At 42.7% G+C, this 247,239-nt stretch overlaps 4 protein-coding genes across 15 annotated transcripts; 2 read left to right on the forward strand and 2 right to left on the reverse strand.

Moving 5' to 3' along the window:
- The first annotated feature begins 18,912 nt into the window (after positions 1–18,912).
- On the forward strand, positions 18,913–40,143 carry TRA2A (transformer 2 alpha homolog). 11 transcript variants are annotated; one of them, XM_045827506.1, is made up of 10 exons: positions 18,914–19,145; positions 19,400–19,514; positions 28,404–28,715; positions 28,997–29,130; positions 31,938–32,037; positions 34,100–34,288; positions 36,542–36,657; positions 38,238–38,363; positions 39,035–39,102; positions 39,257–40,143. In XM_045827506.1, the coding sequence occupies exons 5-10, from the start codon at positions 32,005–32,007 to the stop codon at positions 39,265–39,267; spliced, it is 543 nt and encodes a 180-aa protein (XP_045683462.1). In that variant the 5' UTR covers positions 18,914–19,145; positions 19,400–19,514; positions 28,404–28,715; positions 28,997–29,130; positions 31,938–32,004; the 3' UTR covers positions 39,268–40,143. The 11 variants fall into 11 exon arrangements, with proteins under 11 accessions (XP_045683458.1, XP_045683462.1, XP_045683467.1 ...); XM_045827511.1 differs by having other exon boundaries at positions 28,404–28,482; XM_045827505.1 differs by lacking the exon at positions 19,400–19,514 and adding an exon at positions 19,661–19,750.
- Positions 40,144–73,312: 33,169 nt separating this feature from the next.
- IGF2BP3 (insulin like growth factor 2 mRNA binding protein 3) lies at positions 73,313–178,509 on the forward strand. 2 transcript variants are annotated; one of them, XM_045828454.1, is made up of 15 exons: positions 73,313–73,819; positions 75,191–75,251; positions 114,892–114,940; positions 144,619–144,670; positions 144,766–144,829; positions 153,347–153,628; positions 157,247–157,381; positions 158,786–158,908; positions 161,084–161,219; positions 162,688–162,813; positions 170,531–170,647; positions 171,305–171,379; positions 173,897–174,028; positions 175,259–175,372; positions 176,254–178,509. In XM_045828454.1, exons 1-15 carry the CDS (start codon positions 73,645–73,647, stop codon positions 176,350–176,352), a joined length of 1,740 nt encoding a protein of 579 aa, XP_045684410.1. In that variant the 5' UTR covers positions 73,313–73,644; the 3' UTR covers positions 176,353–178,509. The 2 variants fall into 2 exon arrangements, with proteins under 2 accessions (XP_045684410.1, XP_045684411.1); XM_045828455.1 differs by lacking the exons at positions 73,313–73,819; positions 75,191–75,251; positions 114,892–114,940 and adding an exon at positions 144,275–144,383.
- A 539-nt stretch (positions 178,510–179,048) lies between these two features.
- On the reverse strand, positions 179,049–193,493 carry MALSU1 (mitochondrial assembly of ribosomal large subunit 1). Its single transcript, XM_045828457.1, has 4 exons — positions 193,234–193,493; positions 191,803–191,981; positions 180,855–180,936; positions 179,049–179,257 (listed from the first exon to the last, which is right to left on the reverse strand). Exons 1-4 carry the CDS (start codon positions 193,472–193,474, stop codon positions 179,070–179,072), a joined length of 690 nt encoding a protein of 229 aa, XP_045684413.1. The 5' UTR covers positions 193,475–193,493; the 3' UTR covers positions 179,049–179,069.
- Positions 193,494–206,813: 13,320 nt separating this feature from the next.
- GPNMB (glycoprotein nmb) lies at positions 206,814–228,228 on the reverse strand. The gene is made up of 11 exons (XM_045828081.1): positions 227,979–228,228; positions 222,184–222,336; positions 221,316–221,459; positions 219,081–219,251; positions 216,718–216,876; positions 216,076–216,387; positions 214,138–214,236; positions 213,173–213,272; positions 211,418–211,623; positions 208,369–208,462; positions 206,814–207,909 (listed from the first exon to the last, which is right to left on the reverse strand). The coding sequence occupies exons 1-11, from the start codon at positions 228,046–228,048 to the stop codon at positions 207,762–207,764; spliced, it is 1,656 nt and encodes a 551-aa protein (XP_045684037.1). The 5' UTR covers positions 228,049–228,228; the 3' UTR covers positions 206,814–207,761.
- Between the last annotated feature and the right edge of the window lie 19,011 nt (positions 228,229–247,239).

Here is a 247,239-nt window from a genome sequence, read left to right on the forward strand (position 1 = left end):
TGTAAACACTTCACTATCCACGGTTTCCAGAGACTGGGAGAAGGTATTCAGTAACATTCCTACTGATGTCATACACAAATCTCCAGACACCATGTATATGCAATAAATGCTGCTTGACCCTGATAGAGTTCAGCACTATATTCCACTGCACTTTACAACTTAGAAATCATTTTCTTCGATGTAGTGGGATGTATTGCCATACTCCTCCCACACATCTGTCAAAGAAACACTGAGAATCAAAAGAATGTAATCAGCTGCTCAAATAAATTTAATCAGAGTTGAAGGCATTCCTTCCTGGAACCAAAGACAAAAACCACAGCCGACTAGTACCAGGCCCCAGATAGGAAAATGCCTTGTCAGCAACGTAATAGGGGAGAAGGTAGTCACTAAAAGACAAGGCCAGTGATATCATGCTAATAAGAAAAAGGCTGTTCTGGAGGTTAATCATGTTTGTCTCTGAGGAAAAATGTTAAAAAACTGAACAGGAGAAGGAATTGGAATGAGTAGCTACTTCTGTTCTTATTTATGGGACAGAACATGACACTGCTCAGGCCTGGCGTATTGCTCAGATTTGCTGAGACCATGAGAAGAACTCTGGACTAAACTTATGGGGAAATGATGACTCTTTCCCCTGGGGAGAGGTGGCTCTTCCCTGAGGGTGTGAAATGGGAAGAACAGGAAGGGGAAGGGACAGGTCAGAAATGCAGGGAGCCTCCCTGCAGGTCGTAACTGTTGGGAAGGCCCAAAGCTCAAAGTGTCTCCCATTGGGCTTTGAGGAGTACATTCACGTTAACGAAATCTTCGTTCCTCCTGCGTTGTGATGCATTTCTGTGATTTGCCTGACCCTTCACGGACAGTTGTGTCTTTCCACATAGTGGTCCAAAGATTGGGTCTGGGGGAGTCTGACAGGTTAGGGAGGAGGGTCCCTGACCTGCCCCTCTTCTTTGGGGTTTGGGAATGTAAGAGGAGCTTGCTAACCACAGGAAAAGCTCTTAAGCAAAAGTATAATAAAGAATTTGTGCCAAGTGAAGTATTTTAATTCTAGACCTTCCTCATAGAAAGCAGATTTTATTCATTTAAACTCCCAGACATAAATTGCAAAAAGGCAAAGATGAACATTCGAATTATCAAGATCATAATGGCCATTATATTTCCTAGCAGACTTAATTAAGGTCATGCTCATGTGCACTCAGAAACATGGATTTTAACCAAACAGAAGGTGCAAATGTATCTTTTTGGCTAACTTGCCTAACCACAAAAATTACTTACATTTTGTTCATTATTATAAAATTCAGAATAATTACTGCATGTAAACGAAATGAAATGATGAATGCTACTGCATTCAAAACTCATCAATATACATTTTTTCCATGGAAGGAGCTAGATTAAAAAATTAAAACCTCCAAATATTCTAAATTAGATAAAGTAGGTTCAATTTTTAATATCTGTATTTGATAAATCCCAAGGACTCAGCCAGTCTCTTTTGGCTATGTCATATATTACTCATTTGTTAAAAGCTGTATAGGTATCTCTCCATTTATTTTTTCTCAACTAGATTATGAGATCTAGTCAATCAAGGTGTATGACTCTGAGAATTAAGAAAAAACATGTGCCCTGGCTGGCGTAGCTCAGTGGATTGAGTGAGGGCTGTGAACCAAAGTGTCGCAGGTTCAATTACCAGTCAGGGCACACGCTTGGGTTGCAGGTCACAGCCCCTAGCAACAGCACATTGATGTTTCTCTCTCTCTCTCTTTCTCCCTCCATTCCCTCTCTAAGAATAAATAAGTAAAATCTTTAAAAAAAAGAAAAAGAAAAAACATGTCATATAGTATAGAGTTGCATTAATATTTTGGTCTAAGCATTACCCAACTTTATTGTATTTAATTCTTACAATCCCAAGAGCTTTGTCTTGGATCCACTAACATGTCCTATAAAATTCACACATTCCGATACACTTCCCATTGTACACTATTCAGATCAATTCTTTAGCAGAACAGATAGATGCAGCCTTGAAACTCTAGTCCCTGTCGGATCCATCTACTCCCACCCACAGCCTGTCAGCCGTCTCTCTTGGAATCCACAGAAGCGAGAAGGAGGGAACAAAGAGAAAGACTGGCAGGCGTTACCTACATGCTCTCATTTCCTGCCTCCCTGCTCCCGTGGCTGACGATCGCGGAGCACGCGTGCTCGCGGTCATCATACAAATAGATTTATCCATTCGGTCACTTCGTCAACGATTATTTATGGAGCACCAAATGCCTGGCTTTATGCCTAGTGCCTGGCAGAACACCTGGCAAGAATGAAACAGGCCCATGTTTGATGATTTTACAAGGAGGTTGGGAAAACAAGCCCAACAAGGACACTAGTTAAAAGGCAGTATGTGTATTACTAAATATGATACCAGTGGTACATATTACAGAAATTCAAGGTGATATAATGCTTATCATGCACTTAACTCAGACCAGTTGGTAGATAAGTAAAGTTCTATCGTAAAAGGACATGGTTAATTTTGGAATGCCGTTCTTCTGTTATCATGATTGTTGGGAACTCAGAATCAAAATGTCCTATACGATGTATATAAACTACAGGATCTGTGGGGGAAAAAACATAGTGGCTGACATTTGTGCAATTTAGAAAGCATTTTTGCTATGTGGAAAAATCACGTAAGAAAAGTGGATGGCAAGTGGCAAGGGAAATGAGAACTATCTTATACAGGGTAGGGGAAAAAGTAGGTTTACAGTTCTTCCTGTGGAAAATAATGCAGTAATAAATAAATACTTATGCAAGAATAAACTCTGTTTTGCACACTCACAAGTGTGAGCCTGCTTTTGCCCCCCCTCCCCCCCCGTACAGAGTGTTCATGGAAGGTCTATCTGAAACGAGTTTCATGAGACACCTCTATATCCCTACTATAAATCTGCCTTGCCTGAAGTCAACTTCATTGAAAGTATTGGTAGGATTTCTTGATTGCAGGCAACAAAAACTGGCCCACTGTCTTAAGAAGAAAAAATAAGGAACTATGTCAGGGGTTCAATGAATGAATGAGGCTGTAGAACCCATCTGAGAAGATGAACAGGAATTAAGGCATCATTGGAACGCCCAGTGGTCCCAAAACTGTCTTTTAAGAGGACAGTCTGGCCAGAACATCTCCACCGCTACTATGTGACACTGCTAGCCCCTGCACGTACGTTTCATGAATCTTAACAATCTCTTCACCTTTGCATCTTTTGCTCCAGTCTTACAGCCTCAGGTGGGAGAGGCTGAAAGGTCAAGCCTCTGGTCACGGGCCAGTGCTCTAGCTGCAAAGGGTGGTGGAGGAAGGAACTGCGAAGGAAGGGACTCCCTTCTGGGGCAGCCAAGGATGGGAGCACAGCACAGTCTCCCCCAAACCTGCCATTTCACGAGAACTTTCCCAAGTAGAAAGGCCTCAGATACTCAACTACCAAAAAAGGACAAAATTCAACTATAGTTTCTTTTTCTTGCAATTAAATGAGCCCTAACATAGCCCCCAGAGGAAGGCTGTTAACCTCAGGCCAAGTCTGAACACAGAATGCAAAATAATGTCTGTCTTAGGATATTTAATGAGCATGGACTGGGCACAATGCCAGGGTGTTAAAAACCCAAATGTGAGAGGGGAAACAGATTCTTGACTTAATGATCCTTAAGGTCTACATAGGGAGACAAAACCTACAAAAGAGAAATTTCAAACTAAGATATGCGAGGCCCAGCAAAAAGTGTTCCCGCTAATAGGAAACAGTTCAGTGTAGTCCTCTGGAACTGGACTGCCTGCATTTGCATCCTGCCTCCATCCCTCACTGGGGGCAAAAACTCAGGGATGTGAATTTCTCTGCTCTGCAACTGCCTCATTTGTTAAAATGTGGATAATAAAAATTACACACCTTATAGAATTCCAGCGAAGAGCAAACTCAGATCACCCAGGCAAAGCGCTTTATACTATGCCTGGCCAACACATAGTAGTACGCAGCAATCCAAGTTAGCTACATTAATAGCTACTGTATTTCATCAGTATCAGTTGATGCCACCACTTACCAAATACATTATTTTATGAATTGCCATGAAAGGAAATCCCTTCTAATTAAACTCTGATATGCTGCTTTTCTAGAACTTAGAATTTTTCCACATGATCTCATCCTCTATGCCAGCAAGAATGTCAGTGGTGAAGCACTGCTGAAAAGAGGACTCCCAGTCATCTCTGGGATTCCCTGCCAAGCTGCTGACATCCACTCTGTAACTCATTCTGAGCATGCATTACATTCAACACATGTGGTACCCATAATGCATGTAACTCGGTTGAAGTAATGACAGTTTGAACAGCTATGACCATATTTATAAATAACTACATCTACATCGTAACTGCCACCTCGCTGATGGTGACTGGAGACAAATCCTGATTTCAGAGACGTTAACATGTGAGAAAATGTGAGTCTTCCCACTTATAAAATTACTTTAATTTGTAAAAGTCAAAGAGACTCAGAAGACGATGGGAGTTTGTTCAGGAGCTCGTTCTGCAGTTTTATAAACCAAAAGGACAAAAAGCAATGGCTTTGACAGATGTTTGCAATGAATCATCCTTGTTGCTGTAAACTTGTAGAAAACTGTTAAAATTGTTACTATAGTGAATACGAAAAGGAAGGTATTTTCAGAACTGCCAGGCTAAACTAATGTGCAGAGAAGTTTCCTCAGCATCCAATGAACTAGACATGCCACAAGCAGCACCCGAGGAAGGACTCTCTGTCCCTTTCCTCTGTTCCATATTTATCAGCTGAATGAAGGGAGGGTAGGAAAGATCTAGTTTCTTTAAACAAGAATACACCAACAACCTCAGGCCTGGGACCAACACATAGGAATGTGTAAACTGAAGGCAGAGAGGTCTTATACGGAGGGCCTTGGGAACCACCTTGAAGAATCTCTACCTGTCAGGAGCACTGGCATCAGCCAGCAGCCCAGCTGTCCCTGTGCAAACAGGCTCAGCTACCAAATGAGGGGAAAGAGTGTGCCTCCAGAGCCACCAAGATTTGTTTCTCAGCGGACCTGCCTTCGCTAGCCTTCTGAATCAGTGTTTAACACTGAAAAGCATTTTCTCAGTTCTTCACTTAAGCCAGAAGTCTGGACTTTTTTTAATGAAAGTCTATACTTTTTTTATAATAGCAATAAAACATTCCTTAATTTTCCACTTTGCCTTTTTCTGATAGTTCAAATTTGTGCCTGTGTGTTTGTGTATAATTATTCAATGTGACTTTGTATGATCTAGCTGAAGTCGATGCTGTAAATATTTGATTTTATGTGACATTTCTTCTCTAGTTTTAGTAACCATTAAATTAATAATCTCATATTCAATATTCCATCCTAGAGTGATTATTATTTATCTGGCTTAAATGTTTAGCCATTCTAAACATTTAGCTTCAAATTTAAACATCTAGCTTCAACTTTAAAAGTCATTTATTATAAATCTGGAAATATTTAACTGTTTTCTGTAAATGTTGTGCTGTTAAAATAACATTACCTTAGGAGTATTATAATGATGGCCTGCCCTGGCTGGTATAGCTCAGTGGATTGAGCACGGGCTGCGAACCAGGCATCGCAGGTTCGATTCCCAGTCAGGGCACCTGCCTAGGTTGCAGGCCACAGCCCCCAGCAACCGCACATTGATGTTTCTCTCTCTCTTTCTCTCTCCCTTCCCTCTCTAAAAATAAATAGATAAAATCTTAAAAAAAAAAAAGAGTAGTATAATGATGTCCTATATCAGCGTTTACTTGTGTCGGTGAATGCTATCTTTGTTTGCTTTTTGGTCAGCCTTTGTTCTTTCCAGCTCCAGTATTGGCATGTGTGTTTCTGTGTGCGCCAGTGACATTTCTGTTCTTTTAATCAGGAATCTATTTCCAGTCACAAAGACTTCGTTGGCCAAAGGTGACCTTGAAAAATGGTTGTGAGCTATGTCACAGTTTAACAAAAGACATAAACTTTAGGCCCTGGCTGGCATAGCTCAGTGGATTGAGCGCGGGCTGGGAACCAAAGTGTCCCAGGTTCAATTTCCAGCTAGGGTACATTCCTGGGTTGCAGGCCATAACCCCCAGCAACCGCACATTGATGTTTCTCTCTCTCTCTCTCTCTCTCTCTCCCCCTCCCTTCTCTCCCTAAAAATAAATAAAATCTTTAAAAAAAAGACATAAACTTTAAACTTAGAATATGAAATGCAATTTCTATAGTTTTTTAAATTCCATTTGAAAGCATTTTGGTATAAAATGAATTACTAAATTTCCTGGTAAGTGAACATAGGAATGAATGAATATCATTCATTTGAAACAGAAGAATGTGATAGTCACTGATGAGGATCGCTGCTCAGCAAACGCTGAACAGCCTCGGGGTTTCTCCTGCTCATTCAACCTGATTTCCCGTATAATTCTCTATTAATTTTGAACATTGTGGTCAGTTATTAAGTCTTCATTAGTAAAGGTTGTGAAATTGCAGAGACTTCCTTTGACCTGTTCAACCTAGGGATCTGAAGAGAATCATTTTGTTCCTGGTTTCATATCAGTTCGTTATTAAATCTCCATTAAATAAACAATTTGTCATCTCCTATTTAAGAATCTTATGTGGGTCATGCTCAACAAAGGTCTGTTTGCTTCTATTGTTTCCAGTTTTTTAAAATGTAACTAGCCCTGCCTGGCCTGGCCCAGCGGGTTGGTGTCTCCCCTCAGACTGAAAGAAGGTCGCATCCCTGGGATGCCGGCCAGGGCCCCAGTTGGGGGGCCTGTGAGAGGCAACCCACTGATGCTTCCCTCCCTCTAAAACTAAGTAAAGAAAATCTTTTAAAAAATGTAAACAGATTGCCTCTTTTGAAGACTTTATGTTTCTTTCCTTTCAGCCTTTTTTCTTTTTGAGCTCCACTTTTGTATTTCCTATCTCTTTCATGCCCCTGACTTTTATTCATCCTCAGTGATCCAAAATTTTAAAAATTACTGTATTTCTCAGACTATAAGACGCACTCCCCTCAAATCTGGAAGGAAAGGGGGTTCATCTTATAGTCCGAATGTAGCTTACCTGGCTCGCTGTGGTGGGGAGGGCAGTGGCTTATGTTATTTATGTTATTAAATAACATATTTTACCACATTTAACATAAAATAACATATTTTACCACATTTTTTGCTTCAAATTTTTTTCCCTATTTTCCTACTCTAAAACCTAGGTGAGTCTTATGGTCTGGTGCATCTTACAGTCTGAAAAATTTGGTATCTGTAATATATTCAGAGGTTACACAACTCAAATACATTTTTTAAAGATTTTATTTATTTATTTCTAAAGAGAGGGGGAAGGAGGGAGAAAGAGAAGGGGAGAAATATAAATATGTGGTTGCTTCTCATGCAACGCCCACTGGGGATCCAGACTGCAACCCAGGTATGTGCCCTGACTGGGAATCGAACTAGTGACCCTTTGGTTCACAGGCCGGTGCTCAATCCACTGAGCCACACCAGCCAGAGCAAATAGATTTGTATTTTTTTATTTTTTATTTTTTTAAGATTTTATTTATTTATTTTTAGAGAGGGAAGGGAGAGAGAAAGAGAGAGAGAGAGAAACATCAATGTGTGGTTGCTGGGGGCCATGGCCTGTAACCCAGGCATGTACCCTGACTGGGAATTGAACCTGGGACACTTTGGTTTCCAGCCCGCGCTCAATCCACTGAGCTACACCAGCCAGGGCTGAGATTCTTATTTTAAAAGTAAATTAAAATACATAGAAAGTAAAAATTAAAATGTCATATATAATTTTTAAGTCTTTTAAAGTATTTAAGGTTATATTAATATTTATTATATTAAAATGCAACATATAAATTACAATGAATGGATATCATATTGCTCAGTCAAAACTGTTTAAATAAAGCTGAATTTTAAATTTAGTTTTCTGAAAATTTAACTAAATCTTTTAATATATTTTTATTAAAATAAGACTATTCATAATTCTAGTATTCTATGTTTATTTAGTTGCCAATGTAAAGAATCAGTTTTCCATTTTAAGCATGTTATGTCTAAACCACACATACACACATTTAGTAGTAGGAATTGTTCATTATTGCAACTGTCCTCAGCTGCTATATTTATCATCTACTACAAATAGAGTGCTACTGTTAAAGAGTACTGCAGACTGGAATACCAAGAGAAAAGCAAGGAAATGGATACTCAGCACCAGTGCGAAAGGACACTTTATAATGCAAGAATCTGTTGCCTTTGTAGCATCTGAGAGGAAGGATTTGTCAAGTAATTAATTTACTCCCTTACCTGAGCATTTTTGCCACTCAATGCTCCCTGTCCTCCAAAGCTGAGTCCCTCTCCAAGGCTGGCGGCAACACAACTTGCAGACTTTCACAACAGTCTAATTCAGTGCCTCCTTTTTAAGGACAGAGGACAAAATATGCGGATGCATTGCCCTGGAGCCTGAATAGCATTAATCCCAACAGAGGATAAGCAGGGTGACAAGTCAAGCTGCCCCAGCCCTAAGTACCAAGTCAGTGACCAAGGTGTCCATGTGTACTTTAAGAAGTGTCCTTTTTGTGTCTTTGTGATATGTGAAGATTTCTGAAGTGAAGGGTCCTGAGCACAGGCCCCTCTTGCTCAGGTCTAAGGTGCTGCCCCTGTGTTGCATCCTGCTCTTTGCTGCTAACAAAACCAACAATGACAAACAGTCTCATTTCTGTCTCCTTAAGGATCAATGAAGAGTTTCCCTGGGATCCATACTCAGGAGTCAAATTGTTGGGTTATAATGTATAAACCATTCTTAATTTCACTGAATACTGCTCTCTGGAACAGCTGTACTACTAGTTTATATTCCCTCCTATAATATGTAAAGATTTTCTCTATTTTTCCACACAAATATATAATTTTTCAAAATCAATATGCTATCACCCTTTACCTATGGTTTCACAAATTTGAACTTTTCATTTGTCTAGTTTGATATTGATCCATTGGCTGGATTCTTTAGGCAAAACTGCCTAACCAGGAACCACTTGATTGTACCAGCATCTGAGCCATATTTCTGTATCCTTCGTTCAACTAATGTTTGTTTATCCAGATCACAGACCCCAGTAAACTGTTAGAAACTGTTCCAGGCACTGGGGACCCAAAGACATGTGGTGCACTACCCCGTCTGCTCAAGGACATGTGAATCTGGAAGATACGATGAAAAACCAAGGTGAAATTAAGAATGGTTTGTATTTTATAACCTAACAATGTGACTCATGAGTATGTGTCCCAGAGAAACTCTTCACTGATCCTTATAAAGCAACTATGGGACATTTACGCAATGGAATACTACTCAACCACAAAAAATAAAATTTTACCCTTTGCAATAGCTTGGATGGACCTGGAGAACATTATGCTAAGTGAAATAAGCCAGTCAGAGAAAGACAAACACCATACGATTTCACTCATATGTAGGATTTAATGAACAAACTGAACTAACAAGCGAAAACAGAGACAGACTCATAGATAAAGAGCAAGCTGACAGCTCTTGGGGGTGGGCAGGTTAGGAGGTAGAGGGATTGAGCAGAAAGGAGAAAGGACTCATGGACATGGACAACAGAGTGGTGATTGTGAGGATGGGGAGGGGGAGTATAAGGTGTAAATGGTAATGGAAAAATATAATAAAAAATAATACTGGGGCCCTGGCTGGTGTAGCTCAGTAGATTGAGTGCAGGTTGCGAACCAGGCATCGCAGGTTTGATTCCCAGTCAGGGCACATGCCTAGGTTGCAGGCCATGGCCCCCAGCAACCGCACATTGATGTCTCACTCTCTCTCTCACTCTCTCTCTCTCTCTCTCTCTCTCTCTCTGTTTCTCTATCCCTTCCCTCTCTAAAAATAAATAAATAAAAATCTTTAAAAAAATAATAATAATACTGGGAAAAATAAGAATGAGGATGACAAAAATAAAGTTGAAATCAAAAATAAAAAAAATACCTATGTCAAATTCAAAGCCTGGTAGAGGTCAAGATTTACTGTCCTTTTCTTTTCTTTCCTTTCTTTTTTTTTTGTTTTTGTTTTTTACAATTTCTTTATCCTGTCAAAAGAAAGAAATTTAAGTTGACCTGAAAATACACGTCCCCAGAAAACTCTCACTTCTAACTATGAGTTTACTATGTAAGAGCACATAAATGATACTTTGAATAACCCTTTCTTGAATCCTGCCCAAGATCAAGATCAGGTCTGGGTATTCCACCATCTCCTTTCAGAAAATTGCTACTGAATTTGCCAATATCTGATCTTGATTTCATGTCCTTGATTTTCAAAATAACATCTGTTCAACTACTCATTCTGGGCTGCCTGAGTATGTAGTCTAGCTGACCAGAAGTTATCTAGATCTCTGCACAATTGAGATACTTAACATTTTCCACCCATCGTGGGCTCTAGTTTCTTCTAACCCACGTTTGTTTTACCTTTTTCAGGGTGGAGACCATCCTCCATGACACAGAAGACAGACTCCGAGGGTTCTGCTTATTCTATCACTTGTTCACATTACACAGTCAGCCCCGAGAATCAGACCTAATGCTTCATCTTTCTGCTCTAAATATGCTTTATAAAGTTCTTATATTTGTCCTTAGCAGATTGGCAATTCTCACCTCCTTCGGGGCTTCGGGGTTCTCAACGTCATTTTTTATAGATTGATGACACACGATCCATCCTTAGTCATATTTCCTTATTTCTGTCATTGGTACATATTCTATTAAAATCTGAATGCATCAGAAAACACTTCATACTATTACACTGGCTTCTTCAAACACCTCTCTCTTTCCTTCTTCACTAAAGTCATATAAAATTATGTAATCAGAATTTAATAATTGAGGGCAACCCAAACCTCTTGATCACAGTACCTCTAGCACAGTACAGGGAAAATAAACATTTAATGAATGAAACCTCATTCCATTATTTATACTTGTCTTTTCGTTGAACTTTTTATAATATGATTTTTTGCAATTTTAAGATATAGTTGGATTTCTTTTTTATTAAAAATGTATGACTTAGGTAGAGTCGCTTTCTCCCTGCATTACTATCTCTTTTATTTCAGTTAATTACAATTTTTAAAACACACGCATCTTTCTATGTTTGTAATTACTGAAGATATTAACTCAGTGCTATGGAAGCTGCTCAGAAAAACTCTCTCAGCCCTGACAGCCCTCACACCTACATGTAGTAATTTTCTTCTTCATGGTGAGCAAAACTAACAGCCAGTGACAACTTCTTTGAGGGAAGACCTGTGCCCCTTTCAAACTGTGAAGGTGCTATTCCTTACTGGGAGATCATTTGAAACATCTTTAAATCTCCTGCTTACATGCCCTTGAGTTAGAAATCCTATTTGCTTTTGTTCTTGATATAGTTGCCTGTAAAAATACATTGAGAGAATCCATTTTCTGTGTATCCCAAATGAGATGAAGAAAGTGGTTGTGATTAGATGTTGACATAAACTCATAATTTCTATCTTTGAAAAGGTTATAAAAGGAGGACAAATCTTTCTCCCTGCTTCCCTCAATGTTTGCTGATGGGAGCTCGGCTGTCCCCATAGCTGCCCACGCTGTACCCTATGGGCAAAACCCATCAGGAGCCACTTGCAGCCAGGTCTGAGCCTAGAACCATGAAGACAATGAAAGAATCCTGCCATAGCATGGGCCAGATACTTGGTGGTAATGTCTGCATATTGCTATGTCGTTCCTTTGCTAAGGAGTTAAAGGGACAGGAGCCCTGTTCATCAGTCTTCGTTGCGTCCACCCTTTAGTCTCTATCCCACTGCAACCAAAAGATGGTGTGTTCCTGCCCAAGGAGGTAGTCCTTGAAACTCTGTTATGAAATACTGAGGCAAGTTAGAGTTACTATTGTTCCAAAACTATATTTTTTCCCATTTGTATATAACTTTGATATTTTAGATGGGACGTAGCCTTATTTTGACACCGCAGATAAATCTTGCCATTAAAAATCTGGGCTGTGGTATTGCACGATTCCACTTTCTATGAAATGCCCGGCATAGGCAACTGCCTGTAGGAAAACAATGTAGATTAACAGTTGTCAGAGGACATAGGGAAGGGAGAATGGGGAGCAATTACTTAATGGGTATGGGGTATCTATTAGGGGTGATACAAATTATCCTGGAATAATGGCTGCACAAAATTTTAAATATAATGAAATTCACTGACTTGTACACCTTAAAGTAGTTTAAATGGTGATTTTTATGTTATGTGAATTTTATCTCAAAAAAATTCTATTCCGTTTTGTTCTGCCCCAATATTTGAAATTTAGTATTGTCAAATCTAAGGGAAAATATAAAGCAACAACTTATAGAAAGCTGCAGAAGACTAATGTTAATAAAGCATGAGTTGACCAAAAGAGAGGGGGCGGAAAAAGAGGGAATGTGTTCTGTATGGGGCACCTATTTGCATTTAGAGCAGACTGCTGCAGGGAAATCCCGGACCGTGTTTCTAGCATGATTGTACTGCCACCTGGTGGCTTTCAATTACCAAACCAGGCAGCGACTCACTTTGATGACTGTCATTTCTTACCTATTCTTCCCTCCAAGCTTGCCCTCTTCTGGTCGCAAAGGACACCCAAAAGGAATTGATAGGATTTGAAAACCCAAGAGAGTCAGCGTATTAAGATCTACTAAGCCCCCAAATAACTGAGCAGCATGTTAACTCAGAGAAGTGGCAGAGGCAGAATTTCAGGCACACCCCATTCATTCCAACAGATAAATATGTAATACTAGGCAGTGTTAGACTTTCGGTATATTTCCCAAGTCTAAGCATACACCCAAGAGTTAGAATTGGCTACGATTTTCACAGGTTTCCATTGTATTAATGGCAGCTCCTGCCTAAGTGTTGGGCTCCCATGGTGCCAGGCAGTGCCTTTAGAAGAAGGAGTTTCCCCTTCCTTGACCCTGTGTTTGTGGGTGGCACCGTGGCAATGAGCTCTAACCAGTACAACACTGGCACGCTCACTCAGAAAGCCATGGCTCCTTATAAAGTGCAGCTGGGGCTGTGGTCCCTGTGTCACTGCACACTTGGCTTCTGTCACTCCTCATCCCCTGGCCCTGTGGGATATTGTGGGTCTCGCCTCTCTATGGCAGCACAAGATCTACTGGCCTGATATAAATGGTCCGACCACCCAAGTGCCAGCAGCACCTGAAACACCCGAGGCAGTGAGCAGGCTCCTCATTAGGTGTAAAGCGCCCATAGCAGCAGCCCGCCCACTGCCCAGCCAGGCACACCAACATGCCAAAGCACGGCTTCTACACTCTCAGGGCGCTAGTGGGGCTGCCCCAGTGATCCTGCCACACTGTGCTAGTGAGTGGAAGCTGACTCTAAGCCTAGGGAGTTCTACAGGACACCTTGGAAAAAGAAACAGCCCCATATGGGTCTGGCTGCCTGGGACATCTTGCTAGTAACAACTCATAAGGTCAAATTGGGGGCGGGATATATAACACAGATTTAGAAACTGAAAAGTGAAAATTGATGTGTCTGGAAATTAAAAATATTTTAAAAGACCTTATACAGCAGGAGAGAGAAAAAGGGGCTGAGGGACTGTCAAAAGTGTTTAATATTGGCTCTGACCTACTATTCACCACTACAGAAATGGCATAAACAGGTGGTATTTCCAAAGACCCCCAAATGCATCACCTTTTAAAAGACACTCCCCCCGCCCCCACCCCCAGAGCCTGAAGGCAAAATTCTTGACAGACTTGGGTGACTCTGACCTCCCCCCCTTTCTGTTCAGGAGGCTCTGGAGGGAATAAACATGGTGGCTGGCCAAGGAAGAAACGCTCACGCAGACTCCCAGATTTTACAATCCCAAGGCCAGCCCTGGGTGCCAGGCCCTGCACCCTTTCCACCTCCTGGTCCTCGATCCCCATGGCAATTCCATCAAGGACCCACCAGTGGAACTGTGTGGATCCCAGAGAGAGGAGAAAGGGCCCTCCACCTGGTGGGTGCCAGTCACATTAGGAATGAAATCCAAACAGAAAACCCAGGATCTAGACAGCTATTAGTAGACAAAGGCCAGATCCCTTTCTCGCCTTAGAGGAAGAAGTTAATGAACTCTCATTCCAAAGCAAGTACACTCAGCTACTAAGGCCTGCACGAGCTGGTCGAAAGCAAATGAGCTCTTTTGTTGTGGTTAGTGTTCCTCATTGTGCACAGCCTGGTTAGTAGGGGTGCTAGCAGATCCCTCAGACCTAACCCTGACTCAGGAGGTGTGCTGGAGCAAAATCACCCAGGCACACATCTGCACGACAGAATGGCTGAGTGCCAGGTACTGGCAGGCCCTGTTGGAAGGGCTACAGCCAGCTGGCCACCAGGAGTAGTATTCTGACCCAACACTCACTTCCTCTGCAATAAATGGTACCAATGGTAGTGATGCTTAAACGAGTCACTCCTTTCTTATCCCGTGTCTCAAATTACATACCAGTCAGAATGGCCCTCCCAATATAGCCAACTCACATTCATCTAACTCCCAGGTTTGTGCCCTAATGAATTCACTATAGCTTTAATGGGGTGATCTCTGGATCCTAAAGCTGCTATCCACAAAATGTCCCTACAAGTAGCCTATCGGTGTGCCCAGAGTCTATGTTGTTGACGGAGTCTCCACAAAGCTCACTGATGGATATCACACGCTCTTTTGCAAGGTGCTCCCCTGAGGATGCAATGGAGCTTAGATCTGCTCAGCCAGTTGTAGAGCCCATCCTTGTAGGTCCATCTCGAGCCAGCCTCTAGCATCTACATTCAGAACTTAACACCAGCCAGCCACCTCTGACCTTCATGGATCTCCTCCTGGAAAAACCACCCTTCCCCGGCTGGCCATCACCCCCAAGCACACCAGTACCTCAGATGACATGGCCCCAACCCACGAGCTCACCATTGGAGATGACTGTACGTCAGATGGTGACACCACACCCATGGGAAAGGCGAAGAAGGCAATGTGCCCCCGACCTCGCTGGACATGGAAGCTGGACATTGGGACTCCCTATCCCAGATGACCTCCACACCAGGAGGGAAATGAATGTGGCGATTGTTAACCTCGGGACTGAGTTGCAAAAATGCCTCCAGATAATTGACCCTGAAAATCCCATAGCATATTGTTTTTCTGAAATAGCTAACTGGTTTCTACCAAAACTAAACTGTGACTAAGTCTCCTTGCCAGCATTAAGCATCATTTCACCTTTATGGCAAGCCAAACACTGTATTCTAACCTCACCAGCCACAATAAAGCATTTCTTTGCAACACCCCTAGCTTGACCTGCTTAGCTCCATGGTTTGGGGCGTCTTGCTGCTGTGTTCACTGCTCACTGTATGAGGTTACAGGTTTTGTTTTCCACCCAAAGCACCTGTGACAGACCCTGCTCTTCCAGTTATTTCCACGACAGCTACAGCACCTGCTGCTCCACACCAGAAATTGCCACATCTACTCCTCTCCACACCTCCTCCATTAGCTCCTCCCCCTCATATGCCACGACCCTGCCCCACAGCACAACTCTGGGGGCCAGATCTGACATGACATACAAACCTCCAAGACAGGATCTGTTACCACCCAGGTCAGACCTAAAGCCCCTGTCACTACCTACCCCACAGTTCTTCCTGGGGTTCAGCTCCCTGTGCTAATTTCCTCCAAAACACCACAAACCTTACTTGGGCTAAACCAAATGGCTAATCTAGACCCCCAAACAGGGTGCCCTGTGAGTAAGCATCAAAAAAATTAACTCCCACAGTGGTATTTTCTGAAGGTCACCAACTACACTGGAACATGAAAGGCTGGACCTCACCACGTGCACATACTTCCTGCCCCATAATGATACACCACGTCTCATTCAAGCTTTGTTGTGGCTCTGACTCAAGGAGCCAGAAGTCCACATGGTGCTGCCCAGTCTGCAAGCTATCCAGGGAGGTGACCCCCCTTACTGCCATGGTCACCTTCAATATTCCAGCTACCTTTATCCTCCCTCCCGGCACCTGTCCACTAGAAATGCCCTGCCCTTACACCAAAAGAGCCACTCTTATCTCTGTCCTGTGGGGACTGGCTCTGACCACTGACACAGCAGTCTAGGAACAGGGGTTTCTGCCCTAGGCCAACAAGACCAGATGTTAAAAACTACACAGCGATTATCAGCCACCCTAATCAAACCCATGTAAACACTACAGCATGCTTCATGTCTGATGTAGCAATAGTGTATGACTCAGTAACACAAACGAAGGTGGATAATGGACTGACATGAGACTTCCTACTGGCTGAACAGGGTGGAATCTGTTCTTTACAGAGCACTTCCTGCTGCCTGTACATTATTAACACTCAAGACAGGCACAGGCCGACCTCCTTGACACAAGATGGGTCCAGTTTACAGGTCATGCATCACAGAGCTGAAATATTTCAACAAATTCCCACACTCCTCGAGGTCCCTGATTTGTTCCATGGCTCTCATCACCCACCTACAAATAATGGCCAAGAAATGGATCTCAAACAGTAGTGTTTGTCATAGGCTTCATTATTATTGCCTTGGTTAAATGTGTTTTTGGTTTATAGTAGCTTCAGAAAACAACACCTACGCCCTTTAAGATATCTGCTACACAAGTGGCTGCTATTCCTGACCTTGATGTACCACAGGATGGATTGCTGAGAGCTTAGCTAAGCTACTCCTTGGTATTGCTCCTTGGCATTCATCTTGTTTGGCCAAGTGACCTGCTTTAAACTGACACTAGCTCCTCATGCAGGTGCATGTCCTATATAACAGCCCAGAGTCAAATGCAAACGCAAGTTCCTGATATGACTCCTCCAACAGCCTTTGTGATAAGCAGTTTCCCTTGACTCCCAGGGTCTTATCCCACTTCACATAAAAGACCCATTCCCCACCCCACCAGCTTACCAGAACCCTGCTCTTAACAAGCTATCCCCCTTGACTCTCTGGAGCACGCTGGCGCCTTTCCCTGTCCCCTCTTCTTCCCACCCGGTGCATTACCTTTGCCATTCTCTCTCCTCAGCTCCAAGGGCCCTTCTTCTGCTTCTGTAACTTGTTTCCTGAGCCAATGCAGCTTAGCTGGCTCACTTCTACTACTGCTGTAACTTTCTAAATAAAGTTTCTCTTATAATTTGAAAAAAAAAAAAGCCTGCTCTTTTGTTTGAATTGACCCATCCAGCCTCAGGTTGGGAACCCCAAAGCACTCTACCCTTGAACCCTAATAAAGGCATGTGCCCAAGGTCTTGTCACTCTGTCTGCCTGTACCCTTCCTTGACCTCTTTCCATGGCCCTTGAGGAGTCGCACTATGGATTTCTCCGGGTCCTGCAAGTGTTAAACTTCTCTATCTCAATTTCTCTTGTGGTCTTTTACATAACTGCAAGGCACCCCAGGGCTCTATTGAACAAATGTTAATTTAACAAAACCATAACAAAATTTGTGCACAGCAAAGGAAACCAACAAAAATAAATGGTACTCTATAGAATAGGAGGAAACATTTGCAGACCATGTTATCTGATAAAAGGTTAATATCCAGAATATACAGTAGTCCCCCCTTATCTACGATTTTGTTTTCTGAAGTTTGTTACCTGTGGTCAACCATGGCTCAAAAACATTAAGTGGAAAACTCCAGAAATAAAACAGTTCCTAAGTTCTAAATTGCTTTTCAATATGAGTAGCGCGATGAAATCTGGTGCTGTCCTGCTCCATCCCTCGTGGGACCTGAATCATCCCTCTGTCCAGGGGATCCACACTGTACCTGCCCATTAGTCACTTGGTAGCTGCTTCAGTTACCAGATCCACTCTGGTGGTATCCCAGTGCTTGTGTTCAAGTAACCTTTATGTTACTCAATGATGCTACACCTACACATAACTTTTATGACAGTACAGTTTATGACAGTTATAATTGTTCCATTTCATTATTAGCTATTGTTCTTAGTCTTTTGCTGTGCCTAATTTATAAAACAAATTTTATCAGAGGTTATGTATAGAAGAAATAGTATATAAAGGGTTTGGTACTCTCTATGGTTTCAGGCATCCACTGGAGATCTTAGAATATATCCAATGAAGAGAAAGGAGGACTACTTTACAAGAAACTCAAGCAAGGCTCTGGCTCCACAGCTCAGTTGGTTAAATCATTTTCTGGATGTGCTAGGGTTGCGGGTTCCACCCTGGGTCAAGGCACACACAGGAATCGACCAATGAATGCACAAATAAGTGGAACAACAAATTCATGTTTCTCTCTCTCTAAATTAATAACTTTTAAAGAAACTATTGTGAGAAAAATACTTTATGAGGAAATTAATCTCAAAAATTGCAAAATACAAATAAAGCTCAGTCACCTAAGAAATTATTACCACAATTGGGAACCAAGTAGATACCTTTGGAAGGTCTTGGCCACGAAGCTATAAGGAAATATCTAAATCAAAAAAGAGCAGTAGGGAACTACTAAGCATTACTAAAAAATAAAATTGATACAGTCGTCTTTGGGAGGAGGGACTGGAGGCAGAGAGGAGTAAGGCAATAATGAACTGAGACTTTTCATCATAACCCCATCCGTTCAGGCCTTACTTTGATCGCACTCAAAGCACAAAATTTGAAGAAAATAGTGGTGAATCCATCCCAAAGTAAAAGCCTATTAACTATGTGTATATGTTCTCAGTTTTTCCTGTTATCAGAATCCACTTGGAAAATGTATAAAGGAACTAAGATCAACATAAGCTCATCCCGTGACTGAAGATCTCCAAAATGACTGACTCATTAAATAAGATAAAGTTGGGAGGTCAACGCTGGGAATTAGGTTCCGACGCGCGGAGATTCGGAATACAAGCCAACCAGCACGCGAGCCTGAAACTGCAACAAAGCCTCGAGGGAGGCGGGGATAGTGGCGTCACTGAGAAGCCCCGCCCCCTTACGCTGCGCACTCGGGGGTCCAGAAGGTTTCAGGCGGCGCCGGCGCCATCTTGCAGGAGCCTGCGACCGAGTGGGAGTCGAGTGGAGCGGCCATAGTTGCCGACTCTTTTCTTCTCCCCACGGTCCGGTCTGCGGGTTGGTTAGGTCATCGGCCCTCAAGGCGAGACTTGTCTCTTATTTAGTTCTGGGGAGCGCCTGGCCGACATGAGTGATGTAGAGGAGAACAACTTCGAGGGCAGAGTGAGTACAAAGCCGCGGGAGCCGTCTTCGGCGGCGGCCCGATGCTCGGGGTTTCACCGGGGAGAGCGCGGTGGGGCAGGGTTGCGGGAGTCGTGCGGGGGTCCGCGGGGAGCAGCCTCTGGAGCCATCGCCGTTGTTCCCTCATCCCAAGATGGCTTCTGGGTTCCACTCCTGCCCCAAACACCACGGGTAACCCCTCTCCCCCTTTTTTGGAGACTGATACCTGGACTCCTGGGTCCGATTTCCCCCTGCAGTGCGCCCTCCCTTCTCGCCACCCCTGAGGCTTCCTTATCTCTGTTGCGAGGTGTGGGTCCCCGTCGCGGTGAGGCGGGAGGAGGCGGCAGGGAATTCCCCTCCGGCCGGATAGTGGTAGGTGCTTCCTGCGGTGGCCTTTCTAGCGACCTCGAGCATCGTGGAGGGTCTCGGGGTCGAAAGTGCGCGGGGCTGACGTCCGGGCGGGGAGAAGCTGGCGTGGGACTAGCTGCGGCCTGTGTCTCCTTGGCTCTTTATTGCAGTGAGCGGCCGCGTCTCTGTTGGAACCGGCGGCGTTGCGTCTATAAAGGCGAAAGCCTTGAGGTTGAAGGTGGGACGAGCCCAATGAAGTGGTTAGTCAACGACCGCAGCGACCCTTAAGCGTTCTTAAGACGAGAGCTGTGAGGGGAAAACTACGCAAGGAGCCCTTTCCCCCTTAATGTCCCTTCTTCTTTCATTTCAAAAACTGTGGGAATGCTATAACGCCTTATTTTTCTGATTCCTTGATGTTGGGGTGTTTTTTTTTTCCCCCTCTTCGTTGTATCTTAACTTCTAATACTTTTCTTCCTGTGGCCTTTCATCTAAAACCTGACTCCTCCTTTACAGGTTTCTACGGTAAAAACAAAAAAAAAAAAAAAAAGGAAAGGGGTGGGGGAATCTTCTGGCTTAGTCTTATATAACTGAACATATTTCATGGCTCAGTATTTTAAAAATAGCTAGTCGGTTTATACTTTGCTCTAGCGCAAAACGTTAGCTGAGAATTACAGGCCCTCTCATTTCTCAACCGACAAAGGGCTCAGAGGTTTTCATTATTTGGGATCGATGAATATAAACCCCTGGGATACGCTAGAACAGTTACCAGTGTTGGAGTTACATTTCCGAAGTTACCCTCGTAGTGGAAATTGGTGGGAGTGCGTGAGTGTGAAACCCCGAAAACAATGCCCAGTCAACTTGTTCCGTCTGCTGTGTTGGTATTTTAGTCACTAGGAAACGGGTAAAAAACACTTGAGGTGTGTGCTGGATGGAATGCATGTTGCCTGTTTCAGAAGCTCCATTTAAACACCTGGACCCAGACAGTGAAATCAGGAGGTCGGTTTAGGCTTTTGTTCTTTTTAAGGAAAGAGATTTAAATAGATTCTAAACAAAAAGGCTACTTTTAATGGGTTTTAAAAAATATAATCTGGAGCATAGATATAAATGAGTGGTTGAACTTGCTCATTTTTTTTAGGATAGGGTATTTCTTGTCCATCAAAACTTTTAAAATTATGTAATAATATTTGGTGGTAGTTGTAAAAGCTGTGGTAATTTAAAAAAGCTGCTTTTTGTTTTGAAAATATTAGGTAGTTATGGAAAGAAACTGCTGCCCATTAATCTTTCCTTTGATTAAGTGTAAAACAAAAAATTATTTTTGTTGATGTCTTTTAGTTTGGTTTGTGGGGAAGTGAAGTGGACTTACCGTTTTGGACCTTGTCTCCCTTCTTAAGTTCATATTTTTCAATTAGCCATCTAGTTGAGGAAGGAAGCAAGTTTAAGATGTTATCACTTTACCTAATATGTAATAATATATGTAAGATTTCCACCCAATTGTAAGCTAAAATGTACGTAAGCATTGATTTATTTCAATAGAAAAGGGTTTTTACCTCCCACCCCATTATTGTGTTTATGGTCACAGAAAATACTTTTTCACGCGTGATACCAGAAGTGTATTTTAGCGTGAATAAACTCAGATTGAATGAATACATCCATGCTCACCCACTCATTACTTGTGTGTAGGTTGAAGTAATTGTTTTATATTTAATTGGTTAAAGAATTAGAAGAATGCCAGAAGCTTTTCCGACTGTTTACTTTTTCTTTCTTAAATTTTTTCTTAAAGCAGTTAACTAGTGCTTTTGGTTTTTAAAGTAAAGTGATTTTTTTTTAATCTGCTAACCACAAACCAGAAATTTAAAAAACAATTTATAGAATACAATTGTTGTGTTCTTATCTTTGTATCTAAATTTAGAATGGCTCAAAAATAATTTAAAGGTGTTTAAGTAGTTATACTTCTTTTTAACTAAAATTAGAGAAATCTGACAGGTCAGTATTCAGATTTCATTTGCTTTATCTACAGAATAAACACACATTTAACCCCATCTTACTGAAAAGATTTTTAGAATTAGAGGGCAACTTCTAGAGACTGCAGAACACATTAAAGAAACGGCTAATATTAAGACTTTGTATTTTATAGACTTTTAGAATCTATGCCCTTCTCCCCCAAAACTTGGACATACTTTCTAACTTACTTCTTGCACTAATTTTTCAAGGGCTTATTACCATTTTAGAAATTAAAAACTGTGGCCCAGAAGACCATGTAGCCAGGAATCTGAGATGTACAAGTCCCAGTCATTTGCTCATGGGATGTAACACTGTGTTGTATATATTTTGATTTTTTTTTTTAAGAGTACACTGTACTTCATTGTCTCTGAGTCATTAATGGATTTTACTAAACACAGTTTACAGGAGCTTAATTTTCCATTATAGATTAATGTCTCTTCCATTTTAAAAGGCTGCAGAGTAAAAAAAAAAAAAACTTTAGGAAAGAAAATATAATAGACCCAATTTAGTTATAAGTAACCCTAACTAAGTCTTAACCGGCCAGAATTCACCTGAGGTCAAACTGGTGAGCATCTGCCGCCTTTTTACCAAAAAAGCCAGATGTTCTTCAAGGAAAAAGAACTTAAGATCTTATTTGAGGTGACAGCTCAAATCTGGGTGAAGTTAATATACATATAATCAAGTGCTGTGTGATAGAATAAAGGATTCCAGAAACAGCTGAGGAATTCTGTGCACTACAGGAAGGGGGAAAGCTTTATGTAGTGTGTGAAAGTTACTTTGGATTTTATGATTGGGGAAATGAATGTTGATTGTATGGGTGTGGCAGTGAGTAGGTTGCTAGAATAGTGAGAGGCGATAGATTTGATAATGGAGGGTCTTGTAGATAATTGTAGATTTACAAATTTGCGGTATGGAGCCATCTATGGATTCTTAATTCTAGGAGTGGCATAATGAAAGGGATTTTAGCACAAACAGAGAGACTGGTACAGGAAGAGCAGTGGGGCTGCTCTTAAATATTTGAAATATTTAAGGAAGGAAATTATGAAAAATCTGGTCTGAACAGGACATCAGTGGGATATTAAGAATGAATGAAGCATTTTTATGGGCTCTGGGGGAATAATAGTTCATTAAAATAAATGAGTTCATTAAAGCAATTTGCTTGGGATGTGTATGTCCAGTTTACAGAAATATTTTAAGTGAAAATATCTTTTGGAGCTTGGGGTTAGATTGGCACTTGAACTATGACTACGTTTCATCTTCATAAAGAAAGTGAGTTGTTTGCTTCACACAGCTTCGACTAAAATTAGGGTTTAGGTGTGAAAAAATTGTAGTGTCCTTTAGAGAAGTTAAGGAGGATTGAAATTAAGCTTTTCTTATCATTTCACTTTATTCCCCTCCTCCCTTAGTTATTTTAATGAAACTTAGAAAAATAGAGTCTGATTTTTTTGCTCATGCAGTGGGGCTCAGTGTTTTTAATGGAAGTTATTGATTCTTTATTGTGTAGGGGTCTATTTTATAATTCCATGATTGTCTATGCTTCGAAATACAATTTAAGAGGGAAAATACTACTTATTCTCGCCCCCTTTTTAGAACTTATTTCTACTTTTTTAAGAAACTCAAGCGTTCCCCTTAATATATGCAGTTGTTGACTGGATGATAAAAATGAAGAGCAAAACAAAAATTCACCTGTACCAATTTGGAATTGAAATTTGTATGTAGATATTTTGTCGAACAATAGAAATAGACTTATTGAATTCCTATTTTACAGGTAAAAATGTCAGCACTGTAGCTTTTTAAAAAAACTTAATTCAGCTTCTTCAGCAATTTAATTTCCCTCTCATCATGTCAACCTATTAAAAAGGATAAGGCTTCCTTTCACATAGTAGGAGTTGCACAATATTAAATTTGAGACAGTCCTACTTGTCTTGGGTTTAATTTATCTTCCTAAAGTTAAGTACTGTCATTATCCAGTTTTAATGCTTTTTTTTTTGTTCCCGCTATCATTTAAAGAATTTGTAAAGTTAAGGAAACATTTTAATGCTTAAATTTTTACATTTGAGATTCTTTCACTGAAGGGTACTAATTTGCTCAATACAAGTAGAAAGCAGGATTTTTAAAAGGAGCAATGCAACTAATTGAGCAGTGCATAACTAATTTTACGGATTTGTCATAACTGCTGCTTATGATTTGTATCATTTCTAAAACATAATAAAACTGTCTTGGGATCTGAAAAAAATATCAAGAAATTGAAATATTTAGGATTGAGCTCCATTAAAAAATACAAATAAATTTTATGGGCTTGGTTTTGTAAATGAACATAGGGTATATTTACCCTGTTTATCTAGGGTATAGGAAGTGTGAAATGGGCATGAGTAATCAGCATAATAGTTTACTAGAACTTAACAGACAGTGTGAAAACTCTTGGTAGTATCACTGGGTGCTTTGGCATCAAATAACTAAATCTGGAAGCTTTGTAATTAAAGCTGATACTTGTTCATATGTCCTAATAGATTTAGCAAGACAGAAGTGGAGGTGAGAAAACAATAAAGATCCAATGGGGAAAAGAATCAGTAAAATCTGTAAAAGAAAGTTGAGGGTAATAATGAAAATAAATGTGGTTCCCCTCCTTCCTTTAAGTTAACTGCCATGAATAGTTGTGTATAGGCCTTATTTCATGATTTCACAAAGGTCTGAGTGACTAGGCCTAACCCATCTGAGGTAGAAAAGTTGGGATTTGTCCTTGAAACTAAGGACCTGTAGTCTTTCAAGATTCATAAATATTTCATGATTTTAGAAGATGAGAACATAAGTAGAGAATTCTCAGACAGGTTCTTACATTAGTAGTTTACTTTTAGTTGCTATTTATTGGCTTTTATTAACCCTAAAGCTTATTAGTTCTTACAAATTTGTTTTCTATACTTTTCCTTTGAAATTGTCACTTATACACTAACTTTTTGGATAGAACAATTGATTGTGGCATATAAGCTGGCAGGTTTATGAGCCACATTTAAAATCTGTACAAAAGATTACAAATTTTACAAGTGATTTCACAGTTGTGGCATGAACTTGATTATGTATGTGTAAATGCCAATTTTTGCTAAGCATTCCCAAAATTATTCCAAACTTATAGACACATAATAGTGTTAGCATATCTGTGAGCCTTTGCAGATACAAAGACCGCTTTAACCTCACTCAGATTGCTTCATGCAGGTATGACCTTAAAGAAAGGGAAATCATTTAAAGACGATTGATTATGTGAGCAATTGGTATTTTCTTTTTAAAGAATTGCTCTAGTAGCAGTTAGGGGTTAAGAATTGAGAGTGGGATTATTTCTTTTTATAAGCCTGTGAGTTTGTAAAAGAAGCCCCGTAACACTCTAGAGGAAGGAGGCAGAACTGCTATTTCTGTAGACTGAAATTAAATAATTGAGTGAACACAGGTTTCTCATACATCCTAACGAGTGAAGTTCTTGGTACAATAAATATAAATTACTTGGGTAATCTAAATACCCCCCACCCTAACGTACAATTTACTTAAATGCACTAGTGTATTTCTATGGAAGTAGGTATCTAATATCATAAAGTAGTGGGAAAATGTATTTTGAGGAAGTTTGTTTTAAAAATCTCATGTTCTATTCATATATACTTGAGTTTGTGTAAGCTTGGCACTATTCTTGGCATAGAATTTGCCTTGCTATAATAGTAGGACAGGTTACGGTGTAACATTTACATTGATTTATGTGTTTATTTTAATGGGCTTTTAATTACTAAGCATATATAGTTGGAATTTTTTTCCCACCTATAATACAGTTGCTTTTTTTTTTTTTTTAGTGCAATTGTTGCTTTCTGTAGCAGTTATTGGTGTTCTGCAACAATGGCCATATATCGAATAACCCTTTTTTCTGATTAAAAGCATAGTTTGCTGGGGTTGTTTTCAGTGTGTAAAATACAGCCGCATTTTAATAGAAATCAAAGATCCTTAGACTACTTTATTGAATACCCTTAACTTTCTTAATATTTATGGTTAGCTCCCTCCTTTTATTTTTGGCTGTGTCCTTTAGCTACCACCAGGGGTACCTTGATGGTAAAGAATAATTAGAAGAACAAACATTGTTTAAGCAGGTTGTGCAGTGAGAACTTTGTGCCTGGCTTTTGATTTAGAGTGGTTATGGTAGAATGGAAGCATATTTAAAATTTATTTGTGACATGATGTGGTTACCAGTCAAAGGTAGAAGAGGATACTCTAGCATTTGTCCACAGAGGGGTTATTGTAGCCTGGTTTCTAATGCACAGTACAGTGGAAATGGCATTTATTTGGTACCAGCTTTTGAGAAACAAGTTGCTTAAAAATGGCAAATTTTAATGTGACCATTTTTCTGTGTGTGAAGACTGTTTATTAACTACTAGTTCTTATGACAGGCCTTTTTTGGTATGATAGGAAAAATAATTCTGAAGAATTAAAGGTTTATTTTAGGCTTCATTCTTTTTTATTTTATTTTTTTATTTTATCTTATTTTTATGTAGTTTACTCCTTTTGTTCATTTTTTTCTTTATAGTTTATTCTCTAGGCTAAGTTTACTGATGGTTATTTATTTATCTTTTTAGTCTCAAGTCTCAGTGGTTTTGCGAGATAAAACTGATAATGACAACTTTGAAACTAGGAGTTAAGAGAATTAAGATGACTGTTTCTTAACCTTGAATTACTGTATGAAGAAATTTATGCAGCCCCTGTTGGTGTAGCTCAGTGGATTGAGTGTGGGCCTGTGAACCAAAGGGTTGCCAGTTTAATTCCCAGTCGGAGCACTTGCCTTGGTTGTGGGCTAGGTCCCCAGTAGGGGGCACATGAGAGGCAACCACGTGGGGATGCCTGCCCCTCTCCCTCCCTCCCTCCCTCCCTCCCTCCCTCCCTCCCTCCCTCTCTCTCTCTCTCTCATTCTCCCTCCCTTCCTCTCTCTAAAAATAAGTAAATAAAATATAAAAAAAGAGCGAGAAATTTATGCAGATTTAGGTTCCCTGATTAAAAAATAAATTGAAGTGTAGGCAATAAAGATTAGGTTTTGTAACACCTTGGATAATTATAAAAGCAAGCCTTCTTTTAAAATACGCTGATGTCTTTTGAAAAGATATTGTTATGTCTTAATGCTTTGTTAACAAATAAAGGGAAAATTGCATTTTTCCAATAAGTTGCTATGCCAGAGCTGGGATTTAAAATTTAAGATATTGATTACTTTGTTTGCACATTAGCTTCTAAGAAAAGGCAATGTTCAGTACTACTGAATAATTTTTAACTGTTAGTCACGCTTATAAGGGAAGATTTGAAAATCAAACCTACGCATATATTTGGACCATAAATTTTTAGCCTATAGTAGGAAGTTTCACATAAACGTTTAAGAATAAATTAGGGATTTGGCGGTAAGATTTGATTTCTGTCCTAGTAAATTTAAGGTTTTACAGCGTCACAGAGCACAAAGCCTTCTGATACGTGTGTATAATAAGGGCTGTGGTGATGTTCATAGAGGGTATTCCATCTATTATCAGCATAGTTAGTGAAGCAGCCTATGAGACTGCAGTTACAAGCAAATTAGCTGTACCCTTTGTTAAAGTACTGAATATGCTGCTTTTACGGTTTTTCAGTGAGTCTGAAAGGCCTAAATTGCTGTTTCTGTTCCAAGGATCTGTCCAGAGTGTGTGAGATGTAGTGGAGAACTTACGCAGGTGGCTAAATGGGAAAGATTAATATTGAACAGGAAAGGTATATATTTCAGTTGTGTTTTCATCTGAAAAAATAAATATGCTTAGCGGCATCGGTACAGTTCTTGACATTAAACAAAATGCAAGGGAAAGTTTAAAGGAAGTTATATGGTAGGTAGGTTTATGGTATAAATGAAAATTGGTGTGAAACTGGGATAATATTTACACTGATAAGCAAGGCTTAAATGGACAGAGAAACCAGCTGTCCCACTTTGGTCATAAGTGCCTCATGTATCTGTCACATTAAAAAAACAGGCTTTTAATCAGTTTTAAATTAATGGATTTAGAAAGTTTTTTATATACATATATTCAGCTTTTTCAGGAGCCAGGCAGTTTACTGGTATAGGATATAGTCACTAAAGGGAGTACAAATATGCATAACTGCATAAATCTGCAAAAATGGGACAAAAAGAGGTGGGATCAAAAAGAAAGACCCTGGTATTAATTTTGTGATAACTTCTCATGCATTATGATAATTCATGGATAATACAGAGTTTTAAAATGACACAGTTGCAAAAATACATTATATTAGGAATTGATAAGCTGGGGAGAAATTTTAAGAATTTTATACTTTCCCCTTGCTTTGCTTCAGAACATATCTTCCTGGTTAAGTCAGTAAGTAAAGATAGTGGTCAAACAAAATTGGGAGATGTTATCTCTTTGAGCCTCAGTATGTTAGAGTTTGGATAGGTGTTATACAGATGCTGCAGGCTAGGATGCTTTGCTTTAATTATATTTTGATACCTTAGCATGGCTTAGTGAAAGCTTATTTTAAGATCACTAAGACGTTTTCAGGATATAAATTAGTGAAAATGTAAAACATGGGTGGGAGGTTACAGTTCAAGTTAGATTTATGCTTGAATTAAGTATTTATATTAAAATTGTTCACATTTTAGGAACTAGGGTGAACCATGAAAGGGGAGGAGGGTGAAGAGTATGGTAAAAAAATTTAGAAAAATTAGTGAATTCTCTCTAATTTTTAGAAACTAGACTTTTGAACAATTTTAAAGATTATAAAATTTTTTGTTTGTTTTTTTTTAATAAACTAGTTATTTGCACTTTACCTGCTGGCTTTTCCATTTGGTAGATAACATTCTGAACTCCAGCAGAGTTTTATAATCCCCACGTGCTTAAATATACTAAATGTTCTTTTTCCATTAAGGTTAATGTTCGTGAAGAAATTGAAGAGTTTTTTCCAAGAATGTGGAAGATAAATCAAGATAAAAGAAGGCTAATGAAAAGTATTAAAGATCAGAAAAATAAAATTGAATGGGGGAAAAAATTGAACAGAAGATTGGTCAGATAGAAGCACTTGAATATTTTTTTAAGGCTATTTTGAATTGTTTGAATTGGGGAAGAATACACGAAGTATGAAAAATGAAAAACTCAATGAAGAATGAAGAGAAGTAGAAAGCAAGAGTGAAGTAGAATTAAAAGAATCTGGAAGAATGAATGGGTCCTAGGTTAAGTAAATGTATGGTTTATGTTCCAGTGTCTGTATGATCAAGTTGTAGATGAATTTGCATGATTACTTAGTTAATAGAGAATTGGTGATCTGGTTCAAGTAGGGAATTTTAGAGGACAGTTAGCAGTATTAACAATGGGTTATTAATGAGCTGAAATTTTTTTCTGGAGGGTGTTGCCTAACCATTTGTTTTCCAGGAGCAATCAATATAAATAATTACGGTATTTTAAATGTTAGGTGTTAGGCATCTACATGACCAGTGCCATTTGTAATACTGTCTTCTTTGTTAGGAGTCTCGCTCTCAGTCAAAATCTCCAACGGGAACTCCTGCTCGAGTAAAATCGGAGAGCAGGTCAGGATCTCGTAGTCCATCAAGGGTTTCCAAACATTCTGAATCCCATTCTCGATCAAGATCAAAATCCAGGTATGTGTGTTTAAAGTAATACTTAAAAAAATGCTTTCCTTGGATTTTTCAGAGCAAAGTGGTTTTTTGCCATATCTCAGTTTTGCAGCATTTTGTATAGAAATTTCACAAAAGACTCCAATCACGTAGTTTTCTCAAACTGTTCACATAGAGTTTAGAAATGAGTAGTATATTCGAGATAAACACGTAAATAAGGTAGAATTATCTCTAGCTCAATCTATCACATATTCACTGGCTATTAAAACAAATTAAATGTCAGCTGATTTACATGTCCTTGTTATTTGAGGATTCGTGTTTGATTTTACTTCAATAATATTTGCACAACAAAAAAGGTAATTTTGTCCACTGAAGAGTTGGCATGTAATGTAGTGCAGAGAATTTGATGTATATATGTTCTGTTGGTTATCAAAATTATTTGAGAAGGTTTTTCACAGTTCACATTCCAACTACATTCTTTACCTGAATATTTTGACTTAGGTTCAGGGTGGAACTCTGCTCAGATGTAATTGGGAGAGTGGGCAGAGGATCCCTGGGTGACTGAGAGCCCCTGCCACCACCAGCTCAACATGTTAATACTCCATTGGCAACTTCAGGGTTCACTATATTGGATGTCCCAGGTGGGCTGGTTGGGGGGAACAGCCTATAGTTAGTTTGATAAATCATTGTAATTTCTTGGTTAGAGTCCATTTATATTTTTGAATAGGGTCTACTTGCAGGGAGGCATGAGACAGAATTAGTTAAAAGACTACTTTCATCGAGGTCTACAGCTATGCCTTTATCTCTGTTATATCCAGCCCAGTCCTTGATTTACTAGCCACTCTAAATCTCCATGTGCAGAATAGCACTGAATGGAATTTGGCTGTAGAAACAGAAATGAGCATATTTCCGTTTAAGAACCTTAGCATTTACTGGCTTCAGCCTAGAATCCTTTCCCCTTAGATAATCTCTTATCCCTTGATTCCGTTTTCTGCTCATGTGTTACCTGAAAAATTAAATAGCAGAAACTTTCTATTCCCTTAAATTGAGGCTATAAATTAATGCTAAAGAAAATGTAAAATATCCTCTTTGGCATTCTTGCACAAACACAAGTTTTCTTCATACATACCACATCCCACCCCTCAAATGATTAATTTCTTTTAGATAGTAGGCTGCTCATTTTATTTTCTTCCTATTAAAAAGCCTTTGTTGCCCTGGCTGGTGTGGCTCAGTGGTTTGAGTGCAGCCCTATGAACCAAAAGGTCACCGGTTCAATTCCCGGCCAGGACACATGGCTAGGTTGCAGGCCAGGTACCCATTTGCAGGGGTGGGTGTGTGAGGGGCAACCAATCAATGTTTCTCACATACGGATGTTTCGCTCCCTCACTTAACTTCTTCCCTTCCTCCTTTCTCTAAAAAATAAATAAAATCTTTATTTAAAAAAGAAGCCTTTGTTTGCTGTATCGATAAATCTATGCTCTCAGCTTGATATTCAAGCATTTATATGATGTTGTCTCAATCCTTTCCTAATCTTCACTCTCCTTAATACCTTGCAGATTGTACTGTTCTGCAGTTCTCTGATCATGTGTCCACGTCTTCTTGTCAAGGAACCTTTGCTCTTGATATCCCTAGGACACCTTTCCCCATCTACCTGATAAAGTCTGTTAAGTGCCCTGGCTTTATTGTTAGCCTTCTTGGTTTTGAACAATCTTGCCTCTTTAGTTTTATTCCTATACCCACGTGCCCTCTTTTTAAACTTTCCGGCCCTTGGTATTTATAACATTTATTGAACGCCTTATAGAAGTTATTTTGTGTGACTGTCATCACTACTGGTCTGGGTGTTTAGTAAAGGATGGGTCATGTAAATAGTAGAAATTGCTGCATTGATAGACAAAGGAGGAGGACTGTGAGAGTGACTGGAAATAATCAGACAGGAGATGAACTAGGAGGAATCAGCAATGGAGAGATGGGTGAGATGCTGTAGAAAGCTTGATGAAAAGTATTAGATTAGAAGGGCATTTTAGGTTGATGAACTAATGTAGTAGATGGTGGGTTACAGGAGGCTAAAGAAAGATTGGAAAGGAAATGGTACTTAACAATGAAGGGAATATAGTGTTATATTGAGAAGGTAATAAGTGATTCAATGAAATGATTTTAACGTTTTGTATATTTTTATGGTAAAATGCACGTAAAAACCTTAACCATTTAAAAATATACAACTCAGTGGTATTATATACATTTCACATTGTTGTGCAACCATCACCATTATCCATCCTGATAACTCTTCATCTCTTGTAAAACTGAAACTATACCCATTAGACAACATTTGCCATTCTCCCCTTCACCCATCCCGGGGCAACAGCCATTTTACTTTGTCTTCATGATTTTGACTACTAAATACCTCATGTGAGCGGAATCATACAGCATTTGTTTCTTTGTGACTGACTGACTGCACTTAGCGCAGTGCCCTCAAGTTTCATCTGTTGAATATTGCAGAATTTCCTTCCTAGTGGTAGTTGGGTTTTGTTTTGTTTTGTTTTGTTTTGTTTTGTTTTGTTTTGAAGAAAGTAGGGCCTTAACATGCTTGTAAGGCAAAAAGAGTGGATGTGGAAGGGACAGGCTAAGAACAGGAGAGTGTAGTGATGAAGGGAACAAGAGGAAGACTGCCCCTCTCCAAAAGGGGCTGAGAGTAGGCAGGGGTTATCTGTATAGGTCCCTGGCATTAGCCGTTTGTTTCAGTATCACCTAAACTTTTTCTCTCAAAGGTCGAGGTCAAGGAGGCATTCTCATAGACGTTACACTCGATCCAGATCCCATTCTCACTCTCACAGGAGGCGGTCTCGGAGTAGGTCGTACACACCAGAGTACCGACGTCGAAGGAGCCGAAGTCACTCTCCAATGTCTAACCGGAGAAGACACACAGGCAGCAGGGTATGTGGTTTTTAAAAGTTAATGAAAACTTTTCTTTCATTTGTGTTTTGCCTTACAGCATATCTTGCTTTGTGAGAACAAGACCATTGTTTAAAAAGTGGTACTCAAAAATCATCATTGAGGGTGTGGATGTTATTTGGTATACATTTAAGTGTATTTCCTTTTCTTGACTTTTGAGTAGTTAAAAGACATGAACTTTGGGGAGAAATGTTTTGTTCCAGGGATTAAAATGAAAAGCATAAACTGAGTTAAGAATATTGAGACAAAAGGCTTTGACGGAGTAGACAGCAGGTAAATACTGTAGAAATAGCTCACACTCATAGTATGAGCACTGGGCAAAGTTCTTCAACACAGGTTAGCATATTATGGATAATGAAATGGAGTGTGTGTGTGTGTATGAGAAGATTTTATTTATTTTTAGAGAGGAAGGAAGGGAGGCAGAAAGGGAAATATCAAACTGTGTCCTCTTGCACGCCCCCAACTGGCAACCTAGTCCAAAACCCAGGCGTGTGAACTTCGACCTTTCAGGTTGCAGGATGATATTCAACCCACTGAGCTACACCAGTCAGGGCAAGGAAATTGAGTTTTGACATTGAGGTTTGTTTTTTGGCTAGATGGCAGAGCCCAGGTTTCAGTCAGACCCTTGATTCTAATGTTCCTGTGCTTAATTTAACTATTATGCTGCGCTTCTCCGTGTAGATGCCGCACCTCTGAACTCTGGTGGGATCTGCTTAGGAATGAAAATGGGGGCGGGGGTTCTACTCAGCAGTTGCAGATGAAGTCAGATTAAGTACACATCTATAAAGGATAGAAAACATTTGAATAAACTAGAAATAGGCATTAAACTGAGGGTGTATTCTTAGTATACATTCTGAACATTATTAGAATAGAAAGTAAGGTTGTTCCCTGTCCTGGTCCCCCCAAAAATCCTTCTTTCTTCCTTTCTTTTTTTTAAAGATTTTATTTATTTTTTTCTCAGAGGGGAAGGGAGGGAGAAAAAGAGGGAAAGGACATCAATGTGTGAGAGCTATATCGATGGGTTGCCACTCATATGCCTCCAACTGGGGACCCAGCCTACAATCCAGGCATGTGCCTTGACTGGGAATCAAACTGGCAACCTTCTGGTTCATAGGCCAGCGCTCACTCCACTGAGCCACACTAGCCAAGGCACTTTCTCTTTTTCTTCTTTCATTTTATTTGTTTATTTTTAGAGAAAGGGGAAGGGAGGGAGGGAGGGAGAGCAAGCCTGACCTATATAGCTAGCTCAGTTGGGCGTCATCTTACATAGCAAAGGGTTACCATTTCTTTTCCAGCCAGGGCACAAGCCTGGGTTAGGGGCCAGGTCCCCTGTTGGGGGTATGCGAGAGGCAACCAATGGATGTTTCTCTCTCTCCCTTCCCATCTCTATAAAAATAAATAAATGAAATCTTTTTTTTTTTTTAATCCTTGTTTTTTAAAAAAGAGAGTCCTAACTGGTGTGGCTCGGTGAGTTGGGCATTAACCCGCAAACCAAATGTCTCCAGTATAGTTCCGGTTTGGGGCACATGCCTGGGTTGCAGGCCAGTTCCCCTGTGGGGAGTGTGCCAGAAGCAACCAATCCATGTTTCTCTCCCTCTATTTCTCCCTCCCTTCCCCTCTCTTTAAAAATAAATAAAATCTTTAAAACCAGACTCAGTTTCCTTACCCATAAATAAATACGATTTTGTATATCATTAATAAATGAGAAAGAGAGGTAAGGAGAGAAACATCGCAGTGAGAGAAAAACCATCGATTGGACCTGGAATTGAACTGGTGACCTCTTGCTTTGAGGGATGGCACCCAGCCAACAGAGCCGCACCAGCCAGGACAGTGAGAGTAGAGTTGTTTTTGTACAGGCTACAACCTGAAGTATAGAGACATAACTCATCTGTTTTCTTCCCCTCTCTTAAATTGTTTCCAAGTTACTTGAAACAGTATGGTCTTTGGGTATTGGGTGAGGTGTTTTAGGCAATATATATCTGTGTTTTAATATTTATTTTAATTTGGAGCTTAAAATTAATTGACGTCTTTCTTTATTCAACAGGCAAATCCAGATCCCAACACTTGTCTTGGAGTGTTTGGCCTCAGTTTGTACACAACAGAGAGGGATCTTCGTGAAGTGTTTTCTCGATATGGACCATTGAGTGGTGTCAATGTGGTTTATGATCAGCGAACTGGACGATCACGAGGATTTGCTTTTGTGTATTTTGAGAGAATAGATGACTCAAAAGAGGTAGTTTTGTTTTTACAGTTGTCACTGAACATTTTCTGGTGTGCATGATCATAGTATTGAGTTGCTATTAAAAGTTGATTAATAGACTCCCAGTTCTGTACACATTATGTCCTCTTTCATTCTTGATCTGATTCAAACTCTGTGTCTTAGTGTTAAAATTAGAGTGGCCAGTTTCACGTTCCAGGTAATACTTCTATAGGGGTATCGTTATTGAAATCTGGCCTTGTAAAGTGAGATGTATGTTTGGGTTAATGGAAAAAGTGAAGTGTGTGTTTCTTTTGATTAAGCTTTATTTATACTCCAAGCAGGTGATTCGTTGACTTTTTAGAATTACAGTGTTTTAAGTTGAATCTGTTTAATTTTATGTCTAATTTGCTACCCATGTGCACATACAGAGCTTTGTTTTTCTGTTCTCTTAATATTCATCTATCATTCTGTTCTATAACCACAAAATAATAGATGAGTTGGTACTCTTAAATTTTTGTTTGATGCTATTCTTTTATTGATTGGTTGATTGACTGATTGATTAAATTTACAGAGGGACACAGAGAAACATAAAATTTGTTGTTTCACTTAACTTATTCATTGGTTGATGCTTTTATGTGCCCTGCCTGGGGATCAAACCCAAAACATTGGTGTATCAGGATGATGCTCTAACCAACTGAGCTACCCAGCCAGGGCCTTTTTGGTGCCCTTCTTAATTTGTCAACAGAATGGTTTGAAATAGTGCCAGTGTAATGTAATAGGTATTGGATTGTAAAGGAACCAGTAGACTTGCTTTCTCTTTACTAAAAGTTTAGTGATTGAGTTAGAAAACTCCACTCTAAGGAATTTGAAGCTCATTGTTAAGGTGTTATCAGACCTTAATAAATCACAGATATTAGCATTTTTTTATGCCATTTTACTTGTGACAGTAGCTGGATATATGTTACTGTTGCCCTATGCATCAACAGTGCTTGATTGCAACATAAGCAGTCTTAATAAGTCTTAATAAGCAGTCTTTTAAAAATAATAGAGGCTATTTGCATGTGTGGGTGGACACCAGGGATGACACTAAACATCCTTCAGTACACAGGATAGCCATCCTCAGCATAGAACTAGCAGTCCCGAAGTGTCCTCAATGCTGAGGTTGAGACCTGACGAAGTCTTAACAAAACAATGCTGCAGGTTGTAAGTCCTTTATGCAACAGGCATTCTGATGTTTTGCCAGTATTGATCATGCATTCATTTTTGCTGTTGCATAGTGTGTACCCCCCGTATCTGCAGGGGATACGTTCCAGGACTGCCCACCCCCCACCCCACCCTCCTGGATACCTGAAACTGGATAGAACCAAACTTTTCACTGAAGCACTTTTTACAGCTTTTCTTTGGCATTTCTGAATTGCCAGCATTGCTGTCCTTGTGCTTTGGGGCCACATAGGAATGACTTTAACACAAGCACTGAGATACTGTGACAGTTGAGACAACCAGGACATCTACTAAGTGGCCAGTGGGGGTGGGGAGAAGTAGCTTATACAGTGTGGATATGCTGGACAGGGATGATTTACATCCTGGGAGGGACAGCACACAATTTAATTTAAAACTTGTGAATTATTTATTTCTGGAATTTTCCATTTTGTCTGCTGGTTGACTGGACAACTGAAACTGCAGGGAAGGGGTGCAGGACTACTATATTTGTCTCTTGTTTATTCCTGATCTCAATTAAGGGAGAGAGGTGTAATTTAAAAATACCAAGATACCTGACCTGAAGTTAATGTTGAAACATGTGAACAGTATCACAATTTTTTAAAATATGAAATTTGTTCATCTTGTCTCTTGATTCTTCTTCTCCCAGGTTTGTGTCTGGATAACACAAAATGAAAATAGCCACTTAGTTCCAAAGAACTTCATGCAAATTTGTTAAAGTGGTTGAATTATTGCATTTATTGGTATTAGTCTCAAAAGTCAAAGTGATAGGCACTGTAAATGCAGGTACAAAGACAGGAGTACTTAACTGGCAGGTTTAGAGGTTCCTTTGTATGTGCAGTCCACTGGGTGGCAGTGTGTTCCTAAGGCCTGGCTTGACCAGTTTAGACTCGTCAGTTTCTGCTTTGGGTTGCCCAGACACTGGCATGTGTATAACAAGGAGGGTTAATATGTAAAATCCTGCCTCGTGTTTGAAAGAGAAGTGTTTAGAGAACTTTAATTTATTACAGTTTTGGTAGTGTCTCCTGGGGGAATTATGCGTGATTTTCTGTGCCTCTCTCCTTTAAGGCTATGGAAAGGGCAAATGGAATGGAGCTGGACGGTAGAAGAATTCGTGTGGATTACTCTATCACCAAGAGAGCACACACACCTACACCAGGCATCTACATGGGCAGACCAACTCAGTAAGATTTCAAGTTTCCTAAGCTAAACCGCTATAACCTGAAGTCTACCAGAAATGTCTACAGAATTTTGATTAGTTAAAGGATAAAATTTTTTGTATAATTAAAATGGAAATGTACTTAATTTGTATACAGTCTTTGAATCATTTATTTCTTTATTTTTGAATTTATATACAGTTGACCCTTAAACAGCATGGGGATTAGGGGGACCAACTCCTTTGTAGTCAAAAATCCAATTAAGCTTTTGACCCCCCCCCCAAAACTTAGTATACCACCAGGAAGGGATTGGTTCTAAGACCTCCACAAATACCAGAATTTGTGGATCTCAGTTCCCTGTGTAAAATGGCGTAGGTCGATGCATGCAGTTGACCCTCAGCATATACAGACTCCCGAACATTGAAAACAGTATAGTGTTTATTGTGGGAGTGGGAATCTGCAGATTAATAGAACCCAATACAGCCCTGGCTGGTGTGGCTCAGATGGTTGGAGTGTCTTCTCATAAACCACAAGGTAAGCAGGTTCGATTCCCAGTCAGGACACATACCAAGGTGCAGGTTCTTTCCTGCTGAGTGCACGTGAGAGAGCTAACCAATCTATGTTTCCCCCTCTTCCCCTTCTCTCTGAAATTGGTGAGCATGCCCTCAGGTGAGGATTGAAAAATAATAAATGTATGGTTCAAGGTTCAGCTGCGCGCGTGTGTGTGTGTGTGTGTGAGCATATATGTATGAGGAGGATATATATATATATATATATATATATATATATATATATATATATATATTAAAACTATTGAAGTGCATTTCTGGCCCTTGATACTACAGAAATAGAAAATTACTAGATACTAGAAAAATACATGCTTTTAAGAAAGTATTTCTATTTTTATATGATCTGGGAAGTCTCTGTATATTGGGAAGGGTTTTACTGATATTAGTGTTTATTTAAAAGTGGGGGGGCAACTTTTATATTGTGTATAATACAGATGGGGGCTTTTAAAATTCTTGATGTTTTTTAAATTGCTTTGAATTCGTCTTTTTAAGATTTCATTTATTCATTTTTATTAATTTATTCATTTTAGGGAGGGGGGAAAGGAGAGAGAGACATCAATGTGTGGTTGCCTCTCACCCACCCCTTACTGGGGACCTGCCTGCAGCCCAGGCATGCATGCATCCTGACTGGGAATCAAACCACAGCACTCATTTCACGGAGCCATACCAGCCAGACCTGAATTAGTCTTGATGACACACGTTTTAGCAGTTTGGTGTTTTTTCCCAGCACAGTTCATTTCACCTTGTTGAGAACGTCCTGCTGACTTAGGTAGTGCATTAATAGAACAGCAGTTTATAGTTTGGAGAGTTGTGTGAAATCTTTTTTGGTTGTTTATGTAATGACTAGGAAGCCAAAGCAGAATACCATTGATGGCAGCAAACTTAAGCCATGGAGGTAATTGACGTGTAAGGGTTTATTTTTTTCTCTGTTATCTCACCTCCTTCCTCCATTTTACTTTATTTAAGTACCATTTAGTATTAAATAATACTAGAAAATAATAGTTTACATTGATGTGGAATTTTTTCTTTTTTCTGTAGTAGTGGCGGCGGAGGAGGCGGAGGCGGTGGTGGAGGCGGCGGAGGTGGCAGACGTCGAGATTCTTACTATGATAGAGGATATGAGCGTGGCTATGACAGATATGAAGACTATGATTACCGGTACAGGTAATGTTTTAACTTGTGATTTCTGTTCTAAATTAGATGGTGGTAGTAATACTTGGCACTTTTGATTTATGTTTGATATGTATTAATAAAAATGTTTGAAAGATTATTATATGATGCTTTCTTTAAAAAATAGAAAAAAATGATTTTTCTCAAGACTGAAGACAGAGGTTCATTATCTGTATTTGCCAATATTTCGTTGTGCCACAACGAAATACTGTTTTAGTATCTTTGGCACATAGAGAATGTAATAGTTATCATCTTTAGATACTTACTATTTTAGTATCATTGGCACATAGAGAATGTAATAGTTATCATCTTGGTTTGTTCCCCCCGCCCCCCAACATTATTTATTGGGGAACGGACAGTTGTGTTTTTTTTTTTTATCTATTTATTTTTTAAGATATCATTTATATATCTTTAGAAACAAGAGAAAGGGGGGAGAGAAACATTATTGTGTGAAACATACATCAGTTCATTTCCTCTAACTGGGGATCTGACCTGCAACCTAGACATGTGCCCTGACTGGGATAACCTTTGGGTTCATGTGCACTCAGTCCACTGAGCCACACCAGCCAGGGCAGGTTCATTATTATTTTGAACGATGGGGAATTTTTATTTTCATCTGCCTCTGTGGATTATGAGTGTGCTAAGTAATTGTTTGTTTCCTACAGAAGAAGATCGCCTTCTCCTTACTATAGTCGCTACAGATCACGATCGAGATCTCGTTCCTACAGCCCAAGTATGTATTGTGCTTTTGTAGTGCTAAGAACCTCATTTCTAATTAATGGTTGACTTTAGAATATTAGGATATATGGTGACTGGTAATAGTTGGAAAAATAATAGGCTAGTCAAACTGATCGTCAATTTGATTTTTTTCCCCCCTCTCGTTTCAGGACGCTACTGATACAGAGAATGGTTGCAGTTAAGGATTTCTTTTTCTTTTTCTTTTTTTGTTTAATTCTGGATTTCCCTGCGCTAACCCTTCCTACTTCTTGAAAAGAACCCTTAAAAAATCTTTGGTTTATTTAGCATCTACACTTTGTCAATTGTATTGCTGTTTTCCACCCCTTTTATTATACTCTTAAAGATGTGATTGTTGTCATTTTGAGTAGTTAAACATCTTGAGTAAAAAAGGAACCCCTAGTGTTACGCTTTGTAAATGATTTTTTTTTTAAGGTTGCTTTTTTAGAAAATTAACTCCAAGCTAATCAAAAGAGGAAAGAAATTATCTTTTTAAAGCTTCTTTTGTGTCAGATACTGTATTCGACACTGTATTAGAAATCTGCATTTACAACGAACTCCTTTTTCAACTTCCTTTTGGGGAAGATAGTGAGTAACACAAAAGTAGTGCGGTCCCATCCAGTTTGTCCAGGGGGGCATGGAGCAGTCAGATAGTTGCGTGTAGAAAGTTTGAAGCTGTAAAAGGAAACACTTGGTCATTTCTTTTCAGAAATGGAAAATTTGAAACTTAAAAATACATTGTTTCTTTAGAGATGGAAAACTTGTGTACTTCTTCTATAAAATGTATTTAAAATACATCTGTTAAAAAGTTAACAAAGTGTGATTTTTGTGTTGAATTTATTGAAGTTTAAGTATTCTTTTAATCAGTGAAGGATAGCCCGTATTATTTATTACTTAGAGCAGTTGTACACTTTGCTGTTAGAAATTTTGGTCATTGGAACGTTGGTCCAGCAGGCTCTTCTCGTATAGCATGGAGTCCTTAGGGGATGTGTGTGGGGAAAGTAGTCTCCTTTCAAATAAAAGTTAGTTTCTTTGAAAATGGGACTGTCTCTTTATTGTGTTACAAGGGGGGAAATACAACTGGATTGATTTGGGAACCATTCCTTCCTTTTTCCTAACATTTTTTGCTTATACCTAAATGTAATCCTTGTCTCTTACTCAGTCTTTAAAAATCTTTGTTTTATTCACCTTTTTTGTTAACCAGGTTATAAATATTGAAAGTATTCAGTATCAAGCACCGTGCCGAAGGAAAGACATTATGGTTCATGTCTTCAAAAAGCCCACATTCTAGTCAGACATACACTTAAACGACTGTGCTGTGACATTAAGGGGAGAGTGCTTTAGCCAAGCGGTGGCTGGTGTTTCAGGTGTTTGTGAAAAGGTAAAGGAGCAGGAGCCCCTTTGTTTTCTCCCTCAAAGCAGATGTAAATTAGATTATTATAATCTGTGTAGTAGGGGATCTATGGGATTGAAGTGCCTCAGACATCTGAATTGAAAAGCTGACTTTTTAAAATGTCTTCTAAAAAAGTTAGCCAGTCCTGGCTGGCGTAGTTCAGTGGATTGAGCGTGAGCTGCGAACCAAAGCATCACAGGTTCGATTCCCAGTCAGGGTACATGCCTGGGTTGCAGGCCATGACCCTCAGCGACCCCACATTGATCTTTGTCTTTCTCCCTCCCTTCCCTCTCTAAAAAATAAAATAAAATCTTTTTTAAAAAAAAGTTTGCCAGTAAAGGCTATTCATAGAACAAAGCAGTTTCTTGTTGGTCCCTGGAGGGTTTTTAGTCTTAAGCCCATTGTTAAAACACTAGGATTCATTGCCCTAAAGAGAACATTAATGTGTTGACTATGGGTATACTTTAAAATTTAAGCAGTGTATCAAGAAAAAGAAGTAGCAGCCACAATTTGGAAGTAGCCATATGAAGAGACCATAAACATACAAAGATGTGTTATATACATGCTGATGGAGAAAAAGCAGGCAAGGAGAAATAAGAGGATTCGAGTTTAAATAGGGTAGTCTTTGAAGTCTTCCCTGAGTAGGTGAAATTTGAGTAAAATCTGAAAATTGAAAGGGAGCCTCGTAGATATCTGGAAGAAGAGTATGTTAAGTGTAAGGAACAGCAAATGTAATGGCCTTATAAGACAGAAGGATACCTGGAATGTTGGAGAAGACAATGATAACCTTAAGAGCTGGGCCTTGCTAGGGAGGGGAAGAGGTTGGGAAGTGTGGTTTCATCCGTGGAGGTGAGTTCTTCTATAGAGAGGGGGCTGCTGTCAGAAGTGGGTGGAATGTCACGGATATATGGATGTGTATTAGGCTTAGAAACTACATGTGCCACATTACATGGATGTACAACATAGAAATAAAAATGGGGTACTTCTGGGCCTCTTCTGTTACCGGTATTGTTAAAGTGAAAATGAAATTTTTTCAGCTCATTGAAGAAAAACTTGTTTCTAACTCCTTGCAACAGTGGTTCCTACTTAATGTTTTTTGGATCATGGAGCCCTTAAAAGTCTGGGGCGGAATTCAGTCTGTCTTCCTAGGAAAAGTACACATATAAAACAATGTGTATATATAGGTATTTGGTTTTTTAATTACTTTTTATGTAGAATAAAATCTACAAGAATATGCACCAGGTTTGGTTTTTTTTTTTTTTAAGATTTTATTTACTTATTTTTAGAAAGGGAAGGGAGGGAGAGAGAGAGAGAGAAACATCAATGTGCGGTTGCTGGGGGTTATGGCCTGCAACCCAGGCATGTACCCTGGCTGGGAATCGAACCTGGGACACTTTGGTTCGCAGCCCACGCTCAATCCACTGAGCTATGCCAGCCAGGGTGCACCAGTTTTCTAATAGTGGTTTATTACCCTGTGAAGTAGTAGTCTTGAGAGGGCCTTGGGGAAAAGAGAACAATTTTACATACAAGTTCAAGAACATTATGTACACCTCTGCGGGTAAAAGCTCCTGTTACAGACATTGACCATGGATTTAAGATGTACAGTTTCCCCTGGCTGCCTGGTCTTTAGGGTGTCACTTAGAACGTTTGAATTTCTTAGCTCCTTAATATATATTGCTTCATTATGGGAATTAAGTCTTATTTGTAATGTAAAATAAAGGTTTATTCAAAATATTCCCACCCTGTTGCCAAACTTAATTCTTTAGGTTTATGAGTTTTCTTTTTCCCACCTAATAGATCGTAATTAAGTGGATTGAATGGTCAAAATCAGTGCCTTTTTGTATTATATAAAATATACATGAAAAAGTTCAGAGAAACATCAATGGGGAGTAATGAATATAGAAAACAAGAAAAGCCCAAGTGACTTTCAAGAAAGTCACTAGTAACACAACCCAAATGGCCCTGGCAAGTGTGGCTCAGTGGAGTGCCAACCTGCAAACCAAAGGATGGCCGGTTGGATTCCCAGTTGGGGCACATGCCTGGGTTGCAGGCCAGGTCCTCAGTAGAGAGCGTTTGAGAGGCAGCCACACACTGATGTTTCTCTCCCTCTTTGTCCCACCCTTTATCCAATAATAAATAAAAACATATTTTTAAAACAAGTAACATGCAAGTGGAATACCAGGTTTTGTCCACTTAAGCTCCCACCAACAATTTATGAAAAGGAGGTCTTGAAGAAAAGGGGGTTCAGATTTTACTGAAGGAAAATAAGCTAGGCTCTGTGGTGTTTACACCACAAAAATATTTCAAAATGAAATTGAGGTTAACAGTTCTCAAGACAATATAGCGAGATAAAACCAATGGAACTGAGGGCTGTGGGAGACTACAGGGTAGTACAAAAAGATAACATACATACTTCAGCATTCTGTTTGATTCTGCCCTACACTTAATTTGTGATTGACCCCCAAAAAAGTCTAACCAGTAGGGAAACCCTGTGTGGTGTTCAGAGGTTAAAAAGAAAGCAGTTGCTTAACTCAAACCAGTCATGAGTCTTCACCCTGATACTGTGATGTGTATCTAGTTATGTATCTGATGGTAATATAATCCAGGAGGTTTTCATGGCATAATTTTCAAACTTTTACAAATACTACATTTTCGTATGTGTACATTTGAGAGACTACTTCATGCAAAGAATGTAATACGCTTTAATTATGAGTTGGGGGTAAAATTTTAAAATTGACCAAAAAAAAAAGCTATCAGAGAGGGCCTAAATAGACTCCTCTCCCTTCAGAGATGAGATTAACACATGGGTAATTGAGGCCCCACAGTTTTAGCAAAGTGTGGCTTTCATCACTTCAATTTGGAAAAGTTTAATAAAGTACTGAAAAGGAGAATGGGGAGTTAGTGTGTGATGTGTGCAGTTTCAGCTGGACCATATAAACAAGCTGGGTGGGGGGATGGTTGCACAACAGTGAATGTGCTTAATGTCATAGATCGGTGCACTTAAACATGATAACTTATGTCTAGTTTAGCATGCACACACAAGAACATAAAGCAAAAAAAAAAAAGTTCCCTAAAATGAAGATCCACACATATCTAACTTGGTACTGTTTCTTGCTGTTGTATTCTGCAATTTGAACCTTGCAAAGTGCTAGGTAACTGATGAGTTCATTGCCCACTTTGCAGATGCGTCACCGGTGCCTAGGGCAGATCCTGGTAGGGAGTGAATAAAAACCCATTGAACACTTGCATAAATGAAGAATGAATGAATGAGGACAGTAATGTGGGGAAATGATTGGTAGAGCCCATTAACTTAAACTCCCAATCAGAGAGTTCCATCAAGTTAAAGATCTGAAGTGTAAAAGGAATACAAGTCTAGGCTGAAAATACATTCAATCATGATGCTAATTAAAAGGATTAAGAATCGCTTAAATCTGTTAAGGAAGAGAAATGGCAATTAAACATAATTACAAACGTATTGGTGCCTGAGTCACCTTTTAAATTCATTTGTATGGAACAGATCTTCAATATCAGGTAAGTTGTATTTGATATTCATAAAATCAAGTGTAGAGAAGTCAAATGGGAAATGTTCTTTTTTTTTTAAACAAGGGACATGAATTTTATTTTCAAGTACTGTACATTAAAAATTCTTTTCACTAACCTCTTTGTACAGATATACACATTTATAATTGAACTTTTGATACAATTACAATTTTTATGGTTTGTATGCTCTGCTTTCTCAGGGTTATTTGGGGTTTACACTTCTTGAAATACCATAAATGTAATAAGTGCAAGACTCAAAGAAAACTTAGAAACATTTGTTGTCTGGTATACATGGATTCTGAATCCACTTATGTACAGTGCTGAGTGGGAACGCTGAATACCATAAACACTCCATATCCCCAATTTATATATATATGTGTAATGGAGTTCCAGTTGGAACGCTACTCTACACCCATCAAGGTGTTGTCTTCAATTCCAGTAAACGTTCAGACTTAGAAAATTACATTAGTCCACGTTTGGCATCATACTCACTTAGAAAAAACAGGATGGGAAGCAGCATGCAGTACCAGCTACTCCTCAGGAGTCCTTGGAGCAGTGCACACAGCAGTGCGAAGTAGGTTCAAGGTGATGAAATCCACATTACCCAAGTGCAGGAGCCACCTGGCCTGAAGAAAGTTATGCATCATTACTCAACAGCTCCATAGGCATGGCTTCCAGAGCTCGTGGAAGACAACTAGTTATGACTGCAGTTGGAGCCTTCTAAGTACGGTGTCCCCATCAACTAGTTTCTTCCAGCCCAGAGGCAATTCACCAATCAAATCATTTTTACCATAAGCAAATGTGGCAGTTGACACACTGTCATTATCAGGGTGCCAGGGAAACAAATTTAATGAGGTCAAATTCTCATGCAGAAGGGGGGAAGGTTTTGTTAACCACTTAAAATAACCCCTACAAGATGGTGCTGGAGAATGAATGAGATTGTTCCAAAGAGCACGTGGAACAATGTACATAGGAATGCATAAACAGGAAGAATTCAGAATAGGCCCAAGTACACAAGAACACTTACATGATAAACATGACATTTCATTTTGGTAGGAAAAGGGCAGATCAAAAGATGGTATATTTAACTATTTAAAAGAAAATAAGTTTATCCCTGGCTTGTGTGGCTCAGTGGGTTGAGTGCCCTCCTGCAAATCGAAAACACAGGTTTGATTCCCGGTCAGGACACATTCCTGGGTTATGGTCTGGGTCCCCTGTTGTGGCTGTGCAAGAGGTAGTCAGCTGACAGATGTTTCTCTCCCTTCTCCCACCTTCCCCCTCTCTCTAAAATAAAGATGTTGTTCATTTTATTTTTAGAGAGGGAAGGGAGGGAGGGAGAGAGAGAAACATCAATGTGCGGTTGCTGGGAGTCATGGCCTGCAGCCCAGGGATGTACCCTGACTGGGAATCGAACCTGCGACACTTTGGTTCACAGCCCGCGCTCAATCCACTGAGCTATGCCAGCCAGGGCTTAAAATATTTTTTAAAAAGACTTTAGAAAATACATTTAGAACTTTGCTTTATACTACATTAATATAAATTATGGGCAGATTAAATGTAAAAAATCTAAAAATAAAGCTATAAATTACCATTTGGCAATCATAGTAAAAATATGTAAGACAAGTAAGACTCCTCAATGAGTGCTAAAACTTGTGTATAAAAGTTTGAGAAATAGAGAAACACATGGTCTGAAAATCACTCTATACAAGGTACTTACTAATTACAATGGGGACACGTTTGTAATTTTACACTGGAGACACCTGGCAAACACCGTTTAACCAAGTGACCAAGTAAACATCACTAGTAGTGGGACAAGTGGACATCACGTTCTCATTGACTTGATGCACTAGGGACAGTATCACTTTAGTGGCATTTCCACAAGGAATATATAACTTGATTCTAATGATGGGAAAAAACAACCACCAAATAACAGGCATTCTATAAAGTAATTGATCCATGTGTTTCCAAAATTTCAGTATGATGAAAGACAGAAATATTGCAGATTAAAGGAGACTGAAAAGATATGCAAGCTGCCCTGGCTAGTGTGGCTCAGTGGATTGAGTGCCAGCCTGTGAAACAAAGGGTGTATGTCGGGTTCAAATCCCAAGTCAGGACACATCTGGGTTGTGGGTCAGGTTTCCAGTAGGGGGAATGTGAGAGGCAACCACACATTGATGTTTTTCTTCCTCTCCTTCTCCTTCCCTTCCTCTCCTTCTCCTTCCCTTCCCCTATCTCCAAAAAATAAACAATTTTAAAAAAATGCAAGCCATAATCTGGAATTTTCTTTCTTTTCAAAACAAGACTTATAAATGGTTTCATTGTTTTCAGTCATGGGGATTCAGACCATTTACTAATCAGTCCTCTAGCCCTTTAAAAATCAGCTTTGCCAGCCATTGCTGGTGTGGTTCAGTGGATTGAGCACCAGCCTGCAAAGCAAAGAGTCACTGGTTTAATTCCCAGTCAACACATCCCAGGATTGAGGTTGTGGGCAAGGTCCCCAGTGGGGGAGGTGCACAAGAAGCAACCACACATTGACGTTTCCCTCTTTCTCCCTCTCCCTTCCCCTCTCTAAAAATAAGTAAATAAAATCTTCAAAAAGATAAAATAAAAATCAGCTTTATTGGGATACCGCTTACAGAAAATTAAGTTTACCATTTTTAAAATTTATTAAAGATTTTATTTTTAGAGAGGGAAGGGAGGGAGAAAGAGAGAGAGAGAGAGACATCAATGTGCGGTTGCTGGGGGCCATGGCCTGCAACCCAGGCATGTACCCTGACTGGGAATCGAACCTGCGACATTTTGGTTCGCAGCCCGAGCTCAATCCACTGAGCTATGCCAGCAAATAAATATTTTTTAAAATGGCTAAGGGCTAAGTTTACCATTTTTAAAAATATTATAAATATTTTTAATATAATAAATATTTTAAAAAATATTTTTAAAATATACCATTTAAAAAATATTATAAATATTTTTAATATAATAAATATTTTAAAAATATCTTAAAATATAATAAATATTTTTAAAAATGGCTAAGGGCTAAGTTTACCATTTTAAAAAATATTATAAATATTTTTAATATAATAAATATTTTAAAATATATTTTTAAAATATACCATTTTAAAAAATATAAATATTTTTAATATAATAAATATTTTAAAAATATCTTAAAATATAAATATTTTTAAAAATGGCTAAGGGCTAAGTTTACCATTTTTAAAAATATAAATATTTTTAATATAATAAATATTTTAAAATATATTTTTAAAATATACCATTTTAAAAAATATTATATTTTTAATATAATAAATATTTTAAAAATATTTTTAAAATATAATAAATATTTTTAAAAATGTCGAAGGGCAGCCCTGGCTGGCGTAGCTCAGTGGATTGAGCGCGGGCTGGGAACCAAAGTGTCCCAGGTTCGATTCCCAGCCAGGGTACATGCCTGGGTTGCAGGCCATAACCCCCAGCAACCGCACATTGAAGTTTCTCTGTCTCTCTGTCTCTATCTCCCCCCCCTTCCCTCTCTAAAAAATAAATAAATGAAAATCTTAAAAAAAAATGGCTAAGGGCTAAGTTTACCATTTTTAAAAATATTTATTTGCTGGCATAGCTCAGTGGATTGAGCTCGGGCTGTGAACCAAAATGTCGCAGGTTCGATTCCCAGTCAGGGTACATGCCTGGGTTGCAGGCCATGGCCCCCAGCAACCGCACATTGATGTCTCTCTCTCTCTCTCTTTCTCCCTCCCTTCCCTATCTAAAAATAAATAAATAAAAATCTTAAAAAATATATTTATTTGTTTTTAGAGAAGGGGGAAAGGAGGGAGAAAAAGTGGGAGAGAAACATCAATGTGTGGTTGCCTCTTCTGCACCCCCAACTGGGGACATGACCTACAACCCAAGCATGCGCCTCGACGGGAAATGAAACCGGTAATTAAACTGGCAGCCCCCTTGGTTTGCAGACCAGCATGCAATCCACTGAACCATGCCAGCCAGGGCTAAGTTTACCATTTCTAAATGTACAATACGATTTTTGGTTAAATGTTTACAATCAGGGTTTACACTAATTTTTAATCTACTTCAACAGCGTCAGAGAGCAGAAAACTTTTTGTATCAGTTATTCTTAGGTCTTCTTTAGTACTTAACATATTTGAGAGTTAATTATGTCAATTGTCTTTCCAGACAGACTGAATCGATGTGAGAGAGAATGTTAAATTTGATTTTAACTAAAAGTTAACTAAATTAATTCTTTGATAAACTAAGGGTTACTCTACTTTTAGGTGACAGATATGTATCATGAGAAAAAGTGCTAACCAAAATTGTATTTAGTGAAACACTATCATTCTATGGCCTTTAGTTTGTAGAGATTTTATAAAGGTCCTACAATTTCCATAGTAAACCACAATTAGACTTAATTTTAAGGTGTGTGAAGACTGTTAAATGTTGTTTATTTGATTAAAAGCAGGAAGCTAACACAGTTTAAAACTTTGAGTTGAAATCAAGGGCTTTCTGAGGTCAATTGATGAGAAAATTCAATTGAACAGATCACTCCAACAGATCACCAAAACTTTACTGAATCTTCTTAGAAGTGGACCTAAATTCTTCAATTACATTTTATTGATCACGCTATTACAATTGTCCCAATTTTTCTCCCTTTGCCCCCCTCCACACAGCATCCCTCACTCCCTCAGCCAATCCCAACCCAGTTGTTCTTGTTCATGGGTCACGTGTATAAATTCTTTGGCTACTCCATTACCTATACTGAACCTCACTTCCCCATGGCTATTCTGTAACTACCTATTTGTACTTCTTAACCCGCTCACCTCTTCACCCATTCCCCCACAAGCCCCTCCCATCTGGAAACCATCAAAATACTCTGTGTCCATGATTCTGTTTCGGTTCTTGTTTGCTTAGTTTGTTTTTTAGATTCAATTGTTGAAAATATGTATTTATTGCCATTTTATTATTCATAGTTTTGATTTTCTTTTTCTTAAATAAGTCCCTTCAATATTTCATATAATAATGGTTTGGTGGCCCTGGCTGGTGTGGCTCAGTGGATTGAGTGATGGCCTGTGAACAAAAGGGTCACTGGTTCAATTCCCAGTCAAGGCACATACCTGGGTTACAGACCAAGTCTCAAGTAGGGAGCACACATGAGGCAACCACACATTAATGCTTCTCTTCCACTCCTTTTTTTCTGCTCTCTCTAAAAATAAAAAATCTTTTTAAAAATAATGGTTTGATTGAAGATAAACTCCTTTAGTTTTTTTGTTATCTGGGAAGCTCTTCTTTTTTATTTTATTTGTTCATTTTTAGAGAGAGGGGAAGAGAAGGAGAGAAATTTCAATGTGTGGTTGCCTCTCACACACCCCATACTGGGGACCTGGCCCACAACCCAGGCATGTGACCTGACTGGGAATCGAACTGGCAACCCTTTGGTTCGCAGCTGGCACTCAATCCACTGAGCTACACCAGCCAGGGCTGGTGAATTCTTTATCTGCCCTTCTATTATATCTGGGTAGAGCAATCTTGGCTGTAGATCCCTGCCTTTCATGACTTTGAATATTTCTAGCCAATCCCTTCCAGCCTGCAAAGTTTCTTTTCAGAAATCAGCTGACAGTCTTATGAGAACTCCCCTGTAGGTAACTAACTGCTTTTCCCTTGTTGCTTTTAAAATTCTCTTTTTCTTTAAACTTCAGCATTTTAATTTTGATGTGTCTTGGAGTGGGCCTCTTTGTATCATCTTTTTGAGGACACTCTGTGCTTCACTGGACTTGCATGTCTATTTCCTTCACCAAATTAAGGAAGTTTTCATTCATTATTTTTTCAAACAGATTTCCAGCTTCTTTCTCTTCCTGCTCCTTCTGGCACCCCTGTGATGGGAATGTTGGAATGCTTGAAGTTGTTCCCAAGGCTGCTTACACTGTCCTCATTTTTTGGATTCTTTTTCTTCTTGTTCTGATTGGTTGTTTTTTCTTTCTTATGTTTCAAATCATTGATCTGATTCATGGCTTCATCCATTCTACTGTTGTTTCCCTGTAAATTGTTCTTTATTTCAATTAGTGAATTAATCATTTCTGACTGGATCTTTTTTATGCTACTGAGGTCCTCACTAAGTTCCTTGAGCATCCTTCCAACCAGTGTTTTTTGTATATATATTTTATTGATTATGCTATTACAGTTCTTTAATTCCTCCCTTCACTCCCCTCTACCCTGCATACCCCCTCCCACCCACATTCCCCCACTGTAGTTCATTTCCATGGGTCATACATATAAGTTCTTTGGCTTCTACATTTCCTATACTATTCTTACCATCCCCCTGTCTATTTTCTACCTACCATCTATGCTACTTATTCTCTGTACCTTTTCCCCCTCTTTCCCCCTCCCACTCCCCTGTTGCTAACTCTCCAGGTGATCTCCATTTCTGTGGTTCTGTTCCTGTTCTAGTTGCTTGTTTAGTTTGCTTTTGTTTTTGTTTTAGGTATGGTTGTTAATAATTGTGAGTTTGCTGTTATTTTACTGTTCATATTTTTTATCTTCTTTTTGTTAGATAAATCCCTTTAACATTTCATATAATAAGGGCTTGGTGATGATGAATTCCTTTAACTTGACCTTATCTGAGAAGCACTTTATCTGCTCTTGCATTCTAAATGGAAGTTTTGCTGGATAGAGCAATCTTGGATGTAGGTCCTTGCCTTTCATGACTCAGAATACTTTTTTCCAGACCCTTCTTGCCTGTAAGGTCTCTTTTGAGAAATCAGCTGACAGTCTGATGGGAACTCCTTTGTAGGTAACTGTCTCTTTTTCTCTTCCTGCTTTTAAGATTCTTTTCTTTCATCTTGAGTAATGTAATTATGATGTGCCTTGGTGTGTTCCTCCTTGTGTCTAATTCCTTTAGGACTCTCTGAGCTTCCTAGACTTCCTGGAAGTCTATTTCCTTTGCCAGATTGGGGAAATTTTCCTTTATTATTTGTTCAAATAACTTTTCCACTTGTTGCTCTTCCTCTTCTCCTTCTGGTACCCCTATAATTTGGATGTTGGGACATTTAAAGATGCCCTGGAGGTTCCTAAGCCTCTCCTCATTTTTTTTGAATTCTTGTTTCTTCATTCTTTTCTGATTGGATATTTTTTCTCCTTCTGGTCCACACCATTGATTTGAGTCCCAGTTTCCTTCCCATCACTATTGGTTCCTTGTACATTTTCCTTTATTTCACTTAATGTAGCCTTCAGTTTTTCATCTAATTTGCGACCAAATTCAACCATTTCTGTGAGCATCCTGATAACCAGTGTTTTGAACTGGATAGGCTGGCTGTCTCTTCATCACTTAGTTGTATTTTTTCTGGAGCTTTGATCTGTTCTTTCATTTGGGCCATTTTTTTTGTCTTGATGCACCTGTTACATAGTGAGGGGCAGAGCCTCAGGTGTTCACCTGGGCAGGGCAACCCACATCCCTATGTTGTGACTCTGTATGTGGTGCAGGGGTCTAAGAGGGAACAATGGTGCTTGCTCTGCTCTCTGTCAGGTTTCAGTCACTTCTTCCACTTCACACCAGCAAATTGGGCCCTTCTGGTGCTGATTCCCATGTGGGTGAGTTTGTGTAAGTTCTAGAACCCTTTGGGTCTCTCCAACAAACTCTCCTGTGAGGCTGGGAGTCTCTCCTGGTGCCTCAACCCCCACAGGTGTTTTCAATCAGTGGTTTGTGGTTTTATTTACCCACGCTGGGGCCCTGGGTTGTGCAGTCCGTCCTGCTCCCCAGTCATCTCTCCCAGTTTATCTGCACATGAATGTGGGACCGCTCGGTCCATAATCTGCCACCTCTCGGGGTCTGCCCGTTGCTGGCTTGCCAGCCAGCTGCAGGCTTGCATGCCCCACTCCACAATCTGCCGCCTCACTGGGTCTGCCAGCCACCACCTTGCCGCGAGTCCTCTCTCCCCAGCTGCCCATCTCTGCCCCTCATACCAGTCTGGACAAATGTGTCTTCTTTAACTCCTTATTGTTGGACTTCCATACAGTTCGGTTTTCTATCAGTTCTAGTTGTTTTTTGTTTTGGAATTGTTGTCCTTCTTTTGGTTGTGAGAGGAGGTGCAGTGTGTCTGCCTGCACCTCTCTCTTGGCTGGAAGTCCTCCCAATGAGTGTTTTGAACTCTGCATCCGATAAATCACTTATCTCCCTTTTATTATTTTCTGGAGTTTTGATCTGTTCTTTCATTTGGGCCATGTTTCTTTGTCTCCTTGTTTTGACAGCCTCCTTGTGTTTGTTTCTATGTATTAGGTAGAGATGCTGTGATTCTGTGTCTTGGTAGCGTGGACTAATCTAGTAGGTATTCTATAGTGTCCAGTGGCACAGCCTCTCCTATCACCCAAACTGGGTACTCGAGGCGTTCCCTTTGTGGGGGAGTTCCCTTTGTGAGTACACCCCCTTCTTATAGTTGAAACTTGGTTGCTGTTGGTTGACCAATGGGAGGGATTTACCCAGTCCAGTCAGCTGCAAGTTTTGGCTGTGACCATTGACATCAACCTCTGCCCTCTGTAGAGGATCAGCTATGCAGGGGCAGGGTGGTAGTGCTCTGAGGTGGTCTGTAGTGGTCAGTAGCTGTCCACTGGGTGCACAGACCCTGGGTGCAGGCCAAGGTCAGCCCCTACTTGTGTTTTTCCTGTGTTTTACAACCCTGCCTGAGTTGTAAAGCAATTTGAGATGGCTGCTACTTGTGCTGGGCTTGCAGATTCCCAGGTAAAGCCAAGCTGTGAATCTGGGCTGGCTGCTGCTAGTGCCAGGCCTGAGGTTCACTGAAGCCAGCTGTTCCTTGTTTGAGAGGATTTAGGAAGTTGTGCAGCATGAGCTAAGACCAGCCATTCCTATGGAAACACCATTGTTAACAGCTTTGAGTTGGGTGGGATGGAGCCTCAGAGAATCTTCAGGGCGGGGCAAACAATGTTAGCTAGGTTGATGGAGGCTCAGATAAGGCACCCAACTTCAGGCTCTGTGGGGGAGGGTTTGGAAAAGGGACAATAGCTTCTGCCTGCCTTTCTGTCTGGGAGAAAGCTGTCCCTCAGCTCTTGCCTTGATGCTAGAGACTTCCATTCCTCGCTGTATTCCACTGGTGCCTTTCAAGCTGCTCCGCTGGTGCAGGATCTCAGAGAGAGTGAGTCTGCATAAATCTGTGTGTGGGTTCTTTAAGAGGAGCTGGTTGGGGCTCCAGAAGTTTCTCCCACTGACTCAATTTCTACTGGTTTTTGCAGGCAGAAGTTATGGGGACTTATCTTCCTAGCACTGGAACCCTGGTCTGGGGAGCCTGGTGTGGAGCTGGGACTCCTCACTCCTGAGATATCCCTCCTGAATTTTTATCCACCACACGTGTGTATGGGACCAGTCTGTTCGGTGTCTCTGCTCCTTCTACCAGTCTGGATGGATGTTGTTTCTTTAATTCTGTAGTTGTGAGACTGCCATTACATTCAATTTCTGATAGTTCTGAGAGATCATCGTTCTAACTTCAGTTGTAATTTTGACCGTGGTTGTGTGAGGAGGCCAGCCATGTTTATCTATGTCACCTTTTTGACTAGAAGTCCAAATGGACCTTAGTTTAAGTTAAATTTATGTTGATACCATGTAGTACTTCAAATTGAAATTGGACATTTCGATTTACTATTGTATGTGTGAGAAGAAAGCCAAAGTAAATTCTGTTTGTTTATTTATTTATTTATTTATTTGAGAGAGAAAAACATTGGTTTGTTTATTCCTAAGTAAATTTCTTTATAATCTCAGTGTGACAAAATCCTTTTAAACTCAAAATCCAGTTACTATAAAAGAGATTGACAAGTTCAATAACATAGTAATAAAAATTGTATGGCAAACACCATAAACAAATTTGGAAGAGAAATGATAAACTGCAGAATGTTGTGTAAACATATCACAAAGGGTGATAGAGACAGCAAACCACACAAACTCTTAAAAATTAAGGCGAGACAGAGACAAAGAGAAAGAGAATTTTTTTTTACAGGTGAATGCCAGTTAGTAAATTAGAGAGAGCAAGAATGAAAATGTTTTTTTATAGGTGAATGTCGGTAAATCAGTGCACACATGAGAAGCAATAATCATTCTGCAGTCCTCAATACAATAACAGATTCAGAGAACAATGATCAATGGAGTCTAACACCAGTGGGTGAACAGCTGTTGGAAAAAGGGGTATTTGCTTGGGCTCAAAGTGTCATGCCACAGATTATGTATTAATTACAAAAGAAAGGACTGATCCTTCGCAATGGAGCGACCTGGCAGTCTCACCATGGAATTCAGCATCACCAGCAGTGGAACGACCCAGCGTGCCCCTCCACCACAGACCTGTACGGGTCATGCAGTGTAAGGTGCACAGCTTTGTTCATGAGTATTCTTGCCAGAAGTGTTTACCCTGAATTTAATTTGGAGGAAATAATCTACAAAATTCAGAATGTGAGAAATTTTACAAAGCAGCCAGCCTAAAGGGCTGGGGTCAGGTAGAGGAGTCTCGTTTAAGAGACCCTACAAAGATACGATTTCCATAGGCTGTGCTTAAACCGTGACTGTATCCTGGATCTAACAAAAGAAAGCATCAACCAAAGGTATTTGAGTGTGTGTGTGTGTGTGTGTGTGTGTGTAGATAGATGATAGATAGATAGATAGATATAGATATATAAATATATATAAATTAGATAATATGATTGCATGGATAAGTGTTCATTTTCTTCACTGTACCAGGTGTTCTGATTCTACAGGAGAATCATCCCCAGAAGACGCAGGCTGAAAGGGGCAAACCGTCATGATGAGAGCAGCCTTCTTCACACAGACCAAACAAATATATATATTCACACACACACACACACGTGTAGAGAGAGAAGGCAAAGAAGCATATGGATTCATTGTACTATTCTTTCAGGGGTTTTTGTAAGTATGGATTTATTTAAGTAAAAATTAAATGTTTAAAACCTATAAGTTAAAAAATGAGACCACTGTGGCTAAAAACTGGGGGGCGGAAATCTTACCTTTAAAAGTGAGAATAATCCCAGTTTTCGGCACCAAAAATAATAAAATAATAAAATGAAAAGGAGATGAGTGGCTCAGTTCCTCAAAGAACATTTTTACAGTACATGTGGTATGCATTACTGCTCTGGGCTTGCTAGAAAGTGAAATTTCCCTTAGCTAAGCACAATGCAAGTAGGTTTAGAATGTTTCTCAGCAGATTAATCCTTTAGAAAACAAATTATGGTCTCATATTGAGAGAAAAAATGCTACTGTAGTAGCATAATGTGTACTACATAAATAGAAAAGCTCAAAATTGTTTTTTAAAGATCACACATGAAATGAAACCATATCCTAATAACCATATCCTAATAGAAAGACTACATCGACCTTAGAACTGTATCTCATTAGTTAATACTCTATTCTCAAGGTATGAGTTTAATTTGTTTTGATTTCTTGACTCTTAATGGTTTTAGCCTATATACCTATAAAAGTGAGTACTAAAATTTGACAAGAATTCATGTTTAGCTCTGGCCCAGTGGCTCAGCTGGTTAGAGCATCATCCCAATAAGCCAAGGCTGTGGGTTTGATGTGTGGTCAGGACACACACAAGAACCGACCAGCCCTGATCAGTGTGGCTCAATTGGTTGGAGTGTCCTCCCCTAACTGAAAGGTTGTGGGGTCGCTTCCAGTCAAGGAACGTGCCTGGGTTACAGGTTCCATCCTGGTCCAGGCGCCTATGGTCCTGGATCCTGGGAGCCTATAGGAGGCAACCAATTGATGTTTCTCTTTCATATCATTGTTTCTCTCTCTGTTAAAAAAAAAAAAGGAAAAAAAAAGTCCTCAGGTAAGGATTACAAAAAAGAACTAACCAATGAATGCGCATAAGTGAAACAAACTGATGTTTCTTTCTCTCTATCCCCTTTGCTCACTCTATCTCCCGAATCAATCAATAAAAAATTTTATGTTTAATTTTATAATTAGTAGAATCAGAAGAGTAAATCGAGTCCAAGTGTCCATGAAATATGTTTACTCCCTTCCCCCAAATAATGTTTATTCCTTCTCTGCTTAAAAGTGGTGCTCCATAGGGTTTCCTCGGGGGCTGACCAGGCTGTTTGGGACCCAGATTGTGGTCATGGTCACACAACATGGTGAATGCATTAAATGCCAATGAACTATACATTGTAGTGTGATCAAAATGGTGAATTTAAAAAAATGATGCTAGAACAATCTGACAGTAACCAGAGGGGAGGTGGGAGGGTATAATGGGAGGGAGGGGAAGGGTTTCAGGAACAACTATGAAGGACACGTGGGCAAAACCGGGGGGGTGGGGTGTGGAAGTACGGGAGGGAGGTGGGGATGGCTGTGGTGGGGGGGAGGAGTCGTGGGGGGTAAATGCAGACAACTGTCATTGAACAACAATAAAATAATTTTTAAAATGATGCTAAAATATCAAAAGATCAGTACCTGGGGACAACAGACCACTCACCCCTTCTCTCCCTTTTATTTATAAGGGAGCCATTTAAAAAAATGAATTCTGCTATAATTATAACTCTACAAATGGAGATGTATTATCCTATAGCATATTCTGAATTTCTTCCCAGTAGAATCATCCTAATTATGATATCTATCTCTGTGTTGGCAGTAACATACGTTTCTCCAGACAATATTTAAATACTGAGTGGCAAAATCAAGCTGTAAAGGAAGTCATCCTTAGGTAGCAGTTTCCTGTTTCAGAAGAATCAGTAAAATTTTAGAGCTGAAGAGGGTTTTAAAGATCCTTTAGTCCAGCCCACTCATTTTCAAATTAGGGAATAGCCAGATAAAAAATATATAAGGCTAAACTTATGTGTGACATCATTTGGGTGAACCTGACTTGTTGAATCATTAGGAGGTAAGAGTATCCTATGGGAATATGAGAGTGGGCTGACACAGTAATTTTAAAGTACCACCTGACACACTGGTTAACAATTACCTAATTTCCCCAGTCCACTTACCCAAGAACACAAAGAGTGCAAAACAAGCTTCAGCCTAGATAAGGATGAGGAGGGAAAATGAGGGGCCCTACTCTGAGCCGGGAACTGCTACTCTGGGCAGAAACTGAGAAGTTGTTGTCTGCAGTTGCATTTAAACAACAACAGCCTGATATGTCGCTCCAAAAAGCCTGAAATCTACCCACCCTGGGTGATACTCACAAATTACTGAAACAAGACAGAAAACAGAACTTGCACTTTCACAAAATTATAGTAAATCCATGCCTGGATGTTGAACATTGCTCCAGAAACAATGAAAGGAAGACAGAAGTCTGGGAAAAGGCAACAGATGATCAAAGGCATCCATCAGTGAGTGTCTTAAGAGACTAGCCTGAGAGAATCAGGACACTATTATCTAGAAAGTCAAAATAAGAGGGTATATGATTGAAGTGCAAAAATTGCTGAAAGAAAAGGGTGGGATGAGTGTGAACTTGCTCATCGAATCTGGGTGTTAAGAATTAGAAGGCATGCTTTCAGATCTCGAGAGATGTTGGGGAAAAAAGTTTTTAGAGGATAAGTGATGAGTTTCTTGTGGACCCTTCCTGCCAATCTCTGTTCGGACATGATGAACCCAGAAACCCACGACTGACAAAAAATTCATTAATATTTTGTTTGATGGAATTATTTTTTAAATCCTCATCCAAGGATATGTTTATGAATGAGAGAGGGAGAGAGAAACAGAGAGAGAGGGAGAGGGAGAGAGAGAAAGCAGGGGAGAGAAACAACGATGTGAGGCAGAAGTAGCTCTCAGTTGTCTCCTGTACACGCCCCGACCAGGCACCAAACCCACAGCCTAGGTTTGTGCCCCGACCAGGAATCAAACCCACAGCCTTTTGGTGTATGGGATGACACTCCAACCAACTGAGCTACCTGGCCAGGGCATGGAATTGTTTTTTGAAGGCACTTTGATATTTTCATTGCATTTAGATCTATTCAGGAAAGGTTTGGATAAATTTTAAATGAGCCATTAAAGAAAATTAAGGGCATTTTGGATACATCACTGACAATTTTAAGGATTGCATGAGTGGCATTTATTTACTACTTCTTAAGGGGAAGTGGGCAAGGAACATACCCTATGCATCAATCTTTATCCTCCATGGTACCTATACCTTTAAGGACACAAATATTTGTTGAGTAAATAAGTGAACACTAATTCACCAAGTGTTTTTTGTTGAAACTTATTAGAGAAAGAATTGTAGATTTGAACAAATCCAGTTCAAATTCTAATACATAAGTCTTTATAAAAAAATGTACCTGCTATATAAATAATTTTCAGAATCTAATGCTTATATACACGGTAAATCATTTTTGTTAGCTAACCACACAATGAAATCTTATGACATTATACTACTACATTTTGGATAATACTAACAATTTGATATTACCCATAATGATAGAAGAAATGAAGAAATTAAGGATTCTGTAAAAATCAAAGCATATATTTCACTATCTAAAAATTATAGCTATTTTAAAATGGAATGAGTTTACTGTAACTTTCTAGAATCTTATTTGGTAATTTATACTTTTTAACCAGAGAATTATTGTTTAAATAATTTAGATCACAAACTGGCTCTTTTTCTGGACAATCCTGTAGTTTCTTCTCTTCGAGTAGGACTATATAATAGGACTACATCATTAAGGCTACATTATAAAAACCTAATGTTTACTCAGTATATTTTGACAAATGTGACAAAAACCATCCAGAGTAAACCTCAAAAATGTTTCCTGTGAATTCAATTCTTTGTTATTTTTTGGAAGTTAGTCCATGTATGAAGTGGCTAAAGTTTATGATGTTCTCTATCTGACAGGAGTGTACCAATAACGAATTATGACCAAAGATTTTTCATCACCCTCACAAAATTGAAAATTATAAAAAAAAAGAAAATTTTAGAGTTTTGGTATATTTTGGTTCAGATGAATTAATTTATAATCTCATTCCTAAAGTAGTTAGGTTTTTTTTTAAATTTAAAACAAGGTCACTACATGCTTTTTAGAGGGTGGAGTGGAGCATGTATTTGCACAAAAAAATCAACATTTGTATGTTTAACAACTTTCATGGAGGACTTGTCTCATAGGAGGCTGGATGTTAGAAGGTATCATGCATTCATTCAACAAATATTTATTGAGTAAATATTATGTGCCAGACATAATTTTAGGTATTGGAAAATTAACAGTAAACAACATAGACCAAAAAAAAATAATAAAAAAAAAAATCCTTGCACTCATGGAGTTTACTTACATAAAGATAAATCAGATCTTACTAATCAGTTTACAGTCTAACAGAGAATTTAAGTGTAAAAAAACATAAAATGATAAATGTCTTGCAATATACAAAGTGCTATGTCAAATTCACATTTTTAAAAATCTGGTATCAGAGGAGGGGAGATTATTTCTCTTATTTTTAACTTTTTTATTGTATGTTTTCCATTGCCATTTAACTTCCTTATACTCCCCTCCCCTCTGCAAACACCACACTATCTCCACGTCCAGGAGTCCTGGGGATGTTATTTATAGTTTCAAGGATCAGGGAAGCCTTCCTGGAAAATAACAACTCAGCTGAGACCAGCCTACAAGTGCAGCCTAAACTATGAAGACTGAATTGATATCTAATTATTTTATATTAAATTCATTGTATTACAAAATAAAAATAACACAAAGAAAAATGAGGTAAGTTTAAAATACAAAGTGCACAGTGTCATGCACATGGAAAATTTTCAACATGAAAACAACAACATAATAGCTCAGGAATTAAAAGGAAAAATAAGCCAAAATTTAATTGCCCTCTTCCTCTTTAAATAATTATTAGTTTTGATTTTAGACCACAATGACTTTTCTCATTAAAAAATATTAAATACATTTAAAATTTTGCAGTGGAATAACAATTTTATGAAATAAAATTCTCTTATCCTATATTTGCATTACCAATGATTCCAAAGTCACAGGATTAGATGAAAAGGTTTTTATTTTTATAAGCCTTGGAGCTATAAACTAAATACACCAAATAATCTTTTCTGTTGGGTTACCATTGAGAGTCTTCATTTACCTTTACAATATAAAATTTGTGTTAACGAAATATTCTTACCATTTGCCTAGACTCTGAAAATTTCAGTCTCTGCGAGAATTGGAAATATCAGAGGTGAAAGCCCCGGCCAAATCTCTTTCAATAAATTCCAACGAGCGGTGTTCTTTTGCTTTACAATGTATTGTTTTCAATAAGTGAGAAATAAGAAACGGTGCCCAAACCACTCAGTTGGCTCCATCAAGCTTCCCTCCCCTTCATTCTCTGAGAATAAATCAAACAGATAAAATGTATGGGGATACTCATAATCACAGAGCATTAAAGTCGGAGTCCTATGGCTGTGCTCATTTCAAATATTGAAAATAAATATTCCTCTGCAGGATCTTTTTCTGTTTCTCCTAGAGCTCTGTTATTCCCATTATTTTTGCTGGTTTTTCAAGTGCACCACTGTTAAAGCTATTTTGTAAGAAGAAGCAACTATGCAGAAGTCCTTTAATTCTGTGAAAAATTTCCCCTTAAATGTTGCTCAAATGAATGTGTCATCTCTAGCATGTTGCTCAAATCGATGTGTCAATTCTCGAGGAAAAAAAAAACCAAACAAACAAAGCCAGAGATAGTTACTGTGGTACAACTGAAACTTTTACGTGTCATTCTTCTATCTCTCTTACAGAAGATGTCAAGAAACCCCCAGGAAGAGAAGCAAACACAGACATTTAAACTGAGCACTTTACAGTCTTTAAATCCAATATATGTGGTCTAAAGCCGGTGACATCTTATTTACCTGTAAGTTTGATCTAGAATATCTTCCAATGGGTCTCAAGAGGCTCCAGTTTCTGTTCTAACCATCTATAATTTGTTTCTATAAAATTAAAATACCCAAATTGATCCTTTCTTCAGAAGTCCAAGGGAAGCAGTTAGATAACTAATTTCAGGACAAACATAATTATTAGCAAACGTTCTCACTGGCTGGTCATCTAGTAATTTGATATTTGACTTACCAGTTTTGAAATTTTGACATTTTTGTTTTTCTTTTTAGTTCTTTTACCCTTAAAATGTGTAGTATGGTAATAGTTTCTTATCTAAGTCTGTATGAAAGACAAGGATATGATTTAATAGATTTCCTTCTATTAAATCAGAAAATAAATGTGAAAATAGAGACAAATTTCATGTAACTTTTGGTCAGGATGTTGGCTTGTGTTAGTGGTCGGCATCAGTAAGAGACTCCTTTAGGATAGATTTTCATTTTTATTCTGCTTTCCCCACCAACTGTTGCTTAGCTGTGGAATTTAAATAAACTTTTTTTCCTGTGATACTGGGTATATGTACACAAAATGTCCCTCCCTGCATTATTTCCCAATGTCAAGCAGTGACCCCTTCCCTCCTTGCATTTCACAGAACTTTCTGAAGTGGTACAATCATTTCATTGATATATCCTGTCCTAGTCTTTTTTCTGAAAACTGAATTGCAAAAATATTTGGAGCAAGCCTACTCAGTGTTTTGTTGTTGTCACAAATGTAAAGGGGGTAGAAACAGTTTAACTCGCTTTACAGCTGTGGAAACAAACACCAAGAGGTGGAAAACAAAACAAAACAAAACAAAAGCTGACCCAGGGTCACAGCAGGGTCAGCTACATGCGTGGAAAACAGGAGCCACTGTGGCATCCACCATTCACAAAGATCAACAGATTTACAGGTACATGAGGTGTTTAAGTGCAGCTTTTAATTCAAAGGCACAGCCAAGGACTTTGAGCTCTTACAACAGGATGTGGTTCGTGTATCTTGTTAGGGGTGGGAAGCCGGGAGGATTTATGACCAGTGACCACCACCCCGCACTGGTGAGCAAATAAGAGCTGATGGCAGGGTGAGCTTCTGCCAGTCGTCCTTCCACAGCCCGGAGATGGGGAAGAGGGAGTCTCAGCTGCACCATGGGAAGACATACATGCACGTGTGTATTGATGTGGATGTGTATGTACACACACACTACATGTATATGCAAATAGTAAGTAATGCACAGAACCCCTGCTCCCTCTGAAATTTCATTTAAGCAAAAAGAAAATAGAATTCAAGCCTGCTGAGAAACTCTTGTTAATTTGAAGGAAATCTGGACATACCACTTTTAAAGTTTGACATGAGGAGGAATGTCTTAGCTTACTGCTAAGACTGGGTTGCTCCTGGAGGTTCTGATGTAGCTGGGCCATAAAGCCAGCTTTTGAAAGTCCGCAAGCAAAACCATAGGCTCTTCATCCCTACCAGCCTTTCACATTGAATTGATTCTACCTATTTGGGATACTTGCAAGATCCTGAGTAAAGTTACTGAGACGAACCAGGTAAAAGGTAAAAAAAATTTTTTCAAGGTCTCCTCTATCCTCAAGGCTTTTGCCTTTAGTTTTCAATGACATGCAGAACCTTTGGTCAGGATAAATGTAGGTTTTTTGTTTTTTGTTTTTTGTTTTTAAAGAGTCCTGTTGTATCTGGGCAAACCTTAACTTGGGTGTGTTTTCTGATAACCAAAAGTAGAAAAAAGTATTTATTACTATCTCTCACTCAGGATTGTATGTGGTTTTCTTCAGTGATAAACACATCCCATTGCTGACACTGAACTAGCTGGGTGTCTACCTGCATTGAGTGTCCTGTCCTCAGTTTTCTCGGCTGTGAAATGGGAATCTAGTAGACCCCTCATAATCCTTCCAGCCCTCAAGTGATAGAATCATCTTACTATGAAACAGCTTCAGCAGAAAGTCACATAAAAGAGGACATACCCTGTACAATTCCCTAATTAAACACACAAAAACCCAAACTTCTTCATACACGGTATCCAAACATTTGGAATAGATGTAAAAAGGGATACTTTATCCCTTTGAGTCTTTTGTAGGAGGCTCTGATATACATTGCCTCAATCCCTCTTTCCATTGAATAAAAAGTGCTAACCTTTTACTCCAGAGACAAAATCTTAGCTACCAAAGTTACATTTTAGAAACACTCTAACTTACTATTTACTATAGTAAGTCTAGATATCTTCCGGTTCACCCAGCCTTTTCCTGTTGCAAGTGCTTTAAACACTTCAACTTCCCATTATACTACAGAGTCTGCCTTCTTTGCATCCACTCTAGCCAGGGTTTTTGAAAACAATAATTTATTTGTATATTTATACTAATATAGCCATAACAGAATTCAAAATCCATAATCTATAACTTCATATTACATTGCCTAATCACTTTGATAAGGCTACTGTGGTAATTTGCTTAAATTCTAGTGCTTTCAAAATAAATTTATTTGAATATCCAACCCCTAATTCTCCAATATCTTTAAATTACCTGTATAATTATATTTTTTAAAAATCACCAAACCTGTTTTATGTGCTTTAGATGCCATTAACTGTTGGCTTTTAATAAGTTATATTCTAGGTTTTCATGGAAAATTAGAGGAAAAAGGACATTTTAATCCACAAATAATAAATTTTAACAAAATAACTAATAGTCTTCAGCTTAACTTTCATGTTTCGATTTTACTGCAAGAAAACATGAAAAATCTTTAACAAAGCAAAGTTTTTTTTAATATCACAATGTAAAGTTACATGAAAAGAAACCACAAACTTTCAAATAAATTTTTTTCATGATAATTAGTAATAATTACATACTAACAATACGCTCAAGTTTTAATTGTTGCACACCTTAAACAAGAAAAATTATAACCTTGATCACTGGATTTGGTTGTGGGAAGACACTTTAATTTTTAGCTTAACCAAGACTTCCATAAACATGCTGATTTTTATCTTTTTCTTGCTGCATTTAGCTGTAATATATTTATTTCTATTTTTTCACATTTCAGAGTAATTCAGTTTATTGCTATATTAGCAGACATGCATAAAGAAGGAAAAATGCATCACTTACTGTAACAAAAAATGTTCATTTAAAAAGCAATGTTCATTCTTCATCTACACAAAGTTCAAAGTATTAAACTATTTGGTTATCCTAATGTAACAAGACATTTTGTAATGAAATAATTTAGGGGTATTTAATAACCAAGGAGAGGGAATTTCTTACAAGAATAGTAATAGGAGGGGCTATCATTGATTGCAACAATATTCTTCATTAATAGCCACTAAAACTTTCAATGGTGGTCAGACCTGAAGTCACATTACAGTTTAATCTGTTTCCCTCGACCTCCATAAATAAAGGCAGTAAATAACAGGACCCAGTTTTCACTTAAAACCTGCATCTCTTTACTAGATTTTGATTTCAAATCACGTTGTTGTTTTCACAATAGCAGCAGACTATATCTTTGGCTCTTTTTTAAAAGTAGGAACATTTTTATCAAATAATGCTATTTACTTTGATTAAAATAAAGTATGCACATTTGGATAATGTGCACAAACAGAAGTGGTAGAACAATCCAGCAGAAAGGATGTGATAATGGCTTCATACTTTGTAAATAAATTTAACATTTTCAAAATATGTGATCATACTATTCTATAGATTTTAAAATTGATTAAATGTTTGTTTTGTTATTGATTTTAAATTCTCTAATATGTGTATAATAAAAGTTTTTCAAATTTTTTATTTATTGACTTTAGAGAGAAAGAGGAAGGAGGGGGAGAGAAAGAAAGAGAAGTATCAGTTTGTTGTTCTACTTATTTATGCATTCATAGGTTGCTTATTATTTGTGCCCTCACTGGGTGTCCAGCCACAACTTTGGTGTATGAGGCAATGCTATACCCAACTGAGCTACCTGGGCAGGGTTATAATAAAAGTTTTTAAAAAATAGAAAACAAGGTACAGAAAAAAGTAAAATTAAAAACATATTTTGTATTATTTAAATTATAAGGTCGATGTATCAATAGTATCCTAATTTCAGTTTGGTCTGTATTGTTACTCTTCCCAGCTTTGAACACATCACATGGAAGTGTTCTGATGGTTAAGGAAAAAACTTAATAAAACAGTGTTTACCTTACTTGTCTTAACTTGCAATCTCAGAATTTGAACACAAGTTCTATCTTGCTTTACTCCTTCACAAATCTCCACGGAGGGCTTCTCAGCAGAAATATGTACATATATTCTCATTTGCAGTTGCACACAATGACTGCATTCCACACCAGAAAAAATTGCCCTCGACTGGAAGATTTGCTGTTGTCAAGGGACAAGGGTAATGCTCCCTTTAACCCTACTGCCTAGTTCACTGGGTTAAAACATTTACTCAACATTTTTGGTGTTTATTAACATTTAAAACAAAATTCAATTTAATCTGTTTTTAAAAGTCACAATATTGGCTCTGGATTAAAATAAAATTTGGTTGCCAGAGATAAACTTCTATATATAGTGTACTACACAAACATTTTACATTGTTTTAGTTTATTTTTTATTTGGGTTTTTACAGATACCATTCATTGAAATCAAAGCCAAAAATGTCATTTTAATCTTGGTAGTTAAATATATGGGCAAAGAAATTACCATAAGAGATATGATAATCAAATCAAGGGACAAATTTCTAAGCAATTTTCAACAAACGAAAACAAAACATGGTGACATCATTCTGTATATAATTGTCCCAGAACAAAATGTTAACAATATAATAAAGCTCTGTTTGGATAGCTCAGTTGGTTAGAGCATCATCCCAATATGCCAAGGTTGTGGGTTCAATCCCCAGTCAGGGCACATATAAGAATCAACCAATGAATGCATAAATAAGTGGAATAACAAATAGATGTCTCTCTCTCTTTCTTTCAACTCAATAAACAGAAAAGAAGAAACCTAATAAAACAGAAATCATATCTATTTCTGATATACCAAAATTCATAGTTTCTTGACTTTTGTGTCCTTTGTTAGTATCCTTTTTATAAATTAGATTTTTAATAGCTGTATTTGAATTAGAATGGATTAGAATTAGAATGAAGGACCATTCAGTTATATTAGCTTAATGGAAAATATTCAATATCATGTTTCATACTTGTTTGTATCAAATTATGCACATTTAAAAAAGTCTTTACTAAAATTTTACACAGTAAGATTCAATTACTTTCAAATTATTCTCCAAGTTTTGGAAACTGCTAGGGAAAACATTTTTAGTTAATAACATATCAATAGTTTCCAAAGAAATAACTTAGAAAAAAATACTTCAATGACTGGCACAAGACACCTCTGAAATCTAAAAGATTAAATAAGGGGAATTATGAAACAGGCTCAATTACTGATATTAACTTAAACCTCAGTTCAAACAAAATTTTGCCCTTGAGGAGGCACTAGCATTGCCAATTTAAAAATAATTGATCAATAAAATTAAGTCACTTAAGAAAAGCAACAAAAATATTCCCAGTTTTAGTCTTTTTAAGCTAATCTACAAAAAAGTAAATGTTTCAACATGAAATTTAGGGCAAATTTTTATAGTGTCAATCTTTATCAAGATTTCAGATTAGGTTTTGTTTTTCTCTGCTCTATCTTATGTTCTCAGTTTCTCATGAACTTAGGCTGAGATGTTTTGAAATAATTTTTAAAAATCCACCTCCCCACCCTGCTTTCATCTTTAAAGCTGGGGTTATCATGCTAGGGAAGCTGAGGACCAAAATGTAAACTGAACTCAAGAAGCACTGAATTTTAATGAGTCAAAGTGGAAATGGTAATGATCTACCATTATTCTTTCCAATAAGGAATTTACAAATGTAGTTTGCCTTATTAAATCTAAGAATTAACTCTCCCTTTACAGACAGCATGAGGAACTCATCAGTTTTTCTCTAAAATCACAGAAGGAGTTGCTTTGTGTATGAGTGTTTTTTGAATGGGATCTGGAAAAGTAATGGTCAGGAAAACAAAGCATCCAAGTATGAAAATAGTAACCTAAGATGTGTCTTTTACATGTACACGTTAGAAATGCTGGAAACCAGCTACCACCTCAGCATGTGCTTTGCTTCCGGATTATTTTAGTGAGGAGAGGAGCCTCTTTCCAGTGGGATTTCATGTTTGGATTACTGTCCCATTTCACTCCATTAGTTAACACACTCTTTCTCTCCCACCTGCCCTCCACCATTAGCAAGGAAACCTGCAGGATAAGTGAGCTGCAGCCAAAAAACAAGTTTAAATACCCTATTCTTCTTAGCCTCTCTAGTCCCCTCCCCCACAAGCAAACGCCTGTCTTCTTTGTTTTCTATGGCTGGTCTGCAAATACTTATGTACACACCAATTACCAGAGACTCTTTTCACTAAAGGTCTCATCTCTCCCCCCTCCTAGAAAAACAGTAATATTAAACAAATATTTTAAAGTTTCACCTAAGTGAAATAAAAGATATAATTGCAATAAATTGCTTATACATTTTAGCTAGGTTAAAATTCTCATTCCTCACTTAGTAGTTGAAAATTTAAAAAATCAATTTCTCCTAACAAGAATAAAGTTTTTTTTAAGGGAAAAAAAATCAATTATATAAATCTTTGAATTTGAGAAAATGTTTGAATATATTTCAGGTTTTAGAGTTTTGGCTTGTTTAGATTAACTTTGGAACTTTTACAATTAAAAGTTTCTCTACATAAAAAATTCTTTAATATTTTTTCTAATGTATCATTTTCAAAATATGAAAATTACAGAATATGTAAATCCCAATCTGGATTTTTACAAATAATCCCATCTCATTTTAGATTTCTTAGGTATTTAGGGGTTACCTAAATTATTAACCATAATCTTCAGCATTTCCACTATAAATTTGTCTCTAAGCTTTAGTTTGTTCAACTCAAAATAAACCATTTTTAAATTACCCTATTTCTGAGAAATAATTTTACATAAGAACTTCAAATCTACATATCTATTTACCCCATTAGTGAAATGTGGTTGAATTACATAAAAAGTAAACAAAAAATCTGTATTTGAAAAGTTTTTCTTTACTAATTAAGTCAACTTTTGAATTTTGTTTTAAAAATCTACTAAAATAACTTTGTTTTAGTATTATGGTACCTGGAAGTTTATGTTACTTCAATTAGCTGGTTTTTAGAGACTAAAATGAAAGAATACAGAAACTAAATAAAGCATAGTTTTTCCAAAAGAGCTCGAGAATGATGTAACTTCATAGCTAAGAGTTAACAATATAGGAAAAAAGCTGAACTTGCTGTTTTAAACCAGTTGCCTGCAAGTGTTTAATATTTGCTGAGGAATTACCGTTTAACTTTTTAAAAAGCATATCAAGCATTTTGTCAACTTAAAAATGAACAATTAAATTATCTGTGAACAAATTAAGTTACATTTCCAAGTGGCACATTTCCTTTTCCTTAAATAATGAAAGAATTGGACAGTATGTTATAAAATTAGATATACCAAACAAATTTATACTTCCCTCTTTTCTGTCACGGTCAGAGCTCTGACCTTAACTTATTTTTGAGATCAATAGCAACTTATGTACATAATTACAGACGTAGCACAGACGCCTAGAATACACCATTGTAGCTGTTAGCTTTTTCAGTTACTCATTTTAAATGATTATTCGTTTGTTTTGTGCTTCTCCAAGCCAAACTCATTTATTTTTTTTTTTTCACTATCTCCACCAAACGTAAAATTAGAACGTTTTAGCTACAGAAATCGCTAATCCTTCAAAGTCGGTCTCAGCTTCTTCGGTCTTAGGACAGCTTCAACGAAAACGTTGGTCTCGGCATAGCTGATTTCACCCGGAATTTTTCGTTTGCTTTTTTTTGGAGGGGTTGTTTGGTTTTGCTTAAAACAACCCTGTGGACCACAAAGTTAGAAGGGGAGGGGGCAGAATGAGTCAATTCTCTAGAAGCTCAGGAAAATCCAGGCACCTAGAAATGTGTTTTGTTGTTTCAACTGAATAAAAATACACATGCACTCTAAGATATTGGACAAGATGTGACTCCAGCTGCTGAGCACGGCGCAAACCCACGACCTCCGAGTGCTGGATGTTGGGGGAAGGGAGAGGACTCCGCGGGCACCACGCGGTCAGCCCAAGGGGCGGGCCCCACCGCACACGCAGAACTATTTTCGACTCTTCCTTAGTTACCTCCCCCTTTCCTCCTAGGGGGTTGGCGCTGGGGGCTCACAGTTAAAGGGCTGGAAAAATGAGAACACCAAGAGGAGAAGCCCAACCTCACCAATGAGAGGGAGCAAAGGGTTATTTTCGCGCCACAAAAGATGGAAATCTAGGGGCGGCTCGGGGGCCAATGGATGGAAACCAGCAAACGGCTCTGGTGGAGGCGGCCTGCAGTGATAGGCTCCTTCGGTCCACCAATCGGGTGAGAGGAGCAACCCCCGCCCCCTCCCCAGCTAGGGGCGGTGTCTCTGCACGCGGGTTGCTCAACTTGGTCTGGGCAAGTCGGCCCGGCGCAGCGCGAAACCCCGCCCCGGGGCCGCGTTTGCGCGCCCTGGGCGCCCCTCTCGCCTCGCCGCGCCGCCCCGCCCCGCCCGTGGCAGCGGCGCAGGATTCAGCGAGGGCTCTTAGTGTTCTTTCTCCGTGGGTACCGAGCATCCCGCAGCGCCTGGGAGGCCCTCGCACACTCGGAACAGGCCGGAAGTGCCGGAGGGTCGCCAATCGCACGCTGTCTGGTCTGCCCTGGCAGCCCGCGGGCGGGCGCAGGAGGACTTCAGGTGGGGTCGTGCCGCGCGGGGGGCGACGGAGGCTCCCCAGGCCCTCACGTCTAATCCGTCCACGCTGCTGCACGCGAGGAGACAGGACCCGAGAAGGCAGAAAGCTCTGGTCCCAGTGCAGGGCCAGGGCGGCGCAGTGGTCGAGGGCCTCCGAGGCTAGCCGGCGGCCGACGAAGGATCTTCCACTGTGAGCTGCAAGGATCCCGCCCCTCTTTCTCCGGGAAGGGGAAAAGGAAACAACCCCATCTTCCATCTCCCGGGGCACCATTTTTTTATTTAAACAAAAAATAACTGAAGGCAGATTCCGAAGAGAGGGCAGAGCCAGGTTACTACTTATCACGCATCTGGTTTCAACAGATCCGAGTCCCGGAGCGCTGGTTGAAGGAGCAAGAGTATGTTAAAAAATGCCTCCTAGGAGGCCCAGGCGACGTGGAGCCCACCCTAGTTACGGACTTCGGCCCTCGGCTCGGCCCGGAGGCAGCGGGAGTCCTCTACCTGCTCAGCCTTCGTTCATTACCTGTGGATACAGCCACGGTAATCGACCTTCTAGACATTATTTTTCCGCTTTAATATTACACTGACCAATAAGAAACATTTTTATTGCACTCAGGTCAGCAGATGAGGAGGTGCAGCTGTCCAAAGAGTAAACAGGCTGCAGTTGGAAAGACTCAGCCGATCAGAGCAGATACAATGGATGGGAGTCCTTCCTGGAATTATTAAATAGGACCTACGACTGTCTCAGGAAGAATTTGGAGTAGCCCATATACATGGTTAATTTCTTGTGTGAGACTCATCAAAAGACTGGAGTCAGATTGACTATATTTATTCTTGAAAACCCATCAAAGATATTTTTGCACTTGAAATGCCAATAAAAAACAATTACCCGTGCTCTTTTTACTCGGCCATTAAATATATACTTATCCCTCAGTGCCTGGAAGATTCGAAGTGAAGTGGACTGTATCCACCTCCCTTTTTGATGTCTGAGCTTGTATAACTCATGTATGTTTTTAAGGTCCTAGATGGAGTATCCAGTTTGTTACAATAATACACAGATTAAGTTCACAAGAGGCTCAGGAACATATTTCATCAAAGCAGCACACACTGTTTTAAGTTCCAGCTGTTAGACTTGTTTGATAGTGACAGACAAGTGTGAGCTAATGTTTATGGAAAATAAACAATTTTTCCCATACTTTGGAAGTAGATATTTCCTTAGGTCTGTTTTAATATGAGCAAATACAGCCAGAAATCCAAAAGGCACCATTCAATTGATTTAAAAAACATACCACACAAAATTTATTCTTAATGAGAAATTACTAAAAATCAAATGATCAACAGGCTAGTTTATAATAAAGAGGTCTTTAGAAAAGCAAGCAATACTAAATAAAAAGCACATTTTTTTCAAATAGCTTTTGATCACATGCAACAGGTTCATGAGAAACAATTTTTGATATTTACATTTTGAACACCCCAAGTCATAAAGGAAGAATATCTTTTTTCTTTTTTTGAACCAAGGTTTTCTTATTAAAAACATGAAAAGGAAAAATAAGTAAACTCTTGAAAAGTTAAACCTACTGTTTGGGGGGGAAATGTTAAACCTAGCTATAAACAGAATTTCAACCATCAAAATGGTTTTTTAAGCTACAGCTCCATAACACAGTTCTAAAGTATTATACAAAAACATGTTTGTCTCCTCTATCATAAAGTAAAAACATTTTACTGAGTTAAATGTGAAGGAAAATATCGTTAAAGTGAAGTTTACATTTAAAAAATTTGGATTTCCTTGGCAGGGGAAAGAAAAGAACAGTTGCATTTAAAATGGATGATCTGATACCTTCTGGTTCCTTAACACAAAATTATAAAATAGTTTACATTAAAAGAAAAAAACTAAATACTTTTCATACTATGCAATGATTCCCACATGCTTAAATAATCTGCCATTCATCTTTTAATTGGAATATACACTTTTAAATGCCATATACGGTTTGACAAGGAAAATTGTATCACTTGCCATGATTGCTTAAGATGTTTTAGTGTAAATCACAATATTTTCTCTACTATACAAAACATTTTTCTACTAGTAAGAGTAGCAAGCCATTAATGAGGTTTGTATTTATTTCCACGCTATACAGAATTTCATTCACTTGTTTCAGTATTTTATATCTTTTCCATGGAATACATGTTGAACAGATACCACAAGTATCTGGTGCACACGAAGCCTGTGAATGGAGTACAAATCATTAAACGACAGTCGGAGATTTCCACCAGAACCCCAGCCCTGCGCTCATTTCCGTATTCCTCGTCTCCAGCTCATTTTGTTGGCCCAGGAAAGCTCCACTGGGCCCGGACCCTCCCCCAACACCCACCATTGTACTCGTTACACACAAGGGAAATTAATGGTTCTCATGGCCAAATGCGGGCAGAAAAGAAGCAGAAAGAGACTCGAAGAATTTTCGAGTGCGAATACTACCTAGGGGTAACGCTGAGTGATCTTCCTGTTTTTGAGTCCCAAGTTCAACAAACTAAAATTATTTAAATGAAAGTACCAGCCTTCCCCACTCCTCCTCCTCCTCTGGAAACTACAGGAAGAAATGGTTTCCGTTTAAATACCGACTTTCCCCACTCAGCCTTCTCTTCTCCGGCCTCCGAGGCCCCGGGACGCCCCCATCCCCACCCCACAAACCTCCGCCCCTGGGCTCCCCTCCCCCACCGGTGGCCAAGCCCGCCCCCGGCCTCATTTATCCCAGAGCCTTTTCTGAAGCGCGCAACCAATGGCAAGCGCGAAGCCCAGAGCCACCGCGAGCGCAGGCGGAGGAGGTGTCGCCCAGACACCCGCCCAGGACGCCGCGAGCTCCCATCCCCCACCGCCCAGGCTTGGGGCCGCCCCACTTCCCCGGTGCCCGGCCGGTGAAGGGTGCAGGGGTGGGGCGCGTCTGCTGGCCCCTCCCGCCCCACTCCCTCGCCGCGTTTCCGCCCCTGCTGGAGCTGGAAACGTGCTCGCGCCTCTGCCGAGGTTACACTTCTCGTGTCACCCGAGCCACCAGCCGAGTGGGATAGTGACTCTTCGGTTTTGTTCATTATCTATTGTAAGGAATCGAATATTTAAAACTCCGGCCCTAGGACTGAGGAATTGCCTAGTTAGTAGTAGCCCCATCCCATCTCGAGAAGAAAAAAAAAAAATCAATATTCCTCCCCTCTTCGTCCCCTCCCCCTCCGGATCCGCCCCGACCAGATAACCCTTTCCAAACTCCGCGGTGCTGTGCCCGTGGGCTCCGCAGCCGCGCTCCGCCGGGCGCGGCGGCGGCGGCGGCGGCGGCTCCGGGAGCGCTTCCCCCTCTTCCTTCCCTCTCGGGGTCCCTCGTCCGATCTCCTCGCCCCTCCCCCTCCGCTCGCTCTCCACCCCGCCCCCCAGCCCACTCTAATTGAGGCGCTGGGATTCCTCACGTGAGACGTTGATTTGTAGTTTGAACACGTGGCTCATTCAAAAAGCCGGACACTCGGAGCGGATTTTTTCCGCCTCCTGCGCCTTCCTCCCTCCACCCCATCTCCCCTCCCTCCTGCCAGTCACCCTTGTGGGTTTTTTTTTATGGGGAGGCGGTGCCTGCCCTCACGTAGTGTGATATTTTCACAGTCCGCTGGCCGATGCCAAAGGGGTTGGGGAGGAAGAGACAAAAAGTAGTTTTCCCCCCTCCTCCTCCCCCTCTTCTCCTTTTTCTCGCTAATCCCGCCTCCTTCTCCGAGTTAGGAAGACTCGTTGATGCGTTTGGGTTGTAGGAAGGCTTTTTCTTTTCCCTTTTTTTTTTTTAATAGCCAGAAAGGGAAAAACAACCCTCGGATCTGATTTTTTTTCTCTCCTCGTTCCTGTCCTTGGTTCTTACTGTGTTTGTGTATTTTAACGGCGAGAAGACAAGGGGGACAAAACCGCCGGATCCATCCATCCCTGGGGGTGGTTTTAATTTTTCGTTTTTCTCATAATTTTAAAAACAACCACTCTTCACAATGAACAAACTGTATATCGGAAATCTCAGCGAGAACGTCGTGCCCTCGGACCTGGAAAGTATCTTCAAGGACGCCAAGATCCCCGTGTCTGGACCCTTCCTGGTGAAGACTGGCTACGCGTTCGTGGACTGTCCGGACGAGGGCTGGGCCCTCAAGGCCATCGAGGCGCTTTCAGGTGGGCCCCGGCCTGGCCCCGCCGGGCGCCTGCCCCAGCCCTGCGCCTCCGCCCGCCCGGGCCTGCCGGGGTCGGGGGCCCGGAGCCAGGCCTGCGGCTGCGGCCGCTCGTCCGCACAGGGCCCCAGGCCCGGCCGAGGGCGGGGAGAGGGGCCGAGGCCCGGGCGCCCACACACGCGTGGGGTCCCGGCTGCTTTCTCAGCTTGGACTCCGGCCCGGGACCCCGCCGCTCTCCTCCCCCCGCTGGAGCTTTGCGGGCTCAGGGTGGACGCGCTGTCAAGAATGCCCGGGCAAGGGCTCGGAGGGGCAGCGGGGCCGGGGGAGGGGCGCCTCCGGCGCTGGACCCACGGCGCTCGCCCCGCGCCCCGCCCGGGCCCAGGCGCGTGCCCAGGCTCCCCGCACGCCGGGCCTCGGCGCCGAGCGCGAACGCCTGCTCCTCCCGCCGTCCTTCCTCTGCTCGACTCGTTACTTAACGGTGCTGGACTCGCTGACCACGCTCCCACCCCGGGCCCGGCGGTGGGAGAACGTGCAGAGTGAGGCCGCGGGCTGGTGCCTTGCACCGGCGGCCCCGCGTAGCCTCTCGACCCTGCGGGAAGCGGGCAATCGCGACCCGGGTTCCAAGTTCCACCTCCCCCGCGTCCTCGGAGCCAGAGGGGCAGGTGGGTGGGGACCGTGGGTGGTCGCTAGGGAGGGACCCGCCGCTCTCCGCGCCCGGCCTTGGGCTGCGGCCGCCGGGGATGGCGGGGCGCGCTCGGCGAGGACGGGGAACGCCCCAAGGGAAGGCTGCTCTCCGGTCCCTTCGGGAGCCCGCGCCTGTCGGTGTGGCGGGCGCCGCACCGTCCTTCGCCCGTAGTCCCTTCCGTGCTGAGACGTACCGCCGGCGTTTTCTCTTTCTGCGCCCACCCTGCTGCCCTCGCGCCTTTCCCGCCACTCCCTGTTGCCCACGGGCCTGGGCTTGCACACCGGAGAGGGGCTCGTGCGCCCCCTCCCCCAAGTTGGCCTCTGGAGAGTGTCGGGAGAGGTGCGTGGAGGGGTCTCGTCGCTTCGGCGACGGTCTCGGGGTTAGGTGGCCCCCTGAGGTGGGCGGAAGAGCCCGAGGGTCGGGAGGAAGAATGTGACCGAGGTGGTGGGACAGCCAGTTGGCTGGGTGGTGGGACTGCCCTCCCCACCGGTCTGCAAGTTACACCAACCCCGAGGGGTTGGCTTCCTCCCTCGCGCGCGGCGCCGCGCTTCCCCCTCGGCCTGGAGTCGCCTCCGGGGGCCGTTGTGGCTCTCGGAGAGCCCCTTGTGTCGCCGCTTAGGCCGTGCGGGTCCTTCGGGCCTGGAGAGCCGCTAAACACTGCCAACTGTCTTCCACTCCTTGTGTCCGCAGGTAAAGTAGAACTGCACGGGAAACTCGTAGAAGTTGAGCACTCGGTCCCCAAAAGGCAAAGGTGAGCTTATTTACCGTGTTCTCCTAGATTCCGTGCTTGGCCCGCTGTTGGGAGGAAAGGCTGTCAACACAGCTGAAAACAACTTTTCCTCCTAGTGCTTTTTGGGGCTGCTTGCTGTGTGGCTTGGCCGCGTCTTTTTCTCTCGCGTTTAAGTGCGTGGCAGGTGTGTGTGCGTGGGTAATGCTGAGAAGACCAGAGGGCTTGTTGGTGGGTCCTTGACGCTCAATTAGTGTCATCGGCGTGGAAATCTCTCAGGGGAGCTCTCACAACTCAATATTCTCCGGCAGAGTAGGTCAAGTCGCCACATCAGGAAATCAGTCTCCGAGGGCAGGTTTGGGGAATCTGCAGGACTTAGGAAGCAAAGGGCGACCCCCCCACCCCCCATCCTACTTGTAAGGACAGGATAGGTGAAAGCAGCCGCGGACACGGGCGAGCGTGGCCTGCCTTTCCTTGAGAGGCCTAGGAGCCGCCTGCAAGTCTGAGAGGAGAGAAGTGGCCTTTCCCGTGTTAGCTGGCCAGCCAGGGTCGGAGCACGTGAGTGAAGGCCTGGCCTTTTCCTGTCCAGAATCGCCTTTCCGTCACTCCAGAGGTGCGCAGATTTCTGCAAACCCGCCTTTGTCTCCTGCTTCTTTCCCCCCACCCTTTTAAAACTATTTCTGCTTACAAGTAACCACCAGGAGATGGTGAAGGCTCAAGATCTGGGCCACTGCAGCCAAGGGACTGCCCTTTTTGGAGGCCATGTGTGGTGTGTCACTTTGTAGGACCGTTTGGAGGCTGTACTTCTAACCTATGGAGTGTTCTGGAGAAATGGCTCCTTTCTCCAAATCCGGCCAAGATCCCGGCTCCATACATAACCCTGGCTGGAAAGGTGCTGCTCCTCCCCAGTGGTGCTGGGGCTGGCCTGTTAGGCTTTTCTGGGTTTTGCAAGGTGGTGTTAGGGCTTCTGCCTCTTCCCCCTCCCATCTTCCCACTCCCAGCCTCGGCCAAGTAATAACCTGGAAGTTAACTTAAACTGGGGCTGTTTGCGTCTGGTTAGGCATTGGTGACAGAGTGGGTGCTGGAGGCCAGGAGGGGTTCGCTCTGTCTTTCCGTCACTGTGCAGAGAGAGGGATGGCTACACAAAATGTCCTTGCTTGCCTAGGTCTAGGTTGAGTTCTCATCCAGGTAAAGCATTTTCACAAACTGTGTTTTTGTTAGCAAGTTGGTTTGGATCTTTGTGGCTTTCTCTTGTTTATGTGCTTAATGTTCATTAGGATATTTGGAAAGAGATATTTGTGACCAGATAGATTTAGTTCTAGTTGGGAATTTCTGTAGGTGGTCAAATAATTGTATATAGTAGAATGGAATTTTTAAAAATAAGTTGGCTAATGTAAAAGAATGTACTGAAAAGTATCTAAATTGATCTCAGTTTAATAGGCATTAAAAGATTGAGGATGAAGTTGTATCTCCTTAAAAAGAAGTTTAAAGGCATAGTCTGAATTGTTTCCCCGGGGGAGGGGGTGGGGGGGATGTAAGCACATTCTGCAAATTCTGAATGGTTTCATGTTTAGCCACTGTGTCTCAATTTCCTTCAAATATTGAATTAGAAAATAAGCAACTGATTGTGTTGAAGGACTGGCATTTTAACATTTGAGAGTTTCTAAATTTAAAAATTAAATGTCTTTTGCTTCTCAGATATAACTCATTGACCTGCATGCAAATGCAGATGACTTTCCGGCTTGGTGTTAGTTTCTCCCCATGTGTAGGGAGTTGAATTTAAAGGATCTGGCAAGGACTCCCTGTTTTATTCTTAAAGACTTTTGCTCAACCTAAAAACATAACTCAGTTACTTGTTACTTTGTAATAGCAGGTTCCTCTTTATAGGAAAGCACATAAGGTAAAATGTTACCAGTGGAAGCAAGGATTTATCAATGGAAGCCTCTTCAGTTTATTAACAATGTAGATTAAATTAAAATGCTTAGGACTTTAAATGATACTGTCTTACTAGCAAAATAAATAGGAGTACACTGGAGACAACTTTTTACTGATTTAGAGAATTATCAAGTAACTCCTTTGCTTGTATTAAAGTGGCTAAAAACAAAAGTGGAGCTTTCTTTTCTGGAATTTTCTTAGAGAAATTTTCTGGAAATCCTCATTACAATTTTGTTTGAACTGAACCTTGGAGCTGTGACACAGTTTCCCGTATCTGAATGCGTCCACTGTCTGAATGGGCTTTGGGATCGGACAGAGAAGGGGTCCCGGTGATCCATGCGCCCAGCACCTATATAGGATGGTCAAGGGGTGGAACTGGTGACAGAGAGTTGAACGCCCCAGACCAGTCCTTGCCGAGTGAGCCTGCTGGACTTTGGGGTGGAGTTCTTTGTGCTTAGCAGTCATGGCATACCCATCCCATCATCCTGTAGGCATCTGAGGCAGGCACACCCACACGTGCAGCGATGACCTTTATACCTGCTGTGCAAGGCATGTTGGGAGCCCTGTGCTGAAGAATGCTTATGGCAGCACTCTGAGATGGATGAATGGGCTTGCGGCGACTGAACAGGGGAGCAGGCCTGGGAAGTGATTTGATGCTTGGCAGCCTGGCCCAACTCTGACTAGGGGCAGGGTTGGGCGGGGACCCTTTCAGGAAGGGGTATTGTTGAATTTGGTTCAGACCAAGCTTAGCTCCTGATTACCAAAGTCTCAAGGGAATGTGGAAGGAATGTTGCTTTTCTGCATTCAGATACCCCTCCATTGGGGAAGTTTATAGCAGCACTTCGCAGAGCTGGAGGTCCCCTGCATCCAGAGTAGAGGGAGGATTGCTCTGAATATTGGCGATAGGGTAGCACTCTATTCCAAATGTAAAAGCCACAGCACGAAGATGTGGCTTCACTCTGAGGCATAAGCTTAACCTTCCCTTCCACTTGGGGGTTAAGTTTAAGTTAAGGGCGGGTGCAGAGATTATTGTGACTTTGGAAGACTGTAGCTGAGTCTGGTTGGGAAGAGTCCCTGGTATCTTGGTGGGACCTTGTATGTGCCCCTCCGTGATTATGTAAATACCACTGATATTTTTGTTGTTATGTTGTGGGCTGTTGGGCATGGGAGAGAGACCAGGAAAGTCGCTGACACTGGGGAACTGAGAGGATGGTGGTTTTACTTCACTTTCCATTACTTTTTTAAATTATGAAAATCTTTTATATTTTCAGTTTTTTTTATAGCTTCAACTTCCTCATGGTTTGGCTGTTAGGATAGATTGATTAGGATATGTAGCCAAATATATATTTGATTATAGGAGAAAAATAGGATATTACAGTTAATATTTTTTTCAGGAAGGGTTTATTAAAATAGACTGAGGTGCCTAAGCTCAAATGCCTTTTTTGTTTTGTTTCTTTATTTAAAAATGTTAAATGAACAACTCACTTCCATATTAGAATCTTATGTTTAACATGTAAATTGGACTCAGCATGTATAAAAACTTACCAGGGAGGGCTTTCAGTGTATCTTATTTGAAAAGGCTATTTAAACGCGAGTGCTGCATTTTAATAGCTAAGTATAGAATCGGCAGGTCCCAGGACCAGCTGTGTGCCCATTAGCCAGGGCACAGGACCCTGTTGTCTCAGGGCAACAAAAGCTGTCTTTAATGCTGACCATTTAAACACAGGTATGGATACCTGTGGGGGCGGCTCCTTGCTTATCAGCCTGGTGGTCCAGGTGAACCTTGTGCATTAGGGAGATTTCTCACACACGGGGAGATGTGACATGCTGCATGTTAGGAAGCTTGTGTGGCCAGTAAAGAATCAGAAGCAGGGTCATCTTCGGAGCGATCAGTTTCAGATCAGTAATGTGCCACTGCTTAAGTGATTGTGGCCAGGGAGATTTTTTTTTTTTTTTTTTTGCTTTCATACTGTTTTCTCAATATAGTTTGAAAGAGTTGCAAAGATTTCTTACTTTGCCCATATTAGAATTTAAACAGAATATAAGTGTGAAGTGCTTGTGTGTGGCTGTGCGCAGTAACGAGGAGGATGTGAGGGAAACCTGACATGTGCCTGGAGCCGGTGGGAATCGAGAATCTTGGCTTGTGTTTCTGGCTTTCCCTTTGACTTGTGTGATCTGTTCCTGCCAACTGCCATTATAGTAAACTAACAAGGGGCGTATTTTGTTCTGATTTGCCATTCTGCATGAAATAAATGAGTTACCAGCTAAGGCTTAAAAATATCTATTGGAATTACAGAGATCTGGGCTTTCCCCTCTGTAGTAAGAAACTTGACTTGCATTTCTTTTCTGTAGTTTGGAAGCTCAGTTGCTTTTGCACGTGTACCTCTTTCAGGCAGTCGGCAAGAGGGGGATGATCTTTGCCATACTTTGAAATTTTTTTATGAGCCACGCCACTGCAGTTAATGTGTTCTTACAGGTCTGGGATTTTGTGTGGAAGCAAAGCTGTTGAGCTACCTTGATATGTATTGAAAGCAACTTCATTGTAATTGTCTTTAACAGCATTAAGACAGCAGCTTTTCCAGCAGTAGCATTTTTGAAAGGTACGAATTATCCATTCAGTAACTGTGGTGGTTGATTTGGTCTAGGAGGAAGGAGACAGGCTGTGCTATTCTTAGCTGAGTTTCCTTTATCGACTCTTGCCTTTGATTCAAGAGGCAATAAGACAGGAGGTGGCAGTGTGGTAGCAGTGGCCAAGGGGTAGATTGGCACTTTTAGTGAGAATCTCTGCCCCATAAATCTGATGCTTAAAAGTTGGCTTGGACTGCCAGGGCTTTGCTTGAAAGCTGGTGGCAAACGTAGTTTTCAGTGCTCTATTAAAATGAGGGTGTAATTTCTCATGGTCTTAAATTGCTGTTTGGCAAGTGTTCAGTATTGGTAAATAAACACAGTTATAAATTTTAATATACTATGTGGATTTTGTTGCCCTGAAGGGGAACACGTAGTACATAAATTATATATTTTAGAAAATTATCCTGAGACCATTTAACTTGATTAGGAAACCGTTTGAAATTATGTTACAACTATTCTTGGAGGACTCTAACGGAGCTCTAAGTGGAAAGAGGCCTAAATCCTTAGAATCGCTGGCATTATCATTTAATTGTTTAGGAAGTTGATTCGTAACAAACCACCATGAAACTAGCAGCTCAAAACAAGTTTTTCTCCCCATGACTCTATGGTTCTACTAGGTGGTCGCTTCTGTTCATTTGGTGTCATTTTGGGTCATTTACTAAGCTGGGTGAAAAGGTCCATGAAGCTACCCTCACATGTTTGGCCTCTTGGTGCTTGTCCTCCTGACCTTTCTCCACAAGGTATCTAATCACCTAGTGGTGGTAGCCTGCAGCTGGCTGCCCCGCTTGAAAGCAAACTTTGCTAGGTCTCTAAAAGGGTTAGCCCCCAGTTGGCACAATATTACTTCTGTCCCATTCTGTTGATCAAGGCAAGTCACAAGGCCATCCCAGATGCAAAGGGGATATGGAAATAGACTCTTCCTCTTGATGGGAGAGTGGCCTGCCGGGTGCAGAGAGGGAGAAGTTGATGGGTGGCCATCTTTGTAGGTTATCTTCCATCAAATGGAGGAGGGGAAGACCACTGGCTTGGAACATAACATACCTATGACCTTGGCATATTGGGATGACTTTCTATCCAACTGAGCTCCTTGGCCAGGACTCATTTTCTTATTTTCTAGAAACATCTACGCACACATTCTGTTTAGGTGGAAGAGTCTGAGTTTAGCAGATCCTCTTGTTGAACGGACAAGACTTGCTTGTGACAGTGGCCTTACGCTCTGACATCTGTTGCAACATTTCTGGTGACTGTGAGTCTACTTTCTTATGGACAATCTGTTCTGCTTTTTATTAATGTGCATTTGGAAAATCTTCTGAATCTGTCTTAGGTTCTAAAACAGTGCAGACCAAGTCCAGTGCTTCTATATGGTTGTCTAAATACTTGATGATTTGACGAGCAAAGGCTGAAACTATTGGCCAAAACACCTATGGATATCACAGGCTAGGTTTAACATATTGGTTTGGCCAAAAAGTTCATGTGGGGTTTTTTTCCCCATAAAAGAAAAGGCACATTTTTCATTTTCATCCATAACTTTATTGATTTGGATATTTTGAGTATGTTGGCTATCCTCTCGTGTGGTAGAAAGTTGATTGTTCTCAGTTAACGTCTCGATTTGATCACTGTCAACTTCAGCTGGTCTACATGATTGTGGAGCATGATCCAGTGAGAGATCCGTAGCACAAAACTTTGCAAACCACTTCTGATGTGGTCGATTAGTCACAGCACCTTCTCCACACACTGCACAAATCTTTTTTTTTTTTTTTTTGCATTTCAGTTGTTTTTTTACTTTTCTGGAAATAATGAAGCATAATATGCCAAAAATAATTGCTTATTTTCTTCCATCTTCAATGCTAAAATGGCTACATAAAAATTCGCCAATTTTGATAAGTTTTTTTTAAATGCATGCTGTCACAATACAATCTGACAAAATTGTTTCAAATGACAACTAAGCACCATTTGAGCTATCTGATGGAGGAAAAAAACAAACTTTTTGGCCAACCCAATACTTGAATCGCTTTATTTTAGGATCCTGGAATAAGTAAAGCATTCTTTCCATTTTATTCATAAAACTTAGCTATAAGAAATACAAGAAACCTTTTTTAAAATATTTTTTTATTCTTAAGATTTTATTTAGAGAGAGGGGAAGGGAGGGCGGAAGAGAAGGGGAAACATCGTTGTACGGGAGAAGTATTGATCGGGTGCCTCTTTCATGCCCCCTACTGGGGACCTGACCTGCAACCCAGGCATGTGCCCTGACTGGGAAGAGAACTGGCACCCTTTCGGTTCTCAGGCCCACTCTCAATCCACTGAGCCACACCAACCAGGGTAGATTTTGTCTACTGCTGTGGCTTCTGCAAGAGTCCATTAATATCAAGTCACTGCTCCACCTCTCCACAAGAAACCTTTTGTAAGTACCCTAAATTCTCTCATTTTTGCATGTTTAAAAATCTGATTCTTGATCAAGTGTCTGTCTTCACAAATGACAGATTCTGTCTTTTGCCACAATAGTTACCCAAACTAGGTAATGTGTTAGAACAATCGATTTTGAGACAGAATAAGTCTTTTTAAAGACTTTCTGTGTCTACTCAAGTCCTTTGATCAATAGAGTACTACTTTCAAATTATGTTAAACACCGACTGTTTAAAAAAGGAAAACCAATAAAAATGAGATAGCACAATAGGTTTTTTTTAAGTGACCTTAATTGCTTCACCGGAGGATTCTCCATAAAGCCCGGGGAGGAGAAGCGGCCTGCCCGAGGCGCCGCAGGTGATCTGCGCAGGCCCTTGACTCTGCAGGCCCTTGACTCTGCCGTGCCTTCATTCCTCCCATTTAAGTTGTCAAACCCTCAAAGGAGTTTAGGAGCAGCCCGGTCCTGTTTGCAATGGCAAGTCAGAGCAGAGGTGTCCTGTTGCCTGCTTTCTCAGAAAAAAAAAAAAAATCTTGTTTGGCTTCTTTGAAGGGTTGATTTCATTGTCTTCCTGTAGGAAAAAGACAGGTACTTACTATATAATGAAATATCTGGACACCCTGTCTTAGGACAGAAAATGGGATTATTTTCCCTTTAAGGTAACTTTTAGCAGCTTCACCTTAACAGAAAGGAACTGCAGAGAAGTGGGAGGGGGGCCTAAGGAGCTGTGAGAGTGCAGCAGCGGGCATCGGGGGGCATCGGGAGGCAGGTGGTCGGGACTCGCGAGATGTGCTGGAGATGACAGCAGGTGGCTGTGTCCAGAGTGGAGTCCATGGTGCCTGGTTGGCCCAGCTTGTTAACTAAGATTAGTAGGATCCTGGCTTGCAGGAGAAAGTCACTCTTTCTCTTTTAAAGATTTTATTTATTTGTTTTTAGAGAGATGGGAAGGGAGGGAGAAAGGGAGAGGAACATCGATGTGCAAGAGACACATGAATCAATCAAGAACCTGGACTGCAAGCCAGGCATGTGCCCTGACCAGGAATCAAACTGGCGGCGACCTTTTGGTTCATGGGAACGAAGCATAAACCCCCGAGCCACACCAGCCAGGGCACAGGAGGAAGTATGTTAAATGTGGAACGTTAAGGATTAGAGAGAGCAGGAGGAAATTGTGCAGAAACCTCTTAATTAGGAGTCTTGATGTTTGCCTCATGCTCTTGTTGAACTGAAGGGTACAGCCAGAAGAATGTGGGATATGAGGTCCTAGACCTGGGTTTGAATCCCAATTCCACTTTGTAAATGCACGATCTTGTTTAAGGATGAGGAACTCGAGATTGGGGGTGGGGGGGAGGGTTAGAATGGAAATGATGCCTCATAAGTTCCTGGGGACAATGTGGGTAAATCATCAATACAGTATCACTAGTAGTCACTCCAGTGGCAGCTGTTGCTTTTTCCCCCTCTTGAGATTTAAATGCCAAGGCTGGCAGTAGATCATATTTGGTGATAACAGAAATATGGGAAAATTTTTGTTCTGATTGGGGTGTGGACTGATGTAAGTAGAAATCTGTGGGTGGTGTCTTTCTGTTTTAATTTTCACTGAGCATGTATTACTTTTTTTTTTTAATTAAGGTATAACCTAGATACAATAGCGTGTGTATTAAGTAAACACCTTAATGAATTTTTACATATGTATACATTCAAATGAATTAAAACCACATGCAGTAAAATGTGAACATACTTGTTTTACAATCCTCCCTATCCCCAGCTATTTCCCAGGTCTTATAGCTGGTACCTCCGTGTACTATTTCCCAGAAATTCTTTCTTGCATGTATCCACAAACACCACTTTTTAATTGAATAATGAAATCAATCTGTTTATATAATTTGTGCTCTTACTAAATAAACTATGTATCCTGAAGAATCTTCAGGATCAGTATAAATAGTTCACCCTTTTTTAACAGTTGCATTGCTCAGCACAGGCACGCATAGTGTCATCATTCTTTTCATAGTCATTTCAGCCGAGCACGTTTATTTTATATGTGTATCATGGGAAGACCTGCGCATTTAAATTTGAAGGTGCTCTGCCCCAGACACTTAGTTGACACGTATTGACATGGTTGGTCATAGTTTGACAACCAAGAGAGCTGTTTTCAGCGAAGTGTGCAGTGAGACACTCTGGTTAAAAACCGCCTTTTCAAGCATGGAGGAATCTGTCACTCTAGGAACATCATGCTCTTTCCACCACGGTTTTTGCGTTAACTCTGACAACAGTCCAACCAGGTCCTGATTCCTTTGTGCTTCTTGTATGTGGAAATTAAGTCAGTAGCTACCGAGGTTTAGTTTTGATAACTTACAGCTCAAAGACCTGGGGCTTATGTTCTCCCATACTTAGCACTGTGAATCTGGGATCTTACCTCAGGAGCTAACAATATTTTCTTGTACCGGGAACTTTGCTAAATCATACTTTGAGGTTAAATTTGATTAAAAATTAGTTTCTGAAACAGAGTGCGGCTCAGGTTGCCGCTCTGGCTGGGCAGATGATGACTGGAGACCATAGTGAAGAGAGAGGCTGTGATGTTGTTAAAACGGTTTGAGAAGTGGTTGAGTTCTCCCCAGTGATCCCCACATGTCTCTTTTTTAAAAAGTGAGCTGTTGTTGCAAAAATAAAGCAGCTCTTGCCTTTTCTTTGGAGAAACCAGTGTGGTTGAAAATTATACTTTCCATATTTTGGGGAGTGCTAGTTTACCTTCTTCTGCATTGTTCGAGTTTCAGAAATGAATTTATTCCCTGCGGCTCATATCAGCTTTAGCTTAACAAGCATAGATGGAACATTTGTGCTCGTAGTCCATCTCTGCAGGTAAAGAGAAGCTGTGGATGTGGTGTAGGGTACCTGGAATGCCCCAGAACACAGGAGGGGCATCAGGCTTAGCTGGGTTTGGTCGGCCAGCCAGGGGCAGGTTCAGACAGGGATGTGCAGGCAAACTGGGGCTAACCCTGTACGCTGGGGATGGAAGAGGCAGAAGGGACAGCAGGAGCCAAGGCATGTCAGTGTGAAATATCCTGGTGTGTGCGGGGAAAGCTGCAAGCTTTTTGGGATTAGAGAGGCTCAACTGTGAGAGGATGGTGGTTGAAGCTGAGCCTAGAGGGGTGGTGGCAAGAGCAGCCTTCGTGCTTGAGGAATGACTCTACAGGGTGGGGCAGAAGTAGGTTTACAGCCATGGTTGGTGTGGCTCAGTGGATTGAGCCCCAGCCTGCAAACCAAAAGGTTGCTGGTTCAATTCCCAGTCAGGGCACACGCCTGGGTGGTGGGCAAGGTCTCCATTTGGCGGTGTGCAAGAGGCAACCAATAGATATATCTCTCCCACATTGATGTTTCTCTCCATCTCTTTTTTGCTCCCTTCCCCTCTCTCTAAAAGTAAATTAATAAAATCCTTTTTTAAAAAGTAGGTTTAGCCCTGGCTGGCATAGCTCAGTGGATTGAGCATGGGCTGCGAACCAAAGCATTGCAGGTTCGATTCCCAGTCAGGGCACATGCCTGGGTTGCATGCCACAGCCCCCAGCAACCACACATTGATGTTTCTCTCTCTCTAGCTCTTTCTCCCTCCCTTCCCTCTCTAAAAATGAATAAAATAAAATCTTTAAAAAAATTTTTTTTAAAGTAAGTTTACAGTGGTTCGTATGGAAAATAATACAAGAATAAATTATAATACAAGAATAAACTCGGTTGTGTTTTTCATACTCACAACTGTAAACCTCCTTTTGCCCACACTGTATTATTCTGATTGTTCATGTGTTCAGCCAGTTTAATTTAGCAGGTGGTTATTTGGGATTGTCATGGAAGACTTCATGCCCAGATTAATTTTGGGATCTGCTCACCAGAGATCGTGTTGAACTGCTTTTACCTCTTAAGTTCTTCATAGGAACTGCTGTGCCCAAAAATATTCCAGGGAATTGAGAGCTGCCCTCAGCATACCTTTGACAGAGGAGTTAGGGTAGACGGTGCGAGAACTGAGGAACCCTGCAGTGAGGCTGACTAAGTCTACATGATTTTTTTAAGGTCAGCCATGACAAGACAGTAATCAGTGGTGCTGATTAAAGCACCTGGTATCATTTGATTTTTTTTTTTAAGGCACCTCCAGGGACATAGTGGACCTTTGGAGAAAATGAGGTAGATGTATCTAGTTGCACACACTATTAACAGCAAAATGGGGGGGGGGGAACAGTGGTGCTTGCAGCACATCGATAAGGGGGCCCGGGGCATCTGGCTTGGAGTCATAAAGACCTCAGTTGTTCAGCTCTGTGATCCTGGGAAAACTGGTGAAACTCTCTGAGCCACTCAGTTTATCTGTAAACACGGACCATAAAACCGTTGCACAAGGCTGCTGGGGACTAGATGATAATGTTTGTGAAGGACCTCTGGAAGTATCTGGCGCCTGCGTGGCATCGTCTCGTAGAAATTAGCTTGTGTCTTTGCACGTGACAGTTGGAAATCAGGTGCGGATCTGGTCCTGTGTCGTCCCATGGTTGGTGTCTCATCTGTGTAGCTCCACAGGGATCTTTTACGTTTCCTTGGGGAATATAAGTTATGTGTTGTAGGTAAGTTCAGAATTTGTACTTTATGTTTAGATACGTAGGTCCTAGGATCCTAAAATGAGCCTAGTTTTGAAATTATCTTGAGAGATCATACTGTTAAAAAAAACTGGGAGATAAAGAATTCCTGTTAATTTCAGAGGTAGACAACGTAGTATAAAAATTTACAAAGGATAAGAAGTAGAAGTTCAGAAAAGGATATCTTAAAAGACAGTCTGTGTTGGAAAAGATACCCAGTTTTACCAGGTATAAGAACAGTGTCTTACCAGTTATAAGAAAAACTGGGGAAAACGGACAAAATTGATACTATCTGGTGTTGGCGAGAGTGTGGAGGAGTGGACTCCTGCAGCTGGAGAATAAATTGTCAGAGGTTTCTTGGCATGTCACTGGGCTGCGTCTGTTAGAATTTAAAGTGCGAATACCCTTCAAGTGTCATGGAGAACGGCTCAGTCCTCGTGGTTCTGTGCAGCGTGTAAGCGTAGTTTTAATCGAAAATATGATAAAAGAGCTCGAGGCAGGACCTCGTGAAAAGGTCTCTGGGTAGGAGTCCATAATACATGCAGATAAACTTGTTGGTTTTATTACCTCACTCATTACATTTTAACAGGTATTATGCAGATAATCTGGAACTTTCACCATTGTCTACTTCCCAGGCAAAGGGGATGTCTAGCCCTAATTTCACTGTCTGGGGCGTTTTGCAGTTAACGATTTTTGAGCTTTAGAAGGTAGATTTTTGAAAAAGAGGAAGACACCTAGAACCCTTTCTCATCTTTCTCATTTTTTCCCCCTTAAAAGCACTTTGAAGTAATGTTAAACAACTTCTTTTAGGTATATTTGATGTCTTCTAGTAATTTCTGTTATAAAAACTACTTGGCAAAAGACATTTTGTTTGCAGTATTGTTCGGTAGAAAATTGGAAATAACTTAAATGCCCTTAAATAAGTAAAATGCACCTTATTTTAACAAACTATCCTGTGGTATATTCTGTGGCAGTTATAAAGAATGAGACTGATTTATATGAGCTGACACGGGAGAAGCAAATTGTGGGATAGCTCTTTAAAAAGATGGACATTTGAGGGGGATCCCCTTTTGGATGCACAGGTCTGTTTAAAAACAGACGACGCTCTGGAAGGTCACCCGCGGAAAAGAGTGGCTGTCCCTGTGAAAGGGAACTGACTACGGAAGGAAGAGGCTAAGGGCAGATCTTTGGTTTTATGACCTGTCCTAAGGGTTCCCAAACTTTGGTTTTGACCCTTTGACCCTTAAAAACTGAGGACTCCCAAAGAGCTTTTGCTTGTTTTTATTTATTGATATATACTTCATGAGCAATCAACTAAGTCATGTTTAAAATTATTCTTTTTTTTTAAAAAGATTTTATTTTTTTTTTTTAATTTTTAAAGAGAGAAGGGAGGGAGAAAGAGAGAAACATCAATGTGCGGTTGCTGGGGGTTATGGCCTGCAACCCAGGCATGTACCCTGACTGGGAATCGAACCTGCAACATTTTGGTTCACAGCCCGAGCTCAATCCACTGAGCTACGCCAGCCAGGGACAAAATTATTCTTAAATAACTATAATAAAACCCATCTCATGTTAGCATAAGATTTTTGTTTTTTTAAACAACAAGAACAAAGCCCTGGCCAGTGTGGCTTCGTTGGTTGAGGGATCAGTTCCCGGTCAGGGCATGTAACTGGGTTGTGGGTTCCATCCGTGGTCTGGGTGCATGTGATCTCCCGTCCTGGCACATGTGGAAAGCAATTAAGTTGATGTTTCTCTTTTGCGTGGGTGTTTCTCTCTTTCCCTTCTTCTCTCTCTAAAAGCAAAGAAAAAGTGTCCTTTGGTTGAGGATTAAAAACAACAACAATAACAACAACAACAAAAACCCTCCTAAAACCAAAATAAAAATTAGGAAAGTGGAAATTGTTTTATGTTTTTGCAAATTTATTTGATGTTTGACCTAAAAACCAGCTGAATCCTCATAAGTACTTCTGCATTCAGTCTGTTGTGATTATTGTTTTGGTCCAAGCATGTGAAGAAAACCCAGCCTCTATGCCTGGGTTGTGGGCCAGGTCCCCAGTTGGGGGCACGCGAGAGGCAACAGCCCAGTGTTTCCCTCTCTTTCTCCCTCCCTTCCCCTCTCTTTAAAAGATAAATACAATCTTAAAAAAAGAAAAAGAAAGGGTTATTTTAAAGATTTTATTTGTTTATTTTTAGACAGAGGGGAAGGGAGGGAGGAGAGGGAGAGAAACATCAATGTGTGGTTGCCTCTCACACACCCCCTACTGGGGACCTGACCCGCAACCCAGGCATGTGCCCTGACAGGGAATCGAACTGGTGACCCTTTGGTTCACAGGCTGGCACTCAATCCACTGAGCCACACCAGCCAGGGCAGAAAGGGTTATTTTAATAGTCTTTTTAGATAGTTGTGGATATCCTTCATTCCTACGCCATTGAAATGTGGAACCTGAAATCATATCAGTGAATTTTTCATATTCTGTTACATTAAAACCCATTGGTCTGTCTTGCACTTTGAATGGTTCTTTTATCCTTAAGTATTGGGAAGCTGTCAGAGCTCATGGTGGTAGATACGTTGGCCAAAATTCTAGTTTTTACTTGAAAGCTCAAATGTAGTCATTGGCGACACATACTATTAGGTTTTCTAGAAGAAACTGGCTGACTTTATTCTGTTTTGAGCAAATGTGCACCAGAGACTCAAGGTTGAATCACCATGCTGTGTTGATAGCTCTTTTAAGTAAACGCGGAGCTCCGAGAAAAACGTGGCACGTTCAGTGTGGCGATTCCAGCAGCTGCCTGGCGCGGCCCCCCCAGACAGCCCCGGTAGGCAGCGGAAGTGCTTCCTGCGCGCTGCCCTATGTGCGCTCCACATAGGTGCTGACAAGGTGTGTGCACCCGGGGGTTATTTAAGGGGATTAGTCATTTTTACTGCTTCAGCCAGGACACGTGAAAATGAAACTTGGGTTATATTTTTACTGCAAGTGAAGAATACAGTGATGACTCCTACATCTTAGTGTTACTGCCTTGATTTATTTTGCTCACGTGTCTCAGTTTACCCATCATTGCTTTGATACCATCAGTGCAAATGTCAACACGGTGAAAAAGCAGATAACTCAGTAGTATAGCAATAGTTTTTTATTTCTTGGGCCTCTTGAAAGTGCCCCAGGGACCCCCAGGAGTCCACATACTGAGTCCACATTACACTCATGGGATGTTTGAAATTAGTTGGATTAGGTATTCCTGTGAATACGTATTTACATCATGACACAGCAGATGGCAAGAACAAGTGAGGATTTTATGCAACTTCAGGGCGTGTTAGCTGCATTAGGGAATTTTGCGCAAGTCAGTTTGTGAAAAACAGGTATGAGAAGAGAGAAAAACAAAAGAAAAAAGGCCAGAAACTAAACACAAAGGAAGAATCTAGGTGTATGAAGGATAAAATATTTAAATAGGGAGCACTTCAAACAAATGCACATGGGCAAAACGAAATGAGTTTTATCGTTTGGGCATCCAAGTGAACTGTGTGTGTTGACTACAGGTTTTGCCTAAGGAAATGGACAGCCTTCAGTATCTTCTGTTGTTCTAAAACGTTAAAGAAACCAAAATAGAATTCACTGAAGTTTCTCTTGAGGAACTTTCTTTCTCTCTCCCCTCCCTCCCTCCCTCCCTCCCTCCCTCCCTCCCTCCCTTCCTTCCTTCCTTCCTTCTTTCCTCTTGCAGTGACGCATTGCATTTGTAAGGATGAGCCTGTGGGGAGTCCTACCTCTGATACATCTGAGCTGTCTTTCCTTGCCCTTAGTAACTGTTGGTTCACTGTAGAAAACAACCACTTTTGTTCCTATCACAGGAGAGGTACTTTCCTTGTCTTAGTCAATAATGTTTTTCCTTCAGTAGTTATAAAACAACAATTACCTATCATGGTATTTCACCCAGTCTTTTCTGTATATATCTTTTTCTAGTGTGAGAAAGCTTGGTAGCTAGCTAGTATGTTTTCTCTTTCAAATGGTTCTGTTTTGTAGATCTTGGATCTTAGCAGTTTTTAAATTGAATAAATTGGAGTGCTCACTACACGCCAAGGTGCTGCCTCTGGTTCTTGGGAAGAGAAGAACTTGCTCTCTCATTAAGATTAGGGTCTAGGACTGCGCTGCCCACCAGGGCAGCCACTGGCTCCGTGGCCTGTCCAAATTGAGATGAAATCCATGTACCAAATGCACTGGATTTTGAAGACTTAGTTCAAAAAGAGGATATGAAATATCTCAGTTTATCTTACTTTTACCTATTTCTTTTTACTTGAATTGGCTACTGGGAAATTTAACATCATGTATGTGGCCTGCATTTGCGGCTTTTATAGTTCTGTTGGCCAGCACTGATTTACAGAGGAGAAGTGCGCAATATATATGTAATGTGAGGCGTGTTCAAGGCTGTGGAGGAAAATAAAACAGGATTTGGAGGAATGGGGACAACTGCCAGGGGCTTGGGTTTGGTTACCGAGTATCAGATGACTGCAGGAAAGCCTCACCCGTGAGGTTCGAGGTTCGTTCTCTGCGTGAGCAGAGGCTTGTAGGAGGCGAGGGAGTGAGGTGAGCAGGTAGGTGCTCCGGGAAGAGCGAAGCAAGCAAAGGGGGAGGGCGAGCCCGGGAACACGGGGGTCTGTAAGTCCGAGCGCTCACTGCCTTTCTGGTCAAGGAGGAGGCCACTGCGGCTGGATTAGAGCCACAGCCAGAGGGAGGCCAGTGTGCATGTTAGTGCTCGGAATGGGATGGGAGGAAGCCACAGCTGGGGTTTTAGCACGAACAGTGGTTTTAGCCCTAACAGTTCTGTTGAAGTTTGGGGAAGTCCCTGCTGGGAATAGACCATGGTGGGTGGAGTGGGATCAGGGAGACCAGTCAGAAGAAAATCATGGTTATACAGGTGAGTGACGCCAGTGGCGGGACTAGGGCTGTGGAGGTGGCAGTGGTGGTGAATGGATTCTCCTTTGAAGATGGGACCAACAACAAATGTGGCGGCACGGGGGTAGGCAGTGATGGAGGAGCCAAGGATGCCTTGACAGTTTATGGGAGAAGCCACTGGAAGGATGACGTTGCCACGAATTGTGATGGGCACGATTGTGGGGGCAGCATAATGGGGGCGGGAGGTGATGAGTTCAGTTTGGCTGGGTCAGGTGGAGGTGCCTGTCGGACGTGTGGAGATAGGACAGCGAATACACGGTGAGGGGGGGAGGGGGAAGGGGGAGCCAGGGATGGAGTCCAGGGGACAAGCCCCTGAGGCAGGAGGAGAGTCTCGAAAGAGGCGCCTGGGAGTCCTCGTTAAAGGGTGTAAGCAGGGAGAGGTGTCCGCTGTGACAACGGATGCAGACTAGGGAGAGGACGGGGTTGGCGACATTTACAACCCTGGTGCCGTGACAGGTGCAGTTCTGATGGGGCAGGAGGGCTGAGCAGTGCACAGCGAGGGCTTGTGGAAGAAGGGGTGATGGAGAGGAGGCAGAGCCAGTGGGCAGGGGCCAGCTTTCAGGCAGTTTACTGGGAAGACATCTGAGAAATGGGGCGGTAGGCAGAGGTGTCGTCATGCTTTAAAGCTTTTTATTTCAACTTACAGGAAAGTGTTCAAAGCAGTACTGATTATTCATATATGCTCTACCCATTTCCCCCAAATGTTAATTCTGACTAGTTTTTCTGGAGCATTTGAGAATACATTGCAGAACTGCCATTTACCACTCAAAATTTTAGTGCACGTTTCCTAAAAATAAGGATATTCTGCTACACGAGCACAGTAAAGTTATCAAGATAAAATATTAAAACCCTAGTGTTTGATCTGCAGGTGTTACTCCAATTTTGCCTGTTGTCCTCTGATTTCCTTTTCTCTGATCCTGGATCCAGTCCAACATACACAGTGCATTTAGTAGTGACGTGTCTTTGCTTTCTTTTGGTCTGAGACAGTGCCTCCGTCGTTGGTGCCTCTTTCATGACCTCTGTGATTTTGAGGACGATGAGCTCGTTATTTCGTAGAATGACTCTCGTGTGAGCTGGTCTGCTGTCTCTCTGTGGTTAGGATCAGGGTCTGTGTTTCTGGAGGAATGCCACGGAAGTGGTGCTGTCCTCAGCGCACGGCATCAGGCTTGAGACGTTGGTTTTTTCTGTTCCCGTAGTGAAGAAGTTAACCTTGATCAGCGGGGAAGGTGGTATATCTGCCAGGCTTCTCCGGTGTTAAGTAACTGTTTTCTCCTTCACAATAAGAATCTTGTTAGGGGTAATTGAGAACAAGGTAAAGATTTGGTTGCTCGTCTTACTTTCACTAATCTACGCAAGTGTTCATTGATGATTTTTACCTGAAACCGTTGTGGCTGCCAAATGGTGACTTTCTATTTCAGTCATTGTCCTGCATTGATTAGTTGCAATTTTACTCTAAGGAAGAGCTTTATCTTCTCCACTTAGTTTGTTTATATTAATGTGAACCCATTAATTCTTATTGTACAGATTATAACACCTTACCATTATTTTGTTTTTCTGTCAAGGGCAGGGTTAAGGTAAGAGGCATTCTCCCACGGTGGTGGTTAGCAGAAGGCCCAGATGAGGCAATGATTTCGATACTCTAAAGTCCACAGTACTAGATGAAATCTTTGCAGGCTGATAATATATTGTAAATGAGCAGCTTTCTGCTTAACTTGAACACGGGCTTTCGCTGCCTAACTGCAACAAATCTAATATACTTGACTCTCTCCTGGTGATGTTTTATAACCAGTGAAAATCAGGTCACTCTTTGTGTGCAGGACACATCACATTTAAATTCGGGGCCTGTGCTGTGCCCCTGGAAGTGGGTGATAACTGTTGTCTAGTTTGTGCATCACTTGCAGTTGATAATCATAGGCGGGTTACTGTTTCTGTACTAGTCTCACTGTGTTTTAGCTCGTGACCGGGCGTGTCCCCCTGTCTGTTGCATTTTGATGCACTAACTGCAGTAGGTGTGAAGTTGGAGGTGTGTTGTACATCTCTTCAGTGTTTCTGTCTGATCTTAACCTCTCTCGGCAAGTGGCAACAAATACACACTGACCCAAATCAGATGGAATCTTACACTGTCTTCTTGAGGTGTAAGGTACTGCATACAAACACGCACAGGAATTAAGCAGAACTAGTTTTTTCTATGATTATTAAAAAGATTGGAAGATTAAAAAAATATGTAGCTACATAGCAAAATTTAAACCATAAAAATGACTAAAATGACCTTTTTCTCTGTCCCCAAATATGGTTATTATGTAGTTTCTGTGTTTGGGATGGAGGGTTTGTATATGTGTACAAGAATCAATGAATATATACTTTTTTAGAAAAAACACTACTTATTCAGTTCTGCCCCTTATTGTTTTGAAGTTTTTTTTTTTAAGATTTTATTTATTTTTAGAGAGGGGGAAGGGAAGGAGAAAGAGAGGGAGAGAAACATCAATGTGTGGTTGCCTCTCACTCACCCCCACTGAGGACCCAGCCCGCAACCCAGGCATGCACCCTGACTGGGAATGGAACCTGCGATCCTTTGATTCTCAGACCTGCCATTAATCCACTAAGCCACACCAGCCAAGGCTGTTTTTGAAGTTTTAAAAAGCAGTTTTAAAGTTGCTTTAGAAGCTAGAGGGGAGGAAATTGTGGTAATAGAGTAGTAGTTCATTACTATTAAAATAGGGGAGTGTTGATTTAGGAGTAAAGTGTGTTTACCCATATCTGGGCTGATAATACATTAAAATTTCTTTAAATGTCTTTGTTATTAATAAAATATCAATAATCTGTTAGGTTTCATTATTAATACTTGGTACAGATAATTCTAATTTTCTGAAAACTCCAGCATGTGGTTTACCTCCATTTTCAATGTGGAAAGAAGAAACATGTTTTACAGTGTTTAATCAAAGTGCCCCACCCTCTGAAAGCCTCAGAGCAGCCCTTGGTAGATAACACGCACCTGATGCGTTGTGGTAACTGGACGAGTTCAGTGCTCCAGATTTAATGCTGTTAGCATTCTCCACCCCCTACCATTTTTTTGTGTCCTTAAACTGCCTTTTTGGGGTTCTCAAAATGCTGCTTATTTTTTAAAGTATTTTTTAAATAGTTATTTTCCAGTTCAGTTGACATGACATTATATTCGTTTCAGGTGTACAACATAGTGATTTATATACCTTACAAAGTAAGTCTCATGCCCATCTGACACCACACGTAGTTATTGCCATATTATTACAATATTCCCTATTTTGTACTTTATATTCCCGTGACTATTTTTATAACTAGCAACTTTAAATGCTGTTTATTTTTAAAATTAAAAATTTTACAGAAAAATGTTATTAAAATATTCTGGAAAACACTGAAATTTGATTAGTAAGCATAAAGAAAATAGTTCAAGATTTTAAAGAAGGAAATCAATTTTAGTTTTTACACTGTTGACAATACAAATATTTTAATTTGAAGTATACATTAGTGAAAAGTCTAAAACAGACTTGTTTAAACTAATAGCTCTTAAACTATATAATTAAATGTTAAATATCTCATTAATGGAATTATAGCTAGCAATTCAATACTGCATAATATATCTAAGATTTGTTATATCTTGAACTTTAAACAAGTTTATTAAAAATGTCACTGTTTATACTGTCTAAATGTGTAGTTCTGACAGATTTTAGTTGGTCATGTTAGACAAGTTTTAAATTTTATGATAGTGTAATTAGTTTAAAATGTTAAAATTGCACTAAACTGCTTCCAAATGGCTTGGTCAAACAAAATTCTGGGTAGCTAGTTTTATTATAATTTTTAATTTGGTTTTAATCACTGCCACATACTAAATCTCTAAATTTATCAAAAGACTGGATGAGTATTTTAATAAAATAACAGCACAATCCCTAAAACAAATACGTAAGGTTATTGATTCCATTTGAAACACTGAAACTTTTTAAAATCAGGAGATGGGTCCCAGGAATATCTGAGTATGTATAGTATTATTTATTGTTATTCCAATAATGAATAAAAACCACAAATGCTCAGAATTAAGATTTTTGAAAATACAATTCTATGTTATTAATTGTGAACAAAGCTAAAAAAATCTCCAAGATAACATTAATTCTTAGCCAACTGATAATAAATTTGCTTCAAGGGAATTGTATTTTTAAAATGCAAGAGATTGTGTTTTAAAGCTATTGCTATTTGTAGTTTGGCCTTTGCGGTGTGTGTGCAGTTTTATTTTCTTTTTATTTTCTTTTCTTTCAGTTTTATTTTCTTCCTGTGCAGCCCTGCCAGTGACAACCAGTGTACCCAAGTGTTAGGGAGATAGAGAAGCATTATCTTACAATTTTTAAAAAATTTAATTTAATCATTGTTCAAGTACAGTTTTCTCCCTTATACTCCCAATCCAGCCCCCCCTTATCTTACAATTTTGAAAGAGAAAAAAGAACATTTTATAGTAATTTCATTCAAGTAAGCAGTTTTTTTTTATGAATGATATGTGCATTAACATATTTGTAGCCATTGTCACGATTGGCAGTAATAAAATTAAATGCATAGCTGAACTGAGTCTTTTGGACTGATTAGGTAGTTTGTGGTTTCTGGAAGAGGTGGGAGCTGTTAAGATTCTGAAAGTTTCGTTTTGTAATTTACAGAGTATTAAGATGGGTGTGTTTTTTTTTTTTCTTAGTAAATCAAGTCTGGTTCTGATTGGCTGTCTTGATAGTTTTTGTTTGGTTTCATTACTGTGATGATAATTTACAGGCTCTTGAGAGAATAGACTATTACATGCCCAGCATTTTTTCTGCTTGTATCAGAGCGAAGATAGAATTCTGCAATTAGTTTTTTAGTTAACCACTTTATGTATTTAACGCCTTTTCAAGTCCTAAACATAGGGGTGAATAACTATTTAAATAATGTCTAACAGATAAATCTATTAGGGTATTTAGAATCCCAAATGTTTGTAACTCATACTCCATTCTTAAATTTGAGACTTGTTCTAGTTTTAATCATCAGTAGAATATGCTAAATGCAAGTGCATATGTATGTTGAAGGGCGTCTTAAAAAAAAAGTGAAAGCCTTGACCATTTTTGACGAGAAAAAAAAAGACGAACAGATGGCTGGTGGTTAGGCGTGTATCAGAGTCATGGTGTGCTGCCCCCTGGTGGACGGTCCTTCCTGATTGCTTACGTTTTGCACTTGTTTCTACAAGTCAGTCTTCAGGCAATTAATTAAAGTGCTTGTCCGGCGTTTAACACGTTCTTAAGTGTTTTGAAATGCCTAAGCTTTTATTTCAACATTTTTACAAGGTGTTAAAGTCTAAAGCGCAGCCCACTAAAATTTAATGCCCTGTACAGATTGTTAATGACAGGTTTAGTTTGTGATGGCTTTCCTAAGAGTAAAGCTTTCAAAAGGGTTAGAGCACTGGAAGATGGGGAGGGCGTTTAAAGCCCCAAGTGCCTATGTTAGAGAACGCCTGAGGGCAGGTAGATGTGCTTTGGGTACTGCTTTGAGGATGAACGCTGTGCAAAGGTAACTCTGGTGCTCAGTGCCCTCTCTCCTTTTGGCTTATGTTAAACTTTTTGGACCAAATACATCAATACACAGCAAGACCAAGAGTTTCTTCCTTTGAGAGACTTGCATCCTCTGTGGTCTTGGAGATGTAAGTCATAGGTCATGTGTTTGTGGCATATAATCAGTGATTATATAAGCATGATACTACATTTAGGTTGTCACAATAGGATAGTTTTAACATGTCACTTTTTTGTATTGAACTTGAACCACATGTAACATTTTTTTTTACAATGTAACTGGAAGTGGGAATATAATTTGGAAGTGTAAAATACAGTTACTGAAATTCTAAAGAAAAAACAACACAATTAGGTTATCTTAAAGCTTATTTAACTAAAAGACTAATGTCTAATGAATTTAATTTAGTCTTGTCTAATAACTATGTAAGCATATAGGGCCCTTGAAAGGACTTCCCAGTAGAGGGGAACTTCTTGAAATATCTTTTATTGTCAGTTGGTACAGCTGTTTGTCATCTTATTCAGGTGTCATTCCAGCTGCTGGGTGAGGCTGGAGGTTTTCTTACCTTGAAATTATCACCTGTGTGTTGATGTGATCTTTTTGGGCCTCCTCTGTAACATGTGGATATAAGTTAGGTAACCTCCAGTGTCCCCCCACCCCAGGAGATTGGGATTTATATAGATATGATGATATTAGACTATTTTCTTGAAGAGCTGTGGGTCCCCACACACACACATAGAAACCAAATAGTAGATACCTAAAATTATGGTAGAAACAGCTCGAAAATTGGAGTTAGGAGTTTGAATTTGGTTTTTCATTTACCTACTTTTTTTTTTTTGGTTAAAATAATCTCTTGAGACAGTTTCCTTAGTATGTGAAGGGGGAAGTATTAATGCCTACTTATTTCAGTTGGTATAAGGTACCATGAAAATTTATTTCACATGATTGGCATGGTCTTTCATGCATTAGGAGTCCCTGAATAAATGGATCATTTTATCATTTTCATTCTCAATACAATTATCATTTAGAAATGTGTCATTATGTTGTAGTTGTGGCAGAAATAACCTGGTAATGACTAATCTTTTCCGGGATGTTGCTGCCTTCAGTCTTTCTAGTAAAGGATGCAACTTCTGCAGCCTTTGCTGCATCTGCTATTTGTATCAGAATTGACATACATGCAAATTGCATATAATCGTTCTTTTTAAAATTTTTATTTATTGATTTTGAGAGAGAGACAGACAGACAGACACCAGGGATGGAACCAACAACCTTGGTTAACTGAGCCCACAACCTTGGCGTATTGGGACAACGCTTTAACCAGCTGAGCTACTCAGCCCGGGCTAGGATTGTCGTCGTAATGTGACAAAGGGTTCCTTTTAAATGAACAGCACAGATGATTTCATTAATATGCATAAAGTTTATAAAACAAATTTTTTGTGAATACCCTGTATTTGAAGTTACACTGTAGTTACAGCAGCAGAACGAATCTAAATGTATAGTCATCCCTGAGTATTCTCGGGTAATACTCAGGTATTCTCGGGTAATTCTTGGTTCCAGGACCTCTCCCTGACCCCTGGTACCAAAATCCAAAGATGCTCAAGTCCCTTACATAAAATGGCGTAGTATTTGCATATAACCTACGCACATCCTCCTGTATACTTTAATCTCTAGACTACTTATAATACCCAATACAATATAAATGTTATATAATTAGTCATACTATATCATTTAGGGGATAATGACAAGGAAAAAACATTTGTATGTGTTCAGTACAGATGCAACCATTGGTAAGCTTAACTACATAGTACACATCAGCAGCAACAAAACATTTTTTTTCTTTTTTCCTTTTTAAAGATTTTATTTAAACTTAACTACATAGTACACATCAGCAGCAACAAAACATTTTTTTTTATTTTTTCCTTTTTAAAGATTTTATTTATTTTTTAGAGAGAGGGGAAGGGAAGGAGAAAGAGAGGGGATGAAACATCAATGTGTGGTTGCCTCTCGTACTCCCCTACTGGGGACCTGGCCCGCAACCCAGGCATGTGCCCTGACTGGGAATTGGACCAGTGACACTTTGGTTCGCAGGCCTGCACTTAATCCACTGAGCTGCACCAGCCAGGGCAAAACATTCTTTTTCTGAGTATTTTCTATCTGTGGTTGGTTGAATCCACGATGTGGAACCCTTGGGATACAGAGCAGCAACTGTACTATCCGTCCAGGCAAGAGAAGGAGATTGCTGTCTGATGCCTGAATCTTAGGACCCTTTGCTATTTCTGCAGCACGGAGAGGGCCACAGTGACCGAAGGGTATGTGTGAAAAGTCTGTGACGTTTCTTTACCACCAGACAGTCATGTCAACGTAAATCATCTTTTTCTTCCAAAATTGTCTTTCTGATGGTACAAAGGACTAACAAGCCTAGACTTTGATTTGGATGGAATTTCTCATTCGTGAAGATGGTGACTTCCAGATTTTTGAGAGTAGGAAAAACACTTAGGACATTTCAAAAATATAGCACTGTAGGAGAGAACAGAATAATGAATTCCCCTGTGCCCCTCACCTGGCTTCAAGAATCACACCCGCTGATGACTGGCCTTCTTGGATTCTGCGCCCCAATGCCATATCTCCCCTGATGACTTTTGAAGCAAATTCAAGACAGCAAGCTTATTACCGTCCTAGATTCTTTAGAGTGTGTCTCTAAAAGCTAAGTACTTCAAACATAGACAATACCATTGCTACATGTACAAAACATAGGCACTGATTCACTGATACCAAATACTCCAGTCTTTCCTGGTTATCTAATTACACCCCACCTCTCCCCCCAGTTTATTTGAATAAGGATTTAAATAAGTTCCATACATTGTGATTGGTTTATAGGTCTTAGGCTTTTTGCTTGTTTTCCCCTTCTTAATGTCTAAGTTCTTTATCTTTTGTCTTTGAAATGTATTTGTTAAAAAACTGAGATATTTGTGCTGGAGAGTTTCCTGGGGTCTGCAGTTTGCTGACGTGGTGTCTCTCAGCAGGTATTCTCCCTCTGTCCCCAGAGGATGTGATAGGTCTAGAGGAGTGATTTTCTACTCTTCTTGTGCATGCATAGACTAATTACTAAAATTCTGCAGCACACTAAATATATATATATATTTTTTTTTTGCTGATCTGATCAGAAATATATAGATATTTGAAATCTATTGATATGGACGTCATAGATTATGATTCATTCACACTATATGGCTGTTGTGTTTTTTTGGCTGTTGTCATTGTTTAATTTGACAATCTAAGAGGGAAAAAGAGGTCAGTGTCCCTGACTAAATACCTGACTAAGTCAGGTATTGCATGTTTTAAAAATTCTTGTGGCACACTGGTTGAAAATCTCAGGTCTTAGAGACTTGATCATTTTCAAGTTAATTTTTTTTTAAATTAGCAAACATATAATAGGCAACTCATGACAGAATTTTAATGTCTTGGCCAAGGTTTTATTGGTTTACAGGAATAACAGATTCAAGCAGTTTATCAACGTGAGAGTTCAAGTTGGGGAAAAATTGGTGTAGATGAGGAAGCGAGTTACGGCTAAGTGAAACAGGTACTCACCTATTCTTAAGTAGTGTAAACAGACTTTTCCGTTTTCAGCCTTCCTAGAAGGTAAAGTAGCTTATTAAGCAGGAGGACTTTGCTGCCGTCAGAGACTGCTGTGGTAGCGCTGCATTTCTGCGAAGCGTTCTGCTGGGAGACAGGTTCTCTGTCGAGTCCATTGTGGCAATATCTTGGAAGCAAAGCCAGGGTTGAGTTGCCTGGGACGAGGAATGTCAGACATTTGGGCCCGACTCGTCCACCTCCTTTGCTGCTGCTACTTTTGCTATGTAAGAATTCTTTAATGACATGAAATGGAATTTTCATTTTGATTCTCTTGTGGGCAGGAACAATTGATTATTGTATTTGCTTGATTATACAAAGTGTATTAAAATTGGGGCATATTAAAATTAGAAATATAAACCATGTGAGTTGTATCACTCTACTTCTTGGAAACAAGAAGGATCTAAACTCTCTTCCTTCTTCCTTCTTCAGGCTCATAGGTGGTGGAATTACTGTAGTTTCTAAGGTGAGAAGGTGATATAACTCAGTGACGTGCAGTTTTCCACTTTCAAAACCAGTTCAAGAATCGGCCTTGGGAAAGGACATCTAATTGGCAGTAATGTGAAATAGGAAGTGTTAATGTAGAGATACCCTGTATTCAAAATATAGCACTTTTAAGTTTTGTCATCTTAAAACACCTCTTCGTGCAGGTGCAGTTCACATAGTGATGGTGAGACTTGGTTTCTTAATTATTCTTGACGTTTCCTTGACAAACAAACAAAATTTTATCAATTAGTTTTACCTTTGAGTATCAAGTATACTAGGTTTTAGATTAGCTCTGTTCAATTGAAAAAAATGTGAAATTTTATGTACATGTACAATTTTAACTTTTTTAGCGTCTACAGTAAAGACGTAAAAACTAACAGGTGCGATTAATTTTCATACCTTATACAACCCAATATACCTAAAATTTTAATCTTTTAACATGTGATCAGTATTAAAAACCTGAAATTTTCTTTATTTTGGGCACTAAGCTTTCACAGCCTGTTACATGTCACACTCCTGGAACAATGCCGTGTGGACCGGATTAGCCACACTTCAAGTACTCAGTAGCCTCTTGGGAGTAGTGGCTCGTCCGTTGGACAAAGTAGTTTTAAGATACTTATCTTTAAAAGTCACTTGTTAAAAGCATGATGTCTTGCTGGAAAAAAAATGCAATGAAGTTTACAAAATTAGTTTAACTCTGGAAAAATATGGGAATGATTAATTTTCAGTGTGACTCAAACAAATTCGAGGTTTTGAATCTGAGCACTTCACTCCCTGTGACCACCCTGAGTTTCGGGGAAGAAGCTCTGTGTAATCGGCTATACTGTGTTAATGTCAGACATTTGAAAGACGGACACTTTCAAGTCATACTTTCCCTGATGTTCAGCTTCGGTGTGTTTCTGAGGTTGGTGGAAGTGCTGGGAGTGACTTTTTGGTTAAAGGCACATTTTCAGATTAAATCTCAGGATGAAAACTCCAGAAATCTTTTGATTATTCTGGGATCAAGGGTGAGTATGTGCCCCATTAATTCAACTATTATATTTGGAACAGATTTCTCTCATCTTACCTTGCATACATCCTAAGGAAGTGTAAGAACTCAAACCGTGTTCCTCCTTCGAAGGGGCCTTGAGTCTCCCATGAGAGAGAGATGGCGGCGTGTCCTTGCGAGCGTTGGTAACAGGAGCGGCACTCGGAAGAAGGTGCAGCCATTCTTGGGTTCCACCAGCCCGTCCCTTCAGTCAAGTTTCCATTCGTACACTTGTGGCTGTCAGACTGTTCTAGATGGGTGAGGATGGGAAGATGTGCAGCTTTGAAAGAGAAATGCATCTTTGTTTTCACTGGGGGGACTACATAAAACATGGCTGTTGTTCCCATGGAGATCTGGGAGCTGGGGGATGACAGAAGAATCACCTTAGATGCTCCCTGAGAACGGGAATGTTTAAAGAGACTTTTCCCCCTTTATTCCTGGTTTAAGAAGTGTTGAGTTATTGCCCACTAGGAGCCAGGCTATCTGCTAAGCACTGGAGTATCTGGCGGTGAAGAAGGTAGAAATAATTTAGCCCTCAGGGGGCTTGCCCTGTTACAGAGCTCACTTGGTCACCAAACTTCAGTGTGTGTGAAATCACCTTCCCCCTCCCCGCCCCGAGATTCTGGTTCAGGAAGTCTGCACCGAGCCCTGGAATCTTCCTTCTCAGGAAGCCCTCCTGGTGGTTCTCTGGAGATGGTTCTCAGACCACACTGGGAACTTCACCTCCACCTGTGCGGCGCCTGACGTTGCTTTCCCCCTTCCTCCGTCCAGTAGTCAGTTCACTAGGATCTGACACCCCCTCTAACCGTTGCACTGACATGCTTTTCTTTACAGTACGTGTGATCTCCTGTCAATCCAATAGATGGGGTCCAGTCTTTCACAGGGATTCTTTTAAGCAGCTTTTAAAAAAATGCTCACCCATGGATACATTTTTTAAAAGAATTGATTTTAGAGAAAGAGGAAGGGGGTGCAGAGAGAGAGGGAGCAACAAACATCAACATGAGAGAGAAGCATTGTTCGATTGCCTCTTGTATGTGCCCCAACCTAGGGATTGAACCCACAACCTAGATGTATGTGCCCTGACTGGAGATTGAACCCACAGTCTTTTGGTGTATGGAATGATGCTCCAACCAACTGAGCCACCCAGCCAGGGCTCATAGGGAATTTTAACTTGAGGTCTGCCTGATTTACTCCTAAGTCTCAGTGTTGTGCCCTTCTTCCTACTTTTTGCTGACGCTTCTTTAATATTGTCCTAAAATGTGTTCATTTCTTCCGTTAGACTGTAAAATCTCTGGGGAAGGGAGAGAACAGGTTAGAGTTAGAAATCTCAGAAACCTATTGCTGGTTTCTCTCCCTTCATCGTATGTTATATTACACGTTGGAAATAATATGTAGCTTATTTCTCCCTTAACAATTAGTAAAGTGGATTTTGTAAAACGCAAAAGCAAACCGAAATTGAAAACTGCCTATGATTCTCATCCTAGTCGTTATTTTGGTGCTATATTCCTTCCTCATTTCTATGTGTGTGTGTGTGTGTACATATACACACTTTTCTTCTGCTTGGGGACATTTTATTTATTGTGGTAATACATTTTTAAATGAGGTCGTATTTCATGTTTTTGTAATGTGCTTTTTTTCAATGAAAAATGTCATGAACAAATCTTTTCAATTAAATATTCTCTCACGTCTGTACTGTCGCCATGATATTTTGTTGCATATATTTTAATTTATTTAGCTAATCCCTTTTACCTGGATGTATAGGTTCTTCCTAGTTTTACCTGTTTACAAACTTCAGGCTCAGTCTGCAAGCATGTTGCCGCTTTACCTAAGGAAATGGCACAGGGAAGAATCCTTCGAGTCAGGATCTGTAAGAAAATGCCAAGTCAGTAGCAAGGCAGTCTTATTCCAGTTGCCAGTTTCTACCAGCAATGTGCATTAAACTTTCTACACATCGAGGTTGACCTTTTAAAGAGCTAATGCACTTCTGTTTTGCTGTCAAAATTACTTTATTTTTTTAAAAAGAAAACTTTTCATTTATAGTTGAGATATATTATTTTCAGGTGTACGACATAGTGATTAGACGTTTATATAACTCAAGAAGTGATCACCCTGATAAGTCTAGTGCCCATCTGACATCATACTTAGTTATTACAGTATTATTGATTGTTCCCTATGCTGTACTTTACATCTCTGTGACTATTTTTATAGCCAGCAATTTGTGCTTCTTAATTCTTTCCCCCTTTCACCCAACCCCTAGTCCCCCTCCTGACTGGCAACCATCAAAATGTTCTCTGTATCTATGAGTTTGTTTCTGTTTTGTTTATTTTTTTAGGTTCTACATATAAATGAAATTATATGGTATTTGTTTAAAGAGCTAATTCTTAAATGTATAAAGCAAGAGAGAATAGGTATAATTATATTGATAATGTTGACTATGGTAATTACCAGTAATTCACACTAGTCAACTTGGCCAGGTTGAACACATTCCTCTCTGGGCATGGCCTGAGCTGGCCGGGCACTCTGCAATACCACTCTGCAGCCAGTGCATGGGACACCCCTCCCCCAGGGGCAGGTCCAGGATGCCTTGCAGTGCTGCTCAGAGTCCACAGGCTTGGCTTTCTCTTTCAAAATGACCTTGTGTCCCAGTTCTTTGCATAAGGAAACAAGCAAGAGAGGGACAGGTTACAAGTTAGACTTGGTTTTCTCTTCCTGTCTTCTGCTGGTGTTAGCTTTGGACCATGATACATGATACTCTTTCTTTGTGAAGTGGGGAAGTGGTGAGTCCCGTGATTTGTATGAGTTGGTAGGAAGAAAGGAGCGAGACAGAGTCTTTGGGTAGAAATAAAGAAAACGTACAGGTAGTTTGGGTGGAAGGTTACAAAGTCAAATACACTTCTGTGTGTTGTGTTAAGACTTACCATGCAGTGACTGGCTTCACAAGACCCGGGTGTACACAGTTTTCACGATGTCTTGAGGCAGTTGTGCTAGCTGAGTTTTGAGCACAGTTGCCTTCCTTTATTGGTATTAATAGGTGACCTTGTCCATTTAATGTCAGTATTGAGTCTTGGTATGTAAATTGTGATTGATTTAAGCTGTGGGGTAAAGTGAAAATTTTGCTTTAGGATTGGCATGTCCTTGACCTTTGGGGTTCCACGTGCAACTTGTATTTTTCTGAAGTCATTTGATATGGTTACATTATTGGTTGGATCATAAGTGAAATCAGTAAGACCGACTGCAGTGTCGTCAGAGGACAGACCTGGAGCTGCAATGCCCCGATGCGGATCTGACCCCGCCACACGATAGCGGTGTGCACTGGGACAAGTTGGACGTCTGCTTTGGTTTCCTATTTATAAAACGTCAAGGGTTAAATAAGACAATAGACACTGTCTTAGGCAGTTTGGGCTGCTGTACCCAAATACCAGGGACTGGGTGACTCAAGCAGTAGACATTTATTTCTCACAGCTCTGGAGTCAGAAAGTCCACGATCAAGGTGTAAGCGGATTCATGTGGTGCTTGGTGAGCGCCCTCTTTCTGGCCTGTAGACGGAGGCATGCTTGGCTGTCGGCCCACGTGGCCTTTTTCCTCAGCTGGAGAGAGTGCTGGTTTCTCCTCTTGAAAAGGCAGTAATCCCATTATGGGGCTCTGCTCTCACGAGCTCAGCTGAGCCTAAGTATTTCCCTGAGGCACTGCCTCCTAAGACCATCACATTGGGGGTTAGGGCTGCAACATGGAATTTTTTTGTGGGGGGGGATGCATAAAATATTTATTGTTTATATACTTGTTTATACCATTGTCAAGCTTTACAGTGGAAGAAAAGATGCAAATACCAAAGGCCTTCTGCAAAAACCTAAAAATCTGAAATTTGAGTGGGAAATAATCATTATGAACACGTGGTTTTTTTCTTTTCACACATAATTTCTAGCTCTGCTCTAGGAGCAATGACCAGTGAATGACCCAGGAACAGCGAGCACACTCGTGACCAGATTGTGTCTCTCTGTATTATTTCTGATTAAAAGAGACCAGTGCTCCATGCAGATAAGGCTGATTGCCGGTGGGGGTAGAAAGTGTACAAGTTAAACCTGGATTATCACATCGTACCAGAAAGCAAAAGAGCTCTTCGAGGTTACTGGAGTCTCATCAAAAGATGCAGGAAACAATGCAAAGAGGCTTCTACTGCTGAACCCAAGACAGGGCAATTTGAGCATCCAAAAGAATTAATGCAGTGGATCGATACACACAAAATATCTATGAATGCATGAATTTATAATGATATGATCTCCCCCCCCCCGAAAACATTTGGTCATCTTCACACAATGCCAGGGCACCAATGGAAAATTTTGAAATAATGATGTCTTTGAAGTCCTGAAAGAAGAGACCAGGGTGAGGACTTGCATGAAGGTGATTTATTTTGGAGATGATTTCAAGGACTAAGAATGAGGGAAAGGGGAGAGTGAAGTGGGGGGAGGAAAAGCCAATGAGCGGTGCCTGACGGAGTCTGCCATAAGGAACCGGGGGCCGCAGAGAACTGAACTGCAGAACAGCCGCCGCCCCCCGCGGGGAGCCTGGGCATTTCTCTACTGGCTCCCACATCCGCCCCTATAAATTGCAGGTTATCTTAAGTGCTTCATCTCTCCTCTGCTTCTCGGCTGCTGATGTCCTCTCCTGACACTTTGGAGAAGCCCTGAGGCAAAAGGCAAAGTTGTACGCTTAGGGGTGTGTGCTCCGGGGTGGAGGGGTGGAAGGCTGGAAGGCGGAAGACAGTGCCAGGGTGTGTGGATGAAATCGGAGGTGAGCGAGGGGACGTGTCGAGCGACACAAAACTGCAGCGGGAAGGAAGGAAACAAGTACTTATCCTGCCTGCGCTGTACTCACTGTGCTTCAGAGTATCCAGGACTGGAGAAAGGAAAGTTGTTCTTTATGGAAGAACTCCAGCTTAAAAAAAACACGGAAGGCATGATAGAATGAGAAGGTCAATCCCAGCTTTGAATGAGGCGATATGTTTAGGCAGTGATCAGTGGGGAGCGCAGCGTTTCAGGAAGACAGCCAGAGAGGACTGGTCTCTGCAAGGAGTACGAAACATCCCCTTTGACGAAACACCCCCTTTGACGTATTATCGACTCTCTCAAACAAACAACAACAAAAAACAAATTGAGTCTTCAGATCTAATTACCACTTTGTAGGTGACAGAGGAACATATTAAACACCACCATGGGGGTTTAATTAGCAAAATCCGGGCAGGACAAAGATAAGTTTTTGCACCCTCCCCCCCACCCCAACATAAGAGGCAAGAAATAAAAGGAAACTCGTAGACCGTGAGACTAGAGTCATGTTCAACCAAGTGCAGTCTGTGGACTTGACTTGGACACTGATTGAACAAACAATTATAAAAGTTTATTTTTAGAATCATGGCAGTTTGAACACTAACTAGATTTTTAGCGTGAAGTTTTGTTCATCTTTAAGGACTGATAATAGTATTTCGTCTACTCAGAGTCGTTGTAAGAGGCACTAATACTTACAAAAGGCAAGAGAATGAGGACAGATTGGGGGTGATGGTTGCGTTCTGAGGCAGCAGCAGCATGGATGACGTCAGCTGTCTCATTCTGCTTGGTGAGGTGGGCTCATGGGTGTTTTATGCTTTATAATATAAAAAAATCGCACAAGGTGTATCAAATAAGTTCAACATAGTAAACATTTACTAAAATGACAGAGGGTGCAGTGATTAAAATCCAGAATGAGTGATTGTACAGGATTTGTGACCCAGACCACCAAATAAATGGTACAGAAACAGTCAAGGAAACTCTTGTATAAAATCGACCTAAAGAGACATCAGCTCTACACGTTCGCATCGTGTTGGAATCTTGATGTGAACAAACCAACTGTAAAAGATAGTTATTGGGCAATTGGAAATCAACAGAGTGGGTATCTGATATCAAGGACTTTTTCTACTCACCTTTAGGACCCATAATGGTGTCATAGTCAGGTTTAAAGAAGAAAGGTCCTTATCTTTTATAGCCGTGTACCGTTGGGCTTCAGCAGGACCGTGAGTCTCGTTGGTGTGGTGCGAGTCTAGATAAGGACCCGTGACCATGCTTGATCATCTAAGCTGGTGAGGAGGTTGCCTTTGTTAGTTCATCTAGTGGGGTGTCAGTGCGAAATGTCTCTAACATAAACTTAAGTCAGTTCCATTGATTACTAAAGCTCTTGAAGGTGTTTTAGGAGTGAGTCTATGTGAGCTTCTCTGTTGGCTCCTTATCCCGTGATTTAAGTTGCATTTAAAAAATAACTAGTATTGTTTGGAGGGGGTGGGGAGAAGAAACAGACAACTGTAATTGAACAACAATAAAATAATTTAAATTAAAAAAATAACTAGTATTGAGCCCTGGCTGGCGTAGCTCAGTGGATTGAACGTGGGCTGTGAACCAAAGCATCGCAGGTTCAATTACCTGTCAGGGCACACGCCTGGGTTGCAGGCCACGGCCCCCAGCAACTGCACATTGATGTTTCTCTCTCTCTCTTTCTCCCTCCCTTCCCTCTCTAAAAATAAATAAATAAAATCTTAAAAAGAAAGTAGAGTAAAAACTTAAAAAAAATAACTAGTATTAAATTTTCATGGTAACTCATATTTCAAGCACAGAGAATGTTAAACAAACTTTACCTTATTTTTCTCTCTGGGGGAAACCCTTTGAATTTTATGTGATTAACTTATAGATAGATTGTGTTGGAATTACTTTTTGAAAATAACAGTGATTAAATCAGTATTTATCTGGTTTTTGTTCTCAAACTTAAGTGCGGCAGTTTTCACTCCCCTTATAATTTTTAAGAAAATCATTGGAAATGTTAGTAGTTTCTGGATGGTGGATCTGTGAGTCTTGTTCTTCTTCCCCTTCTATATATCAGAACAGAATTTAAATTAATCATTAATTGGGTGCATCTCAGGGGCCCAGCACTTTCCCAGGCTGTGAACACAGCAGTAGATGAGACAGCCTAGGTCTCGACTTGTGCGGAGCCTGTGTCCTGTTCCTGCTACTCTGTGTGTTAGGAGGAGGTGACGCACCAACTTCCTGATAATTAAATTGAGTTTTAATGATTTGGTAATCATAGAGTAGAAACAAACACCAGTATACATTTTATCAATTTTTTTTTCTTTTTAAATATATTGTATTGATTATGCCGTTACAGTTGTCCCACTTTTTCTCTCTTTGCCCCCCTCTGCCCGGTACCCCCCTCCCCTCTATGTTTACCCCCCTTATTTCATGTCCATGGGTCACACATGTAAGTTCTTTGGCTTCTCCATTTCCTATACTATTCTTTTTTTTAAAGAGTTTATTTATTTATATTTAGAGAGAGAAACATCAATGTGTGGTTGCTGGGGGTCATGGCCTGCAACCCAGGCATGTACCCTGACTGGGAATCGAACCTGCAACACTTTGGTTCGCAGCCTGCACTCAATGCACTGAGCTATGCCAGCCAGGGCTTCATTTCCTATACTATTCTTGACATCACCCTGTCTATTCTGTGCCTGCCAATTATGCTTCTTAATCCCTGCACCTTTTCCCCCATTTTCTCCCTTCCCCCTCCCAGCTGATAACCCCCCACATGATCTCTATACCTATGATTTTGTTCCTGTTCTGGTTGTTCACTTTATTTTTTTAGATTCAGTTATTGATAGTTGTGAACTTGTTGCCCTTTTAATATTCATAGTTTTTATCTTCTTTTTCTTAAATAGTGACTATGAACTCCTTCAGCTTTACCTTGTTTGGGAAGAACTTTATCTGCCCTTCCATTGTAAATGATAGCCTTGCTGGATAGAGTAATCTAGGTTGTAGGTCCTTGCTTTTCATCACTTTGAATACTTCTTGCCAGTCCCTTTTTGCCTGCAAAGTTTCTTTTGAGAAATCAGCTAATAGTCTTATGGGAACTCGTTTGTAGATAACTCTCTGCCTTTCTCTTGCTGCTTTTAACATTCTCTTTATCTTTAACCTTTGGCATTTTAATGATGATGTGTCTTGGTGTGATTCCCTTTGGATCCAACTTGTTTGGGACTCTTTGTGCTTCCTGGGCTTGTATGTCTATTTCTGTCACCAAATTAGGCAAGTTTTCCTTCATTATTTTCGCAAATAAGCTTCCAAATTCTTGCTCTTCCTCTTCTCCTTTTGGCACCCCTGTGATTCAGATGTTGGCACATTTAAAGTTGTCCCAGAGGTTCCTAAACCTATCATCGTTTTGTTTTTTAAATTCTTTTTTCTTCCTGCTCTTCTGATGGAATGCTTTTTCCTTCCTTGTTTTCCAAGTGGTTGGTTTGATTCTCAGCTTCATCCTCTCCACTGTTGGTTCCCTGTAGATTTTTCATTTGACTTAGTGTAACCTTTTTTTTTCTTCCCTTACATTTTTGCTGTACTCAGTGAGTTCTTTGAGCACCCCGATCATCAGTGTTTTGAACTCTGCATCTGACAGGTTATTTATCTCCATTTCATTTAGCTCTTTTTCTCTGGTTTTGTTCTGTTCTTTCATTTGGGCTGTATTTCTTTGTCTCCTCAATTCAGCAGCCTCCCTGTGTTTATTTCTGTGTATTAGGTAGAGCTACTTTGACTCTTGTTTGGATGATGTGGCTTCTTTAAATCCTTGATAGTCAGAATTCCGTACCACTCAATTTTCTGATGGTTCCAGTAGTTACTTGTTTTGAGGAATAGTTGGAATTCTCTCTGTGGTTGCGTGAGGAGGCATACAGTGTCTGTCTGTGCCTCCATTTTGTCTGGGAGTCTGGTTTGTCAGTTCTTAAGTATTTAGCATCAAACCTAGATGTAACTGAATTCTAAAAACTCATACAAGAAAGGGGCACTCGGAGAAGAGGTGATGGTGTTTTAGTTGTTTACAGCTAAATCAGTAAGTACAGCGGAGTCAGGTTGATTTTTCTCTAGTACTTCCCAGGTCGGGAGTTTGTGTTTAGGTATGGGATGGTTAGAATTCATGCCTTTGTTTAGTCCCTTGTAACTCGGAGCATTTAAAAAAAAATTATTTATTCATTTTTAGAGAGAGGGGAAGAGAAGGAGAGAAATAATCAATGTGTGGTTGCCTCTCACATGCCCTGTACTGGGGATCTGGCCCTCAACCCAGGCATGTGCCCTGACTGGCGACCCTTTGGTTTGCAGCCCGCACTCAATCCACTGAGCTACCCCAGCCAGGGCCAACTTAGAGCATTTTGACTCTTGTACTGACTGATAAGAGTGGAGTATGGGGTTAGGAGCCAGAGTTGAAACTGAGAGTTTAGGATGAGTTAATGGACAAGTGGGAAAGAACAATTTTTTAAAGTAATGTTTTTATCATATTTTTTCCATTACCATTTTTCCTTATTATACCCCCACCCCCACAATCTTTTTTATTTCAATATTGTTTTAATTTGCACTGCTTCTGTTTTTAGTGTTATTGAGTGTATTTCTACATGTTTTTAGCATTTTTAAAATTAAACTCATTGGGGTAACATTGATTAATAACATAAATTTCAGGTGTATACATTATAGTACCTCTGTAGAAAGAAAAATTTTTGATGTCCTAACACTAACTGTATGAAAACATTTCTAATGTTTGTCTAAAATGAAACTTGAGAGAATCAGATCATGAAACTGGACAGTCATTTAAGGAAAATAATTATTCTGGAATAAGTTCTAATCAGTAAATGGGCATTGGGTGCACACTTTGCAGAATGCATTGGGAAACATTGTTAATGGATTACTTCTTTTTTTCTTTTTTAAAAATATATTTTATTGATTATGTTATTACAGTTGTCCCATTACCCCTCTTCACTCCCTTCCACCCTGCCCACCCCCTCCCATCCACATTCCCCCCTTTAGTTCATGTCCATGTGTCATACTTATAAGTTCTTTAGCTTCTACATTTCCCATACTATTCTTGCCCTCCCCCTGTCTATTTTCTACCTACCATCTATGCTACTTACTCTCTGTACCTTTCCCCCCATCTCCTCCTCTCACTCCCCTGTTGCTAACCCTCCATGTGATCTCCATTTCTGTGGTTCTGTTCCCTTCTAGTTGTTTGCTTAGTTTGCTTTTGTTTTTGTTTTAGGTGTGGTTGTTAATAACTGTGAGTTAGCTGTCTAATGGAATACTTCTGATGTACGAAAGATGGTATTCCATTTAAAGAATTTATTGGGAGTCCTGTGAGGTGGATTATTTGTTTTTGTAATGTGAATAATTACCTGCTAGTTGACCAGCTCTCTGTATGTACATTTACATTTGTACTTTCAGGGACATTTTTCGGTAATACATAGCCAGAAGAACGAGTCCAGTGGGGATGAATGCTTAGTTTCTTAACACTGTGCTGCTCATTCTTACTGGGTCAGATGTTTGATCAGACAGATTAGTACTTGCATGTGTGTAGTAATTCTGGCTTCCTTGGTTACCCAGGGTAAATATTTACGCAATGTGAGTAGCTTTTCTGCTAGCTAAAGCTATATATATACATGAACATATATGTATATATACACAACAGTTTTGAAATCTCTGTGTTAAAAACCCTTGTGTTAGGGTATATTTTTAAGGCTTTTGTAAAAAATATGAAACCTTATACAAAAGCGGAGCCATCGTGCATGTGCTGTAGCTTTTACAACTGGTAGCACATAAGTTATTTTGAGACAAACCCCACACTAGCATTTCATATGTAAATTCTGAGAATTAGGTGGTGTTTAAAATCTTTTTTTTTCATACATTGACATTCTCTCTGTCTCTTTGGTATATTGCTCCTGATGATTACACTTTGTTTTCTTGTGTCAAAAATAATGTGAGAATGCTTCTTCTTTCTCCATTTTATGATTACAAACAGGATGTGCCTGATTTTGGTTAATCTGCATATTCTTCAGAGTGTCCTAAGGGACAGGTAGTGTCTGTGGTAGTAGTTATTTGTTCCCATGCTTTGGGGGAATAACAGGGACAAACTGACTGGGCTACGAATCTTGTCTGAGGGGGTGTTTTGCTGTGGGACTTTAAAATAAGTGGATTATTTGACCTGGAAAGGAAAACCAACTGTGGCTCTATTCTACAAGTTAAGTAATTTATTTCACTTGAGATGTCAAGCCTAACCACTGGTCTTTTTTTCTTTTCTTTTTTTTAATAGCTAGTTGTCTATAAATTTCTTTGCCTTCTACAGGGTTGATTGGTGTGTGGCATCTTCTATACTATAATCTCATATAATTATTGTTCCTCCCCTCCCCTCCCCTCCCCTCCCTTCCCTTCCTTTCCCCTCCTCTCCTTCCTGTCTCTGACAGTGTTCAAGAAGGGGTATAAAGAGGGTGTGTGTGTGTGTGTGTGTGTGTGTACGCACATGTGCAATAGATATTATTATATACAATAGTGTACTATATAAGCATATTTAGATATGTGGGCATTTGAAATAAGGTGTTTTTTTTAAAAAAAGGTTTCTATACTGAAGACACCTTTGATAGCTTGAAATTTATGGTCATCTCTCAAGATGTTTTTATTTTTTATTTTTATTTTTTAAAATTATTTTTATTTTATTGATTTTAGATAGAAGGAGGTGGGGAGACAGAGGGTGAAACATTGGTTTTTTGTTCCACTTACTGATGCATTCATTGGTTGCTTTTTGAATGTGCCCTGACTGGAGATTGAACCTGCAACCTTGGCCTCTAACCAATCGAGCTACCGGGCCAGGGCCTCTTTGAGGAAGCTTTTAAATGCGTAAAATAAAACCCACAGGATTATGAGGAAATCAATTATTTTGAAATATAGTTAGCAAAATGTTAAAACTCATAGTAACATGTGCTTCTAAACATAATAAATAACAAGTTCTAGCAACACATCTAAATTTCAGAGTAATGAGTGTAGATGATATTTAAAGATCTGCAACAACAGCTTAATATGATATGAAAAGAACCAATTTATGTGGATGTGAAAATTCCAAGTAGTGTAATTCTACTGTGGTTTATGCCAGCATTTATAATTGAAAAAAAAAGGTGCTGCATTTCAGGGGCTAGTGAAAATAAGTGTAGGATTTGCCCCACGCCCAGGTCTCTCATCCACGTTCCTGAATTTTATCCGCGAACCCACTGGGCTGCAATCTTGGAGCAAGAACGTTCTGCACTAAGGCTTTGTGTCCTGCAATGCTTAGCTTGAGGCTAAAGGTTTGAACTTAGGATACAGTCATCAGATGAAATGTGTCGCAAACATCCCACATGCCCATTTTAGTGGCTTTGAAAATAAGCCACAACAACCTGATGGTGCTGGGTCTCCAGATGATCCCATTGTGCGCTCTGCGGCTAAATTTGTCTCTTTTTTGAATTCTTGGGCTGCATTTTTTTTTTACTATATATTGCTTTGTAGGTAGTATAAAATTAATGTTCTAAGGAGTTTCTAAACATCCACGTTGGCTGTTAATGTCTTTTGCTTTTATGTGTTTTTTTTTCCTTTTAAAAAACATTTTAATTCTTCTGCAGGATTCGGAAACTTCAGATACGAAATATCCCGCCTCACTTACAGTGGGAGGTAAGAATTTCTATATTTAAAATTAAGATTTTAGTATTGAAGCCTGTTGTTAGTTCTTCCAAAAGTTTTTCTCCTTCTCCCAGCTCTTAATGCTAGGACACAAGGTTTTTCTCTCTCAAGGTTTGTGTATTGCTGTGGGCTTTTCTTTGTAAGCGTACACTGTATCTTTAAAAAATTGCTCTTTGAAATACTTAAAAAAAATTTGACGAAGCTACTTGGGTAATCTTCCTCATTCCATCGCATCCCAACAGAATCTTTGAGATCTTTCTGATGAGCTTGCCAATTGTATTTAAGGTGTGAAGTTCCCTCCTTGAGAAATTTTTTGAAAGACAAATACCTGCTCCCTATGCTTTGCTTGAAAACGTTACTCCACTTTCTGTTGCTCAGATGGTGGCACTGTGGAGACTGTGGATAGAAACACAAACTAAACATTTAGCATGATTGATTAGCCTGTGTCAGCAATTTTCAAAGCATGATCATGATGTCATGGAAGAAATTTGAGACACCAGTGGTCGAAAAGATAAAGGAACATATTTGTTGACTCTTCCAGATGACGGAACCTGAAAGTACTTAAAACCTACCTTGAGAAGAGGGTGCAGGGAAGACTGCTCAGCTCTTCTGTATTTTTAATACAAAAATCAAGAGTAACTAGCTTGCTGTGATTCACATTCATCTTCTAAAATGACATTTGATGAGTCACTAAACCCGAACATTCATCAAAATGCAGAGTATGGTTAAAAGGTTTCCTTGGTGGTGAGTTGTGGTAAGTTGGTCTGAAGTCTGATTTTCCAAGGGCCCAGTTGGTAACAAACTATTTATGCTCAGAATATTTTACACAGCATTTATATTCAGAACAATATTACTCACTGAGTTTAATTTTTTGTAGGAGGAATTGGGTCTTTGGTATAAGCTTGAATATATTTCAAGCTATGTAATATATCAAAAGTATATTTTTATAGATGGAAACAGTATAAATAAAGTTAAGCTTAATGTATTTTTCTGTTTTAGATTAACATTTGTTTAGGGAATTGTGTACCTTGGAGGATGGGTCCCCAAATCAAGTGTTGTGATTTGATCCCTTTGTTTTAACACGGGCTATGTTAGATAGGATTTTTCTGCTTCTGTATTGTAGCTTTCAATGAAATTGTCAAATGGTAGCAGTCAATTTTAAGTAAGTGAATTACTAGAGTAGCAGTAGTACATCACAGTGATTTTGAACCTCTTTCATCTCATGGCACACAAACTAATTACTAAAATTCTGCAGCACACCCTGGCTGGCGTAGCTCAGTGGATGGAGCGTGGGCTGGGAACCAAAGTGTCCCAGGTTCGATTCCCAGCCAGGGTACATGCCTGGGTTGCAGGCCATAACCCCCAGCAACCGCACATTGATGTTTCTCTCTCTCTCTCTCTCTCTCTCTCCCTCCCTTCCCTCTCTAAAAAAAAATAAATAAATAAAATCTTAAAAAAAAAAAAATTCTGCAGCACATCGAAAATATATTTTTTCCTGATCTCACCAAAAAAAGTATAATTTTGATTTACTCATGCTGGACAGATATAGTTGTATTGGCTGTTGTCATTTTTTAATTTGACAATCTCAGGGGAAAGAGGCCAGTGCCCCTGACTAAACAGTCAGGTGTGGCATGTTTTAGAAATTCTTGTGCACGCCACTTAAACATTGCTAGTGTGTCAGATACAGGCAAGTGGCAATTTCCTTTTAATTCATTCATAGTATCTCTTCAAATTTAGATTGCAGTGGCTTCTCAAGCATTTAGTTTGTTGTATTTTTGGTGGCTTTTCAAGCTTTAAGTTGATTGCATTCTTACTCAGGGTAAAATGTAACCTCACTTATGAGCCTAAATCTTTATTTGCCACATCTCACTTTTATATTTCATTTTATCCTCGCCACGGTCCTTTGAGGTAAGGTGAAGTAGGTGGCATTATCTCCATTTTTTCAGGTGGGCAACCATGGGCACACAGGATTCAAATAATTAAGCAAGAATACACAGAATTCTACAAGTTTGGAACTAGACTTTGAAAGTCTTGACTTTCACCTCTTTAAAATTTTTTAAATGATTGTTTGCGGTGTTGATCAACAAGAAAATTGACCGAGGGCTTGTCCAGGTAGGACAAGCTAGCGTTGATGCTTTCTTGCCTCGAACACTTGAATTTCCTTTTTGAGACAAGTCACTGTGTGTAACTTCTATGTACACGCTGAGTGTGCCGGCTGTTGCGTGCCAAAGCCTTATCTCAGGCAGTGATGACTCTGCACTTACAGGTCTAGACTCCCTTTATGTTGGAGGGATTAGACTTTGAACCCACTGATTAATCTTAGAATCCCTGAACGTGGGGAAATGGGACATTAGGCGCCAACTGATTTGATGCAATAGGAAATACGTGGACATGGGTGAAATATTCTAGTCTAAAATGTAGAGGTTTGAGCCCTGGCCGGTGTGGCTCGGTTGGTTAGAGTGTTGTCCTGTGCACCAAAAGGGTTGGGGGTTCGATTCCTGGTCAGGACACATACCTAGGCAACCGATCGATGTTTCTCTCTCACATTGCTGGTTCTTTTTTTCTCTCGGTCCTTTCCTCTCTCTATAAAATCAATAAACATATTTAAAAATATAGAGATTTGACTGGATTCACTTTCATCCTAACTTTGAATTTACAGTACAAATGGAAGATAGAGGCACAACTTAAATTGTGCCACCGAGAAACACCTGCCAGGTCCAGAGTATGGGACATTCCACAGGACGAACAATACTGTTTTACTAACCAAGTGGTGGCTTGTTAGAAGGGAAGGAGACTGTTATGGACTTAGACTTATTAGGAAAACAAAAAAGCCAGTTACAGTAAGTTATTTGTGAACTGTGTAAACAGCCCTTTGAAGTAGGTGGCCTTGGGGTCAGACTCAAAGTTGTATCCCAGCTGCATGACTTTCTAGTTGTGTGATCTCTGAATGGGTTTTAAAAATTCTCTGAGCTTCATTTTCCTCATCACTAACATGGGGTGATGACAGCAGCCACCTCATTGGGTGTCTGAACATTAATAGGATTATGCATGCAAGCCCTTAAAACAGTGCTTGGTACGTGGAAGTGCACGCTACATTTCAGCTATAACACAAACAGCACGCTTGCCCCCTCTTGACCTTGTTCTTGTCTCAGTCAGATCCAGCCTGGAGCACGGAAAGCACCAGGCGTTTCACCAGGGGGAAGTTAATGTGGAGAATCACTGAGGTGCTGCAGGGAGCAGCCACCACCCCTGAGGACCGAGTCGGTGACCCTCTGAGTGAGGGATGCTCCCTGGCTGTGGCTGGTACCTGGGATGAGGGGCTAAAACTGGCTGGAAGGTGATAAAACTGGCTAGAAAGCCACTGCTGATAGAATGATGCTGGTAGGGATGGCGGGTAGACGGGAAAGAGCGAGTCCCATCTCTTGCACTCCTGCCTTGCAGTTTCCCTCTAGTGCCTTCTATCAGCAGAAGCCAGCAGGGGGCCACTGGCAAAGGAGCCAAGGAGGGCCAGCCCTGTACTGAAAAGTCGGAAGGTGGGTTTGGAACTGAGAGCTTAATGTCCAGCCAGACTTCCAGCCCAGAAATGGAAAGTCCTCCCCTGCCCTGCCACTCCTCCAGTAAGTCATTTTCTGTGACATCACCGGAGGGTGACAGAGTCTGGGACTGTGGCAGGAACACTAATGGAACAGACTGTGGCATTTTATAAGATCTGTGGCTGGATTGTTATCTTTATTTCACTATGCTCTTTTTATATTTGTATTCATTTGTTATTTATAGTCTCTTCATTCCACCATATATTGCCGAATGATATGAGAGGATTCTTTTCTTCTTGAATGCTGCGTATATCTAACAGGGGTTAACTGATTTTTTTTTAAGTTGCACTTTTTTCCCCCTTTATTTTTATTGTTGACACTTGCAGGTGTCCACATTCCCTACCCCCTCCTCTATCCCCCTCCTCCCAGCCCCTGCTTCCCCTGCCCTCTGGCCGTCACCACACTGTCATCTGTGACCATGGGTTAGACATGTATGTTCTTGGCTAGTCCCTTCACCTTCCTCCAGCCCCCACTCCCCTGCACCGACAGCTGTCAGTCTGCTCCGTGTATCCATGCCTCTGTTTCTGCTTTGTTCTAAACATTGCGTTTTAGATGGTGAGAAAGCACCTGTGGGCACTGGGCTGGCTAAACGTTTCACTCAAGTGTTTTGGGCAGATAGGGATATGGGGAGACGAACTTTTGAAGGACCTGCTGTCGGAGAATTAGGCAGTTTGTTTTCCTCCAAATATGTGGGGTGTAGACGGGAGACCGAAGAAGCTCTCTTGTCCAGCTGCCACCCCCTTGCACGAGGTGCTTGAAGAGGAGACGCGACTAGACCTGGAGGGGCTTGCCTGTGAACAGTCCTGATGGCTGGTGCACCTGGGTCCTCGGGTGCCCGAAAGGTGGGCTGCTGGGATGAGGACGGGAGGGGACATCCTCTTGGGCAGACAGACAGCACCGCGGTGAGGCAGTGATGGAGCCTTTGAGAACACTTTTTGGTAAAACCTTCTTCGATGTCTCAGATGGGGCCCCATTTTCTAAATTTAAAGAATATTTTTCTGCATTTAAAAAATAAATTTCCAAGGCCTTAGGGAAGAATTTCTTTAAGAGAGGCTTTTCTACCCTTACTGTCTTACTACTGCTCTCTCATCAAAATAATCAGAATTCCTAAAAAGTACTCACAAAATGTCAGATGGGCTACCCTCTCGGAAAGAAGTGTAAGATCCATAAATAATGCAAATGAAGTGTCATAGAGTTCAGTTCTCATTTTGGGGTCAGGCAGTAAAAGTCGAATGATGTTTCTGGAGAGTTTCCTGCGTGCACAGTCTGAGCTGCAGCACGAGTTAGTCCTCTGCGTCACAAGGTTCTGCGCCTGCCAGGGCCCGACACACCGCGCATGCCTAGAGCCACTGCATTTTCGGGCAAAGATTTGACCATGTGGGCGGACAGATACTTACGGGGAATGCATACTTGAACATCCCAGTCCTGGTGGGAGACTGCGAATGTGTGTTGGCTTTACCTCAAGGACTGGGTATCCAGTTTTTCTTGGACTTTGTTGAGCTGAGCAGCTGAGTGTCTTGGGAAGGAACTCGGAGGAGGTTTGTGCAGCGTCAGACCCGTTTCTGCCACGTGTGTGGTCTGGTGTGACTGACGAAGGGAAGCAGCAGCTGTCTTCCGGGCTGGCCACAGAGGAGAACAAGGGTGGGTGGGGGTCGGCTCCTCGCAACTAGAGCATCCCCAGTTTGCATCTAGCCCTCTGACATCCGTGAGTTGGTCTCTGGTTCTTGACGTAGACCAGCTCATGAACGTAACCAGTATACTAGAGCAAGTCACCAGTATACTAAAAAAAGCATGTAACCAGTATACTAAAAATAAAAACCCAAAGCTACAAGTTGGAAACTGCAGCATAATATATTGTTGGGTTTTTTTTCCCCCTCAGAGCAGAGTTACCCTAAATAATTTCTTTTAAAGGTCTTTTTGGTGCTTCTATATGAGCTTGAAGCAATTTTTGGAAGGAAGTGGATTTTACAGGAAATCTTAAAAGGCACTTCTTTCATAGGGGCAAAGGATCGCCCTAACAGAAACGCTTCAGGGTTTGGCTTGTTAGTTTTGAACCCAGCTCCTGGTAACCGGTTTGGAGAAAGTTGACTTTTAGGGCAAAGGGAATATTAGAAAACCATGATTGAGAGACATTTATTCCTTTGTAGTTTGGTGGTGAGGAGTGTCACGAGGAAATAGCTCAGATTGTGACAGTATTTGGAGATAGGGTCTTTATGGAGATAATCAAGTTAAAGTAAGGTCGTTTGGACGGTCTCTAATCCTATAACTGGTGACCTTATACAAATGGAGCACTGTAGACGTACACCCGCAGAGCACCGCGTGGAGATTGGCATTCCAGTGCCGCCATCTTTGGAAGAAGGGCTAAAGCTTTAGAAAGATGCCCACATTTCAGACCATAATGAAAGTTGCATTCTTAACAAATAAGGTGGAAACCTCCTTAAATGGGCATTTCCTTGTGAGATGAGGCATGTACTTACAATGGAGGAATGATGTGATCCACATTACGCTGAGAAGAATGCTGAAGGAGGGTGAGTTGAAGAGGTCAGAGATTTCTAAGAGGTTAATAACAGCTTCTTAAAACTGGTAACATCTCCGTGAAGTCTGTTATTTTCTTTCCCTATGGACTCTGAATATAGTAAGGTAATTATAGGAGCCCTTCACTGGCTGTACTAGGAAGTAGAAATAGCAGTATCATTAAGGTAGGCTCTGGCAGACGGGAAACCGAAAGAGTTTTTATTTAGAAATAAGGAAGTAAGCAAGAAAGTAGTGATGCCATGAGATCTAGTCTGGGGAGAAGACAAGACAGGAGCATAGTTCATGTAAAATACAGCGCTCACCAGAAGTAAGGCCTGCATTGAGTGTGGTTGGTAGGGTAATATATATGGGTGTAAAAACTTATAGTTTTGCCCTGACTGGCGTAGCTCAGTGGATCAAGTGCTGGCTGCAAACCCAAGTGTCGCAGGTTCGATTCCCAGTCAGGGCACATGACTGGGTTGCAGGCCATGACCCCTAGCAGCCGCACATTGATGTTTCTCTCTCTCTCTCTCCCTCTCCCCCTTCTGTCTCTAAAAATAAATAAATACAATCTTAAAAAAAAACCTTATAGTTTTAATTGGAACATTTCACGTAAAATGTTATATGGTGTACTTGAGTGTGATATTGTTATGTTACAGAATCACATGCTTATGCTTTTGTAATCAAAGACTTGGTAATAAAAAAGGGGGTGTTAATTGTGCAGGACCTTTTAGTTCAGGGAGGGTCCTCGTGGTACCGCTCGGGATGGCTGTGTGCTGAGAGTTAGGAGACCGTTTCGGAGAAGAGGAGGTGGTGGAATGACTTCCAACGGAAGAGGTCCAGGCAAGGGCATGGATCTGTCATGGGATCCCAGGCATGGGATCTGTCAGGTGAAGTCCCTGATGGATGTTGATACATATATTTTAAATTTTACTTATTTATTTATGTGCGGTTGCTGGGGGTCATGGCCTGCAACCCAGGTATGTGCCCTGACTGGGAATCGAGGATGTTGATATTTTTAAGGGAAGGAACTGTCACTCATTTGCATTTTCTACGTGCTAATTCCTGGCGGCACTCTGGTCAGATACTGTTTGGCTCATGATGAATGTGTGAACTACTGTGCAACAGAAGTTGGGTGAAACCAAAGCATTTAAATATTATTGACAATGTAAAGTTAACAATATGCCCTGGCTGGTGTGGCTCAGTGGATTGAGCTCTGGCCTGGGAACCAAAGGGTTGCTGGTTCAATTCCCAGTCAGAGCACATGCCTGGGTTGTGGGCTGGGTCCCTGGTGGTGGTGGGGGCACTCAAGAGGCAAGCACACATTGATGTTTCCCTCCCTTTCTTTCTCTCCCTTCCTCTATCTCTAAAAGAACTAAATAAAATCTTTAAAAAAAATAATGTTAACAATATGAGGTGCTTTAACTCAATCAAACAGAAAAAGGCATCTGTAGGAGCAGTGGGGTTGGCATTAACCTGGGCTTGAACAAGAACTCACCGGAGGCATAGATGTTAATATTAGAAATAACCCATTTATATGTTACCTTCTGCAGTAGGACAGCTTGGAGTTATAAAGAAAGTAGTAACTGATGAAAGTGTTCTGGGTGGGTGCTTTTGAAACTTTTCAAAGATGATGGTATGGCTGAAGCCTGGTGTATGGACACAGATAAAGGCAGAGCTGGTCCGAGGTAGCGTAACCTTGCCTGATGGTTCCCCGGGCATCCTCTGGGGAGGTTCTGTGGGACTCAGAGAATCACTGTGACATCAGTGAATTTGAGTGAATAGTTGTTAGAGGTAGTCGATCTCAACCAAATAATTCAGAGGGGATATAATAGACCGTTTAGGGAGACCATCGATGCCGATAGGTGATCCTTCTTCACCACGCCTCACTCCGAGCCTGGTTTATAAATAGCTGACGTGAGTAAGTGTACCTGTGTGCTGGGTGCTGCATTAACCCTTTTCTCTTCACATCAGCCCCCTGTTCCCTCTATGCAGATGAGGCCACCGAGGTACGCAGAGGTGAAATAACTTGGCCAGGGTCACACAGACGGAAAGTGGTAGCGTTTCTGTTCCTGCTTGTGTTACTCAAACAGAAAACTTTCCCTAAAAGGCAAGTTTCTAGTTCTTGTAATTATCATCATTTATTTGCTTTCGACACCGCCCCCGAGAGTTTGACAGTGAACCCAATAGAAACTGGATCCTTCCCAGGTCTGGAGGAAATAATGTGGTCACGAGTAGTGAATGGACTGGGACAGATTACGTGAGGAAGTTGTTGGTAAACTCTTCCTTTCAGAGAACCGTGGTCAGTAGAGTTCTCTGTGAGTCTTTGCTCTGGGACAGGTCAGCCTTTGCCTCATTAGACAAGATCTGGTGAAAGGCATGTGGGGAATACCAGAGCTTTCCTAGGAGCTGTATGTGAACGTATTTCTGCCCCTGGTGTTTACCGTGCCCTCGCACTGTGAGGCCTGGACATTTGTCCCGTGCTTCCATGTTTTTCCTGAGATGGTCATCTCAAGGTCTCCGTGCCCTTTGTATAACCCTTCTATTATGAAAATATAAAGCATAAACAAAAATAGGCTAAGATGACACTCAGTTTCAGTCATTATGATCAGGGAGTCTTGTTTTGTTTTTCACCCTACCCCTCTTCCCCCTTTTGTGCATTATTTTGAAGCAAATTCCAGACACATTCCTTCATTTAGTAAATACTTCAGTATGTATCTCTAGAAGATGTGTCTGTATTAGTTTGCTAGGGCTGCTGTAACAAGACACCACGAAGAGGGTGGCTTCAACAGCAGGAGTTTTCGTCTGGCAGTTCTGGAGGCTGGGCGTCTGATTACAAGGTGTTGGCACCTGCGGTCCCCACCCCTGCCCCGAGGGCCCTGCCGGAAGGGTCTATTCAAGACCACTCTCTTCTGATGGTTCCTCGCCATACAGCACTGTAATTCCAGTCTTTGGCACTCTGTGTGTGTGCATCTACATTTCTCCTTTTTCTAAGGACGCCAGTTGTATTGGATTTGGGCCCATCTGAATGACCTCATTTTAACTTGATCATCTCCGTAAAGACCCTACCTCCAAATACGGTCAGTCTGAGATGTTTCATCATGACGTTTTTTGTTTTTTTTTAAATGTTATTTTTTTTAGACGGAGGAGAAGGGAGGGAGAAAGAGAAAGAAACATCGCTGTGTGAGAGATAGGTCGACTGGTTACCTCTCTCACGCCCCCAACTGGGGACCTGGCCCACAATCCAGACATGTGCCCTGACCGGGAATCGAACAGGTGACCTTTCGGTTTGCAGATCAGCACTCATTCCACTGAGCCACTCCAACCAGGGCTCATCATGACTTTTTTGGGGGGGCACAATTGAACCCCTAATAGTCTCTTTTAAAAATTCCCATGTTAAATTAATAGTAACTCTCAAATACCAAATCAGATCATTCACATCCTTGATTACATCAATTTAAAAAAATGTTTTTGTTGGAGTCAGGATCTAAACAAGATCTTTTCTACGCTGTTTAATCAATAGGTTCCCCCACCCCACGTTTTTGTGTGTGCAGAGTGTTTGTTGAAGTGTGTTTACATGCTGTGTAGAATGTTCCCCACTCTTAGTTTGCTGAGTTGCATTCACGTGTGATCCTATAGCATGTTCCTCTGACCCTTCTGGGACTAGGGTCAAACTCAAGTTCACTTTGTTTGGACGGGACAAGGTAATAGGTGGTCATGTGTTCCTCCATCAGGAGGTACACAATGTAATATAGTGTTTGTGCTGTGAAATGCCTTTGATCCTTGCTTAGAGCCATTACCGTGTGCTTGTGGGACGGTACTATTCTAATCATGCAAGGTCCACATTTATTAGGTTCAGTGCATTTGTAAAGAGGAACTTGTCCTTGTCGGTGATTTGATCACTAGAGGTAAAGTTTGAGACAGGAAACATGCTTGATTCTTTCCGTTTGTTTTCTGCCTTGTAAGTATGGGTGCCAGTCAGTTTCTGTGTGTGTCATTAGGAGCTCACAAATTTAAACATTTGGGTTTCAGAATTATTGGAATCATTCACACTGATACTTATATTATTCTAACCCATGAGCCCTTGGAACTTCTTCAAAACAGGGCTAATGTCCTGTTGACGTCACCTCAGTGGTTGGTAGCTTCCTTGATTTTGGGTTCAAGAAGTCACGGGTTTATCTTGTGTGTGTTCTGTTCTGGGGGCGGGAGTCAGCCCTTCCTCCAGGGAGCCTGGCTCCTTGGGAAACGGTGTTCAGAGACCACAGTGTGACCAGGCTTCTCTTGCAACCAAATCCATTAGCCTTTGCTTGCTTGTGTGTTTTCTCCGTAACAGGTATGCCCTCAGCTTCTCTCCCCGCGGGCTTGGGTGCGGCCGCTCTTCTGTGTTATTCTCGGACACGCGCTTCTCCGTTCCCCAGTGTGAACATTCCTCTGTTTGTTGACTCTTGTTTCTTGCTCTTGAAAATGCCACTCGTTTCTCCTTGCTCGTTTTGCTTCCTGCTCCTAAGTCAACATTCACTGAACTATCCGTTGAACTTAAGGTGTCTAAAACCAAATTTCTTTCCCTCTATAGTCATTGCTTTGTTTCCTCTGAATTTTCATATTGCCTAGGTCACATGGGCTTGGCCTTGAGGTCACCCTTGAGTATCCCTCTCCCTTTTGCCTTCTGGCCACAGGACACCCGGTGTCCTTAGGATTGATGTTCTCTCCTGTACCACCAGCCCGCAGGGGATTCAGCCACCAGTCAACCATTTCCAGGACTTTCTCCTGTGTAAACGGGGGAGGTGACAGGCAGGCACAACCACCCAAAGAGGGGTGACCACGGAGGGCTCCTGCTTGCTGTTCCCAGCTCGGAAACCATCTGCAGAAGTGCCGAGCGCTAACTGGAGATTCTGCATTAGTGCAGAGACATTAACTTGCTCTTACTTTCTTTCATGATCTGCAAATGAGTCTTCTAACTCTTCTAGTGAAAACAGCCGGTCATTTCTGTTTGAATTGTATTAAACTACCAACAGCCACAGACAGATTGTTTATGGTTATACAAAGAGAGGTCTTTGGTTTCAGCAGTGTTTACTCGCAGTCTTCGGCACAGCCGAGAAGAAGGAAGTGATAAATACATCTCTCATTTGTGTGGCAGCCAGAGCTTCTTCCGTGATTCCTACACTCTTTCAAGTTCAGCTTGGTGCTGAACTTGGTTCCACCTCACAAAACTGCCCCCCACCTCGGATGCAGGTGCAATGGTATGTCTCGGCTGCTCAATTTATTTCTACCTGGCTGACCACAAATTTGGGGGGTCCTGTAATGTCCTCCCTCAACCTGTTGATAATTCACTAGACTGGCTCTCAGAACTCAGGAAAGGGCTTTGCTTTGCTATTCCCAACTTATATAAGGGATACAACTCAGGTACAGCCAGACGGAAGAGACACTTAGGGTAAGGCATGGGCAAAGGAACCTAGAGCTTTCCAGCCCTCTCCAGGCACGCCATGTGATTCAGCTCTACAGACATGTTTGCAACGCAAACGAGAGACCCTTTCAAATTTAGGTGTTGTAAAAACCTTCGCTTCTTGCTCTTCTCCTGTTGCTTGCTACCTCTGATGTTAGTGAACCAGATGTTCAGGGTTAATGTGGGGGAAGGAGAAGTCCCCAGGCAGGGGTTTAGAGCAGTAAACCCACTGGGAATGGCAGGGCACTCTTAATTCTATTTCCAAGTGTAGCGTCAGCAACCAGAAAGCAGTGTGGCCTCAGTACTCAGAACACATTCCCCTTTTGTGTTTTTTGCATCGCTAAATGACCTACATTGTCTTATCCGAAACATAACCTTACTATTTAGAGTTTCTTCCCATGCAGGGATGAGAAAGGCTGCCGTTTTCTGGGGTCTCTTCCTAGATGTGTAGCGCACATTCCGTGACGTCCTCTCAGGATCCCTCGGTTATCAGTTGGCCCTTGTCTGGTGGACAAAAGGAAGTGTTCAGTAAGCACTGGGCGAAACAGAGAACGTAATGTGATGCAGTTCAGAACATGCCCAAACCCAGATAGAGATCTCTGTGTTCCCCCTGTGAGATTCCTTCTTGTCTGAGGTGGTTTTGTGTCACCCCTCCCCCGCGCACAAGTGGCTGTCAAACGGATTGAAATTAGTTTAGTAAGGTTGATGGCAATGAATTGATTTTTCAGACCTGTTTTTTTTTGTTTTAAACAAGGCCTTTATTTAATTGTCCATTTTCCCTTATTTGATGTGCTTATTATCGCATTCCTAGCTCTCATTTCCCTTTTTACTTGACTACTGTGCCTTCAAGTTTTAGATCAACTTTAATAGCATGGGATGGATTGGCCCTGGGGTGGATCGGCAGTCGCTTCTTCCAGGCAGCCCTATCTATAGGAAGGAAATAGTGCTTGTTTTGGGGCAGTCGGACCTAAAGCCCCCTTTCTTAGCCACCACCGTATGTAAACTATATGTCGTTCTGTCATCTCATGTGTAAAAATAAGGATGACCTCTAACATACCCTGCAAGTCTACTTATGATTTGAAACACCAGACTTTTGGGTTAGGGACTACACCTGACACCCGAGACCCAGAACCGACTCTGGGGTGAACTAGCTGGTTAATATTCACACAAACTGTTCAACTCCATAACACTTTTTTTTAAATAGTTCACTGCATTTTTCGTGGGGGGGTGGGTGGGGAAAGGCAGGGATGGGGGGCATAAGAAAATGGAATGTAAATTTCGTGTCCTAGGTCATTGACTGCTATTGAAGTGGAAATCACTATGTTTGTCTCATGAGGTTTTTTTTAAATGCTGTTGCTTTTGTTTCCTTTTCTGTTTGTGGTGGTTATATTTATTTATTTTTATTTTTGAAAGAAATAGAAATCTTTAAAGCCATGTCGGGCCCTTCACTAGCAGGGAACACATGTTTTAGAAAGCTGTCTTGCAGCTTTGCTACTTGTTTTAATGTTTTAAGTAGTTTAGGTGTTTTGGGTTAGACTTTCTGATAGTATTTTAGCTTAAAATTCAACTTCCTGTTTGGGGGGAGCTTAATTTCTTATTCTCTTTTGAAAGAAAAGCCTCAACCCTTGCCGCTGAAGAAATGAGTCACAAAGAAGTCAGGCGCACCGTTGAGCAGCGCTCCTTGTGGCTGTGCTGCAGGGCAGGCTGTGCCCCGGGATGCGGCCTCGTTAGGGTGGATTCATGCTCAGCCCTCCTGGGTTTGCACCCGTCATTCCCGCCACGTTCTCCTGTCTCAGCGAGTCTGCTGCGCACCTGAGCGTGTTCTGTGCCCTTCCGATATTCCGGTATTGGCGAACACTACTCGAAGTTGCCCGGCTGAACAAATATTTCTGATTTCAAATGATCTTCATGTTTTCCCGATAAAAGACACGACCTAATGAATTATGCTAGCTTCTTTCTTGCTTAACTAAAGATGGGCAAGTCTTTCATCGGACACAGCTTCGTTTTTGCATGCTAGGATTTTATCCTGACTGTTTGACTAACGTTTGTTTGATAAGAGGACCTTTGCTCACAGGCTTCCTTCTGCTACTAGAGACAGAGCTTTGTTGTAGACAATAGAGTGTTAGTTACTTTCTACGGACTGTGTCCACTTGGTGTGTCCTCTGTTACTGAGTAAGGGTCACCTCTGCCTAACAGTATATGAGGTGTATCCGGAAGGTATCCAGTCACGTAATGGGAAAAACAGACATTCACTGAAGAAGACATAAGAAGCATTGTACATAGGATACTGATGCCTCACTCCCCTTCAAAGTAGACCTCACACAATTGCCATCAGCTGCCCCGTTGTATTTTCCTGAATCTCATTGACAGTCTGAAATCTCTTCCCTTTCAAAGGTGACTTTAATTTTGGGAAAAGCCAGAAGTTACAGGGTGCCAAATCTGGTCTGTAGTGGGGCTGAGTCACCCGGGTGATTTGTTGTTTTTCCAAAATACTCTGTACAAGGTGTGATGCAGGTGTGGGTGCATTGTTGTGATGAAGCTGTCAATCACCAGTTGCCCATAGCTGTGGCCTTCCAGATCATGCAATAGTTTACATGGAGGAATGTTCAAGCTTAATGCAAAAATTGATACATATTCATTCCCTTACTTGCTCAATCAGTTTTTAAATTTATTATATTTTATTGATGATGATTTACTACAATTGTCCTGATTTTTTCCTTTTGCCCCCTTCTACCCAGTACCCCATATCCCCTCAGGCAGTCCACCCACCATTGTTCATGTCCATGGGTCATGCGTATAGGTTCTTTGGCTACTACATTTCCTATATTATACTTTATATCCCCATGGCTATTCTGAAACTACCTATTAGTTTCTTCTTATGTAGTCTTCTCACCTCTTTGCCCATTCCCCCACATTCCCCCACAGCCCCCTCCCATCTGAGAACCATGTGGTAACTTCTTTTTTCTTCCTACTTTTAAGAGTCTCTCTTTATTTCTAAACTTTGGCCTTTTAATTATGCGTCTTGAGTGGACCTCTTTGCACCTGTCATAATTGGGACTCTCTGTGCTTCCTAGACTTGCTTGTCTATTTCTTTCACCAATTTAGGGAAGTTTTCTTTCACTATTTTTGCAGATTTCCAGTTTCTTGTTCTTTTTCTTCTCCTTCTGGCATCCCTGTGATGCAAATGTTGGACCTCTTGAAGTTGTCCCAGAAGCTGCTTACACTATCCTCATTTTTTTGGATTCTCTTTTCTTCTTGTTCTGATTGGTTATTTTTTGCTTCCTTATGTTCCAAAGCATTGATTTGATTCTTGGCTTCATCTACTCTACTGTTGTTTCCCTCTAAATTGTTCTTTATTTCAACTAGTGTATCCTTCATTTCTGACTGGATCTTTTTTATACTGCTGAGGTCCTCACTAAATTCCTTGAGCATCCTTATAAACAGTGTTTTGAACTCTGCATCTGATAGATTGCTTCTCTCCATTTCATTTAGCTCCTTTTCTGAAGTTTAGATATGTTCTTTCATTTGGGCCATGTTTCTTCAACTCACTGGTGTCTACTGCTCCCACTGACTAGTACAGTGATGTCATCATTGTTCACACATGCACATTTCAGTCCACTCTCCTTGGTTGCCAGGTTACATCAATGTTGTACAAACCATTCTTGTTATATTAACAATGGCTATGCTTTTTCTGGACAGACCTTTTATTTTAGGATTTTAACTTTACTATTGATTATAAAAACAGGTATTAAAAGTATTGTTGATTTGCATGTTTAAAGATATATGTGGTGTCTAACTAAACTGTGTTGCCTGGCACTAACATGAAGGGCTGCACCAGTCAGGGCAATTAGTGGTAAGGGGACAGACACAGACTCTCTGTGGGGCAAGGGCTCTTCTGGAAGGTCACGCTGGTGGGCGAAAGACACCAGCTGAGATCGGATGACTGCAAGCTCTCCTTGGTCGTGGAAGCTGATGTGGGCTAACTCTATGCATGGTGATGAGATGCGTGGGGTGCCCACTGAGGAGCTGAGGAACTGAGTTATTCTCACTGTGAATGCCTGAGAGATTGACCATTGCCCTTCGTATAGCAACAAGTGTTGTCCATTTTAACTTTTTAAATTGCCCGTGTTTTGTATCTATTGTAGTGCTGTCACGCTATCATCCAGAGGTAACCAGCATTACTGGTTGATTTCTGTTACAGAGGGTGATAGTTCACTGTCCTTGGACTTTTCCTCCGAAATGGTTTTCCAGGGTTGTAGCACCGCTACCTGAGTCAGCTTTTTCTTAAGAGCCTTTGTGCCGCGGGACTCAGACACGTTCACTAAAAGTGCTGCCTTTCTCATCCGAGAGTTGGTCAGGCACGGGACCCTTCAGAGAGGAAGGGCCTGCTGGTTCTGCCTTCTTTCTGGCCGCATCTCCCATTCCGTGGGAGCTATTGGCTGTCAGTTTACAACCAAGCAGCAGCTGTGAGTGTAAAGGGGAGGAATCTGTTTTTTCACCACCCCCCCAAATAATTTCTGGACTCAAATACCTTCTCTTTGTCTTTTTTAGGGATTGCAAGGCTGTAAGGGTGTATAGCAGACCACGCCAGTGTTGTGCATTTTAATCTGAGTGCACTATATTTTATGTCACGAATTTCCCAGAATGTCAGTGAGATTGGGTTGTTCACTTTTTAACTTCATTTTCAGGTGTTTAGCAAGCAAGTGGTGGCCACAAGTGGTGGTTGATGAACATTCCCATTGAAAACCAGTAACATTCCTTCTCCTTGCCTCAATTTGCGACTCATCTTGATTTTTATTGCCCTGCCTTCTACGTGTTGTAATTTGTTCAGCCACAGTGTTTATTGGATTTGTTTATAGGCAACTGTCAGTGTGTATTTTTACCCACAGAAACGTTGTTTGTAATCTTTGGGATGAAACCTCTCCCTGTTGTCCCGCCTTGCTCGAGAGTCTAGGGAAGGCACCTGTAGCACCGAGATCAGTGTAACATAGTCCCCAGCTTTTAGCTTCATTTGGGGTTCGGTCCTGAAGAAGTTAAAAGTGAATCTGAATGGGGTTCCAGTGAAAGGTCAGAATGTCTGAGTGTCTTTAGAAGCCCATCACGGCTGTCACAGGTGTTCTGGCCCCCTCCCTCTCAAGGTGAGTGTCAAGGAGAGGCTCACCCTCCATATGTGGGTGACCTGTCTCCTATGTCGATAGCTGCATAATTACAATTGAGAAAAGGCAGCGACAATCTCAAGGTGAAGTTCTGAGAGTCTTGCGAGTTGCGTAACTGTTGCTTTGTACCCCATACACAGCACTTGAGGAAGGGGGGGTGGTAAGCGGTAAGGATGGCGGTGTGCTTACAGCATCTGTGTTCTCTCCAGCTGGCGTCTGAGGGATTGTGTTCATGGGGCAGAGTGGGATGTCCGGGAAAGGTTTCCCGCTAGTGGAATCTTCCAGCGAGCTACTCCTGAACCGGGCGTGGTGGTGTGCCTCAGTCTCATGGTGCTCTGCGCTTGCTTCATCTGCATCCCTCGTGTCCTGGTCAGGCAGGGGGCAGATCCACTCTCGTTTGGTGGGTATTTCAGTTAAGCTGCCCTTTTTTTTAAAGATTTTATTTATTTATTTTAGAGAGGGAAGGGAGGGAGAAAGAGAGAGAGAGAGAAACATCAATGTGCAGTTGCTGGGGGTAATGGCCTGCAACCCAGGCATGTGCCCTGGCTGGGAATAGAACCTGCGACACTTTGGTTCTAGCCCGTACTCAATCCATTGAGCTACACCAGCCAGGGCTGAGCTGCTTTTTTTCAAATGAAGCTACAGTTAAAGGAATGATATAACTGGCAACCCCATTCTAAGTAATGCAGGTTCATTGGATTAGACCTACATTCACATACACTCATGGACATGCATTTTTAAAGGACACTATTCAACCCAGTGCAGGGGCTCGGCCAAGACTGGGAGTTACCAGGGGTTGATAGAGTGTAGTAAGACCTAAAGTGTGTTCTATTTTAAAGGTGGTTACTAAAGAATTAGTTGGGAATGGATGAGAGATAAGGTGGGAGAGCAGTACATAATAATAGTCTTGAACCATATTAGATTGCATGGATCCCCCCCCACCCAAAACCCCTGGGAAATCCCAAGCATTTTGAATTCAAAATTCACATAGCATAGTAGATTTTTGTTGTATTCATGGCTGAACATTAATTTTGAAATAGCCTTTCTATATCTCTTCTTTTGAGTACATTACCAAATTATTAATCTTACAACTCATCTTAGATGTTGGCACTGAGATGCCCAGACCTCCCTCCAGTACAACCCCTGCGGCTAGGGTGTAGAGAGCTGGCTGCCGGCTGGGCTCTCAGATGCATCCGTGCAAGAGTTTGGTCCAGTTGTGAGCAGTCATAGAGACACGGAGTTGCAGTGTGGATGTGTGTTTTGAATTTGCCAAGTGGAAGCCACAAGCGCATACAGTTCCAAACTACTCAGGTGCCGGCAGTGGCGAGTTGCAGACAGGTCTCGGGGAATCTGCCACTGGAGAGGGAAGCAGTCCCTGGAGTAGTTTGAAGACTAGAAATCGAGGGGTTTTGTTTTGATTCTGCATCATCTTTAAAACCCCAGGTGAACTTGATGGGTGAGTACATAGTCTCTAAGAGGTGAACTTGCTGTTTTGTAGGCTTGATTTCCTAAAGTGTGCAGGTAACAAATTGTCTCCCTCTTGCTTGACTTTACCTTGACTATTGGTGGACCTTTGTTACCTTTTCACCCTTTAAAATTACTGGAGCACTCCCCATTCATCAGTAATCGGTGCTGTCCAACTTGGTGCTCAAATATTTCCTAAAACAGCACGAAGCGGGATCACGTAACAACCTGAGGGGTTAGGATCGGGGTGAAAAGCTTGCTAAATAAAATTCTGGACCAAGAGCTGTACTCAGGGGCTTAATCAGCAGTTGTTAAGTACAGCAAATACATGGCTGGGCTCCAAGTAACGCCTTGATCTTGGACACACACTGCCAGAGATGGAGAGCAGTGGGCGGGTTTGGGGAGGCGCTGGTTTGCCTTGTGGACCCTCCTGTCGTTTTGGGCACATACCTTTATATCCTGTTACTCCTCAACATCCTCCTTTCTGAAAACATCGAGCCCTCATCCACACCCCGGAGAGCCCACCGCGTGGAAATGTGCAGCACAGCGTTTGTTAGTGTGTTCGCAGGTTTAGGGACCATCACCACTGTCTAGTTCTGGCACGTTTTTATTGTTCCAAGAAGTAACCGAAGAGCCACTAACGGTCACTGACCTTCCTGTCTTCTGGCCTCTTCCCAGGCCCTGGCCACCACTGGTCTACTTTCTGTCTCTCTGGATTTACCTGTTCTGGACACTCCATAGAAAGGGACTTCTATCACACGTGGCCTCTTCATGTAGCATAATCTTTTCCAGGTGCACCCATATTGTAGTATGTACTTCCTTTCTTGTTATGGCCAGGTAATACTCCATTGTACAAATATGTCACATCGTTTACTCCTTCAGTGGTTCCGGGTATGTTATGACAGGGCTCCACAGACCCCAGTAGAATAACTAATGGATATCTGAAAGGGTAGTTCTTATGGGAACCATTCTTATCAATATTACTTTGGAATTTACCTCTTTCTTCTCCTCTAGCTGTTTTTATCTTATTTTTTAAAAGTAAATTTTTAACAGGAAAAGTGGGCAAAATGCCAACATCTGGGGTAGTTTGCCAGCACTTTGGGGGGCCACTTAATTTTGGATATTTTTCACCTCCTTTAGATAAGTTACTTCTTAACCAGTGCCTCTACCCAGAATGATGTTAGAATTGTAATCAGGCTTTTAAACTGTTGTCCTGTCTCTTCCTCTAGTTATTGGTAGCTGTTGAGACAAGTAATCCTGCATTTCTGCAAAAGGAATGTTCGTGAGTTATTGAAGCTGGGGTTAGGGGCTGAGGCCTAGGAGGAGGACTGGGCAGGCAGCCACCGCCTCCCAGCTCCCCGTCGTCCCCCCCCCCCCATGACCCGAGACCAGTGGGCTGTGGGGGAGGCCACACAAGGCTTAGTGTTCAGGGTTTGGGGGAAGTCCGTGACTCCGGGGCCCGAGGAGGAGATAGCACAGTGGTAGCTGGGGCTGTGGAGCTCCAGGTGGCAGTTAAAAAGAATAAGCTAGATGTGTGTTTACCAACACGGATTGGCCACCCAGATGATAGACGGGGAGAAAAGCAAGTTACTTAAAATTGGCCTCAGTTGATTCACCCACAAAATGGGGATACTAGTAATAGCCCTACTCTGAGGAGTAAATAAGAACGTGTATGTAAAATGTTTAGAACAGCAATTAACATTAGTTTTATAAAAATTAAAAGCTCAACAAAATATGTGTCTACTGTGGGTGTATCTGTGAATATATAAACATAACCACATACTTTTAAAAAAACTTGTTAAAATTTACACAATTATAACCCTGGCTGGCGTAGCTCAGTGGATTGAGCTCGGGCTGCGAACCAAAATGTCGCAGGTTCGATTCCCAATCAGGGTACATGCCTGGGTTGTGGGCCATGACCCCCAGCAACCACACATTGATGTTTCTCTCTCTCTTTTTCTCCCTCCCTTCCCTCTCTAAAAATAAATAAATAAAATCTTTTAAAACATTTACACAATTATAAGAATTCACCATTTTAAGTTGTGCAAGGCGGTGGGTCCTAGCATATCAAGGCGGTTGTACAGCCATCACCACCGATTCTAGAACATTGTCATCGCCCCCCGGAGAATCTCCCTACCTGCTAGTGCTTGCTCCCCTCTCTTTCCTCCCTCCGGCCCTGTAACCGCTAACCTGCTTCTCTCTCTGTGGGTTTTGCTTTCTGATAAATGGAATCCTACAATACATGAGCTTTTATGTCTGGCTTATTTCACTTAGGATGATGTTCTCGAGGTTCACCCACACTCTAGCACGTGTCAGTACATTTTTCCTTAGGGCCGAATAACATTCCATTGTGTGTATACACCACATTTTGCTTGCCCCGTTGGGCTGGTGGCTGTGAATCATGTTGCTGTGAACACAGGCGTTCAACGGCTTTTCCAAGCCCCTACTCTCAGCTCTTTTGTGTCCACACCGGAATGGGATCGTTGGATCCTCTGGTAACTCTGTTTTTAAGTTTTTGAGGAACCTGCCGTATTGTTTTCCATACAGGCTCCACTATTTTATATTTCTCCCAGGAATGGACGAGGCTTCTTACTTTTTCATATTCTTGCCAAGAATTATTATTTTCCTTTAAAAAATTATAGCCATTCTAGGGGGTATAAAGTGACATCTCCTTGTGGCCCTGACGTGCATTGCCTGAGTGACTAGTGACGGTGAGCATCTTTTCATGGGACACGCATGCTTCTGCAAACATCTGCCAACCGACAGTGGTGGGGGGAAGTAAACACTCTGGAAGCAGGTGGTCAGAAGGGGCCCTACGTTTATATTATTTGGGGAGTTTGTACAAATATTTCTGTCGGTGAAACATAAAACAAGTTACTGCTGGTCGATACCCTCATCTGACCGAGTTATAGGGAAATACAGCATTTAGCACTGGGAATGTGGGAGTCGATAAAGTCCTTTGCCCATCAGAGGATGATTGTGGTCTGCCCACAAAGTAAGGGTTGAGCTGGTTTCAGTTTGTATCATTATGTTGCAGTTTAATTGTATAAAGAAATGAGGCGACTTTATCCATCATGGGAGAAGAGTGTGGGCTCCGACACCGGGCAGCTTGGGTTTAACTTGTTTCCCCATCACGGGGCCACCTGTGCTGCCCTGTCCCAGCCCACGACATGGGAGGGCACCTCAGGGCAGTGTGTGGGTCCGTGAGTTCAAGCAGAGAGGCTGTTTCAGGCAGTGCTGCTGTGAGACAGCACCCGGATGTGTCTCCCATAGGCCATTACTCCAGTGTAGTGGACAGGGCAGAGTGCCGTTAGGTGACGAGCGGGTCACACAGACCTCCAGACTCTTGTTAGGGACTTGGGGTGCTCTCCCAGACACAAAGGGAAGCCCTTGCAGTTTGTAGTAGGGTGTGAGTCGATTAGCCCTGCTTTAAAAAATCAGCCTCGTCCAGCACTGTCCAGTACAAAGATAACTCGGGCCACTTATGCAATTTAAAATGTTCTAGTGGCCACATGAAAAAAAAAGTAAAAGAGAAAAGAGGTAAAAATTAGTTTTAATAATGTTTTGCTAAACCCAGTACAGCTAAAATGTTACAATCTTAACTTGTCATCAGTTTTTTAAAACTTTGTTTTTATGAAGTCTTCTAAGCATGGTATACATTTTATGCTAAAGCACGTTTCAGGTGCCCAGTAACCACATGTAGCCGGCGGCTGTCACGCCTGGGCCAGGCAAGCCTGGCTGTTAGAGAACGATCACTGGAAGCAGAGATGAACCTGGGGAGACCACTGGGGAGCGGGCTGCCTAGTCCGGAGGGAGGTGGTGGAGGCTGCGTCTGGTGGCGGCTGGAGAGAGAGCAGCTGTGCGCCCAGAGCGACGTGTCGGAGGTAGCGATATATGGGTGTTGTAGGAAGGAGCTTCAGGAAAACGAAGGTACAATTATTCGGGTCTAATGCAAGGTTTCTGACAAGTGTACACAGATCACTCGCAACACACCTGACAAGCAGCTGCATCACTGTGGTTCATACTCGCTGGTCTAGTGGGGGAGTGAAGATCATGAAGAGATTATAAAATGACATTGCTTTCGTTTCTAGGATTAGGGGAGCGCGGGCGCTATGGAAACCGGGTGCTTCACCCTCTCTTGAGGGTGTGCCTGGAGCGTAGGTGTGGGGAAGCATATAAAGATGTTGGGAGAGGTAGGCTCACCGGAACGCCGATGACTTCCTGCACCATGTGGCAGTGTGGACGATTTCCAGCGGCATCCTGGAGCCACTGAAGAGTAGTACCTTCTAGAAGGAGGAGAGTCACGGGGTGGTGGGCCGGCGGCAAGGATGCCAGCTGGACCCTTGGTTCAGGTAGTCTGGAGGTGATGGCACCTGCGCAGCTGTGTGCAGAATCAGTAACCAGCAGGTGGTTTATCTGGGGGGGGGGGGTGACTCCACATTCACGGGGGGCGGGGGGTGGATCGGCTGACACACAGCGCGTTTTGTTGGGGGGTGGAGGTGGGGCTGCCGAGGCAAAGGAATTCCCATTCTGTGTGAAGCACAGCCACAGGTTTTCCGCCACCTTCATGTTGGTGTTTTGTGTGTGCATAATTAGGCTGCTAGGCTGAAGAGGGGCAAGAAGAAGCTCATGTTGACAATGGGGATGGTTTCATGGGCATGGACATAATGGCAAAACTGGTAAAATTTTATGCAGTTTATTGTACTTCAATATTTAATACTTCAGAGGATAAAAAACCTAGATCATGAGGTAGTCTTAGTAATGCTAGTCATTTTTAAGTTTTATTGAGATACAATGCTCACACCACACAATTGCCCCATTGAAAGTATACAGTTCTGTGGTTTTAAGTGGCTCACAGATAGGTGCAAGCCCCACCATACTCAGTTTTACACCGTTTTTCATCCCCTCGAAAGAAATCTTTAGCTATTGCCCTTCCACTCTCCCCAGCCCCGTGCAGCCACTCGTAACAAGGGGGATCCAAAAATACCCATGTATTATCTCCTGGAGGGCTTCCCCCACTAGGTGGGTGTTCTAGGACCCCATCTGTACCAGTGTACCAGCGGGTGTTGTTGTGAGAGGCTGTGTTCAGCTCCAGTGAATATTTTTTGAAGACTCAACGCATTTGCCCGTTTCATAATGGTTGATTTACGAGCGTGCCTGCCCACACCACGCTGAGTGTTCAGTTTTTAACCAAAATCAGCATGACCCCCATACCCCACCCACCCTACTCACCTGACCTCACCCCAAGTGACTTCTTTTTGTTTGTTTCCCTGGATGAAAAAGTCCTCAAAGGGAAATGTTTTGCTGATGTGGAAGAAGTGAAACAAAAAACGGCAGAAGGACTGAAAGGCGTCACAATCAAGGAGTTAAAGAACTGTGTTGAGCAGTGGAAAAAAGTCTCAGTAGGTGTACTGCATTAAATGGAAAGTGCTTTGAAGGCCACTGAAGTTTAAATGTTTAAGAATAAAGTACATAATTTTTTTATAAGTAAACTTTATTTTTTGTCCCTCCCCCCCTTCCTGTCTCTAGAGTTCCCTGTTCTGGACATTTCGTATGAATGGAATCCTGCAATGTGGGGTCTTTTGTGACGGGCTTCTTTCACTTAATGTAATGTTTTCAAGGTTCGTCTGTGTTGTAGCACGTATCACTACTTCATTCCTTTTTATGGCCAAATAATTTTCCACTGTGCGGCTTTGCCACATTTTGTTTATCCATTCATCCGAGGATGGGCAGTTAGATTGTTTCTGCTTAAGGTTATTAGGAATGATCCGATTCTTTAACACGGTGTTAAGGAAAGTGATCATCTTTGCATTTAATCATGTGATTCTTTCTTTGCTATTTCTACTTTTGGATGAACTTTGGATAAGCTTTTTTTTTTTTTTAAGTGCTGAACATTTGAGACTTTTCCGTTCTGAATCTATAAAGAGGGGGATTCCACCAAGGCATTTCCTCTGAGCTTTAATTTGCTTTGGCAGCGCCTCTCCTTTCCAGTTGGAGTTTAGACTTACCTAAGCGTAGAGAAATGTTTTCTTTCCGGCTCGAGTAAAATAAATTCATTTTAGGAATGAGAGTTTTGGTTTATTAAGAGATTGCGGAAATGTTGGAAATGTGCAGTGCAAGTATTTCGGGTTTTGTTTTTACCATGAAAACAAGACTGTTAAAAAAAAACAAAAACATCTGTGGTTGAGATAGTGGCAGAAAGACTAGACGTTCTAGGAACTGAGAAGAGGCCGGAGCCGGGCGTGGGCGGGAGCCTGGCGTGGGCGGTCTGTGCACCGACAGCGGGAGCGCTTGTCTTATCTTTCTCGTTAGTGCGAGATGAGTCAGGGGGCGGGGCTTATCAAGAGTAGGTTGTTTTTACTTGGAGAGTTCAGCGGGGTGCAGTGGCTGGCACCGTTTGGTGGTCCTGCTTCACACAGCACGTTCAGACAGATGCCTTCCCAGGAGGTTGAAAGGAAAACCGGTTACTTAGCATTGCTCAGTCGCTTGGGGGTTGGAAACCCTTCCCGGATTTGTGAAACGGATGGGGCTATGGACAACCTTTCCCCCATCTCCCACTAGTCATCACCCCCAAAACGTGTGCATGGAACTTGGAGTGAACGCCGCTGAGACCCGTGGCAATCCATCCCTGGTGTGTAGGTAAAACCCCGTAGGTTGCCTGATGAGCGTGTCCTCAGCCAAGTGCCAAGGTTGATGCTGGGCCTATTTTTCTTTTCAGAACTATAGTTTGTTTTATACTTTCAAGTCAGGTTTGTCGAAATATAATTTACATAGAACAAATTCACCATTTTTAGTGCATAGGATTGTAGTTTCTAATTATTTTCCCAGAGATTTTTTACACACAGGATGGCTGGTAATCGGTAGCACTTTTATTACTTAGGAATAGAATGTTTGAGTCTACCAGCAATTTTGTTCTTTATGCAGTACATGCAGTGAAGATTTTATGGACATTTCCTCAATTTTTTAAGTTAAAAATTTTCTTGCGTTATTTATATGCTTGTGTTTATGTGTATATGTATATATTTACATATAAATGCATGTGTGTATTTGTGTGCATGTATAAAAATAAATGTGTATATCATTTATGTCTCTTTGTCAGCAGGCCTTTTGCAGAACATTAGTTTCATTAGAATTAGTTTTGCAGGTTTAGTCCACATGGCTTATAAATCATGGGTGTTGAACTTAAGTTCTCTATAGTAGCAAAAGTTAAGGACATATAAGCTCAGTTGCGTGGAGAGTAACGTATTTAATTACTGAACCAACTACTTTCAAGAAGAATTAAGAATGATGTTTATTTAAATTAACATATTAAATCGGCAGTTAGCCCCACCCTACTCACTAGCCACCCCACCTCCATGCCCCTCCACACCTCTGCCCCTCAAGATACCCAACTTCCTATAAAGCGGCTTTCATTTAAAAGTTACATTTTTTTTAGATTTTATTTATTTATTATTTTTTTTTAGAGAGGGAAGGGGAGGGAGATAGAGAGAGGCATCAATGTGCAGTTGCTGGGGGGTCATGGCCTGCAACCCAGGCGTGTACCCTGACTGGGAATCGAACCTGTGACACTTTGGTTCGCAGCCCACGCTCAATCCACTGAGCTACGCCAGCCAGGGCTAAAAGTTACATTTTAATGGTAGCTGCACCTCTCATGCAGCTTTAATTACTTCTGTGGGGAGGAGTTAAAATACCTTGTTCGAATTTTATTAGGCTACATATAAAACATTTTTGGTATTAAAAAAACTTTTGTTTCAAAAATATAAGTAGGTTGCTTGCTGTTTTAAAGATTTTGAGGCATTACATGTTGCCTCTTCAGATGTTGTTGTGAGAGGTTTCCTACTTTTTTTTTCCTTATAAAATGTCAGTGACCAACATTACACGCATGTCAGATTCACCTCTGAAATCATTAAGAGTACTGTTCGAATAAGCTACACTAAAATTTCCTCCTGAGAAAATTCACTTTTGAACTATCCAAATGTCCTTGTGTGCCTCTGCATTCTGGGTGCTGGGGACAATACAGTGAACAGAAAATTCCTGTTCACAGGGATTGCACATTCTGGTGTCCGAGCCGGACAAATGAAATTACACACATAGTCAGTTAAGTGCTCTGTATTAAAAATTACACTTTATGATTTAACAGTAGCTATAATTAGAAACAAAGATTAGTGTGCTTCTATTAATAGGTCCCACTCAAGGGAAATTCAACATATCAGATCTTCACTATGAAAAAAATGTAACTATTCCATTCACAAATAAGTGTTAATCTTATTTAAAATGAAAAAAAAATAAAAGCTTATTTCTAGACAAACCTTACTATATACTTCAAATTGGAATCAGTAGACAAAATAAAATCCTGAAATATACCACATAAGATAAATATTCTTTTAGAAGAAATTGCTTAAAGTTTAGTAAGAAATTACCATAAATATTTTAGTGTATTTCTTTTTAAAAATTATATTTTATTGATTATGCTATTACCATTGTCCTGATTTTTCTCCCTTTATCCCCCTCCACCCAGCACCCCCCACTCCCTCAGGCAATCACCCCACCTTTATTTGCATCCAAGGGTCTTGTCTGTGGGTCATGTGTATAAGTTCTTTGGCTACTTCCCTTCCTATACTGTACTTTACATCCCCATGGCTATTCTGTAACTACCTATTTGTACTTCTTAATCCCCTCTCCTCTCACTCATTCTCCCACACCCACCCTCCCCATCTTCTTCTTTAACCTTTGGCATTTGAATTATGATGCATCTAGAAATGGACCTCTTTGCATCATCTTGTTGGGGACTCTCTGTGCTTCTTGGGCTTGCATGACTATTTCCTTTACCAAATTAGGGAAGATTTTTTTTCATTTTTTCCAGATAGATTTCTAGTTTCGTGCTCTTTCCCTTCTTCTGGCACCCCTATGACATGAATGTTGGATTGCTTAAAGTTGTCCCAGAGGCTGCTTACACTAGCCTCATTTTCTTGGATTCTCTTTTCTTCTCGTTGTTTTGATTGGTTGTTTTTTTTTTCTTCCTTATGTTTCAAATCATTGATTTGATTCTCAGCTTCATCCACTCTACTGTTGTTTCCCTGTAAATTGTTCTATATTTCAATTAGTGTATCCTTTGTTTTTGACAGGATCTTTTTTATGCTGTTAAGGTCCTCACTAGGTTCCTTGAGCATCCTTATAACCAGTATTTAGAACTCTGCATCTGATAGATTGCTTATTTCCATTTTGTTTAGTTCTTTTTCTGGAGTTTTGATCTGTTCTTTCATTTGGGCCATGTTTCTTTGTCTCCTCAATTTGGCAGCCTCCCTGTGTTTGTGTCTATGCATTAGGTAGAGCTGCTCTGACTCCGTGTCTTTGTAGTGTGGCCTAATGCAGTTAGGTGTCCTATAGGGTCCGGTGGCACAGCCTCCCCTATCACCTGAGCAGGGTACTCAAGGTGCACCCTCTGTGTGGGCTGAGTACACCCTCCTCTTGTAGTTGAGACTTGGTTGCTGTTGGCAGATCAATGGGAGGGATTTACCCAGGCTAGTCAGCTGCAAGGGTTGGCTTTGACAACTGACCACCACCTCCACCCTTCATGGAGGATCAGCTATGCAGGGTCAGAGTGGTGGTGCTCTGAGGTGGTCTGTAGCTGTCCAGTGGGTGTGCTGGCCCTGTGGTTTCCTGGGTGGTTCAGGCCAAGATCAGCCCCCACCTGTGTTTTGCCTGGGGCCACTGTGCCTGAGCTATAAAGCAGTCTGAGATGGCTGCTACTTGTGCTGGGCTTGGAGATTTCCAGGCAAAGCCAAGCTGTGAACCTAGGCTGCTAGTGCCTGGTCTGGTGTTCACCGAGGCCAGCTGCTATGTTTTTGAGAGGATTTAGGAAGTTGTGATGGGTGAACCAAGGCTATTCATGGAAAAGCAGCTTGGGTGGGCCCATAAGTTGAGTGGGGCAGAGTCTCCGGGGATCTCCAAGGCAGGTCATTAGTGTTAGCTAGGTTGATGGAATCTTAGAACCAGTCTGCTGGTTCTGGGGGAGGAGGGGCAGCCCAGAAAAGTGACAATGGCCTCTGCTCCCCTTGATGTCAGACACCTCAGCCTCTCCCTGTACACCTACCACTGGTGCCCCTCAAGCCACCACCACATTGCCGGCGTCCAGAGGGAGTAAGTCTGAGTAGGTGAGTCCACGTGTGGGTTTGTTAAGAGGAACTGTTTGGGGATCCAGCAGTTTCTTCCACTGACTCAATCCCTGCTGGTTTTTGCATCCAGAAGTGTGGAGGCTTACCTTCTTGGCACTGGAACCCTGGGCTGGGGAGCCTGGTGTGGAGCTGGGACTCCTCGCTCCTGAGATAGCCCTCCTGAATTTTTATCTACCTTATATGGAAGTGGTACCAGCCTGTTCTGTATCTTCACCCCTCCTACCAGTCTGGATGGATGTGGTTTCTTTAGTTCGTAGTTGTCAGACTGCCATTCAACTGGATATCTGTCAGTTCTGAGTGATGGTTATTCTGTGTGTCAGTTGTCATTTTGTTGTGGTTGTGTGAAGAGGCGAGCCATGTGTGCCTACACCTCCATTTTGACAGGAAATCTGTGTATTTCTTAATGGTTTACTGTGTTCTGGGGGCAGCAAATATTCTCAAGGGACTGTCCTTTAATTTTTGCAATTAAATTAATGAAAAATTGGCTCACTATAAGTTAATAGAAACTTATTTTGTTTTACTGTTCAAGAAAAGTTTTTATGCTTCTAGTAAGCTAAGGACAGTTGGATTTGGTTTGTACTGATGAGGTGTACACCTGCAGTTTATAGTATAATAAAATGTAGTTACTGTTTTAACAGCTTCTCATTAGAATAACACACACAGTGTAGTATGTGGCTACAGGAAAGATGGTAAAAACAGTTTAAAATTGTTCATTTTGCAACCTATATAGATTTAGAAATGTTCACTTCTTTTTTTATACCTTTTACTGTCTATGTATTGATATTCTACTTAGCTTAGTCTTTAAAGACTCCAGGTAGAATATCCACAATGTTCTTTCTTCATTTTGCAAGCCTCCCTTGAGGGCAGTCTGTTCTGCTATACCCATTATAGCTATAAAAGGAAGTTCTTTGAAAAGCAACATCTTAAAGATGAAGCTTAACTTGGGTCCTTGTCTCGTGACTTTGTATACAAGGAGGAAGTGTGCCGATGTGTTGGTGTATGTATGGGAAATATATGCTTGCTTCTCCTGCAGCTCAAGAAGCAGGCAGTTGTGGCTTTGAACACTTTGCTGAGCTGTCTTACTTCTTGGTAATCCACAGGCCACGAGCTGGAAGTTGGGGATCTTGGGATAGGAGGGGAGACATGCCCACTCACTGGATGTTCCCCCTGGCGGTCTTCCCTCCCTATCAAAGCCCAAAACCCAGGACATTTTTTTTTTGGCTCTTTTTTCATCACAATTCTTTGTGATTTTCAAATTTATTTCTGCCCTTACTAATAACTTGGGAAACTGAAAATTTGTAATTTTCTCTCCCCCTCCTGATAGGTGCTGGATAGTTTACTAGTCCAGTATGGAGTGGTGGAAAGCTGTGAGCAAGGTACAAGTCTTCTCAATTGCTTTCAATTTTGTAAAAGGAGCAAAGTAAAAAGAAAACTAACTTTTTTTTCTCTCTTCCTTTTTCTCTCCCTCTAGTGAACACCGACTCAGAAACTGCCGTCGTAAATGTAACCTATTCCAGTAAGGACCAAGCTAGACAGTAAGCAGTTTGAAACTTTTTTTTATCTATTTACAAGAACTAGTTCAGTATAGTGCTTATATTTTGGGCTAGTGGATAGCAGAAATGAACTTCATTTTGCAATGTTAGACCCGGCAGATCTTTTAACATTTGAATGTATAAGAGTTTGCTTTGGTTAAAGTTTTATTACCTTTTCAATATGCCTTTAATGACAGTTATAGCTTGATGTAGTATGAAGCTGAATTACATCCTATTTGCAAAAAGCTGTGGACCTGGTTATCATCAAATTACACAATTTTGTTTTCTGTTGCTATGCTAAATTGCTGGTTTATCCAAAGTGGGTAAGTTGGCCATGTGTTAAGCTAACAACAGTGTTAAATGTTGTTTTCTTGCTCCCTGGTTTTTCCATTGATGACCATTGTCATTTAGGAGGGTACAGACATTGAATCATTGTAATTTGCTCTTAGACTAGTGGAAAAAATATATTCCAATGAAATGAGGAGGCACAACCTTACAGATCAAAAAATCTCCCTTAGGAAAAGACAATTCTCTAGGCTTGGGAATGACCTAATGAACTGATTGGGCGCTAGAGAGAGAAAATGAGGACCCCACCCTCAGCCCCACCCTGCCCCTGCCATACTGCTTTGACATACCTGCTCAGATTGCAAACACAGAGGAATGGCAGGCAAGGTGCCCGGCAGCACAGTGCTGAGGGTGAGCAGACCGTGGAGGGCTCGCCCCCAGGTACACTGCAGGCAGTTACAGCCCGTCTGCCCTCTGGGTGGGAAAGGGGAGAGGAGAGACCACGCTGGCTGACCCTGAGCCTGAAAGGGAGACAGTGAAATCAGCTGCAGGGTGGGAACTGGGCTAGTTTAATTTACCAAAGGCAGTGCCCAGGCCTGGAGGGACTATGAAAGGAGAGGCAGGGCTGGGAAGGAGACGGAAATTTGTATCACACAAATGGAACTTTATTTTTTTTAAGTTGGTGATATTTACATGGTTCAACATTTTAATGGTATTTTTCCTTCCAGTATTGTTCCCCAACTTTCTTGGAGATAACCATATGCAAGACAAATACATGTGTGTGTGTTTTTCCTCCTTTTTACACAAGTGATATCATAACTTTTGAGTACATAGAAATCTAGTTTTTAAAAGAATTTGATTGTATGGATATAGAATGAGTTAGTTCCAAATTGGGTGTTTACCTTATTTGAGTCTTGCAGTTATGAGCAGTGCTGTAGTGCAGCGAGTCTCGACGTTTTTCATCTCATGGCACACATAAACTAATTACTATAAGCCTATAGCACACCAAAAAATACATTTTTTGCTGACAAAAAAAATGTATAATTTTGATTCATTCACGCCTGATAGCTATCGTTGTGTTGGCTGTTGTCATTTTTTTACCTGATGGTCTACGGGAGAAGAGGTCAGCAACCCTCACAAGTGGCCAGGGGCTGCGTGTGTTGAAAGTTCTGGTGGCCCACCGGTCACACCAGTTGACGGTCACTGCTGTACCAACTCTCTTTGGCACATGCCCTTTTGCACGGGTGTGAGTGTAGCGGTAGCTTAAATTTCTGTGAGTAGATCTGCTGAATCAAGACACTTGTGCCTTTTTAATTTTATTAGATATTGACAAGCTATCTTTCATAAAATTTGAACTAGTTTAAGTTTCCGCCAACACCAGGGGGCTGTGCGTCTCTCCACACTCTCTCTAGCACGGGGCTCTGTCAAACCTGGCCGATCTCGTGGGTAAAAAGTAGTGTCTACTTCTGTCAGTTCCTTTTTTCCTAAAAATTGAGTGAGGCTTCTGAGATTCATTTGTAACAATATGAGACTTTACAGGTGTTTTAAACATATTCTATTTTTTCTTCTCTTTGTGTCGTTCACTCATTTTTAAAAAAAAAATAAGTTTATATGAGGTTTTTGGCCATCCTAGAAATTGTGGTATCAGTTGTAAAACTGATTTTTACTGACTTTATTCTTCAACCATATTGTGTAAGAGGGAAGAACGGACTGTCTCCACATTCTATACCCCAAGCAGGTTGGGGGGTGAGAGTGAGGGCAGTGAGAACACAGGGGCTCCACCTGGCTTACCTGCCTCAGTCTTTACGAAGGTCAACAGTAAATACTCCGTAGGGCCCGCTCTCTGTTTGATGGGAGATACAGGATAACATGGTACACACAAGGATATTGGGAGATCTTCAGAAGCCTGTCCTAGTTGTCTTGTTTGAAAACTTATGTGAGGGCAGCTAGGTAAGGGGGGAGAGGGGAAGTGCTTAGGTTAGCACTTATTTCACCTTATGGGAGAATGTATGTTAGAGACATGACCTACGTAGTCTTGAACTTGAGTAGGAACTGGTCGACAGCTTAGCAAACCCTCCATTCCAAGCATTGGGAGCACAAACACAGGAAGGTAGGCTGGTTACTCAAGGCAGAATTACTGCCGAAAAGAATTCTAACCTGACAGCAAACTGAATGTGGAGACGTTTTAGTTCTAAAAGTGTTGTTAGAGATTGACAGGGTTCTGTTGATCCCAAGGAGAGAGGAAACACCATTAGGAATTTGTAATTTGGTAATGAGGTAACCTAAACAGATAAATTGGGCATTTTTAAAAAATATTTTATTTATTTACTTTTAGAGAGAGGGGAAGGGAAAGAGAAAGGGAGAAAAACATCAGTTGGTTGCTTCTTGCATGCACCCCAACTGGGGACCAGGCCCACAGCCCAGGCAGGTGCCCGACTGGGAATTGAACAGGCGACCATCTGCTTTGCAGGACGACGCCCAGCCAACCGACCCACGCTGGCCAGAGCTAAATTGGGCACTTTATTGAGGGAAATAGTCCTCGTATCTCTTATTCTAATAGTCAGTTATCACTTAGTGAATAGCAGTTATTGACCGAAAGTTGCCAACGAATAAAGATAAAAATCCCCATCCACACGGATGCGCTTGCCAGTGGTGAAAGAGCATTTAGAGAGGGATCACCTGGTTTTAATTCCTGCCCAGGTTGAGTTTCCTTATAAGACTGTTGGGTTTTCTCTCTCTCAAAAATTCCAAAGATCAAAGGAAATTAGGAAATAATTCTAAGAAAGTTAATAGGATTAAAGAATGAAAAAGTCAGTCTTGTGGTACAGTGTTATGAAAATTTTCTGTGCAAGTTTTCTAATAAGTTTAAAAAAAAAGATGTGGAGTGCATTCTCGCTCGTGAGGAGAATTTTTTTTAAGGGGCACTGGATGGAGTGGAGAAAGCATGCATGGCCTCCGACCATAACCTTGACCTTTCTGGGCTTCAGTTTTCTCAGTTACAAAATGAAGGTCGACAAGAAACAAATATATTCAGTCACATAAGCGCATATTTTTAGAAAAACACTCATCAGATGGCCTGGCACGTAGACACTAAGGAACTAGTGGCCCTTGCCCACCCCCCTGGTTCTGGGCTGCTCGTGGAGCAGCGTGAAGTGGCTGGAGCTGGAGAGCGGGTCCCTCCGGCCTTGCCCACTGAGCCCTGCAAGCCTGTTCTCTGGGCCCCGCACAACTGTCTGCCGCCTGAACTCACGTGGCTAAGATTTTCCATGCCCTTTTCCTGGCAGCCCATTTGAAGTGCATCTCTTCAGATGACGAGGGCTGAGTTGGTATTTTCAGTTGACTTCTTTCCTTAGCATCTGTCACGTGGAGTCTGTGTGACTGGTGTGTGCTTGTGCAGGTGTGGGTGGAACGTGGGAGAGGATACGTTCCACCAGAGTCCGTTCCGTGGGAGGGACTGTCTGTGCCACCGCTCTTCTAGCTGTGACTCGGGTCAAGGTGATCTGCTTCAGTCCACACCCATCTGTAAAGTGGGAGTAATTACAGTTCTTAGCTCATGAGGCTGTTGAGAGAACCTAACATAGTGCTTCCAAAGCACTTACAATACCAAGCAAGAACTCCAAAGGTAGCAGCTATTATGCGTTTTCCAACATTCTTATTGCTGTTGGGGATACTCTCTTCTTGCTCGCCATGCTTCATTTCAGATAATGACTGGCCACGGATTCCCCGGAGTTAGGGACCTAGCTTAAAAGCTTTTGTGGTTGCCTCTTTTTGTTATTTAAAGCTCTATAAATTCCACTTTGAAGAAGATTGATTCTTCCATAAGGCTGGCCCTGAGACAATTTAACGTGGAAATTCCTGCCACCTTGTGGCTAAGAAAAATCAAAGGTTAATAGTATTATATTACTAGGAAATACATATTCGTTTTAACTTTAAGTCTCAGATCATTAAGTTTATTAAGATAATGAAATGAGTAAAAATAATAAAAACAAAAATCATTAAAAACAGAAGTATGTATTTAGTATCTCTTGTTCCTTGGAGCGAGAGAGGCTCGGGTGTCTGGAACGCCTTCCGGAGAGGCTCAGCTAACACGGCCCAGGATAGATAGACCTCGCCCCGGGAAGGCTGGTAATGAATGGGTGGCGAGGATATGACCCTTTAGAATCTGTGGGCATTTCGTTGTTATATTTCTATTTTCTTATTTCTGATGTTTGTTTTTTGTTAGGGAATCAGAATAGGGTTTGTTTATATTTCGAGGCTATCATTGAAGATCCTTCTGTGTCAGTTCAAAGACCCGTATCCATCTGCACACCGGACGCAACCAATCATTGTTTCTCTTTCATCTTCCCCCCACCTCTCTCTGCCACCCCATCCTCTCCCTTTCTCTCCTCTGAAATCAATAAACATGTCCTTGGATGAGGATTAAAAATAATAATAATGAAATAACGTCCTTTTTAGGTAGCTCTTGGGGCTTTGTCCATAACTGTTTCCTGAGGACACACCCCTGCAGCCGTGTTCCCAGCCCTTCAGTGATGGTTCCTGAACCATATGCCTCAGCCTCTCATTCTTGGTACACGCAGAAAACTGAATCGTGTGACTTTTCAGTCCTGGTTAAACCTCATTTTGTTAGAACCTGTGTTACGTACAGCAGTGAGGTCTGGGAATAAGAAGAAAATTTTGGACATGAAATTTTAGAGTTGAACGGGATCATAAGTCTAGGTTCACACTCTGAGTGTTGTAGGTAAGGAACCCAGCACTACATAAGAAAATGACTTTCCAAGGCCACATGGCTACTCGTTGCTCTAGTTGGACTGGAATTCCGGTCTCTAGTCCATCCTCTTCTCACTACTGAGGTCTGTGTGTGTGCTCCTGTGCGTGAATTTAACTTCTCTGGGTCTCATTGCTTCTCTCTTCTCCTCTGCCTCATCCTTGACTTAAACTACCTATTCCCCCTCTCCCTCTCCCTCTCTCTCTCTCTCTGTCTCTCTGCTCGGCCATTTTGGCTCTCAGCTTGATCTACCCCAATAAACTTACCAATACAGTTAAGTGCTACCAACTAGCAAAACCACTCACCATCTTCTGAATGACTCAAAATAGTGCTGGAGCAGAGTCGGGCAATGAAGGGAAACAGCATCCTGAGCCATGCACCTGCTGGATAAACATCCTTGAGTTCTGTTGAAGTCAATGCATAGGTTTTGAATAATTTTGACAATTGCTCCTCATATGTCTTTTGAAATTTTAAGATTGAGGTATAATTGATATATAACCTTACCTTAGTTTCAGGTGTACAACGTAATGACTCAGTATTTGCATTCATTGGAGGTGATCACCACAGTAAGTCTAGTCAATATCCACCACCATATCACCATACATGTTGTATATACAACATATTTGATGGAGTTACCATGATGTTTTCCCCGTGGACTTGGCAAACCGCCAAAGGACAGAGCTGAATGTCAAACTCTGCACTTAGAGAGGTTTCAGTGTTTCCCTTAACATTCAGGAATTCAGGCTCTTTAGTCCTGAGGAAGTCACCGCTTGCGGTTAGACTGCTCCCGTACTGCCTCCGCTCCGCCCCGAAGTGGAGCGCTGTGGTTGAGGGGGCGGACACTCAGCATTGTCGGCAGGTGGATGGTGGACACACAGCGCAGTCCATGGACAGGAGCAGCCCGGGCCGGGGGCTTCTGGGGCCCAGACTGTGTACGCCCTGGCTATTGGATCACCGTGCCTTCCGACCTCCAGACAGGGAGACTCTCTCCTTTTCTCCTCATTAAAGAAGAGAGTGGGGTGGGAGTAGAGAAAGAAAGAACAACAAAAATATTTTCAAAGCAGCACAGTGAAGTTTGGAAGTCAGTTTTCTGCCACATTGAGAGAGCCGTGTCTTCGGCCATGTGACCGTGTTTGGAAGACATGGACGCTTCTGCTGACTGGCAGGCTCATCTCCGTGGAGAAGGGTGTCTGTCCGTGGCCACTCGTCCCGCTCACAGAAGTACTTACTTCCTTGCAACGTTACCGACGGAACTCCACAGTCAGCACTTACTTACTTTCTTCTGAAGCCCGCGGTGCTGTTCTGTAGCGGGAAAGGACGTGCTAGCAAACTCGGCTGCCTTCGGCACCTGTGGCTGCAGCTGATTCCTCTGCTGGGTTCACATCTCCCTAGTTTTCTGAAGGAGCCATCGGCGATCTGTATCTTCTGGCCTTTAAAGAGGTTTAAAGTTGTCTCGAATGAATATCTAATTGGTCAAAACTTCTGCAATTCCAACTTCCTATAAAAAACATACATCGTAAATATTAATAAAATTTCTCAGTGATTGTCTTCCTTCAGAAATAACCAACATATCTAATGTCCTTAACCCACATCCCCTTAAGGAAAAGGGGAGAGGAAGAGACTGAGGAACAGCAGGTGAACGTAGGGTTCTGTCGCGAGGACGTTGCCGTGTGCCAGCTCTTGCCCTAGGAAGCTTATGAAAAGAACGCCCTCTGACAGAGAAACCACGTGGAAACATCCCAAGATGCATTTGGAAAAAGAAGAAAATACAAAACTATGTGCGTCATGGTCCCAGTTTTGTTTTTGAGGAGGTGCTGAACACAAACATCCATACGCATGTAAAGAACTGGTCTGTTGGCAGAAGTTACCATGGTTCCCAGTGATTCTGGGAAGGCTCTTGGAGAGTTGGTGAGGGTGACAGAAATGCCTTTTACTTTGTATTTCCGTGTGACTTGGGTCTGTTGTACTAAGAGCTCATTTGTGTACAAGACACTGTAGGACAAGGATGGGTGAGGGGGTGGGAGTGAGGGAGGAGGGCAGAATTCTGGGTCACGGGAACATAGTGGGTGCTGAGAACTGACCGAGTGATTATCCTGGGTGTTCAATCCCATCAGTCTCCTGTGAGTGTTTTAGAGAGCTCTGTCCCCTGATGCTTAAGATGTTTTAATATTTGCATTTTGTACGAGGATGAAGTGAGGGAGGTGTATATTTCTAACATCCTCCCCTTCTGATTTAGAAAGATTGGCCCGGACAAGGACTGCCCCTTACTTCTCTGGCCGTTCGCACACTCCTAAGCTATTACTAACCTCTTGGGTAATAGCTTGATCAAGAGTTCCCCTTGCAGCATTATTTACAATAGCCAAGATATGGAAACAACTTAAGTGTCCATCAATGGACGAATGGATAATGAAAACCTGGTGTATATATACACAGTGGAATAGTATTCAGCCATAAAAAGGAATGAAATCTTGGCATCTGTGATACCACGGATGGATCTTGAAGACATTATGTTGAGTGAAGTAAGTCAGGAAGAGGTCAAGGACAATGATCTCGCTTATATGTGGAATCTCCAAAAACAAACAAACTAATGCACAGATTCAGAGAACAGATTGGTGGATGTCAGAGATGGGTATGGGCAAAATGGGCAGAGGGTGCCAATTTCTAGCTATAAAATAAGTAAATCATGAGGATGCAGTGCATAGCCTGGCAACTGTATTTACTAATACTGTATTGCATACTTGAAAATTGCTGAGAGAGTAGAACTTAAAATTCTCATTACAAGAAAAAAAAAAATCTGGCCCTGGCTGGTGTGGCTCAGTAGCTGAGTGCCATCCTGTGAACCAAAGGGTCGCTGGTTTGGTTCCCAGTCAGGGCACATGCCTGGGTTGCAGGCCAGGTCCCCAGTGGGGGAGGCATATGGGAGGCAATCATGCATTGACGTTTCTCTCCCTCTTTCTCCCTCTCTTCTTGCTCTCTAAACATAAATAAAATTTTTTTTTTAAAGAAATTCTGTAACCAGTGTGGTTATGGACGTTAACTAGATAGACTTACTGTGGTGACCACAAAACATACCAACATCGAGTCTGTATGTCCCATACCCGACACTAATGTAATGTAGTATGGCAGTTATACCTCAATAAAAAAATAGTTTGACAAACTGTTTTTTCTTTCTTTCTATTTTTTCAGATGGCAAGTCTGTTTTGTTTTTTTCAGAAGCTTGTCAATCTTTTCTTTCCTGTATGTACTTCAAAGGAAAAGTGTGTGTGTGTGTGTGTGTGTGTGTGTGTGTGTGTGTGTATGTATGTTGAGAGGTGGACTGTTAAGTGTGTTCTGTGTTATTCGTTATGTGGCTTTATTCAGAAGTTTTCTGGCCAGTGATCCTGAGTGGAGGAGATAGGTATTACTTTGCCGAAAGATTTATGGTGTAGCTCAATTTCTCTTCCAACCCCTTGCTCCTTGTTAACTTTCAGAGCTTTAGACAAACTCAATGGATTCCAGTTGGAGAACTTCACGTTGAAAGTGGCCTACATCCCTGACGAAATGGCCGCCCAGCAGAACCCCTCACAGCAGCCCCGAGGTCGCCGTGGGTTTGGGCAGAGAGGCTCATCGAGACAGGGATCTCCGGGGTCGGTGCCCAAGCAGAAGCCGTGTGACTTGCCTCTACGCCTGCTGGTTCCCACCCAGTTCGTTGGAGCCATTATAGGAAAAGAAGGGGCCACCATTCGGAACATCACCAAACAGACCCAGTCCAAGTGAGTGTTCCTGAGGGTGGGCGTTTCTGGGGCTTGGTGTTCTTGGGAACATAACTTCTCGTACTTGAGAATCTGGAAAAACCTTGTGATTCTGCTATCTTAGTGTTTATTTTATAAAAATACGGGGCTAAATCTAACCCTCAAAGGGAACTGCAAATTTTCACACATTAATGGAAAACAAAATACCTAATCTACTTGTGATGGCGTTGGGGCGGGGGGGCTGGTGAACAAAAGGGACAGCTCACCGGGTGTTCCTAGCCCCCAGTGATACCTGCCTTTTTGTTTTTGGACATAATTTTCTGGGCCCAGTACAGAGATAGTTTTTCATTCTTGCTTTACTTGAATAAAGAATCATTCAGCCTATGGTCCAAAATTATCCCATGAGTAAGCCATGTAGCCAGAATGGCTTTTTCTTCAGGATCTTGATTGAGATTTTAACTTGCAGATTTTAGGGGATTAGGAGATTCTTGGGCAAACATTGGAGCCAGCTTTTCAGGAGCAGAAGGCAGGAGCTCTATGTTATGACTTACCACTGTGCCGGGCACGTTGCCCGCAATGGAGAAGGCCCTCATTTGGCAGACGAGTCAGATGGAACTCCGCTGCATCACATACTAGTTGTTTTGCCTTATTAACCATCCTGCGATACTATATGTGACTGTTTTGACCCAGAGAAGCTTGGTGACGGAACCCTGTCCCCGCCCTGCTTCTCCGGAGTGCCACCAGGCACATCTCTGGATTGTTGCTGCCGTGTTTCCTGAAAAGCTGAGTGTACGAGGCTGTGTACAGACCTCTCTTGGGTCAGTCCCTCTACACCAAAGGGCAGGGGAATGGTCTTGGGCCAGCTTCAAAGATGACTGCGGATTCTTTTGCTTTTTAAATTTGATAAGGACATTGATTTCATTTCGCGTGGTCCAAGGAGTTAAGGAGAGAGAGCCTTTTTCTGAAAGGACAACTACGGCGCTGTGTTTGTTCCAGCTGGCTCCGTAGTCATCGTGGGCACCGTGCCCGCAGTGAACTCGCTGACTGATTCCTCATGAGAACCAAAGAGAACTGTGTTTGGTGGTGTTGGCGGGCCCGCGGCACCTGCAGGGCGATGTCTGATCCTGCCTTGCCCTGCCGAAGCAGAACATGTTTGGTGTTGGGTGCCTCTGTGCAAAACCAATGGCCTTTGACCTCATCATGTAGGGAGTTGGGGAGACCATTGAACCATTGCTTAGGTCACTTTTAACTTTAAATTTGCCTGGTTTACAATCTTGAAATTGAAGAGTTTCTTGCTTCCCTTGATTCAACATTACCTGCAGAAACTAATTATTAAATGGTTTCCCTTCCTCGTCGCGTGGCAGATTAGAGTTGTTCCTTTTAATGCTGTTCATTTCCTTGTCAGAGGAAAGCGCGCCTGTGATTTAGATTGAACTGTTTGTTTTATTCAAGGCAGGAAGATGGAGGATGGAGAGGGAAGGGAAGCAATTTTTGTTAATATCCGATGATTCATTTGCAGAGCTCTGCCAGTGGATTTACTTAATTCTTGCCATTGCAACTGGTCATGATCAGATCCTCTGTTTCTGGACTGGCCTCCGAGGCTTCCTCCAGTCTGTACAGCTGCCTTCCCTTCTCTCCAAAGGGAACACAGTTAACACAGTGAATGCTGGAAATAAACTGGAAGGGGGGAGTTTAATGTGTCACACTCTAGAAGATGAGCAATGCTTACCGTGACCGGGGATTTCTGAAATACTGGCTGGAAAAACAGTTCCTGAGATTGGGGGTTCCTGACATCGGATCGTTGACCTAACACACTGTTTGTTAAGTAGTTACTTCTAGTTAGCTCCTATTCGTTTCATTTCTACATTGCCCTTATTTTTCGTGATAGGTTCCACTTCTGAAATTGATCTTTAGTTTTCAGCTCCCACTGGGGAGAATGAGCCCCAGAGGAAGTGGCCATTCCCATGGTGAGGGATGCCGTGGCTCCTGCTCTTCCGTGTGTGAGTGAACAGAGGGACACACAGGCACCTCGTGTTCTCTCCTGTGCCTCTCCAACAGCAGACTCGCTTTGCATTTAATTCAAAATGTACGTGTATGCAAATGAAAACAGTCACCCTTCATCTCCCCCCCTCCCCGTGTTGCTCTAAAGGAGAAAATTCCAGTGTCACCCCAATACATTTAATTAATTAATTAAAGGTTAAAAAATAAAGAAGAAATCTTATCAAGGTATGTATTGCATTTTTTCGCAGAAGACCGATGACCTCTTGCAAGTGTTGCTATCTGTAATTATACCTCATGTTTTCAGACGGCTGTGTGATATGGATATGCTGTTATTTAACCGTCTCTTTCTGGTGGGTCTTTTAAAGATCATCCCAATTTTCTTTCTGTCGCAAACAGTGCTCCAGCGAACATCCCTGTGCTAGTGGTGGTTTGCACCCGGGGGTGACCCCCCTTACCACCAGGGACATTTGGCAGCATTTGGAGACATTTTTGGTTGTCACAGCTGGAAGAGGGATGTGCTACAGGCATCTAGTGGGCCAAGGCCAGGGTGGCTGCTGCCCACTCTGTAGCATGGGACAGCCCCCAGAACAAAGAGCCAATCCGGCCCAGCATGTCAGTAATGCTGGAGGTGAGAAACACCACTCTCGGCATACGTGTGGGACTGCATCTGTAGATGTTACCGGAAGTAGAATTAAAATTTTTTTTTTTAATTTTTAGAGGGGAAAAGGGAGAGAAACATCAATGTGAGAGAGAAGCATTAAAGTCTTGCACACCTCTCTCCCTGCCACCCCCACACGGGCCCCAACCGGGAATCAAAGCCACGGCACTTAGCTTTGCAGGTCGATACCCCAGCAACTTGAGCCACACCCTGTCCGTGCAGGAAGTAGAATTCTTGAGTCAAAGGCGATAAGCATTTTGGTTTGATAAGCCCTGCCAGTTTGTTCTACACTCCCACCCGAGTGTGGGTGTGCCCAGCTTACCCATTCTCTTGCAAATACTTAATTTTATCTACCAAAATATTTGCAGGTCTGGAAAAGTAATATGCTTCATTTTAATTGGCGTGTGTGTAATACTGGTGAGGTTTGACACTTTGCATGCATTGACCACTTGCTTTTCTTTGAAGTAGAATTGCCATCTCTTTGGGTTTTGTTGTAGACTTTCCTCTATGAAGGGGGCAGAGTGTAGGAGGAGCCTTGCAAAAGGAAGCAGTTGAGCAAAATGTGCTCACACGATGAATAGTGAAGAAGGCCGCCTAGAGTAAGAAGGTTGACCTGGTTCGTGGGATTCCCGCAGCCGCCCTCTTGGCACTGCTCCAGTTCCTGTTTGTTTTAGAGCAGAAGAAAGCCTTTGTCTGAACTTCAGCTCTTTGACACGAGACGTTTGTTCTGTGCCATCAAAAAAAGGAAGCTTTAAGCAGAATGCAAAGATGTCCCTGCTTGGTCAGACGGAGGAAAGAGAGGGAGTGTTCCTGGAATTAACATTCACCTCTGAGGCATCCTGTTGACAGTTTGTCAGGAGCTTATGCTCTTGAGGGAAGTGACTCATCCTCTCTGCCCTGAAGTCCTGTGACCTTGTAAACTCGGTGGGAAGTGCTTGCTCACAGCTGTCCTTTTCCTCTCTCCTCGTGCCCGCCCCAAGAATCGATGTCCATCGTAAGGAGAATGCAGGTGCTGCTGAGAAGTCCATTACTATCCTTTCTACCCCTGAAGGCACCTCTGCGGCTTGTAAGTCTATTCTGGAGATTATGCATAAGGAAGCTCAAGATATAAAATTGTGAGTAAAGAGGCTGGAGAGGGCAGCATCCGTGCTGTTGTATTTTGGGTGTCATGACACAGTTCTTGGGGGAATTGCTGCCCTCAGGAGCTGTGGTGGTGGGCACTGTTGACTTGCTTGTAAAGCACAAGTCCTTAAGAGAGTTGCATTTGTGTTCAGATATGGGATGAGGGGTGGTAATGGGGAAAAGTCCAGACGTAGAAGGTGGTGACTGGGGGACATGAGCCCATCTAAGGTCCAGGAAGTGTCGCTGGGGTTCACCCAAGGCAGGGCCTGATGCTCCTTCACTTTGAGCTGGGGGGGGGGGGGCGGTTTCCATTCTTACTGTCTGCTCAGCCCCACCCTCAGCAGCAGGGCCTGTGGGTGGGGAAACCCCTCATCCTGGGCCGAAATAGCCTGGGGCTGTATTTGGATATGCCAGATTGGCACTCTTAGCTATCTTTTCCGCAGGAACTTTGAGCGGAGGTCAGGCCCTGTGCTCCTTTTAGCTTTGAGCGCAGTGCTGTGCGTAACGAAGGATTCCGAGGAAGGTGCTGGAGTTAGCTGGGACCTAATCACCAGCATTTAATATGTAGGGACCTTACAAGTATATTAAATGTATTTCATTTATAAGGTGTTACATGGTGCTGTAAGATTATAATTCTTTTTTAGTATAGAGGGGGGAGAAAAAGGAAAAAGCCCACCACCCAGATAACCTCAATGACATTTTTCCTTTTTAGTGTTGTATTTTTTTTCCATTACCATTTTCCCCTTACACCCTCTTCCACCTCTGCCTTCCAGCTGCCCCCCCCACCCCCCGCAAGTCTCCACACTATGGGATTCCTGCCTAGTCTTGATGTCTACGTCCATGAGCCCCTTTTCTTGTTCTGATGACATTTTTAAACAGTGATGTGTGTGACTTGGAATTCAGAATGGTACAAGATGAGATGAGAACCCTCTTCCCCACCCTCCACCCCTCCTGCTCTTATTTACGTTCTTCCCCTAGAGGGTAACTAACCACTGTTGAGTTTCTTCTGTTTCCGTGTATAAACTGTGCCTGTATGGTTAGAAGTGTATTTTAAAATTGATACTAAAATCATACTGTCTTGCATTTGTGCATGTTCTGGTATTGGGAGGTCAGAAATTAGAACTCGGGCAGGAGCAGTTTTCAGAGCTAACAAAAGGAAACAGTTTTTAAAAATTAACTTCTCTCCAAATACATGTTAATGTTTTTTTTACCTCCTCTGTTCATACATTGCTAGAATGTAGGCTAATGGTCAGCCAGTTTTAAAGTCTATCCAGCATAATGCTTCCTATATGGCAGGTAGGTAGGAAGTAAATGTTTAATGAACGAATATTGTCTTTTTACCCAAGAGTAGGTTCACTTACCCTGATTTCATGACCATTTTTTTTTTTCATTTACAGCACAGAAGAGATTCCCTTGAAGATTTTAGCCCATAATAACTTTGTAGGCCGTCTTATTGGTAAGGAAGGAAGAAATCTTAAAAAAATCGAGCAGGACACAGACACTAAAATCACGATATCTCCGTAAGTGCTGCATTGCGTTCTTTTGAGTTGGAAACTTTGAGTTGGAAACTTTTCAACACCGTGTTTAAGCTCTGGGTTACACATTCAGCATCGCTTGCCCCATTTGGCAGCCGTTGGAGCCCACCCGCACCCCGAACTTGCACTTGGTTCCTCAGGCCCAGGCCACCACCCACGGTCTGTCTCTAACCCATACTGGACGCTTTATCTGTCCCCGCTGAAGACGCAGGGGCCACTGAACACTTCACATTCCCATTTCCTAGCTGAAGTTTTGGTCACATTTTCTGACACATTCTCCACAAATGGGTATATAGAGCCCAGTTTATCATCCATTGATGTGTAAGAAATGATCCCAACATTTGATAGCTTAAGACAATAGTAGCCGTGTGCTGGTCGCCTGGTTTCCGTAGGGGAGGATTCCAGGGGCAGCTTCACCGGGGGTTCTGGCTTAGGCCTCATGCTGCCGACGAGTCTGTGCTGGCTGTTGGCATGAGGCCTCCGTTCCTCAGCACAGGGCCGCTGCCTCCTTCCAGAGTGAGTGGTCCAGGAGACAGCGAGACAGAAGCGGCAGTGTCTTGATAGCACGGGCTCAGGAGCCACACCCCGACGTTTCTCTGGGCTCCCACAGGAGAGCTCTGTTCGGTGTGCGACAGTGCGCTGCCCTGGGCAGGGGCCGTCCCGGAGGCGGCTGCCGCCCGCCGCCCCAGGGTCCACAAATGCTCTCGAAGGATTTGGGAAGGTTTTCCTTTTTCTGGGAGTGACTATCCTTAGTTTCTACCCAGAAAACAATACGGTATGAATAGGTGGATGAACTAAGGAAGATTTGAGGGCACAGGGTGTATGGAACAAGGAGTTTTCAAAGGAGAAAGTCCTGCTTGATTGTAAAGGAAGGAAAAAAAAACCACAAAGTGTTAAATGTAATGCATGACCCTACTCTGTCTTGAGGTTTATGCTCAGATAGGGGAGGGTTTTAAGTGAAAAAAATCTCAAAAGTTATTCTAGAGCAGCTATTTTAAAAAGTGTAATAGAAAAGCTTGGCAGGGGCGAGGCGGGTTGAAACTGGAGATTAGAAATACGCTTCTTTAAGCAGTCGAAGACAAATAATGGGTAGATGTTTACATTTTTAGCAAGTTGGAGAGAAAAAGGAAGGCTATCCTGTTCATTTGTTGCAAGTTGAGCTTAAGGTGTTCTGCTAGTCGGGAAAATGGGAATGGTAGCTCGGGGAATGTGAAGGAGAGCTGTACCCATGTTCCGCGTCCCCTCGGTCTCGGGGTGATTGTTTCCCACGGTAAGTACTGTAGCTCTTCAGGCTGCAGACTGGCTCCGGTGAAGGGGGCCTCAGGTGTCTTCTGTGTGGTTTCAAAGCTCCAGCGGGACCTGGGTCGAGCTGGAAGTTTCTGACGCTTGCTGCAGCATTCTGACTTTCGGTTGTCTAAGTGGCCATCCAAGGGCCACTTTTTTAAATGTAGTCAAGATGGATTGAAAAATGTTAGGAGAAAGAAAACCCTGGAAACTAAAGAAAAAAAAAGAACATAAAAAAGAAAACAAAAAGATAGATTGGTTTATATTACTTCCTCTCGCCTACTTTGATCCAAATTCTAAAATCACTGGCGAAAAGGAAGTTCAAACACAGGAGTTCTGGTTCGCCCTTTCGGAGCATTTCCATGCTTATTCCTTGCTTGGTGACCCAGAAAATGTAATTGCGGGAGAATGCCAGTTATGCCTAGAATTGGCCGGTGCAGACTAGGGGCATACTTATTAAAAGTTATGTGCATCTGATTCTTGGTTTCCGCTAAAACTGTATCCCTCCAATCATTTTCTTTATATTTCACTGTTAAATTGTGGAAATGGTTCAACCTTAAGTGATCAAAAAGTACACTGTACTTAAAACATGAATTTAAATTTAATTGCATGAATTTAAATTTAATTGCACTATTAACCTCTGGTGATTTTAACTGAGAAGGTGTGTGTGTGTGTGGGGGGGATTCTCTCCTGTGGCCTTACAGTTTTTGGATTCATCTCTTTTGGGGCTTCCTCATTTTTCATGTCTAACCGCCCACTTTTACATATTGTCAGCCTCCACAGTTGGGTTCTAATTGCCATCTGTGGCTGAACCCCTATTGACTGTCTTCCTCCTGTAATTTCCATTCTCTTTCTTTCCCCCTTTTCGACCTGCAGACTGCAGGAATTGACGCTGTATAACCCGGAGCGCACAATTACAGTGAAGGGCAGCGTGGAGACCTGTGCCAAAGCCGAGGAAGAGATAATGAAGAAAATCAGGGAGTCTTACGAAAATGATATTGCTTCAATGAACGTTAGTTTTCATATGAAGGGCGTGTCTTTGATGAACAGTTAAAAGATGTGTTCAGTTGCATTGATACTGATTTCTTGAATGGTGTCATCATTAGACATAGGTTCTCATTGATTTTTAGCATCCTAGGGAGTGCCCTGGGAGAGTTGGGAAGACCCAGGCTTTCACGTTAGGCTTGGCAATCTCTGTGATTTTAACAAATCATTTAGTCTTTGAGACTTAGCTTCCTGACCTTTGAGTTAAGGCTAATACCTACCTTAAAGGTTAGTATCTCCTGCGTGATGTTAATTTGAGGGAGATTAGTAGAAATATGAGCCTCAGAGGTATGTGAACTGCAGCTCCATTCTCTTGGACAACTTACTTGATCTTTCTGAGTATCAGTGTCCTCCTCTGTAAAATGGGACTACTGCTTACATTGCATGCCTGTTAGAATTACAGTAGGTAGCAGTGCATGTCAAAGCTGTTATTATGGACACAAATTTAAAATTTGGTTACTTAGAGATAGGAATAAATAATGTGTAGTGCAGCTAAGACAAAAGGGAACTGCTGACATCCTTCATGGATGGAGCGGTGCTGATGATGCAACATTTGCAAAGTTAATCTTGAATTTTCAAGTGAATGATTGAAAAAAAAGTCCTCAGTTGGGCCTGTCATTGGAAACATTACACCTGAAAGAAGGGACATGAGGAAACAGTATTACCATTGTGAGAGCTTAGGCTGCAAACCATCTTGCACACTTGACCGCCCGCCCACCTGCCCATTGTCATTGCCCGTCCACATGTCCACAGTAACTGGAGTAAGTCCAACTCCGTAGGCCTTTCTGAAATATTCTCAACTATGCTCAAGTCTCAGCTCTCTAATCTCTACCTCACTTCCTCAACCCTTGTAACGTTAAATCAAAACAAAATCCCCTTTCTGGCTCCTGGATCCACTCCAAACATAACTTTAATTGTAGTGGTTCCATGCAGATGGGACCTGGTTTCCCAAGGGCCGGGCTTTTTGCATTAGGCCTTTAGACCCGCGACTGCCAGGCATTATCCACAAGGAAGGCTCTCCTAGGAGCTGGTTCTCTGTCTGTGGTTTGCTCTTCAGTGAGCAAACTTGTTTACTGACTTCGACTCCTGCGCGATTCTGCCTGGATTGTCCATGGGCCTGCAGTATGGAGTACCTGTTCGTCTGAGCTCTGTGAGTGGTCCATAAAGGACAGGAAGGCTCTGTCCCTGCTTTGGGAAACTGTGGCTTTAGATCAAGGAGCAGGCAAACAAGCCCACAGATTTTAAAATACAAGAAATATAAACATATAAACTATATGCTCAAGTGGGGTCACAGGAAACATCTGCTTTGTTCTCAAGTTTGTGTCAAATGATTTTTTTTTTTACTAGACAAGAGGTCACAATCTGAATATTGTCACTTACCAAATGCTCACTTATACTTTCAATTGTTAAATGAAGGGACCCTTTTACCATTGCAGCTTCAAGCACATTTAATTCCCGGATTGAATCTGAATGCCTTGGGTCTGTTCCCGCCCACGTCAGGGATGCCGCCTCCCGCCTCAGGGCCCCCTTCAGCCATGACTCCTCCTTACCCGCAGTTCGAGGTAAGATGCTGTGCTGCGGCGTCCCTTGCGGTTGAGCAGGATGCAGCCAATCTTGGTTGCCTGTGAGTGGTGTGACGTGAGACATTTCTGTGGGGAAGATCTTCCTCTGAAACCTGGTTCCCATGTGATCAGGAATTGGCTTAGGGCCGGCACATGCTTTCTGGGTCTCGTTAATAGAACCTTCTAGTCGACCCCGTTAGTAGCTGCGGGCAGGAATCACCACTTTTGGTGTTTGGGGTGGTAGAGCTGCCAGCGTGCTTTCAGATGTCAAAAGTTTGAGGCTTTGGGGCCAGGGGAAGAGGTTATCTGTGTTTCAATATTGAAGAAAAGGATTTTTGAAGGGCTTCCTTCACCTTTTTCACTGGAAGTTAACTGCTGTGAAAGGTTAGTAAAGATGGCATCGCTTTTTCTTTTTTTCCCATTTTGAATGCTTATAATAAAATGTTTTAGAGGTTTTATTTATTGCTTTTTGGAGAGAGAGGAAGGGAAGGAGAGTGAGGGAGGGAGAGAAACACCCACCGGTTGCCTCTCGCACGCTCCCAGGCTGTCTTTCCCCCAGTGGACCTAATACCCACTGCTGACGTTTGCCCGGGTCATGTATTACTGTCTTCCTGCTTCCTTTTGCATTTCTCAGTGGACAGTCTTCTGTAAAGCATAGCTTTCTCTGCCCCATGCCTTCAGTGGGGGGAATGGTTTTTGTTCATTACATTAGAATTTCCCCAGACCTCTTGAATGAGAATGCCCCCCTCCCTCAGGCCCTGGTAGGGAGATTAGGGGCAAGACCCAACATCGGTATTCTGGAAAACTCCACGGATGACTCCGGTGTGTAACCAAGGTTAACAACAGCTGCTCTGTTTCTTAACTGGTCCAGAACCTGTGCCCCGCCTTGGTCTTCAATGAATGAAAATCTCAGTAGGAGTAGATGGAAGCTTAGAAACTCGTGGTTGTGTAAAGGTCATTCGGAGCTTTTTGTTAACTATTCACTGTCAAGAACTATGGTTCTGGAATGTTTACTAGTCTGTGGAGGGTGGACTTAAACGTTGGAAAGAATATCTCCTATCAAGACTAAAGTGTGGGAGATAATATTTAGGACAAGCATAAACACACTGCTCATCTACGTCCCTTTTTCTGACTTGTTTGAGGCTTTAACGTGTAGTGAAAAACCTCACCCCCTTTTCTCTCACCACCTGTCATTCCAACTCATAGGCAACTCTCAGGCCAAAACTGCCTTGGGATGCTGCCATATGTCTGTTTGCATGCTTCTAAATACGTTTTGGCATGCTGTGTTATCAGGATTAGGGTTGGCCGGGTGTTTGGAGTTAAAAAATGTGGTCTGAATGAGTTTTCCTTTTTTAAGAGAAGAGTTGAAGGGTAGGTAATCTGAGTAGTTCTGGTGGAGGTTCTGCTGTACCGGGTAGGACTGGTGCTCCTATTGGCTTAGCAAACCGCCCCCCTGGGCCAGGATGACTGCTCAAGCTCCAGCCATCGAGTCTGCCTCCAGCCAGCAGGAAGGATGAAAGATCAAAAATCAGCAGCCACCTCATTCAAGGGCACTGCCTGAGGACAGCTTTTCACTCTTCCACGGGTGGTACCTGGTTTGCTAGACCATGACACCTGGGCACTTCTACCTGCAAGGGAAGCCGGGAAACCGGGGCTGTAACTGGATGAGTAGATGTCGGGTGGCTGTCAGGCTCTGCCCCCTGGATAGAGCAGTATTACACATTTAAGGGGTTTCTCGGAGCTTGGAACGGAGAAGGTAAGCTTTTAAGGTCTCCTCCCACCCCACCCCACCGCACACCCCTGCAAAAGGAAACTCTAAATTAATTCTGGAAAAAATTCTGTATTCCAATTCCACTCCTGCAGATTATTTTCATCAAATAAAGAGAAAATTCCATTTTCAAATAATTGTACTATCTCTGGATACCAGTTAGAGTAAAATTGACTTCCAAGTAACTGTCAGGCACTTTTCTGGTTTAATGTTTCAGAGCACAATTCTTTCACCAGTTTTTGTGAGTATACAGCTTCACGGGGGAGGAATACTTAGTTGGAATAGCTTTGCCTTCACTGTGTATTAGTAGACTTTGTTCTTTTTCTAAACCTGGATCACTAATAAGTGGTCACCACTCTTTGAAACACAAACTGACTGTTGTTTTTTTTTTTAAAGGCAGTAGTTATATTTGCCAAAGCTTTATCTTTATCTTTTTTTGCTTACCATTTCTTCTTATAGCCCTTTTATTCCCTCAGGCTTCACGTTTCTTCTCGCTGAAGAACGTAATGTTGAAGGTGTGTGATATTTTTTTTTAAAACCTGAGCTAGAGAATGCAAGGTTGGCAGGTATTCGCTCCCAGCAGTCTGAGGGTTGTCCTTTACCACGGTCAGGCATCCAGGCTGCTGCCGAGAAGCTTGCTGCTGCTCAGAAAACCAGGTCACTTGCTAAGATCGCTTCTTTATCCTCGGTGCCCTGCAGGTTAGCGGTAGATTTCCTTTACTTTAAGTGTACGTTGCCTGGCAAGGAGTAGGTTTTGATAACTAAATGTTTCAAAAAATCTGACACTCTTTTTTAGGTACTGCTTCCTCTTTCTTTTAGAGTTGTTTAATTTTTCCCCCTCCTGTTTTCTCACTTATGCTTTGTAACATGAAAGGAGAATGGATGCAACTTGTCTTTGGATAAAGCCTTTGACTCTGTTCCCTTCCAGAACTTTGCCCGCCTCTCCCCCCTGCAACATACCCTTCTTCCTGGAACCTGCCAGGTTGATTTTTCCCATAGAGCCAAAGAGTTGGTTCCCCCAGCAGACAAAAAGTCTGTAGTTCCTGCCTAGCAGCTGGCTCGTGCAGCACTTAATTGGCAAACTACAAGTTTATAAATGACAGGAAATGCTCCTTTCAGAAATGCTCGAATAGGAGGGAAGAGGCCATTGGCAGCCAGCGAGCAGAGCGAGAGCCAGAACTGGCAGGCAGCAGCTTCCACACAGCGACATCCACAGCCTGACGGCGTTGGCAGCTCGCTCTGGGGCTGGCAGGGCTTAGCCCGAGGGCTGTTGTCTTCATTTTGGTAGCACCTTTGGAGTCTTCTCAGAAGTCTCCAAAACAATAAGCATAACCTTAAAATTGCTAACTCCTACTTACGAAAAAGGCAAGAAAAGTGAGCTGTTCCTTATGTCTTAGCTAGTTTGAGGTGTTCTTTAAGAATCAAAATACAGCTTGAAAGGGATTTTGGAATCGATGGCTGTTCCATGGAGTCTCCTAGTCCACCTTGGGGTTTCTTACTATGGCTGCAGCTCTTCTGTCAGTAAACAATTTCAAAGTAAAGAACTCCTCGCACACATCTGTGCCTTTAAGAAGCCCTGATTACTGGTTATGGGGAGAAGGGTTATTTGCCTTTTTTTTTCTTAAGACTTCAATATTCTTTTCAGGTCATGGAATTGAGTAACCATAATTCCAGTTCCAGACCAAAATCCATTAAAACAAAACAAACAAAACAAAAAACCCCAGGAGTATCTATTTTACAAACCCCAGGGAAACACTGGCGTCCCTCCAGGTTCCTGGAGGCTGTTCTTGCTGGCTGGCATGCGTGTCTCCATGCCTTTGTGATGTCTTAGATTCTGTTCCCCACAAAGTAAATACACTTAACCTTACTGTTTACTCATTCTTGTATCTCCTCACGATAGATGATTAGGAATTACTCAATTGGCAGACTGCACCAGTTATGCAAACTTTCATTTGAGCAGCTTTGTTCTTTTGTTTTTTCAAGCCGTAACACAGAGTCTGCCAGCGAGTCCAGAGGAAGTTTTGCCGATAGGCATCTGGCAGAAATCCACTGGGAAGCAGCCTGTGTCCTGTGAATATCCTTCACCCCTGAAGGTTTAGGGAAAAGGGTTCGAAGTAATGCAGCTGAACATTAACTTAAGTGCAAAGAATGTGTAACAGAAAGGTTCGTGCTGATGAGATTCTTTCAAGCTCCATCTCGGAGACTTAAAAGGACGGGGCTTATCAGAACCCATTGTTCGGGCTTTAGTTTCATAAGTAAACACGAAGTTATCTGCTTATCTGAGGGTCGGAATTCTGAAAACTCGGCTTGCTGTGCTGCACCGCATGTGAGAATGGTCCGTGCCAGAGAGCCAGTGTAACGACTGTCACGTGGACGGGATGTTTGTGTGAGGTGTATTCCCAGGGGAAATTTTCCTTGAAAAGGAATTTATCATCGGGGAGACGACTGGTGGATATGGAATGGGAGCAGAGGGAATTGGGCAGTGCTCAGAAGTGTCTTCATCAAGCGTCAGACATCTGATGAGTCAAGTTGTACGAAGGTGCCGTTGCCCAGGGTGCACGCCGCTGTCAGTCTCGGGCCCCCCCTGGCGTGCGTAGTCTGCTCCGCTCCGGTGCTTGTTATACTTGACAGGTTCTGTTGCTTCTGTTTGCACCCCAGTGCAGAACACTTTTCTGTCCAGAGGCTGATTCTTCTGGTGTCTGCCCCTTCTTTCTGTCAGAATTTGGTCCTTTGGACCCTTCTCTACTGATCACATTCCTTTTCCAAACTTCACACACCTCTTAAATGTATTTTCTTCTTTTAAAAAATATTTTATTTATCTATTTTTAGAGAGGGGGAAGAGAAGGAGAAAGAGAAGAAACATCAGTGTGTGATTGCCTCTTGCATGCCCCCTACTGGGGACCTGGCCTGTAACCCAGGCACATGCCCTGACTGGGAATTGAATTGCTGACCCTCTGGTTTGCCACCTGTCCTCAATCCACTGAGCTACACCAGCCAGGGCTTAAATGTATTTTCTTTTTATTTTTAAGATTTTTCATGTATTTATTTTTAGAGAGGGAAGGGAGGGAGAAAGAGAGAGAGAAACATCAATGTACAATTGCTGGGGGTCATGGCCTGCAACCCAGGCATGTTCCCTGACTGGGAATCGAACCTGCGATGCTTTGGTTTGCAGCCCACACTCAATCCACTGAGCTACGCCAGCCAGGGCTAAATGTATTTTTTTAATCTTTGTTTTGGATTTGTTACCTCTTGTACTCCACCCCAACCCCACAAATGAACAAAACAGATGTATTGATAGCCTTTCATCACTGCAGTGGAAAGATTATTTAGCTTCTGTTCAACTGCTGAGGCTACGGCACAGTTCCTGCCTCGCAGCTCTTCTCCAGGCAGCAGTGGTCTTCGGTGTCGTCTGGGCTGAGATGCGCGCGCGGGCTGTGCTGGCCCCGCGGCCAAAGCTGGTGCCCGTTAGTCATCCTCTGCGGACACTCAGAGGCTGCTCTCTGGGATCAGGCACAGGAAGAGTAGTTTCTGTTAAGCACCAGCTCTCAGTAGTTTCTATTAATCGTTTTTCTCTTACAGACATGCTAAATCATGCAACTGATTTTTCTTTTCTTTTTAATTACCTGCTAGGAAGCTTAGGTCAAATTTGTATAATAGTAGCATTTCTGGCTTCATCTTGTCTTTTCTGTTCAGGTCCCTATGCCTTTATTTCTTTGCTTCCTTTGTTTTATGTCTTTCTAGGTTATGTGTACTTTGTAAGCAGCATAAAATCTTTCTGGAACAAGGCCCAGAAAACAAATAATTATACAATCATGGCAAGACACAATGGGACAGATATCTGGGCAAGTTACACATTAGATTTAGGCTGACCAGTTAAAAGGTCTTTATCACTGTCAGATCCCTGCCCCCCAAATATAAATATATATTTCAGAACAACATGATATGAATGTTCTCAATGACATAAAATATTTCGATCTTATTTGTGCTTTTAAAAATTGGTTAAAATTAATGTAGGAGTTTTAATATAAGGACCAAAATGACAAAATAGATGCTAATATTGAACACAGGTTGTGTGTGTTTAATCCTCACCTGATGGCATGCTTATTGATCTTAGAGGGGAAGAGAAGGCAAAGGGGGGTGGGCATTGATGTGAGAGAGAAATATCAGTCAGTTGCCTCTTGTACACGCCCCAACTGGGGACTAAACCTGCAACCTAGGCATGTGCCCTGCCTAGGAATCAAACCCATGACCTTTCAGTTTACGGAACGTCACTCCAGCAACTAAGCCACACCGTCCAGTGCTTGGACAGTTTACGGTCAGTGTCAGTATTAATTTGGTCATTTTATCTAGTTATTAAAATAGGCTTTAACGTGTCCCTCTGGAATAAGTGGTATACGGTTACTGCATAACCCCCTGGCAGGCTGTAAGGTATGGTGCTTTCGTAAGAGAGGCACTGTGTTTTTGACTTAGAAACACGGAAGAATGAAGTCGTTTCAGTTGGTGTTACTCACCGATGAACAGCAACAGAAGTCACCTGACCAAGCTGTACGGGACAGGCCCTATTACAGATCTCCAGTCAAGAGCTGAGTGATAAGGCAAAGCCTTCTGGTGTTTATTCCAAGAATGCTTGTAGGACTACAGGAAGACTGCATTTAGCTGACAGCTGTGTTGAGTGTGTGACGACCTCCCGGGAAACACAGGGAACACCAAAGAAATACCAAGCTGTAAAGAATAGTATTGTACATCCATTTGTACAGTTGCTGTGTTTTTCCTAAGTGTGGAAGCCGTGGTTTGAACTGATTGCACCCTTTTAATATATTGACTAAGATAAATATATTAGTGTGATAATTTGGAAATATGTCAGTTTTAAATGGTCATGCTCAGACACAGCATTTCTATTACATAAAATCTTAGGAGTGTTTGTACAAGGGCACAAGTTTATGTTTAAGGATTTGATTGGGGTGTTATGAATTAGTGAAAAATTAGAAACCAGGCTTCCTGAAGGTCTTTAAAGTAGCACCCTCAGATGTATAACAGAATAACTGTTAGGTGAAGATAAAAGAGCCGTGGATTTTTCCCATGACTTTTCTGTGATGTGCTTATTTTATTCTCATAACTTCCTTTACTTGTCAAGAATTTCATTTATACCCTGACGGGTATGGATCAGCTGGTTGGACTGTCATCCCATAAACTGAAGCCAGTTTTATTTCTGGTCAGGGCACATACATAGGTTGTGGGTTTGATCCCTAGTTGGGGTGCATACAGGAGGCGACCAACCAATGTCTCTCTCTCTCTCCCTCCCCTCCTTCCCTCCCTCCCTCTGTCCCTCCCTCCTTTTCTAAAACAATGAAGAAATGTCCGTGGGCGAAGATTTAAAGAAGCAAATTTCATTTACTTGCCAAGAAACCTACCTTGGATATAGTGATGGGGAAATCTTCATTTTAAATACAGTCTTATTGCTCTAATACATTTAAACTTGATAACAGTCACATAGCTTTTAAATCTATAATTTGGTGACATTATAAAGTTTAAGAAAATTGTGTACAATCCTGGTCGGGTGGCTCAGTTGGTTGCATCATCAGTCTGATGTGCCAAGGTTGCAAGTTTGTGGGTTCAATCCCTGGTCAGGGCGCATACAAGAAACCACCAATGAATGCATAAGTAAGTGGAGCAACAAGCCGATGTTCCTGTCTCTCTCTCTCAAATCAGTAAATAAAAATTTTTTTAAAATTATGTGCATAAGTGACCTTTTGCATTGCACATGCTTTCAGGATGAGTATACGAGATCTTCTCGACCTGTTATGTAAACTCACGTCAACTTACTGTGGTGTTTCTCCTAAAAGAGTCCTGGTATTCCTGCTGCATGCGAATGCCCCCATCCCTATGCCAATGATAATAGCCCGATTTGTATCCAGTAAGCAAGAGTGTCCTGTGTTTCTTTTCCAACAGCAATCAGAAACGGAGACTGTTCATCTGTTTATCCCAGCCTTATCTGTCGGGGCCATTATCGGCAAGCAGGGGCAGCACATCAAACAGCTTTCTCGCTTTGCAGGAGCTTCTATTAAGGTACGCTTCTGCCAACTGTGGCTGTCCTGGTGCTTTAAATAGTCAGTTACAGAAACACGAACTGTCTCACCACCTAATATGAACTGAAGTTGCAGTCTCTCCTACGATTACATAGTTTATTTCATATTGTTAGTTTATTTCAGATGCTACTCCAGCGACCATAATTTGGGGCTATTTACCAGTTAGTTGTCTTACATCGTGAACAGTTTCTTGGACACACAGGAAGCTTGGGGGGGGTCTGATCCATGAGGGCCAAGCCCGCTTCCGAGTACTCGTGGGACAGGGGAACACGGGCAGAGGAGACGCAGACCCAGCTCTCCCTCCAGCTCTATCAGCCGTGCGTCCCTGGGCCTGGTAACTCAGCTTCTGCAGCCTCCAGTTTGCCCGTACACGCAGGAGAGGCAGCACACCTCATCAAGTTGTAGTGAGGATGCGCCGAGGGCCTGACTGCAGATGGACATTTACATCAGGACCAGGCACAGTGTAAGGACAAGTATGTGGCAGGAGCCATTACTAATAAACCCACATTAATCGCTGCCTCTTTGTAACTTCCTTCCAGAAGGCTTTCATTCTACACTTCTTCAGTCAGGCTTGTTAGCGGAACCTCTCTGGCACTGCCACCTGACAGTGTCGTAACCCCTCGATGGTCTGTTACAGATTGCTCCAGCTGAAGCCCCCGATGCTAAAGTGAGGATGGTGATTATCACCGGGCCGCCAGAGGCCCAGTTCAAGGTATGTGCTCTCGAGTCCGTGCACGGGCAACAGAGGAATGGATGCGGAGACTGTGATGCCTTCTCTCCAGGACCTCCATGGCCTGGTGTCTCCCTTACATGGATCTCATACATTTATGAGAAACAGTTTCTCACTGGACATTCCTAAGACTAAGAACACAGTAGAAACAACCCAAATTACATTTCAAAAATAAACCAAAAGCCTTTGTTTTAATTTTGAGAGCTCTGCAGGGGTTGCTGGACTTGGATTTACCTAGCTCCCTGAAAGAGCGTTTGCTCAGTGCCTCGTTATCGGATGTGAAGGTGAGACCTTAAGGCGGAACTTTACAAAGCTGCCTGGTTAATATGCTTTGGAAAACCTGTTCCCTAATTGTTCTTGTCCCCGAGAAGCCTTAACCTTGCATTAAAACGCTCCCCTTTCATCTCACCCTCGGAGTACCTCTTAGTCCTTGTCTGTAGTTTGTTTCCCCACGAAGCTCCTCTAACCCTTCACATGTTACAGGCTGTTGGTGGCATTTGTCCTGGTGAACCACTGCTCACAGTACTGGGGTTCGGGGCCCATGGAGCCGGAACGCGTCACGTGTATACTGAACGGTGGTGCAGCTGGGTGATAAAGAGCAGACACTTAGCGGCCCGGCTGCTAGTTCAACTCCCAGCTCCACCATTCACCAGCTCGTGACCTTGCACAAGCTACTTAACCTTTCTCTTGCTAGTTCCTCATCCATGAAATGGGGATTGAAAGTTTAAACCATATGTAAGTGCTTAGAATGGCGTGCAACACACAGGAGGCACAATATAAACGTGGTGTCGGTGGTATGCAACGGACTCGGGGTAGATCAGACTAAGGCCCTGCCAAATCCTCAAATTCACAAATACATACCTTTGAGTATATGATTTCTTCTATAAAACTTAGTGTCTTTGTCATCGGTAAAAAGCAACTACTGAATTCTAAAGAAACCAATGTATCCAAACCCATGTCATATTCCTACCACTTCGCTGCTGTGTACAGGACAACTCTCAAACCTGAGTTCCCTTAGCTCTAACATGGCTAAAAATAGTGCCGACAAGTCCCCTCCCCCTACATTTTAAATCCTCACTTTCTTTGACCTGTGTTTTCAATGGGCCATTTTTCTCTAAAAATACAAATTCACTTCATTTGCAGGGAGAACAGGAAACAAAAGGAGCTGCTTTGAGATGTGTGGGTGCAGGCTGTCTAGGCTCAAACTCAGGTCAAGAAATTGACTCCCTCACACCAGCCTTGTGGTCCACGCAGGGAGTTCAAATTATAAGTCAGACATGTTGAAAATTGCTTCCTATCCTGAACTTATGGGATCAACCACTTTTAGTTTGAAATCTTAAAAGATACAGGCAACCATCAGTTATTACTCGTTCCCTCTCGGTGCTCAGTGCTTCCACGGTGCAGTTTCTATAATGCTTGAATGCTGGGAAATCCAGTTTGTTTCCCTTCATCCTCCAAGGCCCACACTGTGCAGTTGTCTTAAATGGAACGTTTAAGAGGAGCTCTAATGCTTAAATCTCACTTTTGTGACCACAGATGATTACAAACAGATGATTACAAAGAGAATTATTTAGAGATCTCAGGAAGAGTAAACTTCCTAACCCGTATTTTTTCCTATGAATTCATTCTGGAGCTTCTGTTTTGGAGGATGACGTATGTCCCCAGTGTCCTCTGTGTTAATGGCTATACCCGTGGCCTGAAATTGAGGATAAATGGAATACATACCAAGATTGGATTTGGGTTTGCTTTTTTCCCCTGTACCCGCCTCAAATGAGCGTATTATTTCTGCACCAGTGAAAATGTGTTGGGTACTTTAGTTTGTGGTTTGCCCTGGCAGCTTGTCAAATGAAACCAACTCTGATTTCTGTTTCCTTTAGTGTCAGGCAGAGCAACTCACGGGTAGTCCATCCTGGGAGCGGTTTCTTATATGGAACTTCCAGTTGTACGCAGTAGGTGACAGGGTGCGCTGACTGTAAATATCAGATGCTAATGTTAACTTGATTCTGGAGCTTTATGACTCCAAGTAGAAACCACCTGGCAAAGAGGAGGAAACAAACGACCCCTCTCAGCAGTTTCTCTCTGAGCCTGGCACAGCTGGCTCTGCCGTTCTTCCCTAGTCTCCTTTGCTCAAGAAAAACAGAATTGCTTCCTTATTGACTGTAGGAGTGGTTTCGACTTGGTGGGGGGCAAATGGCCATTTGACCACTAAAGTGGTTTATTTTTAGTTGCGATGACAACTAATTAACTGCCTTTAACCGCTGTCAGAAGAATATGGGTTATTCTGTCATCAGCTGTTCAACCGCCTGGTCTGGGGTGCGCAGTACTGTCGACCTTTCCCAGGGCTCTCTAACTTCTCTGTCTCGTAAGTGGTCTTCAGCCTGCCCCGCGTGGACGTGTCACGGCGGAGGGCCGATCCAGCACGTCTGGGCCGTCCTTAACGTTCAGGGACCTTTTGTATCTCCAGCGGGAATGATGCTGAGATGGTGTTTTCATCTGTAGGCTCAGGGAAGAATTTATGGAAAAATTAAAGAAGAAAACTTTGTTAGTCCTAAAGAAGAGGTGAAACTTGAAGCTCACATCAGAGTGCCATCCTTTGCTGCTGGCAGAGTTATTGGAAAAGGAGGCAAAACGGCAAGTACTTCAGCAAAACCTGTGCAGTGGTATGAGAGGGAGAGCGCTGAAAAGTACTTGGGAGTTCCAAGTCCCTGAGTTGTGGCTGATGTGTAAAAAGCAGGACCGCCTGGGCCAAGGTTTGGAGGAGGTTGCCTTCGGCTCCTCCTGTGTCAGTGCTGGTGTCAGCTGCTGGTGGAAGGAAGACTTCTCTGACTGCTTTGTGTGAGAAGACTCTCATACTTACAAGGGGCATTTAGCATTTTTCGGCTGACATAACTCAGCTTTTTACATTTTTATTGCACAATGACGTAAGAAAAAATTTTTAAATTTCGTCTACCTTTATAACTTGTACTTCTATAACTGAAGAAAGAAAATGGTTTCCAGTTTTTCTTTAATATTGGGTTGGTCAAAAAGTCTGTTTAATTTCTTTCTGCAAAATAAGACATGTTTTCATTTTCACCAATAACTTTATTGATTTGGATATTTTGAGTATGTCTGCTGTCTCCTGCTGTTGGCTTCTAGTGGGCAGATGCTGCTAAACACCTTCCAGTGCGTAAGACCAGCCACACAGCAAAGATTTGGCTAAAATGTCAATAGTACCAGGAGATTTCACAAACCGCTTCTGACTCCTTCAGTCAGTCACAGCACCTTCTCTATACACTGCACAAATCTTTATTTGCGTTTCAATTGCGTTTTTACCTTTCTTGAAATAATAAAGCATAATACACCAAAAATGTTGCATTATCTTCTTCCATTTTCAATATTAAAGTGGCTGCACAAAAATTCACCAATTTTGATGTTTTTTTTTTAAAGGCAGGCTGACTTGACAGGTGTCACAATAGAATCTAAACAAAACTGTTTCAAATGAAATTAAAGACACCTAAGCCCTACTAGAGTCATCATGTAGAAAAAACTAGCCAAACTTTTTGGCTAACCCAATACGTGTAACTATGTTGTTTTCAAAGCTATTTACAATTTTCAAGTGATTGAGAGGGAACACTTTGGAAGCAGACTCTCAGGGTTTGAATTTTGTTTTCTGTTCCCTTCTATAACTCTAGGCAAGTCAGTTTCTTTGGCTAAGCCACAGTGTTCATCATCTTGCCACGGGGACAGTATTCAAAACTGGACGGGATCATTAGTGGATGGGTTGGAATTTGTGGAGCTGTAGCTAGTGTTTGGCACACAGGAGGTGCTCTGCATGTGGCAGCTTGAAAACACAACTTGACAATTTGTATTTATCTTTTTCAGGTGAATGAGCTCCAGAATTTGTCTAGTGCAGAAGTTGTTGTCCCCCGTGACCAGACGCCTGATGAGAATGATCAAGTGGTGGTCAAAATAACTGGTCACTTCTATGCTTGCCAGGCAAGTGGGTTCTCACATGATAAGTTAGTTTGTTGCTTCTTTCTCAAAGGGAAGCAATTTTCCTATGGGTGCCCCTACCCCACATAAATATTTAAAATTGTTTAGTGCCAAACACCTTTTTTTTAATTTATTGATTTTTATTGTTTTTCAAATGAGTTGGTTCCAGGCAGTAGAGAATTCAGGGTAGAACAAAGACTGAAGAACACACTTTGACAGGATTCTGGGCTGGGTTTACTCTGACCTCACAGCTGAGGTTGAAACGGCAGAGAAGGGGTAAAGAGACGAGCCACTGCATGATGATGACGATTTATTTTATACAAAGCTTGTTCTGAAATGTACAAAAGGCTCCAAGACAACACTGCACTGTGGCTGTAGGTGGCGAAAGTTATGATGGGAAATCCAGATGTTAAACAGGAATGGAATTAGGGACTGCCATCGCCCCGGGAACCAGAACAGCTTCACTTTTTGTCAGATTTCTCAATTCCACCTGTGGGGGGCAGTTTAGCTCCTGGAGTGTGTTCTGCTTGAATGCCTTATCTTCCTCATCCATCTTCTTGGCCTGTTTCTTGGGCTGCTCCAGGGGTGGCTTCTTGCCACCGTTGCGCAGGACATGCAGCTGCCACCACTTCCTGAGACCCTGCCCCAGAGGTCCCATGCCTGCCTCTGCCTACGCCTCCAGCACAGGGCCTGCCGATTCTAGTGCCAAACACTTTCAGTCCCTGCTTTAGTAGGTTATGCCAGAGACCCTACTACCTACTAGCAAACTAAACGAATTAGTATGTATAATTAATCTCCAAATAAACTTCTATATGAAGTTCTTGAAATGGAAAAGTAGAACACCTTTGACCAGGTAGAAATTTCAAAGTGCTGTCCTTTTGTAGGTTGCCCAGAGAAAAATTCAGGAAATTCTGACTCAGGTAAAGCAGCACCAACAGCAGAAAGCTCTGCAAAGTGGACCACCTCAGTCAAGACGGAAGTAAAGGCTCAGGAAACAGCCCAGCACAGAGGCAGACGCCAAACCAAAGACGGATTGCTTAACCAACAGGCGGGCGGCCGAACCCCCGTCCAGAATCACATGCACACGTTTCTACCTAGCCACTTGTTTCTGAGGACCAGGCGACTTTCGAACTCCTGTCTCTGTGAGAATGTATACTTTATGCTCTCTGAAATGTGTGACACCCAGCTTTAAAAAGAAAAAAAAAAGGGGGGGAGGGACGAAAAGAGAGGAGCTCTGCACTTCCCTTTTGTTGTATTCTCAGTGTAACAAATGTTCTAATTTTTCTTAATACTCCCCCATGATGCAAGACATTGGCTCCATGATGCACTCGATAAACCCATCAAATAAACACAAATCGATTGCTCCTGAGTCAGAAGAGATACAGGAACTGAAATATGTTAAGCTACTAGCATAGAAAAACTGTCTGTTGTGTGTGTACCTGACACTAACATGAATAACATAAGGGAAGTGCTGAATGGTGTTGGCAGGGGTATTAAATGTGCATTTTTACTCAACTACCTCAGGTATTCAGTAATGCAATGAAAGCAATTTTTGTTTTTGTTTTGTTTTTTTTTTTGAAAATTTTATATACTTTATAAAGATAAGTCCAACTGTTTTTTAAAAAAATAAAATTTAATTAGCTAACAGGAAAATAACAGAAATTTTACTTCTGGTGACAGTAAAGCTGGAAAATTAATTTCAGGTTTTTTGAGGCTTTTGACAGTTATTAGTTGGAAAATACAATAAATGTTCAGTGACATGGAGCAGTGCCTATATTTGGAGAGCAGCAATACCATTTTTTTTTTCCCGTTTTCGGTAGGGAAAGTTTTCGATGGTACTAACAGAGCAAAGTGGTAGCAGGTGGTTTTGGAATGGCTAGTTTAAATGGCTTCAGGAGACTTCATTTTTTGTTTGGCTATGTGATTGAATGCATAAGCGTTTGTGCTTCTGACTATCACTACCTAAAGAAAGTGCGTCAGTGGAGAGAAGCAGCCCCTGTGGACTGTGAACTGATTGGCAAAAAGCAAGACTCAGCTTGTCTTAGAGGATGCTTAGCTCGCCAGCACACCTCAGAGCAGTTGGGCTACCCTTTGCGCAGACCCCAAATGAACTGCTTTGTGGAGACCGCCGGGGCAGTCAGGTGGTGTGACCGTGCAAAGGCAGTGAAAGGCTGTATCTGCATGTGCCAGGCACTGTCATGAGCCTCGCTAAGCTGTTTGGAAGATTTGTAAACAAGGATAAGTCGAGGAAAATGAAAGGCCACCTAAAGTAATACATAAAATGCAGCAGGATTTCTGTATTCTCTGCAACCAGCTATTGTGAGAAAACGATTTTGGGAATATAGTTTGAATGACTGTGAAAAAACATTCAACATTTGATACCGAACTCATTTGTCTATCCCGTAACTCTATGGCAAAGGCCAGAATGTACGTTCATGTGGTTGTGGGGGTCTCCAAGGCCACACTGCTCTCAGAATTGTGTTGCTTTTGTTCCTAAAATGTTCACAGTCATCCTGTTACATGGATCTGAAGGACATATGTAATAACCCCTCAAAAATCATTTTGCCTCATTTGTATTTCAAGATGAATTTCTACAGACTAGGTAAGTTTTTCTGATAACCAGCATATCAGACATTTTGAAAATGACTTGAAATGTTTTCAGAAAACCAGTTTATTTTGTAGTTTTAGCCAAAAAGTGCCCTTTTTGTCACTGAATTCACCTAGCATTCATACTTTTTTTCTCCCCGAACAGTAAATTGCTTTAAAAAATAAAAATCATGGACTGGCTTTTGGGTTGGTTCTTAGGTGAGATGTGCTTATGGCCAGAGCTCTTCCTCAGCATTTGATTTCTCCACTATTTGTTGGTATGTTTTGTTGTTTTAATACAGATAGGTGCTACATTTATATCTGCTGGTTTAAATTCTGTCATATTTCACTTCTAGCCTTTTTAGTGTGGCAAATCATGTTTTACTTTCAATGAAGCATTGGTAATGGAGTATCTGGTAGTAGCTAGGAAATAATTCTGTAACTGAGTTTGTACTCACTGCATATGGATCATTCCTCATTTGTAATGTGCCCCAAATGCAGCTTCAATTTCCAGATACCTTGATACAGAATAAAGTTTTTCATCATTAGGTGCAGCTTGATGTGTAGTATGTTTTATTTTTGGTCTTTTCAAATGTGAATATAACTTATACATTTAAACAGACTTTGAGTAATACCATGTAATCTCAAGTTAAGCACCAATACCTAGTGGTAAATTATTTTCTCCATTCCATGGTACTTGAATGTAAATCTTGATAATACTGTTGCATATGAACTAAGAACTATAAGCTTTGAGTAATAGGAACAGTGGGGTGGTTATGTGTGTTTTGCTTTATTAAAATTTTGGCTATTCTATTCTACGTAATAATACTTACTACTCAAGCAAAATTAGTTAAAATCTGAGCAGAGAGCTCAAGTGAAGCACAGGACCCCATGAGAGCCCCAAGGACTCCTGCTGGGATATCAGCGATGAAGACGTGCCTAGAACTGTAGCTGACGCTCACTCACCTGCAGTCTGCACATCCAGGTGTCGGTCAGCGCGAGTGCCCGCAGTCAGAGGATTTGTTCTGACAACAACTTACCCAGTTAGGTGGGGTTTATGAGCTGTATTTTGAGAAGTGACTCAGTCTCAATCTGAAATGACTAAAACAGTATTTTATTCACATTTGAACTCCACTGGAGTCAGGGAAGAAGTGTCATCTTCTAGTCCAAGAATGAAGTCTTCAGGCAACGTCTCAGGTGCTATCTGAGCTAACTGGTCATCATAAGAACGTAGGGTCCATAATTTCTCTAGTTCATACTTTTCTCTGGTTTCTGGAAGCATCAAGTGAATCACCATGCTGCCTGTCATGGACAGATAAGAGTGACAATGAAGAAGTAGTCTGTTTGCTGCTGTTCTTGTGACCTCACGACCCTCTGTGATAGTTTGTCACTCAGTGTAACCACAGGACCTCAAGCAGTGGCTAAGTGTGGACCACAGACGAGCATCACCTGGGAACTTGTAGGAACTGCAAACTGTGGACCCCAGCCAGCAGAAGACCGGGGAGGTGCCGCTGTGCTTTGCTCGGTGCATCACAGAGGAGGCACATGATATTGGTACGTAACATCACTCACGTTAAACTTCAATGTAACTTTATCCAAGTGACTAACAGTGAGGCCTGTTGCCTTTCTCTTGGGAGACAAGTCTCCAAATGTGTCACATTTCTGCACATCCTATGAGCAAAGCACTGCCTGCCTTTTGTTCTGGGCTATCTTTTTCAAGGACGTTTATGGTGAATAGCCACAAAGAGATATTCTCTCTCTGGAGCAAAAGGCAGGTTTGCTTATAGCAATGGTTCTCAATCAAGGGCATTTTTGATGTTCACAATTGGGGGCGGAGAAAGAGGGAGGGATACTGCTAAACATCCTACGATGCACAGGACAGTCCTACCCACTCCTACTGAACTTACCTGGTCCAAATGTTAACCGTGACAAAGCTGGGAAACCCTGACTTACAGCTTTGCCAGAAAAAGCGTCTTCCACCAGAGCAAATGCAGGCCTCCCTCTTGCCCACTGTAAACCCTAATCTCAGGGTTCCTCTTAGAACTGTGTCTGGGGCCCGGGGCACCCAGTGTAAAAATGCTGCAGCTGGCTACTGCTGCTGTAATAAATTGCCCTTCAACTTCCACCTGGAATAGTCTTGAATAGTCTTGAGTCTTTTACCAATATCCATGAAACTGGCTGGCTAACTTGTTAGTTTACGAGTAAGATAAAATCTCAGACCCCCTCATAGTTCTTGGCGTTACTTTTTTGTGTTCTTGTGTGAAAATACTTTGAAACTATGTATGTATTAATACCCAAATCTGTTAGGTCTTTTTAAAATTCCAGTCCTGTACCTGGAATGCCCTTCAGCTTCACCTTGGCCAGGTTATTTAAGACCAAGGTTAGGAAGACCAAGCCTTCTACCACCACTAAGGGATCCTCTCCCATCTCTACCCTGGTACACATCCTGTTTGCCATCATCTTCCTGACCTGACTCATTATGTACATACGAGGTTAGCTGAGCATTTCACATGTAAGACCACCTGGCTTATAATGAAACATTTCAAACAGTTTACATGGAGCCCTGGTTGGTGTGGCTCAGTGGATTGACTGCTGGTCTGCGAACCAAAGGGTCATGGGTTCGATTCCCAGTCAGCACACATGCCTGGATTGCAGGCCAGGTCCCTAGTAGTGGGTGTGGGAGAGGCATCCACACACTGATGTTTCTCTCCCTCTTTTTCTCCTTCCCTTCTCCTTTCTAAAAATAAATAAATCTTTAAAAAAATTTCCATTGAAAAATCTAGAATTTTACATGGGGAGAAGACTGGGCAATTTGATCTCAATCCTTCTGTGACTGAAAATAGTTCAAGGTTAATGCAATGCCAAATATTTATCTTTCAGATGTGCCCAAACAACTTACCAAAGTCCACACACATCCAGTCTTCAGTGTCCTTTCCTTCAATCTTCACGTGTGGCTCGCTTTTACATTTTAGGAACTTGTACTGAAAAAAGGAGAGGTCATATATTAAAGGGAGAATAGATAAGGGAAATCTCTGATCTGATGATATTTTTTTCTTGGTCTTAATTTGGGACCTAGCTTACAACATTCCTCATACTTTGACCCATAATTAATATAGGGAGCCCTGGCTAGGTAGCTCAGTTGGTTGCAGGGTCTTCCCATGCACCAAAAGGTTGTGGGTTCAGTTCCCAGTTGGGGTATACATAAGAGGAAATGGGTCTGATTTTCTCTTCCTCCCTTTCCCACTCTGTCTCTGAAATCAGTGAGCATGTCTTCAGGCGAGTATTGGGGGGGGGGTGGGTGGGGGGGAAACCCTTAGGAAAACTATTTTCCCCCTAAATCCTTCCCAACTCCTACACTTCTCTCCTGAATCCTGGCCAAACCCTTCTGATAGGGCCACTGTACCCATTCACCACAGTGTCTGTGGTGCAGAGAAAGGCCGGGTTCATTCAAGGTCAAGCTCGCGTGCATCATCCCTTCTGTCCATGACGGGATGGACATTTCTTGGGGGCGGCAGATGCGGCCTTCCCGCTTCAAGGCTAGCTCTTCTCGGTCCATTTCAACTGCCTCTACGGCAGTGTTAATGGGACTTTACCATCCCACGTCTCTACTCCCAAGAGGTAACCTCGAATGGTCTAAAACAACAGATATACTACAATCTTAGAAAGTACACTGAAGTCTCAAACTATGACAACAAAGAAGGACATTAATGATAAAGGGACAACTAACCAAGATGACAGAACCACTATAAACGTATACGCATCAAAACCCAGAGCTCCTAAACATATGAAACACTGGCAGAATTGAAGAAAGAGAGAGATGGTAACAGAAATACAGAAGACTCACTGCCCCATTTTCAGTAATGGAACAAGATCAGTGAAGAACGGAAGACGCGAACAACACTACAGCGCAGCTGGACGTAACAGACAGTAACAGAACACCGTACCCGCAGCAGCAGCAGATGTGTGTTTACGCGCACATGGAACATCTCCCCCGGATGGAGCGTGGTGGCGGGCCACGGAACAAGTTTGAATACATTTTTAAAAACTTGGAAATGGTAAAGTGTATTTCCTGATCACAATGAACATAAATAAGCAATCAACAGAGGGAAAACTAGAAAATCCACAAATATGTGGAAATCAGGAGTTAAAGAACAAATCAGAGGGAATTTAGGAAATATCTTGAGACAAATTAAAAGATAACATATCAAAGCTTATGGGATGCAGTGAAAACAGGTTAAGAGGGTGATCTGTAGCTATACAGGAGAAAAGTCCCCAGAGCAAAAACTTGAACTTACACCTGCAAGAAGTAGGAAATGAACAAATTAAAGCTAGCAGAAAGAAGGAACAATGATCAGAGAAAAAACTTGAGGCAAAAGTCAATGAAACCAAGATTTGGTTCTTCAAAAAGATCAATAAAATTGACAAATCTTTAGCTGGATTGACAAGCGAGAAAACAGAAGACTCAAATGACAAAACTCAGAAACAACTCAGGGAACATTACTATCAAGTTTAGAAAAGGAAAAAGGATTATAACACTACTATGAATGATTGTACGCCAACAGATTGGATAACCTAGATGAAATGAATAAATTCCTAGAAACACAACCTACGGAGACTGAATCACGATATGAAGTGTGAACAGACCTATTTAGTAATAGCAACAGGACTGAATCAGTCATCAAAAACCTCTCAACACAATTATATCTCAGTTTTAATAACAGAGGGGGATGGAGGGAGGCTTGACCAGTGTGGCTCAGTTGGCCATTCTGCATAGTGAAAGGCTGCTGGTTCGATTCCCAGTCAGGGCACATGGCCTGGGGTTGTGGGTTCAGTCCCCAGGTGGGGCGCTTTTGAGAGACACCTGATCAATGCTGCTGTTTCACATTGGTGTTTCCCTTTCTCCCTTCCTTCCCTTCTCTCTCAAGATTAATTTTTTTTTTAAGATTTAAGAGAACAGAAGGGGGAAAAACGCCCAACAAAGGCTTCACTGAATTCTCACAAATATTTAAACAAAGCTAACACAAATGCTTCTCAAACTCCTCCTAAAAAACACTGAAGAGAATACTTCCCAACTCATTCTGTGAGATTCACATTACCCTGACACGAAAGCCAGACAAAGACACTATTAGAAACTACAGGCCAGAATCCTTGATGAATACTGATGCAAAAACCCTCAACAAAATACCAGGAAACCAGTTCAACAGCATATGGAAAAATATATACACAACCAAGTAAGATTTATTCCAGGAATATAAAGATGGTTGCAAATGAAATCAATACAGTAAACAAAACAAGGGACAAAAACCACAGGACCATCTCAAATTCATGTAAAAAAAAGCTTTGAACAAAATTCAACATCCTTGCACGATACACTCAACAAACTAAGAATCTACCTCAGGATAATGAAAGCTCACAGCTATTATACTAAATTGTGAAAGACTAAGTTTCCCTCTAAGATTAGTAACAAGACAAGAATGCCCACTTCTGTCCCTCCTATTCAACTAGTACTAGTATTCTAGCCAGGGCATTTAGAGCAAGAAGAAATACGGGTATCCAAATTGGAAAGGAAGAGATCAAATTATCTCTATTTGTAGAAATATGATCTTACATGCCAAAAACCCTAAGGATTCTAGGAAAGGGGAGGGGGGAGAGAGGGGGAGGGAGGGAAGGAGGAACACACAGACAGGAACCATTAGAACTAGTCAATGAATTCAGCAAAACTGTAGGATAAAAAAATCAATACACAAAAATCAGTTGCGTTTCTATACACTAACAATGAAAAACCTGAAAAGAAAATTAAGAAAATTCCATCTACCATAGAATTAAAAGAATACTTAGAAATAAACCTAACCATAAAGGCCAAAGACTTGTATGCTAAAAACCACAGAATGTTACTAGAAGAATGAAAGACACCAGTAAGTGGACAGACCCTGATTCCACAGTTTGGAAGACTTAATATTGTTAAGATGTCAGCATTACCCACCGTCACCTACAAGTTCAATGCAATCCCCATCACAATCACAATGGCTTTTTTTTTTTCTTTTTTCAGAAACAGAAATCTTGATCCTAAAATATGTATGTCATCTAAAGGGACCCTAAAAAGCCAAAACAATTCTGAAAAGATTACACAGTTGGAGGTCTCAAACATCTTGATTTCAAAACCTACTACAAAGTTACAGTAATCAACAGTGATCAAGGCAGACATATAGAACAACGGAACAAGACAGACAGAGAGCCCATGTGTCCAAATGGTCTGACTTCCAACAAGGGTTTCAAATCCCTTCCATGGGGAAGGGCAGTCTTTTCAACAAATGGTGCTGGGAAAACTAGGTCTCTACATGCAAGAGAATGAAGCTGGACCCTCACCTCCAGGGGTGTCCGACCCGCGGCCCATGGGCCACACGCAGCCCAGGATGGCTGCGGATATGGCCCAACACAAAATCTAAATGTACTTAAAACGTTATGAAATTGTTTTTGTGATTATGTGTCACAACGTATTTAATGTGTGGCCCAACACAACTCTTTCTTCCAGCGTGGGCCAGAGACGCCAAAAGGTTGGACCCCCTGCGGGATTACACCATCTACAAAAACTACTTCAAAGAGGAAAACGATCTAAATGTAAGACCCAAAACTATAAAACCCTTAGGAGAAAACACAGTGAAAAGCTTTGTGACATTGGATCGGGCAGTGACTTCTTGGATATAACACCAAAGTCAAAGGTAACAACAAAAATACATAAACTGGACTTTATGGAAATTAAAATCTTTTGTGCATTAAAGGACACTATCAACAGCAAAAAGGCAACCTACAGAATCGAACAAAATACTGCAAATCACATTTGACAGATTACTATCCAGAATATACAAAGAACTCTTGCAACTTCCCCATCTGTTTGACACATGGGCAAATGACTAGAAGAGGCATTTCTCTAAAGATACACAAATGGCCAATAGGCTTGTGAAAAGACGCTCAACACTGCTAATTACTATGCAAATCAAAATCACAACAAGATACCACTTCACTCCCTTTAGGATTATTATTATCAAGTCAGAAAATAACTAGTGGCAAAGATGTGGAGAAACTGAAACCCATGTGAACTGCTAGTGTGAAGGTTAGTGATTCCTCAAAAACTTAGAATTATCATGATCTGGCAATTTCACTTCTGACATTAAAAGCAGAGACATGATGGAGTCAAAATGGTGGAGCAGATAAATCCTGAACTCATTCCCATGAACAAATCAGATATACTAAATTACAGAACCATCGTCACTGAGAACCACCCAACGACTAGCTGAACAGGACTCCTATAACTAAGGACATAAAGCAGAAACCACATCCAGGTGCAGAGGAGGGGCCACGGTGTGGTGTGAACAGGTCCCACACCCAAAACATAGCCATTAATAAACGGGAGGAACATCTCAGGTCGCCCCAGAGGAAAGAGGGGGTCCAAGTCTCCCCGGCCCGAAGCCACTGCGCTGGTAAGAGGAGTCCCATAACATCTGGCTTGGAACACCAGCAGGGGTTACATCTGAGGGAGACAGGCTGCGGGGAGAGACTGCAACTCTGCTCTTAAAAGGGTTCACACCCAAACTCACTTGCTCCAAGCTCCAGCGCAGAGACAGCAGTTCAGGGTCACTCAGGGAGGCATTAAACTGACTAACTTTAGGGTGAGGGCTGGAAGGGTAGGGACTGGTGGAAACTCTCTAGAAACAACAAGACCTGGCAGGCACCACTGTTCCTCTGTTGAGCTGTCCTCCCACACAGCTGGCAGAATCTGTCTCTCTCCATTAACCTGGCGGACACCATTCACCTGGCCCCGGGACTTCCCTGAGATCTTGTCCCACCCGTCCCACTCTCCCGACTGGAGTCTCTTCCAGAGGCTCCAGGCCCTTCGTTGAAGCCACTGGCCTCCATGTGCACTGCAATCCCTCCCAACCCCTCTCAAGCGTGGCACAAGCTGTCTGTGGTCAGACTCACCTGGCACTGTCCTCTCCCCCAAACTCCCTCAGGCTAAGCCCGGGTGGCAACCGACCACCTCGGCTTGCACTATAGCTCCTACCAGGTGGCCCCAAGCCTGGCACAAGTGGTGGTCAACCACGGCTAGAACAGTAACCTTTTACAAGCACCATGAAGCTTGGCACAAGTGCTGGCCAGCCCTGGCTCACTGTAGCCTCTCCTAAGAGGCCCCAGACCCTACACACGCAGTGGCTGGCCTCAGCTGGCATCAGAGCTACTCTGAGACAACTCCTGCCCCCAAGGACCAGCCCCTGCACAACAGCCGGTCTGCCGTACTTGCAGCCGGCCCTCACAGCCAATCGGCCCGAGAGCCGGTCCCTCCACTGATGTGCCTGCAGCAATCACGGCGCACACAACCCATACGGGGATGCGCTGGCACATCCAGCTCTGGGGACCAGGGGCACTGTGCCACTGGGCCTCACAGGATACCGTCTACATAACGCCACTCTTTCGGGAACGGGAGACATACTGGATCCACCCAATACATGGAAACGGAACAGTCCAAATGAAGAGACAAGGAAACACATTCTGAATGAAAGAATAGGACAAAACTCCAGAAAAAGAATGGAATGAAATGGATGGAGAAAAGCAATCTGTCTGATGAAGAGTTCAAAACAATGGTTATAAAGATGCACAAGACACTTGGGAGCAGAATAGTTGAAACCCAGTGACAACTTCAACAAAGAGAAAATACTGGGAAGGCCAAAAAGTCTGTTTAGTTTTTTCTGTAAAATAAAAGGCATTCTTCATTTTCACTCACAACTTTATTGGTTGGATAGTTTGAGTATCCCAGTGGAATCAAGCTGGTTGTTCTCAATGTCTCATTTGTATTGCCGTCAACTTGAACCGGTCTACCCGACCGTGGGGCATCGTCCAGCGAGAAATCTGCAGCACGAGTCTCGCAGCCCACGTTTCACACGTTCAGTCAGCCACAGCACCTTCTCCATACGCCGCACAAGTCGCTTTTTGCATTTCAATTGCATTTTTACCTTTCTTGAAATAATGAAGCACACTATGCCAAAAATGTTGCATATTTTCTTTCATCTTCAATATTAAAATGGCTACACAAAAATTTGTCAATTTTGATGTTTTTTTTTATAAGTGTATATTGATGAGATAGATGTCACAATACAATCTAACAAAACGGTTTCAAATGAAGTTAAAGATGACTAAGTGCTACTAGAGTCATCTTACGGAAAAAGCTAGGTGAACTTTTTGGCCAACCACTTATAAAAAGAACCAAACAGAACTTAAGAATACAACTAAAATTAAAAAAACAATGCACTAGAGAGAATCAGCATCAGATCAGAGGATGGAGGAACAAAGGGAATCTGGAAAACAAGGCAGTGGAAACCCCCCGACTGGAACAGCAAAAAGAAGGAACTGAGAACAGTTTAAGGGACCTCAGATGCAACATCAAGCACAACAACATTCACATCACAGGGGTTCCAGAAGGAGGAGAGAGAAATAGAAACACTAGTTGAGGAAATAATGACCGAAAACTTCCCTAACCTGGTGAAGGAAACAGACATACAAGCCCAGGAAACAGAATCACAAACAAGATGATTCCAAAGAGGCCCACAGCAAGACAATAATTAACATGTCAAAAGTTGATCAAAATTACAATTAAACTGTACAACCACCATCATTCAGAACCACCTGAAATCTTGTTAAATGAAATCCTACAGCTAAGGATTTCAAGAAGTCACACAGAGACTGGCAGGAAGGTCGGAGATGCGAAACAGGCTGGTTCCACATGTGCTGCAGGTAATAACTGGAAGGGATATTCTGGCTGTGGAAGGTGCCCACCCCCCACCAGGAGCAAGGGGTACCAGGCCCAGAAGTCCAGGGTTCCAGTGCTAAGAAGACAGTTAAGTCCCCATAACTTCTGGCTGTAAAAACCAGTGGCTGAGATGAGGGCTTCTGGAGTCCCATGCAGTCCCTCTTAAAGGGCCCACACACAGACTTACTGGGACTCGTTCCCTCTGAGCTCCAGCACTGGGGCAGCACCTCCAAACACATCAGGGACACATAGGGAGAAAATACATTGTCTGGTATCAGGGCAAGAGCTGGGGTGGGGTGGGGTGGGGTGGGGTGGGGTGGGGCGGGGTGGGGCGGGGGCACTTTCTGCCAGACAAAAGTGCTAACAGAGGCCATTGCTCCTTTTCTGAGCCCCGCCCCCCACAAATGACCTGGCAGGTGGGAGCCATACCTGAGTCTCCCTCACGGTGGCTTACACTGTTCACCCTGCCCTGGTGATCCCGAGACCCTGCCCTTCCCACATGCAGGCCCACCCAAACTGTTTCCAGTCAGAAAGTCCTACCTTGGCTCATGCTTCAGATTTTCCTGAAATCTCTCAAACAAGCAGCCTCTGGCCTCAGCATGCCCCCTACCTCTCCATAAGTGGCCCCAGGGCTGGTAGTAGTAGCAGCAGCCAGCCTTGATTCACAGCCTGACCTGGCCTGGGCACCTTCAAGCCCAGTAAAAGGAGTAGCCATCTGCAGATGACTTTGTAGCTCATGCCAAGTGGCCTTGGGCAGGACACAGGCAGCAGCTGACCTTGGCCTGTACCTCCCAGAAGGCCCCAGAGCCAGTGCCCCTGGTGGACAGCTTCAGACCATGTGGAAGTACCACCCGACCACCTCCACAGGGACACATTCAAAGCGCAGACTCAGGGGGCACCAGGGCCCTGTTGAAGTAACTCTTGCTCTGTGGGGTGGGCCCCTGCACAGCTGATCCTGCACTGGTCTCAGCCAGTCCTTTCTGCCAACTGGCCTGGGGGTAAATCCCTGCCATTGATATGCCAACAGCAGTCAAGGCTACAACAAGAGGGTATGCCCGGCCCACACAGGGTGGGGGCAGGGGCATCTGGAGCGCCCATCTTGGGTGACCAGGGAGGCTGTGCCACTTAACCCCACAGAACACCTACTACATAATGCCACGCTACCAAGCCCAGGAGATGCAGCAGCTCTACCTAATTCACAGAAACAAGCACAGGGAGGCTGCCGAAATGAGACAAAGAAACATGGCCCAAATAAAAGAACAGAACAAAACTCCATATAAAGAACTAAACAAAATGGAGATGAACAATTTACTAGATACAGAGTTCAAAACCCTGGTTATAAGGATGCTCGATCAACTAGTGAGAACCTCAACAGCATAAGAAATGACATGGAAACCATAAAGAACCAGTCAAAAAGGAAGGACACACTAACTGAAATGAAGAATAATTTATAGGGAATCAACAGTAGAGAAGACAAAGCTGAGAATCAAATCAGCAATTTGGGATATAAGGAAGCAAAAAACACCCAATCAGAAGAGCAAAAAGGAAAAAGAATCCAAAAAATGAGGATGGTGTAAGGAGCCCCTGGGACATCTTTAAGCACACTGACATTTCCAGCATGGGGTGACAGAAGAAGAGAATGAGCAAGAAACTGAAAACTATTTGAAATAATAATGACAGAAAACTTCCCTAACCTGGTGAAGGAAACAGACAAAAGTTCAAGCCACACTAAGACACATCATAATTAAAGCACCAAAGGTTAAAGACAAAAACACAATCTTAAAAGCAGCAAAAGAAAAGCAGTTAGTTACCTACAAAGGAGCTCCCGTACACTGTCAGCTGATTTCTCAATACAAACTTTGCAGGTTAGAAGGGATGGTCACAAGGTGTTCAAAGTAATGAAAAGCAAGGACCTACCACCAAGATTACTCTACCCAGCAAAGCTATCAGTTATAATAAAGGCTGTATATAGAGCTCAGACAAAAAAAAAAAAGCTAAAGGAGTCCATCATCATTAAACCAGTGTTATATATGAAATGTTAAAGGGTCTTCTTTAAGAAGAAGAGGAAAAAAAGATAAAAAATATGAACAATAAAATGGCAATAATACATATCTATCAACAATTAAATCTAAAAACAAAATAAATGAACAAACAGAACAGAAACAGACCCAAAGGAACAGAATATTCTGATGGCTGCCAGATGGGAGGGGGCTCAAGGGGATGGGCGAAGAAGGTGAAGGGACTGGGAAGTACAAGTTATTACAGAACAGTCGTGAGGATGTCAAGTGCAGTACAGGAAATACAACTGATAACATTCTAGTAACTATGTACGGTGTCGGATGGGTGGGAGATTTATTGGGATGATCTCTTAGGAAGTTATATAATGTCAAGTCACTGGGGTATACACCTGAAAAATATAATATTGCATGTTTGCTCTAACTGAAAAATAAAAAATGATTTAAATTAAAAAGATTAAGTGACTTGGTGACCCAACTCCAAAAATAAATAAATAAATAAATAAATAAATAAATAAATAAAAGAATGCAAAAAGTTACAAACAAAATCTTGCCATTTGGGACGTTAATGGACCTAGATGGCATTATGCTAAGTGAAATAAGTCAGAGGGAAAGACTAATACCTTATGATTTCACTTAAATGTGGAATCTAAAAAACAAATGAACAAACAAAACAAAAAAAAACTCACAGCTACAGAACAAACTGCTGGTTGCCAGAAGTGAGCAAGGTGGGGAGATAGGCAAAAAAGGAGAAGGGAATTAAGGAGTACAAACTACCAGTTATAAAACCAGTCACAGTGACACAAAATACAGCATAGGGAATAGAGTCCATAATAGTGTGATAATTATGTCTGGTGCCACATGGGTGCTGGACTTGTCATGGTGATCACTCATGACGGCATACAAATGTCTAATCACTATACTGTATACCTGAAACTAATACAATATCGTATGTCAACTATAATTACAAAATAAATTTAAAAAAGAGCAAGGACATGAACAGACATTTCTATACTCATGCTTATAGCAGCCTTATTCATAATAGCTCAAAGGGGGAAGCAACCCAAATGCCCATCAACAGATGAAAATATAAAATGTACATACATATAAAATATTCTACATATACTATAACACAGATAAACCTTGAAAACATTGCTAAGTGACATAAGCGAGTCACAAAAAAACAAGTAGGGTATCATTTCACTCAACTGAGGTACTCAGAGTGGTCAAATTTATAGGGACAGAGAGCAGAACGGCAGTCACCAGGGCCTGGCGAAAGGGAGAATGGGAAGTTACTGTTTTAATTTGTCCAGACACCAAGGCTCAGTTTTCAGCCCACTTATATAACCACCCTTCTCCAGACGGTCCCAGCTAGTTTTCTGGTCGCCATGGTCCCCTCTCTGACCGGTCTCCAACAAGGTGAGAGGTATGTTTCCCTGTAAAAATTCACATTCACTCCATCTGGAAAATAAACTGTGCCTTCCGTTTCCTTGACTGTAATTCAGAGGGCAAGGACTGAATCTTTTTCATTTTTTTTCTTCCCAGTACCCAGCACAGTGCTTGGGAACACCAGACATGCCCAAACATTTGAATAAAACTCCACGTCAGCACTATCCACTACAACTTTTTGCAGTTATGGGAATGTTTTATAGTTGTGCTGTCCACTATGGTAGCCATAAATCACTTGTGCCAGCGAGCACCAGAAATATGGCCTAGGACAACTGAAGAACTGAATTTTTTATTTTAATTTATAATTCAATAGCCACATGCGGCTAATAGTTACTACACAGGACAGCACTGCTCTAAAACTCCCTCTGGGTTTTACTGTCTTCTAGTCGGCCTCAGATTATTTCGTAGTATTGTTTTTTCACTATCAAAGGATATAAAACACTCATTCAAATTCTGAAACAATGGGTTTCTTATACAATCTCATTCTATGCATAGGTTTACGTCTCATGCATTAACCGTCTCAACCTTATAAGCCGATGTTTTCCACCAGTTAACGGTGCCAAAGGGATAAGAAAGCATCCTACCGTCTTCACGATGTAGTGGACCATCGCATGTAAGTGTCGGGTAGAAGTTCCACTAGCAATCACAAAATAATCTGCATATTTCATTTCTGGAGGAACCTTGATCACACAAATGTCTCTTGCATTTTCTTGCCTTAGAAGTGAAACCAGCATATCAATATCAAACTTGGGACCAGTATGATCTGAAATGCACAAAGATTTGCTTGTGTCAGGTGACCAAGTAGGAGAAAGGCAGGGTATGCACCCAACTGACAGTGAAACTGCTCTTCCATGAGAGTATTTTGATTTGAACTGTTTCAAAGACGGCAGGGCCCAGGCCTCCTGGAAGCTGAACCTGGGCAGGGGTTTCGCACAGCATCACTCCGCTTCCACAGGGAGGGTGCTCAGGTTACCCAGAGCCACCATCCATCCTTTGCTATTACCGTGTGCAAACAGAGCCACACATCAGCAACAAATGACTTTTTGTTAACTAGTACTTGAGGAAATGAGCGATATACCTTAGACGCAAAACTGTCAGAAAAGAAAGGCAAAGCGGCCCAAATTGTGGGGCTGGGGGTGATATTCTGGGTCGTATTAAATTGAATCCCAGACATAGAGGGTCACAGAACTAGAAATGCAAGGTGGAAGGGCATTTATTAGCTTGCCCTCAACTTTCATTTGAGAGGTGAAGAAACAAGCCTAGCAGAGTAAGTGCAGGAACCCAAATCAACTGATGAGAGTTAAAAGTTGAAAAGCAATTCTTATTTTGAACCCTCAAGTTTTTCTTATAAAGCCATTTGGGTTATGTAACAACCATTATCCGTAAGAACCTAATTTTTTTGTTCCTTTAGCAATTTAAATATTTTTTCTTCACTTTGGAGGATTAGAGCCCATAAGTTTATAGCTCTCTTACACGTTCCACACCAGACGCCCAAGGACCTAGTGGCTAAATTCACTAACACCTTCCCCCTTCATACCCTAGCCTTTCGCAGATGCGATCTATTTACCATCTCTCAAATTTGTAAAAACCTCCAGTAATTACAGGACCTTAAATTAGCCCCACATCCTATCAGCTCTTCGTACACCCTTCGCCCCCTACGCTGGCTCTTCCTCCGAATCTTCACGCCCCAACACTCCGGACAAGTCCATTTCTCAGGACATAGGAAGAATGTGAAGGGGAGTGAGGGCGGTGAGGCTGTGATGCCGAGGATCCGGTGTGGCCGTTCGGACGTCTGGGATTTAGGAGCCCTCATTCATCTCCTGGCCCCAGAGTCTTCACTGTGAAATGACAAAGTTGGCGCCAACAACCGTTTAAGTCCCTTCCAGCTCTGGATCTATAGGAGTTTTGTGACTCCAAGAGAAATGCATAAAAAGGGTAGCTCAGAGCCTCCTCGGCTGGAACCCAGCTTCCGGCTGCACGCACGGGGCCGCGATCGCCTTACCCCGCGCCCGTACCTGCAAGGCGTGATTCCGGGCGCCTCTCGCTGGCTGCCCCCCACGGCCGCTCCTCCAGGCCAGGTCCTCCGTGCAGGCCGTGCGAAAGGTCGGGGGTCAAGCAGGCCCGGCCGAGCGCTGGTGCCGCCCGAAGCTGCCTCGCTGCCAGCAACCGAAGTCGGTGCGCAGCGCCCACCTTGGAAAGGTGTCTACTGCACAGCACCGTCCAGAGGTGCCGAGCCACAAAGCCTCCCGGCCCCATTGCCTGCGCCGCGCGGCGACTCAAGAGGCGGAGCTTAATGGAGCCCAAGCCGCTTATGCGGCTTTCGATTGGCCAGGTCGGTGCAGCCGGCCTGGAAAATCTACGTCAGGAACAGGGGTGGAACCAGAGCCCGAAGGCGGGGCCGTGGGCGGAGTCTGAGCTCCAGCGGTGGCCTGGATAAACTGACCCAGGAGTGGGAGGCCTGGTAATTCTCCACCTTGCTTTGCCCTACATCACGTCACGGTGACGCACCGGTTGTCCTTGCCTTTTTCTACATGTAAATTTCATGAGGGCGGAATTTTTTTTCTTTATTTAATGTATTTCATTGATTCTACTATTACAGTTGTCCCATTTCCCCCCTTTATTCCTTTCTGCCCTGCACATCCCCTCCCACCTGCATTCTCCCCCTTTAGTTCATGTCCATGGGGTTGTACATATAAGGTCTTTGGCTTCTCCATTTCCTGTTACTGTTCTTAACTTCCCCCTGTCTATTTTCTACCTACCATATATGCTGCTTATTCTCTGTACCTTTTCCCCCTCTTTCCCCGCTCCCTCTCCCACTGATAACCCTCCATGCGATCTCCATTTCTGTGATTCTGTTCCTGTTCTAGTTGTTTGCTTTGCTTAGTTTTTTTTTTTTAGGTTCAATTGTTAATAGCTGTGAGTTGTTGTCATTTTACTGTTCGTATTTTTTATCTTCTTTTTCTTAGATAAGTAAGTCCCTTTAACACTTCATATAATAAGGGCTGGGTGGTGATGAACTCCTTTAACTTGACCTTATCTGGGAAGCACTTGATCTGCCCTTCTGTTATAAGTGATAGTTTTGCTGGATAGAATCATCTTGGATGTAGGTCCTTGCCATTCATTACGTGGAGTACTTCTTTCTAGCCGCTTCTAGCCTGTAAGGTTTCTTTTGAGAAATCAGCTGATAGTCTTATGGGAACCCCTTTGTACATAACTGTCTCCTTTTCTCTTGCTGCTTTTAAGGTTCTCTCCTTATCTTTAATCTTGGCTAATGTAATTATGATGTGCCTTGGTGTGTTTCTCCTTGGGTCCAACTTCTTTGGGACTCTCTGAATTTCCTGGACTTCCTGGAAGTCTATTTCCTTTGCCAATTTGGGGAAGTACTCCTTCATTATTTGTTTAAATTAGTTTTCAGTTTCTTGGTCTTCCTCTTCTCCTTCTGGCACCTCTATGATTCAGATACTGGAATGTTTAAAGATGTCCTAGAGGTTCCTAAGGGTCTCTTCATTTTTTTGAATTCTTGTTTCTTCATTCTGTTCTGGTTGAATGTTTCTTTCTTCCTTTTGCTCCAAATCGTTGATCTGAGTCCTGGTTTCCTTCCCATCACTGTTGGTTCCCTGTAGATTTTTCTTTATTTCACGTAATGCAACCTTCATTGCCACCTGGGTCTTTTTTATGCTGTTAAAGTATCCAGTGAGTTCCTGGAACTTCCTGATAACCAGTGTTTTGAACTCTGCACCTAATAGGTTGGCTATCTCTTCATCACTTAGTTGTATTTTTTCTGGAGCTTTGAACTGTTCTTTCATTTGGGACTTTTTTTTTGTCTGAGCCCACCTGTTACATAGTCAGGGTGGAGCCTTAGGTGTTCACCAGGGTGGGGCAACCCATGTGACTGCATTGTGACACTGCATGTAGGGGAGGGGTCCAAGAGGAAACAGTGCCACTTGCTCTGCTCTCTGCCAGCTTTCAGTCACTTCCCCCACTACCCACAATCCAATTGGACCCTTCTGGTGCTGATTCCCGGGTGGGTGGGATTGTGTACATTCTAGGACCCTGTGGGTCTCTCCAACAAACTCTCCTGTGAGGCTGGGAGTTTCTGCAGCCTCAACCCCCACAGGGGGTTTTCAGAGGTGTGAGGCTTTATTTCCGGTGCTGGGACCCTGGATTGTGGGTCTGTCTCACTCCCCAGATGTTCCTCCCGGTTTATCTGCACGCGAATGTGGGACTGCCCTGTCTGCCAGCCACTGCCTTGCCATGAGTCCGCTCCACCCAGCTGCCTGTCTCTGTCCCTCCTACAGGTCTGGATGAGTATGTCTTCTTTAACTCCTTGGTTGTCGGACTTGCATACAGTTTGATTTTTGTCAGTTCCGGTTGCTTTTTGTTTTTAAATTTGTTGTTGTCCTTTTGATTGTGTGAGGAGGCACAGTGTATTTACCTATGCCTCCATCTTGGTCAGAAGTCCAAATATTATCAGGAATTTTTAAAAAGATCTTATTTATTTTTAGGGAGAGGGAAAGGGAGGGAGAAAGAGAGGGAAAGAAACATTCTCCCGCAGATGCCCCTACCCGCAGGGCAACCAGGAATTAACCCGGCAACCCTTCGATTTGGTGGATGCTGCCCAACCAGCTGAGCTACACAGGTCAGGGCAGTAACTCTTTTTATGCAGTGTTAAAATGAAGGAAGGCAGCAGCTGAAAGCTTTGAAATACAGCTAATCCGCTGAAGCAGTCTTGTTTTCAAAGCCGAGCTTTCTGCTGTGTCCCAGCGAGGAGTCAGTGACGGGAAGGCTTCCATGGCTACCTCTCTCCTTAGGGGGTTCTAGGATGGTAGAAGTCATTTTATAGATCAGGTGAAGTACATTTTCGCCATCAACAAACAGGTAGCTTGGTTTGCCATCAACAGCCATTGTGAACCCAACCAGAAATAAAGGAGTTGGCGGGTGGGTTTTGTAGGAAAAGGCAAGCAGGTCAGGTCTTGAGGTTTGAAAGCTCTCCAGGGGTGTCAAACTCATTTTCACTGGGGGCTGCATCGGCCTCGTGGTTGCCTTCAAAGGGCTGAATGTAATTTTAGGCCTGTATAAGTGTAACTACTCCTTAACTAGGGGCAAGGAGCTCTGCATTCGGCCCTTTGAAGGCAACCATAAAGCTGATGTGGCCCCTGGTGAAAATGAGTTTGAAGCCCTGCTCTAGACAGTTTTGAATGGAATCACTTAAATTTCATGCCTATGAGGTTGTTCAGACAACACATAAGGACTGTTGTAAAAAATTTCCAAATATACACTAGTGGTGAGAAAAACAAGAGAACTACCCAGATTTACTCAGATTCAGCAAATCTTGTTTTTGCTATATTTCAGATCTCTTTCCCTTTAGAAATAAAATGTTAGATTCAGCTAAAGCCCATTTGTACACAGTCCTCTTTAATCCCAGGCCTCTCTCCATTGTCAGTGAATTCAGGCCTCTGCCCTGAATTTGATGTGTACCATTCCCGTCCATGTTTCTGTTCTCTAACTTCCTATGTAGGCATACATAATTTAGAGAATTGTTTTACATGTTTTTAAATTTTGCTTAAGTATCATGCTGTACCAGTGGCTTGTTGTTGACTTATCTTTGCTGTTTTGCATTTCCCCAGTTACTGGTGTGGTTGGTCGTCTCTTCACATGTGGATTGGCATTTGGATTTCCGCCTTTGTGGGCTGTCTGTGCATGAACCTTTGCCAATTTTTCCATGAATTGTGTTTATTTAAAAACTCTTTTAGAAGTTATGTTATTCCACTTTAAAAAGCAAGGGCTAGCCCTGGCTGGTGTGGCTCAGTGGATTGAGTGCCGACCTGCAAACCAGGCATTGCAGGTTTGATTCCCAGTCAGGGCACATGCCTGGGATGTAGGCCAGGACCCCAGTAAGGCTTGCGTGATAGGCAACTACACAATGATGTTTCCCTCTCTCTCTTTCTCCCTTTCTTCCCCTCTGTCTAAAAATAAATGAATAAAATCTTAAAAAAAATTAAAAAGTAGGTGATATTTGCAATGTACTAAAGAATACACATAACATGTAGATAAAATATAAAGAAGAATAATAAAACAACCCTACCAGTCAGCTTAGTAAAACAAGTCCCCTGGCTGTTGCTTCCACAGCACCTGTTTCTCCTCCCCAGAGACAACCACTGTGCTGAATTTCATGGAGTAATTCTTTCACCTTCTTTTCCATAGGCTTAAAATGTGGGTTTGTGTACATTCCCATTTTTAAAATTTTTCTATGCTTTTGAAAACTTGACATGAATGGTATCATATTGCATGCCTTCTTTGGTAACTTGCTTTTTTCTGTCAATATTAGATTGATGAGAGTCTCCCTGTCGGTGTTTATAACTGCAGGTTTATTCATTTTCATTGATGCATAATATTCCATTCTACATGTTTGGAATCTACATGATTCTGTTCTAGATCAGTATCCCAACTGATTTATCCATTTGGGTTGCTCCTCGTGCTGTTCTGAATGTGCTTGTCCATGTCCCCTGGAACACACGTGCCAGGGTTTCTCTGGGGCATCCGACACCCAGGTGATTGCTGGATCATAGATATGTGCATCTTCAACCTCACCAGATAATGCAAGATTGTTTCCCCAAACCATTGCTCCAATTTAAACCCCGAACAGCAGAGTATATGTGTTCCAGTGTTCTTGCTTTCACCAACACTTAATTTTATATCTTTGCCAGTCTGGTGGGTGTGAAATAATGTCTCATTGTATGATGATTTGTGTTTCCCTAACAATTTTTTTTGCACAATCTAAGCACTAATCTTTTATCAGTTACATGTAGTAAAAATTATAGTCTTCCAGTCTGTGCCTTTTCATTTTTAATCAACTTTACGGAGGTATATTTATATAAAATAAACATAACCAATTTTAACCCTAAAATTTAATGGCATTTGGCAAACATATGCAGTTGTGTAACCAGTACAATTGTGGTATAAAATGTTTCCCACGCCTCCCAGAGTTCCCTGTGTCTGCAGTCAGTCCCCGCCCCCTGCCCTCTCAGGTGAGTACTGATCTGCTCTCAATCATTACAGTTCTGCCTTTTCCAGAATATCATGTAACAGACTCATGCAGTATGTCTGGCTTCTTTCATTTAGCATAAAGCTTTTGATATATATCCATGTCATTCCATCTAGCAATAGTTTGTCCTTTTTTTCATTCTCAAATAATGTTTCATTGTATGGATAACACTATGATGAACATGTGGGTACAAGTTGTATGAACCTAAGTCTTAATTTCTCTTGAGTACCTAGGGGTAGAAGGGCCAGGTCACACGGTACCTATATATTATCTTTATTAAAAAACTGCCAAACTGTGTCCCACACTGCTGTTTCCCATCTTGCACACCCACCAGTAGCACATGAGAATTTTGTGGGTTTTCTTTTTTAAGATTTTATTTATTTATTTATTTACTTATTTTTAGAGAGAGGGGAAGGAAAGGAAAGAGAAGGAGAGAAACATCGATGTGTGAAAGATACATTGATTGGCTGCCTCTCATATGCCCACAACTGGGGACCTGGTCTGCAAACCAGGCATGTGCCCTGACTGGGAATTGAACCAGCGACCTTTCAGTTTGCAGGCCGGCACTCAGTCCACTGAGTCACACCGACCAGGGCAATGTTTTGTTTTTTTTTTAACAAGAAGTTTGAGGTGTCTTTTTCATACAGAACTTTAAAATTTAACACAATTTGATATATCAACCTTTTTCTTTATGGCTGGTGCTTTTGGGAATTTATGAAATCCTTCATCATTTGGTTTTCATGCTGTGATTCTCCTTTTTGTAATTTCTCCTGAGAGGATTATTAGATTTTTTTCTTTAGAGAGTCTTTTTGGACATTTTCCCCACAGTCACTGGCCTCTGCTGTGGTGCAAAGGTAGTCCCTGGCAACATCTAAATAAACCAGTGTGGTTATGTGCCAATAAACTCTATTTATGGGCACTGAAATGTGAACTTCATGTCATTTTTATGTGGCACAAAATAGTATTCTGTGAATTTTTTTCAAGCATTAAAAAATATGAAGATGGCAGGGGTAGGGGTGAGTGGACACAGAAGAGGCTGTAGGGGGGTAAGTGGTAATGGAAACATAAAGTAAAATGTAAAAATAAAATATAAAACCCAGCTTTTGCTTGTGGGACACAGAAGAACAGGCAGAGAGCCAGATTGGGCCCATACACGGAGCAGTGGCAACGGTTAATTTGGGATATAATCCTCCTGACCTCACTGGAAGGAAACCGGGTAATTTCCTCCCTGCTTTGCACGAGCATCAGAACTCAAGGAGCCTTTAGAGTTCATCCAGTGTAGTTTCCCTCTCTTCCTCCCTCCCTTCGTTCCATAGATGAGAATTCAGCGCACAGAGCAGGAATGCTTGGCTGAAGTCCCACCTACTTTCCTCTACTCAGTCCCCAAAACAAAAATTTAAAAACTATATCCACAGCCACAAAATCCTCCTGCCACATTCTCTTCAGCAGCTAATCTTTCTTTTATATAAGGAATATGCAAAGGAATTTATTCTAATAAACACCTTAAAATAAAGAACTCACTAAGTTCAAGTCTGGAGAATTATATATCATTAAAGACTGTACAAGATAGTTAACAGCGAGAATTGCATTGTAACTTTGAGAGAAATTTTGATTAGTGAAGTGACATGATGGGACCTATGGGGAGATTATACAGATTATTCAAATTGGTTAAATACCAATACTAAAATACCATTAAGGCACCAAAATCCCAAAAAGCCAATGGAAGATCTCCAAAGCAAATCGTATTCCAGAATTTCAAGGCAAAAGGAATGGCAGTTCAGTTGTAAAGAGACAGGAATTGCGTCTGGAGATCAGGCTGAGGTCAACGGTGTTGGCCAGAACGGCAGGGGTGGCCCTGTGGGCCAGAGGTAGGGCTCTCACTGCAGTCACCTCTGAACCCAAGCTCCGGCAGAGTCCTTGTCTCTTGTTCATTGGTTGTGTCTCTCCAGACCAGAGCCTGGGACAGACTGGTGCTCAGTCAGTGATGGTTGAAGGATCTAAATCAGTTTGCCAGAGGTGAGTTAGGGAACTGGCCTGAATTTTTAGCAGCTATGAGATCGTTCTTTAAAACAAAAAAAACAAAAAAAACAAAAAACCCTTAAAGGACATTTCCCCAACCAGGAGCCCCGTCAGAAGGTGGTCACCTTCAGCCCCTGGACTGTCTTTTCATCTGCCCTTATGCTGCCTCTGACTTTGGAAGTCACCTAGACATCCCGGATGCAGTGAACACGTTGACAATACTGCCTCTGAACTGGTAAACAATGGGAGATTCAGCCAGGGCTACCAATGTTTATGAGTGAGTCAGGAGTGTTTAAAACGTGGGCATTTATAAAAAGTCTTAGAAATAAGAAATTCCCAGAATAATTGATTACCCACACACTTCAGTTTCCTTGGGAAGTTCTAATTCTCAGCAAATATAAATTGTCATCCCACTATCTTCTAGGTTATTCCCCCCTTTCACAGATAGATAGCTGTCCTGCAGAAGTTAAAGGACTTGTTGCCAAGGTCACATGGAGAACATAAATCTAAATAATTCATGATTTCAGCTCTCCTGCGATTTGTTAGAGTGAAGTGTGTGTGTGTGTGTGTGTGTGTGTGTGTGTCCGTGTGTTGCTGGGGGAGGGCGCGCGTGCTTGAAGAGGATTTTGACCCGCGGGCTATGTGTTTGCTGCTCTCTGCTACCCTCTGTTGGCAGGAGAAGGAAAGTTGGGATCTCGAGACTGTATTTCCCAAAGTTAGGTGCTGGCAGCATCACCCAGAACTAGTGAGAAATCCAAATTATGGGGCCCCATCCCCAAACATGAGAAACATTAGAAACTTGGGGGTGGGGCCCAGGAGTCCGTTGTAACAAACCTCCAAGTGATTCAGCTGGAATTCGGTATTTTTCTGCATAGGTACTGGTGTCCTGGCCTCCTGCTCGTCATAAAAATGACAAAGTGGTTTCCCACTGCCTCCGTCCCCAGGCCTCACATATGACATATACCACGGTGCTGTACACAAAGGCCTCAGGCCCACCGTCCTTTCAGAGGGGTCTGCACAGTCCCGTGCAATAGCGAGGGAGGGCCCCGCATGCACTTTACAGACAAGGAGCCCGAGGCTCAAGAAACATCAGATAACGTGGCCAGGGTTACTCACCTTTAAGTGGCAGGGCTAGGCTTGTCTCCAAGCCTCCTGACTTTACAGCCATCTCCAGGGTTTCTAACATTTTTGGGCTCGATAATATGGGTTGCTTTGTTGGGGGGGGCGGGCTGTCCTGTAGCTTGTAGGATGTTTAGCAGCATCCCTGGCTTCTACCAACTAGGGATCAGTAGCGCCTCACCCTGGCAGTGACAGCCAAAAATGTCTCCCAGGGGGCAGAGAACCCATGGCTGAGAACCATGGGTTCCCAGCCAATTGTTTGTTGATAGTTGTGAATTTATTGCCATTTTAAAGTTCAGAGAACCAGTGACCTACAGCCAACACAGAACTGGGGAGAAATTTCACAATTCACATTCTGCAGATTTTATGCTCTTTGGAGATGATTTCAGAATCAATAGCTTATTTTGGGGGATTCATAGGTGCCTTCACCTATGAAGTGAAGGCACGAGACTAAATGTTGATCTCTACCACTCCTTACAAAATTCTTCACCATTCCTTTAAAAAATTAACAATAATTTGTTAAAGCCATCTGGCATCCAGTATATATTTACATTTCTCTTGTCCCAAGAATATCTTTGATAGCTTTTTTCCCCCTCCTCCCATTCAGGATCCAATGTAGACTCCTAAATTGCTGTCAGTTGCTGTGTCTCTCTGTTTTACTCTGGAACAGGGGTCAGCAAACCATGGCCCGTGAGTCATGTCTGGCCTCCCACCTGGCTCTTGTAAATGGGTGTTTGCTGGGACTTGTTCTTCCATCTCTGTTTACGGTAGCTGTTGAGTGGTTGCAGTAGAACTGTAGGACTCACAGAACCTAAAATATTTACTACCTGGCTCTTTACAGAAAATGTTTGCTAATCTATGATTTAGAACTATTCTCCAACCTTTATTTTCTTTTTCAAAAATATATTTTATTGATTTTGCTATTACTGTGATCACAGTTTTTCCCCCTTTGCCTACTTCCACCTAGTACCCCCTATTCCCTCCCGCAATACCCTCTCCATTAGTTTGTGTCCATGGGTTGTACATATAAGTTCTTCGGCTACTCCATTTCCTATACTGTTCTTAACATGCCCCTGCCTATTCTGTACCTACCAATTTGAACTTCTTAATCCCTGCACCTTTTCCCTTATTCTCTCACTTCCCACTCCTCTGGTAACCCCCCAGAATGATCTCCATATCCATTATTCTGTTTCTGTTCTGCTTGTTTGCTAGGTTTGTTTTTTAGATTCAGTTGTTGATAGTTGTGAATTTATTGCCATTTATTGCTCATAGTTTTTACCATCTTCTTTTTCTTAAATAAGTCCCTTTAACATTTCATGTAATAATGGCTTGGTGATGATGAACTCCTTTAGCTTTGTCTTACCTGGGAAGCACTTTGTCTGATCTTCTATTCTAAATGATAGCTTTTCTGGATAGAGTAATCTACGTTGTAGGTCCTTGCTTTTCATCATTTTGAATACTTATTATCGGTTACTTTTAGCCTGCAAAGTTTCTATTAAGAAATCAGCTGACAGTCTTTTTTAAAATATATTTTATTGATTATGCTATTACAGTTGTCCCATTTTCCCCCCTTTATTCCCCTCCACCCTGCATACCCCCTTCCACCTGCATTCTCCCCCTTTAGTCCATGCCCATGGGTCATACATGTAAGTTCTTTGACTTCTACATTTCCTATACTATTCTTAACCTCCCCCTGTCTATTTCTACCTACCACTTATGCTACTTATCTTTTACTCTCTGTATCTTTTTCCTTTCTCTACCCCTCTCACCATCCCACTGATAACCTTCCATGTGATTTCCATTTCTGTGATTCTGTTCCTGTTCTAGTTGTTTGCTTAGTTTTTGTTTTTGTGGGGTTTTTTTTAGGTTCAGTTGTTAATAGCTGTGAGTTTGTTGTCATTTTACTGTTCATATTTTTGATCTTCTTTTTCTTAGATAAGTCCCTTTAACACTTCATATAATAAGGGCTGGGTGGTGATGAACTCCTTTAACTTGACCTTATCTGGGAAGCACTTGATCTGCCCTTCCATTCTAAGTGATAGCTTTGCTGGATAGAGGAATCTTGGATGTAGGTCCTTGCCTTTCATGACTTGGAATACTTCTTTCTAGCCCCTTCTAGCCTGTAAGGTTTCTTTTGAGAAATCAGCTGATAGTCTTATGGGAACCCCTTTGTACATAACTGTCACCTTTTCTCTTGCTGCTTTTAAGATTCTCTCTTTATCTTTAATCTTGGCTAATGTAATTATAATGTGCCTTGGTGTGTTCCTTCTTGGGTCCAACTTCTTTGGGACTCTCTGAGCTTCCTGGACTTCCTGGAAGTCTATTTCCTTTGCCAGATTGGGGAAGTTCTCCTTCATTATTTGTTCAAATAAGTTTTCAATTTCTTAGTCTTCCTCTTCTCCTTCTGGCACCTCTATGATTCAGATACTGGAATGTTTAAAGATGTCCTGGAGGTTCCTAAGCCTCTCCTCATTTTTTTGAATTGTTGCTTCTTCATTCTGTTCTAGTTGAATGTTTCTCTCTTTCTTTGGCTCCAAATCATTGATTTGAGTCCTGGTTTCCTTGCCATCACTCTTGGTCCCCTGTAGATTTTTCTTTATTTCACATAATGCAACCTTCATTGCTACCTGGGTCTTTTTTATGCTGTTGAAGTACCCAGTGAGTTCCTGGAGCATCTTGATAACCAGTGTTTTGAACTGTGCATCTGATAGGTTAACTATCTCTTTGTTGCTTAGTTGTATTTTTTCTGGAGCTTTGAACTGTTCTGTCATTTGGGACTTCTCCTTGTCCTTCTTCCTCCTCCTCCTCCTCCTTTTCTCCTCCCCCTCTTGGTGTACCTGTTATATAGCAGAGCCTTAGGTGTTCACAGGGTGGGACAGCCCACATCACTGGATGTGACACTGCATGTAGGGGAGGGGTCCAAGAGGAAACAGTGCCACTTGCTCTGCTCTCTGCCAGCTTTCAGTCACTTCCCCCACTACCCACAATCCAATTGGGCCCTTCTGGTGCTGATTCCCGGGTGGGTGGGATTGTGTACATTCTAGGACCCTGTGGACCTTTCCAACAAACTCTCCTGTGAGGCTGGGAGTTTCTCCTGCTGCTGCCTCAACCCCCACAGGTGTTTTCAGTCAGAGGTGTGAGGCTTTATTTCTGGTGCTGGGACCCTGGGTTGTGGGTCTGTCTCATTTCCCAGTTGTTCCTCCCAGTTTATCTGCACGTGAATGTGGGACTGCCCTGTCTGCCAGCCGCTGCCTTGCCGTGAGTCCCCTCCACCCAGCTGCCTGTCTCTGTCCCTCCTACAGGTGTGGATGAGTATGTCTTCTTTAACTCCTTGGTTGTCAGACTTCCATACAGTTTGATTTTCTGTCAGTTCTGGTTTAGTTTTTAAATTTGTTGTTGTCCTTCTTTTGGTTGTGTGAGGAGACACAGTGTGTCTACGTATGCCTCCATGTTGGCCAGAAGTCTCAGCTGACAGTCTTCTGTGAACTCTTTTGAAAATAGCTGTCTGCTTTTCTCTTGCTGCTTTCAAGATTCTCTTTACCTTTAACATTTGGCATTTTAATTATGTGTCTTGATGTAGTTCATGTTGTTTGAGATTCTCTGTGCTCCCTAGACTTGTATGTCTATTTCCTTCATTAAATTAAAGTTTTCTTTCATTATTTTTTCAAAAAAGTTTTCAGTTTCTTGCCTTCTCTTCTTCTGGCCTCCATATGATTTGAATGTTGGTACCTTTGAAGTTGTACCAGAGGCTCCTTACTTTATCCTCATTTTTACTTGATTTTTTTTTCTTCTTACTGTTCTGAAATTTTTTTCTTCCTTGTGTTCCAAATTATCAATTTGATTCTTGGCTTCATCCACTCCACTGTTTATTCCGTGTACATTTTCCTTTACTTCACTTAGTGTATACTTTATTTTGCTTGGGTCCTTTTTTATGCTGTTGAAATACCCAAGGAGTCCCTTGAGCATCCTTATAACTATTGTTTTGAACTCTACATCAGACAGATTGCTTATCTCCATTTGTTTAGTTGTTTTTCTAGAGTTTTGTTCTGTTCTTTCATTTGGGTCATATTTCTTTGTCTCCTCATTTTGTCAGCCTCCCTGTGTTTGTTTCTATGTATCAAGTAGAGCTGTGTTGACTCCCTGTGTTAGTAGTTTGGCCTATTACAGAAAAATACACTGGTAAGTTGGATGGGGCAGAGCCTTAGGAAATTGCTTGGGCAGGGCAACCTGTGTGAACCAGGTTGATGGAGTCTCAGATATGGTGTCACCTCTCTGTGGCTGTGTTGGAGAGGGCTCAGAAAAGGCACAGTGGCCAATGGCCAATGCCTGGTCTCTGGAGTTTTGTCTGGGAGGGAGCTGTCTCACAGTACTTGCCCTAATGCCAGACAATTCAGTTTCTCTCAGTATGCCACTGGTGTCCTTCAAGCTGCAACCCGGGAGCTGGAGCCCAAAGAGAATGAGTCTGCATAAGTCCTAAGTCCATTGAGGACCCTTAAAGGGGAGATGCCTGAGAATCCCATAATTCCTTCCACCACCTCAATTTACATTGATTTTTACAGCCAGGAGTTATGGGAACTTCCTGTCACTGGAACCCTGGGCTGGGGAACCTGGTGTGGGGCTGGGGTCCCTTGCTCCCATGATACCTCTCCTGATTTTATGCACCACATGTGGGTGTGAGACCACCTGTTCCACGTCTCTGCTGCTCTGCCCTCCTACCTGTCCAAATGAATGTAACTTCTTTATATCTTTGTGTGGGCGCATTGTCATGATGAAGCTGCCAATCACCAGTTGCCCATATCTGCAGCCTTCTGAATCATCCAAATAGTTTCCATGGAGGAATGTTCAAGCTTAATGCAAAATTTGATGTGAATCTGTTGCTCTACTTGCCTAGTCATTTTGAATATGACAGCCACATAGTACACATGCTCATTCAACAGCATCTACTGACCCCACTGACTAGTACGGTAAAATTGTCATTGTTCACACATGCGCATTCCAGTCCCCTCTCCTTGGCTGCCAGGTTACATCAATGTCACACCAGCAGTTCTCATTATATTAACAATGACTGGACGTATGCCAGACAGACCTCATATATATTTAATAATATAAAATGCTTGCCCTGGCCAGGTAGCTCAGTTGGTTAGATCATCGTCCCTGTAAGAGAAGGTTTCGGGTGCAATCATTGGTCAGGGAACATACAAGAATCAACCCATGAATGCATCAATAAATATAATAACAAATGGATGTTCCCCCCCTCAAAATCAACTAAAAAATTAATTTTAATGAATGCATAAATAAATAAAATAAATAAAAACATAAAATTCACAGTGCTCCATGGGATCGCATTGAAGAAATTTTTATGTGTCAAAATTATACGTGAAAATAAAAGGCACACGACAAATTGGAAAACCATTGTCATTCCAGGATCTTATCTGTTTTCATACTTTATTTTTCAGGCAGGAGAGTAAAAAAAAGTCACATGTGACATATGGTAGATAGCTTTGGTTACAAATGGAGGTAAAACCCTTACTAATCACGTTCATATGTCATTTAGAGAAACTCATAGGAAAACCAGGGGCCCCCTTCTTTGGAAAATCATAATATGTCATTTCAAATAAATGACCAGCATATACAGAAATCCAGATATATATACAAGGCTCTCAGCACTCTGAGTGCTGGGCCGTGTGCCTGCCAACATGCCTGATAGAAGCTCGAAATAAATGTCCACGGGGTAAAGGGATGCATGCATGTCATTTGTTTACACAGGTGGGCAGGCAGGTTGTCCCAAAAATATTCACACCTATCAATCAGATTATTGTTATTATTTTAGCGTAACAATCATCCGTATCATAGTGGAGGCTTGGCCTGTTCATTGTTCTTTTGGGAGCCTATGTGTGTTCATTGCAGTAGCATTCAGTTAGCTTGGAACCGGGTTTTAAGGACGAGCATGCAGCTCATCGGGTGCATGCATGTGTGTATATGGAAAGCTGGCCTCTCCCTCTGGGCACCTGGATCAGGGTCTAATGAGTCATCCCTTCTCCCCCTGTGTGTTGGATAGAGTATGTCTATCCTACTAGTTGTATGAAGACATTGTAAGTGAAACATAAATCATGATGAAAGAAAGCACTGCTGGCTGATTTGTCAATTATATAACATAGCTGAGGCTGTGTGCAGTGTAATTCCTCTCCACTCCTCTAAAATGTCCTTTCACCTGTACAAAAACTGGACCTCCCTCACCCACAGCGCATGCTTTACAGTAATCGTTCGGGGAAAAGAGTTCACGGTCAGCTACTCTAGCGCAGCTCACGCACACGGCGCTGAAGAGTGAGTGCACTGTCGCACGGAAGTGAGGCTGAAGATTTAAAGAATTCCCTGCTGGTTCTTGAGCAGTGGGTCTTTTTCCTGGGTTCCAGGAAAGAACTTGACCTTTGCTTGCTCGAGGAAAACATTCAGGCCGTTGCCTTTGATCCCAGTACTGTTTTCTATTGGTCTGTATTCCTTGCGTTTTCTGAAAACAACGTGTTAAAAAGATTTTTTTTTAAAAAAAAGATCTCCAGCTGGAATATATTATCTTCCACAACCTTTTACATGCCCGGTGCAAAACAGGTAATTCCATTTAACCTAATCGCTGGCTTTTAAGACACTGAAGTCTTATGGGAATATATTTATTTTCTCTTCTTCATACAAGAAATGTGCCTGTTTACTATAATTTGAGATTCCATGTTAAATATTAAGCTAACACAATTTTGTTAAGTTACCGACATCTGGTAGCATTTTTTAGGATTAAAAAGAAACCACAGTAAAATCAACATGCTAGTTTGGTATTCATCATTCAGTGGAAGATTCTCCTCCCACATGCAAAATGGTTAAAAGCCAAAAAGGAAAAATGGCCCATTTGTGCAGCACGTTGCTACTCATTTGCAACAATACAGGATAGTGAATTAAAGTGTTGGAACCAGCAACTTACTTGTACACCAGGAAGGCAATCACAGCGACAATCACGGCCAAGCAGCCAACAGAGGCCAGGGCGCCACCTGCCATGCTCACAGAGTGCCCTGGGTCTGGAAACAGAAGAAAGACCCTGTTAGAGACATCTTCCACCCAGAGGACATGCCGCTTGTAATGTAATTAAGTACACGACGCAGGGAGCTTTCAGAAGATGTATGGCTCCCTCTGGGCTTTCGGTAATCTTTCCCATTAAATAATACATAGTCTTCGGGTCAGCTTGTCTTCCATTTAGAGAATGAGTTAGCATGTCTGGGACACTGTGTGAAGGGCTCAGGAGAGGGACATCACGTCCTGAAGACACCTGCTCAGGTCTCAGCGGACCCAGTGGCGCCCACGTGACGCAGGGCTCTGTGATCCTCCTGCCCACTCCCCTGGCCTCATCTCCTCCCGCCTGCCTTCCAGCTGTGCTGAGAGTCCTGGGAGTTGCCCACCCTCCCCACACTCTCTCACACCTCCACACCCTGTGCTGCCCATGTCCTTCCCTTTGGGACACCTTCCAGACATTCCTGAGGCAGCGGCCACCCCTTCCTTTGTCGTTGCTCTACTTGCTCTCTTCCTTTGCCTCGATCACGTGTTGCAATTACCCCCATACACATACTTCCCTCCTGCTACATTGTGAGAACCATGAGGCAGGGATTATGCCTTCTCTCACTCCTGGAACCCAGCAAACCAGCTAGTCTTGTCTCTATCACCGAGGTATAACTGCACGTTCATCTGTGTTTCCTCCATCCTTTCTGCTACCAGCGCAGTCCCAGCCACCAGCCTCTCCCCTGAGGAGACCTCTTCATTGTCTACCTGCTTCCAGGCTGACCCCAGCGATCCTCGCTGCACCCAGCGGTCAGCATGGTCTTCTAAAAGCATCCATCAAGATCATGCTTCCAACCCACCAGTGGCTCCCCTTATGCCCAGACTAAAACCCGAGCGAGCCCTCCTGGTGGCCTGCAAGGATGGAAATGGGCCGCTCCTTGGGAATACTCAGGCCTCAGTTCAGAGGAGGCCCCTCACCAAGCTGGTGCTCCTGGGTCGGCAGGACTCGTCCTGACCTCTTAATCTAAAAAGCCCACATTCGTCGCCTCTCTCCCAAGCAAGTCACTCTCCGTGACCTGACCTTGTTTTATTCTCTTGACAATGCCATCTCATTTGTTTGTGGTCTGGTTCTGCTCAGAAGGGCGGGGTCGTCTTCATCGTGTTCCCCACTCTGTCTGGGACTGTGCGTCTGGGCCTAGGGCTGTGCTGGGCATGGAGCAGGTGCTCAGTGAGCATTTGTTGAAAGGACTGCAGCTGCTTCATGAATGTTCATTGAATCGATGAATGAAAGTTATTTCAGCTGAAAGTCTATGGGTTTGCCTTGGAGCCATGATCCATTTCTGAAATTCTGACTTTGGTGGCCTAAATCATCAAGTTCAGTCCCACTGGGTTAAAAGCTCTCTTTCTGGCCCTGACCAGTGTGGCTTGGTTGGGTGTTGTGCCGTGTAGTGAAGGATTGCCCGTTGGTCAGGGAACATGCCTGGGTTGCAGGCCAGGTCCCGACTGATGTTTCTCTCTCACGTCGATGTTTCCCCCACTCTCTTTCTCCCCTGCTTCCCCTTTCTCTAAAAATAAATAATCTTTTTTTTAAAAAATGAAAGCTCTCCTTCTGAACTTCCTTTATTTGGATTTGGAAAATGGCTTTGGTCACACCTAAAGTTATCGCTCACTACAAGAAGAATTAAACAAATAGCTAAGCCCCTAATCCAAATAAGAGAACAGTGGTTTGCCAGCACCGAGGAAGCTTCATAGAGTCGCTTATGGGTCTCAAGGCAATTCTCAAAGACCGGCAGCACAGGGGGACTGAGGGCGGCGGCTCCTGGAGGTGCCAGCGTCGGGGGGGACCCACCTGCCTCCTCCCACCCTGACTCTCCGGCCCTTTGTCCCAGGCCCCAGTGCACCCGCCCTCAGGAAGGACAGTTCCTTCCTTTGTACTCTTGTTTTCTTGCTTTTGAATCTACATCTGGGAGCTTACCAACAATAAGCCGTTGTACAAATAACTGCATGTACGGTCACTGAAGTTTTTCTTCCAATGAGGTTAAAGCTGCCTTTTTATATCAATGACTAAATATGTTTCCGTACATTTTACCTTATGAGAGAGGACCCAGGTCCAAAGGAGTTATTTGTGAATTAGTCACTGGGTTGTACCTGACAATCCTCAAATTAAGGGGCAAACCAAGTGCTGTCACGTGTGTGCAGTTTCATCTCTCCCTTACACCATGCTGCTCTCCTTAGAGAGAAGGTGGTGACTCAGAACACCATTGGTTACAAATGAAATTCAGTTAGGGTCACCAGGTAGAGACTGCATTTTAAGGTTGGGGAACACTGAAAGCCAGCTGTAAATGAAAATTCCTCAATGACATTCTCTTGTCTACCTTGTAAACATTGTACCTCTCCAGCATTGGGGGGTCAGGACTGGTTTTCCAGGTGAACACTGAGGAATAGGTCAGTTGGTTTGTTATGGTCTCCGTGAGATGCTCGGTTGAATTTGGGAAGGGACAGAGAGGACTCGTGGCAAGTTCGAAGGGAGCGAGGAGTCCACTCGGTTTCTCATCGCTCTTCGGGGCTTCATGTCTTGGCCCAGGTGGATTCTCGTGACACCATGATGCCAGCCCTCCCTTTGTCATACTTCAATGGGAGAACACTGTTATTTTTTGAGGTCGGTCTACACCTCCCCCTTGAAATGCAAACCTATTCGAGCATGCGAGGATCATTTCCTGTTATTGCTGCTCCCTGATCACAGCTGAGTGTTTTTCATCCAACCGCTTTTCTCTGGCCACTGCTTCTCCCCCGCACCTCCTCTCTCCTAGGCAGATTTGCTGTTGGGTTTTAATGCCAGCCCCCAAATCCACATGAACAATAGCTCAATGAATTCTGCACCAAAATAAAATTAAACGTTGATAACACAGCTCTGAATACCTTTAGCAGGAAACACGATGCTGCCGCGTGACATGCGCATACAAGCATGACACACAACTCACCTCTGCCAGGGACGGAGACAAGGGTGCTTGCGAGGGCCAGGCTGGCATCGTCACCCAGAGTCAGGTTCAGACAGTAAGTTCCGGCCCCAGCGAAGGCTCGTCTCACGGTCAGCAAGCACGCGTCACCCACATCCGCGGGGCTGCAGACTGTGCTCTGGGCCACCTGGCAGGTGGGGTCAGCCACGGTGGTGCAGACCTCAGTGGGACTGCCGAGGGCACAAGAGAGGGAGAGAGAGGAAAGTAACGGTTTTAAAGGGAAAACTCATTACATTTCTATAAAATTGAACTCCACCTTATTTTTGCTCAAACCATGTGGCATTGAATTGTCACCTATAATTTGCTTGCTGCCCTTACGCAAGCCAGGGCGTAAGCTACTGTTTCCTCTGGGTCCTCTGGAAGGTGAGGCCTTGGGCGTGGACCAGGAAGAAATTATGTGTTGTCCCCAAGGCAAGGGGCTCTTGGAAGCCATGTGAAGCCCACGTCATCCCCTCCACCTCTGGCTCCCCCGAGTGCCCAGAGAGGCAGACGGCGCAGGCAGTGATGTCACTAAATGCCAGGGCCGGCCCTGCCTGGGTTCCTGCCGAGGCACAGACGACAGCAGTGACGCCAGCTGGCCCCGCCGTGTGTACGGGGCACGAGGCACTGAGTTTTAGATACTAGATACATGCCATGGTCTCGTCTATTCCTCTCAGTGACATTCTGAGGAAAGTGACATTACCACCCAAGTGCAGCAGGGGACAAAGCACTCCGGGAGGGAAAGTAATTGATTGGCCCAAGATCCCACAGCAGTTAGAGGTGGAGCTGGGACTTGAACAAGAGGAGTTTGACAACCTCTTGGCAACCTGGCCACACACGACTGTCTCAGCCGCTGCTTCTCACTCCTGGGCAGACTTCCTGGGGGCGGAGCCCGAGCTCTGATGCCGGGTCCGAGGGGCCGTGGGGTGAGGCGGAGGTGCACCCTGGCTGCTGCCACTGCTTCCCGCCCTTCATCAGGTTTTTCTCTCGTTCCTGTCCATCCTCATTCTACCCCTCCGCCCCAGCTGGAGAGCCTCTCAGCTCCCATTTTTATACCGCCCCCTGCCATTCATTAATGTATACATCTGCACCCACATACATTTTAATCATTCAGTTTACATGTATGTGGATCAATTAATCATTAGCATATTTAATGACTCTACATAATGCACATATCAGTTAATACATATTTAGTCTATTACATGTAGTTATAACCAAACCACAGGAAGCTAAAATAATGCATTAGAAGACCTTTGTAAGTCATGACGAGAGACGGGATCACCAGGCACTGCTCCTAGCTAACACCAGGACACACCGGTCTCTCGGCACTCCAGAGGGGCCGCAGGGGGCTGACGAGCAGTGCTCTGAGCCAGACCGTGGTCTGTGAACTGTGTTCTGCCAGGCACCCAGTGTCTAAGGGGGCAAGTGCTCTAATCACTGTGGCCCCATCTGTAAAACGAGGAGGCTCGTAGGATTGTGTGAAGATTCAACAGATGACAATGTTGGAAACACAGTAAGTGTTGGATCGATAATCATTATTTAACTCCATCCACAGTTAAAGGTAATGAACATTGCTCAACGCTAGCAAAACAGATGCACCCCTGAGAGGGCCCTGGAGGGTTCCTCCTTGTCCTGGCTTATTGATGGGCTAGGACTTTAAGTCAGCGGAGAAGGGGAGACTGGACTCGAGGCCCTGGGGGCCTCGTTGACCTGCTCCTCTGACGGAAACGAGGTACTCACGTCCCTTGGCAGGCCACGACAAACTCCATCAAGGGGTCACCAGGCTGCGGCACGGGCATCACTTCTGTCATCTCAATGATGTTGACCTCCAGAATTCCGTCTGACAAAACAACCCCCCCCCCAGGAAAAACATCAAAATACAGTGGAAGCCAACCCAAATCAAACGACCCCTTGACCAACCAGAAGGCCAACAAAACGAGACAGCCTTCTCGCCACACCAGACACACCTGCTCCATCCCTACCCCGACACGCCCACGCAGTGCTTCCAAAGTCAGACTGGATTGTTCTTCAGCCCAGCCTACCGCTTTGTTTCTGGAGCCTGTGTGTGTGTTAGAAGGCAGCTCCCCCTCTGGGCACGAGTTTCAGGAAAAGGTCCCCCTGGGGGGTGCAGCCCCAGGTTCAGGCCGTGGCCAGCTTCTCCGTGGCAGTGAGATGGCTCAGCTCCAGGGTGCACAGCGTGGGTTTCAACCCCCATCTCCAGAACCAGGGTGCATGGCGGGGTGGGAGACCCTACCTGTCTTTTCTTTCGGGCACTTTCGGGCTGTGGCTGAAACGCACAGCTGTGTGTAGCCCTGCTCATTCACGTTTCCTACGTACGTTTCCCAAAGTGTGACTTTGTGAAATCGGCTAGGGGAAGGGAGCGGAAGTCAGGGGAACTTGTTACTGGCCGCCTTTCAAGGCTCGTTCATTCCCATTTCTGGGACGCACTGGGTCGGAGATCCAGTTCCCGGGCAGGCTCAGCCGTGTGTGGGCCTTATGGGGGCGCTCATTCACGCTAGGATGTGGGTGGGGAGGCTGCGGTAGGTGGGCGGGAATCCAGAAACTAGTAGAGTCTTTGCTTGTGTATGTGCGGTATCACCTTGGACAGAGAGTGGGTGCCCCTGCTCCCCAACCCCCCCCCCAGAGTCCATGGAGTGAGGGGTGGCCCGAGGTAGCTTCTGACACGCTCCCCCTGCTAGTCTCACCGACAATTGTGAGCCTGGTTGTGAAGTAACCGTCTCTGTCGATCTGGCAGCGTTCACCAGGAGTCCCCGCCCACAGCAGGGGACGGTCGTCAGGGGGGGCTGCGGAGTTTGAATGACAGAGCTTGGATTAGTTGCTGAGAATGTTAAAGATGTACATGATAGAACCAAAAATATAAACACCTGCCTACCTGCTTGTTAGAAAACCATCAAGAATCCTATACTTCTAAATGGCTGTAGACATTTGAACTAAATGTGTTAATGATTCATATAGATGTGAGAGCTGTAAGGCATTATAATTGTTAAATCATGTAAGTAAACACAATCCCGTATCTTGTTTAAACACAGGAAGTGAGGGAAAGGTAGAAGCCATATTAAAATGTACAATATAACCATCATGATGAAATAAAGCAGGTCATAAAAGAGAAGGTCGTATTTTAATTTTGGAGGCTGGTATTCTGGGCTCAAATATGAAGCCCCTTGTTTTTAGCTGGTGGAGACCATGGGCATATCATTTAACCTCCCTTAGCCTCCATGGACTCATCTGTGAAACAGGAGTAATACTTCCTGACCTAGCAGGTTGAACTGTGAAACTTAAAGGAGGTGAGGCACATACAGCCTGCTTCTCACGTCTGCCACAAGAAGTTCTCAATGCACATCCGTTTCATTGTCCCAGCGTGCACCTCTGCTCTGCACATCTATTTAGATGTGGTATGCCGTAACATACATAAGACATGTAACTTGAAATAGTAAGGCTGATGCACAATAGATTAAGGGGCGAACCACATGGACAAAAGCCATGTTTTCCCTCTTCAGATGCCTCACAGCTCCAAAGCTGACAGTCTAAAAGTCTCACAGTTATTGGTGAGCAGAGGTGTTCCATTATCACTCCCAGCTATTAACAGGATTTAAGGAGAGTGTGAATAGGAACTTTCACTTTTATTGCAGAGTTCTATATTTGAATTTTTACTAAGGAACATGTATTAATTTTGCAATTTAAAATATTACAAAGAATAAAAATCAGTCATTATAGTGTCTTGAATGATATATTTTTGGCCCACTAAGATCTCATTTTAATAATAGCACTATTATGACAATTTATTATTTATAATTAACAATTTTGTTTTGTAAAAACAGTCACAAGTCTGGACATCACGATGGTGCGTTCCCTCTGGGCTTGGTGATGGCGCCCTCTTGTGTTCAACGTGAGGGTATCAACCTATCGCAATCCCCTGGGTCCCGGAGTGCTAAGGTGTACTGACGTCCGTGTGAGGAAGGGCAGAGGCATCTGCGAGAAGCTAAGGCTTTCTAAAATACACTCTGAGGAACTTCTTGGATGTCCTCATATACTATCAGTAGAGGGTGGGATTTAATTAAGTAAGCCTTATATTCAGAACAATTTATACGTTTAGAGTCTTTCCAGCTCAATAGCCAAGGAATATTCTCAAGGTACATTTGTTTGGGGGTCATTTAGAAAGTGGCTTTAACTGTGGCTGTGTCTTCATGGGGCACAAGCTGGATTCGTGCTGGGAAGGGAGGAGCATGGGAGAGGGAAGTGGGGGGGGGGAAGTGGGGTGGCCTGCATGTTCACAAGGACCAGTGTGTCTTCTCATCGCTCTAAAACATGGGAAACGAACAGAAATGTGATGAAAAGTACACGCAACAAAGTCAGTGAAAATGAGGAAGGTCAAAGAGCTGTATATAAGTCACCACCGTTTACTTTCGAAGGCTACTGAACCACGTTTTCCTTTCTTCCCCATTCTAACAAGCTTAAAATAGTGATAAATGGCTTTAAAATATCAACAGATTTTTGTAGAGTCTGTACACAATCCTTTTAACTAGTGATCTTACACCTTAACCTACATGAATTTTTTTTGCAATTAATGTCTGCCCCACCCCACCCTACCTCAGCCCCCTCAAGGTCACCCAGAAAACACTCACACGAAGACTGAGTGGGCTTCGGAGTCTGGGGTGTAGGTGGAGCACAGGGTCCGGGCATGAGAGCTTGCACAGTGAGGTTAAGGCCAAAGGTTCCGTTGAGCACATACGTGTGGTTCAAAGTGTGATTGATGGAAACAAACAGGCCAGTATTGTCCCCAAAATTCCACTTGTAGTTAATGGCAGACTGGTTCAGGAAGTGGCTGGGGTCATGAACGAAGACGTCGAATACGATGGGGATGTCCCTGAGGAAAGTTTCATCAGATGCGTTCCGGTCATTCTTCTGGGACATAGTCACTGATACAGGAATCTGATCTACAAGATACATAAAAAACAAAAAACAAAAAACAAAAATGAAGAATGCATGATTGTTTGATTTTAAGTGGATGATTTCAATAACACTTTTAAGTTAAACATTTAAATCCGGGATAATCCAGCATCATGTTTCCTTTCCCTATGCAAGTGTTCTAGAGTTTTCCCAAGCTAATCTGGAAAACAGAGGGAATACGTCGTTAAGCATAAGTTTGAGGAGTCCACATGAAACGTAACCTAACCCAAAACATGGCTCCAACTCTGTCCTAACCCCCTGACATCGTCAGAGCTGAGTGCCGCATCCTCGTTCACATCAGAGTTCACGCCTCTCACCTGTCACCACGTACGTATCTTTCACTTTTGCGATGGGAACGTACGTCCGTCCCCTCCTTCTGTAGACAGCTACTTCCATGAGTTGAGGGCCAAGCGTTATATTGGCTGTGTTTACGGAAACACTCGCTGAACACCGTCCCAGTTTCTGGTAGTACTGACCTGCGAGAGGTTGGAACATTGAGGTATTGGTTACATGACATGATCGTTACAAGAAGGCGTTTCTTCACGACTAGCTACTGTCGTTTGGAGACGGCTCTGGGGAGGGAAGGAACAGGAGGGGCATGTGGTCCTGATGGCTTCAGAAAGGACGATGGTGCTCGTTTTTATGTGAGACCTCATCAAACCAACCCACGGGTAAACAGACGTCATGGGCTGGTTAGAGTGAATGGAGCTGTTTAATGGGATAACATAGTCATTAGTTCACAAATACTTTTTATAAGTGAGTGGTCTGGCACTTGAAATATGTGTTATTTCCCACAGAAAATACATTTAAAGTAATGGTGAGGTGTCAATGGAGCCTTTAAAAATTTATATAAGAATCTACCTTATTTTTGTAATAATATTAGTATTTCAGCTATATCATCAAATAGCTTTTTTAAAAAATTATTTTAGGGGACCAGAATCCTCCACTTTCTAATAGTATTTGCATGTAGACATGCGGTTGACATTGAAAGGTATGGTGTGTGCATGTAAAAAGGACTGGAGTGGTTCCAGATGCACCTTCTAGAACACCCGAGAGTCATTCTCTTTGCTTCTGCAACCCTAACCTAACTCTAACTAACACTGTGTAGCAGTGAGAGTAATTCCTCTCAGGAGAGGCTCACAGATTTCTAACCCTATTGAGGCCCACAGTGTAGCTGCGTCCTCGGAACCATAGTTACTCCCCCTTTACTTTGACGGGCAGAGGCAGTTCAGACAGAGGTTGCAGGGCGGGAGAGGTGTCTCCCGGGAGAGGTGTCTCCGAGCGGTTAGCTACCCACGAGGAAATGTTAGTAGTTCTGGTGCTGAGAGTAGGCCGCCAAGGCAATGCCTAGCTGAGGGACAGTATCAGCTAACTCTGAGACCTCAGTGGAAGATGGAATTCTAAACAGTTTGTTAGAAAAACAGCAATTTCTGGCTGAAGGCTGATTTTAAATGAAGACATCTTCACGAGTTACATTATTGAATGGTGACAAGGCTAAAAAGGGTCTGGAGTGCCAGTGAGCCTAAGCAACTCCCCGAAAACTCCATGACAGGTCGGGGACACCAGACGTTTGGTGAGGCGGCAGACGTGGGCCATGAAAGGCATGGAAAAAGGTTAGCTTTCCATCAACTCAGTTAAGTACACGGGCATAAAATTTACATATATTTTGTAGTTTGTACCATCAGGATGTACTGTTAATATTTTGTTTTGATTTATAAGTTAACTGAAGAAAGACAAGCTTTCTCTAATGTACGAAAAAAGACAAAATATTCAGGAATTTGGAGGCTGCATTATGGGTAGCAATTTTCAAATCCTCTGAGCCAGGTGGCACCTGGGGACATTTTTAACTAAAGACTTAGCAGCTTTGCTAGTAATAAGCTAGATTTGCTTCTAAAGATAATCACTTCACCAGTAATACAGCAAAGTGGATTCCATTTGTGGTTAAAAGAAAAAAAAGAAAAAAAGGGTAGGCTACATATAAAAGAATAGCAAAAGTTCCATTAGGTTATTTCTACACAATGGAATATTCTGCAGTGATTGAAATAATGTATATAAAGAATTTTTAAAATATAGTCAGATACTCATGATATTAAGAAAAAAATATCTATACATTATAATCCTAATCAAGAAATACTAGTAAAGAAAACACCATCATATTAACAGTGATAACCTCTGGTATGAATTACAGATGACTTATTTTTCATTTGCAGTTTTCTGCATTTTCCAAAAATAAAATGTTTCTTTAATTCTTGAAAATTCACTTGACAACATAAAAAATTAAAGAAAAAATCAACAGATACCTGTGTATCATTCAGATAAATATTAGTATTTCTATTAGTATTTTTAAGATTACTGCTTTAGAAAAAGCAGTAATCATTGAAAAAGAAAAAGAATCATTGACAGAAAAAGATTGAGTAGTTTAGTTTTAAGAAAAGAAAGCTGAATCCGTTTATTTCCCTTTTTTTAATTCTTTGGTGTCCCAGAAATTTGTCAAGACTAATCTATGTGTGTATATATACATACACACATATTTAATCTCTCACCCTTCATTCCAGCTAAAGTTAACAGAGTAACTATGATTAAACTCTCAGCATTACTAATTCTATAGACTAAGAAAAGATAAAAAGTAAATTTTAAGGAAAGGTCAAGGAAAAGCTAAGAGGGTTTGTAAAAGTCCAACCAAGGGTGTGGAAGATGTAGACGAGGTTACACCCCCTCCTTCTGTGGTGGTGGGGGAACGGCCTTCCGTCGGGGAACACGTGATAGCTTTGGTCGGCGCTGTTTCCCTGGTCGCCGTCCTCTGCCCCCTCTGTCCAGTAGTAAACGTACGGGTCCGAAGGTGGACCTGTCCCTAAACGGAGAAAGAGAAGCCGTGATTGTCATCTGGGTCAGCATGCTCAATGCTCATCGTTGAATTAGACACTTTTTGATATTTTAACTAGTTTAAATACAGTTGAACAACTACAACCCTAATGTTCAAAATTCATCCTATGGTGCGTTTATGACCTGTGCATTTTTTCTACGTATGTGTTCAATTTCAGTAACTTTTACATAGAGCAATTTTTTCAGGAAAGTTCAATCTAGAGATATCACTTAATATACAGGGTCTGGCACAAATAACATCCCTTTTATATTACAAAATCTTTTATTCCAAAATCATAAGCATGTAATTCTGTAACATAGCAATATCACACTCAAACACACTGTATGACATTTTAGGTGAAATGTTCAAGTTAAAACTATAAATTATTACGCCCATGTTATTACCCTACCAACCACACTCAAGCAGGCATTCCTTACTCCTCCCGGACCCTGTATTTTATCTTCGTACTGGGTCTCCAAATTACAACTGTATCCAAACCCAACTGAGCATTGCTTTATCTTTTTATTTGGATATATACATTCTATCTGTGGCACTTTTTCCTGACTCGTTTGACATCATGACTCCCCACTCCTAGAGACTTCAACACACATCTCCTTAGACTAAGGGATTCTTCTACATAAACACAACGTCATTACCACCCCTGCCCAGTAATCAAGGGTCACGTGCCACATTTGGCTATTTTGTTTCAGGAAGGAAGGAAGGGAGGGAGGGAGGGAGGGGGAGAGGGAGACAGCAAGCAAATATCGTAGAACATTTAAATTGTTGAATCTACATAGAAGGTACCTGGGTACTCAATGTACCTGGGTTTCTACTTTCCTGTATGCATGACATTCTTCATTTTAAACAAGTCACGATCAATATTGTTTCATCTGGAGCAACTCCTTACCTCTTGGTGTTTTATGTCACTGGCTTTCATGGAGAGACTTTTTATTTACCAATCTAGTACAACCATTAGTATTTTTACTCTTAAATTGACCCACACAGGGCCTGTGGGAGCCCCTCCAGCTGACTTCTGTGTCCTGGTGACATGCTCCCGTGCTCAGCGATGTCCCAGGCTCACGGGGTACTTCCCCGTTCCTGCAGCTGGAACCACTCATTTCTTCAAAGACCCCTAGGCTTTCTAGTGATGATAAATAGTTTATTGAAAGTTTCACGAGTCACAAGGCCTCTCTCATACAAAAAATGGTCAGAGGGCTAGGTTGTTGTCTGAAACATTCATAACAACCAGCTTTTTTTAGGGAAAAAAATGCTACGGAATATTAAATACCCCATTTTTAATTATCAGACCCTTTCTATACAATGTTTTCCTCATAGGAATATGATAAATTAATAAGGAACACACTGACAATTTAATAGAAGTTCTAAGTAATAGAATCAGATTGTAAGTGCATTTAATAGCCTTGTTACAAGTTGAAGAATCTCAGTAATTAGCTTGGAATTTTTGAAATGTGCAGTTCTAACAAGATAATTTCTCTTGATGTATTTGTGTTTATTTGCACTCTTTAACTAAGAGCTTATCTGCTTTAATGATGAACAAAACAAATCATATGTGTGTGCATGCATATCTTAGCATCTGTGCTAGCCACTCAGCACTTGCTGAAGAAATACTTGTGAGGAGAAACTACTCCGATCAGCGAACAATGGTCAAACTGGCCCTTCTCTGAGTGGTCAAAAGAATTGCAAGTAATAAAACCTAAGTCTGAGGGTCAACAAGGTATTCGCTGTCCAACCACCTGCACGCTACCTGCACACCACCTGCAGGCATGACAATGTAGCCTCTGCGGAGGGCTCCAAGCAGCAAAGAGCCATCTGTTTGCTGAAATAGCATTGGCTGATGTTGATGAAGGGACTGGGTGTGATCACACACTCACCCTCCCTGTCATCCAATAGAGGAGAGGGTGACATGGGATGGCAGCAGCATCTTGCATTAATTGCAGAAGTATTGTATCTACGAGGATCAAGGTCTCTAAGATGGGTCTCTAGTAGTTTGGAGAACTAGCGCGTCCCTGTGATGTGAGTAACATTTCTTACCATTTCTGCAGTTCTTCTCGTAGACTATGTTGCCACTGTCGTCTTCCTTTTGGCACCTGGGTAAGACCAAGGTCACCACAAACGTGATGTTTGAGCCCACCAGTGCTGGGGAGTCGCTGGTCAGAACGGCCTTCACGTGGCCTCCTGGGGCAGAGAAGGGTGGAGCTCAGGGATCAACATGCTCTTTCCTGTCACTGATGAGTCACGCAAAGTTAAATCTACTTATAAGGACCAGCCCGAGGCTCCTTATGTCTCTTCACAGTAAATTAATTTATTTTTCTGGATGCCTAACTTTTGCTATCTGAGTACAGCATTCTAGAAGGTAAACTTTAAAAAGTCAGACCAGTTAAAGAAATTTCTAAACACAGAAAGAATAGCCATTGAAAATAATCTTTAAAATCTGCTCAGATGGAGGAGAGCAGTATTGAAAGTTCGTATTATTCAATTTCCCAACCAATGACCGAAGAAGTCATTCATTCATGTGAATGGAAAGATATATTCCCTTTCCGACAAACCACATTTTGAGATGGTCAAGACGACTCTGGAGTCTTAGATCTTCCGAAGATGAGCATTCACACATTAGCTAAATAGGGTTAAGACTAAACCTGCTCACTCTGTGAAAACTTCCCCAAATGATAAACTTGTAAATTCTGAGGAGAGTAAACTGTGTGTGTGTGTGTGTGTGTGTGTGTGGTTGAGAAAGTGACAAGTGGCCATAAAGGCAAGGTTGCCGAATCCAGGTGCCCCCACTTGGTAAGTAGGGGACTGTCACTCACAGAAGACACAGCAGCCACGTGCGCTCCCAGTCGTGACCTGGGACTAACGTACACGGGCAATGGCAGCTGTTTGGGTTGAGTCGCTGACTTACCTTTCCAGGAGTCGTTCCACCTCGGGTCTCCTCTTCTCCACACTGGATAGAGATGTTCATTCCACTCATTTTCATCCCAAGACCAACCATTTAATCGGTTGCGCTCCCTCCCAGAACCAGAGGTTCTTCCATTGCTCAGCACGTCATGAAATCCTACACCAATATTTGAAAAACAGTTATTTAGTCTACTCTATTCCTCATTTAGTACTTACCTAACAATGGTTAACTCCACTTCCCATTTCATAGGGTTGGAAAGAACATGCATAGTATTTCCAATGTTAAGCGAGTAAAGGTTTTTTTCTTTAATCCTCACCTGAGGACATTTTTTTCATTGTTTTTTAGAGAGAGAGAGGAAGCGGGGAGGCCGGGGGGAGTGCGGAGAGGGAGAGAAAGAAACAATGATGAGAGAGGGAAACATCAACTGGTTGCCTTCTCATACACGCCCTGACTGGGGAGCGAACCCACGGCCTGGGCGTGTGCCCTGACCAGGAATCCAGCCTGTGACCTTCCGTTCTACGGGACGATGCTCTAACCAACTGAGCCACAGTGGTCAGGGCTAAAGGTTGTTTTTTTGTTTGTTTTTTTAATGTCCACTGGAAATATCTTTAAGTATTCAGATGCTATCTCTTCATGTACTTTAGGTGAATAAAAAAACCTGAAAGTCAGTATTTCTTAGCTGTCATTTGGTTTAGCTGTCAAAACATCTTCTCTGAGTGTTTTGATTTGATTCAATGTCATTAGCAAACACTGATGCGGACGATCTTCAGACTGGTGTTTGCATCTCGTCCCACCCGCATCACTCACGGATGCCGAGAGATCACGCTGGACAGCCCACTGGCGAACACTCTAATGCTTCTAATGGCCGGCACAGGCCCGGCCTTGGTAAGCGTTACATGTGCACTTGTGTGGTCTATGTTGCTGGGCAGAGGGTTTTTAATGTCACTCACGTCAGGTTGGTTGGTAGTTGCTTTTAGAGATGTTTATGTGCCTATCGTTTTTCTGCCAGTTTCTTCTTTCATTTCTGCCAGTTTTTGCTTTTATGTATTTTAAAGCCCCAATTGTTAAATCTTTTTCATAAATTAATTCTTTTATCATTAGGAATTGACCTCTATCTCTGGTAATCCTCCTTGCTCTGAGAATACCTTGCTATTAATACTTAGTGTTTAAGTGGCACATCTCTTTGCAGCTCTTTAGTTTATATATATATATATATATAAAAGTGGGTTTTTTATAGACAACATATTGTTGATTTTTTAAAAAATCTACTCTACCTTTTATTTGGTGTACTTAGGTAATTCTCCTCAGAACAGATTTTGGGGCTGGTAGTGTGGTGATGTGATGCCCGGAGCTGTGACAGCTCTGTTGAGCCACGAGGGCACAAGCCTGAAGAAACAAGCCAGCACATCCAGGATGTCAGAGTGGAAGGATGGAAAGAGTTCTCTCAGATGTTGTTGAGCTCTTACTCTAGCGCTGCCTACTCTGGACTTACTGAGACTCTGTGTCTCCCTTAACCTACTTGAGAATTCTGTTACTCACAGGCAAAAGCTCAGCTGTCTATAGTCCGCAGTCAGCTCCTCAGCATACACTGTCATAAACTCTTCCCTCATCAATTCATATGGCCTTATATCTTGGCGTGGCCATGAACTCTTACAGCCAGAAACACTGTCTTCTCTGAAATCTTTCATGAGGTGGAGTATTTGCTAGGTTGTTGGAGAAGCCTTAATGAGTGGATGCCATTAGTCTCCGTCTTCTGCCCCTCCCTCCCTCCCCAGAGGGAGGAGGGAGCAGCAGGTTGCTCCCTCCCTACAAGGGAGGCAGATGGAAAAGGAAAGAACATTGAACTGGGAGTCTCAGAACCTGGTTTCTAGTCTGGGTTCTGCCACTAAACAGGCCGGGAGACCTCAGGCCATGTGTCTTCTCTGCGCCTTCAAAGCACACAAAAAACAAATGTCCTGTGAGTCTGTGAGATCCTGTCCTGTGTTTCTATTTGGAAAATGATATGACTAAGTGAGGGCAGGAAATGCATGCTTATCAATAAATGTTTGTAACTGGAAATTCACTCAAATAAGTCACAGAATGGTAGAATATTCAATCTGGGAAGAGCTAAGATACTTAGTTCTTATACAGTTTTTAAAAAATGCATACTGGGAGCCCTGGCTGGCGCAGCTCAGTGGATTGAGCATGGGCTGTGAACCAAAGTGTAGCAGGTTCAATTCCCAGTCAGAGTACATGCCTGGGTTGCAGGCCATGACCCCCAGCAACCACACATTGGTGTTTCTCTCTCTCTCTCTTTCTCCCTCCCTTCCCTCTCTAAAAAATAAATAAATAAAAATCTTAAAAAAAAATGCATACTGGCCCTGGCTGGTATGGCTCAATGGATTGAGTGTGGGCTTGTGAACCAAAAGGTCACTGGTTCGATTCCTGGTCAGAGCACATGCCTGGGTTGTGGGCCAGGCCCTCAGCTGGGGATGTGCGAGAGGCAACCAATGGATATTTCTCTCACATACTGAGGCTTCTCTCTTTCTCCAGCTTACTGAAAAAAAAAACCAAAAACAAAAACCTGAATGAACTGTTTTGGCCAATCATATATATATATATATATATTTAAAGATTTTATTTATTTATTTTTAGAGAGAAGGGAGGGAGAAAGAGAGAGAGAGAGAAACATCAATGTGCAGTTGCTGGGGGCCGTGGCCTGCAACCCAGGCATGTGCCCTGACTAGGAATCGGACCTGCAACACTTTGGTTCACAGCCTGCGCTCAATCCACTGAGCTATGCCAACCAGGGCCTAATTTTTTTTTTTACAACTGTATGTAAATCTACAATGACCTCGAAAATAAAAGTTGAATTAACAATAGAATACAACAAACCCAATAGGAATCAGACTGGAAGGAACAAAAAAGAGTGACGTGTGGATGGTGGGGGTGGGGAAGGATACAGGGAAAGGAAAACAGAATCAGCGCCAACACAGCTCCGGCTTTTCTCTCCACACTTGGGCCTCATCACTGCCCAGCGCCAGCGGACAGGCACTGGGCCGGCCAAAAAGTGCGTTCAGTGTTTTTTCATACGATGGCTCTAGTGTCACTCAGTTGTCTTTAACTTCATTCGGAACAATGTTGTTAGATTGCATTATGACAGCTGTCATGTCAGTGTGCATTTTAAAAAAAACTTACCACAATTGGTGACTTTTTGTGTAGCTATTTTAATATTGAAGACGGAAGTAAGATATGCAACATTTTTGGCTTATTATGCTTTATTATTTCAAGAAAGGTAAAAACACAACTGAAATGCAAAAAAAGATTTGTGCAGTGTATGGAGAAGGTGCTGCGACCGCTCAAATGTCTCAGAAGGGGTTTGCGGAGTTCCTTGGTACTATTGACATTCTGGCCAAACAGTTCTTTGCTGTGGGTCTTATGGACTGGAAGATATTTAGCAGCATCTACCCACTAGAAGCCCATACCAGGAGTGAGCTGACATACTCAAAATATCCAAATCAATAAAGTTATTGGTGAAAATGAAAAACGTGTCTTTTATTTTACAGAAAAATCTGAACGGACTTTTTGGCCAACCCAAAAGCTGCCGGCTGCTTGTTACCTAACTTTGTTAACACCTTCGTCTTCCTCCTCCCGACCAGGGCTGATTGGACAGTGGCAAGGAATCCCTCAGTGTTTGACACACTGCTAAACCCTAGCCATCCTTGCTTTCTCTGGTCAGAATCTCTAGTTTAAGGCAAGGAGCAGCCAGGAACGTCAGGGTTTTGTTAGGTTGCCTAATAGGCTGGGACTCTCCTCAAACTGACAGAGAGGTGGACCCTCTGGCTCGTCTGTCTTAGGAGCAGAGCAAACGGGTGCTGGTGGAAGGGAGGCTGGAGTCGGCGCAGGGCCCCCACTGGCCTGTCGGGTCTCTGTCCCTCCATCTGTGCAGGGCAGACTCCAGGGGGAGCCTGTCCCGGGAGGTTCATTGAGGTAAGACAATTGCTACTTTGCATGTCCCCCACTCCAAGCACCTACTGTTCGCTGATAGCTTAAGAACCCCATACCCAGTTTTGCCAAAGAAGAAGTGAAAGCTCCGGGTGCTAAGTCACTCCCGGCCCTGCCCCACAGCCAGCAGCGAGCTGGGTTTGTCCAACCGCAGGAAGGGCAGCGGTCTGCCTGGCAGCAGCCTTCTTCCTCCTACCTGCTGCGCGGCCGGGGGCCAGTTCCTTGACCTCTGTGGCCTGTTCCCTGGCCTGGGAAACAGGACCATCATGCTGCCAGGCTCCCCAGGTGAGGCCAACACAGGCCAGCAGCTCTGCGTCTGGACTCCCTTGTCAAAGACAATGGGCTCCTTCGGCCCCAGTCCCAGGAGGTGCTGCTAGGCATCTTGGGGGACTTGCACCGAGGAGCCTCCAGCCTCAGCTGCTTGGAGCAGAATCAGGCATGCCTGGGGTCCAATCTTTCCCTTTCCCCCCAAGTGTCGTTCCCCTGCCCCCACTGCAGAAGCTGCGCTCCCTGGCACCCCCTTTCACCCGCCTGGGCCTCTCCTGCCCTGGGGAAGGAAACCCACCAGAGCTCTTCCAGCAGTTTCCTGAACCTCCTCTCCCCGCCCAGCAGTCCCGCCAGATCCCACCCACTCTGCGAGGACGGTTTAATTATAGGGCACTTCTCTCCTGCCAGGAGGCATGAAGGGTGTGTGCATGGGCCTCTCGCCCGGGGATCCAAGAGCCTTCTCTCTCAGAGCTGGGGGGCAGGTGAGCAGTAAGACCCACACTCATGGCTGCTCTCCCCTGTTGAACAGGGGGAGGACAATCTCTGCTCCACGAAGGTGTTGTGGGGGTCACCTGAGTGACCGAAGGGAAGCAGCCAGCATACAGGCTGCACCTGGTGGGGACGAGGTGGGTGCTGGTCCCTTCTCAGCGCCCCCACCTCCCAGGAAGTTGCCTGGCAGAATGAGGGTTCTTGGGCTTTTCACGCAGTGGATGTCCCGACTCTTTGGAAGCAAGGTGAAGGGGACCTCCTGGGGGAGGGGTGTGATTTACGGTCCTCCTACTCCAGCCTAACTCCCGCTGGAGGGTGGGGGCTGCCAAGACCACCTGCCCCCTGGACCGGACCCGTGGGCTGCATAGGAGTTTAGTGGCTCTGAATTCTGGCTTTGCATTCCAATCACAAGAGGAGCTTTTAAAGCAAGAGCACTCTGACCCTGCCTCCAAAGATTCTGATTTCAGGGGTCTGGTCAGCGGCCTTGTCAACAAGTCCCTGACCTCTAGTGGATGACTCGAGTCGGGACCTGGGCTTCTGCTCTGCTCTCAGCAGCCTCACTGTGGCAGCCGCAGATGCATGCAAGCCCGGGGAGAAGCCTCAGCAGGATTAGCAACAGCTTCTGGGTTGGGATTTTGATAGCGTTTGGGCCCCATTTTATCTGAGCTCCCTACCCTATTGGGTAGGAACCAGGCAAAGTGCAGTGGGTAACGTTGCTTTGTTCTCAGGCCAGAGGCCATTCCCTCACACTCCTACCCTCCCACTGTCTGGCAAAGAGTGGGTCACCATTGCAATGGAAAAAGACAACGCTCTGTAAGAGAGAGGCTGCACGGTTATTACTAGTTTCCAAGAGCCTGAAGCAAAGAATGGAGGAGGGGGGTTTTGCTGAGGTTCCAACATTCCCAAGTTTCCAGAAGAAGAAATGAGTGAGCATGAACGTAGTAGCCTGAGGAGCTTCACGGAGTCCAGCTTCTGGCTCAGACAACATCGCTCTGATGGGCCACCATTCAGCCGACAGCCAGAGAAGGGGTTAAATGCAGAAATGGAGAATTACTCACGTTTGGCGGCTTCCAGTGGCAGTCTTGCAGCCAGAAGCAGAAACCCCAGGAAACAGTAGAGACGTTTCATGCTGAATGAATTCTCACAGACCCAGCAATCAAGGCTTAACTTTTAACTCCTCTGGCTCCATCGGCTGAGAAGGACAATGCGCTTCTGGCCTCGACTGCGCCCCACTCCTTACTTCAATTAAATACGGGCCTCGGGGCCAGTCATGTGATGGTGTTAAGCAGCATTGCCTGATCTGATCTCTTGAGTTCAACCCTTTCCAACTCATGTGCTTCTGACTCACTCCCTTTCGGCCTCTATTTATTCACTTTTAAGAGGCACACTGTTTTTTTAATGTTGTGATTCCACATTTCTAGTGAAAGAAGTTTGTAGTTAACTTCCTTTCCGTTGGGCCCTCTTTTAATATACTTCACCCAATAAAATTTTGGCCTCCACCCTCATTGATTACCAATTCACTGCCGGTCCTGTACCGATCGACCCACCCAGCTCGTGCTGAAATGTCACAGTCACGGCTCTTGTGCCATAGTGCAGATGGCCAGCTCCTGGCAGTGCTGGCTGGTGCCGGCCCTTCCCCTTCCCCCACGAGAAGGCAAAGGAGGTGAGGGACGTATCTTTCCAGTCACTCGAAATCGTGGATTACGTATGTGGATCACATCTGCTGTGCCAGAAGGTGCTTCCACCAGCTGCTCGGGCCTCCAGTGGTTGAGAAGCTTACCCAAAAGCAAACTTATGATCTCTGTGCAATTCCATGTAATTTTTGGAACAACCCGCATAATTTTTGGTAGCTGCCGCCGCAGCATTCATGTGTTGTGCCACTCGGGGTCAAGTGCAGAAAACACAGCATGTTTATTTCATGTTACAGAAAGCAGGCATTAAATGTCAAAACAAGCTTGTCTGGAACGTGAACTTTATACAATCAAATTATCTCTGTGCAGAAACTTGGGCAACGTGAACCCTCTACTGCATGCGACCTTTCTTTAAGTCACATCCACATCACTGGTTTCAGTGGATGCAAAAGTCCCCGTGGGGGTGAGAATCATTTTGGGGTTATTGACCTACGCTTCAGCCATGTTGACGGGAATGGAAATGGTCTGTGAGACTGAAACCCACAGAGCGGAGGGCGTGGCCAGCTCCTACCCCGAGGCCACGCAGCTCTTTGGAGCTCCTTTTACAGCCTTGGAAGTGGGGATGAAGGGGGAGAAACAGCTAGGGGAGCACATTCGTGATGGAAACAACACTGGTTTCATATACACGTGAATGATGGGAGTGTTTTATGTTACATGAGTAATCTGTATAATTCTGTCTGCTCTTCACAACGAACGTGCAACTTTTAGAATGAAAAAAAGCTCCAGTATAGGAAAAGCTCACTGTTGATTTATTGTTTTAAGTCTCGTTGTCCTTTGTTAGTAAGTGGTTCTGGCTTGTACTTTTGGCCAGATGAACCACCTCCGCCGCTAAGTCAATTGGAAGCGACAAACTCTTCGGTGACAAAACCTTAATTAATAGGGAGAGAGACAGAGTGACCAAACCTTCCTTTACGTCTGTCTCTTCTTCCCTTTCTGGCCGAGGGGGGAGGGCAGGGCAACAGGCACCAAGGCAGGCGGCCGGGTGGGGGGGGCGAAGGAGCAGCCAGTCCTTGCTTTGCAAGCACTGCCAGCGGTCACAGGTGCTGTGATCATCGGCAGCCGGCAGCATACGAAGCTGTTTGCTTTGTAGGACCAGACACAGGGTGGTTGTGGATAAGAAAGATCCTCAAGGTGTTTTTTTTTTCTTTCTTAAATAAAATCATACTGCAAATTAAGTTTGAAATCGCTCATTGAAAGAATGGAACCATCTCAATCACTCAGGGTTATCGACATGGTTCTTCTGTTTGGAAATGATGTTGAGAAAGTAATAGCTTTTGAGGATGCACGGACCTCCGGGTCAGCACCCTGGTGTCCGAAGCCCCTCGTGCTGGCCCCAGCCCCAGCTTGAGGAGCAGCACCTGAGACGAAGTGCCTGCAGCAGCCGTGCAGAGGGGGACTTGCGGGGGGTGTTAAAAACCTTTCATTTTAGGGATTTCTCAGTTCAAACTGGTGTTTTTAAGCAAGAGAGTACAAATTAAGGTTCTTTTCTCCCCAGCTTCTGCAAACAGCTGTTGTATCGGTTCCCTATTGCCACCATAACAAATGGCAGAAACTTGGAGGTTAAAGCAACACAAATCTGTCTTGTTCTGGGGGTCAGAGCCGAAATGGGCCTCACTGGGCCAAGGTCAGTGTCAGCGGGGAAGCTGAACTGGACTCTGTTTCCTTGCCTTTTCCAGCTTCTAGAGGCTTCCACGGATTTCCTGGGGCACAGCCCCCACCCAGCTGCAAAGCCAGCCAGGCCGGTGGAGTCTCTCTCTCATCACACCTGACGCCGGCTCTCCTGCCTCCCTCTCTCCCTTGTAAGTACCCCAGTGATTATACGAGGCTCACCTGGATAATCCAGATTCATTTCCTTGTCTTAAGTCAGTTGATTAGCTACTTAATTCCATCTGCAACCTTAATTCCCCCTTGCCATAGAACATCTTTACAGGTTCCCGGGATTAGGATGTGAACAGCTTTGTGGGGGTGGGGGGCATTACTCTGCCTGTCAAAGTGGTACAGCCCGTGACTTAGCAAAAAATTCTATTTATGAAGAAGAGTATGTGATATCAACAGCAATGGGAAGTACCTCTCAAATGTTCCAAGACTTGTTGAAACAAAGCCTTTGATATCTGGCAGAACAGAAAGGCAAGAATAAACTAAAGATAAAGGAACCAGTTCAAAGAGAGAGAAAGCTCATGTGATTTGCCTTGTCCTGACATGGGCTTTTGAACGAACATGCTATAATCAGAGTCACGGTTTTCAGATTTAAGCGTTAACAAATGACTCAGACTTCTGTTTTCGGCCAGGTCTTCGGTCTCGGGGTGCTCTCTGCATGAATAAGTCATCAGACGCCCTCATTTTCAGATTTACTAAGTTCTGAAATGACTCTTCAACCAAAACATTTTCCCTAGCTTTTCAGGGAAAGAGGGGATAATGAATGGCGAAGGTCAACGTTCCTCTTCTGGTCACCACTGCACCCCCAAACCACCAATGTCTGTTGCCCTTTCAGCCTGATGAGTTACACTGGACAAGCACAGAGGAGGCACGAGGAGAGTGCATTCCAGGTGGGAAGGAATACTATGAGTAGAAGAACGAACTTAAAGAAAAAGAAATGAAGTAATGATAATGCTCAAATGTGGATGAACCTCAAAAACATTATACTAAGCGAAAGAAACCAGGCACAAAGCCACCTATTGTGTGATTGCATTTATATGAAGTACACAGAACAGGCGATCCGTAGCAAACGGAAAGCAGATTGGTGATTGCCGGGGGCTGCAGGAGGAGGGAAGGAGGAGTGCTGGGGGTGGGGGCTGGGGAGTTTGTTCGGGTGCGGTGAAAGCATTCTGGAGGCTGCACACCATGGGAAAGGACTAAATGCCACTGGGTTTTTACTTTAAAATGGTTGATACTATGTTATGTGAGTTTCACCAGGATTTTTTAAAAAAGAACAAAATGATTAGCTCCATAACACCCTTTGTGCCAGGCACGATGCCAGAGGGTGAGGATGAAGAGAGAAAGGCCCTGGCCCTATGGGGCTTGCGGTGCACTTGGAGGCGGTGGCCAGGTGGAGCCGCATGCAGTTGCTGTGGCAGAAGTGTGTCGGGGTGCACAGGGAGGGCTTGGGGTGATGTCCAATACAAATGTAATGTGAGCTACATACAAGACTTAAAATGTCCTGGTGGCCACGTTAAAAAAAAGTACAGAGAAACAGTTGAAAGTAATTTGATACTATGCATCATTTAACTCAATTTCAGCATGTAGTCAGTATACAAAATTAGTAACAAACTATTTTACATTCTTATGCAGCCTTTGAAATCCAGTGTTTCACACTTATAGCACATGCTATTTTATTTTATTTATTTTTAAATCCTGAGGATATGTTTATTGGTTTTAGAGAGAGAGGAAGGGGGAGGGGAGAGAAAGAGACATTGATGTGAGAGAAAAATACCAATCTGTTGCTTCCTGTTCATGCCCCAACTGGGGATCGAACCTGCAACGTTTTTGGTGTACACGTCCAGGCTCCAGCCAACTGAGCTGCCTGTCCAGGGTAGCACATGTCATTTTAGGCTGGTGCATTGCTAGAGCTCACTGGCCGCATGTGCCAATGGCTGATGTTTGGGACGACACAGCCCTGGAGAGACGGGGAAAGCCTCTGCAGGGGTGCAGGGTGGCCTGGGGCTCGTGCTGCCCCAGGCAGAGGCAGCCGTGGGAGCCAGGGCCCCAAGGGGAGCAAAGGCTGGAGGGACACAAAGGTCTGCAGGCAGTGAGGCCAATGCTTGCCCTACATCGAGCCTGATTTTGATGGAAAGTGGGCGTCATGCACGTGGGTATTTCTTTCCTCTCAGGAGGGGAGACAAAGAAGAGGAAATGTAGAGGTCGTGTGCCCTTCACACGTGATCGCTGTAATGACCACTCCCCCCATCCGGCCGTCCGTTTCCAGTGCTCTTCTCTAAGTGGAAAGAATTACTGCAAAACTCCGTCTCCTCTCAACTTAGTCACCGGCGCCTTGCCCCAGGACGCTGCAGTGTCATCCAGGAATGAAACCTCTCGAGGCAACCACCAATTTCTGAAGTGTAAGGTACGTTTTCGTCACTTTTTAAATTTTATCTTGAAATAAGTACTAGTACAACTCCCAAATATCCTTTATCCAGATTTACCAATTTTAACATTTTGCCACATTTGCACACTAATCGACATATACTTATGTGTACATTTGTATATCTACACATACATATGTCGCTTTTTTGTTACTGTTTTTTATGAACCACAGATTGCAGAATCAGGCTCATTCACGTTCATGTGCTTCCGCTGGTATTTCCTAAGATCAAGGGCATGCTGTTAACCTAAGTACAGTGCAGTTATCCAAATCAGGAAATGTATTTTTATTTTTAAAAATGCATTATTATTTTAAAGTATATTTTATTGATTATGCTATTACAGTTTTCCCAGTTTCCGCCCTTTATCCCTCCTCTGCCCTGCACCCCAAACTCTTCAGCATTCCCCCCACCTTAGTTCATGTCCATGGGTTGTACATAGAAGTTTTCTGAATTCTCTGTTCCCCATATCATTTTTATCTCTCCCTGTCTATTTTATGCCTACCACTTATGCTTCTTCTTCTCTGTGCCTTTTCTCCCCTATTCCTCCCTCCCTCCTCCCCCCTCCCCACCGAAATCCCTCCATGTGATGTCTATTTCTCTGATTCTGTTCCTATTCTAGTTGTTTGCTTAGTTTTTGTTTTCATTGTTCTTCTTTTCTTTTACGTTCACTTGTTGATAGTTGTGGGTTTGGTGTCATTTTACTGTTCATATTTTTGATCTTCTTCAATTTCTTAGATAAGTTCCTTTAACATTTCATATAATAAGGGCTTGGTGATGATGAGTTGCTTTAACTTGACCTTACCTGGGAAGCACTTGATCTGTCCTTCCATTCTAAATGATAGCTTTGCTGGACAGAGTCATCTTGGGTGTAGGTCCTTGCCTTTCATGACTTCAAATACTTCTTTCCAGTCTCTTCTTGCCTGCAAGGTTTCTTTTGAGAGATCAGCTGATAGTCTAATGGGCACTCCTTTGTAGGTAACTGTCTCCTTTCCTCTTGCTGCTTTTAAGATTCTCTTTGTCTTTAATCTTGGGTAACTTAATGATGATGTGCCTTGCTGTGTTCCTCTTTGGGTCCAACTTCTTTGGGACTCTCTGGGCTTCCTGGACTTCCTGGATGTCTATTTCCTTCGCCAGATTGGGGAAGTTCTCCTTCATTATTTGTTCAAATAAATTTTTGATTTCTTGCTCTTGTTCTTCTCCTTCTGGCACCCCTATAATTCGGATATTGGAACATTTAAAGTTGTCCCAGAAGTTCCTAAGCCTTTTTACATTTTTTTGAATTGTTGTTTCTTCATTCTGTTCCAGTTGGATGTTTCTTCCTTTTGTTCCAAACCGTTGGTTTGAGTCCTGGTTTCCTTCCTGTCACTGTTGGTTCCCTGAATATTTTGCTTTATTTCACTTTGGGTATTCTTCATTTGTTTTTTCATTTTGTGACCAAGCTCAATCAGTTCTATGAGCATTTTGATTGCCAGGGCTTTAAACTCTCCATCAGATAGGTTAGCTATCTCCTTATTTAGCTCTCTTTCTGGAGTTTTGCTCTGTTCTTTCATTTGGGCCTATTTCTTTGTCTTGAGGCACCTGTTAAGTTGTGAGGGGGAGGGGCCTTCAGTATTCACACATAAAAGGGCAACCCTCCCTGCTGCCTGTGGGGGAGGGGCCAGAAGGGACCAATGCGGCTCACCTGCTCGGCTCTAGCGCACTTTCCAACGGAGGACTCTCGTGTGAGACTGGGAGCTTCTCCCACTGCGACAGCCACCATAGTCCACCGTCAGCTCTGGGTCTCAGTTTCGCCTTCAGCCCGCCCTGTCCCGCCTGCTGCCTTGCCGTGGGTTCTCTCTGTCCACCCGTCTTACCCATCTGCTTGGTCTGGTTGACTGTTTCTTTAATTCCTTGGTTATTGGAGTTCCATGCAGTTTGATTTTCTGGCACTTCTGGTTTATTGATTTTAGATTGGTTGTTTTTCTCGTTTTGGTTGTGTGAGGAAGCAAAGGGTTTCTACCTACGCTTCCATCTTGGCCAGAACTCCAAATCAGAAAATTTAATATTCATATAGGACTATTACCTAACCCCTAGTTGATAGCCCCATTTTCCAACCATCCATAACATATTTTAGAGCACCCCTTTCCCAAGATCCAGTGCAGTGCTGTGCACTGTGTTTAGTTGTCTCTTTAGTCTCTTTTAATGTGAAACAGTCCCTCAGCCTACTTTCCCTTTCATGACATTAAAGTATTTGAAGAGTATAGGCTAGTTTTTTTTTAATAGAATGCTTCTCTCTTTCGAGTTGTCTTTCTCATGCAGTTGCCTTTGTGAGACTATTTGGTTTGCTATGTGTAAGTTTGTAACTTTTTTATTTTTCAATTACAGTTTGCATTCAACATTAGTTTGTGTTAGTTTCAGGTGTACAGCATAGTGGTTAGACAGTCGCATACTTTACAAAGTGTTCCCCGATATGTCCGGTGCCCACCTGGCACCATACATCGTTATTACAATGTTACTGACTATGTTCCCCGAGTGGTACTTCATATCCCTGTGACTGTTTTGTAACAGCCAACATGTACTTCTTAATCTAGCTTTTTCATCCAGCCTCCAATCCACCTCCCTCCGGTAACTGTCAGACTGTTCTTTGCATCTATGAGTCTGTTTCTGTTTTGCTTGTTCACTTACACATTCATTGTTCTTTAGATTCCATATACCAGTGAGATCATGCAGTATTCGTCTTTCTCTGTCTGGCTTATTTCACTTAGCATAACAGTCCCTATTTCCTCCAAGTGTGGGGGAAGACTGTGGGGACTGACTTGTCACGTTCGTGCCTGGGTCTGACAGGCAGGTGGGACTGTCAGGACAGGGAAAGAGGGTAGGGACAGACCCCAGCAAAGTCACAGTCTGGAAAAAAGCTGGGAAACACGGATACGGAGCACGCCAAGCAGCCACATTTCAAGGAAGTGTATACAGCCACCGCATCACAACCCTCTCATTGTACGGAGGCTACAAGTTGTATCACTTCTCCATCAGTCCTTGCCCTTTAGTTGCTTGCCTGCTGACGCGAGTGTTCATAAACAGTGTGTGACAGGCTCTGCGAGACTGAGAATCAAAGCAGCCCTCCGTCAAGGCACGCTCATGGAGCCCGTGGCCCCAACTCCCGTGACCGGGATCCCAGGCTGGGCGCTGGATTCGTGTCTCCTCGGAGCCTGTATGTGCACATCCTGGCCTTTCCTTTCTACATGCAGGAGCCTACTTTGGCTGTCAGCCATCACCAGCGTTCTGTCTGATTGCTGGTTGAAGCACTATAAAAGATCACACGGGTGATCCTGATGAGTCAGCCAGTATGAACATGACTTTGAAGTGCCAGGGGACTGTGGGACACAATTCAACTTGTGGCCTCACACCATGTGACTCTGTCCAGCAGCAGATGACATTTTATTAGAGAAGGTCAAGCAGAACTTACAGAAGCGACTCAGTTAACGTGGGTGCTTGGATGGTTTGAAAACCATGTGAAACTCTTTGGAAAAGTTATTCTCTTTTAAAAGGAGTCACTGGTCTTGGGAAAGGTTGGAATTAAGCCATTACCTAGTTCCACACATAAAAAATAGTTCGAATTTCTGGGTTGCTTTTCCAAGGTCAAACATCAGCCTCGTCGTTAGCGAACCATGGGGCGGACGCTATTCACTGCCTACCCCAAAGGCACTCCCCAATTCCTCATTTTCCTGTGCAGTTTGAGCTTTGGGTGGGGATCTCTAGTTCCCAAAGGTGGGGGTGCACCCCCTATCTAAGTCAGCACAGGCCCTTGATTTCATGTCCCTTCGGAACCGGCGTTCACACCCTGTGTGGTGACATTCTGGTCACTAGCACAAGGGCAAGTCTGCCGGGGGAGCCTCAGGGAACATGGTCCTCTCCTCTAAGAGGAGGGTCTACCAGGCCAAGTTCTCTGCCCATGTTGCTGCCACTTTTCCGCCTTTGAACTGTGGTCCCTGATGAGGAGCTGCTGATAGTACCTGGCAGCCCTGGGGGCACGGGGAGAAACCTCGCCCCAGGGCCCTGAGCTGGCTTCATCCAGCTGTTGAATCCTCGCCAGTCCCATCTCTGGATTTCTACTCCTGGGAGAATTAGGAGCCCTGTCGGTAGGCTAGTCTGGTACTTGAAGCCAAAAGTAATTCTAAGTCATTGTAGTTAGGACTGATTACCTGCAGGCCTCTGTACGGAGCAATCAGGGCAGTCAGAGACACACTGGATACGATTTCATCCTCAAGGGACGTTCGGTCGGTTTGGGATTGGCAAAGGTTTCCAGCAAAGGGCTGGAGAGTACATACTTTAGGCTTTGGGAGCCATACAGTCGCGGTCGTGAGTGCTCAGCCCTGCAGCTGTGACAAAGCAGCGAGTGTGGCTGCATTTTTATGGACACTGAAATCTGTATTTTGTGCATTGATCAGGTGTCACAAAATATTCTCTTTTTTTCCCATCAACCATTTCAAGATGTAAAAACCTTTCTTAGCGGGCTGCACAAAACCGCGAGGTCAGCTGAGTTTCTTTGCTCATAGATTATTGACGCCCGTGCTGGGCAAGGAGAAGCCTAGAAAAAAAAAAAAGACTAAATTTTTGATGTACAGGAAGGAAAAACAAAAGTTAGGGGAAAGATAGGCTTTAAAGTGTGGCTGTTCTTTCGCTTTTGTCCTTGAACAAAAGAAAACCTCTGGGCAGCTGAGAAGGGCTAACCAAGAGTTGGGAGAGGACTGGAACACCGATGTGAATGGAAGAAATGTTCGAGGACTTACAGGCCCTTGAGGTTCAGTTCGAGAAGTTCTCTCCTACCCCTACGTCACTGAGCTGTTCACGCACACTCATTAATGGCTATTGACGCCGTTGTTCCAGCGTCCAGAGTTTGGCCTTAGATGGATCTGGCGTTCACTTGGTACGTGGTGTCAGGTGGGGCCCCAGTTTCATTTTGATTCACATACCAGCGCGATTTCCCCAGACTGTCTTTCAAGCACCCCTCTCTTTCCTGGAGTGTTGTGGTGGGTGGTTGGGGACAACCCAGGTGTCTGTCACCTGCGGAAGCGGGGGGCATGTGTAAGGATGTGCACATGGGTACCAAGCAGCAGGGAGAAGCCTAGAAGTCCTCAGACTGACATGGACCTTAAGACTTAAGGAGAACATTGCACATGACAATTCTGTGACACAGAGACACGTGCCTCCGCCGTCACTGAGCCCTCCACACCAGCACCGGGACACAGAGTCACCTCAGACAGAATGTGGGGTCAGGGTATAGGGAGTGAGGAAAGTGAAAAGGAGAATAAATAAAATATAAAGCAAGGGAGCAGACTCAGGTGGAGACTCATGGCAAGAATGTGCTTCCAACAGAGGAAATAAAAATAACCCTCTTTGTCTAGGCTAACATTTTTTTTTTAAAAGTTTATGAGCGTCTCGAGAAAGCAGATCTGTTTCATGTTGTGGCCGGGGCTGTCCTGATCATTCTTGCCTTCCCCGTGAGAGGTTAGTCATCTACACGCCACGGCAGGTAGCTCCCTCCCAGGAGGAGCGGCAGCCCACATGACGTGGGAAAAGTGCCAGCGGTTTTGTCAGGTGCGGGGGGTGGGGGGGGTGGGGTGGGGGGGCGTTAGGGAGTGAGAGCGTGAGAAAGGACTGGAGCGGCGTCTCGGAAGATGGGCAGGGTTGTGCGGCTGGACCAGAGGGTCAACGCCCATCCTCCCAGAACGATGACAACAGTGACCGTGATGATTATTTGTCTGTCCTGGATGATAATCTAAGTGTTTCACATCCTCACAACTACACACAGAGGGTAGGTATTTTAACTGTTCTGATTTTTCAGGTGAGGAGACTAGCGCACAGAGAGGTCAGGTAATTTGCCCAGGGTCACACAGCAAGTAAGTGCTGGAACTGGGATTTGAACCCTTGCAGTCTGGTTCCAGAATATGCCGCTGAAGCGCTGAATCCTCTCAGTGCTCAGGGTTTCACTAGGTGTTGGCAGGATCTGGTGAAGCTACAATATATTACCAGCACCACTTAACTTATACTCATTATTTTTTTTTTAAGGAAAATGATAACATTTTATTAAGAAGTTAAAGATTGTTTCATAATGACTCTCTGGTATCTTTAAGGGTGTTTTTTATTTTATTTTATTTTAATCCTTGTTCAGGTACAGTTTTCTGTCCTTTACTCCCAGCCCACCCACACACCCCTCCCCCTATCCCTCCCATTTCCACCCCCCCTAGTTTTTGTCCATGTGTCCTTTATACTTGTTCCTATATACCTTTCCCCTGTTCCTCTTAAATGCCCCTAACTTATACTCATTATTAACAGTTTAATTATAAAAGGTTTAACTTTTTGAAAATATGGGGACATTTGTTATTACAGGGGGAATAATACATATAGATTTTTTTTGGCCTTAAAGTCTTTTTTCAGGAAGATTTGTTCTGGGGTTTTATTTCTCGATAAATTAATATGTTGTTATTTTTAAATAAAAAATATTGAGGGCTGTATTCTAGGCTGAACTATACCGTAAAGTGCCCTTCCTGGGCCTGGACATGGAGAGTGACAGGGCCTGGACATGAGAAGGGGCCGTTTGGACGGAGGCACAGCGACCACCAGTTAACAGGTTAACAGGTTAACTTTTCATCTCTTCACTGTGCGGTCTGTGACTTGGTCAGTGGGAGAGCCTTCGGCGTGTCTTCATTAGTCTGAGAAATAAATGCTGTGGTCTACACTGCCAAACAGACAAAGACACTGTCAGTGAGCAGAACAAAAAGTGGGGGAAAGACGACGACGAGAATCATGTCAGCGAGCCGCATCGCAGGGAAAGTTACAGATTTTTGTATTCGGGCCTCTCCTGCGGCCGGCTGCTCTTTCAGGCCCGTGTTTTGGAGCGCGTTCAAACCAAGAAGAAAGAGCAACATTCTTCACTAGCCGGAGATAACAAGAGGCATTTTCTGTGGGATCTAATGCTGAGTCGGGACTGCGGCAAGTATGGAAATAACGGAGTCTGAACTCACTGAACCGATGTGTGTTGTTCACTGATGTTCGAAAATGAAAAGGCCCCATTGATTCAGGTTCCCTGCCCCCGGCCCCCTTCCTCGAGGGTGCGAGGACTTGGCATGGCACGCAGGGCCAACAAGAGTGACACCGTGAAAGAGAGACACATGGAGGAAGTGGGCTCCTCTGGCAGGAACACCCCTGCGCCGGTGAAAGGGGACATTGAACGCCCGTGGGGCCAGGCCAGGGGCCACAGCTGTCAGATGAGGCTTCTGTCGAAGGAATCGAAGGAATCGGGCCTCTGGGGAGAATTAAGGCCGGGGCTGGGGCGAGGTGGTGGGGGAGGGCTCCGAATGGCGGAAAGACAGCTGGGTTGGCACCGGGAGAGCGCACCAGGCTCCCTGAAAGGCGGCCCTGCTGCAAATAAGGGCCATTGTTCAATGACACTTCGGTCCCCAGGGGCTCAACCAGACCTGCTGAGAGGAGGTGGCTGTCTCTCTGGGTAGGCTCACACTGGAGTCCAAGGCACATGGGGCTGCAGTTTAAAGTCTTAATCCAGCTTCCAGGAGGAGAGGATTATGACAACATGCTTTCATAGGTGCATGCTTCAGAAAGACAGCAGGCCTAGAGGGGACACTCCTGTAAGTGAGACAAATGACAAGGACAATCAGGACACAACCAATAGAAGGGGGAGGAGGAGGAGGAGGAACTTTAAGACTGAACCCTCCCTTTATACACACATATCTTTATACATATGTTCATTCTATTATAAAGAATTTCAGGTGTACATAAAACAAAATAGTACAATGATTCCCTGTATAGCCATCACCTGGATCTAATGATCACTAACATTTTGCCTTTTTTTCTTTATATATTTTTCATCTATTTCTTTACTATTATTTAAAAGGAAATTTCACATACTTCCTGAATACTTCAGTATGCATCACTAAAAACAAACAAACATTTTTTGTAACTTCAAAATATAACAATTAGAAGTTAATAATTCCTTAATATCACTTTGTACTTAGTCCATTGTATTAGTTATCTGCTGCTGTGGAGGGCACCCAACTCTACCCTAGATCTGCTGAGCCTGCTCACCTCTCCTCCTCCCACAGGCCACAGACACAGCTGCAGATGCAGAAGTACTGGGGAATTAAGGCCCCGGGGGTGCGGATTTGGGCCAGTGAAAGAGAGGAGAGGGGAGGGGAAGGAGGCTGCAGATAAATTACTTGCTTCTCTGGCCCTGGCTGGTGTAACTCAGTGGATTGAGTGCCAGCCTGCGAACCAAAAGGTCACCTGTTCGATTCCCAGTGAGGGCACATGCCTGAGTTACAGGCCAGGTCCCCAGTAGGGAGTGCAGGAGAGGCAACCACACATTGAAGTTTCCCTGTCTCTCTCTCTCCCTTCCTCTCTCTCTAAAAATAAATAAATAAATAAAATCTTTAATAACTTACTTGTTTCTCCTTCTTGACAACAGATTGTCAAATGCAGTAGTTTTATGTGGCCTCTTGTGAGATACCCTGCGATAATGATCGACCTTCTGTGTTAGTTACAAGGCAGTGGCCAGCTTGATTGTACATGCGTCCTCCCCTGCCTCCTTTTCCTTTCCGATCACTCTTGCTTCCCTTGGATTGTATTCCCTGAGATGGCATTAAAGTGTGAGTTCTTATCTCAGGCCTCTTTCTAGGGCTAGGACACAACCCTCTGAGATCTTGTAGTAGAATGTGAACAGATGCACTAAAAAACACCCGCAGCCACTGTCTAGCTATGACAGCCCTCTTTGGATCCAAAGGGACATCTTTATCCGGAGTCCCATCAGCTCACGGAGAAAGGCCCAGAGTGGAAAACTGTAAAAGCTCCAACTCGGCCACTGCCACTCGCGAGTGTGGAGTCCGCACTGATGCATGTGGCCACAGTCCTTCTCCTTGGCTTCACCTTACTTTTTCCTGCCCTCACTTCCCTTTTGCCCCACTTTTCTCGTCTGTTTCTTTAAACTTCTATCTTCTTATATATATTTTATAAGTCATCTCCCATCCTTTATAGAAGAAAAATTATAACTCAGTAAATGACAAATTTTTTAATAAGTCACATCTCACAAGATCAAGTGCTATCTTTCCTTAAAATCCCAATAAACTAAAAAGACTTTTTCAGGACTTACTCACTTAAGCAGTATTATTTACTCACTAGAGCATTCTCACACAGCAGTGAGGGGGGCGGGGCAGTCCCATGGGGTCATGGGATTGCTCTGCAAGGGCCTTTGCCTGCTGTTAAAGTGCATCCAGGCCAGCAAATCCCATGACATCAAGTCAGCTGCCCAGGGCTCCCCAGGCAATCACTACCACCCTCTTCCTCTTTCTCAGCAGGAAAACAAGTCCAAACCAACTCACTGTCTACTGAACAGACACATGCCCTGTGGCTTTCTCTGGCACCCAAATGCAACGTGATTAGTCTGCCACTTATGCAGCAAACAGGGGAGCCCAGAAAGCCAGCCACCGAGTTAAGTCCCTTTGCCTGTGGCAGATTATCTGAAATATTGCAGGAAGAGGAATGGACGAGGACCAGGCATGACATCGTTGAGCTCTGATGAACCACCACGATGCATTGACCAGCACGAGAGACAGCAGGGTCTGCTCAGCTTCTGTCATTCTGGTGCCGCCTTCACAGTCTTGGTCATAGTGTGTGCTTTTTATGATCATTTTTACTTAATGTTTATTGTCGAGTCTAAACAATAGTACCCATGAATTCAGGAATTTGGTATGCAAGCTATGTTGTTTTTTCCTAAATATAGAAAAATACTGTAATCTACCTACAGAAAAGTAAGCTATTGTAAAATAAATATTGGAAACGTACTGGGACAAACAAAAATGTCTTCATGTACTTCCTAAAGTCATCTCACGTACCCACAGTGGTAGACGTGCCACGGTCTGGGACACCCCAGAGGAGGAATTGATTCCGGGTCTCACAGGGCTGCCCAGGAAATGGCTGGCTATAGTGGATTTGGAAGATTAGAGAACCTGTCCTTTAAAAGAGTCAGGTGTCCATATATACATTGTTATAGATGAGTCACTCACTGGACACCATAAATGTTAAGTGACCTCCCAGATGAATGCAATCAGCAAACGCGTGTATTGGTTCCATCGTCTGAATTTGGTAAGGAGGCCAGCTGGTTTCTCTTCTGCTTCCGGCATTACTTAGTCATTTTGTTTCAAGCTTCCTTTTGCACTCCTCTCTGCTAAAGCTCCTGATTAAATGGGAATTAGGGAGCTGTGCTGCGATGAAGTGCTGCTGTCACAGGATAAGGGATAAATACGGTATTTTGCCATGTATAACATGCTCCCATGTACAATGCGTAACCATGTTTTGTGTGCATTATACACGGGATTAGTATGCCCATGGTATGTAATCATTATACCCATATATGATGTGCATCCGTATTTTTCCCTCAAAAAGTTGGGCAAAAAGTGCACATTATACATGACAAAATACGGTAGTGTACCCAGATCTAGGGAAAAAATTAGATTTGGGAAAACCAAAATTACCACAAGGTCAGGTAAATGAGTATAGCTTGTATACCATTCCTGTTTCCGTTTTGATGAGGCTTCTGGCAAAACTGAGTCTTTAAAACAATTATGTTTACTAATGCCAAGAGTACAGCATTTGCAAAGCCCTTTAGAAACAACGCCGGCAGCTATAAACAAGTGCATTCAGTTTATCAACAGCAGTAAAAGAATGTTTTGTTTCTAAAATATTAGCAAATGGTGTGGCTGGAGGGAAGGCTATATTCCAAAGTGGGCTGGGAGTTCCCCTGGAAACCCCTGTGGAATGACAAAGGGTGATGGAGAGGGGTGAGCATCCCATCAGAAAGGGGCTCGCAAGAGACCACTTCAGTCTGTCTTCACACGTGCTGGCCACGGGGGAAGGGGGAGGGGCAGGAAGGCCTCTGTTGTAAGGGTTAAAAATGGGATTGGTGGTGCTTTGCTAAGGCACAGCTGAGCGTGTGAAGGCAAAAGAGAAAAGGACAATGTCTGTGAGGCCAAGGAAGAGAAAGCTTGTTTATCAGCAATAAAACAAGGATGGGAAATGCTATTGGGTATTAACTCGAGATCTGGACAGTGTTAGAGAGAGCTAAGTTCCAGGACTTCAAAACTGAGGCTAGCCCAGAGATGTTTGTAAAGTGATTAAAAAAAAAATCAGGCATCGGAAGCAGAAAGGACACATGACGTGCTTCTGAGAGATGCTGCAGTTAGCCAGAAGTGCAGGTTTGTGGCTCCCGCGTGATGGGTTGGCAGGATAAGGGCATTGTGGGAGAGGCAAGACCATTCACCACAAACCCAGGGGAGGAAGACGAGGGCTGAGATGTCAGGCACTGGCCTGGGGACACCATCACCTCTTTGGGGATGGTGGGTATGGGTTGTGGTAGTAGCTTTCTCTGTGGCTTGGGTTTTAGTGGCCCTTAGACACTAGCAAAAGAAGGGAAATGGAAAATTTCAAGGTTTTTACCGGTTCTTCTGCACTGTTATGGTGAAAGCGAGGCTACGAGGCAGAAGAGATTAGGAGAAAGGTGTCCCCACCCCAAGATGACCCAGAGAAAAGCAGAAGGCAAGTGGGGCTTCCATAGACATTTGGAGCTATCCCCCTAATTTTAGGGGAGTTTCAGAGAGCCCCTCTGTTGACACGTGGATACTCTCGGTGAACAGAAAACAATGAAGTAAAAGTCTAGGCATTGCAGCCTCCATAGTCCCGTCGCAACTCCTCAAAGTAGTCACAGGGATAAACAATGTGACAAATTGGTGGTGTGACGGAAAGTTCCCTAAAAGCACAAAAAGCACAGTTCAGCAGTCATGTGCTCGTGCAGGTTGAAGAAAGAACAGTGTGTGTATGTGGAGGGCCAGGCCCAGGAAAGTGCATCCTGATAGTAAATTGCTGGAAAGCCTGAACGTCCATCGGCAAAGGAGAGGTTGGGCAAATTATGACACATTTGCGCAATGGCATACTATACAGCTGTTAAAAGCGGGCAGCTCTTTGAATCAGAATTCGGTCAGGGTATATCAGAAGAGACTTTGTGTATTCCATGGCTGATCCAGGATGGGTCCACAGCCCTGGCCAGAGCCAGCGAGAGGTGGTGAGAAATGCTACTACAAAGAGTACGACGTGATTTTGTACTGGCCTCCTTTTCCCACATGCCACAGTTTCTCATGTACAGGGGTGGGCAAAAAACAGTATTATTACTACTACTAGTAAATAATACACTGCTAAACAAGAATCACCTCTCTCATACAACTGTAAATCTACTTTTGCCCACCCCTGTGTTCATGTACATAAAATCCGGTGAATCTTGTTGAAATGCAGTCTCTGATTTAGTAGGTTTGAAATGGGGCCTGAGATCCTGCATTTGTATTAAACTGGCAGGGCTGTTGATGCTGCTGGCCCCAGGACCACCCTTTGAGGAGCAAGGGGTTTGCAGAGGAGTGGATCAGCTAGGTTGTAAGGATGCGCATCTTCGACGTTACTCGATATTGCCAAATCACTCTCAAGTGCTTGCAACAATCCCCCCTCCTATCAGCAGCTCCCAAGTCTCTACAACATTGTATCTTCTGTGTCTGTTACTGTTGGATTTTAATTTTTTGCCCATTTAATGGGTATGAAGTGGGATCTTGTTATATTAATTTGCCTTTCATGAGTATTATTGGACCTCTTGAGTTTCTTCTTGTGTAATAATTCTCACTACAAACTATTATTTTGGGCAAATAAAATGTCCTCATTCATCTGTTTCCTTCTTTCAAGCATTCTTCTTAAAAGAGTCCCTCATATTTGCAAGGCTTTTGACTGTTCCTTTTTAGAGAAATAAAAGTGGCAAGGCAGAGCAGAAAGAATGGAGCTGGAAGGGCACAGACAGCAGCAGCGACTGTACCGTCCAGCCACGGGAAGGATGTCTTAGCCTGGTGTACGCATGCTTCCCTAGCCCGGAGTGAGGGAGAAGGAACTGGAGGCTTAGAGACAGAGGGACAAGAGGGCTGTATCTTTTCTGATTCTTAGGAGAATGAATTTCACCTAAGGAAATAATTCTGCCCAAGTTAAGTCTTTGCCATCAAGCATGGTTACACTGTGACCCACAAATCACGTATGTGTAAGGAGAAACCGGAGATACCTGCATTGTGGTGGTAACGCGTGTGTATGGCAGAAAATGCCGATGAGCAAAAACAAACAAACAGCCCCAAACCCACAATCTAGTTCTAGATTTTAGTTTTCTCACTTAGAAAATCATCAGGATGATAGCACCTAATCATAGTGTTAAAAATAAAATAAAACAGCCAAAATTGTAGAAACAGAAAGTAGAAATGTGGTTGCCAGGGCTTGGGGGGAAGAGGGAGAGAATGACGTTTAGTGGGTATGGAGTTGCAGTGCAGCAAGATGAAATAATTCTGGAGATGTTACACAACGCAAATGCTGTGCACACCAACCACCTAACACTACTGAGCTGTACACTTAAACATGCTTAGGGTGGTGGATTTAACATTATGTGGATTTTTAAAAACCACAATTAAAAAAAAAACAAATCTGAGCTATTATTAACTTTTAGCACCCCCCTCTCCCCGGATTGAATATACTTTCCCCCAAATTGGACAACATCGTGCATGGTACTGTGTAACAGGCTTTTGCCTGCTGACTACAGAGCGAAAGCCTTTCCAAGTTATTCCCTATTCCTTTAGTCATTTAGAAAGACTGTTAAATGTTCCAATACATGAATCTACCACAATTAACCAATTTCCTGTTGTTGGGCCAGAGATTGGGTTATTTTACCCTTTTGAGTAATACCATATAACTAGATTTTGCTACGCCTTTTAAACAGCTTTAACATCAGCTTGTTTCATCTCTCCCCCTGTCATCAGCTCTCAGCTGCTACACTTCTGCCCCTCTAATCTTCGATCAGATAATCAAGCCACTCAAATCAGTTCACTTGTAACACAGCCTTCTTTGCAACCCTGTCACTTGCTCTTTGTCCCCGGTGAAAGGGACAGCGCTTGCAGCGGCGTGAAGGGAGGCTGCTTGTGCTTAGTTTGGGGCATGCCTTTCCGTTTGAGCTGCTCTCCCGGCACTGCCTCGCCGCCTCCCTGAGTCCACCCCGGCGCTGGCACAGGCTCTTGTTGCCCTTTCCCTTCCTTTCCCGCTCATGGCGGGCCCGACTCAGTGTGGACTCAGTGTGCCCGTGTCCTTGGCCCCCACCTCATTGCTACCTGTTTCTGGTTTTCTGAAGCCCTGCTGCCCCTTAACCTAGGAATAGGAGCTCCTGGCCTTCTTCGACTCCTGATATCAATATGCGGGCACCCTGAGGGTTTCTACTTTGTGGACTTTTTGCTTTAGTATCTCACACTTTTAAGTTACCCGTAGCACTTGTTTGTGCTTTTTTGACAACTGCACTATTTTGATAGCTTTGGACCTCATTAAGTTCACCACATTTTGTGTGTGTGAGCACAGAAAACAGATGTCAATAATTAAGTCAAAACAAAACTCCTAAATCACATATTACTAAGTAGCCTAAATGTAGCTGGATGGGCTCGTTTCCC

The sequence above is a fragment of the Phyllostomus hastatus genome, unplaced genomic scaffold, assembly GCF_019186645.2.
Source record: "Phyllostomus hastatus isolate PE091 unplaced genomic scaffold, TTU_PhHast_1.1 phas_scaffold_78, whole genome shotgun sequence".
Lineage (NCBI taxonomy): Eukaryota > Metazoa > Chordata > Mammalia > Chiroptera > Phyllostomidae > Phyllostomus > Phyllostomus hastatus.

What these genes read in the sequence shown, in the direction of transcription:
- TRA2A (XM_045827500.1), top strand. Translation starts at nt 19,110, where the DNA reads ATGAGTGATGTAGAGGAGAACAACTTCGAGGGCAGA. An exon ending in AGAACAACTTCGAGGGCAGA is followed by an intron (nt 19,146 to 28,996) that starts GTGAGTACAAAG and finishes CTTCTTTGTTAG; the next exon opens with GAGTCTCGCTCTCAGTCAAA. An exon ending in GACTATGATTACCGGTACAG is followed by an intron (nt 38,364 to 39,034) that starts GTAATGTTTTAA and finishes TGTTTCCTACAG; the next exon opens with AAGAAGATCGCCTTCTCCTT.
- IGF2BP3 (XM_045828454.1), top strand. Translation starts at nt 73,645, where the DNA reads ATGAACAAACTGTATATCGGAAATCTCAGCGAGAACGTCGTGCCCTCG. An exon ending in GGCCATCGAGGCGCTTTCAG is followed by an intron (nt 73,820 to 75,190) that starts GTGGGCCCCGGC and finishes TTGTGTCCGCAG; the next exon opens with GTAAAGTAGAACTGCACGGG. An exon ending in CGCCAGAGGCCCAGTTCAAG is followed by an intron (nt 171,380 to 173,896) that starts GTATGTGCTCTC and finishes TTTCATCTGTAG; the next exon opens with GCTCAGGGAAGAATTTATGG.
- MALSU1 (XM_045828457.1), bottom strand. Translation starts at nt 193,474, where the DNA reads ATGGGGCCGGGAGGCTTTGTGGCTCGGCACCTCTGGACGGTGCTGTGC. An exon ending in CCCGGAATCACGCCTTGCAG is followed by an intron (nt 191,982 to 193,233) that starts GTACGGGCGCGG and finishes TGTGCATTTCAG; the next exon opens with ATCATACTGGTCCCAAGTTT. An exon ending in TCCACTACATCGTGAAGACG is followed by an intron (nt 180,937 to 191,802) that starts GTAGGATGCTTT and finishes TCCTTTTTTCAG; the next exon opens with TACAAGTTCCTAAAATGTAA.
- GPNMB (XM_045828081.1), bottom strand. Translation starts at nt 228,048, where the DNA reads ATGAAACGTCTCTACTGTTTCCTGGGGTTTCTGCTTCTGGCTGCAAGA. An exon ending in CGAGAAGAACTGCAGAAATG is followed by an intron (nt 219,252 to 221,315) that starts GTAAGAAATGTT and finishes TTCTCCGTTTAG; the next exon opens with GGACAGGTCCACCTTCGGAC. An exon ending in ATTGCCTTCCTGGTGTACAA is followed by an intron (nt 207,910 to 208,368) that starts GTAAGTTGCTGG and finishes CGTTGTTTTCAG; the next exon opens with AAAACGCAAGGAATACAGAC.